At 39.0% G+C, this 288358-nt stretch overlaps 1 protein-coding gene across 1 annotated transcript; it reads left to right on the forward strand.

Moving 5' to 3' along the window:
* Window positions 1-157209: 157209 nt before the first annotated feature.
* LOC129024532 (histone H2A-like 3) lies at window positions 157210-157921 on the forward strand. Its single transcript, XM_054471647.2, has one exon. It carries the CDS (start codon window positions 157325-157327, stop codon window positions 157856-157858), a length of 534 nt encoding a protein of 177 aa, XP_054327622.1. The 5' UTR covers window positions 157210-157324; the 3' UTR covers window positions 157859-157921.
* Window positions 157922-288358: the final 130437 nt, after the last annotated feature.

A 288358-nucleotide genomic window follows, 5' to 3' on the forward strand; every position in this document is an offset into this window, starting at 1 on the left:
TAAATATCAGCCAAACCAAGTTACAATTTTATTTGGAAAAATGAAATATTTCGATTTTCTATATCAGTATGCCTCTCTCTTGGTTGCTAGGCATTGTTTTAGCAAGGAACCATTGTGATCCTGAGATAAATTAGAAAGATAGGGAGGGCATAATATCAGCCCTTTGCCAACTGGATTCTACATTTTGTGCTATGGATTTTATAAATGTCTAATTAAATTTTAAATTTTAACATAATATTAAAATATGTAAAAGTGGTAATAGAAACAAAATATATTAACTCAAATTTTTATAATTAAGTTGTAGTGTATTAGATCCTATTAAATCTTATGCTGACATATTAATTTTCTTTTTATAATAACTTTATTATTTTGTAACTGTTTTGACTATGTTTTTGGATTTTTAGTTTATTTTAATATCAAAAGGAAGGAATGCAGGAAAGAAAAGAAGAAAGGAAGGAAAGAAGGAAGGCAGGCAGGCAGACAGATAGTCCAGAGAAAAGCAAAGTAGCATGATTATATGGAACAGGATAGTCCCTTAAAAGAAAATAGAAAAGCACCAGCCAGAAGAAGTAGGAATGGATGCTGAATATGGAAACATCACTTACAGCTACTACACATGAGCAACACAGAAAAAAATGGACTTGGGGCTATATGCATGGCTTCACAATCACTTTGGTCATCAATAAACCAGGACATTAAGAAGTGTTTGGAAAGATAATATATTTTGAGCAGTAGGGAAGGGGAAGGGGCAACTTTTCAAAATCTTTTGCTTTGTGTTATCATCTTCATTATATATGCATTACCTAAAAAGAGAGATTTTAAATATCAGAAGTTGATCTAGAATAGCATTTCTGAAGAATTCTCAGTATATCAGTACCTAATAAACCCTGTTAAGAAACACAGTGCTGGGGTCACATTACACACCAAATGGAAAGGGAGAGTTGGAGCATCACAAAAGCTTGGTGCCAGAGAAAGACATTGAAGCAAAAACTGCACAGATCTGCCTTCACTCCCTCAGCCTGGAATAAGTTTTTCATTTATCAAGGAAAAAACTAAATTAAACCTATCTATAAAATTCTTATCTATTTTAATCAGTGATAGAGAAGATTATAGTGTTCCACTCTTTAAGGAAATACTTCATCACCAAATAAATACCTTATATCACCTATTAGAGGTAACAGGGCAATAAAAGAACATACTTAAAGATTAGAATCTAATATCCATAAAGGAGCTAGGGAAATCCTATATTATATTTGAGTTTATGACAACTTTTCAATATCTTTCGCTTTGTGTTATCATCTTCATTATATACGCATTGCCTAAAAAGAGAGATTTTAGGTTGGGCACGATGGCTCACGCCTGTAATACCAGCACTTTGGGAGGACAGGGTGGGCGGATCACGAGGTCAGGAGATGGAGACTATCCTGGCTAATATAGTGAAACCCCGTCTCCACTAAAAATACAAAAAATTACCCAGGCGTGGTGGCACGCACCTGTAGTCCCAGCTACTCGGGAGGCTGAGGCAAGAGAATCACTTGAAACCCAGAGGCAGAGGTTGCAATGAGCCGAGATCAGGCCACTGCACTCCAGCCTGGGGGACAGAGCAAGACTCTGACTCAAAAAAAAAAAAAAAAAAAAAAAGAGAGAGAGAGATTTTAAATATCAGAAGTTGATCTAGAATAGCATTTCTGAAGAATTCTCAACATATCAGTGATTATATTTAGCAACGAAGGATATAGTTTCATAAGATCACAGAGTTGTTCTCAAAATAATTTTATCCAACCCTTTCAAATGAGTTGATAGAGATCCTGAGAGATAAAATGACTTGGCCAAGGTCATCCAAACAGCTTATCTCAGAGTTAGAAGGATAACCCACTGCTTGTCTCACACTTTAATGTCTTTGGTGTGTAAGTTTTCTACCTACATGTTTCAGGTTTCCTTACACACACACACACACACATGCGCGCACACACACACACACACATCAGGAACAAAGGAACCAGCAAAACGAAGGCATGTCTATATAATTGAAATAATTTACTTAGAATGATATAATTATAATTATTTGTATGAGTATATGACCATGAGCACATTAAATTGATGTGGAGTTATAGCTATAAAAACAGATAGTACTAATAGGAGATGGTATTAGATTTATAAGATGTAATTATTCTAAAATCTTTGTTGTTAGTACCAAGGATTGACAAATCAAGGAGAGTGTATAGACATTTAATACCTTATTTTCATCAAAAACTATAATCAAATCTCATGACTACATCGTGGACAATGTGGAAAAGGTGCTGACAGGAAGAATAACACATCCAGATAACCTACAGACTAAGCAGCCAGATTCCCCAAATGACTGGACCCATCTCAGTCTGGAGGAATGGGAATTGTTCATTCAACTGCATTCACAAGTACTGCATATCCTTAAAATAGTTTTTAAAAGACAGCTTGTTTCATAGTTACAAGAAAAATTACAAGAAAGATATTTGTCAATAATTATCAAGGTTCTGAGATTTTACCCTACTTGCAAGCTAACAAGTTGGCCTACCACATTTTCATGGATGTTGGCAGAGATACAATATCCCTGGGTCGAAGACAAAGATCTTTATTATACACAGCACAGCAGGCAGCATGAGCTTCATACTTACATTTGTTCTTCTTATCCTGCAAATCCCATAGAATTGATATGGAGAAGTCCAGTCGATGCTGCTGCACATATGGTGGGCCTGTGTCACAGCTGAGCAGCCCTGCACTTAAAAAACCTGAATCCTTCACAGGGTACTGCTGATAAACATGCCCAAATTTTGCCTCAAGGGAGACATTAGCTTTATAATCCTGGAGAGCTAACAAATTTATCTTCTGATTAAGGACAGAGAAACTATATTTATTGCCCAAGCCTGTTCCTTCATACAGACATCCTTGAAAAGATAGTCCAGAACAAATGTGAGAGATCAGTAGGAAATTATTTCTCAACAGGTGGCTGTATCATCAGCCATTCATGAATTTGCACAAATTGCACCAAAAGTAATTTCCTCTAATTGAACACCTAATAAACTTTACTGGGACAGCAAATAGAATGTGACAGCTGGCACTTGCTTTCAGGGGCAGGCATCTAAAAACCCAGAAAAGTTCAATTCCACCTGTTATCTCAAAACCCCACACAAATTTCCTTACAAACCATAAAAAGCCTATGTGTCTTATATCTACAAATTCCTCATTCTGCACTGGTAAGAAAAAGAAAGGGAAGAAAAAGAAAAAAAAATTGTGATATAGTCATTTTATGAACTTCTGTTTGCTTTTATGAACTTCCTTCCAGAACTTTTTCTGGTTTCAATGATGAAGCTGGGATGTGCCACATGAGCTCACACACTGGGCAACTTTCTGGAGGAGGGAGGTATGTTAATCCATTCTGCATGAGAGGTCAGTGGGCACAGGGTCTGAAACCACTATACCAAATAACAATCTCATCAACCACTGTTACTTTTTATTGGGTTGCACCTTGGGTTTACCTAGTTAGAGTTTTTCCCAGGTTCATTTGAAGAAAGTGGTACAGGCAGTAACCTGATGAGCACAGAGCCTTCTCCAAATTGCAAAGAAATCAGACCCCACCCCGATGAACAACAACCTTATCTGCCTCAGTAAGACATTCAACAAATCCACAGTTGGAAGGAAATTTAGAGTTGGAAATAAGTCTAAATATCCTTATGATAGTACTTAATAAAGGAATATACAACCTATTTTCTGATTTCTGATTCAAGGGTTAGAATTCTTAATTATTTGCCCTCTGTCTAAGGGGCAATTAGAATGTTTGACTCTGTCACTTTCCTACTTATTTATAGAGAACTCTTACGCAAAAAAGGCCATTTAATCTTTGATGGTATTTTTAACTCTTAAAAACTCTTATTATTATATTAACAAACAAGAAATTATAAATAGCAAGCAGGAATTTTCAAGCTTTTTTCTTTTACAGGTACATGCTTTGACTTCATATTGGTATATGTAGTCTTCAGAATCACAGTGACCTATTTGTGAAAAACGAATGTTCTTCCTAAATCAAACCATCTTGCTTATAATGTTTTACACACATGAAGATGGAGTGTATATCACAGTTGCTGAGGAAAGACTAGAGCTAAACATTCATTCAATTTCATTATGAACTTTCAGAATTTATGGGAGTTCTTTGAAGCCTGTGTCTTAACTCATTTGAAATTATTCATCTTTCAAGTAAGTATTCACTCTTTCCCATGCTTTGTATTACCAATGTGTTGTGGAAGACAGAAACGGAGGAAGTTGGGAGCTATGTTATAAGTCTTTTGTCAAATGATAACATATTCAGGAATATATTATTGGACTGAAGCATATTTCCTGCTTGATTCTGAACAACTTCTTTGTCTGTTTATTGCCCCTACTTACCAGGATAATCCAGGCTGCCAAATTGGATTTGGGCATGTGGCTTGGATTTACCAATGTTTTGTTGCCAACCCTAGATCTAAATATGCAACTCTAATAGGTTCTTTGCTGCATGCACACAACAAGTCAATACACCAAGACAATGGTTGCAGCAGAGAAAGAGGTTTAATCACAGAATCACTGAATGAGAAGATGGGAGGAAACCTCAAATCCATCTCCCTGAGGAGTTTGGGGCTAGGGTGTTTAAGGGTTTTGTAATGGGCTAAAGTGTGGTGATCATTGATCGGTTGAAGAGTGCAGGGTGAAGTCATGGGTCAGGGAGATGAAGAAGCTGTATTCTCATGCTGATCGGGTTCCTCTGTGGGATTCTGGTTGCTGGAATTCTAGGCCTAATAAACATCTTAAGCAATTTTTAAACAAAAGCCTTATGACTCTAATGTCAGAGATTCTATCTATAGGAAAAATGGGGATGCAAATCAATTCTTCAAGCCTTATGACCCCGGTGTCAGAAACCCTATCTATAGGGATAATGGGGATGTAAATGGTCAGCATCTAGTGCTGCAGGACTTTTAGCAACAAGGAAGTGGACCAAACTGCCGCCTGATTAATGTTTAATTAAAACTATATTTCTGTCCAGAATCCAGCATGCAATTCTTGTCAACCCAGTGGGAACAGTTTCAAATACATTTTGCAGCTAAACACATTGATGATTTTTTCTGTGTGAAAAAGATAAGTCTCTACAAAAGAGTACAAAGTCCTTTAGGGTAGCAATTAATGAACTCCTCAAAGTCTATGTTAGAAATCCTGATTTATGGATACTCATAATTTATGGAAATATCAACCTACTTTCCAAAAGACAACATGAGATAAATGCAAATTAAACTCAAATTCAAAATTCAATGACAACCTATTTGGAAAATTCTTGTGTAATAAACAGGTGTTTTGTTTTGTTTTGCTTGTTTCTTCTGTCTTTTGTTTGAATGTATAACTTTAATAGCTGAACCAGTTTAAACCGGAATAGAAATTTGTTTACTTACCTTAGTAGAATTCAATGCAAATGACTGATATTAGCTGTATTTTCTGTGCCAATAGACAAGTTTACAACTCATAATGTCTATCATTTAGTACTCTTTTTCTGAATATTCCTTTGTTATCACCTCAATTAAAAGGGAGAAAACAGGAAGTGTCATTTATCCACACAAATGCTTGCTTAAAAAACTTTTTGAGGCATTTTGTTAATGAGTTGATGACTTGCCCAAGGTATCATGATTATTCCACGTAAGAATCTGTATCCTCTCATAGGTAAGGCTGCCTCTAAATCCTGTTCTCTTTCTGCTGTCCTCATATGCCAAACATCACTATCTTATTACATAAACTGTCTCTTCCCTTATTATGCTCTGCTGTGGCTTTTTCTCAGAAAAAAAAAAATCAGAGAGGTTTTTTATAAAGAATATCTTTAAGACACATTGCTTTTGTGTTTGTCTTAAGCCATTTTGTGCTGCTATAACAAAATATCTGACAGTAGATAATTTATCATAAACAAAAATTTATTTGAGACTTATCATTCTGGAGGCTGGGGAGTACAATATCAAGGTACTGGCATGTAGTGAGGGCCTTTTTGCTGAGTCATCCCATGGCAGAAGGCAGAAGGTGGAAAGACAAGAGAGGGTGAGAAAGAGAGGGGGTTTAAACTCACAGCCTGTAGCCTTTTCATAATCTGCATTAATTCATTTATGAGGGTGGAGCCCTCATGATCTAAATGCCTCCCATTAGAATACACTATCCAACACCTTTGTTTTGGGGATTTGCATTGCTATTAGGTTGGTGCAAAAGTAATTGCGGTTTTTGCCATTAAAAGTAACAGCAAAAACCGCAATTACTTTTGCACAAACCTAATATAAAGATGTACCCAAGGCTGAGAGTAAGTTATTTAATAAAAAAAAAAAAAGAAGAGGTTTATCTGGCTAAGGGTTATGCAGGCTGTATAAAAAGGATGGCACTGGGCTGGGTGCAGTGGTTCATGCCTGTAATCCCTGCACTTTGGGAGGCCAGGGCAGGCGGATCACCTGAGGTCAGGAGTTCGAGACCAGCTTGGCCCACTCTACTAAAAATACAAAAATTAGCTGGGCATGGTGGTGGGTGCCTATAATCCCAGCTACTTGGGAGGCTGAGGCAGGAGAATCGCGTGAGCCCGGGAGGTGGAGATTGCAGTGAGCCAAGACCGTGCTATTGCACTCCAGCCTGAGTGATAAGAGCAAAACACTGTCTAAAAAAACAAACAAACAAACAAAAGGATAGCACTGGCATCTGCTACTGGTGAGTCCTCTTCACCTCCTCAGGAAGCTTACAATCATGGTAGAAGGTGAAGTGACAGCAAGTGATGTCACATGGTGAGAGAGTGAGCAAGAGAGAGAGAGGGAGAGGGAGGAAGTGCCACACTCTTTTAATAAACCAGATCTCATGTGAACACAGAGCAAGAACTTATTACTGTGAGGAAGGCACCAAAATATTCATAAGGGATCTGTCCCAATGACTCAAATGCCTCCCATCAGGCCCGAGCTCCAACAATAGGGATTACATTTCAACATGATATTTGGAGGAAACAAACATCCAAAGCATATCAGGGGCTAAATTTCCAACATATGCTTTTTGTGGGACACATTCAAACCATAGCAGCATTTTTTATTAATTACTTGAGATATTTAAATCAGCTCTTTACCTTATATCTTTTCCTCAAATTTATTTAGGATGCATAGTTTCAAGCTTCAATGTGCTCAACTGATAAAACTGAAATGAAACACTTATTGACTTTTTTCAAATATCAAAAAAGTAAAAATAAATGCATTTGCTTAAAACTGTGCGCTAAAATGCTACAGCATAGGGGCAATAACCAGCCTGATGTCAGCAGAGAAAAAAATTGAAAGGTACAATTTCTTTCAAGTTCAACTTTGATCTCCATTGATCAGCCCACCTTGCTGTACTCTATGCTTGTCTGTTAAATCAAGGGAGCAGAGGAGACAGTAGGGAGAATCAATAGGTGTTACAGGGTGTTCCACAAAGCACTTGGTGCTTGATTTACTGCAAAGTGAAATATTGACTGCAGAGCCAGAGGAGGATGGCAATATGTGGTTTAGATTAGATTCGAACACTTTTTAGCCCTCAGAATACTATTAATTAGGCTAATATTGAGTAAATATTTATTAAGCACCTACTGAGAAGAGGCCCTAGATGGTTCCTGAGTTGACAAGATTAGTCCCCACCCTTGAAGATCTAATGATCTAGCAGAAGAGTAGCCAGAGTAATAGGTATAAACACTGATGAGTCTTGTGATGAAACCTTCTTTCTTTGTGCCCTGGGTTCACACAGTTGAGCTTTATAGATATACCAAGCAAAAAGGGGCAAATCCATGTTAGGAAAATAGTCACTAAATTTCGGGGGGGGGAAATAAGAGTGGCTGTCTCCTGAAGAGTTTTCCCTGAGTGTGGAACAGTTCTGATTTCCTGGATTGCCACCTTTATTCTAAAGCTGTGTGTTTCCTAAATTTGTTGCTAACCCAACAGTCACTTTTTGCCCACCCCTGACCCACTGGATCAGAATCTGTATGAAATGCATCTGGGAAGCTCCATTATTAACAGGTAACTTTGGTGATTTTATTGGGATGTTTACAAAACACTGCCATAGCTACTCCCTGCAACCCTACCATTTGAGCTTATCTCTTTCATTGAGCAGCAGGTCTCAAAGTTTAGCTTGCAAAAAATCACCTGAATCTCTACTATTTCTACTTCAAGTCCCTTTAGTTTAATTGATCTTCTCAAAGTTTAGAGGCATTCATGTTAACAATGTTAAGGTTCCTGAGTCCTATCTTCATAGCATTAATTGAGTGGGCCTGCTGTGGAGTCCATTAATCCGTATTTTGACAGGCATGGTTGGGAAAGAGATTCTGATGAAGGTGATCCTTGGAAGGTACTTTGAGAAATATTGGCTCAAATAGTCTTTATTCCTCTTGAAAAGAAACACATTACACTCTTGTAATTTGGTGCAAAAGTAGGATTTAAGAATTGGATTTAATTTCAGGTTATAAATCTAGCAGAATGAAAACTATAGTGAGGACAGGAGTGTTTTTTCTTCTGTTCTGTTCAATGATGTGTGCCCAACACCTAAGAGAGTGGCTTTCACATAGTAGATGCCCCCAAACTAGTTGTTGACTTGATGAATCAACTCAAGGCATAAGGACATTATGTCCATTACTTTGCATGCTCCCCATATCCTCTAGACAGAAGGAATTTACAAACAAATTTGTTATAGACAGAAGGAATTTACAAAAAAATTTGCAAATAGAGAGCAGGGTGGCAGTGATAGGAGTAGAAGGACCAACTCTGAAACACATTGGACCTTCAGGAGGAAGAAAAGAGGGTCAAGAAAGGGAAGCAACCATCGATAGCATCACCCCCAACTCCCACTCTGCTAACCTTACTGGCTGTGTAAGTCTATCCTACCCTTGGTCACTGTATTCGTTTCCTAGGGATGCTGTAACAAAGTATCGCAAACTGGGTGGCTTAAACAACACAATTATAGTGTCTTACAGTCAGGTAGGCTAGAACGAAGATTAAGGAGTTGGCAGGATTGCTTTCTTGTTGGGGCTATGAGGAAGAATCTGTTCTGTGCCTCTCTCTTGGCTTCTGGTGGTTTGCTGGCAATCTACAGCATTCCTTAGCTTGTAGATTCATCACCCCCATCTCTGCCTTCATCTTTACATGTATTCTTCCTGTGTCTGTGTCTGTCTCTCTGTTTGATTTTCCTTTTTTAAAAAAAATAAGGATGGCCGGGTGCAGTGGCTCATGCCTGTAATCCCAGCAATTTGGGAGGCCAAGGTGGGTGGATCACCTGAGGTCAGGAGTTCGAGACCAGCCTTGCCAACATGGCAAAACCCCATCTCTACTGAAAATACAAAAAAATTAGCCCAGCGTGGTCGTGCCCACCTGTAAGCCCAACTACTTGGAAGGCTGAGACAGGCAGGAGAATCACTTGAACATGGAACGGGGATGTTGCAGTGAGCCGAGATGGAGCCACTACACTCCAGCCTGGGCGACAGAGCAAGACTCCATCTCATGTTAACTTGAACATCTGCAAAGGCCCTATTTCCAAATAAGGTCACATTCACAGGCATTTATTACTGATTTGCCCCAGAGGCTTTGTGTTGTCCCCTTTGATGAGAGATTACACTTTTAAAGCTACAGCGTGGGAATGCCACAGGGTGAGGTGGGGTGCTGATGAGGAAATATACATAAATCAAGGCTGTAGCTTTCTCCTTGCCTTACTTTATTTTCTGAACTTTCTTTATGCAGGTGTAGATATATAATTTCGTCTTTCAACAGGAACGGGGTGGGCGGGGGAAACAGTGGCATCAAATGTGTTGGGGTCACTATCGCCTTCGCCTCTCAGTTCTTTTTGGCTTTGCCTGGGATTCTGTGTCCCTTCATTCAGCCCCTGATTGTTCACTTGCTCCTATGTTAGTGAAAGAGAGATGCTGAATGTTAATGAAAAAAAGCCATCCTGTGGTATGCAGCTCTTATGCATTCTGTAAGGGTTGCTGCCTTCAAATGTTTCCAAGGCATTAGAAGTGTTTGCTGTGGAGACACCCACCATCTATTCCTGCCTTCACTCCTGGGTGTGAGAATTGTTATGAGGACAATACAATGGCTCCTCCCAGCTGTTCCTGGATCTTGGTCTAAGTCCTTTGGGAACTGATATTTTCAGGAACTAGGATATAGAGATTGTTGATATAGGATTTTAGTGGAATAAATGAAATACATAGCGATGTGTGTTATAATCGCAAGGAATATTTTCCCCAATTATTAGGTGCCATGTGAGAGATGACAGAGATTAACAGAATGGCATATATTAAATGACTCAGGTTCATGTAACTTTATTTTGATGTTTTCTGAATGTATTTGCTCTAAGATTGAACTGGTGTTGCTTCTAATGGATTTTCCACAACAGTTGCTCCTGGAATATGTAGGATGCCAGAATGTTTCCCTTTGTAGAAGATGAGCTCTGCACTGTGTGTGTGCCTCTTCAGGAAATAAAGAGCCTCCTGTCAAAACTTACTACAGCATTTCTTTTATATATATGAAAGGATAATTTTGGTGAAACTAGATTTGTAGGTGGCAAAAGGAACAGAGGTAGCTCCAGTTTTAAGAAAACGTGCTTGGTCTTCTGTTATTTCACTTTTGATAGCTCCCTTGGGGGCAACTCCTTATTTCAGAGCAATTATACCATTTGTAGAGCACTTGATAACTTACCAGGCACCTTTACACATATGTTATATTTTGAGCCACGTAATAAACTTGAGACCCTGGACTTATTTTCTTCTTTTAAGCAAGCAAAAAGAGGCTTGAAGATTTTAAAGAAATTTTCTAAGACAACAGTGCCAGCAAGTGGCAAAGCAGAAGCCAAATATATCTTCCAAATTCTATACTTTTCTTCCCATAAAAGTTTATGATTCTCACGATGAAATGGGAATAACATCTTACTTACTCTGCCATTTGGATCCCTAGATGAATCAGGAAGTGTCTCAGGTTGTTTGATTCAAAGCAGTGGTTCTCAAGCTTGGGTCCCTAAAGCAGAAGCAGCAGCAACATCACCTGGGAGCTTGTTAGAAATGCAGCCTCTCAGGCCCACCTTAAACCTACTAAACCAGAAGATATAGGGGCAGGTTCCGGAAATCTCTTTTCACCTGTCCTCCAGGTGATTTTGATGGATAATATTGCTTGATAAGCTCTGACTTAGAGGAGACAGTCTCACACAGGCCCTCCATCCCTCCCTCCCGTTAGCCCAGAAGGCAGCATTTAGTTTGAAAACACTTTCTGATGATAGGTAAGAAGCATTTTCTTGTCATTTAGTACATCAAGAGGGTTTTTCTCTATGACAGAGAAACAGGGACAAATGCAATGTGTGAGTGGATGGGTGAGAAGAGTGAAGGGAAAATTATAGGCTGTGAGATTGTGTTATTTGGGGAGATTGTTGAGGACCTCACATCTTGGGACTTCTGTGTTGAGAAGATAGAGCAGGGAAGGAAATGCAGAAAGAACTGAATTCTAAATTTCCACTTCCCAATTATGTCCACGACTAATTCTCTGACAATCATTTTTCCTGAAATGCCACTGCCTTTTAGAATTGATAATTCCAACCTATTGATTCAACCAATCATTTGATATATTCTACTAAAATTACAAACAATAGAAAAAATAGAGGGTAAGTCTCATAGTAGAAATCATAAATTTCAAGGAACAAGATCCCTACTTTAACTCTGGAAGGCACCTGGCTAAAGTGGAAGTAAGACGTGCTTGCTGGATCTGAAGGCTACTGAGTGTGTCCAGGCCAGCTCCTAAGAGGTCTGCCGATGTAGAATTCAAAGAGACTCTGTGGGTTTAGCAGAGTACAAAGCCAAAGTTAATTGCTCCTCATAAAGCCCAATGTGCTCAGAGTGAACCTTCCTCATGGATGTTTTCCAGTCATCAGCATATTTCATGAGTATTTGCCATACAATTGAATGGTAACCAAAACACTTATTGGGTAGAAATCATCTGGATCATCAATTCTGTTCATTTAAAAAATTAATAGAGAAATGCAATGTTTCCACACAGCAGTGAAAGTCCTTTTGCTGTTATTTTGGTCCACATTTTGACTAAAGTTGAAGGTTAGCTGCCAGAAAACTTTTCATCATATAAGAAAGCAGCCCTGCTTCTGAATATGAGACAGAAAAGGTATATAAATCTTACTATACATTTGATGTTGCTAATGCTAATGGAGTTATTTACATACATAAATTTTGCATAATAACATAGACTTTTTTCATTTTCTATATCCAGGATAAAACTGTAAATCCCCTGTGCTGTTTAGACCCCCAAGTGGATGTACCACAATACAATTCTGACACTAACTACCTGGAGTTAGTATCATTTTGTGCTTTGATGGTATAATGACAAGGGAAATATTTAATTCATTTCATGGTATGACTATGTTTTGGTTTGTGGGGAGCCTGATATGCTGAATGACAGGCTTAAGTGCTGCAGCCCTCCATGCATCTACCTCCCTGCAGTGGCTTCATCAAGGGCCCACTACCCCTCCAAGCCCCTTGACTTTGGCTTGGCCCGCTGAGTTGCTTTGGTCTATTGCATGTCGGTAAAATTGACCAAGAGCTGAGTTCCAAATCTAGGCCTTAAACGCCCCACATGTTTCTGCCTGCCCTTTTCCACCTCAGGCGTCACTATGAGAAGAGTTTTCACCAGGTGTTGCACATTCAGCCTCAGCCCCAAATGAGGCATGTGGCTTAGAGCTGAGTCAGCCAAGCCCAGCCTAGATCATCTGACTCCCAGGTGTGTCAACTGCGCTATCCAACTTCAGATTTGGTGAAATAAATTTTTTTTGACAATATGTCTTGTGACAATAGCTAATGAGTAAAAGAAATGTTCCCGTTCTTTTCCGAGTTAACTGTCAGGGGCTTGAGTTCAACAATATGCTATAATAAGCGATGAAATTTTGCTTTCTTTCCTCCAGCTTTTGATTCTTTAAAGAGAGTTAAACGTCACAGATGGCCCAGGGCTGAGAAGCTAGGACAGGGTCAGCCAAGTGAAGAGCCATGGGTATGCTCCAATCTGTCAAGAAAAGCAGCCTCCTTGGGCTAACTCTTTAATGTAGGGATTAGTTCTGTTTGAGCAAGTTGGACTTGGGTATTTGAAATAAAATTCTTTTTTTTTTTCTTTTTTTTTATTATTATTATTATTATTATACTTTAGGTTTTATGGTACATGTGCACAATGTGCAGGTAAGTTACATATGTATACATGTGCCATGCTAGTGCGCTGCACCCACCAACTCGTCATCTAGCATTAGGTATATCTCTCAATGCTATCCCTCCCCCCTCCCCCCACCCCACAACAGTCCCCGAAGTGTGATGTTCCCCTTCCTGTGTCCATGTGTTCTCATTGTTCAATTCCCACCTATGAGTGAGAATATGCAGTGTTTGGTTTTTTGTTCTTGCGATAGTTTACTGAGAATGATGATTTCCAATTTCATCCATGTCCCTACAAAGGACATGAACTCATCATTTTTTATGGCTGCATAGTATTCCATGGTGTATATGTGCCACATTTTCTTAATCCAGTCTATCATTGTTGGACATTTGGGTTGGTTCCAAGTCTTTGCTATTGTGAATAATGCGGCAATAAACATACGTGTGCATGTGTCTTTATAGCAGCATGATTTATAGTCCTTTGGGTATATACCCAGTAATGGGATGGCTGGGTCGAATGGAATTTCTAGTTCTAGATCCCTGAGGAATCGCCACACTGACTTCCACAAGGGTTGAACTAGTTTACAATCCCACCAACAGTGTAAAAGTGTTCCTATTTCTCCACATCCTCTCCAGCACCTGTTGTTTCCTGACTTTTTAATGATTGCCATTCTAACTGGTGTGAGATGGTATCTCATTGTGGTTTTGATTTGCATTTCTCTGATGGCCAGTGATGGTGAGCATTTTTTCATGTGTTTTTTGGCTGCATAAATGTCTTCTTTTGAGAAGTGTCTGTTCATGTCCTTCGCCCACTTTTTGATGGGGTTGTTTGTTTTTTTCTTGTAAATTTGTTGGAGTTCACATAGGCATGGGCAAGGACTTCATGTCTAAAACACCAAAAGCAATGGCAACAAAAGCCAAAATTGACAAATGGAATCTAATTAAACTCAAGAGCTTCTGCACAGCAAAAGAAACTACCATCAGAGTGAACAGGCAACCTACAAAATGGGAGAAAATTTTCGCAACCTACTCATCTGACAAAGGCCTAATATCCAGAATCTACAATGAACTCCAACAAATTTACATGAAATAAAATTCTTAATATTATCTACAATTTTCTTTAAAATATGGATTGGGATCTATATATATATATATATATATATATATATATATATATATATATGATGTATGTGTGCTGTTTTTCAGTCTACCCTCTGAATATCATTAGTGGACATTTGAGGCCCCTAATCAAGAGTATACACGAAAGGGCCTAGTTAGTTAACATTCAGAGTGTTTATTCCAAAATTCAGGCTCCAGAAGTGTCCTTCAACTAACTTTACTTTTTATCCACTCCAGATGGTTTGCTACTTAGTATAATGTAAGGAATAATTGTAATTGCTTACTAGAATGCTGTTAATTATGTGTGGATTTGCTAGAATATTGTCTATATTTCTGCCTTTGCACAAATCAGGACAGGAGGTCTGGAGAAGCCCAGATTCTATACCTTTTAGAGTGGTACCCTAAGTACAGGATTATTTCTGATTCATGTGTTCAGTCACTTTTTGAGGATCCTGAAATAATGTCACATCTACCTTACATAGAGATTTCAGGCAAAGCATTTATTGAAATGCATAGAAGAACAAAATTATGCCTACATCTCTATAAATGTGGCATGTGTAGCAGAATATTATCCATGACTTGTAACATACCACTTGGTTCTGAGGTCCCAGGCGAGAGGCGTTAGACAGCTTTTTCTATATCTAACTATTGGATGTTACCAATATTTACCACAACCTAATAGTTGTGCATAATTAAATTGCCTTAGTCCAGTATAAAACTGTTTCATAAAGAGGTTTAGTTAAAAGCCAATTAAAAGTGGAATGAATAAAGGGTAGCATATTCTTTTAATGAAATTCTATTCAGCAACATAAAAATATTGCTTTATATAATGTCAAAGATAAATGAAGCTAGATACTAGGTAAAGCAGTAAAGACATATTTTATTCAGTAATTGCTATGGCAATAGGGAAGAGAACCTAGTGTCACCTGAACTTTACTGAAACAAAAGGCGGGAGATTTTTAAAGGGTGGAGTGTACTAAAAGAAAAAGCATTGAAGGGTGTTAAGGAGGAGTTTGGTCCTTGTGACTAAGCTCTCTGGTTTGTTAATTGGTGCTTATCTGGAAGAGAAACAAGGTTCTCCTATGTGGATGACAGGAGGCAGTAATACAAATTGGAGCAACGCACCCACTAAAGTTAGGACCTTATCCTACCATGAGAACTGTTATCAAGAGTGAGAGAGTTGTCTCCTTGAAGGTTTGCACTTCAAAAAGATAGCTTTCAGGTTTTAAGGGGATAGTATTGAACATTGAAAGATTCATATCTCAAAGGGGCAGAGAAAGAATTTATAAATGCAACGTTTCTTTTTTTCTTTTTTCTTTCTTTCTTTTTTGTGACAGAGTTTCACTCTTGTTGCCCAGGATGGAGTGCAATGGCGTAATCTTGTCTCACTGCAACCTCCGCCTCCCAGGTTCAAGCTATTCTCCTGCCTCAGCCTCCTGAATAGCTGGGATTACAGGCATGCGCTGCCACGCCTAGCTATTTTTTTTTTTTTTTTGTATTTTTAGTAGAGACAGGATTTCTCCACGTTGGTCAGGCTGGTCTCAAACTAAATGCAAGCTTTCTAAAGAAACTGCTCTAAGAGGGGTTGAGAGGCCTCTAAAATTCTATTCAGCAACATAAAAATATTGCTTTATATAACGTCAAAGATAAACAAAGCTGGATACTAGAGAAAGCAGTAAAGACAAATTTTATTCAGTAATAACTATGGCAATAGGGGATAGAACCCAGTGTCTTCTGAACTTTCATAATTATTTTGACTGAAAAGACCTAAATTCTCCTGGCAGCATTGAGATTTATCAGGCAAGTATTTTAAGGGGGACAAAGGTCATCCTAGGGACACAGTCTTATGCTGCTAGAAGCCATGCTAGAGCTTGTCAAGTCTCTTAGTGGCAAAGTTTGGTTGGATAATTATATACTAGGAGGTTTTTCTGCTTTTCTTTTTTTTCAGTTCTTAGTAACAATAAGGGTGAATATCAAAAACTTGAGGTTGGGCTCTACATTTCATATTAGAGCATTTTACTCTACCCTAATTCAAATAAATAAATACTCATAAGAAAGATATCAAGATAATGGAAAGATTCATGGCTTGCTAACAATTGTCCTACCTTTTCAGAACCGTGATTCTTGTCCAGAAATTTTTTTAAATAAAATTTTAGGATGCAGACTGCCAACTTTTAATTTCCTGATTGCCCTTTTGAAGTCTATAGGAACTTTTTTTCATACACTTGAGAAAAAAATATATGTACTACAAGTATCATTCACATACATGAAGAGATGAAGCCATGTCATTGGAGATTTGCAATGACAGCTAGCCCATTCCCACATGACCACACTAGAGCTAGCTCAGAGGGGTTAAGCAACTTGATTAAAGTAATATATATAGCTAACCACAGCATCCAACTAGAAACCAGAACTCTATTTTGTTTACAATATATTCTAGTATAAAATTTCCATACATGCGTAGATGTGGGGTTAAGAGATTCCTTCAGTATCTTATAATATAAACTCAATGTATTTATTACCAGAGAAATTTTATCATTCTATTTTTTAAATAAATAGAAACTCAGAAAAATAAAACATGTATTTTACATGGTTTTATTTCTCTTTTAAATTCTGAAATAATCAATATATGAAAATTGATTTAACTTATATCTGTTCCATACTTTTAACAGTTTAGCCAACTCTTTTCAGGCTTAGTCTTTATTTTTATTATAACTTTCCCATTATAATCTACATTTATTTGATTTTTAGAACTCTGAGTTTTTCTCCTTCAACATCCTTTTTGTTACTATTTAAGACAGGTTCCCACAGCTTCAAACTCAGTCAAAGTGAACTGAATGTTGATGCTAATAATGTAAGCTTTCTGAGACTTAAACCTGAAGTTCAGATTGAGATGCATGCCACCAGGGTCGATGTGGAATGTCCAGAAGTGGCATACTTGGTGAGAGAAATAAGACACTTAGTGAGACTGTGCTCAAGAGATTCTGGATCATCTCCTGCTTCCTATACAGTAGAAAGTAATGCAGATGCAATTCTTTTTTTGAAGAGTGAAGTACATGAAATATTACACTCTGCAGTGTGCACTACATCCAATGCCTTTAAAAAAAAAGTCCGTACCTGTTCATATTGCTGTTTCTCAGGCAATCAAACATGTTTGAATGTGAACAATCTCTTCTAGTTTCCCACTATATATTTTTGAATTGGATGTCAGGAGGTGTAACCTTTGAATAAATTCAGAACAGAAAGAAGATGAAAGAAGACAGTAGAAGAGAGAACTCTGATTAGTTCATGGTTTGGTTCTTTTGTTGTAGGGAAAAGAGACGTATTATTGTGGTCACTGTAGCCTGGAATCCTGGAATTAGGTTCATACCATTTTTGGGTACCATCTTTGCCTTTTTCTGGTTCAGCAAATGTGCTTCTAAATTTGTCCTCCATGCTAATGCAATTGATGAAAATTGCACCTTGAATTCATTTCAATGTCTTCCTTGATCTCCACCAAGGGCTGTTGCCAAGTGGGTATTGCACCATGTATCAGAAGAGGGAGAGGCCATTACCCCACAAACACACCCATTCTGCTTCTGTGAAGATGCTTAGGCAGGATTCCTTTTTAAGGAGAAGAGCTAGGAGCAGAAGGAGCTGAGAGACTGAAATAGTTTAACTAAAATGGGGCTTAGAGTATTACCTAAAATGACTGCATAGCTTATTTAAATTAGATAAGTTTAAAACAAAATATGCATACACATATATACATACACACGTATATACACATATATACAATAAATGTGTTTATGTATGTGTGTGTGTGTGTGTGTGTGTGTGTGTGTGTGTGTGTGTTCCACCACGAAAGAAGCAGGTTGGGGCTTGGACCCAGATTAGTTACAAAATAAAGAAAACAAAGGTGCTGCACTTTTCTACCCATTAAATTAATTGTGTAAAATTTGCAGCGCAGCTGCATTTTCTATCCTAGATTTTTCTTTAATTGTTTTGAAGTGCCTTTAACTATATCTCCTCTTTGACTGAAGTGTCACTAAGTTTCAGTTTCCAGAAAAATCACATGTATGCAAGATGTGCTCAGTAATTAATTTTTGATGTCGGAGTGAAGATATGTCTTCAGTATACTGATTTCCTTTCTTTTGGGTATATACCCAGCAGTTGGATGGCTGGATCACATGGTAGCTCAATCTTTAGTTTTTTGAGGAACGTCCAAACTGTTCTTTAAATTACGACTAATTAAAATTAATTCTCTCAATTTCTTGAAGTTGGTAGAGGTGAGTTTGAACTGAAATTCCACTATCACATGTAGTCAAATATAATAGGAATACTTCTATGCTCTCCATTTAATATGATGAATAATGGAAGCCTTGGGACAAAAGGGTAAGTCTTTACTCTTCTGAATGACTCCACTATTAAAGCAGCATTGCCTCCAGGGGAAGGATATTACCTCAAAGCACAGGTAAGATGTGAACAGCTCAAATAAGATAAAACACACAAGCTTAATACCAGAGAGCCATTATTCGAAACTGAGAGAGGCTCCTGGAGTCTTGAGAGTGAGCAACCATAGGGGGTTTTCATCTTCAGGGAGGTTAAGTGCACAATGGCATCCAGCAATACCCATAAGCACTACATTGGCTGTGGGCCTGTGAATGAATTATGCTGAAGAGCTTGGTTGCCTTTGCATAAAACACTTTTCAAGGAAATTCTGACAAGAAGTGTAATCATACTTCTCTCCTCTCACACAATTATCAGAGGGGAAATAGTTTTAGCAAGAACATGACAGATGTAAGGTTTATTGTTTACTAAATATGCAATAAATCATCGGTATTTTTCATAGAGAGAATCCCAGAATATGTCAGGAAATTTCATTAATTGATATTAATCTTGATGTATCTTTGCAAGAGATTTGAAAAGCAAACATTGTGATTTATTATGGCAGGAAAACGTGTGAGCTATAAATATGAACTTCAAGTTGGCTAAATTCTTTTTTTTTAATTTTTAAATTTTTTTATTATACTTTAAGTTCTAGGGTACATGTGCACAACGTGCAGGTTTGTTACATATGTATACATGTGCCATGTTGGTGTGCTGCACCCATTAACTCATCATTTACATTAGTTATATCTCCTAATGCTATCCCTTCCCCCTCCCCCCACCCCATGACAGGCCCTGGTGTGTGATGTTCCCCACCCTGTGTCCAAGTGTTCTCATTGTTCAATTCCCACCTATGAGTGAGAACATGTGGTGTTTGGTTTTCTGTCCTTGCGATAGTTTGCTCAGAACGATGGTTTCCAGCTTCATCCACGTCCCTTCAAGGGACGTGAACTCATCCTTTTTTATGGCTGCATAGTATTCCATAGTGTATAAGTGCCACATTTTCTTAACCAGTCTATCATTGATGGACATTTGGGTTGGTTCCAAGTCTTTGTTGTTGTGAATAGTGCTGCAATAAACATATGTGTGCATGTGTCTTTATAGCAGCATGATTTATAATCCTTTGGGTGTATACCCAGTAATGGGATGGCTGGGTCAAATGGTATTTCTAGTTCCAGATCCTTGAGGAATTGCCACACTGTCTTTCACAATGATTGAACTAGTTTACAGTCCCACCAGCAGTGTAAAAGTGTTCCTATTTCTCCACATCCTCTCCAGCATCTGTTGTTTCCTGACTTTTTAATGATTGCCATTCTAACTGGTGTGAGATGGTATCTCATTGTGGTTTTGATTGGCATTTCTCTGATGGCCAGTGATGATGAGCATTTTTTCATGTGTCTGTTGGCTGTATAAATGACTTCTTGAAGCACATCCCTTTCTTCCTATTAGGAAACTAAAATTCCTTTGACAAAATTTCCAAAGAAACACACCTTCCACCTCAATTCTGTATAGTAGCTGATGGCTATAGTTCTTGAGTGCCCGGACATTTCACGCTTAGATGTTAATTTGTTCCATCATAAATCAATTTAAGGTAGACATAGTTAATAAGGAAAACTAGTAAACCTTTCAAACATCTGTCAAGACTCTAGTACCTGATACATGTGACCTCCAGCTAGTTGAGCATCACCACATTATCAAGGACAGCATCATGAAGTGAAGAGGGAGATAAGGTACCCAGTGAAAAAATGCTGATGAGATAAAAGCTTATGGGTTTGATGTCCTCAGAAGTCTGCATCAGGGGCTACTTGTGGGCCTAATGAATTGTACTACATTAAACAAATCACAAACTTTTACCAATCTTGAAAAGCAATTTTTACATGATTTATAAGAAATGAAAGTGAAGCTGTACCAAAAGGAGTGTGCTGCTGATGAAACTTGAAACAGCAACTTTTGATGAACTTAATATAGTTAAGTCTATCCCTGTGATAAAACATGGTTTGTTTCAGGGAAAAGGATACACATCATCCTGGGAGTTTTGCCAAATACAAATAAATTTTTCTATTTGGCAAACAAACATTTTCAAAGTGTTCTTGCTTTTTAAAGAAGCCTTTTCTAAACCAATTTTGCTAAGAATGTCTTCTAAGAGAGTATGAAAAAAAATACTCCGTGTCTTTATAGACTCTAGGGTGTCAGAAAGTGGAACAGGTAATAGAGATCCATGTAATCTCAGCATTCTTAAAGCTGAAGAAAATGAAATAGAATTTGGATAACCTGATTAATGTCATCATTAATTTGGTGGCAGAGTCAGAAGCAACAGCTGAAACAGGGAATATTCATTCACTGAGCCCTTACTTCCTATGTGCTGGGTGTGACCCTATGTGTTTCACATGTACTAACTTCTATAGATGACAAAAACCCTATAAGATAGGTATTATAATTATCCCCATAGTATAAATGAGGAAACAGAAGCAGAGTAATTTGCCCAAGTTTACATTACATGTGAGTGGCACAGCCAAGTTTCAAACCAGACAGTTTGGTTCTAGATCTTATGCTCTGAAAAATTACACCATCCTGCCAGCTCATTTTATTTCCCACTTTTGTTTGTGGAGTTGCTGCATTAATTTTTAATCAGAGTTATTGAGATACAATCTGCATGCAATGAAATACACCATTTTGTTAACTTTTAAGTTCAGGGGTACATGTGCAGGATATGCAGGTTTATTACACAGGTAAATGTGTGTCATGGGGATTTGTTGTACAGATTATTTCATCACCCAGATATTAAGCCTAGTATCCAGTAGCCATTTTTCCTGTTCCTCTCCCTCCTCTCACCTTCTACCCTCTGATAAGACCCAGTGTATGTCATTCCTCTCTATGTGTCCATGTGTTCTCATCTCTACCACTTATAAGTGAGAACATGCCATATTTGGTTTTCTGTTTCTGCATTAGTTTGCTAAGGATAATAACCTCCAGCTCATCCATGTCCCTGAAAAGGACATGGTCTCATTCTTTTTTTATGGCTGCATAGTATGCCATAGTGTTTATGTACCACATTTTCTTTATTCAGTCTATCATTGTTGGACATTTAAGTTGATTCCTTGTCTTTGCTATTGTAAATCCTGCTGCAGTGAACATACGCATGCCTGTGTCTTTATAACAGAACAACTTATATTCTTTTGGGTATATACCCAGTAATGGGATTGCTGGGTCGAATGGTATTTCTTTCTTTAGGTCTTTCAGGAATTGCCACACTGTCTTCCTCAATGGTTGAACTAATTTACATTCCCACTAACAGTGTACAAGTGTTCACTTTTCCCCACAATATCACTAGTATCTGTTATTCTTTGACTTTTTAATAATAGCTATTCTGACTAGCGTCAGAGATGGTATCTCATTGTGGTTTTGATTTGCATTTTTCTAATGATCGGTGATGTTGAGTTATTTTTTAATATGATTGTTGCCTGCATGAATGTCTTCTTTTGAGAAGTGTCTGTTCATGTCCTTTGCCCACTTTTTAATGGGGTTGTTTGCTTCTTCTTGTAAACTAGTTTAAGTCCCTTATAGATGCTGGATATTAGACCTTTGTCCAATGCATAGTTTGCAAATATTTCCCCCCATTCTGTAGCCTGTCTGTTTACTCTGTTGATAGTTTATTTTTCTGTGTAGAAGCTCTTTAACTATTGGATTCCATTTGTCAATTTTTGCTTTCGTTGTGATTTCTTTTGGCATTTTCTTCATGAAATCTTTGTCTCTGCCTACATCTTGAATGCTATTGTTTCGGTCGTCTTCCAGGGTTTTAATAGTTTTGGGTTTTACATTTAAGTCTAAAGACAAAAACCACATGAGTATCCCAACACATTCATAAAAGACTTTCAATAAAATTCAACATCCCTTCGTCTTAAAAACTCTTAATAAGCTAGGTATTGAAGGAACATACCTCAAAATAATAAGAACCGTATATGACCAATTCACAGCCAACATCATACTGAATAAGCAAATGCTGGAACTATTCCCCTTGAAAGCTGGCATGAGACAAAGATACCCTCTCTCACCATTCCTATTCAACATAGTATTGGAGGTTCTGGCTGGGGCAATCAGGCAAGAGAAAGAAATAAAACAGGAAGAAATAAAATAAAATAAAATAAACAGGAAGACAGGAAGTCAAACTGTCCCTATTTGCAGATGACATGATCCTGTATCTAGAAACCCCATTATCTCAGTCCAAAAGATTCTTAAGCTGATAAGCAACTTCAGCAAAGTCTCAGGATACAAAATCAATGTGCAAAAATCTCTAGCATTCCCATACACCAACAATAGTCAAGCTGAGAGCAAAATCACTAATGAATTCTCATTCACAATTGCCACAAAAAGAATAAAATACCTAGAAAAACAGCTAACACAGGAAGTGAAAGATTTCTACAAGGAGAACTACAAACCACTGCTCAAAGAAATAAGAAATGACACAAACAAATGGAAAAATATTCCATGCTCATGGATAAGAAGAATCAATGTAATGAAAACGGCCATACTGTCCAAAGCAATTTATAGATTCAATGCTATTCCCATTAAACTACCATTGGCATTTTTCACAGAACTAGAGGGAACTATTTCAAAATTCATGTGGAACCAAAAAAATAGCCCAAATAGCTAAGGCAATCCTAAGCAAAAAGACCAAGGCTGGCGGCATCGTGTTAACTGTCTTCAAACTATACTACGAGGCTACAGTAACCAAAACAGCATGGTACTGGTACAAGAACAGACACAGACCAATGGAACAGAGTAGAGAACCCAGAAATAAGACCACACACCTACAACTATCTGATCTTCAACAAACCTGACAAAAACAAGCATGAGGAAAGGATTCCCTTTTCAATAACTGGCTAGCTGTATACAGAAAATGGAAACTGGACCCTTTCCTTTCACCATATACAATAATTAGCTCAAGATGTATTAAAAACTTCAATGTAAAACCTCAAACTATGTAAGCATCAAAATGTGCAATTCAAATAATTTTTACAAATATAATACAGTAGTTGTGTAACTACCACCACAATTAAGACATTAAACATTTTTGTTACTCCCCCCAAGTTGTTTTATGCCTCATCTCAGTCAATGCCCTCACTCCACCCCTGGCCACTGGTAATTGATGATTTGTTATTTGTGTGTTTGCATTTCTAAGCATTTTATGTCAGCAAAATAATAAATTATATATTTATTTGAGTCTGTCTTCTTTTGATTAATATAATGTTTTCAAGATCCATCCATGTTGTATCATTAGTATCCTGCCTTTTATTGCTTAGTAGTATACCTTTGTATAGATGAGTCACAATTTTTTTATTCATTCACCAGTTGTTGGACATTTGGGTTGTTACTAGGTTTTCACTATTATGAATACTTGTGTAAAATTTTTGCATGAACATGTGTTTCCCTTTCTCTTACAGAGTCAGATTGCTGAGTTACTTGATAAGTATAATCTTCACTTTCTAAGACAGTGCCAAAGTGTTTTCAAAATAGCTATTCCATTTTGTATTTACAGCAAAAACATACATAAGTTTCTATTGCTGAAAGGTGGTACTTAAATTTTAGCCATTCTAGTGGATATGTAGTGGCATCTACTATGATTTAAATGTGCATTTTATTAATGATCAATTACATTGAGCATCTTTTCATGTACTAATTGAAAGTTTGTATCTTTTGTTTTATGAGATACCTGTTGAAATTTTTATTCACTTTTGAATCAGGATGCTTGTCTTTTAATTATTGAGTACTTTTGAAAACAAATCAATTTCAGGAAAACTATTTTCAAGTATTTTTTTTTCTGAATAGGTGTTTTTTTTTTTTTTTTTTTTTTAAACGGAGTCTAGCTCTGTCGCCCAGGCTGGAGTGCAGTGGCGCAATCACGGCTCACTGCAAGCTCCACCTCCCGGGTTCACGCCATTCTCCTGCCTCAGCCTCCCCAGTAGCTGGGACTACAGGTGCCCGCAACCACGCCTGGCTAATTTTTTGTATTTTTAGTAGAGAAGAGGTTTCACCGTGTTAGTCAGAATGGTCTTGATCTCCTGACCTTGTGATCCGCCCGCCTCGGCCTCCCAAAGAGCTGGGATTACAGGCGTGAGCCACCGTGCCAGGCCTCTGAGTAGGTTTTTAATAGATGCCTACTATCAATTTGAGGAAGTTCTCTTCTACTCTACTTTGCAGAATTTTTTTAAATCATCAATAATTGTTATACTTCTGTAAATTTTTTCTGTATCTATTTAGAAAATCGTATGTTTTACTTACACACTGTCAATATGTCAAAATCCTTTGATTGATTTTCAAATGTTAAACCAACATTGAATTTCTAATATACACCTCACTTCATCATGATTTATTATTACTTTTTTATCTTCCTGGACTCAGTAGATTTTTGCATAAATATTCATGAGGCAAATTGATTTTTGGGTTAGTTTTTTTTCCTTTAATGTCTTTGTCTTGTTCTGGGATCAGAGAAATGCTTTCTTCGTAAAGTGAGTGAAGAAGGCTTTGCTTATGTTCTATTTTCTAGAATTTGTGCAGAATTGGTATTATTTTTATCTTAAATGTTCAGTAGAATTTACCAGTGAAGCTATCTGGGCCTGGAGTTTGCTTTTTAGAGTTTACTATGAATCGAATATTTTAATATATGACGTCCTTTTCAAATCATCTATTTCTTCTTGAGTGAGCTTTGGTAGATGTGTCTTTAAGGAATTTATCCATTTCAGTCATGTTTACAAGTCTATAGACATGAAGTTGTTTATAATATCCTCTTTTTATTCTTTTAATGACTACAGTGTCTGGAGTGATCATCTCTCTTTATTGTTGACACTGGTAATTTTGTCTTCTCTTTATATTTGGGTCAATTTAGCATGATACTTTTATCAATTTATAAATGTTTTCAAATATCATATTTTGTTTTCATTAATCTTTCTGTATTATATGTTAATTTTCTGTTTTGTTTGTTTCAGCTTCTCCTTTTATCATTCTTTTCTTCACCTTATTTTCATTTTATATTACTCATCTTTCCCAGTCTTTTAAGGTAGAAACCTAGATCACTGAATCAAGATCTTTTTTTCTAATATAAATATTTAAAACTATAATTTCCCTCTAAACATGTCTTTCACTGTAACCCACAAATTTCAATATGTGATGTATTCACCTTAATCTTTTCAAAATACCATTTCATTTTTATTGTGATTTATTCTTTTGCAAATGGGTAATTTAGAACTGTAGCATTTAATTTCTAATTATTTGTGGATTTCCTGTGTATCTTTCTGTTACTGATTTTTTGTATAACTTTTTTGGTAAGATAACATACTTTGTATTACTTCAATCCTTTTACAAGCATTAAGATTTGTTTTATTGCATAGCATGTGTTCTAACTTTGTTGTGCTGGATAGAGTGTTCTGTATCTGTCAATTTGGTCAAGCTAGTTGGCAGTTTTATTCAAGTCTTACATATCCTGCACTATTAGCTATTGTACTGTCAACTGCCAGGAATGTTGTAGTCTTCAACTATTACCACAGATTTTCCAATTTCCCTTTTCAGTTCTATTAGTTTTTGTTTCACATTTTTTGAAGCTCTCTAATCAGGTGCATAAATATTTAAGATTGTTATGTCTTAATAAAATGACTTGCTTTTTAATATAATACCTATCTTTACCCCTGGAAATCTGTGTTCTAAAGTCAATTTGGTCTTACAATCACATAGCCACTACAACTTCCTTTTGATGCTGATACAGCTTCCTATTTTCATGTTTTTCTTACTTTTACATTTAACCTGTCTTTACATATGATTTAATGTTCAGTAGCACAATAGGGCAACCATAATTAACAATAACATTGTACATTTCAAAATAACTAAAAGAGTGAAATTAGAATGTTCATAACAGAAATAAATAATAAATGCTTGAGATAATAGGAAAATACAAGGTTTTTTTAGACAGCATATAGTTGGGTCACACTGTCTTATCTAAATGACAATCTTTGTGTTTTATTTGGAGTATTTAGACAATTTATATTTAATGTAAATAATGATATGATTTGGTTCAAATCTACCATCTTTCTATTTATGGTTGTTTACTTCCTTTTTACATATTTTGTATTTTTCTGCTTTCTTTTGGATTTTAATAATTATTTTTGTGATTTTATTTTATCTGCAGTATTAGCTTATTTGATATACTACTCTGTTTTATTTTTATCAAATGCCTTGGGAATCAAAATATGTATTTTTCACTTATCACAGTCTACCTTCAAATAAAGTCATATAACTTCACATATGATGTTATAACAATATGCTTAGGATTCTCTCCTGTGTCCTTTGTATTATTGTTATATACATTATTTCTACTTATGTTACAAACAGTGAAATATATTGTTAAAATTTCTGCTGTAATCATTCAGTTATCTTTTAAATAGACTAAAATGAGAAAACAATCTTTTACGTTAACTGCACTTACCATTTCTGATGTTCTCCTTTACTTCATTTAGAACCAAATTACTATCTGTTATTTTTTCCTTTAGAAGCATTTATTTTAATAATTTTCATAGCTCTAGCCTGGTGGCAAAAAGTGCCTCAGCTTTTGTGTAAAAATGTATTTATTATATGTTTGTTTTCAAAAGACATTTTTATTGGATAAATAATCGTATATAGACTTTTTTTCCTTTCTTTAGTACTTCTGAGGTGCATAGTTGATGGTAAATTTGCTCTCATACTTATCTTTGTTTCTCTGTATATAATGTGAATTTCTCCTCTACCTTTAACATTTTTTTGTTTATACTGAGTCAACAATATGATTATAATGTGGAGTGGTATGAGTGTGTATATGCGCATTTGTGTGTGTGTGTGTTTTCAGTTTATTCTGCTTGAGATTTATTGATCTTGGAAACGTGGTTGTATTGTTTACATTAAATTTCAAAACTTTTTGGCCATTATTTTTTCAGATACCCTTTCCCCTCTTTTTGGGACATCAATTTCAGGGACATTCATTTTCCATTACTTATTATTCAGTCTTAATTCTCTCTATATTTTATTTTTGATTGTTTGTATTGCTAAGTATTTAAATTAACATCCCTTTTCTTCTCTAGTATCTAAAATGTAGTTAGTTCCATCCATTTCTTTTTCTTTTTCATATATTGTACTATCACCACTGATAGTTCCATCTGTGTCATATAAATCTTCCACTTTTCCCCTCATCAGGTTCAGGTTTTTGTCTATATTCTTGAGCATATAGTACATAATTATAACAGCAATTTTAAGGTCATTTTTGGTCAATTCCATCATCTCCATAATTCATGGGTTTATTTTTTATTGAATGATTATTTCTTCTGGCTATAGGTAATATTTTTAGCTCCTTTCCTGGCAATTTTTGATTGAATGCTGGCCTTTGTTAATTTTAGTTTGTTGTGTTCTGGATATTGTATTTCTTTAAAGAGTATTGCATTTGTTCTGTCACAATGAAATTTGGATTCAACTTAATCCTTTCAAGAGCTGATATTAAGCTTTATTAAGGCAAGTTCAGAAAAATATTTATTTTAAGGATATTTAGCATTACTATCATGGTGATAATTTTCTGAGAACTCCATTGGATGCTCCATGGATTATGAACTCTCTATCCTGGCCAGGCGGATGCAAACTATCCATAGCCTTCTGTGAGATCCTAGAATTTTTTGGGTTACTGCTTTCCAGTGATTCTGTCTTCATCCTTCTGGAAATTCTCCCCACATATACACAGATCAGCATTCCACCAAATATTCAAGGGGAACTCTGCAAAGCTCAAGGGATGTGTTAACCACCATAGAAAACATGGTTTTGCTTCTTCCTCTTTAATAGTTTGCTACTGAAACTCTAGCCAACTCAGCCCCTCTGAACTCACATTTCTGTCTTCTGAACTCAGTGAGATCCCTGGAGCCTATTTTAGAACTCTTACTTGTCCTTCAAATTACCTAGAAGCTTCCTATAGGGTAGCTGAAGAAGTCATAGACCTCACCTTATTTCTTTCTCTCATAGATCCCAATTTCATACTGCCAATTGACCAATGTCTGAAAACACTTGTTTGATATGTTTTCTCTAACTTTCCAGCAGCTTAGACTGGGATGACAGTTTCCATAATAATTAATCTACCCATCAGATAATTCTAGTGACAACGTTCCATATGTTATGTTGTAAACTATGTTTATTTTAATTCCTTACTTAATGTGTCACCTTGAAAAGAATGCTAAACTTTAATAAGCCATTTCTGGGACTAGCCACTGGAATAGCAAGGAAGTTCATCCTTATTAAACTGTATAGAATTTTGTTAATATTTGAAGTTCCCAATAAAATCTTGAGTCTAAATCCTGGGTCTTCATCAAGTTAATAATGATATTTAATCTTAAGTTTCTCATTTTTGAAATAGACATAAAAATAATGCTTACTTTATGAAACTATTGTGAAAAATAAGATAATGTATATAGAGAACTTAGCTCAATGCCTAGAATGTTTGGTGCTCAATAAAGAATAGCTTTAGTTTCTATTTATGTAATTTAATGAAATGGATACACAGTAACTTAGTATGTATAGAGAATATTATAAGAAGAAACATTAAAGTTAATTATACTGATGCATAATTTTCGATTATGTTATTTCTTGTAGTATGCAACCTAATGATGAGCAAGTCTATTGTTTTATTCCCATGAGGATGCCTTTCAACAAACATTTATTCAAAACTTACTATATATGAAACACATTAGTAGGCACATGGGATAGGAAAATATTGATAATAAACAGTCCATGACATTAAATACCTTACAATCTAACAGTCAACCCTACAATAAAAGTCCTCCTTCATTGACACGAGCATATAACTACCTTAAACTAGCCTGGAATAAGATCTCTAATATAATTATTCTTTAAAATATTTAAAATTGTATGCTGTTTTTATTTTCACCTGAATTGTTATTTCTCCTTTTCTACTATTGTTTTATTTGTTTCTCTCCAGGACTATTGTGACATCCAAAAAGAGGGCTCTATCCTTCCTACCTATGCATCTTTGTGCATACCCAAACTGCCCCTTGTCTCATAGCATACAGTTTGCCCCTCCCCATCATATAGTGAATATATATTTTACTATAATTTTTAAGAACCTCTGTTCTTTTCATTTGAATTCCTAAATTAAGCTTGTTGCCAATTCCTCCCAAAATTCATTAAAGAAAAATATCTGAGGAACTCTGTGACAGTTCAAATAGCATATGGTATAGTGACCTAGCTTTTGTAATAACCCACCCTTATGAGGTGGTACTTAAAACCCATGATGGAGGGAGAAGAGCTAAATAGGCACCATGTTTCTACAGAACAGAAACATGAGCCACTAAACACTAACGTTGAAGACAAAACACACGTGAAAGCAAATATGATTAGCACATTATGCTTCTAGTTGACCAAGGACCAATTCCCCAGAGAAACTTCTTACAAAAGTTAGAGACTGCTTTGTCCGTGTGCTGATTTCCTGTGTCATGCTTTCAAGTCTCATCCACACTCATTCCCAGTTCCCTGAGATTTGCAAGTTGTTACAGAGGAATTCCTATGTCGTAACATGTAACAGTATTAATGCATTGGTGTGATGTATTTGTGTGTTTTTCTATGTCTGAAAGGACTTGTTGACCATAACATAACACATATAGGGAACTAATATGGTGCTTCTGATATTTAATCACATTTTGACTGCAATTACATATTTGCTCCTGTTTTTACTGAATTTGGTCTGTCTTTCTCATGCTTTCCTGTACATGGAGCCTGCTCATGAGGCATAGTTCTTCCGTTTTATTCCTTATGACCTAGTGTTCAGTGTAATCCTGAAAACTCCACCCTCTGTGACTCCTCACAACATATTCTGACTTCTACAAAGACCCCCTGGATACCTTGCATGTTATACACCTTTGGCTTTTATGAATTCGAAATTGCACTGATGCTGTTCTTATAATAGTATCCTTCTCTGTGTGTTATTTCACCACAGATTTATTCTTTGTAGTCATGGCTTGCAAGATCTTGCATGTCCCTTTCCTCCTAGTTAAACTATTTGTCTATACATTGCCATAAGAAGACATGCATAGCATTGAAGATCACCTGCCAGTTATAAAATAAAATCCTGACATTCAGTGTAATTATAACATGATTTATTTATGGTTGCAGGTTATTGTCTTCTACTAGCACTATAATGCTATCACTTTACTACTTCTATCATAGTGTGCTCAAAACTGAATGATTGTTTTAAACATGTCCATAGACTTCCTTGTCTCTGCTTTCCTTTACTTCAAATGCCCAATCCAGACATCTCTTCGTTCACAAAAATGAACCTCATTTATTTCAGTTTTTCTGTCTCCCTGTTCTGGTCCAGGGCACACTATGGTTTTTAAAATCATGAAGACATATATTATTCAAGAAACTAAGGTACAAAGACTGAAACAAAAATAGAATTTCATAGTGTCCTATATTCCATTTTTAGCATCACTGCCTATAAACACTGAGATATTTCTCATAGAGTGTACCAGTGAAACCATCCTCACAGGGTTAACAAGAATTCTGGATAGAAACATAGTTATAATTAAGCATTAATCAGGCTACACTTTGACCCACTTTCTTGTTGCTAAAAGTTGCATAGCACTAGATAATGACCATTTGCATCCTTATTGTTCCTATAGATAAGATTTCTGACATTAGGAGTATAAGAGTGTTTAAGAAGTAATTTGCATTCCCATTGTTTCTATAGACAGGATCTCTGACATTAGAATCATAAGGCTTTTGTTTAAGAATTGCTTAAGATTTTATTCAGATCCTGAAACATTTGATGCCAACCAGTTTGAAGATCCTCACCAAAGAACAGAATCAGCATAAGTATAATTTCTTTATCTCCCTGTTTCATGACTTTGCCCTGCACTCTTCAACCAGTCAAGGATTTCCACATTTTGGCCCACTCCAAAACTCTAATAACCCCAGCTCCAAACTCTTCAAGAAAATGGATTTGTGGGTTCCTCCCATTTATTCGTTCAGTGGTCCTAAAATAAACCTCTTTCTCTGTGGCAACCCAGTGTCTCAGAGCATTGATGTGCTGCAGGCATCAGGCAACGGACCTGTTATAGTTACACCAGCTTTTACCTAAAGAAGGAAGTCTTATGTTTTCCAGACAATCCTGAATCCCTGACCTGTCATTGCTCAGTCACTTATAAGTGTCATGACATTAAATGAAGTACTCTGCTTTACAGCATACGCTGTCCCTAGAAAGATGTATTTGAGGGATAATCACTGTATTACTTTGCCTGGCACAAAAATTTGGGACCAATATATGAAACAAGAGGGCACATCTCTCCCACATCTATTTTTGGAGACATACAACTTAAAAGAACAACCAAATGGAATTCTTAAACAAGAAACTTTTTAAACCAGAAGATTTATTATTATCATTCATTTTCCCTTAGAGAAATTATGCAACATGTCTTCTGAGGAAAGGGCTCTGTGATTTGTCCTACTTTGCTTATGTAAGGCAGAAAAAATATCTTTTCCTCACTCATCCCAGGTTTATGTTTTAGGCCTCTATAAGAAAAGACATATTGGCCTGGCGTGGTGGCTCACGCCTGTAATCCCAGCAGTTTGGGAGGCCGAGGCAGGCGGATTGCTTGAACCCAGGACAATGAAATAAAGTCAGATAAAAAGGGAACAGGATGTTTCCTCTCAAGCTCCCTGCCTGCTCTGGGTAATATCTAGTGAACACCTTCTAACTCAAACTTTTACTACAATTAGTAACACTGTTTTCCCTCTTTTTCCCTTCGGACACAAGGGTGGGGGGTAACAGTCTTCTGTTCTCTATAGTATCTGCAGTATTTATTGATTCCCTTAATCCCACCTACATCTCTGTAAATGATCCCTTTCTTCAAGGTTTTTATGCCACCTGAGTTGTATTTTATTTCTTGCTAAGATTTTGACTGTACACCTTCTCTAAGTTTTTAGATTAGGTTAGTTGCTCCCACTGTGAACTTACATCTCACCCTGTACTTCTACATTGCAGCATTTATGATACATTATTGCAGTTATTTATTTAAACTCTTGATCTTTTCTTCCAGACTTTGTGAAGAAAGGTACACATTCTATATTATGCACTATTTTGTTTGTCAGTTCTCCTCACAAAGTTTAGCATCAGCAAGTAGTAATTGAGCGTTAACAAATGAGTAATTAGTAGGTGGGATAATTATTTCTCTTCAAAATATTTCATAACATAATAAAGATAAGCTCTGGAGGGTGACAATATTTCATCAAAAATAGCTCTATGACAGATCATCAAAGAAAGACTCATGACCCAATTCTTTATACATGATACCAGAGAATCAGTTCCTTTCTGTCCTGGTTTAGACTCTGGACTGCAAGATAACTCAGGTCTTTTAGATCTTTCAAAATATTTATAAACCAAAACATTATTCCCTTGCATAAAATATTTCCAGCCCTGTTAGAGTTGGAGGGCTGACATTGATAAAACACTGGTCAAGTTAATGAGTATTATGATTAGGTGTCTACCAGTGTGCAGACCTGTGTGAGGCTCTGTGGTATGATAGAGTATGGACTACTAATGTTGTTGTCTGTGTTTGACCCATATGCTACTATAAGCCTCATATTATAGGCATGAATCATTTCCCCTGGAAGCCTTCTTTAGGAGCCCTCCTGAGTTTCCACTACCTCTTAATTTGTAGATGAGGAAAATGTAAGGCCTTTCAGAAACCACCTTTGAAAGTCAGAAATATTTTGACTTTTCAATGGAATATTCTGTTCTGCCTTCTGTAATAAAGCTGTGTCTTATTTGTCTTTCAGGGCATGGGATGGTGTTTGGCACCAGAGTAAAAACAGGATAAATTCATAAAATAAATTAAATAAAGAAAAAGTTAAGCAGTAAATACCAGACTTGCCTAACTCAGTCCCCAGAAGCATATACTTCTTTACAGAGAGAGAAAGTAAGTGGCCATGAAGAAAGGAGCATCCAAATGATGACGCATATTCCCTGGGAGATAATATATGTCATTCTAAAATACAGAGGTATGTGCAAACCCTCCAGTTGCAGATACACTGCTCTTTGAAATTATACATTGCATGGATTTGAACAATAGTACTTAAAAATGAATGTAGAAATGGCTAGAGCAGCAAAACATAGTTGCTGAACTTTAAGAGGCAGAATATTTATATGATAAAGACTAAAGCTTCTGCTATGAGTATATCAGTTCTGAAAGCCAGCGAAAGTAGTCTTACACAAAGAAGGGTTAGAGGTAGAATTTGGACACTTTTGTTAACAAAAAGGGGGATGCAAAATCAAGGCAATGAAGTAAGAAGATCCATAATAAATTTGGTTTTGAGTTACTTTAGTCACTTTCAGTAACCACATCCATGATGCATTTATTTGCAAATTCCTATAAATCTATAAGTGCATTAAGTGATGTTGATCATCAAAATATAGCTCAATGTATTCCTTTGCTTGCATACCTTTACTCTAATCCCCTTTTGTTGTCTTCATAAAATCATAAGTAATAAGTCATGTTAGGGATTATTAAGTAGAAAGACATGAAATAGGTGTATGAAGCCAAAATAAAAATCATGATATTGATTTTCTAATTTCACAAACTAGGCAACTATAACTTAAAAAATTAATGCCCTACAGATAATTAGTTATCATTACCATATGGATGATTACTCCCTTTCAGGATGACCAGTGATTTGAGGAAAGCCTGGGGAAAGTGTTGGTGATGGTCAAGTCCTTCTTTTTACACTTCCTGTTCTGTAAAAACTAAAATACATTTACTCGATACTTTTTTCTTGCCTCAAAGACCTCCTGAATATTTTCCAGGTACAAAAATTCCTTCTTCCTTCACTGATTCCATGGCAGTGAAGTAATGATTTTTCCTCCCAACAGCGCACGCTTCTGAAAAGCAGTAACGATGAACACTTCCCACTATTAGTGGAATTTGTTTATTGATTAGTGTAGGCCCTGACATCGACTTTTAGAATTTCAGTTCTCTGTTTCATCATAAGCAAATTCCACATGCATTTTATTAAACACCCAATTTCTCCACATTCGACTGACTAATACAACATACAGATATTGTGTAAACCTCTCTAGTGCTGGAGAAATACTATTTTATGGAAGTGGTAACTTGATATGAAATAGTAATTTCATCCTTAAAGAATGTAAAGCCTCTCCACTGTTCAAACAAGGCTGTGGTGAGATGGACAAACATACAGGAATAGAAAAGCTTATCAGAGTCTCAGCAGAATCTTAAAAACATCTCAGCCAAAAACATTGCTGGAGTGAAAGGAAAGCAGAAGTACAGGGACTAGAACAAGATCATAGTGGGTAAGGGTGGAAATTCACTTTCTTGGGGAAGTGAAATTCACTTTGCGGGAAGAGGTGAAATCTGCCTGAGAAGTTAAAAAAAAATGTGATTTGAGTTAAGCTTTGTAGAAAGGGATTCTAAAATAGCTGTTACATGGGAGATCCACTAGAAGCAAGGAGACTAAGTTGGAAGCTATTACCAAGACTAAGGAAAGATTTGTTATCATGAGCCAAATATTAATATGCGGTCAAAATCCAAAGAATCTACCCAGGAAGGGAGAAGTCAATGATTGCCAGAGGTCCTGGGGTTCAGCCCTGGAGGAGGGAGATTCACTGCACAGGTAATTAGCGTAGATGTTCAAGTACTGAAGTTTCTAGCAGGCAGTGGAGGACCTGCCTGGCTTGAGTAAAAAGAAATGACTAAGTTATAACAATGGTAGTCAGGAATCTATTTTCAAGGTCTTATTTCATTGAATACTAACACTCAACACATCATACAAAGATGACAGCCAATAAATGTTGATAAGCATGACTAAGTTAAAGTTCAAAAGTTTCCATTTTTAGGTTGAGAGTGTCAAAAATAAGAATGATAAGAGAACTTAAAAAAATTAGAAAACTTCATATGAAAGAAAGGAAAAAAATGTTACCTTGGAATAAGTAAATTTTATGTTTCAGTTTTTCCAAAGAATGGCATAATTTATATCATAGAGGTTTTTTTAAATTCTCAAATTATCCTGATTAGTCAGATTTGGACTTCTGGTTGAGAAAAATAAGGCTTCTTAAAAATAAATTAAACCTAAGGTGAGCCATAAAAATTAGATTACTATTACTCTTACACATACAATAAAACAATTATACTGAAATTACTATTAGCCAAAGAGAAAGTAGATAGGATATGACAGAAATGTAATGGGGCTAGAAATGAAAAGTGTTAAACTGAAAGTATTAAACCAAATCCTAACAGGATAACAAGAGCAGTTATGTTTCTTGGAGTTTTACTAATAATTTTTGTAAGAAATATTTCCAGTATTAACTATTCATTTTAGGATTATATAATCTTCTTCCATTACCTTAAACTTTTGTCAAAGTCTGCTACAAGCAGGAGCCTTTTTTAAATAGCACTTTGGAAGAATGAAAGGAAATTGATGATGTCCAGCATGGGATAAACTAGGTCAAGAAGAGAACTGAAATTCTAAAAGTCGATGTCAGGGCCTACACTAATCAATTGGAAAAACAGTTGAAAATGCTGCAGAAACAATACATAGAAGCAAGAGAGACCAAAAGAAGTATGGTTATCTGCAAGGGAACCCTTGGAGATATTAGGGATGCATGGCATAAAGCTGATTCACTGTGCACCGGCTACCAACCTGTGTGAGTCTGGTGAGACAGAATATACTCACAACAAGTTACATGAAGTGGATTTATTACTTACAGATAGGCATCAAGAGACAGAAGGAATTTTGGATCCATTGTGAGCTGGTACCCCAAGGCTCAAGAAAGCTGCCAAGGGAGGATGGTCTTTACTGTGCATGTTCTGTTTGCACCATGGCTGAGGGACCTGAAAAAACAGTCCACCATGGGTTATATATCTTTGGGATAACATAACTCACTTGGCAATGATTTGAAGGACATTCTACTTCAAGGGGACAGAGAAGCAAAGCCTAGGCTGTCCCTGGAAGTTCCTTTCTACCTCAAGAAATTACATTCCCTAGGAGGGACACAAACAAGGCCTAGGCTGTTGTGGGCAGTTCTCCCTATTTCATGATATTGAACTCTCAGTACATTCTACAGTTATTCTTGAGAACTGCAGGCATTAAGAGGAGAAATGGGTCAGTCTAAGGCCACCCAGAAAATGGTCCTACACATGTGACTTCCCTCAGTAACTGGGTTGAGGACTTGAACCATTGTGTTTGGCTATGAAAGGAAAGCATGAAGGTGACCATATCAAGCTTGAGACTTTGGAGGATACAGCAGACACTTGGTGTACACTTAGATTTGCATTATACAGAAAGAAAATAATTCAAAATTTCTCTTTTAACCGAAGTGAAAATAGACACAGAAGAGTCAAGAGTTTTCTGAATTCACTAAGCTGATGCTAGAGTCAGGTCTTCAAATGCTTATTTTGTGGTGTTTTCTGCTACAAAATTCTCATTCTATATCTAAAAGAAAATTTAGAAAACATGCGTCAATTTTATGATAATTTCTAAAATAAGTAAACCCTGATTATTATTTTAATTTATCCAAATGTTTATCCCATTACTCATTCTGACTCTCAGTGACTTTTTTCCACATGTGGCCGTGTGTTACAGCTTAAAAAAACAAAACAAGCCACATTTTCTTAATCCAGTCTATTGTTGTTGGACATTTAGGTTGGTTCCAAGTCTTTGCTATTGTGAATAGTGCTGACATATACACCATGGAATACTATGCAGCCATAAAAAATGATGAGTTCATGTCCTTTGTAGGGACATGGATGAAACTAGAAACCATCATTCTCAGCAAACCATCGCAAGGACAAAAAACCAAGCACTGCATGTTCTCACTCATAGGCGGGAATTGAACAATGAGAACACATGGACACAGGAAGGGGAACATCACACACTGGGGACTGTTGTGGGGTGGGGGGCGGGGGGAGGGATAGCATTAGGAGATATACCTAATGCTAAATGACGAGTTAATGGGTGCAGCACACCAACATGGCACATGTATACATATGTAACAAACCTGCACGTTGTGCACATGTACCCTAAAACTTAAAGTATAATAATAATAAAATTAAAAAAAAAACAAGCAAACGAAATGCATGTGATCTAATAATAGAAATTCAGAGACGCTCTAAATATATTCATTAAAAATACAGTGTTTCCCTTACAAAATGTACAACATCAACCATAAAACAAAGGTGTATACCTACAGAATACAGAGAAAAATATATACCTTGTCAATCATATGACAGCTCCTGAATGAGGTAATTTTTTATGAGTCTACTACTTTAAGAAGTCATGCAATTCTCAAGCAAGATAGCCAACTAGATACAGCCAGGAAGACCTTCTCTCATCGAGAAACCTGATGATAAAGAAGATTAGCACACACCAAGCAGATTATCGGAAGGCAATGAGACTGGATAGAAGAGGGACACAGACTCTGGGTTGAAGAGGGTGGTAGCTGGGAGCCCTACATGGGGTTGCCAAGCACCAGGACTTGTTTCTGGCATTCAGCAGCTTTTGGTGAATGAGTGAGTTAAGTAGATGCAGTGTGGCCCACTCTTGGCACAGGCCTCCATAATCCTACCTGCAGTAGACTCCACTACCGCCATGGACACTTGGGCTGGCTGCGTGGAGAGTCGGCAGGGACAGGACTCCAGCCTGCATGGAGCCCAGAGTGTTTGGCATGATAATGGCTAAAATGGAGCACTGCCAGGGATGCCTGTCTCCCAAAGTTTGTTATGCGCCTTTAGGTGGCTTTGGCCTTTGTCGACTCTTGGATTTGACAGAACAGGGTTTGTTGCCCATGGGACAGGGCCAGACTGATCTGAGTGGCAACAGTTTTCCATTCTCCCCCAGGGTCCCTGCCTAGTTGCACCCACTTGCAGTGCAGCTTCAAATGCCCAACCAGGGCATAACCCAGCAGCCACTGCCATATAGCTCTTTTGCCAGAAGACCCCGCCTAATCTTAAGAGAACTTTTGCAGATAGGCCCCTGCCAGCATGCACCTGACCACAGCCACCCACTGACACTTTGCTGGCACACATGTGTAGATCTTGCCACCACCATCCTACTGCCACAAGCATGTGAATGGACCCTACTGCCACTGGAGCATTCATACAAGCATGGACCCTGCTGACGCCACCTCAGTGAGAACTTTTGCCAACAACTCCCATAGGAATGTTGTTGCCAGGAGACCAGGAACACCTCTGCCCATCTAGTGCACTACGTGCTTAACCTTGAGGGGCCAAAGAACACAGCCATGGGCCTGGTACCAACACCCCAGCATTAAAGCATGCAGCCAAGAGTGCTGAGCTGAGCCTTATTCCCCTGAAAGCATCCAGACATGAAGCCAGTTGTCTCAACTCAACTTATACCACAGTAAAACTCTCAAAAACACTAAGGAATATAGAAACAAAAAGCCACATCCAAAGGACAGCAACATCAAAGATTAAAGGAACATCAGCTCACACAGATGAGAAACAGGCAATGCAAGAACTCTAGCAACCCTAAAAGCCAGAGTATCTTCTTACCTCCAAATAACCACACTAGTTTCTCAGCAACAGCCCAACTGAAATCGCTGAAATGACAGACATAGAATTCAGAATATAAATGGCAATAAAGATCATTGAGATTCAGGAGAAAATTAAAACCCAATCCAAGGAATTTAGTAAAATGATTCCAGAGTTGAAAGACAAAATAGCTATATTAAGAAAAAATCAAACTGATTTTATAGAGCTGAAAAACTCACTATAAGGATTTCATAATAAAATCAGAAATGTTTGCAGCACCATAGACTAAACAGAGGAAAAGATCTCAGAGCTTGAAGACCATTTATTCAAATCAACTAAGTCAGACAAAAATAAACAAAAGGATAATAAAAGCAAATAAAGCCACTGAGAAATATGAAAATATATAAAGAGATGAAACCTATGACTCATTGGCATCCCCGAAAGAGGGAGAGAGAGCAAGCAACTTGGAAGATATTTTTAATATTGTGCATGAAAATTTCCCCAACCTCAATAGAGAAGTTGACACTCAAATTCCAGAAAATCAGATAACCCTTGAGAGATATTATACAAGATGAACATCTCCCAAGACACATAGTCATCAGATTCTTCAAGGTCAATATGTAAGAAAAAATATATTAAAGGCAGCTAGAGAGAAGGGACAGGTCACCTATGAAGGAAGCCCGATCAGGCTAACAGCAGAATATTCAGTAGAAACATGACAAACCAGAAGAGACTTGGGATATATATTTGGCATCCTTAAAGAAAAGAAATGCCAACCAAGATTTTCATATCCAACCAAACTAAGCTTCATAAGTGAAGGAGAAATAAAATCCCTTTCAGATAAGCAAATGCTAAGGGAATTTGTTACCATCAGACCTGCCTTACAAAAGGTCCTTAAGAGAGTGCTAAACATGGAAACAAAAGACCATTACCAGCCACAATAAAAATTCACCTAAGTACAAAGTGTATTGACACAATAAAGCAAATATACAATCAAGTCTGCATAATAACCAGCTAACAACATGATGACAGGATCAAATATGCACATACCAATATTAACTTTGAACATAAATGGGCTAAACGCCCCACTTAGGCGCAGAGTGGCAAGGTGGATAAAGAAGCAAGACCCAATGGTATACTGTCTTCAAGAGACCCATCTCACATGCAAGGACATCCATAGACTGAAAGTAAAGGAATGCAGAAAAATCTACCAAGCAAACAGAAAACAAAAGAAAACAGGAGTTTCTATTCTAATTTCAGGCAAAACAGATTTTAAACCAACAAAGATCAAAAAAGAAAAAGAACAGCATTACATAATGGTAAAGGGTTCAATTCAACAAGAAGACATAACTATCCCAAATATATATGCACCCAACACATGAACACCCAGATTTATAAAATAAGTATTTAGACACCTATGAAGAGGATTAGATAATTACACAATAATAGTGGGAGACTTTAACACCTCACTGACAGTATTAGAGAAATCATCGAGGCACAAAACTAACAAGGATATTTGGGACTTAAACTTGACACTTGAAGAGATGGACCTAGCAGACATCTACAGAACATTCCACCCAACAAAAACAGAATATACTTGCTTCTTATCTGCACATTGCACATACTCTAAAATCAACCACATGCTCAGCCATAACGTAACTCTCAAAAAATTCAAAGAAACTGAAATCATACCAAACATATTCTCAGTCCAAAGTACAATAAAAGTAGATATTGGTTCCAAGAAGTTATCTCAAAACATTTCCTCCTGGGTGACTTTTGAGTAAACAATGAAACTAAGGCAGAAATCAAGAAATTATTTAAATGAATGAAAACAAAGATACAACAGACCAGAATCTCTGGGGCACAGCTAAAGCAATGTTAAGAGGAAAATTTACAGCATTAAATACACACATCAAAAAGTTAGAAAGATCTAAAATTAGCAACCTAATATCACACCTCATGGAACTAGAGAAATAAGAGTAAATCAACCCCAAAGATAGTAGAAGAAAAATAACCAAAATCAGAGCTGAACTGAACGAAATGGAGATGTGAAAAATGATACAAAAGATCAGTGAAACCAAAAGTTTGTTCTTTGAAAGAATGAATAACATTGATAGACTACTAAATATACTAATTTTAAAAAATCCAAATAAACACAATCATCAGAGATGACAAAGAGGACATTGCCACCGATCCCACAGAAATACAAAAAAAAAAACCCTCAGAGATTTACAATCACCTCTCTGCACACAAACTAGAAAATCTAGCAAAAATTGATGGAATCCTGGAAACATACAACCTTTTTTTTTTTTTTTTGAGACAGAGTCTCACTGTGTCACCCAGGATGGTGTGATCTCTGCTCACTGCAGTCTCCACTTCTCGGGTTCAAGTGATTCTGCTGCCTCAGCCTCCCGAGTAGCTGAGACTACAGGCGTGCACCACCACACCCAGCTAATTTTTGTATTTTTAGTAGAGATGGGGTTTCGCCATGTTTGCCAGGCTGGTCTCAAACTCCTGACCTCAGGTGATCTGCCTGCCTAGGCCTCCCAAAGTACTGGGGTTACAGGCGTGAGTCATTGCACCCAGCCAAAACACAGAAACCCTAAAAGTGCCTTAGTGCCTAATTTCCTACCATTCTCCATCCTAGATTAAATGACATAAATGACTGATTATACTGTAATAATACCAATATCTATAAAGGGGATTTCTTTTATATTAAAACAAACCAACTCTTTTAAAACCTAACAGAAAACTTGTCTAGTTTCCTAGTTTATTTGAGTAGAAAAAATGTTTCTTAGAGGATCCATTTTAGCACAGAATTGATTTCATTTATATTTTCAAATGATCAGAGCAATATTGTGTGCTATGTGTCTAATCTTTCACTGGCTACTATGGGGGAAATTTCAGGTGACACTAATGAATCTTTCAAGTTTCAGGAAGTTGAACAGGGATACAGCCAACTGGTGAAGTATCCTGGAAATAATGACTAGTGAGGCCATACTATCAGAAAAAAAAGACAAATTGTAGTTACTATCATTAAACATAGGGCTTTTTTAAAAGCACCCTTTTTATTGTATTCAAATATCTAATTTATCATGTGTACTTTTAAAAAGAAGGACATTTTTAACAAAATTTGCTTTGGAACTATGGAATTGAGACAGAAGGGCTGCTATCAACATATAATCATTATTGGTGCTGAACAATTCAAGATATGTAAAGATTTGGCAGAATTTGGGGGACCTTCCAGTAGTAATTGTGTAGTACTTCTGAACACAGAAAAGGAAGTGTTTTGGATAGCATTAGATTCCAACACGTTTCTCAAGCAGTTAAGTGCACTGAGGAGTCCATCTGTGGCTTTTGTCCACCGTTAGCTTCTCTTCAAGATCTGTCTGTGGATCAGAGAGGGAAATGTGGGCCACAAGTTGGACAAAAATGGACCAGGGAGTTTTTATTCTTTTGATTATTGTGGTTATTATTATTGGGTCAAATTTCAAATTATTTTCGTTGCTAGGGAGAAAATAATTTTGCTTGCTTGGGTTTATTGGCTTATAGGTGGAAATTTAAAATATGGGCTTAACAAATCCTTACAGAAAGCTGGACATTCTCCTCTCTATTCATATTTTATACAGCAGTGCAACAGAGATATTGGAATCTCACAGCTATTAAGATTCTGTTAATATAATTCACAGAATGCTTCCCTGAGGGGATGTCCACCCAAGTGACACTTTGGGTCTCTTTCTCTTCAACATCTGTAACTCATTTATGAGGATGGATCAATATTGTGGACCAAGTATGCTCCAGGTGTTTCTTTTACTGAAGTGGCTAACGTATTAAAGCAAGACCACCTTCCTAGCAAGAGAACAACCATTTGCTTTTTGTTTTTGTTTTTGTTTATTTCTGGTCTGGGATATATAAGTTGGCATGTGCCTCTGCTACAGGAGGCAGACACTGAGTTTTAGCTTCCGAATATACGTATTTTCGATAACTATATAAAGGTAATTCTGTAATCCTCTCTGGCTTGAGGGTTTTGCACAATTTTTCTCATGACAAATTGAAATTTTTAATGTATTTGAGACCCATTGCGTTGGTGATTGTTGTGGACATTTTATTGCCAAAGAATGCTCCTGAGTGAAGAGACACATATTTGTTTAATTTCTAATCCCATGTTCATTGGGCTTTACTTGACAGTACTCAAAAGATTTCTCAATGATCCCCAAACTTTTCCTTTTTAAAAAGCAAATTCTGTAATTTTTCCTTTTATTGCTCCTTGTATTTTTCTGTATTAACTCCCTTGCCGTTTTTGTGTTTTCCCAATCTTGATCTTGTATTTGGACCAGTAATACCCATATCTCCTCCAACTTTGTTAGGAAAATATCTAGGTTTTTTTGGAACAAGGAGCTTATATAATTCTGTGTGAGGAACTCTTTAAGAGAAACGAAATAATATTATCATAACCCACCAGAGCCTTGGAAGAGGCCTGTGCAAATGAAGAGTTCCGAAGATTGAGTTTAATTAGCTTCATGGTAAATCTGCCTATAACTTTTAATTTATCCCAGACCTGATTGTCCTTTCCATTGATTTCTCATTATATATTCATTAGAGGGCGACTAATAGAGCTTATGCTGCTAAGCATAAGCTTAAAATTTATTCAGTACACCATTTTCACTTACTACAAAGAAACCAGTTTTGCAAAGAAGCAGCAGTGGACTTGGCAGAAATTCTGAGACTTAATTCTTAACGATGCAAATCTGTCTATGAATAAAATTGGAGCTAGATGGAATTATAAACTAGGCAGGCAATGCAACCTTCACTCTGAGCAATGCAACTTTCACTTTAAAAGAGAGGGAGCAGAAGAAAGAGAGGCATGGATGGAGTTGACAAACAGGAAAGCAGTGTATTTCTCATTGTGAAAAAGAATAAATAAATTTAAAGGAATTTCGGAAGCTGTTGACAATAGTGAGTTAACAGATATATTAACTTTTCGGTATATTTAGTTGATGTTCAACATATCTATTCCTACTGCTAGAGAAATAGTGTGAATTGATAGACTTCAGCCTTTGAAATTAAATAGACCTCAATATAAACCCTGGCTCTGACACTTAATAGCTGTGAGATTCTAATATCTCTGTTGCACTGCTGTATAAAGTATGAATAGGAGAATGTCCAGCTTGCTGTAAGGGTTTGTTATGATGTGTGTGAGTGTGTGTATGTGTACATATATGATACTGAATGAATCAGCAGTCATAGCATTATTAGTATGAAACAATCAATGTGTGTGTATATATACCTGTATATACATATAGGATGGGTATATCACATATACATATAAATGATATAATGGCATTAAATAAAAATTATAGATTAAATGTTTATAAATATCCATATTTAAGACAGAACAATAAACCTGTCATTTAAATGATTTCCAGTGTAATCTACTTTATTATTATTATTATTATTATTTTTGAGACAGAGTCTTGCTCTGTCACCCAGACTGCAGTGTAGTGGTGTGATCTTGGCCCACTGCAGTCTCCACCTCCCTGGCTCAAGCAATCCTCCTACCTCAGCCTCCAGACTACCTGGGCCTACGGGTATGAGCTATCACTCCTGGATAACTTTTGTATTTTTTTAGACAAGATTTATCCATGTTTTCCAGGCTCATCTGAAACTCCTGGGCTCAAGTGATCCGCCTGCCTCACCCTCCCAAAGTGCTGAGATTACAGGTGTGAACCACCACACCCAGTCAGTCTTCTATTTGTTTAAAAAATTTCATTAAGTATTTTGCTTTTATTATAATCATAGTAATAATTTTGTGGATTAATGAATGCATTTTTCATTTTTTTCTTTTGCGTTGCAGCTTCAATCAAGCAGCCATATTCCCTTACCTGCCTCTCTCTCAAAGTTGCATTCTAGCAACTGTAATTTAAACTAATGTTCTTATTAGATAATTTGTTTTAGGGACAAAAATTAATCAAAGTGCTAATGGCTTTTCCATTCTCATAAGCATTATTCTGTTAAAGTTATGAACCATCTTGAGTTCTGAGTTACAAGAATAAAGTGAGTTGGGGTATCTGAGATTTAAAAAGATTATTTATTGGAATTCTAGATAATGCTCATATTTGACAGCACCAGTATTTGAAAAGAAAGAGAAATCTACATAATTATTAAGGAGTAAGTTGGAAAACTCATATCAGAAATCTGGTATCACTAAGAGCCTAGTTCATTGATTTTCACACTTCAGATTGGGGTTTATAGTGAGATGTGAAATCAATTTCTAAGTCCTGATCAGCATCTTAAAATGGAATGGAATTAAGCAGAATAGAACAAAACAGAATAAAAAGTAGGAACAGTGGGTTAAATGAGTAGTTCTACAGAATATCATCTCCCCATCCCTGATCATTCACTAAAGAGTTAATGTATTAAGCGAGAACATAAAACTGGACAATTCTAAGTAATAAACTAGCTCTCTGACATATTCTAAAGTTCACTTAATTCTACTAAAATAATTTTACATATATAATATTGTTTTCTAATTGAGCAATACTTTAGAGAAAACAAAATGAAAATATTTTAATTATACAGTTCAATAAGTTTTCACAAATATATGCATCCATTTAACAACTACCCCTATTAAGATCAAGGTTTCTGTCATTTTGGAATGTTCCCTGGTACCTCTATCTAGACAGTCCTTGAACGCATGTAGATGCACTCACTGTTTATATTTGTCAACATCCTTTAGTGTTTCCCCTTAAGGTACTTCATGTGAATGGAAACATTAAAATCTGATGTGTTTGGAGCCTGGGTTCTTTCACTCAACATGCTTTTGAAGCATTTTTCACATTGATTCGAGTATTACAGGTTCATCATTTTTATTTCTTTTCACTAGTGAATTGAATACACGTACTAAATATTTATAATACTGATAAATATTTGGATTGTTTCTATGTTTTGGCAACTATGAAAAAAGCTGTGGTAAATATTTTTACACACATCTTAGAAAGAATATATGTTCTATTTTTGGCCCCAGAGTCACTGATTCATAGGATAAAGTACATAGTAACTTTATTTTTTAAAAACTCCCAAACTGTTTTCCAAAGTGCTGGTATCCTTTTACATTCATCCCCAGCAATGTATTTATCAGTCTTCTACAATTTAGCTAAAAAAGTGTGAAATAGTAAATCTTACTGATTTTAATCTGTATTTTCTTACTGACTATTGACTTTTGAGAACCTTTCATTTGCTAAATGACCATTTCTATATCTTATTTAGAGAAATGGTGATTGGAAACCATTTTGTCATTCTTGTCATAGGAGTTATTGATATGTTATACTTATAAGTTCTTTGTCTTGTGAAATAAAATATTTTCCCCACTTTTGACTTGCTTTTTAATTTCCTTAACAGTATTTTTAAAAAACAGAGCTTTTAAATACTTTTAATAAAACGCAGACTATTTTCTCTTATGATCAGTGGCTTCTGCATCCTAAGAACTTTTTGCTAATTTCAAGGTCGTGAGCATATTCTCCTCTGTTTTTTCAAGAAGGTTTATGATTACAGCTTGTATATTTAGATTTGTGATTCAACACAAATATATTTCTATATGATGAAAGAGAGCAGTGTGGGTTTATTTTTCTTATGGGTATCCAATTGCTTTAGCACCATTTGTTGAAAAGATTATCTTTTCTCTCATTGAATTGGTTGGCATTGTTGTCAAAAATTAATTGACCATAACTGTAAAGGTATACTTCTGGACGCTCAGTTCTATTTTATTGACTTATATGTTTATTCTTAAGCTAGTATCACATTGTCTTTATTATGCTAGCTTTACAGTAAGTCGTGAAATCAGGTCTTCCATACTTTGACTGGTCATTCAAGATTGGTTGATCATATCTCTTTTGTATTTCCATATACATTTTAGAATCAGCTTGTAAATTAGTGTCCCCCAAAAGAAGTTAGACAATGTTTTTATTAGAATTGTGTTGACTCCATAGGTTCATTTGATAAGAATAGGCATCTTAATATTGAATCTTCCAGTCCATTAATGTGGTATGTCACTTATTTACATGTTGTTGATTTCAGTGTAGAGGTCTTATGCACTTTTGTTAATTTTATTTCTATGGCTTTCACGCTTTGCTGCCGATAAAAATACTATTGTTTCAACTTTTGGTTTTGCTAGTATATGAAAATAATTTTTTTTATATTGAGTATATATCCTGTGACTGTGCCAAATTCACTCATTAGTTCTGGATTCCTTAATATTTTCTCTCCTCATAATTATGTCATTTGTAAATAAAGATTGTTTTACAACTATTTTTTTTTAATGTTTGTGCCTTTTAAAAATTGCCTTAAAACACTACTAAGCATCCTCAGTAAAGTGATGAGAATGGATATCCTTGCTTTGGTAATTGCTATGGTCTGAATATGTCCCCAAAAATTAATATGTAGAAACTTAATTTTCAATGTGATAATATTAAGAAGTAAGGCCTTTAGGAGGTTAGTAAGTCATGAGAGTAGAACCTTCATGGATGGAATGACGGCTTTTATAATATTGAAGGAGTGAGTTTATTCTGTTCTGCTCTTCCACCGTGTGAGGACAAGGGAACAGCATCTGTTGCTTTTGCCCTTCCATCTTTTCTGCCTTGTGAGGACGCAGCAAGAAGCACCATCTTGGAAGCAGAGAATAGCTGTTACCAGACACCAAATATTCCCAACATATTAATCTCGTATTTCCAGACTCCACAACCGTGAGAAACAAATTTCTATTCTTCATAAATTACGCTTTCTCAGGTATTTTGTTATAGCAGAACGAATGGACATAAAAAGAAAGTGTATACAATTTTACAATTAAGCATAGTGTTAATGACAGTATTTTTAACAAGGGTATTTTATTAGATTGAGGAATTTCACTTCTGCTAAATAGTGTCAAATCTATTGAGAAGATATTGATTTTCTCCTTTATTCTGTAAAAGGGCGAGTTACATCAATTATTTCAAAATGTTAACGTAAGTAATGTTTTAGAAAAACTTAAAATTTATATTTCTGGCTTATGTTCTTGCTTAGATATTCTAGTCACTGATTTTATGGTTTTCTTCTGGTTAGAAAAGATATTGCAAACATAATATTCGTTTGTTCTGGTTATTGCTGAATATGGCTTCCTAGCCATTATTATACACAAAACTACTACTTTGAAAGTTATTTTCTTAACTTATAATTATTTTTGGAAGACCATTGATTCCTAGTTTCACTGGTAATGTCACTTCTTATTGAAATAATTAAAATTACTCTTAAGCTCATATTTAAATGCTATAGAAATTTAATTTAATCAGATATTCTTATACTGAATTTTTAAAAACTCAGAATAATTTTTTTAAACAAAAGTAATGCAAAAACAAGTTTTCTAAATCCAATAATTAATCTTGAAATAATTTTGAACTTACAGAAAGGGATAATTGTCATAACTAACAATGAAAATCCTTAATTAATTAATTAATTAATTAATCCTTAATCAGAGTAAATGGGGTACAGAGTAAATAAGTGCAGTCTAGACACAAGTGATACAAATAATTTCCTACACAGCTGAACATTTTTAGTTAACTGTTATTTTACTGTTCATATTAAATTGAAGTATCATACATTTATATTTTTCTATTATTTTATATTGTCTTGTGTGCCTCATTGAATGAATATAATAGATACTGATGTTGTAGTTTTGTTTGCCTTTTTTTGTTTTGAGACTAAGAAATTTCTAGTTATTTTTAAAAGAAGGACAAAACAGTGAGTAAAGAGTCAATTTCACATATTGCTTTAAAACGGTACATGATGGGGGTGAATTTAGCAAAATCTAACAAACTTATACGTTCTGTCTCTCTCTTTCATTGCACATACTTTTTTATTTTTTATTTTTACTTTTTTATTTTTGCATAGGCTATTTTATATTTGCCGATATGTATTCTTAGGATGGGTTCTTAGGAACAAATTGAATCAAAGCCATGTGAAGAATCTGGAGTGCTTAGCATATCTGAAATCACCATTTATTTTATATCTGTAATAATTACACCAGTTTAATATTGTATAGGAAAGTAGTTCTAATAAATAGAGATTACACACAGATCCATTGATACATGACAGATATTTCAGCATATACCAATGAGGACAGAAATGGCTATTCAACCAATGGAAAGTGGTCTCACAGTTCCTGGTCCCTGTTACTGATCTTTCCACTCTGCCTCCATGTGATCAATTTTTTTTTAATTTTTATTTTTTGAGACGGAGTTTCACTCTTGTTGCCCAGACTAGAGTTCAATGGCATGACCTCGGCTCACTGCAACCTCCGTCTCCCGGGTTCAAGCAATTCTCCTGCCTCAGCCTCCCGAGTAGCTGGGATTTCAGGCGTGTGCCGTCACATCTGGCTAATTTCGTATTTTTAGTAGAGATGGGGTTTCACCATTTTGGCCAGGCTGGTATCGAACTCCTAACCTCAAGTGACCCACCCGCCTCGGCCTCCCAAAGTGCTGGGATTACAGGCATGAGCCACGGCTCCCGGCTGTGATCAAATTTTTTAGATTCCACCTATAAATGAGAACATGCACTATTTCTGTTTTGTACATGGTTTATTTCACTTAAGATAATGACATCCAGTTCCATTTATGTTGCTTCAAATACCATAAATTCATTCTCTTTTTCTTTTTTTCTCTCTAATTTTTAGTTTCTATGGGTACATAACAGGTATACGTATTTATGGGGTATATGGGATATTTTAATACAGGCATACAGTATGTAATAATTACATCAGAGTAAATGGGGTATCTATAACCTCAAGCACTTATCCTTTGTGTTACAAACAATCCAATTACATACTTTTGTTTCTTTTAAGATGTACAATTAAATTATTATTGACTATAGTCACCCTGTTGTGCTATCAAATGCTAGGTCTTACACATTTCTTCTAACTATTGTTTTTGTACCCATTAACCATTCCCACTTCCTTCCCACCCCCTCACTACCCTTCCCACCCTCTGGTAACCATCATTCTTCTCTTTATCTGCATATGTTCAATTGTTTTAATTTTTAGCTCCCACAAATAAGTGAGAATATGAAAAGTTCATATTTTTGAGCCTGGCTTATTTCACTTAACATAATGGCCTCTGGTCCCATATATGTTGTTGTAAATAACAGGATCTCATTCTTTTTACAGCTGAATACCTCTCCATTGTGTATATTTACTACATTTTCTTTATTCATGCGTCTGCTGACAGACATAGTTTGCTTTTAAATCTTGGATATTGTGAATACTGCTGCAATAAACACGGGAGTGCAGATATCTCTTTGATATGCAGATTTAGATTTTCATTATTTGGGGTGTATACATAGCAGTGGGATTGATGGGTCATATGGTAGCTTTATTTTTAGTTCTTTGAGGAACCTCCAAACTGTTCTCCAGAGTGATTGTACTAATGTACATTACCACCCAGTGTGTATGAGAGTTCCCTTTTCTCCACATCCTTGCCAGCATTTGTTATTGCCTGTCTTTTGGATAAAAGCATTTTAATTGGAGTGAGATGTAGTTTTGATTTGCATTTTTCTGATGTTCAAAGATGTTGAGCACTTTTTCAAATATCTCATATGCCATTTGTATGCCTTCTTTTGAGAAATGCCTACTCATAGCTTTTGCCCAGTTTTTAATCAGAATATTAGATTTTTTCCTATACAGTTATTTGAACTCTGTATATATTTCAGTTATTAATCCATTATCAGATGGATAGTTTGCGAATATTTTCTCCCATCCTGTGGGTTGTCTCTTCATTTTGTGAAATGTTTTCTTTGCTGTGCAGAAGCTTTGTAACTTGAAGTGATCCCACTTGTCCATTTTTGCTTTGATTGCCTGTGCTTTGGGGTATTACTTAAGAAATGTTTGCCGAGAATAATATCCTGGAGAGTTTCTCTAATGTTTTCTTTTAGCAGTTTCATAGTTCGAGGACATCAATTTAAGTCTTTAATCCATTATGATTTGATTTTTGTATATGGTGAAAGATATAGCTTAAGAATATCCAGTTTTTGAGCACCGGTTGTTGACAATGCTGTCCTTTACCTAAGTATGTTCATGGCACTTTTGTCAAAAATGAGTTCACTTATATGTATGGATTTGATTCTGAGTTATCTATTCTGTTCTATTGGTTTATGTGTCTGTTTTTACGCCAGTAACATGCTATTTTGGTTATTATAGTTCTGTAGTATAAATTGAAGACAGATAATGTGGCGTTTTCAGTTTTGTTCTTTTTCCTTAGTACAGCTTTGGCTATTCTGGGTCTTCTGTGGTTCCATATAAGTTTTAGGATTTTTTTTATTTCTGTATTTTAATAGAGATTGCATTGAATATGTAGATGTATGGACAGTTTAACAATATTGATTCTTCCAATCCACGGATATGGAATATTTTCCCATTTTTTTGGTGTCCTCTTCAATTTCTTGCATCAATGTTTTGTAATTTTTATTGCAGAGATCTTTCACTTCTTTGATTAAGCTAATTCCTAGGAATTTTCTTTTATTTGTAGCTATTGTAAATGGTATTACTTTATTTTCTTTTCAGGTTGCTCACTGTTGGCATATATAAATGCCATTGATTTTTTGTATGTTGATGTTGTATTCTGCAACTTTACTGAATTTTTTTATCAGTTCTAATAGTTTTTTGTAGAGTTTTTAGGTTTTTCCAAACATGAGATCATATCATCTGCAAACAAGGATAATTTGACTTCTTCCTTTCTAATTGTGATGCCCTTTATTTATTTCCCCTCTCTGATTGCTCTAGCTAGGACTTCCAGTACCGTGGAACTTCCAGTACTATATCCCCTCTCTGTTGCTCCAGCTGGGACTTCCAGTACTATGTGTTTCACTCTGCTGAATAACAGGGTGAAAGTGGACATCCTTGTTGTGTTCCAGATCTTAGAGGAAAGACTTTCTGTTTTTCCTCATTCAGTATCATACAGTTTCCTGAAGCCTCCCCAGACATGCCCTCTGCACAGCCTGTGGAACTGTGAGAAATCTAAGCCTCTTTTCTTTATAAATTACCCCATGTCAGGTAGTTCTTCATAGCAGTGTGAGAACGAACCAACACACAATTTAATTATACTCTTTAAGTTACATTAAAATTTACAATTGAATTATTGACTGTAGTGACCCTGTCGTGCCATCAAATAGTAGTTCTTATTTATTATTTCTGTTTTTTGTACCCATTAACCATCCCCCACCTCCCCCCAGCTCCCCACTGCCCTTCCCAGCCTCTAGTAACCATCCTTCCACTGTGGGTCTGTCATATACGGCTTTTATTATGTTGCGGTATGTTCGTTCTATACCCGGTTTTTCAATGACTTTTGTCATGAAGGATGTTGAATATTATCACGTGAGTTTTTTGGCATAAATTGAAATGTTCATACGCTTTTTATCCTTCATTATGTTTATTTATTTTTTTTGTGTGTGTGTTTTTCTTTATTTCATTTGCTTTTTTTTATTATTATACTTTAAGTTTTAGGGTACATGTGCACAATGTGCAGGTTAGTTACATATGTATACATGTGCCATGCTGGTGTGCTGCACCCATTAACTCATCATTTAGCATTAGGTATATCTCCTAATGCTATCCCTCCCCCCTCCCCCCACCCCACAACTGTCCCCAGAGTGTGATGTTCCCCTTCCTGTGTCCATGTGTTCTCATTGTTCAATTCCCATCTATGAGTGAGAACATGCGGTGTTTGGTTTTTTGTCCTTAGGATAGTTTACTGAGAATGATGATTTCCAATTTCATCCATGTCCCTACAAAGGACATGAACTCATCATTTTTTATGGCTGCATAGTGTTCCATGGTGTATATGTGCCACATTTTCTTAATCCAGTCTATCATTGTTGGACATTTGGGTTGGTTCCAAGTCTGCTATTGTGAATAGTGCCGCAATAATTACGTGTGCATGTGTCTTTATAGCAGCATGATTTATAGTCCTTTGGGTATATACCCAGTAATGGGATGGCTGGGTCAAATGGTATTTCTAATTCTAGATCCCTGAGGAATCGCCACACTGACTTCCACAATGGTTGAACTAGTTTACAGTCCCACCAGCCGTGTAAAAGTGTTCCTGTTTCTCCACATCCTCTCCAGCACCTGTTGTTTCCTGACATTTTAATGATTGCCATTCTAACTGGTGTGAGATGGTATCTCATTGTGGTTTTGATTTGCATTTCTCTGATGGCCAGTGATGATGAGCATTTTTTCATGTGTCTTTTGGCTGCATAAATGTCTTCTTTTGAGAAGTGTCTGTTCATATCCTTTGCCCACTTTTTGATGGGGTTGTTTGTTTTTTTCTTGTAAATTTGTTGGAGTTCATTGTAGATTCTGGATATTAGCCCTTTGTCAGATGAGTAGGTTGCGAAAATTATGTCCCATTTTGTAGGTTGCCTGTTCACTCTGATGGTAGTTTCTTTTGCTGTGAAGAAGTTCTTGAGTTTAATTAGATCCCATTTGTCAATTTTGGCTTTTGTTGCCATTGCTTTTGGTGTTTTAGACTTGAAGTCCTTGCCCATGCCTATGCCCTGAATGGTAATGCCTAGGTTTTCTTCTCAGGTTTTTATGGTTTTAGGTCCAATGTTTAAGTCTTTAATCCATCTTGAATTAATTTTTGTGTACAATGCAAGGAAGGGATCCGGTTTCAGCTTTCTACATAAGGCCAGCCAGTTTTCCCAGCACCATTTATTAAATAGGGATTCCTTTCCCCATTGCTTGTTTTTCTCAAGTTTGTCAAAGATCAGATAGTTGTAGATATGCAGTGTTATTTCTGAGGGCTCCGTTCTGTTCCATTGATCTATGTCTCTGTTTTGGTACCAGTACCATGCTGTTTTGGTTACTGTAGCCTTGTAGTATAGTTTGAAGCCAGGTAGCGTGATGCCTCCAGCTTTGTTCTTTTGACTTAGGATTGACTTGGCAATGTGGGCTCTTTCTTGGTTCCATATGAACTTTAAAGTAGTTTTTTCCAGTTCTGTGAAGAAAGTCATTGGTAGCTTGATGGGGATGGCATTGAGTCTATAACTTACCTTGGGCGGTATGGCCATTTTCACAATATTGATTCTTCTTACCCATAAGAATGAAATGTTCTTCCATTTGTTTGTATCCTCTTTTCTTTCCTTGAGCAGTGGTTTGTAGTTCTCCTTGAAGAGGTCCTTCATGTCGCTTGTAAGTTGTATTCCTAAGTATTTTATTCTCTTTGAAGCGATTGTGAATGGGAGTTCACTCATGATTTGGCTCTCTGTTTGTCTGTTGTTGGTGTATAAGAATGCTTGTGATTTTTGTACATTGATTTTGTATCCTGAGACTTTGCTGAAGTTGCTTATCAGCTTAAGGCGATTTTGGGCTGAGACAATGGGGTTTTCTAGATATGCAATCATGTCGTCTGCAAACAGGGACAATTTGACTTCCTCTTTTCCTAATTGAATACCCTTTATTTCCTTTTCCTGCCTAATTGCCCTGGCCAGAACTTCCAACCCTATGTTGAATAGGAGTGGTGAGAGGGGCATCCCTGTCTTGTGCCAGTTTTCAAAGGGAATGCTTCCAGTTTTTGCCTATTCAGTATGATATTGGCTGTGGGTTTGTCATAGATAGCTCTTATTATTTTGAGATACGTCCCATCAATACCTAATTTCTTGAGAGGTTTTAGCATGAAATGCTGTTGAATTTTGTCAAAGGCCTTTTCTGCATCTGTTGAGATAATCATGTGGTTTTTGTCTTTGGTTCTGTTTATATGCTGGATTACATTTATTGATTTGCGTTTATTGAACCAGCCTTGCATCCCAGGGATGAAGCCCACTTGATCATGGTGGATAAGCTTTTTGATGTGCTGCTGGATTCTGTTTTCCAGTATTTTATTGAGGATTTTTGCATCAATGTTCATCAGGGATATTGGTCTACAATTCTCTTTTTTAGTTGTGTCTCTGCCAGGCTTTGGTATCAGGATGATGCTGGCCTCATAAAATGAGTTAGGGAGGATTCCCTCTTTTTCTATTGATTGGAATAGTTTCAGAAGGAATGGTACCAGCTCCTCCTTGTACCTCTGGTAGAATTCGGCTGTGAATCCATCTGGTCCTGGACATTTTTTGGTTGGTAAGCTATTGATTATTGCCACAATTTCAGCTCCTGTTATTGGTCTATTCAGAGATTCAACTTCTTTCTGGTTTAGTCTTGGGAGAGTGTATGTGTCGAGGAATTTATCCATTTCATCTAGATTTTCTAGTTTATTTGCATAGAGGTGTTTGTAGTATTCTCTGATGGTAGTTTGTATTTCTGTGGGATCAGTGGTGATATCCCCTTTATCATTTTTTATTGCGTCTATTTGATTCTTCTCTCTTTTTTTCTTTATTAGTCTTGCTAGCGGTCTATCAATTTTGTTGATCCTTTCAAAAAACCAGCTCCTGGATTCATTGATTTTTTGAAGGGTTTTTGGTGTCTCTATTTCCTTCAGTTCTGCTCTGATTTTAGTTATTTCTTGCCTTCTGCTAGCTTTTGAATGTGTTTGCTCTTGCTTTTCTAGTTCTTTTAATTGTGATGTTAGGGTGTCAATTTTGGATCTTTCCTGCTTTCTCTTGTGGGCATTTAGTGCTATAAATTTCCCTCTACACACTGCTTTGAATGTGTCCCAGAGATTCTGGTATGTTGTGTCTTTGTTCTCGTTGGTTTCAAAGAACATCTTTATTTCTGCCTTCATTTCGTTATGTACCCAGTAGTCATTCAGGAGCAGGTTGTTCAGTTTCCATGTGGTTGAGCAGTTTTGAGTGAGTTTCTTAATCCTGAGTTCTAATTTGATTGCAGTGTGGTCTGAGAGGCAGTTTGTTATAATTTCTGTTCTTTTACATTCGCTGAGGAGAGCTTTACTTCCAACTATGTGGTCAATTTTGGAATAGGTGTGGTGTGGTGCTGAAAAAAATGTTTATTCTGTTGATTTGGGGTGGAGCGTTCTGTAGATGTCTATTAGGTCCACTTGGCGCAGAGCTGAGTTCAATTCCTGGGTATCCTTGTTAACTTTCTGTCTCGTTGATCTGTCTAATGTTGACAGTGGGGTGTTAAAGTCTCCCATTATTATTGTGTGGGAGTCTAAGTCTCTTTGTAGGTCACTCAGGACTTGCTTTATGAATCTGGGTGCTCCTGTATTGGGTGCATATATATTTAGGATAGTTAGCTCTTCTTGTTGAATTGACCCCTTTACCATTATGTAATGGCCTTCTTTGTCTCTTTTGATCTTTGTTGGTTTAAAGTCTGTTTTATCAGAGACTAGGATTGCAACCCCTGCCTTTTTTTGTTTTCCATTTGCTTGGTAGTTCTTCCTCCATCCTTTTATTTTGAGCCTATGTGTGTCTCTGCACGTGAGATGGGTTTCCTGAATACAGCACACTGATGGATCTTGAGTCTTTATCCAATTTGCCAGTCTGTGTCTTTTAATTGTAGCATTTAGTCCATTTACATTTAAAGTTAATCTTGTTATGTGTGAATTTGATCCTGTCATTATGATGTTAGCTGGTTATTTTGCTTGTTGGTTGATGCAGTTTCTTCCTAGTCTCGATGGTCTTTACATTTTGGCATGATTTTGCAGTGGCTCATACCGGTTGTGCCTTTCCATGTTTAGCGCTTCCTTCAGGAGCTCTTTTAGGGCAGGCCTGGTGGTGACAAAATCTCTCAGCATTTGCTTGTCTGTTAAGTATTTTATTTCTCCTTCACTTATGAAGCTTAGTTTGGCTGGATATGAAATTCTGGGTTGAAAATTCTTTTCTTTAAGAACGTTGAATATTGGCCCCCACTCTCTTCTGGCTTGTAGAGTTTCTGCCAAGAGATCCGCTGTTAGTCTGATGGGCTTCCCTTTGGGGGTAACCCGACCTTTCTCTCTGGCTGCCCTTAACATTTTTTCCTTCATTTCAACTTTGGTGAATCTGACAATTATGTGTCTTGGAGTTGCTCTTCTCGAGGAGTATCTTTGTGGCGTTCTCTGTATTTCCGAATCTGAATGTTGGCCTGCCTTGCTAGATTGGGGAAGTTCTCCTGGATAATATCCTGCAGAGTGTTTTCCAACTTGGTTCCATTCTCCCCATCACTTTGAGGTACACCAATCAGAGGCAGATTTGGTCTTTTCACATAGACCCATATTTCGTGGAGGCTTTGTTTGTTTCTTTTTATTCTTTTTTCTCTAAATTTCCCTTCTCACTTCATTTCATCTTCCATCACTGATACCCTTTCTTCCATTTGATCGCATCGGCTCCTGAGGCTTCTGCATTCTTCACGTAGTTCTCGAGCCTTGGCTTTCAGCTCCAACAGCTCTTTTAAGCACTTCTCTGTATTGGTTATTCTAGTTATACATTCGTCTGAATTTTTTTCAAAGTTTTCAACTTCTTTGCCTTTGGTTTGAATTTCCTCCTGTAGCTCGGAGTAGTTTGATCGTCTGAAGCCTTCTTCTCAACTCGTGAAAGTCATTCTCTGTCCAGCTTTGTGCCGTTGCTGGTGAGGCACTGCATTCTTTTGGAGGAGGAGAGGTGCTCTGCTTTTTAGAGTTTCCAGTTTTTCTGCTCTGTTTTTTCCCCATCTTTGTGGTTTTATCTACTTTTGGTCTTTGATGATGGTAATGTACAGATGGGTTTTTGGTGTCAATGTCCTTTCTGTTTGTTAGTTTTCCTTCTAACAGACAGGACCCTCAGCTGCAGGTCTGTTGGAGTTTTCTAGAGGTCCACTCCAGACACTGTTTGCCTGGCTATCAGCAGCGGTGTCTGCAGAACCATGGAATTTCATGATCCGCGAATGCTGCTGTCTGATCGTTCCTCTGGAAGTTTTGTCTCAGAGGAGTACCTGGCCATGTGAGGTGTCAGTCTGCCCCTACTGGGGGGTACCTCCCAGTTAGGCTGCTCGGGGGTCAGGGGTCAGGGACCCACTTGAGGAGGCAGTCTCCCTGTTCTCAGATCTCTAGCTGTCTGCTGGGAGAACCACTGCTCTCCTCAAAGCTGTCAGACAGGGACATTTATGTCTGCAGAGGTTACTGCTGTCTTTTTGTTTGTCTGTGCCCTGCCCCCAGAGGTGGAGCCTACAGAGGCAGGCAGGCCCCCTTGAGGTGTGGTGGGCTCCACCCAGTTCGAGCTTCCCAGCTGCTTTGTTTACCTAAGCAAGCCTGGGCAATGGTGGGCTCCCCTCCCCCAGCCTCGCTGCCGCCTTGCAGTTTGATCTCAGACTGCTGTGCTCGGAATCAGCGAGACTCCGTGGGCGTAGGACCCTCCGAGCCAGGTGCGGGCTATAATCTCCTGGTGCACCGTTTCCTAAGCCCGTCAGAAAAGCGCAGTATTCGGGTGGGACTTCCCCGATTTTCCAGGTGCCGTCTGTCACCCCTTTCCTTGATCAGGAAAGGGAACTCCCTGACCCCTTGTGCTTCCTGAGTGAGGCAACGCCTCGCCCTGCTTCGGCTGGCACAGGGTGTGCTGCACCTACTGTCCTGCACCCACTGTCTGGCACTCCCTAGTGAGATGAACCCGGTACCTCAGATGGGAATGCAGAAATCACCCGTCCTCTGCGTCGCTCACACTGGGAGCTGTAGACCCCGGAGCTGTTCCTATTCGGCCATCTTGGCTCCTCCCCCTTCATTATGTTTATATGATGTATGGCATTGATTGATTTGCATATGTTGAATCATCCTTGCATCCCAGGGATAAATCCCACTCCATCATGATGAATGACCTTTTTAATGTGTTGTTATTGAATTCAGACTGCTAGTATTTTGTTGAGGATTTTTGCATCAATGTTCATCAGACATATTGGCTAATGTTTTCCTGTTTTTGATGTTTCTCTGTCTGGTTTTGCTATAAGAGTAATTCTGGACTTAGGAGTTTGGAAGTATTCCTTCTGCCTCTATTTTTTGGAATAGTTTTTAGTAGGATTGATATTAGTTTTTTTTTCCCCAAGGTAATTTAACTCTTTTTATTATACTTTAAGTTCTGGGATATATATGCAGAACATGCAGGTTTTTTACAGGTATACACGTGCCATGGTGGTTTGCTGCACCCATCAACCCATCATCTACATTAGGTATTTCTCCTGATGCTATCCCTCCCCTTAGTTCTTAAAGAGTTTAATAAAATGTATCAGTGAAGCCGTAGCATCCTGGGAGTTTCTTTGCTGTGAGACTCTTTTTATGGCTTTGATTTCATTATTTGTTATCGGTTGGTTCAGGTTTTGGATTTCTTCATAGTTCAATCTTAGTAGATTGTATATGTCTAAGAATGTATTCATTTCTTTGAGGTTTTCCAATTTGTTGACATAGAGTTGCTCATAGGAGCCTCTAATGAGCCTTTGAATTTGTGTTATTGGTTGTAATGTCTCCTTATTCATCTCTGATTTTATGTATTTGGGTCTTCTCTCTCTTGTAAAAGTCTGGCTAAAGTTTAGTCTGGCTAAAAGTGTTAATTTTGATTATTTTTTCGAAATTCCAGCTTTTGGCTTCATTAATCTTTTTTATTGTTTTCTTCGTTTCGATTTCATTTATTTCCGCTCTCATCTTTATTATTTCTTATCTACTACTAATTCTGGATTTGGTTTGCTTTTGCTTTTCTATTTCTTTAGGATACATTGTTAGGTTGCTCATTTGATGTTTATCCTTTTTTTCATTTTGGGCACCTATAGCTATTAACTTCCCTCTTAGTACTGCTTTTGCTATATGCCATAGGTTTTAATATTTTGTGTTCCATTATCATTTGTTTCAAAAAATTTTTCAATTTTCTTCCTAATCTTTTCATTGACTAACTGGCCATTCAGGAACATACTGTTTAATTTCCATGTGTTTATACAGTTTCCAAAATTCCACTTGTTTTTATTTCTAGCTTCATTCTATTGTGGTCAGAAAAGATACTTGGTGTTTTAAATTTTTTTAATGTTTTAAAACTTGCTTTGTGGCTTTAAATATAGTCTATCCTTTGGAATGATCCATGTGCTGAAGATAAAAATTTGTATTCTGCAGCCAGTCAAAGAAATGTTCCATAAATATCAATTATGTCCATATTATCTATAGTGCAGATTAAGCCCAATGTTTCTTTGTTGATTTTCTCTGTGGATGATGTGTCCAATGCTGAAAGTTGAGTGTTGAAATTTCTGGCTATTATTGTATTGGAATCTATCTCTTTCTTTAGCTCTAATATTTGCTTTATATATCTGGGTGTTCCAGTGTCAGGTGCATATATATTTTTACAATAGTTACAACCTCTGGCTAAATTGACCCCTTTATCTTATATAGTGACCTTCTTTGTCTCTTCTTATAGTTTTTGTCTTGAAATCTATTTTGTCTGATATCAGTATAGTGAAACTTGCTCTTTTTTGTTTCCATTAGCTAGAATATATATATTTATATATATATATATATATTTTGGTGGGTACATAGAAGGTGTATATATTTGTGGAGCACATGAGATGTTTTGATAGAGGCATGCAATGTGAAATAAGCATGTCATGGAGAAAAGGGTATCATGGAGAAAGGGATGGCTACATCCCCTCGAGAATCTATCCTTTGAGTTACAGTCTGATATAGTTTGCTTCTGTGTTCCCACTCAAATCTCATGTCAAATAGTAATTCCCAGTGTTGGGGGAGGGACCTGGTGGGAGGTAATTGGATCATGGCAGCAGATTTCCCCCTTGCTGTTTTCATGATATTAAGTCAGTTCTCACAAGATCTGGTTGTTTAAAAGTATGTAGCACTTCCACCTTTGGTCTTTCTTTCCTGCTCCACCATGGGAAGACATGCTTGCTTCTCCTTTGCCCTTCTGCCTTGATTGTGAGTTTCCTGAGGCCTCCCCAGCCATGCCTTCTGTATAGCCTGTGGAACTGTGAGGAAACTAAGCCTCTTTCCTTTATAAATTATCCAGTGTCGGGTAATTCTTCATAACAGTGTGAGAATGAACCAACACATAATTCAATTATACTCTTTATTTTAAAATTTACAATTAAATTATTATTGGCTGTGATCATCTTGTTGTGCTATCAAATAGTAGTTCTTATTCATTATTTCTGTTTTTGTACCCATTAACCATCCCCCACCTCCCCCCAGCTCCCCACTGCCCTTCCCAGCCTCTAGTAACCATCCTTCCACTCTCTATGTACATGAGTGCAATCGTTTTGATTTTTGATCCCCAAAATAAGTGAGAACATGTAATGTTTGTCTTCTGTGCCTAGCTTATTTCACTTAAAAAATAATCTCCATTTCCATCCATGTTGTTGCAAATGTTTCATCCCATCATTTTCAGTCTATGTGTGTCTTTATAGGTGAAATGTGTTCCTTGTAGGCAACAGATTATTGGGTCTTGTTTTCTTGTATCCATTTAGCCACTCTATGTCTTTTGATTGGAAAGTTCATTTCATTGACATTTGATGTTATTATTGATAAGTAAGGACTTACTTCTGCCATTTTGTTATTTGTTTTATGGATGTTTTCTTGTCTTCTCTTCCTTCTTTCTTTCCTTCCTGTCTTCCTTTTAGTAAGGATGATTTTCTCTGATGATATGATTTAGCTTCTTTTAATTTTTTGTGTATCCATTGTATGTTTATTAGTTTGAGGTTACCATAGGCTTGCAAATAACATCTTATAACCTATTATTTAAAACTGATGACAACTTAACACTGATTGCATACACAAACAAACAAGTAAAAAGAAAACAAATAAAAAGTCTATAACTTTGTCTCCCTGCTTTTTAAGTTTTTGTTTTTTTCTATTTGTATCTTGTTGTACTGTCTCTGTCATGACAAATTGTTTTAGTTATTTTTGATCAGCTCGTTTTTTGTCTTTCTTCTTAAGATATGAGCCACTTACACATCACAATTTTGGTGTGATAATATTCTGTGGTTTTTTCTGCATGCTTACTATTACCAGTGAGTTATGGACCTTCAGATGATTTCTTATTGCTTATTAGCAATTTATCGTTCATACTGAAAAACTCCTTTTAGCATTTCTTGTAAGGTAGATCCAATGTTGATGAAATCTCTCAGCTTTGTTTGTCTGGGAAGTATTTATTTCTCTTTTATATTTGAAGGATATTTTTACCAGATATACTTTTCTAGGGTAAAAGTTGTTCTGCTTCCACACTTTAAATATGACATGCTACTCTCTCCTGGACTATACCGTTTCTACTGAATAGTTTTCTTGCAGACATATTGGATCTTCTTTGTATGTTACTTGTTTCTTTTCTATTGCTGCTTTTAGAATCTTTCCTTATCCTTACCCTTTGGGGGTTTGATTGTTAAATGCCTTGAGATAGTCTTCTTTTGGCTATATCTTCTTGGTTTTGTATATCTTTGTTGTACTTGGATATTGACATCTTTCTCTAGATTTGGGAAGTTCTGTGTTATTATCCCAATGAACAAACTTTCTACTTCTATCTCTTTCTACCTCCTTTTTAAGGCCAATAACTCTTATATTTGCCCTTTTGAAGCTATTTTCTAGATCTTTTAGGCATGCTTCTTTGTTTTCTATTCTTTTTTCTTTTGTCTCTTCTGACTATATTTTTAAATAGCCTGTCTTTAAGCTCACTAATTATTTCTTCTGCCTGATCAATTCTGCTATTAAAAGACCAATGCATTTTTCAGTATGTCAGTGGCATTTTTCAGCTCCAGAATTTCTGCTTGACTATTTTTAGTTATTTTAATTTCTTTGTTAAATTTATCTGATAGAATTCTAAATTTCTTCTCTGTGTTATCTTGAATTTCTTTGAGTTTCTCAACACAGATATATTGAATTCTCTGTTGGAAAGATCACATATATCTGTTTCTCTGGGATTGGACCCTGGTGTCTTATTTAGTTCATTTGGTGGTGTCCTGTTTTCCTGGATGGTCTTGATATTTGTGGATGTTCATCAGTTTCCAGGCATTGAAGTGTTAGATGTTTATTGTAGTCTTCACAATCTGAGCTTGTTTGTATGCATCCTTACTGGGAAGGTTTTCCAGGTATTCAATGGGACTTTGGTGTTATAATCCAATTTTTTTCATAGTAGTCTTATCTGCATTACCCCAAGCCCAATAACACTGTAGTCCTTGCAGACTTGTAGTTGTACCACCTTGGTGGTCTTGGATAAGATTTGGGAGAATTCTCTGGATTACCCGTTAGAGACTCCTGTTCTGTTCCCTTAATTTAGTCCAAACACATGGAGTCTTTCTCTGTGCTGAGCTACCTAGTGCTGGCAAAGGAGTGACACAAGTACGGCTGTGTCTACCACTACTGGGATTGTGCTGGGTCAGACCTGAAGCCGGCAGAGCACTGGGTCTTTTCAAAGACTGCTATAACCATTACCTGGTTACTACCTGTGTTCACTCAAGGCTGTAGCACTCTACAATCAGCAGATCAGGAAGCCAGCCAGTCTTATGTCCTTCCCTTCAGCATGGAAAGTTCCCTGGGGCCCTGAGTGGGTACAGAGATGCCATTTGGGAGCCAGAGATCAGAGTAGAAAATCCCCCAAATCTATCTGGTGCTCTTTTCCATGATGGTTAATCTGGAACTGAAACCAGAAGACTTGGTTCTTCCCATTCTTCCCTCCCCTTTCCTCAGGCAAAGAAGTCTGTCCTTGTGTCCATCATCACCACAAGCCTGTGGAGGAGTACTGACAGCATACCCGTGATGTTCATTTAAAGCCAAATGGCTTCCAATATGCTAGTGGTGAATTCTGCCAGGCCTGGGACTCACCTTTCAGGACAATTGACTCCCCTCTTTCCCAGGGTATGTCCAGAAATTCCATCCAAGATCCAAAGCCTGGAACTGGGGACTCCTAGAGACCACTTGGTGCTCTTTCTCATTTTGTCCAAGCTCGTACCTAAGTTGCAAGACAAAGTCCCCTTTATTCTTCCCTCTTCTTTTCTCAAGCAGAAAAAGGTCTTTCCTTGAGGCCACCACAGCTGTGAATATGCTGGGTCACACCTAAATGCAGCACGACTCAGAATCTCACCCAAGGCCCAAGGCATAGATTACCTCCTTATAGTTGCTGATTATTCAGGGCTCAAATTCTCTTAAGTCAGCAGGTGCTGAACCCTGTCAAGACTGGGTCCTTCCCTTCAAGGCAGTGCATTACATTCTAGGGTGATCTAGAAATGTCATCTGGGAGCTAAGGCATGGAATGAGGCCTCATGACTCTGCCCAGTGCCCTATCCTACTGTGGCTGAGCTGGTATTTAAGTTGCAAAACAGTCATCTTTACTCTTTCCTCTTCTCTTCTCGAGTGTAAAGTTGGGATTTCTTTTGTTATTGCAGGCTGTGTTGCCTGGGGTTGTGGGAGGGGTGGAGCAAGCACTCGCTCATCTGCCCAGGCTGATTTCTCACTGGGTTATGTGATCCCTAAAATCCACTGGCTCTGAGCCCAGTACAGTACTAGGACTTGCCTAGAAGTTGCAGGCCTTGTGGCCTAGACAGCCTTTCTAGTTTATTTAGAGCCCTAGAGTACATCAGCCTGCAATGACAAGGCTGCTGAAACTCAAGTTCCAACTGCTGGGATAGGTAATTCTCCTCTGGCTGGGGCTAGTCTATATGCTCCCTCCATGGGTGCTGCTGAGTTCTGCCGTCTGTCCCCATAATCACTGTGCTCTCCCTCCCCCAACTCACCGATTCTTCCTCTGTGCCACATGGGCCATTACCAGATGACAGGGGAGCAGTGTTGTTAGCAATTCAAACTGTCTCTTCTACCCTCTTCAGTGTCCTTTTTGTGATATGAAGTTGTTAAAACCAGGTACTATGATTGCTCACCTGATTTATGAAGGTGGTTATTGTATAGATAGTTGTCAAATTTGGTTTTCCTGCAGGGAGAATAATTGATGGAGACTTCTATTCAATTATTCTTCTCCTGTCCCCTCCAATTTTATTCTTCTTTATGGCTGAATTGTATTCCATTGTGTATATATACCACATTTCCTTTATGCATTCATCAGTTGCTGAACACTTAGGTTGATTTCATATTTTTGCTACTGTAAATAGTGCTTCAATAAACATATGAGTTCAGATTTCCCTTTCATATATTGATTTCTTTCCCTTTGGTTAGATACCCAGTAGTGAAATTGCTGGACCAAATGATAATTCTATTTTTAGTTTTTAGAGAAATCTCCAGCTGTTTTCCATAGTGGCTGTACTAGTTTACATTCCCACCAACAATATATAAGAGTTCCCTTTTCTCTGCATTCTCACCAACGTCTATTTTTTTTCTTTTTGGTAAAATCCATTCTGACTGGGGTAAGATGATATCTCACTGTGGTTTTGATTTGCATTTCTCTGATGATTACTGATTTTGAGAATTTTTTAATATATCTGTTGACCATTTGTATATCTTCTTTTAAGATATGTCTATTCATGTTCTTTGACCACATTTTAATGGAATTACTTGGTATTTCCTATTGAATTGTTTGAGTTCTTTGTATATTCTGGAAAATAGTCCCCTGTCAGATGAATCATTTGCAAACATTTTCTCCCATTCAACAGGTTGTCTCTAATCTGCTGATTATTTCTTTTAGCATTCAGAAGCTTTTTAGTTTAATTAAACACATTTATCTATTTCGGTTTTCGTTGCATGTGCTTTTGAGATCTTGTCATACATTATTTGCCTAGACAACATCCAGGAGAGTTTTCTCTAGGTTTTCTTCCAGTTTTTTAAAAGTTTTGGGCCTTACCTTTATGTCTTTGATCTATTTTTGCTTGATTTTTATATATGATGAGAAATAAGTGTCACGTTTTATTCTGCATGTGGTGATCCAATTTTACAAGTACCATTTCTTAAATAGAATGCCTTTTTCCAAATGTAAGTTCTTATCAGCTTTGTGAAAGATCAATTGGCTATAAATATGTGCTTTATGTTTGGATTCTCTATTCTGTTCCATTAGTTTGGTCCATTGGTCTGTGTGTCTATTTTTATACCAATACCATGTTCTTTTGGTTCCTACAGCCTTGTAATACATTTTGAAATCAGGTAACATGATGCCTCCAGATTTGTTCTTTTTGGTCAGGATTCCTTTGAATTTCTTGCTCTTTTTTTTCTGTATAAGTTTTAGGATTTTTTTTTCTAACTCTGTAAAAAATGTGGTATTGGTATTTGGATGGGATTGCATTGAATCTTTAGATTGCTTTGGACAATATCACAATTTTAATATTAATTATTCTGATCCATGAGTATGGGATGTTTTTCCATTTGTTTGTGTGATCCTCAATTTCTATCATCAGTATTTTTTTTTATTTCTCCCGTAGAGATCTTTCACCATCTTGTTGAAATATATTTCTAGGTATTTTATATTTTTGTGGTTATTGTAAATGCAATTGCCTTCTTGATTTCTTTCTTGGCTGGATCATTATTGATGTATGAAAATTCTACTAATTTCTGTATATTGATTTTGTATCTAGAAACTTTACTGAATTCATTTATAAATCAAATAGTTTTTTGGTAGACTCTTTAGGTTTTCGTAGATATAAGACCATATTAGCGAAGAGGGATGATTTGACTTTTGCTTTTACAATTTAGAGGTTTTTTATTTCTTTCCATTGCCTGATTGGTCTGTCTAGGACTTCCAGTAGTATGTTGATTAGAAGTGGTGAAAGTGGGCATCTTTGTCTTATTCCAGTCTTAGAGGAGAAGCTTTCAGCTTTTCCCTATTCAATATGATGTTAGCTATGGGCTTATCACATATGGAAAGCTTTTCACTTTGTTGAGATACTTTTCTTCTATACCTAATTTATCGTGAAGGGTTGTTAAATTTTATCAGTTGCTTTTTCTCCATATATTGAAGTGATCATATGGTTTTTGTCTTTCATTCTGTTGATATGCTGCATCAAGTTTATTGATCTGCATATATTGAACAATCCTTGCATTGAAGGGATAAATCCCACTTGATTATGGTGTATTTGCTAACTGTCATAACAGCTTTGAGTATGGACATAAGCTGGAAGTGGAGAACCCATTTCTTAAATGTTCCTAAGAGGTTCATAGATGCTGATCCTTCACAGAACCTGCAGTGAATGCAGTAGTATGCCACCTATGCATATCTTTCAGGATTGAGATACTCACATCCATGGCTGTCAGGAGTGACTGTAGCTACAAACACTCATCTGAGTCCTTTCTCCAAAATTTCCTTCAGCCATAGGAAAACCTCTCACCCAACGTCATTCCCCCTCCCCAGTGGCAACCCACATCCAGTGGATGGTCAATGCAGGGATATGAAGGTGAGTCTCATTCCCTCAATTTGAGATATCCTTGAAGGCAATGGCAGCTTGAGCACTCTGTATGGGATCAGTCAAGGCCTCTGTTGCAAGAACATCATACTTCAGCTTTTTTTTCTCTGCTTTATATCCTGCTTCCTTCACTCCTTACAGATATTATGCTTGAGAACATTCTTGGCATGCAAAAATCCACCTCAAAGCCTGTTTCCCAGAGAATCAAGTTTAGATAGTTGGTGCCATGAGTGATCTGAAGAAGATTTGAAAATAGTATTTGGCAGTGGGTCACCTGCTGGTCAGCTGGCAATGAAGACCACTTCACTAGTGGTACTTGGAATACTGATAGCTTCTGACACAATGTAGCAGTGTGAGTGTTGCAATCTTATCAACAGTAAAATGAGATAAAATGGTGGAAGGGAATGTACTAGAACAGGGATCCCCAAACCCCAGGATTTGGACCAGTACTGGTCTGTGGCCAGCTAGGCACCAGTTTGCACAGCAGGAGGTGAGCGATGGGCAAGAAAGCATTACTGCCTTATCTCAGCCTCCTGTCAGATCAGTGGCAGCATTAGATTCTTTTAGGAACACGAACCCTGTTGTGAACTGTGCCTGCAAAGGATTTAGGTTGTTCTCTTCTTATGATAATCTAACTAATTCTTGATGTAATGCCTGATGATCTGAAATGGAACAGTTTCATCCTGAAACCATCCCCACCATTCCCCCTACCCCTTCTGTCATCCAGTCAGTCTGTGGAAAAATTGTCTTCCGCGAAATTTGTCCCTGGTGCCAAAATGATTGGGGACTTCTATACTAGAAGATGTAATATATCAGATTTTGAGAAGTTCTGCAGAAGTCATAATTATATAAGCACTATGAAACTAGATGGTTGTTAACCAATGCACTGGTGAAAATCAAAAACAAGCTGTGTAAGGATCACCAGTTTAAGGTAGCAACTGAGCACTTCTTTACCAACATATGAATATAGTCTCATTCTTACAAAAAACCCTGAGAATCAGATAACAACATAATTAAGAGTAGCAGAACGCAAGAAAAGGCTAAATTCTCAACCAGCAAATCTGCTATACTAGTATCCAGATTGGGAAGGAGTAAGAGCCTGAGACTTCAGATGGGAACAATCTAGGTTAATTTACTTGACATTCTTGAGTCCTCAGATTTCCCTAAACTTTTTGGGCTTGCAGAAGTGAATTCTCTCAGCAAATTCTCATTGCCACCTTGTGCCCCCACTTTGTGCCTTGCTTTCAACATAAGCCTTTTTCAGGATATATTCCAACTCCTTTTTAATCTCCAGAAAACAACTAAGTCTCAGTCACAACATAATACAGGAGGAAGAGTGCTGAATGTGCTAATAGAGGAAAGAAACTATGATATAAAAAAGCCTTAGGACCTAGAAAACATTTTCCAGAAGAATCTGGGAGAGTACCCATGATTGTAGAATGATACACTACATAAGGCTGGAGATCCACCAGCAGGCTATATTCCATTAGAAAATCCAGTGGATACTTCATTTGCTAAGTGCTGAGACATGTGTTGGTGCAAAGGGATATCAAGTGACCATGTATCCATAATTGGTTAAATTATACTGCTTCTGTCAGACCCACCAAGTCATAAGGCAAAGCAGGTCTAGGAGCATTCTACAATAAATGGAAGTGACGTATGAAGGATTGGGCATGAGCAGAGATGAATACACAAGTAAACTTCCCGACAAGGTGGTCTATTTTCTACTGTTTTTATGAGCATCTCTTCCTCATTTCATACTGATGGCAGCATATGAGAGGCCCCTTAGGACTAGCTGTCAGAAGAAGGGTCAGGGAGAGTAGTTTATAGATGAGTGTATAGGGGAATTTATTTTCTATATTCAACAAAGAAAATGTTTGTGACCAAATCTGTGGGGCTTTTTCTCACATAAACCAATTCACCAACTCTCCAGAAACTAACTGGAATCCTATAGTTTAATTTAATTTTGACACTATCTATGTGAAGATAGCATCAGATCTCACAGGTTAAGGGCTCACTCCCACAACACTGCCTCCATTTCAGGTGCCAATCACAAGTTCGGGTTGTTACTTGTGCTTCTGACTGACCAGCTATTAATCAGAGGTTCCCAGGACTCCCTCCTTGGGTTCAGTCATTTGCTACAATAGCATACATAATTCAGAAAAACAGTTTACTTACCAGATTACAGGCCTATTATAAAAGGATACAACTCAAGAACAGCCAGCTGGAAGAGATGCATAGAGCAATTTATGTGGGAAGGGACATGGAGGTTCCATGACCTCTCCAGGTACCCTACCCTCCTAGCATTTCCACATGTTCAGCAACCAGAAAGCTCTCTAAACCTCTTCCTTGAGGGGTTTTATGGAGGCTTAATTATTTAGGCATGACTAGTAAAATCACTGGCCACTGGTGATCAGCTCAACCTCCAGCCCCTCTATCCTGCCTAAAGGTTGGGTGGTGGGGCTGAAAATTCCAGCCCTCTTGTAACATGGTTGATTCCCCAGGCAACCAGCTCCTATATTGAGGTTATCCAGGAGCCCAGCCACCAGTCATCTCATTGGCATACAAAAAGACATGTACACTTTAGAGATTCCAAGGGGTTTAGAAGCTTCTGTGCCAGGAAACTGGACAAAAATGAACTATATATTTCTTATGATAAATTATAACAAAAAACTACTGCAGCCCTACAGTCCTGCTTCATGGTGGTCTTGAACATCAATGATTAAGAGAAATCCTCCAAATAGGCAGTCCTTCAAAAAGTGCAACTGGTCTTCTTTTATTATTAGGAAAGAAACAACCTGAGATAAGAATACAGCATCTCATGGGCAGTGGCAGATGGCTTGACAGGTTGATCAGTGTCCTGTCCATTCACTAATTGGAAGATTAGTGACAAAGAAGACTGGGCAAGAGGCATGTGGATGGAGCTATGGAAGTGAGCATAAAAGGGAAAGGTTTTGGTATCATAAATTAATGCTTACTTGAGACTATGCACCATGTAAGATACACTTAACAACCAGTTATTCTAAATGATTTTGCTAGTTAACAACTACCATTCTCTAACATCCAGTGTCTGTAGCTGGCAAAGTGAAGACACAGAGTAACCAGAGTAGAAGAATAGAGAATATCCCTGGAACCAACAGCATGCACTCCAACATATCAGGCTGGCTTTGCCACTGCATCTGCCAAACATCCAACCTGCCAGCAACAAAGGCCAATACTGAGCCCCAGTACATCATCGTACTTTGAGAAAACCAACCAACTGTATGGTGGCAAGGTGATTACATTGGACCCCTTCCAGCTTGGAAAGGGCAGTAATTCATTGTGACTAAATTCAACATATATTCCAGGTATGAGATTTTTCTTCCTACCTAAATGGCCCCAGCCAGGACCACTATTTAAGGGAATCCACACAGATACAGGATCTTACAAAGCCTCACATTGTACTAAGAGATCAACCTATATTAAAGGAGATGAGGCAGTCAGCAAATGGCCATGACTTCCTCCAAATATTACCTTATACTGCATCACCAAAAAGTTGTTGGTTTGGTTTGATATAGAAATAGAAAAGACTTTAAAGGTGCAGCTTAAGTACTAATTTGAATACAATAGCCTGTGGTGGTGGAGTGCCTTTGCCACTGTATACAACCCAAATTTATTAGCATTGTATGGTACTGTGAGACAATACGTAGAATGCATGGGTATAGAAACCAAAGTGAGGGGAGTAAAAATAATGTTTTACCATCATTTCCAAGGACCCATTTGGAATATCTTCACTTCCTCTCCCAATAATTTTAAGTTCTACAGGACTGGATATCCTAGATATCAGAGGAGAATGTTTCTATCAGGGAACACAGCAAAAAGAGTCCCATTAAACTTCAAAGCTGTGGCTGCTTCCCAGATGTTTCAGGCCTTTTGTACCAAGAAAGGAGCAGCAAGGAACAGGCAGTATCCTGGCAGGGGAAATGGACCGTGATCATCATGAGCAAGTAAGGCTAAGGTTGTACAAAGGAAGAATACATTTGGTTCCAAGATGATCCACTAGATGTCTCCTCATATTCTGAAGCTTAAATCTAATGGCAAATGGGCAAGTAAGTGGACAGTCATGGCCTATGGAGTATATAGAATATCACACAGCAAATTTAGAGAATATATCCGTCCATTTAAAATGTTAATAGATTATTGTTGTCGAGAATCTGTCATTAGTCCTGTAAGAGCAAAAGTGATTACATCAGCAAACTGAGTGTGTATCCACCAGTTAGGATTCAACTCGTATTAACCAGGTGTATCGATCTGGGGCCCAGCAGGAAACAGGTGCCACACTCAAATGAGGTGACTAAAAACAATTTTATGAAGAAACAGTTTATAAATGTGTAAGCTGGTTTAAGAGATTGCAACAAGAGATGATAGAGAATCCCTGGGATAGTTACAACTGAAAACCACTACTACTGGTGGGTCTTAAAAGAAAAGGGGTTGAGTGATTGTCAGAACATGAACAGACCTGTAGCTAAAGACCAGGAATCCTCTATTATGAACTTTGGCTTTAGAAAGAAAACACAGCCAGTACCAATCTGGAGCCTAGCAGGATGAACAACGGAGAAATAAATTTTTTCCCTGTTTATTCTTTCTCTCTTTGGTTTAATAATAGCCTTACTGAAATACAGTTTACATGCCATAAACTTCACCCTTTGAAAGTATACAATTTAGTTTCTTTTAGTATATTCACAAAATTATGCATCCATCATCACTATTTAATTTTAGAACATTTTCGTCACCCCCAAAAGAAGTACTATACCCCTTCTCCCCTCCCTCCAGAACCTGACAAACACTAATCTACATTCTGCTTCTATTTATTTTCCTTTTCTGGACATTTAATATAAATATAGCCATACAATATGTGGTCTTTCTTTGACTTCCTTTTTTCACTCAGTGTAATTTTTCAAGGTTCATAAATGTTGTACAATATATATATAGACCATTCCATTTTATTCAAAGATAATTTTATTGTATAGATATACCACAGTTTGTTTATCCATTCATTAGTTAATGAACATATGGATTATTTCTACTTTTGGCTACTATCAATAACCCTGCTATGAAAATTCATGTACAACTTTTGTATGGAGGTATTTTTACATTTCTTTTAGGTACATCACAATAGCTTATATGACAATTCTAGTTCCTCCACATTCTTGTTGAACCTGTTACTGTCTATCTTTTTGTTGTAGCCATCATAAGTGGGTATAAAGTAATATTTCATTGTGATTTTAATTTGAATTTGCTTAATAACTCGTATTTTAGTGTTATTTTGTGTATATATTGGCCATTTGTATACGCTTTTTATTTTTATTTTTTAATTTATGTGGGCAAATAGTATGTGTATATATTTATGGGGTACATTAGTTGTTTTGATATAGGCATTTGATGTGAAATAAGCACATCATGGAGAAGGGGGTCCATCTCCTCAAGCATTTATCCTTTGAGTTACAAACAATCCAATTACATGCTTTAAGTTATTTTAAAATGTAAAATAAAGTTATTATTCACTATAGTCTTATCGTTGTGCTATCAAATAGTAGATCTACTCATTTTTTCTAACTATCTTTTGTGCCCATTAACCATACCCATGTTCCCCCATCCCTCCAAAACCCTTCCCAGCCACTGGTAACCATCCTTCTACTCTATGTCCTGGTGTTCAAATGTTTTGATTTTTCGATCCCAGAAATAAGTGAGAACATGCAATATTTGAAGCAATATTTCTGTGCCTGGCTTATTTCACTTAACCTAATGATCTACTTGGGGGCATAATGATCATAACAGTGAGTTTTCGTCTAGCCCTGGGTTGGTCTAGAAATGTCATCTGGGAGCTAGGGCCTGGAATGGGGACTTCAGGACTCTCGTTGGTGTTTTACTTTACTGTGGCTCAGCTGGTATCCAAATTACAAGACAAAGTCCTATTTACTCTTCCCACTCTTCTGGGGCTGTGAGCTGTGCTGTCTGGAGCTGGGGGAGAAGTGATGCAGATGCTCCCTTGGCCACCTCCGCTAGCGTCCCACAGGATTGCGTGCATCCCAAGTCCACTGGCTTCAGGCCCAGCACAACACCAGGACTTGCCCAGGAATTGCAGTCATTGTGACCTATACTACGTTTCAAGTTTATTTAGGACCCTGAAGTTATTTAGTTTGCATTACTGGGGCTACCTGGAGCTCAGATTCCAACTGCTGGGATGGACGATTCTCCTCTGGCTAGGGTTGGTTGGTCTAAATACAACCCGTTTGGGGGCCAGCCTAATTCTTACCTGTGTTGCTTTCCACTGTGACAGGGCAGCACTGAATTTAAATGCAACGTCCCACAGTTGCTTTGCTTTTCCTCCCAAAGCACACAGATTCTTTTTCTCCATTTTATGTGGCCTCTGCAGGGGATGGGGAGGGGTGGTGTATGCAATTTAAGACTGTCTTTTCTACCCTCTTCGGTGCCTTTTGCACTGTGATTGCTCACCTGAGTTCGTTTCTTATGAAAGTGTTTTCTTGTGTGGATAGTTGAATTTGTTGTTCCGGGGGTGGTGGGGGGCAATTGCTGGAGGCTTCTATTTGACTGTCTTGCTCAGCGTCTTTCAGTATTTTATTATTTTTATGCTACTGCAAGAGAAATTATTTTCTTACTTTCAGTTTTTGTTTATCAATAATATATAGGTTGCTTTCAGTATTTTCATGTTATATTCTATGACCACGCTGAATTCATTTATTAGTTCATATATATATATATATATATATATATATAAAATCATTTTAACTGCAAGTAGAGATAGTTGCACTTATTTATTTCCTATCTGGTTGTCTATTATTTCATTTTTTCCCCTATTTGCTCATGGAGCTCTCAGGACAATGTTAACTAGAAGTGGTAAGAACAGATATTCATTTATTGTTTCTGAAGTTACAGAGAAAATATTTAATCTTTCACCATTGAGTATCAAATTAGCTGTGGATTTTTGTTGTTATTGAGGCTCTTTGTCAGCTTTAGGAATTTCTCTCTATTCCTAGTGTGTTGAGTTTTAGGTTTTTTAATCATGAAGTATACTGGATTATGTTAAATGTGCTTCTATGATGTCTGTTGAGATAATCATGCGGTTATTGAATTTATTCTATTAATATGGTACAACATACTAACAGAGTCTTGAATGTTAAATCAACCTTGCATTCACAGTTAATTCACACTTGATAATAGAGAATAATCCTTTTTATGTGACTAGATTCAGTTTCCTAGTATTTTGTTGAGGATTTTTGCATCTATATTTACAAGTAATACTTGGTCGATAGTTTTCTTTTCTTGGAATGTTGTAGTTGAGTTTTCGTATCAGAGTAATATTACCCTAATAAAATAAATTTGAAAGTGTTTCCTCCTCTTCCATTTTTTTGGGAAAAGTTTGTGTGAAGGATTGGTACTTATTTCATTTTAAATGTTTGGAAAAAATTGCCAGTGATGTCATATGGGCCTCTCATACTTAGGACTTTTTTTTGTGTGTGTGTGGTAAGAACACATAAAATCTACTCTCAGCAATTTTCAAGTGTACAATACATTGTTATTTACTATAGTCATCATATTGTACAATAGATCTACGGAACTTAATCCTACTATCTACCTGAAATTTTGTAGTCTTTGGCAAACATTTTACCATTTTACCCCCACCCTCTTTGACTCCTGGTAACCACTATTCCATTCTCTGCTTCTTTGAGTTTGATGTTTTTGATTTCACAAATAAGTGAAATCATTTGGTATTTTTCTTTCTGTGCCTAGTTTATTTCACTTAATGTAATGTCATCCAGGTTCCTCCATGTCATTGCTAATAACAAGATTTGTTTCTTTTTTGAGGCTGAATAATATTTCATTCTATGTCTATACCATATTTTCATCATCCATTCATTTGTTGATGAACACTTATGTTGATTCCATATTTTGGCTAGTGTGAATAATGCTGCAATAAACAAGACAGTGCAGATATTTCTTTAGCATACTAATTTTCTTTCCCTTGTACATATACCCATAGTGAAAATGGTGGATCACATGCTAGTCCTATTTTTTTTCATCTTTCTTTTTTTTTTTTAATCTATACAATTTTTATTGAAAAAATACACTTTGTTCATGAACAGTGGTATCACATGCTAGTCCTATTTTTAAATTTTGAGGAACTTTTATACTATTTTCTATATGGCTCTACTAATTTGCATTTCCACCAACTGTTTACAAGAATTCCTTTTTCTCCACATTCTCAACAACAGATGTTATCTTTCATCTTTTTTTCTCATTTATAATTTACTGAGCCACACTAGAATTTAAATTAGCACGTCAATTTTTAAAACACTATTTAAAATAAAAATATGCCAGGAAGTTGGTACAAAATTCTTTGTTTATTTTATTGAATATACATTTTTAAATTTATGGATACATTGTAGTTGCTCATATTTATGGGGTACGTGTGATATATTGATATAAGCATACAATGTGTAATGATCAAATCTATAGCCATTCTAACAAGTGTGTGGTGATATCACATTGTGGTTTTAATTTACATTGCCCTGATGATTAGTGGTGTTGAATAATTTTTCATATACTTCTTGGCTATTTGTATGTAGTCTTACCAAATTGGAGATACCTCTCTTTTTTTAACTTTGTTTTCTTTACCTTTAAATAGTTTTTCACTCACTGGTTTTATGATTAAACTCTCAGATAACTAATTCGCCTTATTTGAGTGTTATTGGGGTAAGATAATTCCATATGTGTTTTGTGTGTTAAATACATTAGGCTAATAATATGGGGCTTTTTGTACTCAAGAAGATCCAGAAATTTGCTGTGAAGATGAGAATTGTAATGTGTTCATTGGACTGGACTTAAGAAATCTGTCCGGACTTAAGAAATCCTTATATGAAATAAGGATTTTCATGTATCACAACTGAGTATGATTTTCCAGAAAACTTAACACACATAGAGATTTAATACAACATTATTCTATCTGTATGATAGTTACCTATAGATATATCACTTTCAAAATCTACAAATGATTAATACAAGAAAACTAATTGTTCGCATATAAAAGTAAAGTTATAAAACGATTTTTATAAGTCAACTTAGGCTAAGTTTTGCTACCATAACTTTCAACTGAGGAATTTTGGAGTTATACCACAACAAAGTATATTTCTCACTCACTTTACACACCTATTGTAGGTCAGATATGACTTTATTCAAGAGCCCAGACTGAGCATAACCCCTAACATACTGATAGTCTCATGGCTGATAAAAACATATAAATAGCAAGATACATTCTGGCCATAAACTTCTCTCCTTAGACATGACCCAATTCATGTCTACTTACAAGTCATAAGGTTAAGCCTATATCCAAGGCACAGAAAAACATATTATTCTACTGACAGAGTTATCATAGGAAGAAAAAGTGAGGTAAAGTGTGGTAAATATGTTAAACAATAAAGCAGTATGCTGTACCTTCGCATCTCCTAATTCAGAAACCAGTTATGTGTCTTTTCAAGGCATCTCTAAGCATCTGCTCCTTTGTTTGCATCAAATCTTATCTGCGTGAGTTATTAATTCATGTGAACTAACTGAATGTTCTATAAAAATTTCAAGACAAGATTCTTGCGGAGGAATGTAGAGAAAAAGAGAGTTGACATAGACCAGAAGTGAATTGAGGAAGGAGTACTGCTGCTCAGGCCAAATAAAAGTATACTATTCCTCTGTTATTTCCCCTTTAACAAAGAGAAAATTTTTAAGATTGATAGATTATGAGCTACATACCAAGCCTCTGTTAATTTGCCCAAAGAAAGTATAACTCCAAGAATAATTAAGTTTACCAAAAAGTATTATTCTTCACAAAAATGTTTAATGCTTAATTTAAAAAGATCACATATTAACAGGTTATTATCATCACTTTTCCTTCCACAGAGGTGGAAGTAATACATTGTAAGGGACATCAGAAAGGAACAGATGAAATAGACAAAGGAAACAAATTACCTAATCAGGCAGCCAAGTCAGGGGCATGAAAGCCTCAGGGTCTCAACACACTTGAAGCCCCTCTAATCTGGGAAGGCTCCATAAGAGAAATTAAGCCTCAAAACTCCCCTGCAGAGATAGAATGGGGCATCTCTCAAGGGTACACTTTCCAGTCCTCAGGATGGCTACAGTTAGAGGATGGCAAGATCCACTTGCCAGCCTCCAACCAATGGAAAGTCCTTAAGATCCTTCACCAAGTGTTTTTCTTGGGAAAAGATAAAACTTATTAGATCATTTTCAGGAGAGAACTTATTAAAAACAGTCAAACAGGTTGTTAATGCTTGTGAAGTCTGACTCTAAAAATTATCCCCTCAACAGGCAGCTCCTTTCTTCTGAAACCCAAAGGATAGGAAGCTATCCAGGGGAGGACTGGCAGATAGACTTCACCCACGTGCCAAAGACATAGGGCAACCAATACCTCCTGGTATGGGTAGATACTTTCACTAACTGAGTAGAAGTATTTCCATGCTGTACAGAAAAGGCATCTGAGGTAAGTAAAATATTAGTTAATGAAATAACTACCTGCTTTGTTCTACTTAAGTACCTCCAAAGTGACAATGGCCCTTGTTTAAGGTAGCAGTCAAACAAAGGGTCTCAAAGGCACTAGGCATACAGTATCATCTCCGTTGTGCTTGCAGACCCCAGTCCTCAGGAAAGGTAGAGGAGACAAATAATATTATCAAAAGACATCTCAGAAACCTGTCCCAAGAAACTCACCTTCCTTGGGTCACTCTTTTTCCTAAGGCTTTACTGCAGGTAAGAAATACCCTTTCAAAGTTAGGTCTGAGCCCTTTAGAAATGCTTTATGGATGGTCTTTCCTTAACAATGATTTTCTGTTAGACCAGGAAACCCCTGAGTTGGTTAAGCATGTAAACTCTCTAGCTCACTTCCAACAAGAATTAAAACAACTAGCAGAAGCCCAACCCCAAGAAATGGGACCACCTTTATTTAACCCAGGAGATTTGGTATTGGTGAAAGCTCTCTGTTCCCTAAGCCCAAGCTGGGAAGAGCCTTACACTGTTCTACTTTCAACCCCCTTTGTGGTAAGTTACAGGTATCAACTCCTGAATACATCACACTGGAGTCAAAGCCTGGAAAGCAGAGGGAGCAACCCCTAACAGCCTAGAGGAATGTCTTGGATATCAATGAGGAAAAATAAGAGATCAGAAGCTGAAAATCATAAAATATAAGTAAATGGGTGAGGGCTACTCATCCTAATAAGTCCCACCTCTACCTTAGCAGATACTTTCAGTCATTTCTACTTTTCCTCTCAAAATTTGCCAACAGGTATTAGAACTTTTTTGATGCATATTTGCAGGGAGATTTTGATTATCCATGAGATTACATTTGTGACTTAATAGCACCCCAAAGGAAATTCTATACCTTGGCAAGTAAAATTTTAGATGGAAATTATTTACTATGCCACACTTGTGGGAACTGTTATATTTACTCTACTATTTGCAATAGGGTTATATACTCTAGCACCTCCAGAATGTAATATTGGACAAAGACTCTCAATTGCTATACTATTTTGCCTAATTATTATTCTTATGGAAGGGATTATAATTACAGACAAGAAGTAAACATGAAAGTTGTACTATCACTGAGTCTGCTAGGACTTTTTTATTGGGTTTGGTAATATGTCACACCCTTTAGATCCTACAATATCAACCATGTACCCTAACTATGCAAAAAAGGTTATAAACAAAAGATATTTTAGATAAGAAAGGCTCTTGTATGGTAGATTCTTGTCCTTAGGAATATAACTGACTGTTTAAAAAGAGGGATGTTCCTGATACCAAAGCCGGGCAGAGACATAACCAAAAAAGAGAATTTTAGACCAATATCCTTGATGAACATTGATGCAAAATTCTTCAATAAAATACTGGCAAACCGAATCCAGCAGCACATCAAAAAGCTTATCCACCATGATCAAGTGGGCTTCATCCCTGGGATGCAAGGCTAGTTCAATATACACAAATCAATAAATGTAATCCAGCATATAAACAGAACCAAAGACAAAAACCACATGATTATCTCAACAGATGCAGAAAAGGCCTTTGACAAAATTCAACAACCTTTCATGCTAAAAACTCTCAAGAAATTAGGTATTGATGGGACGTATCTCAAAATAATAAGAGCTATCTATGACAAACCCACACCCAAAATCATACTGAATGGGCAAAAACTGGAAGCATTCCCTTTGAAAACTGGCACAAGACAGGGATGCCCCTCTCACCACTCCTATTCAACATAGTGTTGGAAGTTCTGGCCAGGGCAATTAGGCAAGAGTAGGAAATAAAGGGTATTCAATTAGGAAAAGAGGAAGTCAAATTGTCCCTGTTTGCAGATGATATGATTGTATATCTAGAAAACCCCATCGTCTCAGCCCAAAATCTCCTTAAGCTGATAAGCAACTTCAGCAAAGTCTCAGGATACAAAATCAATGTACAAAAATCACAAGCATTCTTATACATCAATAACAGACAAACAGAGAGCCAAATCATGAGTGAACTCCCATTCACAATTGCTTCAAAGAGAATAAAATACCTAGGAATCCAACTTACAAGGGATGTGAAGGACCTCTTCAAGGAGAACTACAAACCACTGCTCAATGAAATAAAAGAGGATACAAACAAATGGAAGAACATTTCATGCTCATGGGTAGGAAGAATCAATATCGTGAAAATGGCCATACTGCCCAAGGTAATTTACAGATTCAATGCCATCCCCATCAAGCTACCAATGACTTTCTTCACAGAATTGGAAAAAACTACTTCAAAGTTCATATGGAACCAAGAAAGAGTCCACATCGCCAAGTCAATCCTAAGCCAAAAGAACAAAGCTGGAGGCATCACGCTACCTGACTTCAAACTATACTACAAGGCTACAGTAACCAAAACAGCATGGTACTGGTACCAAAACAGAGACATAGATCAATGGAACAGAACAGAGCCCTCAGAAATAATGCTGCGTATCTACAACTATCTGATCTTTGACAAACTTGAGAAAAACAAGCAATGGGGAAAGGATTCCCTATTCAATAAATGGTGCTGGGAAAACTGGCTAGCCATATGTAGAAAGCTGAAACTGGATCCCTTCCTTGCATCGTATACAAAAATTAATTCAAAATGGATTAAAGACTTAAATGTTAGACCTAAAACCATAAAAACCTGAAAAGAAAACCTAGGCATTACCATTCAGGATATAGGCATGGGCAAGGACTTCAAGTCTAAAACACCAAAAGCAATGGCAACAAAAGCCAAAATTGACAAATGGGATCTAATTAAACTCAAGAGCTTCTGCACAGCAAAAGAAACTACCATCAGAGTGAACAGGTAACCTACAAAATGGGAGAAAATTTTCGCAACCTACTCATCTGACAAAGGACTAATATCCAGAATCTACAAAGAACTCAAACAAATTTACAAGAAAAAAACAACCCCATCAAAAAGTGGGCAAAGGACATGAACAGACACTTCTCGACAGAAGACATTCCTACAGCCAAAAAACACATGAAAAAATGCTCACCATCACTGGCCATCAGAGAAATGCAAATCAAAACCACAATGAGATACCATCTCACACCACTTAGAATGGCAATCATTAAAAAGTCAGGAAACAACAGGTGCTGGAGAGGATATGGAGAAATAGGAACACTTTTACACTGTTGGTGGGACTGTAAACTAGTTCAACCCTTGTGGAAGTCAGTGTGGCAATTCCTCAGGGATCTAGAATTAGAAATACCATTTGACCCAGCCATCCCATTACCGGGTATACACCCAAAGGACTATAAATCATGCTGCTATAAAGACACATGCACACGTATGTTTATTGCGGCACTATTCACAATAGCAAAGACTTGGAACCAACCCAAATGTCCAACAATGATAGACTGGATTAAGAAAATGTGGCACATATACACCATGGAATACTATGCAGCCATAAAAAATGATGAGTTCATGTCCTTTGTAGGGACATGGATGAAATTGGAAATCATCATTCTCAGTAAACTATCACAAGAACAAAAAGCCAAACACCGCATATTCTCACTCATAGGTGGGAATTGAGCAATGAGAACACATGGACACAGGAAGGGGAACATCACACTCTGGGGACTGTTGTGGGGTGGGGAGAAGGGGGAGGGATAGCTTTAGGAGATATACCTAATGCTAAATGACAAGTTAATGGGTGCAGCACACCAGCATGGCACATGTATACATATGTAACTAACCTGCACATTGTGCACATGTACCCTAAAACTTAAAGTATAATAATAATAAAATAAAAATAAGTAAAAATTAAAAAAAGAAATATGCCAAAAAATAATAATAAAAAATTAAAAAAATGAATAAAAAGAGGGATGTTTAGGACAAGTCAGAAAGTTTAAGCATATGGTAAATGGTCTGTGTAAGTTGTGAAAGGATTAATAATTACAGGAAAGATTTAGCCAAAGTTAATATTAAAGTTACTCTAGTCAGCTAATCCAATGCCACTTAATCTAAGAAAAATATTGCTTCTGTATCAATGCTTCTGGTAAAGTACAGTGACATCTGGTGGAGGTAACTGGTATTATAACCCATGGGAATGGCTAACAGGTATCAAACAAACTCTACTGTCATGGTTGTGGTCAATAGTACCCCCACTAATAGTGATAATCATAATACTCATATCCAAACCCTATATTCTAAACCTTCTTGTAAAACTTATTTCTTCTCACCTAGAAACTATTAAACACCAAATGGTGCCACAGATGGAACTATGCATGGACACATTTTTTCTGAGGACCCTTTGATTGACTCAAGGAGGAGCCCTTGCTATTTTCCCCCACACAATGCCCCTCTTCAGCAGGCAGTAGCCAGAAAGAGTCATCATCCAACACCCCCTAACACCAGTTAGGGTTTCCACCCTTGAGGGGGCACATATGATACAGGCGATAGAAAGAAATTTAGGTAGATAGTGAGGGTAAAAGAGTCTATGGCAAGGCTCCTCTTCTGATGAAAAGCAGCCCCAAAAATTATTTTTTTCTAACAAAGAGCAGCCTGAAAAATCGAGTTGCAAACAGATAAGCAAGCTAGAAGCTTGCACGGGTGAATGCCAGCAGCTGTGCCAATAAAAAAGGGCTACCTGGGAGCCACACATATCCAACATGGAGGCTCCATCTTCCTTTTTTTTTTGTTACCACGTGTACAGTAAAGAAATGAGCAACATAGTACTGGCCAGGCAGAGAACCCATCTGCATAATAAAAGATTAGGGTGGGGTGGCCAAAAATTTGCACCCTATACAAATGGCACACCTAATCCTAACCAGTTTTTAACACCTTATGAAAATGGCACACCTACTCTAACCAATTTTTTGCACCCTATGTAAATCTGACGCTGCTTCCTCAGGCTCATCTACATAACTCCCTGCATTTCACCACAGAAGCAGAAAACCCACTTGGGACCGCTCTCTCTGCAGGAGAGAGTTCTTCTCTTTCCTTTGCCTAATAAAGCTCAGTTCTTAACCTCACTCCTTGTGTGTCCACATACTTGATTTTCTCAGCATGAGACAATAAATCTCGGGTATTACCCTAGACAAAAGATGCCATTTCAACATTACATAAAGATATAACAAAAACAGGAGGAGCCAAGATGGCCGAATAGGAACAGCTCCGATCTACAGCTCCTAGTGTGAGCGACGCAGAAGATGGGTGATTTCTGCATTTCCATCTGAGGTACCAGGTTCATCTCAATAGAGAGTGCCAGACAGTGGGCGCAGGTCAGTGGGTGCGTGCACCATGTGCGAGCCAAAGAAGGGTGAAGCATTGCCTCATTCGGGAAGCACAAGGGGTCAGGGAGTTCCCTTTCCTAGTCAAAGAAAGGGGTGACAGACGGCACCTGGAAAATTGGGTCACTCCCACCTGAATACTGCGCTTTTCCGATGGGCTTAAAAAACGGCTCACCAGGAGATTATATCCCGCACCTGGCTCAGAGGGTCCTACGCCCACGGAGTCTTGCTGATTGCTAGCACAGCAGTCTGAGATCAAACTGCAAGGCGGCAGCAAGGCTGGGGGAGGGGCGCCCACCATTGCCCAGGCTCGCTTAGGTAAACAAAGCAGCTGGGAAGCTGGAACTGGGTGGAGCCCACCACAGCTCAAGGAGGCCTGCCTGCCTGCCTCTATAGGCTCCACCTCTGGGGGCAGGGCACAGACAAACAAAAAGACAGCAGTAACCTCTGCAGACTTAAATGTCCTTGTCTGACAGCTTTGAGGAGAGCAGTGGTTCTCCCAGCACGCAGCTGGAGATCTGAGAATGGGCAGACTGCCTCTTCAAGTGGGTCCCTGACCCCTGACCCCCGAGCAGCCTAACTGGGAGGCACCCCCCAGCAGGGGCAGACTGACACCTCACACGGCTGGATACTCCAACAGACCTGCAGCTGAGGGTCCTGTCTGTTAGAAGGAAAACCAACAAACAGAAAGGACATCCACACCAAAAACCCATCTGTACATCACCATCATCAAAGACCAAAATTAGATAAAACCACAAAGATGGGGAAAAAACAGAGCAGAAAAACTGGAAACTCTAAAAACCAGAGTACCTCTCCTCCTCCAAAGGAATGCAGTTCCTCACCAGCAACGGAACAAAGCTGGACGGAGAATGACTTTCACGAGCTGAGAGAAGAAGGCTTCAGACGATCAAATTACTCCGAGCTATGGGAGGATATTCAAACCAAAGGCAAAGAAGTTGAAAACTTTGAAAAAAATTTAGAAGAATGTATAACTAGAATAACCAACACAAATAAGTGCTTAAAGGAGCTGATGGAGCTGAAAACCAAGGCTCGAGAACTACGTGAAGAATGCAGAAGCCTCAGGAGCCAATGCAATCAACTGGAAGAAAGGGTATCAGCGATGGAAGATGAAATGAATGAAATGAAGCGAGAAGGGAAGTTTAGAGAAAAAAGAATAAAAAGAAATGAGCAAAGCCTCCAAGAAATATGGGACTGTGTGAAAAGACCAAATCTACATCTGATTGGTGTACCTCAAAGTGACGGGGAGAATGGAACTAAGTTGGAAAACACTCTGCAGGATATTATCCAGGAGAACTTCCCCAATCTAACAAGGCAGGCCAACATTCAGATTCGGAAATACAGAGAACGCCACAAAGATACTCCTCGAGAAGAGCAACTCCAAGACACATAATTGTCAGATTCACCAAAGTTGAAATGAAGGAAAAAATGTTAAGGGCAGCCAGAGAGAAAGGTTGGGTTACCCACAAAGGGAAGTCCATCAGACTAACAGCGGATCTCTTGGCAGAAAATCTACAAGCCGGAAGAGAGTGGGGGCCAATATTCAACATTCTTAAAGAAAAGAATTTTCAACCCAGAATTTCATATCCAGCCAAACTAAGCTTCATAAGTGAAGGAGAAATAAAGTGAAGGAGAAATCAAGATGGATTAAAGACTTAAACATTAGACCTAAAACCATAAAAACCCTGTAAGAAAACCTAGGCATTACCATTCAGGACATAGGCATGGGCAAGGACTTCATGTCTAAAACACCAAAAGCAAAGGCAACAAAAGCCAAAATTGACAAATGGGATCTAATTAAACTCAAGAGCTTCTGCACAGCAAAAGAAACTACCATCAGAGTGAACAGGCAACCTACAAAATGGGAGAAAATTTTCACAACCTACTCATCTGACAAAGGGCTAATATGCAGAATCTACAATGAACTCAAACAAATTTACAAGAAAAAAACAAACAACCCCATCAAAAAGTGGGCGAAGGACATGAACAGACACTTCTCAAAAGAAGACATTTATGCAGCCAAAAGATACATGAAAAAATGCTCACCATCACTGGCCATCAGAGAAATGCAAATCAAAACCACAATGAGATACCATCTCACACCACTTAGAATGGCAATCATTAAAAAGTCAGGAAACAACAGGTGCTGGAGAGGATGTGGAGAAATAGGAGCACTTTTACACTGTTGGTGGGACTGTAAACTAGTTCAACCCTTGTGGAAGTCAGTGTGGCGATTCCTCAGGGATCTAGAATTAGAAATACCATTTGACCCAGCCATCCCATTACTGGGTATATACCCAAAGGACTATAAATCATGCTGCTATAAAGACACATGCACACGTATGTTTATTGCGGCACTATTCACAATAGCAAAGACTTGGAACCAACCCAAATGTCCAACAATGATAGACTGGATTAAGAAAATGTGGCACATATACACCATGGAATACTATGCAGCCATAAAAAATGATGAGTTCATGTCCTTTGTAGGGACATGGATGAAATTGGAAATCATCATTCTCAGTAAACTATCGCAAGGACAAAAAACCAAACACGGCATATTCTCACTCATAGGTGGGAATTGAACAATGAGAACACATGGACACAGCAAGGGGAACATCACACTCTGGGGACTGTTGTGGGGTGGGGGGAGATGGGAGAGATAGCACTGGGAGATATACCTAATGCTAGATGACGAGTTAGTGGGTGCAGCGCACCAGCATGGCACATGTGTACATATGTAACTTACCTGCACATTGCGCACATGTACCCTAAAACCTAAAGTATAATAATAATAAATAAATAAGTAAATAAATAAATAAATAAATAAATAAAGATATAACAAAAACAACCACCACTGCACAATGAATTCAGTCTGGCTGATTTAAATGAAGGTGTCTGATATAGTTTGGATGTTGTCTCCACCCAAATCTCATTTCAAAATGTAAACTCCAGTGTTGGAGGTGGGACCTGGTGGGAGGTGATTGAATCATGGGGGCATGATATGGTTTGGCTGTGTTCCCACCCAAATCTCATCTTCAATTGTAGCTCCGGTAATCCCCGCATGTTATGGGAGGGACCTATGAGTAGGTAATTGAATCATGGTTGTTAGTTTTTCCCATGCTGTTCTCATGATAGTGAATAAATCTCACAAGACCTGATGATTTTATAAAGGGAAGTTCCCCTGCACATGCTCCCTTGCCTGTCACCATTGAAGACGTGACTTTGCTCCTCCCTTTCCTTCCACCATGACTGCGAGGCCTCCCCAGCCGTGTGAAACTGTGAGTCCATTAAACCTCTTTTTCTTCATAAATTACCCAGTCTTGGGTATTTCTTTATTAGCAGCATGGGAATGGACTAATTCAGGGCGGATTTCTCATGAATGGTTTAGCACCATCCCCTTAGCGCTGTTCTCATGATCGTCAGTGAGTTCTCATGAGACCTGATTGTTTAAGTGTGTGGCATCTCCCCTCGCACTCTTTCTCCTGCTTTTGCCATGTGACATGTTGTCTCCCACTTCACCTTCTGCCATGATCATAAGCTTCCAGAGGCCTCCCCTGAAACAGATGCTGGTGTTATGCTTTCTGTAGAGCCTACAGAACCATAAGACAATTAAACTTATTTTCCCATAAATTACCCAGTCTCAGGTAGTTCTTTATAGCAATGCAAAACCAGACAAATACAGTGGTTTAGTAAGGGATATAAGGTGGCTCACAGTTTTGTGAGGTCTAGAGAAAGCATCTAGGAGCTAGCACATTACATCAAGAAGCACAATTGTCTTAATTGGGAAAGTGCAGCTGCAGATATGAAAGCAGCTGCTACCATCAATAAAGACTGGGAACTGGACTTTACCATCATTATTATTTTTCCATCTTTTCTATCACTATTTCTGTGATAGCAAGTAGTCCCTGCTTTCACTGACACATAGATGACTCTTTTGACAACTTGGCCAGACAGACAAGATGGAAGATCCTCCTTGTCTTATTTTCACACCCTGCTCAATTTTGAATGAAATTTGCCCATAGTGTTCCTTGTTGATAGAGCCAAAGTTCACATGTCTGTTTCTTGCTGAAAGGGAGGTTTGGAATATGGGATTCTGATTCTTATCTTTGTGGGATACATCAGCTATACAATGTAGAAATTTCTTAAAGTTTAGAAAAACTATCATTAATTTGAAATAATGAGCAACAATGAATATGATTTTTATATACCTCTACACATAGAAATAACTGACTAATTAGGTAAAAGAAAGCTGGAAGCCAAACCCTCAAGAAGGAAGCTAACATGAAACAAAATGTTTCTAATAAGAAAACCATAGAAAGCCTTGGGAATAGTAGGCAAAACCTTTTCTCTCCAGTTTTTTTTTTTTTTTTGGTGGTATGATTGAAAAAATAATCTTGAATTTTTTGCTCACAAGGTGGGTTTAACATTGGAGAATTGGTTGCAAATTTTTAAAAGGACCAGTGTGACCTTAAATCTCTTGACCCAACCAACAGTGTCTAGATACCTCTCCACCCCTGCCCTCCAGGTCTTGCAATTTATTCTCTAGAGAGGTTAAGTCAGAGAGGATATAGACAAGAGGGCACTATGCACCACTGAAGACAGGGTGGGATGCCATAGTTAAAACAGGATAATTAAGTGTGTTCTGTTAATAGAACTGTGAGAATATCCCAACACTATCTCCATTCAGTTTGAGAAACCATAAAATAGTTCCTGATTGGCTCAGGAGCAAAGGCCTAGACATACTGCCATTTGTGGAGCTCCTGATTAAATGGCTGGAATTCTTACCTACCTATTTGCAAAGGCCAATATTTTATAAGCCTCATTTATGCACAAAGTATATGCAATAATTTTATTGTTATCTCACTTGTAAATATACATGGGCAGCCAAAAATTCTGGCACTTGGGAAACCGTAACATAAAAGACAGAGAAGAGAGAAAAAGAAAGAGAAAAAGGAAGAGTGGAACAGAGGAAGGGGGAGAACAATATGCTTATAGGCAGGGAGAAGAAAACTAAAATAATGATAATAATACAAAAACATAATTTTTAGGAAAATGACAAAATACTACATTCATTGAAGAAGCAGTAGATAGTATTAAAATTAAGAAAAAAACCAACTGAGAGGCTAGAATGATATCTTGGAAATAAAATTGAAATGCTAATAAAAGCTTAGAGGATAATTTCAAGACAATATCTCAAAGCAGAAAAAAATGAGAAATAGGACAAAAAAACTTTAGAAAATTAGAGGATAAGTAAGAGATGAGTAAAATCTAAATAACAAGAGATTCAGAAAGAAACTGTGAGAAAAAATGTCAGAAAATTATTCTTGAAATCTTCTAAGTAAACTTTCCAGAAGTAAAGAACATGAATTCCTCAGATTGAAAGTGCCCGCTTAGTAAGAGCAAAATAATAATAAAAATACACAATCATAGAAACCTACACTAATGATAAAGAGAAAATCTTAATATATTCCAGGGAGTTGGGATACTAAGGATCAAAGATCAGAATGGCATTCGATGCCTCGCTGACAAAATGGGAACCTACAAGATAATGAAGAAGTATTTGCACATTTTAAAGCACAAGTTATTTCCAAACTAAAATATTGTACACAACTGAACTATCAAACATGAAAATATAATAAAGGTATTTTAAAGGGTGAATAGACACTCTATAATGGGTAAAGAAAGTTACTGGAGGAAGTGCTCCACCAAATGTTAGGAAGTAAATGACAGGGGAAAACATGGAACGTAGGAAATAGGGATACAACACAGAAGAGTGGTTACTAAAATTCTCAGGCTGATGCTGAAGAAGAAGGGGATGGAGACAAATCCAAGAAAAGTGTGAAATTAATAGGTACATGATGTATTTAAATACTTGACTACAGGTTTTGAGTTCTATTTAAAAAGACTGAAGATAAGATAATATGAATGTATTTAAGTAAGCATGTGACTATATTGTAATGAAGCAGATCTTATAATTCAAGTCTACACTAAATTTTCAGGGGTTTATATATAGAGAGAAACAACTCTCCTCAGGAAACCCTTTGCAAAGAAGAAATAACCATTTGGTTATTCACTTATCCAACAAACGCTAGTGACGGCCTACTATGTATCAGGCATTCATCTAGGTGCTGGGGATATAGGAGGGAACAAAATAGACAAAAATCCATGTCCTATGGAGCTGGCAGTCTAGTGGGGAAGAAGAGAGAAAATTAACAAAATGAATTAGCAAAGTAACAATAGATGGTGTCAAATGCTAACAACAAAAATAAAGAAAACAATGAAGATGGCTAATGAGTGCAAAAATGTAGTTACATAGAATGAATAAGATCTAGTATTTGATAGCAGAACAAAATGACTATAGTCAATAATAATATGTTGTATATTTTAAAATTACTAAAAGAATGAAATTGGAATGTTCCTAATACAGAAAATGATAAATGCTTGAGGCGATAGATATTCCAATTACCCTGCTGTGATTATTCTACATTGTATGCTTTTTTATCAGAATATCACATGTACCTCATGAATATATACACCTATTATGTACCCATAGTAACTGAAAATTAAAAATAAAGCATCTTTTAAAGTTAGGGAGTGCCAAAAGGGTGGAGTAGAGGGAGAAAGGGTAAGTCTTGACAGAACTGCCATTGATGGATAAGGCGGCCTGCAAGGTTGTTCCAAAAGAAGAGTCAGCCTATTGCAGAACTGTCAGTTATCTTGTCCCACGAATGATTCGAACCACTTGTTATAAGGTCTGAGAAAGTCTAGTGAGTCCCACAACTGATTGTGTGGTGGTCTTTTCACCACCACAGCTGATTGAATTAGCATCAACTACAGACATTTATTTGATCATTTCATAAGAGCAAGTTTTTTGGGTAGTTCTCAGACAATTGAATTTAGCTTAAATAATTTTGGTTGATGCATTATTTTGAATTGGTAATAGTTTTTTATCAAGGTTTTTCAAATGGGCATTGTAGCCAACAGATATGAATTTAAAATTCTTGCTCTGCCACTTACTCTCAGTGATTTTTCCAAGGGTCATACACTTGGTTTCTCAGGTTGCAGAATCTGACATGGAGTTTAGCAGACAGGATAGTTAGTAAGGAGTTCCCTGGGGATCAATACCTGGGGAAAGGGAAAGAAAAAAACTGGAAAGAAGAAAAAGTCAAGCTTCAGTCTCAATGGGCCGTCTCAGTGGAGGCCCCAACCATTCCTATGGAGAGCTTAGGAGCTGGGAAAATTTTTCCCAGTTGCCCCAACATGGGCCAAGACAGATACATTTTCTATTTACTTTCTTTCATGTATTTCAATGGAGATTTGTCAAATACAGAAAAACTATGTGATTGTTTGATAGAACAATAATTATGAAAACATATGGGTATAACTTTTTGGCATGGATAGAAATATTGTAAAGCATTCTGTGTAACAAAAAGGTAACAAAAATAAGATTTCCTTTTTACAGGAGAGGAGATTTTCCAACAGGGAACACACCAGGATGAGAAACTTAGTCATGGCCAGCATTTAAAAGCTGCCCTGAGTGCATTCAGATATTCAAAATTATTTTTAGGCTTCATTGTCTCCCTGACAATGCCTTTCTATTTTGAGGTCATAAGAAGTTTGGAAGCCATCCTTTATAGTGGTTGCATTTTAACTTGCAGTTTGTAAAACACACATTTTCAGATACAAACAAGGCTTTTGTAATCAACATGCAGTTTTAAAGTGTGGTTTTGTTTTCAGTTGTGGGTGTTCAGTTGGACTGTTATGTTGGCTTCCTAAACTGTCAATCCTTTCTCCAGCTCTCCACTGATGTCATATCTACCCTTTAAAGTGTAAGGACTGACTATGCCTTAAGCAGAAGCAATTTCCCGAATGAATGAACTTCAGACCACTTAGCATGACTTCCAAGACCCTGGATGCCCCTTGGGCCTCATCACCTGCAACTGCCCCACTTTCACTCTGAGAGCCAAGTCCCTGCCAAGGTCCCTGCATTGTTTGTAGTTGCATATGCTTTATTTTATGCCTGGAATTTATTTCATTTGTTTCTTTCCTGTGAACTCCTTCCCAACTCAAAAATCAACTCAAATATAATTTTCCCAATGAACATGTTGCTGAGTATCTCAGAAAAGTGTTTGCATGGCCTTGCTGTGGTCCTATAGCATTCACATACAAAAAGCCATTACAGTTGTGATCGAATGTACTGTATTTGTATAAATGTTTTAAAACATCTCTCTATCTATTTGGAAGTGTCCTGAGAGTACTATATTCCATCCTCACGCCCAGGTCAGTTCATGGAAAACACCAGGCATTCAATGAATAATTGTGAATAAATAAGTGAATCAATCTTCATTATATAATGTTCAAGAACTTATTCTACAGGCCAGGGGAACACGGATTTAGGAAATACACTATGTGTTCTGTTCTAAATTTCTCCTGCAATAATTTAAGATTATTTACACTTTAGAAGTACACCCCAATTGTAACATATTAAGCATTTTACAAGTGAAAGAGTAAATGTTATCACAATAAGTTACTCTCACAACTTTGTAATCATTTTCATTTTAATGTTGAATGTATTAGTCCATTCTCATGCTGCCATAAAGAACTGCCTGAGATTGGGTAATTTGTAAAGAAAAGAGATTTGATTGACTCACAGTGTCACATGGATGGGGAAACCTCAGGAGACTTACAATCACGGCAGAAGGCACCTCTTCACAGGGTGGCAGGAGAGAGAATGAGTGAAAGCAGGAGAAATGCCAGACACTTATAAAACCATGAAATCACGGAAACAGCACAGGGAAAAACTATCCCTGTGATTCAATTATCTCCACTTGGTCCCACCCTTGGCACGTGGAGATTATTGCAATTCAAGGTGAGATTTTGGTGGGGACACAGAGCCAAACCATATCATTAAGTATGGATTCATTTTTTTAAAAAAAAGATTCCAAAAGTGAACCCATTTTGTTTTTTTTAAAAAAATGGTTCCTCAAAATAAGTTGAAATGGTAATATATTTAAACTCTGATCCGTGCAATGAGAAGTAGGGCTAAATTAAAAACTGTACTCATGAAAATTAAGCAATGTAAGAATCTCAGGTTTTTATAAATTCTAGAGGCTTAAGACACTGATTAAATTCTACCCCTGTAGGTGTTTTATGTGCTAAATCAAATTTTATATGGTGGCTACTCAAGAGAGCTGCCAGCAAGAACTGTACTATTTCATTTTACTCCATTCTTCATTTACTTCCTAACAATGAGAAATCAGAAGTAAAGGATAAAGAAAAAAGGGAGAGAAAGAGCAAAGAATAGTGAGAAATTACTCTGGCAAAATGAACACCTGGGATAATTCAGTGTCTCAGACAGAGCTATGTAGATTTTAAAGGTATATAAATTTGAAAAATAAAGATTTTACAGGAAAAGTATCCAAGTTCTGGAACAGTAGAACTGAACTTGGTTTTAATGTTCCAATAATAAATGGCATATTACTCCCCATCAGAATTTTGGAATATAAAATGACCAAGACCAGTTATAACACTAAATGACACAATGGCATGAAAACCACATCAGCCAGCAAGATTGTGAGAGCTCATGAAGATCACCATGCTCCCCTGCTGCCTTTCCACCAAACGCAAATCAATAGAAAATGGCATTTCAACATTGCACTCCAGGAAATATTAAATATAAAATTCTTCCTGACGCTGGAAGTAAGTGGGCTTCATTGACTTTTTCCCCTGACTTTGCTGGCATCCTTCTAATGAAGCTGGCCTCTATCAATTTTACTGTATATGTTAATGCGCTCCATGGGAAGAATGTATCACATCAAAGGCCCTAGATCCACAACAGCAGTTTCTAAATAAATAACGTGTGCTCTTGTAGCATCACCAAGCACACCCTTTAGCCCCCCCGGCTCTGGTATCTCCCTAAGTCACATGCCATCCAACTCCACTGGCTCTAAGCCCAGCCCAGCACTAGGACTTGTCTTGGAATTTTAGGGCCACAGCCCACATTAAAACATTTGACTTAAGCAAGTATCAAGCCTTCCACAAATTTATAACTTATCAAAGTGAGTTTGGATTTTGGAGGGTCTGCTTGTTGTTGTAGGGGAGAAAATATGTGTCTTTTCCTCACCTTTTTCTGGGTTTATGGCAGAGACCCCTATAACAGAAGACAGATTAACAAGAGGAAATGGTACATATGTATTTAATGTGAGTTTTATTTGACATGGGAGGATTCAGAAATGAAAATCCAAAGAAACAGAAACCTGTTTACTTTTATCTTTGGTTTGATGAAGAGTAGACAGTCATACATGGCTCTAGTTGCAGCCATGTTGTTGCAAATGACAGGATCTCATTCTTTTTATGGCTGAATAGTACTCCATTGTGTATAAGTACTACATTTTCTTTACCCATTCATCTGTTGATAGGCACTTAAGTTGCTTCAAAATCTTAGCTATTGTGAATAGTGCTGCAAAAAGCATGGGAGTACAGATATCTCTTTGATATCCTGATTTCCTTCAAGCAGGAAGTAATTTTTCACCAGATATACTATTCTAGGGCAAGTTTATTTATTTATTTATTCTTTCAGCATTTTAAATATGTCATGCCACTCTCTCCTGGCCTATAAGGTTTCCATTTAAAAGTCTGCTGCCAGACATATTGGAGCTGCTTTGTATCTTATTTGTTTCCTTTCTCTTGCTGATTTTAGGATCCTTTTTTTATCCTTGACCTTTGGGAGTTTAAATATTAAACACCTTGTGATAGTCTTCTTTGAGTAAAATCTACTCGGTGTTCTATAACCTTCTGGCATTTAGATATTGATATCTTTCTCTAGTTTGGGGAAGTTCTCTTTTATTATCTTTTTCAATAAACTTTCTAGCCCTTTCTCTCTATCTTTTCTTTAAGGTCAGTACCTCTTAAATTTGCACTTTTGAGACTATTTTCTAGATCCCGTAGGTGTGCTTCATTCTTTTATATTCTTTTGTCTTTCATCTCCTCTGACTGGGTACTTTCAAATAGCCTAATTTTAAGCTCACTAATTTTTCCTTCTGCTTGATCAAATCTGCTATTAAGAAGAGTGGTCCAAGCATACCCTTTAGCTCCCCAGCTGGTATCTCCCTAGGTCACACACCATCATACTCCACTGGCTCTAAGCCCAGCCCAGCACTGGGGCTCGTCTTGGAATTGCAGTCTTTTTGTCCTAGACTGCCTTTCAAGTTTACCTAGGATCCCAGAACACTTAGGTTCCTGGTGGCAAGGTTTGCCAAGAAATTTAATTTCTGAACCCCGCATTGGGTGATTCCCCTCTGGCTAGGGCAGGTCCAAATGTGCCCTCCGTGGGTGGGTGCTGGCTGACCTTAGCACAGCCATGCTCTCCCATGTGACAGGGTAGCACTGAGTTTAATGTCATGTCCTCCAGTCTCTTTGCTGTCTGTCCGCCAAGTGCACAGATTTTTTTGTGCCATGCAGCAGCTGCCAGGGGCCGGGGGCTGGGGGTTGGGGGGCTGGCATCAGCGATTCAAAACTGACTTTCCTACCCTCTTCAGCTCCTCTTTCATCAATAAGAAGTTAAAACCAGATGCTGTGATTACTCACCTAATTTGCAGTTCTTAAGATGGTGTTTTGAGTGTGTGTGTTTGTGTGTGTGTGTGTGTAGTTGTTAAAATTTGCTGTTCTTGTGTGTGTATGTTTTGGGAGGATGATCAGCGGAGGCTTCAATTCAGCCATATTGCCTCCCCCTTACAATAAATTCTTGTTAACTATAATCACCTAATTGTGCTATTAAAACTTCTATTCTCCCAATTCCACAATTTTGGCTTATTTCGTCTCATACAGTACTTCTGGAGTTAGAACTACTAGTAGACGCCCACCCTTTGTTATGCAGCAAGCCCTGGTAACTTCTTCCTTGTATTCCCACTCTCAGAGGCAGTCTCCTTCCTACATATCTTGGGTCAGCAAGCCGTAAGCAGAGAGATAATACTACTGGTTAGAAAATTTGAGGCTAACTAGGACAAGACTGATGGGAAAAATATAAAATGTTAATGGTTGGACAAAATATAGCTAATACTTCCAAATGATTCTAGATTCTATAATTCTAAGTATAAAAATGTAATTTCAAAGGAAGTTGTTATTTTGCATATATACCCAGAAGTAGAATTACTGAATCATATAGTAATTCTATTTTTTATTTTTTGAGAAACTGCCTGTGATGGTTAATTTTGTGTCAACTGAACTGGGATGTGGGGTGCCAAGATATGTGGTTAAATATTAAACATTATTCTAGGTGTGTCTGTGAGGGTGTTTCTGTATTATTAACATTTGAATTGTTAATGATTTCAGATTGTTGAAGGCCTCAACAACAACAAGAACTTATTATGTTGCGGTTAAAAAAAAAAGCCAGATTCAAAACTTGGACAAGGAGCTTGGCATAAAATCTATCACTGCCACAGGGAAATATGGCTAGATATGTCAATTAGCTACTCATGTGGATTGAAAGAAACATTGGATAGGACAATCTGCTTTACTACTCAGTTTTTTCTTAGAGAATATTCAATAGGTTTCCAGTAGTGTAAAATCATCTGGAAAACTTGTCTTTTCAAGTTTATATCTCGTTAGTTCAGCAAGAACTGTATTCTGATTAAACTACTCACTCACTCTTTCACCCATTTGTTCACTCAATAAAGATTCATTCAGTGCTGAATATTTGTCAGACATTAGGCTAGTACTGTGGAGTGAAAAGAGCATGATGTCAAATAGCTTATCCTTTAGCTAAAGCTATACCTGAGTGAAAATGATTATAGCTCTGGGTAGCATATGCTAAGAAGGCTTATACCCAGGGTGAATGCTAGAATGCTAGTGTATGAGGGGAACAGCTGTTCTATTATACTTGAGGGAGAGGAGGCACAGAGATGATAACATGCCCAAGCTGACATTTGAAGAATAAGTGTGCCAGTGTTCAAGTGCAAAATAAAGGCAAGGATATTGTGTGTAGGATTCAGAATGAGAGAGCAATATTAAGGAATCATTGGTAGTTCAATACAAATAAAGACGGGAAAGTTGAAATTGGAGATGTAGCACAGAAAAGATAAGAATACATGAGGGAGACCTTTCTGTTATCACCATGGTGTACGATCCAACTCCTCAGGATGAAAGAGATATCTGGCAATTTGACTTCCTGCTTTTTGAGCTTCAGTTCTTGCTGTACCTTTCTGTTACTTCTCCTTTCCCCCCACTCTCAGCCCCACCTATTTTCAACACTATGGAGTATTCTGTGAAACTGTCAATCCCCCAGTAGTACCCTGAATGTAACAATTCCTCTCTTGTGATTCCACAGCACATTGCTCTGTGCTTACTATGCTGTGCTATGATTATTCACCATTTCTGCTCCTCCCAATGGACTGTAAGCTCCACCAGGGCCCAGATTTTACCTCAATGAGTATTTGTTGAAGGCAAAAAAAGTATTTATTTTTAAGGACACATCCAGAAGCCACTAAGAATATGATTGGCAATATTAAAATTAGTCTATATCAAAGAAAATATCAAAAGTAAATTCAAAAAGCAAATGAAAAACTTAGGAAAATATTTTAACCATATGTGAAAAGGGAATAACATTCTTTCTATAGAAAGATACACACTGAAAAATACAATCATAGGTGGAACAAGATGAGGGATTAGGAGGCTCCTCTGATTGCCCCCCACCCCCCACAGAAACATGAAATTTCAAAAACTAACTACAGAAAAAAAGCACCAGTATAAGAACCAAAAATCAGGTGAGCAATCACAGTACCAGGTTTTATGTTACGGAAAGACGCACTGAAGAGGGTAGAAAAAGGCAGTCCTGAATTGCCAGCACCAGCCCTCCCTCATCCCCCAACAGCAGCTGTGTGACATGGAGAAAGAATCTGTGCACTTGGTGAAAGAAGAGCACAGAGACTGGGGGACTTAGCACTGAACTCAGTGTTGTCCTGGGTATATACTTAAAATAAAGGAAATCAATATATCAAAGAGATATCTGCACTCTCATGTTTGTTACAGCTCTGTTCATAATAGCCAAGCTTTGAAAGCAACCTAAGTGTCCATCAACAGATGAATGGATAAAGAAAATATGGTACGTATACACAATGGAGTACCATTCAGCCATAAAAAGAATGAGATCTTGTCATTTGTAATACCATGGATGGAACTGTAAGTCATTATGTTAAGTGAAATAAGCCAGGCACAGAAAGACAAACATCGCATATTCTCTCTTATCTGTGGGATCTAAGAATCAAGACACCTAAACTCATGGAGACAGAGAATAGAAGGATGGTGACCAGAGGCTGTGATGAGTAGTGGGGGTGGGGATGGCAGATGGGGATAGTTAATTGACACAAAAGCAGTTTGAATAAATGAATAAGGCCTAATATTTGATAGCATGACAGGTTGAATATAGTCAATACTAACGTAATTGTACATTACAAAATAATGAAAAGTGTGTAATTGGATTATTTTTAACACAAAGATTAATAATTGAGGGGATGGATATCCCACCTTCCATGATATGATTATTACACATTGAATGCCCATATAAACCTTTTATGTACCCCATAAATATATACACCTACCATGAACTGACAAAGATCAAAAATTGTTAAAAAGAAGGGATAATTCATGAATGGGTACAATCACTTGGCATCAGAATTGACTCTGTTGTGTACCTTGTCTATTTCCATTTACTATTAATATTTTAATTTACATTCCCCCTTTGAAGATCTATCCATACTTTCCAATATCACTTCCACTGCTCTATATCAAGCTCTCATCACCTATCTCAGAGACCACTACAGCAACCTCCTTGCCCAACTCTTCACTTTTCTGTACTTAGAACTAAGTGGTTGCATACATATCACTGTAATAACACTACAGATCTCACAAGGAAAATCTTCACAATCTTCAATGAAAGTTTAATTGACAGCAGAGCTCAAGTTGGTCAAACTTCCTAAGCATCATGCATAATTACAAATTAACCTTAAGTTGGCTGTAGATGGGATGCCCTACAGAGAAACTCTTAAATTAAAATAATTTACAAGCCATAAATCACAGTCGTTTGCTAATGTGTTTCTATGGTAAAAAGTAACTGTGTCGGAAGCTAAATGTCGTTATTTCTGGTTACATACACAAATACATACATATATGCATACCTGTATACATATTTGTGATATCTTTTCCCAAAAACTATTTTTCTTTATTATTCCCATGGAGCGCCACCGCAAACCTGATTAATAATGTGTCTGAGTGTCATTGTATCATGAAAGATGTTATTAGCTGCAACTAATAGAAATCCTGAATAAAACTGGTTTAGACGATAAACAATTTCTTCTCATCCATGATATGATTATTACGCATTGAATGCCTATATCAAAACATTTTAGGCACCCCATAAATATATACACCTACCACGAACCCACAAAGATCAAAAATTGTTAAAAAGAAGGGACAACTCAGGGACAGGTAAAATAACACCGCTCTTTAGCACTAGCACCTATTCTATGTGGTTTCCTGGAATTGTCTGTCTTTGCCTATTGGCTTTATCCACAAACTAAGAAAAAGGCAGTGGCAGCAGGTTCAGGCATCATATCTAGACATGACAATATCCAAAGGAGAAAAAAAAAAGACTGTGTTTCCCTGAACCTCCTACTTAGGAATGAGAAAACTTTCCAGAAGACTCCTAAAATGGGTTGCCTTGTGTCCCTCCAAAAAGATATATTTGAGTCCTATCCTCTGATACCTGCAAATGTGACCTTTTTTGGAAACAGGGTCTTTGAAGATGTGATTACTTAGGATGAGATTATACTACATTAGAGTAGACCCTAAATCTAATGATGGGCATTTGGATAAGAAAGCTATGTCAACGCAGAGAGACAGAGGAGACACACAGGGGGAAAGGTCAGTGAAGACAGAGGCAGTGATTGGAGATTGCAACTGCAAGCCAAGGAATGACAAGGATTGTAGGAAGACCCCCTGAAACTATTGCTATGGAATAAAAGATGAAATGCTCCTGATTATTGTAAATACAAAGTTGCATGCAGGATTGTGTAAAGACAATGCTAGGTTGGACTGCCAGAATGAGTCAACAGCACGTGATGTGCTTCCCCCTGCAGAGAGCCTACGAACGGACGTGCAGTCAGGGAGGTTTCACATCACCAATATTCCTATCCCAGAAAAGCAGATGTTCATAGCTCTGGGAATGGAATGCAACCCTTGTGGAGAGCCTATGAATGGACGCATGAGGGGCACCTGTCCATATGGATAAGATAGGGCTATAAACGCCCTCATCTTGCTACGGCTCTTCTAGGCCTCTTTAGGTTTAAGGCATACTCCCTTCTGAGAATTTCTGGTCTAACTGGTTGTCTAGCTTCACGTCCTGTTTCTACGAATTGTTTGTAACCAGCTTTTGCTGCAACTGTTACTGCTGATTAATATCCTGCTAATCATAGGTTATGGAAAGACTGTTTTTCTGTTTTAAAGCTCTGTTAGAAATTACTGATGAACACAATATATTGTAAATTCTTATCTCTGTATACTGTACTTCTGCATACAGATGTTATGTTAAAGAATTACTTCATCCCCATGTGACCATCTCACCTCATAATCAAATGACCCTAAATCCCTCACTAACCTACCCCCACCCTCACTAAACTTAATAATAAATGCTGGTATATCCAGTGCATTGGTGGCATCGCGGGACCAGAAGGCGGTGACCCCCCCCGGACCAAGCTTTCACTATCTTGTGTGTGTCTATTATTTCTCGACCTGCCGATCTGCCTGGGAACTAAGAAAGAGCCCTGTTGCATTGCAGGCTGCTGGCCAGATCCTGCAATAAAGGATTGTCTGCAACTACCAGAAACTAGAAGGGAAGTATGGAACAGGTTGTTCTTCAGAGGTTCCAGAAGGAACTAAATCTCCAGACACCCTGATTTCAGACTTCTGGCCTCTAAAACTATGAGGGAATAAACGTTTCTTGTTTGAAGCTCCCCCAACCCCTGCAAAAAAAAAAAAAAAACCACACAAACAAACAAACAAAAAACAGGCACATAAAGACAAACTGCCATTTTCTCACTTACTTGTGGGAGCTGAAAAATTAAAGCAACTGAATTCATGGAGATAGAAGGATAGTTGCCAGAGATTTGAAAGGGTAGTTGGGGGCTAGGGGGAAGTAAGGATTGTTAATGTTTTTAAAAATACTTAGAAATACTGAATAAGACTTAGTATTTGATGGGACAACAGCGTGACTATAGTCAATAATAATTTAATTGTACATTTAAAAATAACTAAAATAGTATAATTGAATTGTTCATAACACAAAGAATAAATGCTCAAGCAGATGGATACTCCATTTACCATGATGTGTTTATTATGCATTGCATGCCTGTATCAAGGTATCTTATGTGCCCTGCAAATATATATACCTACTAGGTACCCACAAAAAATAAAAGCTAAAGAAACACAATCATATGGCAAGGTGCACAAATAAAGAAATATAAAATCAAAATACAAATTTCTCTTTTTGATGGGTAAATGAAGTTGATGTTTTAATGAATGTTTTAATGAATCCAGAGTTGAACAGAGAGGTGTAAATAGAAAATGATTTTGACTCAAGCAGAAGATAAGTGTTAGGGCTGGGGCTTTACAAAGCCCCTTAATAGAGGTTTCGTTGGAGATGAAACACAAAATGGTTATAAAATCTGCAAAAATGTCCTTCCAGTGGCAAGGGGAGATTACCCTACTTATCCTCTTAACTGGGTTTTTAAAAAGCTGTGGGCCTCAAATTATGTAGTAATGATCACATCCATGAGTCTGTGTCTAACACACACACACACACACACACACGCAACCTTAAAGCAGCTTAGAATGATTAAATACTCAAGCTCTGAAGCCATGCCTCTGGGCCCACATCCTGGCTGTATTTCTATGTGAATTTAGCTGTGTTATCTAATCTTTCAAGGCCTCCTTTTCTCCACATGTAAAATGAAGACAGTGTTATGCCTACATATGGGGTGGGGTGAAGGATAAATTAGTTAAGAAATTTAATACTTAAAAATGGTATGGCAAGAAAGCACTGAGCCATTGTTATTATTGTTATTGTTATAATTTTTATAATTAAAAATTAAAATACATAAAAATATTAATATTAACTCTTGGTAATGAAATGATGAAATTATAAGTACATCATTTAATTCTGTTTTTGCTTTTTTAGCTCATCTAAATTCCTTAATAATATTGCTTATATAATCAGGAAAAAATCAATCAATGTTATTTTGTTAGAGTACTAGCAATTTTGAGGAAAATTTTAAGTCTTTCTTGGACCCAAATAAAATTGGATCTATAACATCTACCTAAAAGAGTCTGAATGATCATTTTAAAGCTATTTAAATTTGAGTCATTTGGACATTGTAGAAAGCGTAGAGCAACAGAAAGAAAGTGGCAAAAATCACAAAATCCAGAGATCCACTCTTAACACTTTGTTGTATCATAATGTTAGGAGGCTCCTGTGAACCATATTACACTAGGTTGAGTGTGGTGGTGACTCAGTGGATGCAGCCCTGCCACCTCAGGACTTTTCCAGCCAGCCCCATCTCCCCAGAATCTTTTGTGCAAGACTTTACTAGCCACCCTGATGGTAGACTCTTCAAGCCAAAAACGGAGGTTCCCTCATGGAATCCCTCTCTGAGGCTTATTTTTTCAAATCAACTTTGCCTAAATCCTCTCTCACGCGCTTTTTTCTTTTCTCCTCCCTTCAAGGCTGAGGGAAAAGTAACCAATGATTACGTAACTGAACCTTTTCTTGGGACGTTATTTAAATTTAAAACATTTGAACACAGCACAGCATACACAAGGACATGTGTGAGTGTGTGTGTGTGTGTGTTTACGTTCACATGTATGCTTGGGTATTAATACATCTCAGGACAGTTTAGGAAAACTACTGTTTATTGGTTAGAAAACTGGGGAAAGAGTTCAGGATGCTAATGCTGCTCAAGTACAAATTTCCCAGTGCAGATACCTTCAAAAAACCATCCTTCTGTATCATAGTGAATTAAAATACTATCTTAGAAACGATGGGCTTTAAAACCATATGTTTTTCATATATCAGTTGGCCTTTTATATGTCTTCTTTTCAGAAATGTTTATTCAGGTCTTTTGACCATTTCCTAAGTAGGGTTATTTGTTTCTTTTTTCTTTTTTTTTTTTGTTACAGAGTAATTGGAGTTACTCATATATTTTGGATATGAAACCCTTATCTGTTGTATGATTTGCAAATATATTCTCCCAATCTGTGGGTTATCTCTTCAATCTTTCCATTGTTTCCTTGGCTGTGCAAAAGCTTTTAGTTTGATGCAATCTCATTTGTCTATTTTTGCTTTTGTTGCCTGTTTTTGGGGTCATTCACCAATGTCATGTTAAGTTTTCCCCTGTGTTCTTCTAGCAATTTTATGGTTTCAGGTCTTACATTTCAGTCTTTAATCCATTTTGAGTTGATTCTGGTTTTTTTGTTTTTTGTTTTTTGTTTTTGTTTTTTGTGTTTTTTTTTTTGAGTTGGAGTCTCACTCTGTAGCCAGGCTGGAGTGCAGTGGCACAATCTCGGCTCACTGCAATGTCTGCCTCCCGTAGGTGCAAGTGATTCTCCTGCCTCAGCCTCCTGAGTAGCTGGAACTACAGGCACATGCCACGACGCCTGGCTAATTTTTTGTATTTTAGTAGACAGGGTTTCACCATGTTGGCCAGGATAGTCTCGATCTCTTGACCTCGTGATCCAACTGCCTTGGCCTCCCAGAGCTGATTCTTATATAAGGGATGTATAGAGTCCAATTTCATTCTTCATTTCATTCTGTATTTGGGCAGCCAGTTTTCCCAATACCATTTATCAAGGACACTGTCTTTTCGCCATCATGTGTTCTTGGCCCCTCTGTTGAAATTCAATCTATCATAGACAAATTGGTTTATTTCTGGGCTTTCTAGCCTGTTCCATTGCATACCAGTGCCATTCTGCTTTAGTTACTATAGCTTCACAGTACACTTTGAAGTCAGAGACTTTGATGCCTGCAGCTTTGTTCTTTTTGCTAAGAATTTATTTGGCTATTTGGGGTGTTTCAGCGTTTCATGCAATTTTTAGGATTGTCTTTTGCTATTTCTGTAACAAAAGGGTCATTGGAATTGTAATGGGGGCTGCATTGAATCTGTAGGCCCCTTTGTGTAGCATGAATATTTTAACAATATTAATTCTTCCAATCTATGAACACTAGATAGCTTTCCATTTATTTGTGTCCTCTTCTATTTCTTTAATCAATGTTTTATCGTTTTTAGTATAGAGATGTTTCACCTTTTTGGTTAAATTTACTTCTATGTATTTAAGGTTTTGATGTTATTGTAAATAGGATTGTTTTCTAAATTTCTTCTTCAGATAGTTCATTGTTCGTGTATACAAATGCTACTAATTTTTGTATGTTGATTTTGTAACCTGCAACTGTACTGAATTCATTCATCAGTTCTAAAAATTTTTGGTGGAGTCTTTAAGTTTTTCTATATATAAAATTATATCATCAGCAAGCAGAGATAATTTTACTTCTTCCTTTCCAATTTGGATGCCTTTTATTTCCTTTTTTGCCTAATTGCTCTGGCTTGGATTTCTAATACTATATTGAATAGAAGTGATGAGAATTGTTATCTTTGTCTTATTCCTGATCTTAAAAGAAAAATCTTCAATGTTTCACCATTGAGTATGACGTTAGCTGTGGGCTTGCCATATGTGGCTTTTATTGGGTTGATGAACATTCCTTATATATCTATTTTGTTGAGAGTTCTTATCATGAAAAAACATTACATTTTGTCAAATGATTTTCTGCATCTATTGTGATAATCATATTATTTTCGACCTTCATTCTGTTAATATGGTGGATCACATTTATTGACTTGCATATGTTTAAACATCCCAAAGATAAATCCCACTTTATCATGGTACATGATCTTTTAATTACTATTGAATAAGGTTTTCTACTATTTTGTTAAAGATTTCTATGTTGATTAAGGATATTCGCCTGTAGGGTTTTTTGCTGTTTTGTTGTTCTGTCTTTGCCTGGCTTTGCTATCAGAGTAATGCTGGCCTTGTAAAATGAGTTTGAAAGTTCACCCTCATCCCAGAATTTTTGGAAGAGCTTGAGAAAGTTTGGTACTTGTTCTTTAATTGTTTGATAGAATTCAGCCATGAAGCCATCTGTCTTGGGGTTTTCTTTGATGGGGACCTTTTATTGTTGATTCAATGGCTTTATTCATTATTGTTTGGTTCAGATGTTCTACAAATCAATGATTCAGTCTTGGTAGTTATACTTTTCTAGGAATTCATCAATTTACTCTAGAATATACAATTTGTTAGTGTGTACTGGTTCATAGTTGTCTCTTAATAACATTTTTGCCTCTGTCTTATCAGTTGTGATGTCTCTTCTCTCATTCCTGATTTTATTGTTGAGCTTTTTCTCTACTCTATTAGTCTAAATAAGGATTTTCCACTTTAGTTTTACAAAAACCAACTGTTAATTTAGTTGATATTTTCTATTGTTTTCCTAGACTATTTTATTCTCTAATCTTCATTATTTCCTTGTTCTACTAACTTTGGGTTTAGTTAGTTCTTCTATTTCTAGTTTCCTGAGGTGTAACATTAGGTTGTGTACTTGATATCTTCATTCTTCATTCTTTTTTGATAGAGGCATTTAATGCTATAAATTTTCCTCTTGGAGCTGCTTCTGTTATGTTTCATAAGTTTTGGTATGTTTTATTTGCATTTTTGTTTGTCTCAAAATATCTTTTAATTTCTCTTTTAATTTCTTTTTGGACTCAATAATTGTTCCTGAGCATATTGTTTAGTTTTCACATATTTGTGAATTTTGCATGATTCCTTCTATTATTAACTTCTAGTTTCATAAGATTGTGGTCTGAAAAGATATTTGATGTGATTTCAATCTTCTTAAATTTGTTAAGACTTAGTCTGAGGTCTAACATATGATCTATCTTGGAGAATGTTCCACGCCCACTTGAGAAGAATGTTTATTCTGTTGCTGTTGAATGAAATGTTCTGTACATGTCTGTTAGGCCAATTTGATCTAAAGTGCTCAGCATCACTAATTATCAGGGAAATGAAAATTGAAACCTCAATTAAATATTACCTCTCACCTGTTGAAATGGCTATTGTCAAAATGATGAAAGATAACAGATGTTGGCAAGGGTGTGGAGAAATTGAAACCCTTGTACACTGTTGATGGGAATGTAAATTAATACAGCCATTATGGAAAACAATATGGAGATTCCTCAAAAATACTAAAAATAAAATTACTTTATGATCCAGAAATCCCATGCTTAGGTTTCTATCTAAAGAAATCAAAACCAGTGTGTTGAAGACATGTTTGAACTTCCGTGTTCATTGAAATGTTATTCTCAATAGCCAAGAATTGGAAATAGCTAAAGTACCTATCAACATTTAAAATATATGGTATACATACATGATAGAATATTATTATTTAAAAAAAACAATAGTTGTCATTTTCAACAACATAGATTTAGAGGACATTATGCTAAGTAAAATAAGTCAAGCACAGAAAGGCAAATATTGCTTGCTCTCACTTATATGTGGAATCTAAAAATTTGAACTTATAAAAGCAGAGAGTAGACCTGTGGTTACCAGAGGCTGGGGTAGAGGTGGGGTGTGGAAAAGGGGAAATGTTAATCAAAGGGCACAAAGTTTCAGTTAGAAAACAGTAATAAGTTTTGTTGATCTATTGCACTTCATGGTGACTATAGTTAATAATGTATTGTATACTTCAAAATTGCTAAAAGTGGATTTTAAATGTTCTCACCATAAATAAATGACAAGTATGTGAAGTGATTAACGTTAACTAGCCTGATTTGCTCATTATACGATGTATACATGTATCAAGGCATCACATTGTATCCCATAAATGTATATAATTATTCTGTGTCAATAAAAATATTTTTTATAAAACCCTGAAATATTGGGGAAGGGGCTAAATTGTTGCAGATAAGGTCAGAGAAGGGACAGAATACTACTATATTTCTAATGAACTCCTGGAGAGTGTCTTGATAACTTTAAAGCCAGGGTTATAGTTGCTGTCTACCAACAATAAAATGTGTGTAATAAGAATTCACATTCATAAAGAGTAAGAAGGGAAAACACATTAACACCGTGCTGTTTCAAAATGCAGAAAAGGTATTTGATCAAATGATTGATTCTCATCTGTCATGAAAAGCTTTCTTATAAAGGAAAAATAAGTCTTACTATGTTCCTAATAGCAAAATGGTCGATTCTCATTTCCTGCCTAATGAATTATTTACACACTCCACTGAAGGCCATTCATACTCAATCTACACTTACACAATGCTCCAGAAGGTGGCACATTCAGTTATGCAAGAATTTCTTCTAAATTCATGTATTCTCTTCATTTAATCTGTGAAAATATTGGTGTTCTCCACCTTAGAGATTAATGAAGACCCATGTTATGATACAATGGTCCTTTTATAATCACAGAGCAATGTGTGAAGCAAGTTTTTGTAAGAATATCATTATTTGATCAATGTAAATTGAGAACCAGTGCAACCCTAAAAGCATGGTTCAGCCCCTTATCTAGTACCTTGGGTTCTTTTGACACTTCCTGACTCTGCCCCTACATTGCTCCTGCCTGACCCAGCTCCTTCAGGAACTAGCACTCCCTGAACTAGTAGATGTTCAGGAGAAACTGAAGGAGCTGGCAACCTTTAAACTAAAGATGGTGCTTTTAATATCTTGAGAAACCTTTTAAGTGACAAATGAGTTGCTAGTTTTAAGCATTTTTTTCCTCAAAGGCATGCATTTAGCATACTTAGCATGCATTTAGCATACTTAGATCATTCATATTACAGTAGCAGATTTTCACCTCAAAGAAAAGCTCTATTCTTGTTCCTCATGCTGTGTAGGAGGAAAGAAAGGTGTGTCTTAAAAACACTGCAGGCTCCTTCAGTCATTTGTCCCTCATTACAGATGTAGGTTGGGCATCTTACAATCGTAGTAGTGGCAACAGGCTTGTTCCCAGAGGTCCCAGTGTAGCAAGGATGAATCAAAGTGAAATGGAGACCAGCTGACATTTAGGTTGCTCAAAAGGCATTGGGTTTTCATGACATGTTGCTGATAGAGTTAATTTCCCCATTCATACAATAGCTGGAGCAACAGTTGCAATGACTGTCTTGATTTTAGAGCAACATATTATATAACTTTGACATGGTCATTGAAATAAAATGTCTCTATGTAGAGTAAAGACACAGTGGTGAAACTAACAGAAATGTGGCAACAACATGAAAATTTAGCTGGATTAACATATTGTAGCAATAATTTCTAGTTCAAAATAATTTACTAAACACCAGAAATTATTTAAAAAAATAATTTCTAGTTCAAAATAATTTACCTCTTTGTAGGTAAAATTGGGCACATTTTAATGTATCTAGGAATGCCAGTTGCCTCTTGAGAATTTCATTTTAAAATTCAAATTTAATTTTTGAAAATGATCTTTAAATTATTAATCTTATGGTCTTATATTACTAAATATTCTCTGAATGATAATAATACAAATTTTGAGATTTGGGCTATAAAATTTTGCTTTTTATTATCAATAATAAGCTGAATAATTCCCCCAAATCACATTTTTTGACTTACTAGAACTTATAACTTTAATATTAAGTATTTTAAAATTATTGAGAGATATACTATTGATATAGAAAAATGCATACTTGTGCAGTTTAAAAAATAAAGTAGAAAATAGTGTAAACCCTATCTAAGTAAGGAACTGGAACACTGCCAGCCAGCAAGTACATCAGCAGCTCCTTATACATTCACTACTTGCTACTTACCTGCATTCCCGTTCCACCAGTGTTATTCTGACTCTTGAAAATGCTATTTGCTTTTCTGTTTGTTTTTTTACCACATATGATGAAACCATAAACAATATACTATTTAATTTAGCCTGAACTTTATATAATCAAAATGGACTTGGAGATGTCTTTTTGTCTTGTTTCTTTCTATCAAAATTATAATTGTGAAAATTATCAATGTCGTTCCATGTAAATATAGTTCATTTATTTTTATTGCTGAAAAATATTTCATTATATGAAAACACCAAAATGTAATTATCCATTTTACTAATGATAAATTTTTGAGTCATGTATGTTTCTTGCTATTGCAAGCAATGATTCAATGAGCAGTTTTGTATGGGTTTCCTGGTGCACATAAATATGAGTTTAAATATGTTATATACCTAAAGATTGTCTTCTGTATTACAGTTCATTTTCATCTTCAACTTTATGAAATAGTGTCAAAATTATTTCCAAATCTACTTTACCAATTAATATTCCCAACGGAAGTGGATGAGAATTTCTGTTGGGCCACATTGTTGCCAAACCTAGTCAATGATTGCCAATCTGTTGTAGAATATACATAACTGTATCACATTTGGGTTTGAATTTGCATTTCAGTGAAACTTGAATACCTATTCAGAAATGTATTGATTATTTGGATTTCTTCTTTTGTGGAGAGATTGTTTAAGTTTTTGGTCCTTTTGTCTATTTTGTTGTCTATAGTATTAATATTGATTTGTAGAAGTTTTTATATATTCTGTACTTGAATCCTTTGTCAACTATATTATAGGAAAACTTTTCCTTTCAGTTGGTGACTAGTCTTTTTAAATATTTTACCTGGTCTTCTGATTAATAAACATTTTTTTCATTTTAATGCAACTTAACTTAGTATTTTCTTTGGCTGGGTGATTTTAATGTTTTGTTTAGTAGTTTTTTCCTATGCTACAGTCATGTTGACAGTCTTCTCTATTGTATTCTAAATGTTTCATATGTTGGGTATTATATATACATGGCTTAAATTTAGCTGGAATTTATCTTTCACAAAGTATTAAGTTGGGGTAGAATTTTTGCCCACGGATTCCTAATTGAGCCAGCACCATTTTTTTTTTTAAATCCACTATTCCCTGTTGATCTTCAAATGTCTGCTTTTTTAATATATCAAGTGCCATAAGTGGGTCTGTGTCTGTTCTCTATATTCTGTTTTGTTGAACTGCTTCATTCCATTTACCAACAAAAACATTCTTGATTACCGTAGCTTTATAATAAGCCTTGATATCTAGTTAGAAAACACCTTTACTTTGTTTTTCTTTATGTTGGTCTTGACCCCCATTACTACCACTTTTCTATTCCTTATAAACTTTTGAATCAGCTTATCAAATTCCACAAAATTGATGGTGGGAATTTCCACTGGGATTATATTGACATTTTAATGCAATTTGAGTAGAATTTATATCTTTATGATATTGTGTTTTTAATTCATGAATGTTTATCTCTACATTTAATTAAGTCTTCTTTAATTTCTCTCATTAAGACTACAAGATTTCTCTGTAAAAGTCTTATACATACTTTATTAGATGTATTCCAAGGTACTTGACATTTTAAAATTTTATTGTAAATTGTTCCAGATAAATATATAATGGAATTTGTTATAAGCATCTAATATCCAGTAAAATTCTTATTTTTCATATTCTTTCTGCAATTTATTTTAGATCATCCATATCCACAATCATACAATTTGTGAGTAACAACAATATTATTTCATCTTGTACAATTTCAACATATTTTAGTTACAAATTTTGACAGTGGAGGCAAGCACATGCAATATAATAGTAAATAGTTGTGTAGAGCATCATCACCTAAACAGAAATGTATTAAACGTTCCCCATAGTTTGATACACTTTAGCAGGTAAAATAATCTTTCTCTTATTCCTGGGCTACTAAAGGATTATTTCTTTTATTTATGTGAGATGTACGTTCAGCATAAACCTTCTTTCAATGCTGAGTATACATTTATTTTATCAAATGATTTTTGTCATTAACTATATGAATTTTGTGTCCTATAGTAATGCAATAACATACATTATCTGACTTTCTAATGCTATATCACCTTGTTCCAAGTGTATTAACCTTTTTATGTATTGCAGATTTGGCTTGCTGTTATTGTGTCTGGAATTTTCACATCTATGTTCATTAGAGAAATTGGCCTATAAGTTGCTCTTCCTGTATTTTCCTCCTCAGGTTTCTGTATCAGAGATTGGGTAGTATAAAAATGAGTTGGGGAGTGTTGCTTTTTTCTATATTCTAGAAGAGTATCGTGAGATTAGAGTCATTTTGTCTTCAACATTTCAGATCACTTCTTATGAGGCCATCTTTTGCTCATCATCTGACCAGCATTCCTTGCAGTCTACTGAGGGTAGGTAGGGTGTGGGGCAGGTTTATCTCTAGTTCTCCCTCCCTGGGACTGTGAAATTAACAGGTAAAACTGCAGGGAATCTAGTTAATTTCAATTATTTTTAATTGCCTATGTGACTGTACACTGAGATATACAAATATTGCATGGAATAGATTTACGCAAAAATTATCCACAGTTTATCTAAAATAAATTATAAATATTTAAATTATATACCCCTCTGTTTAAGTATATTTACTTGATGATTTCTCTCTCTTTATGAATTCCTTGTTTTCCAGAAATTGCTTACAAATTTCTTTACAGTTAAGGCCTATTTACATTGTAGCATATGTTCTACACTGGTCACTGCCAACTTATTTAATTATTTTGTCCATTGAAAATTATTAATGAGAACATATGCTTAAAGTTAACGACTTTGGTAACTTATTTTCAAATTTGATTTGTTAAGCATGGCATAACTTGCTTTACCATTCTTCAAGATTGTGTTTCATTTATGACCAACGATTTTTTTCAATGTTGTCCAGTAAGAAAAAGAATATTATCATGATTTTTAATCCCCTTCTTCTTTAGTGTTACACATGATGATTTCATGTATTCCCACACTGGAAGAATATATAATAATATTCATGTAAAAGGATCAAATTATTCAAGCAATGAAATCTATTTCAAAGGATAGTTATGGCAAGTGCCATAATAATTATCCATTCAAGTCAGAATTTCTTTTCCATTAATGAGTAATGTTGTCCTTCGAAAAAAATTGACATTTAATGGATTGAGTATTTATAAATTATTTATTTTTTCCCTCCAACCTTTATTTTAGGTTCAGGGAGTACATGTGTAGATTTGTTACATGGGTAAATTTCATGTCACTGAGGTTTGGTATACAAATGATTTCATTACTCAGATAGTGAGCATAGTATGCAATAGGTGGCTGTTTGTTTCTCACCCTCCTCTCACTGTCTACCTTTAAGTAGGCCCCAGTGTCTGTTGTTCCCCTCTTTGTGTCCTTCTATACTCAATATTTAGCTCCCACCTATAAGTGAGAACATGTGATATTTGGTTTTCTGTTCCTGCACTAATTTGCACAGGAAAATGGCCTCCAGCTGCATCTATGTTCCTACAAAGGACATGATTTTATTCTTTTTTATGGCTGCAGAGTATTCCATGGTGTATATGTACCACGTTTTCTTTATCTAGTTCACCACTGATGGGCATTTAGGTTGATTCTATATCCTTGTTATTGTGAATAGTGTTGCGATGAACATACGTGTGCATATCCATGCCTCTTTATGATAGAATGATTTGTATTCCTTTGGGTATATACCCAGTAACGGGATTGCTGATTCAAATGGTAGTTCTGTTTCAAGTTATTTGATAAACTTCCCAACTGCTGTCCACGTGGCTGAATTAACTTCCTGTCAGCAGTTTACAAGCATTCCCTTAGAAATCTCACCAACATCTGTTTCTTTTTGCTTCTTAATATTAGCCATTTTGACTGGTGTGAGATTACATCTCACTGTGGTTTTGATTTGCATTTCTCTAATGATTAGTGATGTTGACCAGTTTTTCATATGATTGTTGGTCATGTGTATGTCTTCTTTTGAGAAATGTTCATTCATGGTCTTTGCCCATGTATTCAATAACTTCCTTTAAGCAATGGAGCACTTCAATAACATTGCTATTCTTTCACTTTGCAAAATCCTTTTGAAAAAGAAGCATTGAAAACTATGAACAAGAAATAAGTAGGCTTCACTCAATGGGCCATTTAAAAAGTCAAAAACAATTTGGGGAGCCTTTACTTTGGAATTAAAGTATAATTTCAATGCTTCCAAAAAAACTGAAAAATCTTTCCGTTGAACTGTATTTGTTAGAGAGAGCCAATATTGTTTTGAATAAGAGAATTAAAAAATACTAGATACTAACAAAATCACAAAAACGTTTTGATAAATTAAGACAGTAAATGCCAAAGAGAACAATTTTATGACAACCACTTCAGAGTCAAGAGAATGAATATCAGATACTTTTTTTTTTTTTTGCAGAATATGGAAAGTACAGCCATTTTCTGTAGACTCATTCGTGTTCTGTTTCAACTTTGTGGGGTTTTTTTGTTTGTTTTTTTTTTTGAGACGGAGTCTCACTCTGTCGCCCAGGCTGGAGTGCAGTGGCAGCGATCTCGGCTCACTGCAAGCTCCGCCTCCTGGGTTCACACCATTCTCCTGCCTCAGCCTCCCCAGTAGCTGGGACTATAGGCGCCCGCCACCATGCCCGGCTAATTTTTTTTTTTTTTTTTTTTTTTTTGTATTTTTAGTAGAGACGGGGTTTCACCGTGTTGGCCAGGATGGTCTCGATCTCCTGACCTCGTGATCCACCCGCCTCGGCCTCCCAAAGTGCTGGGATTACAGGCATGAGCCACCACGCCCTGCCTCTGTTTCAACTTTCAATAAACATTGTACCTATATGAAAATATCCACCAAAATTTTTACTTGGATTATCTCTGCCAAAAGCAGTACGTTTTTCTTGTTCACTCCTAAATTAAAAATAGTCTCTGCAAAAGCTTCTGTTTCTGAGGTTTCACTGGAAGGGATTTCATTCACAATAGCTTTATAAGCAAGCATTTTTCATGAGAAAACTATTGCACAAGCAAAGGAAAAGTTGTTTTGTGCATCCTCATGACTTCAATCTGTGGCTATCCTGTAAAAAGGCTTAGATCTTTTATCACAAATGATTTAAATCTATTATTTAGATCTTCAATAATCTCCATAAATTAACTATTTAATTTTTTAATTATTGCAGTAGGTTTTACCCTGACACATCCAAATTTGCCTGCAATTTTAGAATCAGAAAACACTTCTGGTAGTAGTATATTCAAAACATCATTTGAATTGAAAGACTGATGACGATCTATAGTGTCTACTAAGATAAAATAGTCACTATCCCTTGTGACTATTTTATCTTCTTCATATGAATGTCTCTTAAGTAAAAAATGTTGATCGGACATGGTGGCCCATGCTTGTAATCCCAGCATTTTGAGAGTCTGAGGTGAGCAGATCGCTTGAGGCCAGGAGTTCTAGACCAGCCTGGCCAACATGGCAAAATCCTATCTCTACTAAAAATGCAAAACTTAGCAAGACGTGGTGGTACATGCCTGTAACCCCAACTACTGGGGAGGTTGAAGCAAGAGAATTGCTTGAGCCTGGGGGGCGGAGGTTGCAGTGAGCCAAGATTGCACCACTGCACTCCAGCCTGGGTGACAGAGCAAGACTCTCTCTGGAAAAAGAAAAGGAAACGAAAGGAAAGGAAGGGAAGGGAAGGGAAAGGATAGGAAAGGAAAGCAAAGGAGAGGAGAGGAGAGGAGAGGAGAGGAAAGGAAAAATGTGTTATTTTATCACTGTCTTTGTATATCAGTCCGTTTTGAGACTGCTGATAAAGACATACCCTAGACTGGGAAGAAAAAGAGGCTTAATTGGACTTACAGTCCCACATGGCTGGGGACGCCTCAGAACCACGGTGGGAGGCAAAAGGCACTTCTTACATGACAGTGGCAAGAGAAAAATGAGGAAGAAGCAAAAGCGGAAACCCCTGATAAACCCATCAAATCTTGTGAGACTTATTCACTATAGAGAGAACAGCACAGGAAAGACAGGCCCCCATGATTCAATTACCTCCCCCTGAGTCCCTCCCACAACACCTGGGAATTCTGGGAGATACAGTTCAAGTTGAGATTAGGGTGGGGACACAGTCAAACCATATCATTCTGCCCCTGGCATTTCCAAATCTCATGCCCTCACATTTCAAAACCAATCATGCCTTCCCAACATTCTGCCAAAGTTTTATAGGTGTGAGCCACCGCCCCCGGCCATCTGTTGTTTTAAATATCCAAGTCCTGTAAATTCTTTGTCAAAGTTACACTATCTCATTTTTAAGTGCTTGTAAATGGTATTATTACATTTTTAATACCGGTGTCCACTTGTTCTTGCTAGCATATAGAAATACAATTGTGTTTTGTATGTTTATCTTGTGTCCTGTGACCTTATTAAACTCACTAATTAGTTCAAAGAGGTTTCTTACTTTTTCTGTAGATTCTTGGGCTTTTATGTGAAGACAATCATGTCATCTGCAAACAAGAGTCATTTTATTTTTTCTGTATGATCTATGTGCCTTGTATTTTCTTTTCCTGTCCTACTTCACTGGCTATGACTTCCAGCACTACCTTGTTCTCAATGTCAAAGGGGAAGCATTCAGTCTTTCACTATTAAGTATAATGTGATCTGTATATTACTTATAGATGCATTGTATCAACTTGAAGAAGTTTTGTTCTATTCCTACTTTTCTGACAGTTTTTATTATTATAGGTGTTCAATTTTCAAAAGTGTTTCCTGCATTTATTAAGATTATGTGATTTATCTTCTTTAATAGTGTGGAATAATTTATTTATTTTAAATTTTTAATAAGCCATGTATCTCTGGAAATGTGTTTTTATGGTTTTTCAACTGACTGAATCAGATTCCACCAAATATTATATATATATATACACACAGAAAGACGTTTGTTTTAAGGAACTCTCTCGAGATTATGGAGGCTGGCAAGTCCAAAATCTTCAGAGTGGGCTGGTAGGCTGGAAACCAGAGGAAGAGTCAATGTTGTTCCAATCCCAAGGCCATCTGCTGGTAGAGTTCCCACTTGCTTGAGGGAGGTCAGACTTTTGTTCTATTTAGGCCTTCAGCTGGTTGGACGAGGCCCACTCACATTACAGAGGGCAATCCACTGCACTCAAAGTACATCTATTTAAATGAGACTATGTACTAAAAGTCCATCTATTTAAATGTTATTAACATCAAAAACATCCTCTGAAATATCCGGAAGAATCTTTGACCACATATCTGGACACTATGACCCAGACAAGTTGACACATAAAATTAACTATCATGAATATCTTCACAGCAACATCTACATTTGTGTTTGATTGAATAAACAGAGATTGTAGTCTAGAAAAGCAAATTTTCTGTTCAACCTATTTAGAAAATAGGAAAATATTAATTAGATTACTCTGTAATTTATATATTTATAAGTTTGATCAAAATTTTAAAATTGACAAAATATCTGTGAGAGTATAGATTATTAATATAAAATAATTTGTGAGAATAAAAGTTTGTATGACATTTTGGAGATAATATTTTGGCAATATTTATAAAAATTTAAAATAATTACAACAGTTTCCATTTTAACCAAATTTCTGCTCTACTATGTTTTTAAGAAAACATACATATTTTCCAAAGAATTTGTGTTAAAAATGTTTATTTAGTTCCATTTATTACAACATAAATTGGGAAACAATTATGTGTTCATCAGTGGAAAAATGGTTAAATCATGGCGCACACATTGGAATCCCAATAGTAATACAAAAGTAAATCTGTATGACCTTGTTATGGAAAAATCATTCATTCATTCATTCATTAGTCAAAAAGTTAATTTATTAATTAAATCAAAAATTTATATTTATGTCATTTACTATTAGTTAAATTAATTTATAATACTTATTAAAGGCAAATGGGAGAAGAATAGGTACATCACTTCTCGTTGTGTGTTTTAAAATATTGCAATGAGAGGATTGGGGAAATGTAGGTTAAACAGTACAAAGTTGCAGTTATGTAGGATGAATAAATCTAGAGATGTAATGTACAGGATGATGACTATAGTCAATAATATTTTATTGTATAATGGAAATTTGGCAAGAGTATATTTTTAGTGCTCTTATCACACACAAAATGGTAAATACATGAGGCAGAATACATTAATTTGCTTGACTACAGGATCATTTTATTATACATGTTTATCAAAATGCCACATTGTATACTTTATTTATTTTATTTTATTTTATTTTAGTTTTGAGACAGAGTCTTGCTCTGTCACCCAGGCTGAAGTGCAGTGGCGCCATCTCAGCTCACTGCAACCTCCACTTCCCAGGTTCAAGCAATTCTCCTGCCTCAGCCTCCTGAGTAGCTGGGACTACAGGCGCACACCACCACACCCAGCTAATTTTTGTAGTTTTAGTAGAGATGGGGTTTCACCATGTTGGCCAGGCTGGTCTTGAACTCCTGACCTCGCGACCCTTCCACCTCGGGCTCCCAAAGTGCTGGGATTACAGGTGTGAGCCACTGCACCTGGCCATATTGTATACTTTAAATATTTATATATGTATTATATATATATATACCCATAAAATCATAATATATGTTTATTAAACATATTTATATAGGTTAAAACAACTAGGATCAGCTTAAACATCAGACTGTTAATCGTGGTTATGTGTTTAAAAGTGTTGAATTTTGAAGAAACACTGTGGAACGTGGTTTATCTGTATTGTTAGTTTTTTTTTTGAGAAAGAATCTTTGCAATATTATTTGTATAATTAAAATATTTAAATAAACCTAACAACAGAAATGGTAGCTGGGGATCAGTCACATAGTTTCTCCTAGCTGATGAAACAGAGAAAATTTGAAATCTGAATGGCTTATAACAATAAATATTTATTTATTTTGCACACAAAAAAACAGACATGGGTTGGCATAGGCTCTCTGCTATCAGTTGAACCAGAGATTCAGGCTGCTTTCATCTTGTAGTTCCACCATCTCAACACGGGCTCTCCATATTTGATGCTGAATAAAGGAGAAAGCATGGAAGAGTCAAGCATGGAAGAGTCAAACTGATTCTCAAATACATTGGCCTAGAACTAACAAAGCTTGAAACTGACAAACAAGTTTTTGTTTTTATTTCAGTGGAAAGGCTTACTCACATGATTCTTTCTAGTTATGAGTGTGCTTGGTAATGCACTCAATAAACCTAGGAAGTAGAGAAAGGTCAGATGTGGACAAGCTTTTGCAAACTCTCCAAGAAATTGCTAAATAGTATGTTCTCAATAAAGAGTAACTATCATATAATTTGTTATTACAATAACTCTATTTATTTGTTGGAGAAGTTTCTTGGAAGTGTAAATGTGTCTTAGAATTTACCAAATTTTTCAACAGCCTAAAATATGACAGGTGCTTTTAAATACAGGAGTGCGTTTAATTTTCAAAAGGACCCTGAAAATATTTGTAGGAAATGTCAACTCTTCTTCACTCAATAGTGCTTTTCTCTACTGCCCTTTGCAATAACATCTACAATCTAAGTAAGCTGAGAATTTTCTCCTTTATTTTGGTGCATAATTACATTCTTAGTCCCAAGTTAAGAAAGTAACTATGCACCAAAAGAAAAGAGAAATACCACCTGACTAACATGTTTGAGCACCTGTACAGATACCATTAAGCACACTGAAAACAAGGAATTTTCTCTGGGAAAAGTACACAGAGAGAAGAGGAAATGAAAGTACGGTGAATTATTTTTTCTTTCAAAATCAAAGCTAGCATGTCTGCCAAGAAAACATTTTCTAACTCTTAGAAATGCATTTAGGGATTATTAACAATTCAGCTTCCCTAGATGTTTGCCTTACACAGTGATTTCCATGGTCTTTCCTCGTCTATCATTTATGGATGAGGTTTTGATTTTTCCCACGTAGGTATGCTCACTCATAAGTATATACATGGTCAGTTTCAAATAAAACACCCTATTAAAACCCTACAGCCAATATTAGGGTGTTTCATAAAATCCTCTTCTGACTTCAGAGTTATATCCTAAAAAAAAAAACGGTAGGTTATGTGACAATTCATATTCTACTAACCAGCTTATTTGGAAAACACCTTCAGAGTGTGGTGAAGATGTTTATGGAGGATGACCACGTGACTAAACTTTACTGTCTAAAGTGAACTTTACATAGAAAGGATTTTTGCTATCAGAGGGATTCCATGATGAAGATCTAGCCGGGAGATATTTACACGGAATTGGAATACTCTGTAGGGGGAAAGCAGGTGATTCTTGGCTATCTGTTCCACTGATAATAGGGTGTAGCCGCCAAAAGAGGAGATGGTAAAGATATGGTCAGCAGGTCAAGTTCCAGAATTGGGCAGGAGAGTAAACTGAGTAAGACCCAGGGGGAAGTGTGTTGTAATGTAGGAAACAGCTGGAGCTAGGTAAAAATGTTGGTCCATGGGCCCAGTGAGCTCCCACAGAACCCTAGGACTAAATGCAACAGCATCCTGGGTAAATGAAGCCAATAGGCAATCCTCAAATTGTGTTTGATTCTAATTTTCGACACCCATTTTTTAGTTCTTTAGCCACAATGTCATTCTTTTTATCACCTAAGAGATATTTTAAAGTAGTAAGAAGAGAACTTAATTAAAAGACAAAATGTCTGCCTCTGACTGGGAGAAGTGAAACAGAGTGAACTCTAAACAAATTCTGATCAGGGGTCTAGTAGTCCTGACCCTGCCACATTCTAGCCTTGTGAACTTGGGAATATTGCCAACCCCACTGAGCTTTAGAATCTTTAGCAATGAAATAGGATTGATAAGCCCTGTCTTGTGAGACTGGGATGTATGCATTTATGTAAAGCTTCTGCCATTGGTTCTGGCATGCCTTGAGTCTTTCATGACTGGTAGATTATTTTGATTATTTTGACCCCAGACCCTACCACTCTCTTATCTGACTTTAATTTATCTAGGAGATGTCAGAGAATATGCAGTGCTCTAGGGCATGGCACACCAAATCATCCAAAATGCTGCTCAGCAAGAAAAACTCTGTAGATCTTCCGCCATAGCAGGATTTGAGGGAATCCTATACATTTGAATGTACCTTGAAGCTCCGAGATTGTTTCAAGGCCAACTCCTTCTGTTCCTCCTAGCTGTCCTTTCACCCAAACTACCCTTATTTTCTTTCATTTTATTTCCCCCCCCAAATCTAGACCTTACACAGCGTTTGACAAATTACCCTCAAGAGAAATACATCAAAACGGCCTTTGCATGGCACGAGCTCTGGCTTTCCCAGCGCAAAGCAAATGGTGCCAAAGACATACTACTGTGTCTGTTACTGGGAAGTGCAAGAATCCCCAGTTCTTAGTCGTACTTGAGAGAAAGAATTCTGCTAAGAGGCAATTTATCCAGAAAAAGGAAATTTACTGAAGGAAAATAGAGAGCAGAGAGTTTATTTAAAGGGACAGAACACTCGGAAAGATGAGGCAGAGCGGGCTGCTGAAAGAGAATGGGCCAGCAGCAGCCAGAGAGTTCTACATTGGGTTTTTATAATGTCAGATTTTTTTCTTGAAGTTCCCACCTCTGTCTTAAGTTTCTGCCTTTTTTGTTTGTCTAGTTTTTCCACTTCTGCCTTAAGTCCCTGCCTTTTCCCTGCCTAGTTCCCATCCCAGCCTTCTGGAATGCTTTCTTACTATTGATTAGTTGGTGCACATGCGTGGCCCGGGTGCTGGATAGGAATTCTACCTAATGGCTGCACTGCTCATTACTGCCATCCCAGGAAGATTGTATAGAGGTCAAATCTATATGTATTGTTTCTACATATCTCTTAGGAATTTCTCCTATGCCTTCTTTCCCCTTATCAGCATGTAGCTAGCTACATTCTGACAGGTTAACTGCAGAGTGAGCAATTAGTGGGCTTAATAAGGGGCATTCCTTCCCGTGTAGGTATTCGCCCTCCTCGCTGCTCATGTCTAGCATGCTTGTTTTGGGTGGTCTTTGGGGTGTGAGCTTTTCCAAATCTCCTTTTTTCAGGGGCTCCCCTAACTTGTTCATGTCTAGCTATGTGCCTACTCCAACATGTCCACTTGAAGCTGGCTGCACCCTCAATCAGTGCACCTTCAAATGTGGCCTCTCATCGGCTTGCTGTTGCTGGCATCTCTACATATCCTCATCTAGAAAGACTGAGACTAACCTAATAAAGATGAAAAGAGGACTTAGTCACAGCAATTAGCAGCACATGAGAAACCTTTTTGTCCCTGCAGGGCTGAAATTCTCCTCCCCATGAGCAGAACCGAGAAAGGGATCAAGTCACAACATGCAGCCTAATCCAATAGGACATTTTGTTCCTATGTGCCAGACTCTCCTTGCCTGCATACAGAGGGAAAGGTGGGGTGGGAGGTGACAAGAGAGGAACAGGTTTAAGGGGAACCAGTCACAGCAAGAAATATGGCCTGGAAAACTCTTTATCTGCATGAACCCAAGACTGTAATTCTAGCACAGAGACACCAGGGTGCCAGTCATATTAGCAAAATAGACCCAGTCACAAGCAGCCCAATCTAGGATGTCTCTATCTCCTTGGGCCTGAGGTTCTCTTATCTCTTCCAGGATGGACAAGTGACCTATCTACAGTATGCTGCAACCCCCTTCCACCATCTGCTCACTCAGATACTTGGAGGTAGTATCTGTCTTTAAATGTTTTTGGCAAATGCTGCCTGGGAGGCTACTCCAGCCCTGAGAGTTTGGAAGCGGGTAAAACAAACACAAGCCCTTGAGCTTTTCCTTCTCTCAGAGAACACAAGATAGGCCAAAATATACAATACAGTTATTTAAAAACAAAGTTCACCCTTTACCCTCTGGCACTAGCAAGCTGAACCAAGAATGCAATTTGCCATACACATAACCACTGCGTAGCTAGGGAATGGGGAACGGTAGGCAGGTGAATATAATGCCACAAAGATCTCTTATCAGAATTAATAGTCTGTTTATTCATTAAACACTACCTGGTTGCTGTAAGTTTATCATTAAATTCCAGAGTTCAAAAACACTTGATTCTGACAGTTTTTGCGAGCTTACTCTTTGCTTGTGGAGGGATGGATTTTGGAGTTCTTTACTCTGCCATCTTCTGTGACTTCACCCTGATGCCATATTAAATGTTTAATCATAGTGTTCAATCACTGGCAGGGTTGCTTGTTATCTAAATCATGTTATAAACTTTTCTGGATTGTCTATCTTCTCTATAGCAGTTTATCAACCTTGACATTGTGAGCATTATTGATCAGACAGATAATTTTGTGTGGTAGAAGTCTGTTACTGGAATTAAGAGAGTTTTGCCACATCCCTGACCTCTACACACTAGATGGCAGTAGCACCTCCACTGTCACCAATTAGGACAACCAAAAATGTCTCTAGACATTTCCAAATGTCTGGAAGGTGTGTGCAAAATGTCCTTGGTTGAGAACCATGGCTCTATAGTGAATGAGATTTGAATATATGTAAAAAACTATATAGGCATAAAAATAGATAGGTAGGTAGATAGATATGTAGTGTAGTTAGCTGAATAATAACCCCTCAAAAGCTATTTACATTCTAATAAATGGAACTTGTTAATGCTACTTTATATGGCAAAGAAGACTTTGCAGATGTCATTAAGACAAAGATTTTGAGGTGGGGAGATTATTCTGTATTTTCTGGGAGAGGCTTAAGTGCAATAACATGTGTCATTATAAAAGAGAGGCAGAGAGAGATTTGATACAAATGCACAGAGGAGAAAGTGATAACGAAGGTGGATGTGAGGATTGTGGTGATATAACAATGAGCCAAGGAAGGCCTGCAGCCGTCAGAAGCTGGCAGCAGCAAGGAACAGATTCTCCCCTAGAGCCTCCAGAAGAAGTGCAGGCCTGCCTAATACTTTGATTTTGGCTGAGTGGTACTGAATTTGTACTTCTGGCCTTCAGGGTTGAGAGAATACATTTCTATTGTTGTAAGCCACAAAGTTTGTGGTGATTTGTTACAGCTACCTCAGAAAATTACAATAAATGGATAGATACATAAGTAGGTAGGTAGATAGATAAGTAAATGTAAATATTGTTTAGTGTATACTGTAATTATGTTTTTATTGGTATGATATTAGACAAAGAGCTATGATATTACAGCTATTTTCCCATGGCAATAAAAGTTCTTCATAAACATCATATGAAAGCTGCATAAATTTATTTTATGGACATTCAGTGCCTTGTTGGAAAATGAGGTCATTTCAGACTTTTAAAAATAAATGACACTATAATAATCACCTTTGAACATATAACTTTGGCAGTATATATGAGTATTTCTTTAAAATTAATGCTTAGAAGAGGTATTGTAGTGTCAAATGTATTTCATGTTTATGGCTTTAAATATGTGTTGTCAAATTCCCATCTGGCAATGTGCTATGAATTTAAAACCCCATCTAGTAGTAGATGAGACAGTCTGGTTGCTTACAACAGTGTAAAACCCAGAATCAAAATTTAATTTTTCCAAAGGGCAAATAGCTGTATTTTTCTGAATGTAAGAGTAATGTATAACCTTCGAGAACATTCAGAAAATAAATTATGAAGAGTCAAAAAATCCACCCTTCCAGAATTTTCTCTTCTTATGAGCACATACATACATATATACTGTCTAAACAGGAGCAGTGGGAAAGAGAAAGAAGAGAGAAATGAAGACACATCAATGGAGTTAAAGAGAGGGGCTTCCTTAGTTGGAAATCTTAGAAGTCAGCCAAATCTGTAAGTGAAAGACAGAGAGATTATTATGTTTGTGTGTGTTTGTGTGTGTGTGTGTGTGTGTGTGTATTCCTTTAAATGGGGGCTAAGCTAGATGGGGCATTTTAGTTAATAAGTCAAGGATCATTACTAACGCCCAGAGAGATTTCAAAAAACTCTGAGAGAGTAACCCAAAATTACCCCCAGAGGAATACTGGATGTATGAAACTGGTGAAAAGTAACCTCTAGAATTAATGGAAAGTTTTTAAATTGGGGTTTGTACCCCTAAATGACTATAATAACTATGCAAGCTGTAGTGATAAACACAGTCAGAATTGAACCATGGATTCCCATTCTCTTCCCCAATCTATTCCTCAACAGAGCAAGTTTTCCCCATTCCAGATTATCTGGCCAAATCCTAGGCGTCATCACTGACAGCTGTTCTCATAATCGCAAAGTCATTCAAATTTTACCAGTTGAGAACTCAGATGTAATGGAGAAGAGATAACCCATCTCCACTCTGCTCTGTCTGAATTCCAAACATACTGAATCCATGAGCATAATAAAATGGTTATTGATCCACAACACCAAGTAGGGAGCAGTAAATGACTGGAATAGATTCTACTAATTTGTTCTTTATTTTACTTGTTTGTTTTTAGAGGCATGGTCTTGCTCTGTCGTCCTCGCTGGAGTGCAGTGGTCCTATCACTGCTCACCGCAACCTTGAACTCCCGGGCTCAAGCAGTCCTCCCACTTCAGCCTCCCAAGAAGCTGGGACTACAGCTGCACACCACCATCACACCCAATTTATTTTTCATTTTAGTCCATCCTTTAGTCCATCAGTATTTTCTTTTCCATATTCCATTCTATTCCATTTTTATTTCATTTCTATTCCATCTTTCAAAGCCTTGTATATTATACAGGATTTCACTGCAAATTCCATTCTGTTATGTTCAATCATGCTATTTCTAAATCTATAGTGCATGTTTTGTAGTCCATTTATTTCACGCCATTGCATTTTTTGTTCCATTTTATATTTTTCTTCTATTTATTTTCTGTTTTCTTTAAAATTTTATTTCACTCTATATTCCATTTTACTCCTCTTCTCATATAACATTGCATCTTTTCTTTTATTCCATACACCATTCAATATACTTTCATTCCCCTTTCCATTCCATTTTCCCACTGTATTCCATTCCATTTCTATTGTATTCAATTTTCCATTTCATAGCCTGTTAAAGTCCATATTTTATTCCTTATTTCTTTCTAGTTTCCACTGTAACCAGTCACCATTTTATGCCATTCTTCATTACATTTCAAATCAAGTTTCCATTTCATATTATTTAACATTCCAAATACTATTCCATTCTATTTTGTGTTCTTTGCAATTTATTTTGTTTGTTTGATTGATTTTTTAAAAATTCAATAGTTTGGGGAGTACAGGTGGGTTTTGGTTATATAGATAATTTCTTTAGTGATGATTTCTGAGAATTCAGTGCATGCATCACCCAAGCAGTATACATTGCAGTTAATTATGTAGTCTTTTATCCCTCAGCCTCCTCTCAATCGTCTCCCTTGAGTCCCCAAAGTCCATTATATTACTCTTATGCCTTTGCATCTTCATAGCTTAGCTCCCACTTAAAAGTGAAAACATGCAATATTTGGCTTTCCATTCATGAATTATTTCACTTATAATAATGGCCTCCCGGAGGTTGCAGGGAGCCGAGATTGCACCACTGCACTCCAGCCTGGGCAATAGAGCAAGACCCCGCCTCAAAAATAATAATAATAATAACGTCCTCCAACTGCATCCAATTTGATGCAAAAGACATTATTTTGTTCCTTTGTATAGTTGAGTAGCATTCCATGATGTATATAAACCACATTTTCTTTATCCACTCATTGGTTGATGGGCACTTATGTTGGTTCCATATCTTTGAAATTATGAATTATGCTGCTATAAACATGTGTGTGTATGTGTTTTTTTCATATAATGTCTTCTTTTTCTTTGAGGAGATACCTAGTAGTGGGATTGCTGAGTTGAATGGTAGTTCTAATTGTGCTTCTTTAAGGAATCACCATACTGTTTTCAGTTTCTCATCCATCCTACTAAACATCCCATTGCATTTTGCCAAAATTGTTATAACAGTGAGTTTTAGGAGAACAGCTAACCAATATTTTTATCCAAGATTTACATACTGTATTGCCTTATATGAAGAATTTTAACTTCTGGGAATTTATCCACGACAAGAACCAAATAAGAATATGAACACATTTTCGCAAGGAGGGTATGTGTCACAGTACTGTGTTAGAGAGTGAAAATGGAGACAACATAAATGTTGGAAATATAAGAATGTTTGAAAATATACGCTTCCTCTATAAATGGGATATTTCTAGTTACAAAATGACCTTGTGTAAATGTATTATTTGACATGGAAAGTATGATCTTTTGTAAAGTGTGTAATCCAAAACACAGATTAAAAAACAATATGCATGGATAAATAATTCTATTTTCATAAACAAAACAAAAACTTAAAACATGTATAAATAGCTATTCTGCCAATATATAATTAAACATTTTCAGTAATTGTCTATGAGTGTGTGGGAATTTAGGTGCTAATTTTCTTACATTTGCTTTTCTGCTTTGGGTACTAAGTATGCAAACTTTTTGTAATAATGCCTAAAAATAAGTATCCGAATATTAAATTTCAAGCCTGTACATCACAGCATATTTATATTAATAGAAACTAGACATCGTTTTCCAAGAATGGAGAGTATGTACAATAAATTAAGGCACATTTATCTCTGGATTACTATGCAGCCCATACAAATGTCGATGGATGTTTAAGAACAGTACCACCTTTAATCACAGGTAATGTCTGTGCATGCCTCAGGGGTCCAGGCAAGCAGAAGCATCTTTCCAGAATTTCTAAATTCCCCTCTGGTACCTGAGACCTGCGGGAGGCAGCAGTGCCTCCTCATTTTGACCTGCTCTTCAACTCTTCTATCCACCCCAGTAGAGCTCGAGGTAATCCAAAGGTCAGGAGAAGTCCTGGGGCTGTCCCCTCTGGGGTCATCCATGGGCATAGTGTTGTGATTATATTCCATTGAGGAACTGCTTGCTGGGGGACATCTTTTGTTGACCAATGTGGAATTTCTTTCAGGAGATTGCTTAAGATTGAGCCACTAGAATGGCACTGACACGCTGATTTTGGTCGCTCAAACTGTTTATAACCCTAGCCCCCCAACACACACACGCTTTTAGGGGTTATGTTTAAAAATCAGGAAATTTACATTATTGATCAGGCTGGGGCAGACCCCAGAGGGCTGGTTCACACCCTTCTGTCTGATGTCAGTGGGAACTGGATTGGACCTCTGTGAAGATGAGAAGAGTTACATGATGTATAGCTCAACAATCAGAAGCAAAAATTCAACCAAGGTCTGCCTACCCTGCCTTGATCTTCTAGTCCTGGCTCTACTTGTGTTTACAGCAGTGTTTCTCTCTCTAAGAACCTAATGTTATGGCTATCCAGTCATACTGGGAGAAGGAGCAGCAGTTGGAATTCATGCAAGTTGAAGTGACCAGAAGGACTAAGAATGAAGTTGTCCCTGCCACTATTGATGCCAGCAAGAGCAGCTACCTAGATCCTGTTTCCCAGATTCCTCTAAGTCTCAAGTGACCTGATGTCCTTGAGTTCCAAACCCAGCAGCATGGAAGCTTTCTCTACCACAGCCTCTATTTCTATCACTGTTGTGAGCCCTCTGATGGTTAACATTAGGTGTCAACTTGACTGCATTGAGGAATGCATAGATGGCTGGTGAAGCACTAATTCTTGGTGTATCTGTAAGGATGATTCCAGAGGAGATTGATATGCAAGTCAGTGAACTGACAGAGAAAGACCTCACTCTTAATGTGGGCAAGCACCACTCAATCAGTTGCCAGTGTCGCTAGAACAAAGCAAGAAGAAGAAGGGTAGTATTCAGCATTCAGCTTGCTGAGTTTTCTCTCTCTCTTTCTGCCTCTATCTATGTCTTCCCAAACATGACACTATCTCTCCTACTGTCCTTGGACACAAGACTCCAAGTTCTTTGGGCTTTGGACTCTGAGGCTTGCACTAGTGGCCTCCAGGGGCTTTCAGGCATTCTGCCTCAAACTGGAGCTGCATTGTAGGCTTCCCCAGTTTTGAGACTTTTGGGCTTGGACTGAACAATGTTACCAACATTCCCCATCTTGCAGGTGACCTGTCATGGGACTTCACCTTTCTAATTGTGTGAGCCAATTCTCCATAATAAACTCATTTATATAAATATATATATGAGTGTTTGTGTGTATATATAAAATATAGACACATATATACACGCACATATACACACATATATGCATACACATACACAAATATATATGTATGTTTGAGCATATATATGTGGATTTAGTATACATGTGTATATAGTATATGTATATGCACACACTCAAACATATATATATTTTTGTGTATGTGTATGTGTATGTGTGTGTGTGTGTGTGTGTGTGTGTGTGTGTATCCTATTGGTTCTGTCCCTCTAGAGAACCCTGACTGTTACAGATTTTGGTAACAGGAGTGATTTTAAGAAACAGAATTTTAAGCATGAATTTTCATAATTGGTTTGAGAGTTTCTGGAATTGGTTCTTGATACGGTTTGGCTGTGTCCCCACCTAAATCTCATCTCGAATTGTAATCCCCATAATCACAATGTGTTGAGGGTGGGACTCATTGGGAGGTGATTGGATCATGGGGGCAGTTTCCCACATGCTGTTCTCGTGATAGTGAGTGAGTTCTCACGAGATCTGATGGTTTTATAAGTGTTTGATAATTCCTCCTTCACACACTCTCCTCTCTCCTGCCACCTTGTAAAGAGGGTGCCTGCTTCCCCTTCCACCAAACTCACAATCAGCCAAGGAATCATCTTTCCTAGAACTTCCAAGGCCTCTGGAAGAGGTCTGAGCCTTTGCTGACATCTTCTCTAAGGTCTCAGCACAGCAGCTGAGTCTGAGGTCTGGCAGCCCAACAAGGCTCTGTCCTCCAAGGCCATGATTAACAACCAGGCCCTGCTCTCCTCAATCACACCAACATGCCAGGCCCTGTTCTTCAAAGCCATGGATCACAGACAGGCCCTACCTTTAGAAGCCATGCCCCCCAACTAGGCCCTTCTACAGCTGGCACTGCACAGGGATGACAAGCCCTCCACATTCACCCTTTTGTACCTGGGCCTGCTGTCCTGAATCCTGTTTTTCCTGTTGGGTTTGCCTTTTGAAGCCTTGTCTTCAGAGTCCTTCCATCTCTCTTGGTCTTGAGGTCCTGTGTGTTGCCTCCCAGCTGGTGATGCCATTTGAGTTAATGTCACTTTATCTTCACATCCTGGTAAACTCTCCTTTCTTTATTCTGGACAAAGTGGTAGAAACCTCTTATTCTCTCTAAAGTTTCTTAGTCTGAGTCACTCCTCCTCCCACACTGGGTTTTTGGTTCTGAGCTCCTCCTCCCCTATAATGCCTTATCATGCTTTTTTTTCCCCCTCACTCCAACTCCAGCCTGTCCCTCCCAGAATTAGGCATGCCTTGCTACCCTGAGCCCTGCCTCTCCAAAACTGCAAACCCAAATAGAGGGTACATCTGCCCCTACACTGTCTGTGCTATGACCTTCAAGGAGCAGCTTCCAAGACCCAAAGATGGTATCATGTGCAAGAATGGAGGTCACAGATATCCTACAGGATAATACAGCAGGAAGTGCATGGGTGTATGTAGTGTTCACCTTAGGGGATGTTCTAGCAGCATGTGCATCCATAGAGGGTATCTACATTCCTCATTCATCTACTGTGTTAAGTGGATTGCCTACTCAGTGGTTACCTGTGGAGTTTCTAAGAGTTCTTCTAGCCACAGGCAACATTATGGGAAGTTTTAAAACCTCTCCTCCCCTTCCCATGACTCAGCCACTCAGCACTTACCTGCGATTGACCCTTGATTCTAGGTCCCCTGCTCCCCCAAAGGGCCTACCTTGGCCCTTGAGCTGAAATTTCCCTTTCTTAAGTTGCCTTTTATAGAAAAAAAGTCTTAATAAATAAAATTAAGTATAAAATATTTCCTGATTCCGGTCCAAAAATTTAATTTTCTGGCAGAAGATTAACAAAAAATGTAGTCACCATTCTAGTGGACACTAAGGAAGAGAGAGAGAAAAATCTTATCCCAGCAATATTTATTCGCTCTATTTGAAATAGAGTTTTGACCATGAAATTCCCATTTAGACACTTCATACCATCTTAGCACACGTAATTTGCAACTTGGACAAGAAAAACAGCAGGGTTTATCCAAATGTGTTTGGAGAAAGAAAGGGATGGTGGAGGTATCCAGGGTCAAGAAGTCAAGGTTATGTGGGGGTAGGGAGGGCAGTGAGAGGATAACCCAGACTCAGAATCATAAAGGAAGAGACAGTAAGGGTCAGAAAACTGAGGGGCGAAGATCTCAGTTTTTAGGGGAGGAAAATGTTTACATGTGAGAACAGGTGCTCCTGAGGTCTGCAGGGGTTGGAGGAGACTAGGGCAGTGATTCTAGTTTAATAATTGATGTGGAAAAGTGGTCAGGTATTAAGTTAAAAAATGTTAATGGTTAATCTCATTTTTTAAAAAGTAGTTGTGTCTGAGATTGTGAACATATACATGAGAGTGTGTGTGTTTGTGTGTGTGTGTGTAGACATGTTTGAAAATACTGAACGGGTGTACACCATGCTGTGAACAAAGTATATACCCAGTTGTTGAAATACTGATGAGGCAGTCTTATATTTGAATTTCTACATTTTCCACCTTGATCATATCACTATTTCCATGACCCAACTGAGACCCAACTGAGCTGTTTTTCAAATAATTAAGTTGTGGAGACATGGTAGAAGTTGTGGAGACATTCACCTTAAAGTGAATGGAATGAAAAAAATATTTTTAGAAAAATGAACTCTTTCTCTCTCCTTTCCTATATTTCTGCTCTCTTTTCTTTTGGTTTTCTGGTATGTAGCCTGAATTGGCATTAGACCTGGCCAAAAAGGTCCCTAGTCCTGAGTTCTTTATTTTAGAGACTCCTTCTCAGAATCTCCTCATGCTACATTTCATCCCAGAAATAGGATCCCACAGAGACAAGAGAATGAGTTCCTCAGGTCCTGACACTCTGCCAATTTTGTAGAAAAATATCAGACACTCTAATTCTTTTAGAATACTTCCAAAGCCAGTGAGGACCTATTCTCAAAGTTCTGCCTAAGGAAGGAAGAGCTGGGCCTAAATATGCTCAATACTAGACACAAAAGGTGGCCAAGTGACCACTGTTTGTGCGAGCACTGTTTGTGGGAGGTATGGGTTAAGACAGATTCAGGGTTAGGTATGAAGGGCTGCATAGTGTAGTATATAGCTGGCATGGAAACAGGAGATCCAAGACATGGGCCAGGGGATTAAAGATTTAAATCTAAGACCTCAAGCTATGAAACTACTACATAAAATGTTGAGAAAAAATGTCCAGGACATTTGTCTGGGTAAAAATTTCTTAAGCAATACCCCTCAAGCACAGGCAATCATAGCACAAATGAACAAATAGGATAACATTAAGTTAAAAAGCTTCTGCACAGTAAAAGATACAATCAACAAAGTGAAGAGTCAGCCCACAGAATGGGAAAAATACTTGCAAACTACACATCTGATAAGTGGTTATAATCCAGAATATATAAGGCGCTCAAATAACTCTATAGGAAAAAATCTAATAATTAGATCAGAAAATGGGCATATTTGAATAGACATTCCTCAAAAGAAGACATACAAATGGCAAACACACATATGAAAAGGTGCTCATTTATCATCTGAGAAATGCACATCAAAGCTACAGTGAGTTATCATCTCACCCCAATTAACATGGCTTATATCCAAAAGACAATCAATAACACATGTTGGTGATAATGTGACGAAAAGGAAATCTTTGTATACTGTTGGTAGGAATGTAAATTAGTACAACCACTATAAAGAACAGTTTGAAGTTTCCTCAAAAAACTAAAAATTGAGCTACCATATTATCCAGCAACCCCACTGTGGCATATATACCCGAAAGAAAGGAAATCAAGATATTGAAGAGATATCTGCACTCCTATGTTTGTTGCAGCACTGTTTACTATAGCTAAGATTTGGATGCAACCTAAGTGTCCATCAACAGATGAATGGATAAGGAAAATGTTGTACATATACACAATGGAATACTACTTAGCCCTAAAAAATAATGAGATCCTATCATTTGCAACAACATGGATAGAACTAGAGATCATTATGTTAAGTGAAATAAGCCAGGTACATAAACACAAACATCGTATGTTCTCACTTATTTGTTGGATCTAAAAGTCAAAACAATTGAACTTGTAGGCATAGAGAGTAAAAGGTTGGTTACCAGAGGCTGAGAAGGGTAGTGGGGGTCTGGCGGGAGGTGGGGATGGTTAATGGGGGGAAAAAAAATAGAAAGAATGAATAAGACCTATTATTTGATAGAACAACTGGGTGACTATAATCAATTATAACCTAACTGTACATCTTAAAATAATTTAAAGAGTGTAATTGCATTGTTTCTACCTCAAAGGATAAATGCTTGAGGGGACAGATACTCCAGTCTCCATGATGTGCTTATTTCACATTGCATGCATGTATCAAAATATCTCATGTTTCACTTAAAATTATACAACTACTATGTACCCACAAAAAAATAAAATTAAATTAAAATAAGTTTAAAAACAGTGCTGCTATGAACATAAATGTACAATTTATGTTTGAACATCTGTTTTAATTATTTTGATTATATACCCCAAATTAGAAATTATGGTTCATATGGTAATTCTCTAACTTCTTGAGAACCCACCAAACTTTCCACAGTGGCTGCACCATTTTACATTTTCCCCAGAAATGCATGTGTGTTCTACATTCTCTATATCCTCACCAAAACTTATTATTTTCCTTTTTTAATCATAGCTATCCCCTTTAGTGTCAAAAGATATCTTATTCTGATTTGGATTTGTTTTCCATTAAGGACTAAGTACTTTGAGTATTTTTTCGTGTGCTTGTTTGTCATTTGCATATGCTGTTTGAAGAAATGCCTATTTAAACTTTTTGCCCATTTTTAAAATTACGTTTTTGTTATTTTATTGTGGAGTTATAAGCACTCATTATATATTATGGATATAAGAACGTTATTAGATATATAATTTGCAAATTTTTTTTTTTAGATGGAGTCTTGCTCTGTCACCCAGGCTGGGGTGCAGTGGCACGATCTTGGCTCACTGCAACCTCCACCTCCTGGGTTCAAGAGATTCTCCTGCCTCAGCCTCCTGGCAAATATTTTATCCTACCTTGTGGATTGCCCTTTTACTCTGTTGATAGTATCCTTGATGTATAAAAGTTTTAATTTTGATGAAGTTCAATTTAATTATTGTGTTATTGCTTATGCTTTGAGTGCCATATTTAAAAAACCATTGCCAAATCCAAGGTTGTAAAGATCTGCCAGTATATTTTCTTCTAAGAGTTTTATATTTTTAGTTCTTACATTTAGGTCTTTGATCTATTTATAATTAATTATTGTATGTGGTGTGAAGTAAAGATTAAACTTTATTCTTTTACCTGTGGATATCCAGTTGACCCAGCATCATTTGTTAAATAAACAATTATTTCTCCATTGAATGGACTTGGTACCCTTGTCAAAAATTATTTAACCATAAATATATGGGTTTATTTCTGGACTCTCAATTTTATTCTATTTTCTTGGTCTATATGTCTTTTCTTATGCTGGTACCATATGGTTTTTGTTTTGTTTTTTTTTTTTTTACTTTAGCTTTGTAGTAAAGTTTTCAAAACAAAAAATGTCAGAACACCAACTTTACTCTTCTTTTAAATTTTTTTTTGTGTGTGTACTGGGTCCCCCACACTTTAATGTAAATTTTAGGATCAGGTTTTCCATTTCTTCAATAAAGATCATTTGTATTTTTAAAAGAATTACATTAAATATGTACCTTGCTTTGGGAAGTTTTGTCTTCTAAATAATATTAAATGTTCTAATTCATGAACATGTCATGTCTTCTCATTTATTTAGGTCTTCTTTAATTCTTTCAACACTTTTTGAAGTTTTCAGTGTAAAAGTCTTGCACATATTCAGTTCAACTCATTTCTATATATTTCATTATTTTTGATGCTACTGTCAATGAAACTTTTAAAACTTTTACTTTGGCATTTTTCAGTGATGATATATAGAAATACAGCTGATTTTTGTATGTTGACTTTGTTTTTTGTTTTCTTTATTTCTTCTAAAGAAAAAAAAAACGGGATACATGTGCAGAACATGCAGGTGTGTTACATAGGTATACGTGTGCTATGGTGGATTGCTGAACCTATTGACCCGTCCTCTAAGTTCCCTCCCCTCATCCCCCACCCCCTAAAAGGCCCTGGTGTGTGTTGTTCCCCTCCCTGTGTCCATGTATTCTCAATGTTCAACTCCCACTTATGAGTGAGAACATCTGGTGTTTGGCTTTCGGTCCCTGTGTTAGTTGCTGAGGATGATGGCTTCCAGCTTCATCCATGTCCCTGCAAAGGACATGATCTCATTCCTTTTTATGGCTGCATAGTATTCCATGGTGAATATGTACCACAGTTTCTTTATCCAGTCTATCATTGATGGGCATTTAAGTCGGTTCCATGTCTTTGCTATGGTAAATAGTGCTTCAGTAAACATACATATGCATTTGTCTTTATAGTAGAATGATTTATATTCCTTTGAGTATATACCCAGTAATGGGATTACTAGGTCAAATGGTATTTCTGGTCCTAGATCCTTGAGGAATCGCCACACTGTCTTCCACAATGGTTGAACTAATTTACATTCCCATCAACAGTGTAAAAGCATTCCTGTTTCTTCCTAGCCTCGCTAGCATCTATTGTTTACTGATTTTTTAATAATCTCCATTCTGACTGGCGTGAGATGATATCTCATTGTGGTTTTGATTTGCATTTTTCTGATGATCAGTGATGTTGAGCTTTTTTTCATATGTTTGTTGACATCATAAATGTCTTCTTTTGAGAAGTGTCTGTTCATGTCCTTTGCCCGCATTTTGATGAGGTCGTTCAATTTTTTCTTGTAAATATGTTTAAGTTGCTTGTAAATTCCGGATATTAGACCTTTATCAGATGGGCAGATTGCAAAATTTTCTCTCATTCTCTAGGTTGCCTGTTCACTCTGATGATAGTTTCTTTTGTTGTGCAGAAGCTCTTTAGTTTAGTTAGATCCCATTTGTCAATTTTGGCTTTTGTTGCCATTACTTTTGGTGTTTTTCTCATGAAGTCTTTGCCTGTGCCTATGTCATGAATGGGATTGCCTAGGTTTTCTTCTAGAGTTTTTATGGTTTTGGGTTTTACATTTAAGTCTTTAATTCATCTTGAGTTAATTTTTGTATAAAGTCTAAACAAGGGGTCCAGTTTGAGTTTTCTGCATATGGCTAACCAATTTTCCCAGCACCATGTACTGAATAGGAGATCCTTTCCCCATTGCTTGTTTTTGTCAGGTTTTTCAAAAATCAGATGGTGGTAGATGTGTGATGTTATTTCTGAGGTCTGTGTTCTGCTCCATTTGTCTATATGTCTGTTTTGGTACCAGTACCATGCTGTTTTGGTTACTGTAACCTTGTAGTATAGTTTGAAGTCAGGTAGCATGATGCCTCCAGCTTTGTCTTTTTGTTTAGGATTTTCTTAGGTATATGGGGTCTTCTTTGATTCCACATAAAATTTAAAATAGTTTTTTCTAATTCTGTGAAGAATGTCAATGGTAGTTTGATGGGAATAGCATGAAATCAATAAATTACTTTGGGCAGTATGGCCATTTTCATGATATTGATTGTTCTTATCCATGAGGATGGAATGTTTTTCCATTTGTTTGTGTCCTCTCTTATTTCCTTGAGCAGTGATTTGTAGTTCTTCTTGAAGAGGTCTTTCACATCCCTTGTTCGCTGTATTGCTAGGTATTTTATTCTCTTTGTAACAATTGTGAATGGAAGTTCGTTCATAATTTGGCTCTCTGCTTGCCTATTGTTGGCATAAAGGAATGCTTGTGATTTTTGCACATTGGAGACTTTGCTGAAGCCCAGGACCAGACAGACTCACAGCTGAAGTCTACCAGAAATACAAAGAGGAGCTGGTACCATTCCTTCTGAAACTATTCCAAACAATTGAAAAAGGACTCCTCCTTAACTCATTTTATAAAGCCTGCATCATCGTGATACCAAAACCGGAAGAGACACAACAAAAACAGAAAACTTCAGGCCAGTATCCCTGATGAATCATATTGTTTTATGCATTTGTATTTTAAGTCATATAAGAATAAATTAGGAATTACAAACTGAAAGCCCAATAATACTGGCTTTTTTATTTACCTATGCAATTACATTTGCTAGTATTATTTTTGTAACTTTTATTTTAGTTTCAGGGGTATATGTGCAGGTTTGTTACATAAGTAAATTGCATGTCTTGGGGGTTTGGTGTACAGATTATTACCCAGGTAATAAGCACAGTACCCTATAGGTATTCTTTATTTCTTTATATGGCTTTGAGTTACTGTATAGTGAACTTTCGTTTTAGCCTGAAAAAAAAAAAAATCCTTTTGGTATTTCTTGTAGGAAAAATCTAGCAAGAATCTTCCTCAGCTTTTGTTTATCTGGGCATGTTTTAATTTCTCCATCACTTTTGAAGCATAGCCTTAAAATGCAGTGTTCCTGGTTAAAATTGGTTTTTCTTTCAGCACTTCAAATATTTTTCCACTGCTTTATAGTTTCTATTGTTTCTGATGAGAAAGCAGCTGCTGCTAATCTTATTGAGGATCCCTTGTAAGTGATGAGTCATTTCTCTCTTGTTGCTTCCAAGAATGTCTTTTTTTCTTTGGCTTTTTACAGTTTTATTATAATGTGCCTCAGTGGGGACCTCTTTAATTTTATCTTTCGTGTATTAATTGAGCTTCTTGGAAGAGAAGATTTGTGTCTTTCATCAGATTTGTGAAATAGAGGCTCATTATTTAATAATTAAAATATTGTGAATATCTTATTTAAATAAAAATTATTTTTATTTAATAAACCTATGATTTCTATCAAGAAAATTAAAATCTGCCACTGCCCCTGATGTAAGATTCTAAAACATTTCTATCTTTGCATTCAGTAACACTGCTAGACAAATGATGGACAATATTACTAACGCATGTCTCTTCCAGGGAAAAAATTTTGATGTTTCTTTCTATTATATTATTGTTATAGAATTACTATACTGTGTGTGTGTGTGTGTGAGAGAGAGAGAGAGAGAACCAAGAAATTGAGAGAGGTAAATATAAAATTATAATAAAAGGTAGTGTGTGTTACAATAACAATAGAAGAGAACGAAGAACAAGAACCTCACACCACATGTGCAGTGGTATAACTCGACAGAATATGTGAATGGGGAAAGAGGAGGAGTCCTGCCTCACCAATGCAGTGGTGTAATTAGACAGTGAATGTTAGCTGACCAAAGAGAAAAAAAATAAGCAGCCTAATTGGTACAGTGCCATAACTTGGCAGCAAATGTGAATGTGGCAGGAGTCCTGCATCATCATAGAAGTTATGTAACTGGACAGGGCATGTGAATGGGGAAAAGAAGCACCTTGAACATTTATGTTGTAGTGTAACTAGATAGATGACATGATCATGGAGTATAGAAAAAGCCAGACACCATCACTGTAGCGCTAAGGGACAGGAGATGTGAATGGGGAAAAGAAGAAGAGCACTCATGATAGCACAACAGAGTGAATATAGTCAATAACAATTTAATTGTATATTTTAAAATAAAGAGTATAATTGGATTATTTGTAACACAAAAGATAAATGCTTGGAGTGTTGGATGCTTCATTTACCCTGCTGTGATCATTAACATTGTATGCCTGTATCAAAAGATTTTATATACTCCATAACTATATACACCTAGTATATACTCACAAAAATTAAAAATTAAAAAAGAGTACCTAAATGCCTGTACAATAAAATTAGTGGAGAAAAGAAGAGAAAAGACCAAAAAGGTAGTCCTACACCATTAGTACAATGGGATATCTAGGTACATAATGTGAATAGGGCAAGGAGACGAGCCTCGACTTATAAATGCATAGTGTAACTAGGCAGAGGAAGTGAACAGTGATAAAAGAAAAACTTCAGCCGAATTAAATTTAAAGGAGTTTAACTGAGCAATGAACAACTCACAAATCAGGCAGCCCCCAGAATCACAGCAGATTCAGAGACTCCAGTGCAGGCACATGGCGAAAGAAGATTTATAGACAAAAAAAGGGAAATGACATACAGAAATTGGAGGTGAGGTACAGAATGGCTGGATTGGTTACAGCTTAGCATTTGCTTTATTTGAACACAGTTTTAACACTCAGCAATGTATGAATGGTTAAAGTATGGCCACTGGGTTTGGCCAAGACTTAGTGATTGTTGCAGGTACATACTACTGAGTTACGTTTTCAATCTTGTCTACTATTTTTTTTCTCTCTTTTTTTTAAATTATACTTTAAGTTTTAGGGTACATGTGCACAATGTGCAGGTCTGTTACATATGTATACATGTGCCATGTTGGTGTGCTGCACCCATTAACTCGTCGTTTAACATTAGGTATATCTCCTAATGCTATCCCTCCCCCCTCCCCCAACCCCACTACAGGCCCCAGTGTGTGATGTTCCCCTTCCTGTGACCATGTGTTCTCACTGTTCAATTCCCACCTATGAGTGAGAATATGCAGTGTTTGGTTTTTTGTCCTTGCGATAGTTTGCTGAGAATTATGGTTTCCAGCTTCATCCATGTCCCTACAAAGGACATGAACTCATCATTTTTTATGGCTGCATAGTATTCCAAGGTGTATATGTGCCACATTTTCTTAATCCAGTCTATCATTGTTGGACATTTGGGTTGGTTCCAAGTCTTTGCTATTGTGAATAGTGCCGCAATAAATATACGTGTGCATGTGTCTTTATAGCAGCATGATTTATAATCCTTTGGGTATATACCCAGTAATGGGATGGCTGGGGCAAATGGTATTTCTAATTCTAGATCCCTGAGGAATCGTCACACTGACTTCCACAATGGTTGAACTAGTTTACAGTTCCACCAACAGTGTAAAAGTGTTCCTATTTCAACACATCCTCTCCAGCATCTGTTGTTTCTAGACTTTTGAATGATCACCATGCTAACTGGTGTGAGATGGTATCTGATTGTGGTTTTGATTTGCATTTCTCTGATGGCCAGTGATGATGAGCATTTTTTCATGTGTCTTTTGGCTGCATAAATGTCTTCTTTTGAGAAGTGTCTGTTCATATCCTTCACCCACTTTTTCATGGGGTTGTTTGTTTTTTTCTTGTAAATTTGTTTGAGTTCTTTGTAGATTCTGGATATTAGCCCTTTGTCAGATGAGTAGGTTGCAAAAATCTTCTCCCATTCTGTAGGTTGCCTGTTCACTCTGATGGTAGTTTCTTTTGCTGTGCAGAAGCTCTTGAGTTTAATTAGATCTCATTTGTCAATTTTGGCTTTTGTTGCCATTGCTTTTGGTGTTTTAGGCATGAAGCCCTTGCCCATGCCTATGTCCTGAATGGTATTGCCTAGGTTTTCTTCTAGGGTTTTCATGGTTTTGGGTCTAATATTTAAGTCTTTAATCCATATTGAATTAATTTTTGTATAAGATGTAAGGAAGGGATCCAGTTTCAGCTTTCTACATATGGCTAGCCAGTTTTCCCAGCACCATTTATTAAATAGGGAATCCTTTCCCCATTTCTTGTTTTTGTCAGGTTTGTCAAAGATCAGATAGTTGGAGATATGTGGCATTATTTCTGAGGGCTCTGTTCTGTTCCATTGGTCTATATCACTGTTTTGGTACCAGTACCATGCTGTTTTGGTTACTGTAGCCTTGTAGTATAGTTTGAAGTCAGGTAGCGTGATGCCTCCAGCTTTGTTCTTTTGGCTTAGGATTGACTTGGCAATGTGGGCTCTTTTTTGGTTCCATATGAACTTTAAAGTAGTTTTTTCCAATTCTGTGAAGAAAGTCATTGGTAGCTTGATGGGGGTGGCATTGAGTCTATAAATTACCTTGGGTGGTATGGCCATTTTCACGATATTGATTCTTCCTAACCATGAGCATGGAATGTTCTTCCATTTGTTTGTATCCTCTTTTATTTCCTTTAGCAGTGGTTTGTAGTTCTCCTTGAAGAGGTCCTTCACATCCCTTGTAAGTTGGATTCCTAGGTATTTTATTCTCTTTGAAGCAGTTGTGAATGGGAGTTCACTCATTATTTGGCTATCTGTTTGTCTGTTATTGGTGTATAAGAATGCTTGTGATTTTTGCACATTGATTTTGTATCCTGAGACTTTGCTGAAGTTTCTTATCAGCTTAGGGAGATTTTGGGCTGAGATGCTGGGGTTTTCTAGATATACAATCATGTCATCTGCAAACTGGGACAATCTGACTTCCTCTTTTCCTAATTGAATACCCTTTATTTCCTTCTCCTGCCTGATTGCCCTGGCCAGAACTTCCAACACTTTGTTGAACAGAAGTGGTGAGAGAGGGCATCCCTGTCTTTTGCCAGTTTTCAAAGGGAATGCTTCCAGTTTTTGTCCATTCAGTATGATATTGGCTGTGGGTTTGTCATAAATAGCTCTTATGTTTTTGAGATACGACCCATCAATACCTAATTTATTGAGAGTTTTTAGCATGAAGGGCTGTTGAATTTTGTCGAAGGCCTTTTCTGCGTCTATTGTGATAATCATGTGGTTTTTGTCTTTGGTTCTGTTTATATGCTGGATTACGTTTATTGATTTCCATATGTTGAACCAGCCTTGCATCCCAGGGATGAAGCCCACTTGATCATGGTGGATAAGCTTTTTGATGTGCTGCTGGATTCTGTTTGCCAGTATTTTATTGAGGATTTTTGCATCGATGTTCATCAGGGATATTGGTCTAAAATTCTCTTTTTTTGTTGTGTCTTTGCCAGGCTTTGGTGTCAGGATGATGCTGGCCTCATAAAATGAGTTAGGGAGGATTCCCTCTTTTTCTGTTGATTGGAATAGTTTCAGAAGGAATGGTACCAGCTCCTCCTTGTACCTCTGGTAAAATTTGCCTGTGAATCCATCTGGTCCTGGACTTTTTTTGGTTTTGTTAGTATTATTAATTATTTTTTAAATAATTATTTTTATTATTATTTAATAATTTATTATTATTATTCATTGTTGCCTCAATTTCAGAGCCTATTATTGGTCTATTCAGAGATTCAACTTCTTCCTGGTTTAGTCTTGGGAGGGTGTATGTGTCGAGGAATTTATCCGTTACTTCTAGATTTCCTAGTTTATTTGCCCAGAGGTGTTTATATTATTCTCTGATGGTAGTTTGTATTTCTGTGGGATCGGTGGTGATATCCCCTTCATCATTTTTTATTGCGTCTATTTGATTCTTCTCTCTTTTCTTCTTTATTAGTCTTGCTAGTGGTCTATCAATTTGGTTAATCTTTTCAAAAAACCAGCTCCTGGATTCACTGATTTTTTGAAGGGTTTTTTGTGTCTCTATCTCCTTCAGTTCTGCTCTGATCGTAGTTATTTCTTGCCTTCTGCTAGTTTTTGAATGTGTTTGCGCTTGCTTCTCTAGTTCTTTTAATTGGGATGTTAGGGTGTCAGTTTTAGATCTTTCCTGCTTTCTCTTGTGGGCATTTAGTGCTATAAATTTCCCTCTACACACTGCTTTAAATGTGTCCCAGAGATTCTGGTATGTTGTGTCTTTGTTCTCGTTGGTTTCAAAGAACATCTTTATTTCTGCCTTCATTTCATTATGTACCCAGTAGTCATTCAGGAGCAGGTTGTTCAGTTTCCATGTAGTTGAACAGTTTTGAGTGAGTTTCTTAATCCTGAGTTCTAGTTTGATTGCACTGTGGTCTGAGAGACAGTTTGTTATGATTTCTGTAAAATCTAAAAGACATTTGCTGAGGAGAGCTTTACTTCCAACTATGTGGTCAGTTTTGGAATAGGTGCAGTGTGGTGCTGAGAAGAATGTATATTCTGTTGATTTGGGGTGGAGAGTTCTGTAGATGTCTATTAGGTCCACTTGGTGCAGAGCTGAATTCAATTCCTGGATATCCTTGTTAACTTTCTGTCTCGTTGATCTGTCTAATGTTGACAGTAGGGTGTTAAAGTCTCCCATTATTATTGTGTGGGAGTCTAAGTCTCTTTGTAGGTCTCTAAGGACTTGCTTTATGAATCTGAGTGCTCTTGTATTGGGTGCATATATATTTAGGATAGTTAGCTCTTCTTGTTGAATTGATCCCTTTACCATTATGTAATGGCCTTCTTTGTCTCTTTTGATATTTGTTGGTTTAAAGTCTGTTTTATCAGACACTAGGATTGCAATCCCTGCCTTTTTTTGTTTTCCATTTGCTTGGTAGATCTTCCTCCATCCCTTTATTTTGAGCCTATGTGTGTCTCTGCACGTGAGACGGGTTTCCTGAATACAGCACACTGATGGGTCTTGAGTCTTTATCCAATTTGCAAGTCTGTGTCTTTGTATTGGAGCATTTAGCCCATTTACATTTAAGGTTAATATTGTTATGTGTGAATTTGATCCTGTCATGATGTTAGCTGGTTATTTTGCTCATTAGTTGATGCAGTTTCTTCCTAGCCTTGATTGTCTTTACTATTTGGCATGTTTTTACAGTGGCTGGTACCAGTTGTTCCTTTCCATGTTTAGTGCTTCCTTCAGGAGCTCTTTTAGGGCAGGCCTGGTGGTGACAAAATCTCTCAGCATTTGCTTGTCTGTAAAGTATTTTATTTCTCCTTCACTTATGAAACTTAGTTTGGCTGGATATAAAATTCTGGGTTGAAAATTCTTTTCTTTAAGAATGTTGAATATTGGCCCCCACTCTCTTCTGGCTTGTAGAGTTTCTGCCAAGAGATCTGCTGTTAGTCTGATGGGCTTCCCTTTGTGGGTAACCCGACCTTTCTCTCTGGCTGCCCTTAACATTTTTTCCTTCATTTCAACTTTGGTGAATCTGACAATTATGTGTCTGGGAGTTGCTCTTCTCGAGGAGTATCTTTGTGGCGTTCTCTGTATTTCCTGAATTTGAATGTTAGCCTGCCTTTCTAGGTTGGGGAAGTTCTCCTGGATAATATCCTGCAGAGTATTTTCCAACTTGGTTCATTCTCCCCATCACTTTCAGGTACACCAATCAGACGTAGATTTGGTCTTTTCACATAGTCCCATATTTCTTGGAGGTTTTGTTTATTTCTTTTTATTCTTTTTTTACTCTAAACTTCTCTTCTTGCTTCATTTCATTCATTTGATCTTCAATTACTGATACCCTTTCTTCCAGTTGATCGAATCAGCTACTGAAGCTTGTGCATTTGTCACGTAGTTCTCGTGCCATGGTTTTCAGCTCCATCAGATCCTTTAAGGACTTCTCTGCATTGGTTATTCTAGTTAGCCATTCGTCTAATCTTTTTTCAGCATTTTTAACTTCTTTGCCATGTATTCGAACTTCCTCCTTTAGCTCGGAGAATTTTGATTGTCTGAAGCCTTCTTCTCTCAACTCATCAAAGTCATTCTCCGTCCAGCTTTGTTCTGTTGCTGGTCAGGAGCTGTCTTCCTTTAGAGGAGGAGAGGCACTCTGATTTTTAGAATTTTCAGTTTTTCTGCTCTGTTTTTTCCCCATCTTTGTGGTTTTATCTACCTTTGGTCTTTGATGATGGTGATGTACAGATGGGGTTTTGGTGTGGATGTCCTTTCTCTTTGTTAGTTTTCCTTCTAACAGTCAGGACCCTCAGCTGCAGGTCTGTTGGAGTTTGCTGGAGGTCAACTCCAGACCCTGTTTGCCTGGGTATCAGCAGCGAAGGCTGCAGAACAGCAAATGTTGCTGTCTGATCATTCCTCTGGAGGTTTCATCTCAGAGGGGTACCTGGCCATGTGAGGTGTCAGTCTGCCCCTACTGGGGGGGTGCCTCCCAGTTAGGCTACACAGGGGTCAGGGACCCACTGGAGGAGGCAGTCTGTCCGTTTTTAGATCTCAAACACCATGCTGGGAGAACCACTACTCTCTTCAAAGCTGTCAGACTGGGACATTGAAGTCTGCAGAAGTTTCCATTGCGTTTTGTTCGGCTATGCCCTGCCCCCAGTGGTGGAGTCTGCAGAGCCAGGCAAGCCTCCTTGAGCTGCCGTGGGCTCCACCCAGTTCAAGCTTCCCGACCACTTTGTTTACCTACTCAAGCCTCGGCAATGGCAGGTGCCCCTCCCCCAGCCCCGCTGCCACCTTGCAGTTCGATCTCAGACTGCTGTGCTAGCAATGAGCGAGGCTCTGTGGGCATGGGACCCTCTGAACCAGGCACGGGATGTAATCTCCTGGTGTGCCGTTTGCTAAGACCATTGGAAAAGCACATTATTAGGGTGGGAGTGACCCGATTTTCCAGGTGCCGTCTGTCACAGCTTTGCTTGGCTATGAAAGGGAATTCCCTGACCCCTTGTGCTTCCCAGGTGAGGTGATGCCTTGCCCTGTTTCAGCTCGTGCTCGGTGTGCTGCACCCACTGTCCTGCACCCACTGTCCAACAAGCCCCAGTGAGATGAACCTGGTACCTCAGCTGGAAATGCAGAAATCACCCATCTTCTGCGTCATGCACGCTGGGAGCTGTAGACTGGAGCTGTTCCTATTCGGCCATCTTGGAACCGCCCCTCCAAGTGTACTATTGATTTTTCTCAGTAAAAGTAAACATATACTGAGAGTCAGAATGGAGGAAGATAATGACAAATGGAGAGCATAGGTCTATTACCAAACAATGAGTTTTGTCCAGGGGTTTGTTTGCTAGGATAGTGATAGGGCTGAGAACCAAAGGGAATTGAGGTTTAATAAACCTGTAGAATTTCTATAAATCTTGGAATACCGTATATCCTTTTCTGTTTTTTACAGGGAGCATAGGAGTGTTTTGAAAAGTAGAAGTTGGTATGAGTAGTCCACTGACTGTGAGTTACTGGTTGATGGGCTGAAATTCAAATGTGGCCCCTGAATTTAAGAAGTATTGTAGCAGTCTTGGGAGTGGGAGGTGATAGTTTTAATGTTTGAGGATTCTGCTTCCAATATTTGTCTATTATAAGTGGGTCTAGAGCTCCTAAGGGCTTCAGGGCTGTAAGAAAGCATTTTAGTTATTTTGAATTATTAGAGGATGTTAGAAGCCTTAAGGGGTAAAAAGAAAGCAGGATAGTCTGTAAAAGTTGAGAAAGGGCAAAGGTGTATTAGGAAAAAATAGAGGATTTCTAAAATGAGACTTTCAGTGAAAGAGTTTATGTGAATATTCCATAAAGTCTCTCTGCAAGAGGATTACTGGTGTATTTGAGCAAAGGAGAAAGCAGTGTTGTCATTACAGACACCTGAGTGACTTGTCTAATGGTTGGAAGAGTGGCAACTTGTTAAACAAGTTGTATAATCCTGCCACATAAACCTTACTCAAGGAAGGGTGTACTCAAGGAAGGGTAATAGGAAAGAGTGAGACATTTATGATGGAGTAAGGAGTCCATGTGTGCACTAAGAAGGTGATTGTGTGCCCATTACAATAGTATAATTTCACCCTCTGTATAAGGGTATCTGTGGACATACAGGGCTTTTTCCTTCAGAGAGATATCTTTGGGGAAAAAAAAATCTAATCTCTTGTTTCCCCTTTCACTTTAAGGCTGAACAATCTCTAATCTACTGATCATTTTCAAAAAATATTCAAAATATCTTTATTGACAGTGAGCTTCAGAAAGAAACTGAGATAGATGTATTAGAGCCCTTTCCTTCTGGTTGTTTAAACTGATAAACCCTGAGATTACATTGAGTTGATTTAGATTTTTCAAGTATGGCAACCTTATGATATTGAGTCAGAGCGTGAATCTCAAAGAGGGTATCTGTGCCGGTTTATGTAATGCTTTTATCTGATTTCTGTTAGAGATTTAAGACTATTAACAAAGCTGGAACTATATGGTAAATGATGAGACCAGAAAAATCCTTCTAGATTATTTTTTAAATTTATGTTTAAAGTTGGAGATAAATTTGTCTTGCTATTTGCATTTGTGACCAAATTTGGAAGTGAAAGTCAAGTGGATAGAAACAAAAACATTGCCATCAAATTTCTTGGCTTTGTATAAAGAAGTTATGCTATTTTTAAATTTATCTGAATGTCATCATTTATGATGACTCATCTAGCCATTTCAAACCAAAGGCCAGCATCTCCCGTACCCACAAGGAGATTGACCAGTAGATTTTAAAAGCCCTGGTGAGAAAGCCCCAAGGAATAGTCTTAACTAATTGGAAAATTACTCTCAATTTTTCCAGGGATCCAGAGAATATTTAACAATGTCAATACATTCAAAAGAATACCATAATTTCAAAATAATATAGTCTCAATTGGTTGTTCTTGGAGTCCTTGAGTTCCCTGAGAGCCCTCAATGGGATGAGAGAGCAAAGACTGGCAAAGGTGGTGGAGGTAGGAATATTTAAGGAGGACAAAAGAAAGGATTAAAGAGAACTAAAGGTTAGGTCAAATGTAGTTAATAAAAGGGGAGAGTAAAGGTGGAAGGTGTGATAGAAAGGGATAGTCTTAGAAGGCTTTGGGTAAGGGAGATGACTTTTGATAAAAGTAATGGCTTCTGAAAGATTTTGTGGGAGATAAGTTTTTCTGCCTCTTCATACTAGACAAGATAAGCAGACCATTGCTTGGATGAGATATTGGATATGCAGGACTCAGTATCCCCTAGCAAGTGAACAAGTTTAGCGATACTCCAAGATCCCCAAAGTGGTGGTTCAAAGTCAATGTTGTCTTTAGAAAAACTGTAGTATTTTGGAAGAAATTAGGTGGAATTAGAACTGTAGTGACAGTGTATGAGCCCTGTGTGGGAAGAGTCTAAGGGATATCAGTTAGTTTAAAGGTTTCTCAGGATAATGAAATGATCACCTGTCAGGCCTAAAGGCATTTAAACACAAGGTATAATTTCCAAGGAAAGACTCAGGGATATTAATCCCCCTAAGAAAAGCAATGGGATATTAAACAAATGCATGATTTTTTCAAGATAGAGTCAGGGTCATAAACCCCACTCAGAAACATGGAAATGGAATATAGAAAAACAGAAGAGTATTTAAATAAAAGAAAAATAAAGTCAACTGCTTCCTCAGCTAAAAACACAAATATCTGAGCATGGGATAAGGAGTTACCATTCACCACCATGAATCCTGATTTACCTAGCCAGAAAAAGACACAAAGTGTCCTTGAAGATGGTATCAATACCTGAGTAAAAACAGTAAGGTCCAAGGGTCAGTCAACACTCTGAGTAATGTCAACATATGGTAAGAGATTTTTAAAAAGCTATCCCAGATATTAGTTTCAAAAGACTTTATTAAGGGAGGATATTACAATGAAAACATTCTGAAAGCCTAAGGCAGAAACATCTCAGAAAGGGGTGAACAAAAAAAGCTGTTATATGCAGATACCATGGTATAGGTAGCTGTAAAAAGGGGAAGGCAGTGGTAAAATCTCTGGAGAAGTTATTGAAACTTAGTAAACTGTGTCAAACCTTGCAATAACATTAAAGTCTAGGCAAGGAATACTGCTTGTTTTGAAGAACATGAGAGGTGGGTCTGTCTGAGATGGAGCAAACAAATTACGGTGTGGTAAGTTCACGTAAAATTTGAGGCCTACTTGTTTTAGTCAAGCCAGACTAAACTATGCCAAGCCCAAAGTTTGATCCTCCTTGTCAGGAAGGACCTTGAAGGAGGTGCTTGGTTCAGCGTGAAACCAGCTTTGGTGACTGGTCAGGAAGTGCATGGGTCATGGAACTTCCAGTCTAGAGGACAACTAGGAAGATGTGCATGAATGGAGGTCACAGTTAGCCTACAGGAGAATCCTGCAGGAAGTGCATGGGTGTAGGTAGCATCCATCTTAGGGGATGTTTTGGCAGCACGTGCATAGACAGAAGGTGCAGTAAGCTTAGAGGAAGAAATGGCAGGTGTTGCATGGGTGGTGGTAGGACCCAGACCATGGATGCATACATGCATGCAGAATGCAGCCATCCTAGGGGAGGGATAAGGGAGTGGCATCAATGTAAGATCCAATCATCCTGTAAAGGACTTCACAAAAGACGATGTGTTGGAGGATGAATACAGCCTAGAGTAAGACATTGCAGGAGGTTCGCATGTAGAAGGCACATTTGGTCTAATGTACCTTTCAACGGGAAGTGCGTGAGTGGAAGGAACATCAAGCTTAGGGCAGCAGGCATCAAGAAGAACATGAGTGGGAAAAGCACTCTACCTACAGAAGGAATTAGCAAGAAATGCGTAAGTAGACAGTGCAGCCAGTCTAAGTATGGTCTAATAGGAAGTTCATGGGTAGAAGAATGAAATTGGACCCTTATATCACAACATGCCCCCAAATTAACTCAATATTGATTACAGATTCAAATGTGAGATCAGACACTGTGAAACAACTAGAAGAAAACAAAAGAGAAACACTACATGACACTGATCTGGACAATGATTTTTTGGATTTTACCCCAAATGTGCAGACAACAAAAGCAAAAATAGACAAATGGTAATACATCAAACTAAAATAGTTCTGTGCAGCACAGAATACAATTAATAAAAATTTATCTCCCAACAAAATGGGAGAAAATATTTGAAACCATACATTTGTTAAGGGGTTAATATTCAAAATGTATAAGAAACACAAACAATTTTATAGGAAAAAAAAAATTTAAAAATGGGCAAAGAACCTGAACAGACATTACTTAAAAGAAGACATATAAATGACCAACAGATATATTTAAAAATGCTCAGAATCACTGATCATTAGGGAAATTAAAATTAAAACCACAATGATATATGTCTCATATCTGTCAGAATGGTTATTATCAAAATGATGAATGAAGGGTAACAAGTGTTGGCAAGGATGTGGAATAAAGGAAACACTTGAACACTAGGTAGGAATGTTTATTAGTACAGTCATTATGGAAAATCGTATGGAGGTTCTTAAACAAAAGCTAAAAATTGAATTACAATATGACCCAACAATCCTACTTCTAGATATTAACCCAAATGATTTGAAATCAGTTTGTCAAAGAGATATCTAAACTCCCATGTTTACTGCAGCCCTATTCAAAACAGTCAAATTATGGAAGCAAATTAAGTGTCTATCAACAGATGAATGGATAAGGAAAATGTGGTGCACACATGTGTCACTGAATGATAGCGGTACATTCTGAGAAATGTGTTGTTAGGTGATTTTGTTGTTATGCGACCATATCATAGAGCACACTTACACAGACCTAGATGGTATAGCCTGCTACACACCCAGGCTATATGGTGTAGCCTATTTCTCCTAGGCTACATACGTGTACAGCATGTTACTATACTGAATATTGTAGGTAATTGTAATACAATGATAAGTATTTGTGTATCTAAACATATCTATATATAGAAAAGGTAACGTTGCACTACAATGTTATGAGGGCCACCACAACATCACTAGGCAATAGAAATTTTTCAGCTCCATTATAATTTTACGCAACCACGCCATATATGTGGTCCACCATTGACCAAAACACCGTTATGTGGCATATGACGGTATACATACACAATGAAATGCTCTTCAACCTTAAACTAGAAGGAAATTCTAGTATTTGAAACAACATGGATGGAATTAGAGAACAGCATGCTAAGTAAAATAAACCAGGAACAGAATGACAAATATAGCATATTCTCACTCAAACGTGGACTCTAAAACAATTAAATTCATAGAAGCAGAGTGAAGAATGGTGGTTGCAGAGGTTGGAAATTGTGGAAATTGAGGAGATGATGGTCAACAGGTGTAAAGTCTAAGTTAACAAGGGTACCTTTTTTTGAGATCTATTGCCCAGCATGTGTATATAGTTAATGATAGCCTCTTGTATATTTCAAAATTGTTAAAGAGTAAATTTCAAATATTCTCATCCAAAAAAATAAGTATTTCAGGTGACAGATATGTTTAAAAGCTTGATTTAATTATTTCACATTATATTTATAAATTATAACATCACTTTGTACCCCATAAACATATAAAATTATCAATTATCAATTTATAATAAAATAAAAATTATCTAGGTGAAGGGTGCATCCTAGGTGAGGTAAAATTATAGATATCATTATATATAATTATAATTATAAAAGTAATTTTACATATATTTATAATTATATATTTTTATATTTATTTTATATTTGTTATATATTTATATATATTTTGTATTTATATATTTTATATATTTATATAATTTTACCTCACCTAGGGTGTACATGGCAGGAGCTGCTCAGGTAGAAGGAGTATCCAGGCTATAAGAGTGTTCTGCAGATAATGCAGGCCAGAGGATACAATCTAAAAAGGGAAGGACATGGAAGGTGGTACATGGGTTCAAGGTGAAACTAGATTTGTGTAAAATTTGGAAAGATGTGCTTGGGTGAAGGGGAAGTCAGCTTAATGAAAGACCAGGCAGAAAGTACATAGTTGTAAGGAGCTTCAAGCCTAGGGAAGAACAGGGAAAACATTCATGAATAGAGAGGGCAACCATTCAAGGGGATAATTTGGCAGGGAGTGTATGGGTGGAGGGAGAATTCAGTATGGCGGAGGATTAGAGAGGTGATGCATTTGTGGGGAAAACCATCAGCTTAGACTTTAATCTTTTGGGTTCTCTGGGCGGCATTGAAAGAAGTAGAATTGTCTTGGAGCACACATAAAATGCACTAACGCTAATAATAGCTGATGAGCTTTAAAAATTCACAAAAGAAATTACAATGTTTTAAGGAAGTTTACAGATTTGTGTTGGGCCTCATTCTAAACCATCCTGGGCCGCATGTGGCCCTTAGGCCATGGGTTGGAAGCTTGGCTTAAAGTAAGACATGGCAGAATGTTTATGGTTGGAGAAGCCATCAGATCTAGAAAAGGATTTGGGAGGAGATGCGTTAGTGAAAGGTACAGCCAGCCCACCATAGGACAGAACAGGAGGTTCCAGGGTGGAAGACACAGTCCACTTATAGGAAAATCAGGAAGAAATGAACAGTGGATAGGTCATTGCACATATGAAAGGATACGATAGCAGTGAGCGGATGTTAAATGCAGCCAGTCTAGAGAAATAACAGTAGCAGATGCATGGGTTAATTTTCAGCCAGCCTAGGGGGTATTATGCCAGGAGGTGCATGAGTTGAAGGTGCAGCCAGGCTATGGTAGGACCAAGTAGGATATGCATCATTGGATGTCGCAGCCAGCCTGTGTCAGAAACTAGCAGGAGGTGCATGGGACTAGTGAACATCCAGGCAAAGTGAGATCTTGGCAATGGGCACAAGGGAAGAAGGAACATTCAGCCTATCACAGAAACAAGTTCATGATTCATGGGTGAAAGAAACATCTAACCAAACGGTAGACCAGAATGTAGTTCATGGGTGGAGGGATAAACTAACCTGGTAGAAGACCAGGCAGTACATGTAGAAGTGGAGGTTATATTCAGCAGAGGGAAGGCCACGGGAACTATAGAAGCGAAGCATGCAGCTGGCATAATGGAGGACATAGAGGGAGGTAAATGGGTGTAGAAAAGATCTAAGCTAGATAAGTATTCTGATGTATTGGGGGACATTCAGCCAGATATCGGGTGAAATTCGCCCTCGATATTTTACGTAGGTTCTTTTCTATTTTCCTTAAGTGTCGGCCAGTCTGAGAAATAAAGGGACAGAGTACAAAAGAGAGAAATTTTAAAGCTGGGTGTCCAGGGGAGACATCACATGTCGGCAGGTTCCGTGATGCCCCTTGAGCCGTAAAACCAGTAAGTTTTTATTAGCGATTTTCAAAAGGGGAGGGAGTGTACGAACAGGGTGTGGGTCATAGAGATCACGTGCTTCACAAGGTAATAAGATATCACAAGGCAAATGGAGGCAGGGCGAGATCACAGGACCACAGGACTGGGGTGAAATTAAAATTGCTAATGAAGTTTTGGGCATGCATTGTCATTGATAACATCTTATCAGGAAACAGGGTTTGAGAGCAGACCACTTGTCTGACCAAAATTCATTAGGCAGGAATTTCCTCATCCTAATAAACCTGGGAGCTCTACGGGAGACTAGGGCTTATTTCATCCCTACAGCTTTGACTGTAAAAGACAGCCGCCCCTGAAGCAGCCATTTTAAAGACCTACGCTCAGGGATGCATTCTCTTTCTCAGGGATGTTCCTTGCTGAGAAAAAGAATTCAGTGATATTTCTCCCATTTGCTTTTGAAAGAAGAGAAATATGGCTCTGTTCCACCTGGCTCACCAGCGGTCAGAGTGTAAGGTTCTCTCTCTTGTTCCCTGAACATTGCTGTTATCCTGTTCTTTTTTCAAGGTGCCCAGATTTCATATTGTTCAAACACACATGCTCTACAAACAATTTGTGCAGTTAATGCAATTATCATAGGGTCTTGAGGCGACATGAATCCTCCTCATCTTAGGAAGATGACAGGATTAAGAGATTAAAGTAAAGACAGGCATAGGAAATCACAAGGGTATTGATTGGGGAAGTGATAAGTGTCCATGAAATCTTCACAATTTATGTTCTTCTGCCTTGGCTTCAGCTGGTCCCTCCGTTCGGGGTCCCTGACTTCCCACAACACTGATGAAGGCAAATGGTCTGAGGGGGCAGCCAGAATATGTGGGACATGACTGGTAGTGCATGAGTTATGGGTGCAGCAAGCCTTGGGAGGATATGGCAGGAGATTAGGCATGAAGGCAGCCTAGGGGACAACTTGGCAGAAAATGCATAGATGTCAAGAGCTTCATGCCCAGGGAAGGATTAGGATGACTTTCATGAATGAAAGGGAAAGTCACCGAGGGAGATTCCAGTAGTAAGTGCATAGGTGGGAGGCATTCAGATTAGGGGAGGATTTGCAAGAAGATTCATTAAAAGAGGTTGAAGCCAGCTTAAGGGAGGACATGGGAAAATGTCCATGGTTGGCAAAGGCATCAAACCTATGGTAGGAATCAGGAGGAGGGGCATTATTGCACAGAGTAGCCAGCCTAGGGCAGGACATTTTCATAGCTGTCTGTGTGCAAAATGCAGCCAGCCTCAGGGAAGATCATCAAGAAGTGAATGGTGGCTAGGTCATCCAATATATGAAAGGACGTGGGTATAAAATGCAGCCAGCTTAGGGAAGTACCAGCAGAAGGTGCATGGGTGAGGTCTCAGCCAGCACAGGGAAGGTTATGTCAGGAAGTGCATGGGTGAAAGGTATAGCCAAGCTATCATAAAGCCGGGTAGGATGTGTGTGGTTAGAAGGCAAAATCCACCAGGAGGTTCAAGGTGACAGGAAGCTTCCAGAATAAGTGATGTCTCAGCAAGAGGTGCAAAAGAGGAACATGCAGTCTATGGTAGGACAGAGTGGTCAGATAATGGGTGGAGGAAACATCCAGCCAGAGGGAAGACCAGAAGTTTATGAGTGGAGTGTTCAGTCAGTCTAAAAACATGCCAGGGTGTGTATATGCAGGCTACAGCCATATTAGGGGAGGTGTCAGAAGATGATATACATGTGGAGGGTGCAAACAACCAAGGGGCTGGCATGGTTGGAAGTGCATGATGTGAAAAGAAAATAATACCTCAGGAACTCAAGCTCACTATATCAAAGGGAAAAGTTAAGCTTGGGAACTGAGTCATGCAAAAATCTAACTTCCTTTTGTTCCTAAACAGATAGCAGCAAAGAAAGAAGGCCACATATCTCCCCAGGTGACTTCTCTCACAAATTTCTTACAAGGAAATTCCTTGCGGGCCCCAAAATCTTTACCACCTAAAATAGAGTTGTGTTTAATTTCACCCTAACAATGTGAATTAACAGCTTATCTTCACATGTATGAGACAAAGACAAGACCAGAAATCATCCCTCTACCCACCTTAACAGAAATGCATATTTGACTTCTCCCTCTACTCTGTTTACATTATCTAAAATACAGATATAAAGAACACTAGACAAATGCATAATTGACTATTCTTTCTCTGCTGCTCCCTATTTCCCCTTTAAATATTGAAATATTCAAAACCCTCTTTGGAAAAAGTGTGGACCACAGATTTTACTGTGACTTTTGTCTCTTTTTCCTGGGTGTGTCCTCAATCTTGGAAAAATAAACCTCTAAATTGATTGAGACCTGTTTCAGACACATTTTGGTATACAATGGGAAGAGGGAACATCCAGCAAAAAAGGAGGTAGTTGCAAAAATGCATGGGTGGAGAAAATATCCAGTCACTAGTAGGATCAGGTGGGCAGTTCATTGGTAGTTAGAGAATCCAGGCTAATGGAGGAAATGGCAGCAGTTGCAGTATAGGAAAGGGAAGTAAGCTTAGGGGAAAACCTGCAGAAAGTGCCTACATAAAATATGCAGTGAGAACCACCAAGAAGTGCATGAGTACAAGTGAGACAATCACCAGTAGGTTCAAGTATAGAGGGATCAGAAAGCCTAGGGAAGACTAGACAGGAGATGCATTAGTGGAGGGAGCATGCAGTCTAATGGTGGACATAGCAGGAAGTTAAAGGTTTGTGGGAAGTATTCCAGTTTCTAAACCAGCAGCATGTGAGTCAGAGGAGGGAGCAGAGGGTTCATGGGAAGAGGTAGCATTCATCCTAAGGTAGAATTGGTAAAAATTGCATGCATATAGGAAGGAACAATTCCATACAGGGACCGAGCAGGTATTATATATGGAGAGGATGCAGCCTTATTATGAGTGGAATCAAAAGGATCTGCAAACATGGAGCAGACAGCCAGGAGAATTGGCTATAAGTACATGGTAAAGGAGGCATCCAACCAAGGTGGGGAATCTGTGGGTTTATATATGCAGGGTGCAGCAAGAATAAGATAGGATTCAGCAGACAGTGCAAGGGTGGAGAATACACTCAATCTAGGGGGAGGAAGTTTCAGGTGGTGTATGGTTGGAGAGTGAAACTAGCCAAAGAGAGGTACATAGGTGGAAAAAACATGTAGCCCTAAAAAAGGATATGGGAATAAGTACGTGGCTGGAGGAAGCATCCACCCTAGGGGTAGTCTTGGCAGGAGTTGCATGGATGGAGTATTCAGTGAGTATAGGGACAGATAAGGCTATAAGCTCATGGGTAATGGAGCAGCCATTATAGGGTAGGACCTAGCAGGAAATGCCTGAGTCAAGGTTGCAGCCAGATTTAAGTACAGGGCAGAAGGCACATATGTGCAGGGGACATCTAGCTTGGGAGTGACACTAAAGGATATTTATGGATGTACAGTCTTGAGAAGCAGTCACCAGGAAGTACATAGATCAAATGAGCATCTATCTTAGAGTTGGACACAGTCAGAGCTCTATGGGTGCAGCCAACTTAGGAAGGACCTGGCAGAAAGTACATCGGTGGAATGTAGCCAGTCTAGTGAAGGGCCTAGCAGGAACTGTATTTTGGAGTGTTAATCCTGCCTGGGAAAAATACTAGGCAAAAAATACGTGAATGGAGGGAGCACAGAACAGAGGTGAGGACATTGCAATAAATCCATAAGTGGAGAAAACATCCAGTCTAGGGTAAGACTCAGCAGGCAATGTATGGGTGGAAGGAGCATTCCACCTGGGAGAGGACTCAGCAAGAGGTTCGTTGGTGAAAAGTGCCACCAGCCTAGCAGAGGACACAGCAAAATGCAGAGTTTTAGAGACTTTCTCTCCTTGGGGAGAAGTAGGATGAGATATATTAATAGATGAGGGTGCATCCATTGTAAGGTAAAATCTGGTGGGAGATGTACTGTTGGAGGGAGCATGGGAGGATGAGCGTGGTTTGGGATGCATGGCTGGTGTTGCATGATGTAGGGTGGACCTAGCCTAGGGGTCAGCCCATCAGTAAGTGCATAGTAGAAAGGAGAATCAATCCTTGAAAAGGACCTAGCAGGAGATACAGAAGAGGAAGCATTCAGATTAGAAGAGGGCTTCATAGAAAGTTCATTAGTAGGTGGTTATACAGGCCCAAGGGAGAATGTGGCAAGTAGTTCATAGTTGGAGCATACAGTCAGCCTAGGAGAGAATATAGCAGGAAGTGAATAAGTGGAGGGAGAGTCCTTTCAAAGAAAACTCAGCAGGATTGGTGTAGCATTCTTCTAGAGGATAAACTGGCAAGACATGCATGGGAAGCAGTTGCATCCAGACTGAGGGAGGAGTAAGAAGAAGGGGTCTTAGTGCAGAAAATAGCCATTGTTAGGGAGGACCCCGCAGGAAGTGCATGAGTATCAGACGCAATAAGCCTCGAGGATGATTCGGAAGGAGATGCAAAGCTGGAAGTTTCAGCCTTTAATTTTAAATCATTCATAATCTAATATATTAATACCATGTGGAGGTAAGAAAACCTTACATCCTCACACAATCATAACTGAAGGTGTTTCCAAATTATGGACATGTAGACATGCAGAAGTAGAGAAATAGAGCATTTAATTTCATTTTAGAAATTTCAGCCATGATTCAAGAATAAACACAGAAACAGTAAAAATCCCTGGTACAGATATCCAGTAGTTGTTTCCTTCCCAAGGAGCATGAAATTCTTCATTGGTTTGAGCTGAAAAATAGACAGAGAACAATTGATGCAACAGATTCTGTTTTCTCTCACTCAAAAAAGAACAGAACTCTACAAACTATCAATCTATTTAGAAAATATCCAAATGGTCAGATCATAAAACAAATTCTCACCACATGCCCAAGCAAATGCACTTTTAGGTATATACATAAGACAATCAAAGATACATGTTCATACAAAAACTTGCACACGAATGCTTATAGCAGCATTATTTATAATAACCAAAAGGCAGAAACAACCCTAATGCCCATCAACTAACAAATTGATTAAAAAATGTGATTTATGCATATAATGGTCTATTTTATAGTCATAAAAATGAAAAAGTACTGATACACACTATAATGTGAATGAACCTTGAAACATTATACTAAATGAAAAAAGCCAAATTTCAAAAGGCCACATATTGTGTTGTCCCATTTACATAAAATGCCTACAATAAGCAAATCCGTAAAGATAGAAAGTAGATTAATTTTTGCCAGGGGCTTGTGGGGAGATGGGAATAGGAGTGACTGCTTAACAGCCTGAAATCTGATAGGGATGATAATTGTGAATGTAGTGTAGTAATGGACACTGAATTGTACACTTCAAATGGTTAAATTGATAAATTTTATGTTATGTGAACCTAATTAAAAAGTAAAGTAAATACAAAGCCAAAAACTCAATTCCCAACCATGGTTTTCAACAATGGGAAAAACTTATTGGCTGTAAAATAAACCAAAAACAAAACAAAACAAAAATGAACCAAAAGCAAAACACTAAATTAACATAGAGGAAAACACAAATTATAAAAACAGAGTCAACAAAGTACTATTGATGAATTAGATTCACATAGGAGAGTCAATACAACACATGCTGGGCTTTAAACTTGCATGTGTGTAGTGCGCTTCTGTCATCAAAGTTTACATGGTTCTAGTAGGTAAATCAATTGGACATATCAGTGTGTCCTACAAAACAGGTAAATTATCAAGAGTGTAAAATCATGACACTCACAGAAATGTGAGCACGTTAAAATATTTATCACATATGGAAATTGGCAGATATTATAACCAGTATAATGGAGAATCCAAAGAACAGAAACATGCATACTGATCAGGAATACTGAGACGAATATGTCAATGGAGGCAAAACTGGTTACTGTAGTGTGTATTGGTGGGGGGAGACTGAACCTACAGTTGAGGTCTCTAAGTTGTGCATGTCTCTCAGCGACCTACAACTTACAAACGGATGTAAAAAAGCTCAAAGACAACGCAGGACTAGAATCAGATAGATTACATGGAGTTGTATCCTATGAACAAGGAAAAGGTTTTCATTGAAACACACATTTTTTGCTAGAATGTTAAAATCAAGTAGATAGTTAGCATTCCCTTAAAAAGAAGTTCCAGTTACTAGGGTGACCAGATTCCTCTCATGGGCATTTCTAGGCTGAGGCCTGATCACGGCCCAGTGGACACCAATGACATCACAAAGTGGAGGTTGTCACTAAGGCAACTGATGACCAGTGAGGGGCTGGAGCACAGGGGTATAGTGGGCTGCAGTAAGCAGTGGCACCTTGAGAGACTCAGGCCAGCAGCAAAATCAAGCTGTGACAATCAGGGCAAAACCCAGCAAACATCATGGCTGGAAACAAACAGAGTTGCAGCTCCTGTAAGCCTAGAAGACAGCGCCTTTCCCGTTCCAGAAGAGCGGAGCTGCAGTTTCCTGTTAGCCGCATGGAACGCTGCCTGCGAGAAGGTCAGTATGCCCGGCACCTGAGCTCAACCACACCTGTTTTCCTGGCTGCTGTTCTCCAGTACCTGACAGCCAACATCCTGGAACAGGCAGGCAAGGAGGCCCAGAACAGCCACAGGGTGTGCATCACCCCAGAACACCTGAAGAGAGCACTGCAAAAGAATGAGCAGCTCAGATGGATCTTGGAAGAGGAAGATGACATCCACTCTCAGGAAGAAGAAATGCCCCAACCTGAGGAGGAGGAGGAGGAGGAGGAGGACGAGAGAATGGAGAAGGAGGAAGAGGAGAAAAAGGAGGAGGAGGAGAAGAAGGAGAAGGAGAAGGAGGAGGAGAAGGAGAAGAAGAAGGGAGGATTCCTGAGTTTCAGAGCCGTGCGGGACTTCATCAGCAACCTCTTCCAGCTGCTAAAATTCCCATAGATGAAAGACCCCAGGTTGCTTCCATCTGCCCAAGCTATTAAACTGTGTAAATGCATGACAGTGCTCCTGACTCCTCTCAGTTTCTGTCATTTTGGGTTGGAGGTGTCTGTGAGACATTTAGGAGAAACTATCCCTAGAGAGCTGAAGTGGGGGAAGGGGTAGCCTGTGTGGGGAGTGTTTGAATCAGTGATTTAGAGGGGGCAGTTTCCAATGGTGATGGTGAGGGCACTGGCCCTGTGGGGAGGAACTGGCTGGGATAAAGACACCGAGACATCCTCATTGTCTCTGAACAGGAAGGCCTTGTGAGGCCAGGGAGTTGGCTGGGGGCCTCCAAGGCTTGTTGAATTCCCAGCCTGATGCTGGGGACTGGGGTGGAGCTGCAGACTCTGACTGAGGTGCGGGAGGCTTTATTCAGGACAGCAAAGGTCTGAAATCAGAGGGCGGTGGCCACAGGGGTGGGTGGAGAGGGGCACACTGGCTGGCATGAACTTCATGGGACAGGGGCTTTACATGGAGATTGTGTTGGGGTTGTCCTTAGGGCCATTTGGGAAATATGCTTGTCTGAATCTCAGAAGCCTTTCTTGCCACATGATTTCCACTGAACCTCATATTCCTAGGCAACTCATTGTGAAGATGCCCACCCCACCACTGGGTGATTCCTTATGGAGAACTATAGAGCATTCCCAGCCTTAGCCCAGATCGTCACTTTCTCCTCTGTGCATTTGAGCAGCAAGCAGGCCTCTCTCCAGCATCTGCAGGTAGGGAGTCTCCTTCAGCTGATCACATCATGGTGACAACAGCGCCCTCTCCACTTGCCAAAGTGAAACATCTTTGTTTTCAGGGTATGTGTTTCTGCTAGTCCAGTGTCCTCCAGTCAGAAGTGAGTGCCTCTAGGATGAGTAATGGCAGCAAACTGATCATTTTCCTCATATCTTGACATATTGGCTAAGTAGTTTTCTGGTGTTTAAAAGCTGCTGATGTTGCTCATGGCTGTGGCTTATTGTAGAACTAGACGTAATGTCCTGGATACTTCACTGGAATGCACATCTGAGGACTTCTTTCAAGGCAGGAGAAGCCATAGTAGGTGGGTGGCCCGTGGCGGGTGCATCCCTCTGTGTAGTCAGGTGGTCACCTTACAGTTTATGCAGTCGTCAACACTAACGGTCACTGTGACCCTCTAAGGACCCAGGCTTCTGGGCTCCTTCAGACTCTGTTTCATGTCTGAGGTGGAGTTTGAAGGTTGACCTTGGATGAGCCCCTGTTTCAAGCTCTCTCCAGAGTCAAGGGGCATGGGAGAGTCAAGGGGCATGGGAGAGTCAGCAGGAATGACCACCATCCCTTTAAGAATTGTGTTCAGCTGTGCTTGTGGGTTTCACAGGAAACATGGGGGCCACAGCCAGCATAGCATCAGGCTAATGCGGCACCCTGCCAGATCCCCCTTCCACATGTGCAAGTTATCCTACACCCAGGGGAGACAAGGAGGAAGAGAGAATCGCTGCCATTGGGAAGGCATGAGCTCACCCATGTTTAGGCCTTTTGCGCATTTCTAACAGTCAGGAGGGAAAGGTGAGGAAGTAGTCCCTCTGGCCTGTGCCCTGTGGACAGGACTGCATTGGTGGCCAGTGCCCTATTGGGATTGGGAAAACTAACTCCCGAGTGGGCAAGGACAGAGGCTGGAGTGACTGTGGCTTCCAACTTGTCCAGTGATCACAAGCAGTGTCAGGGCAGGCCGGGGTCAAACTTGTGTCAAGACTGCAGGAAACATCATGTGTGAGGAAAGATGAGCACCAGAGTTGAGCCTGGGGGCAGGGGACTTGGAGGTTAATGGTGGCTTGGTCTTGGCATGAACACAAGGCCTGGTTACCAGACTGGCCTCTCAAAGAGAACATCCTTTGCAACAGAAGCATTTTGAAGGCCCAGGTCTCCTGGGCACATACAATGTGACAGATATTGCACATGTGTTCTGAGGGAGATGGCAAGATTCTTTACAAAAGGTCTTTGGAGCCCCAAAATAGGATTCAAGTAAAAGAAAATATCAAATACACTATTTCCCGAATGCACGGATTACATACTGCCAGCCCACATGCCTAATCTGGACAACAGGTTTACTAATCCTACATAGACATTACTAGTATCCATTTTTAGAGATGTGGCCACCAAGGTTCAGAGATGTTAATTAGCTCACTCAAAGTCACATGATGAGTATGTATAGCATAGTGGGGGCAAGAGCTCAGCTTCCTTACCTGTTTTGCTCTTTCCTCTACTCTATCCTGAGAAATGGGCCTTGAGAAAAAAATTAATGTTTTCTTCTAGAAAACAGAAACTAGTCTTCAATACTAAGATGTTAGGGTCTATTGGATATCCAGCAAAGCATCAAAATAACTTATTCTCAATTACCTTCATTTCTGTTTTATTTGGTGAAGGCTGGATGGGCTAGGATTAAAAAGACTGATTGTATGAAACTGCTTCTCAACTGAGGTGTTTTTGAGAACTGCCTCTGTTCACTGTCATGGTCTTAAAGGTGATTATGTGTCATCAGAAGTTTCTGTTAGCTGAAGTCTGTATCAAAGAGACTGTTCTTCGAAGTACCAGTACTGAGGGCACTGCCTTTTTCCTCAAAGCTGTGAAATTGTCTTTTGTCGTCAAAGACAAGAACTCTGGTTTTTATCTGGTGGCAGAGCCTTTGGGAAGCATCAGAGTAAACTGAAAAAATTATCTGGAGATGACAGGTTTTAATTTAACAGCTCATCAATAATAACAATAGACAAACCTAATTATTTTAACACAATGCTATCCATAAAGTGAAAGAACAAATCTTTGTGACATTCCAGGAATTCCATGGAAAACCACAAAGAGAGTTATAGATGCCAAAGATACTGTGAAAGTTTTATTCTTTATATCATTTTTCATAGAGAATTTAATTTGGGAATGTAAAATTTAAAAGTTGACTAGAGTTTTATGCACTTGAGATGGGCAGAACTCAACAGTAGGTGTGTGGGTAGAGGAAACATCCAGACTAGGTATAAACTCGTTGGGAAGTCCATAGGTAGATGGCACAGCTAGCCTAAAGGAGGTATTGGTAATTAGTGCATGGTTGGAGCTAGTCTAAGAGGGACATAGCAGGAAGTGCATGGTTTGAGGAATCCTCCAGCCTTGGGAAAGATATTGCAAGAAATGTATGAGTAGAAATATTATATAGCTTAGGGGAAAATTCAGCAGGAGATGCACATTTGGAGGAAGGAGTCAGTCTACGGGAGGCCTTGATGAGAAGTCCATGGGTCAAGTGAGCACCCAGCCCAAAGAAGAACATTAGAAGAGATGCATGGGTGGAGAAAACATCCAGCTTAGTAAAAATTAAAAAAAAACCCACAAAACAAACAAAAAACACCTCAGCAGGAAGTGTATAAACTTAGAAGAGAGTTGTGCATTTGATGCTATAGGTTGAGGTTGCAGCATGCCTAGGAGAGAAATTATCAGATGGTATGTTGGTGGAGGGAGAATCTATGGTGGAAAAGGTCTTGGCAGAGAGTGCATTATTGGAGGGCACAGCAAATCTAGAGGAATTTCTGGAAGAAGGTTTATTGTTGGAAGGGGCATCCAGCCTAGAAAAGGACTCTGAAGCAGTTGCATTAGTGGAAAGTGCATACAGTCTAGGAAAAAGGTTTATAGGTGGAGGCAAAAGGTTTATAGGTGGAGAATGTAGCCAGTTTAAGTAAGACATAACTGGTGGCACATGGAGAGAGGGAGTATCAAGGATGTGGGGAAGAATGTGCAAGAGTATCATGGGTATATGGAACATTCAGCCTAGATAAGGACCCAGAAGAGGTTTTACGAGAAAGGATGGAGTCATTCTAGGGAGTCTTCTTAGGAGGTTATTGGGTAGAGGTAGCAATCAACCTAAAAGAGGACTCAAAAGGGTGTACATGGATGGATAATGCAGCTAGCATAGGGGAGGGATTCAGCAACTCGTGAATGGGTCAAGATGGCATCCAGCCCATGAGAAGAGTAAGCAGGAGGTATGTGGTGATGGGAGTATACAGCCTAGAAGAAAAACACACGGGAGGTGCATGGATAGAGGATGCAACCAGCCTATAGGGGGACCCAATATCAGGTTCAGTAGTGGTGAGTACAGCTGGCTTTAGGGAAAGCCCAGCAGTAGCTGCAGGAATGGAGGGAGCATTCACAGGAAAGGAAGAACTTTCAGCAGGTAAATATTGAATGAAAAATTATAAATCTATCCTAAGAGAACACATAGTAGAAGGATCATCCAGTGAAGGGAGGAACCTACAGCAGGTGCATGGTTGAAGCAAGTGGAAAGCCTGGGGAATGACATGACAAGTAGTGGAGGGATGAGCGGAGGGATGCAGCCAAAACAGGAAAGGAATTAGCTGAAGGGGCAAAGATTAATGATACAAGCCTGCTAGATGATCTGAGAGAAAGTGAATGGCTAAGAGGGAGAAGTCAGCCTGTGGCATTGCATGGCAAGATGTGTACAGATGTAAGAGGAGGAAGTCAGCCTGTGGCATTACATGGCAAGAGGTGTATAGATGGAAAGTGCAGAAAGGCTATGAGAGGCCACCCAGACTGTTTATGGCTGGAGGATTCATCAAGTCCAGGGGTGGACTTGGCAAGAGATAATGGATGAAGCATACATCAAGTCCAGAAAAGAACATAGTAGAAAGTGGATAAATGAAGTTTGCAGCTGGCCTAGGGTGGGATCTGGCAGGAAGTTCAGGGGTGGAGTTAACATCCAGTATTAGGTAAGACTTGGGAAAAGGGGGAGTAATGGGTAATACAGACAGCTTCAAGAGGAAATGGCATAGAGTGCATAGATTGAGAGTAATGCCAGTTTCGGTGAATAATTTGTAAAAGTTGCATTCATTTAGAGAGCATCCAGACTAAAGGGAAGCTTAGCAGAAGGTGCATGGGAGGGTAGGGGAGGATGTCACAGAAAGTGTAGGGCCAGCAACAACATCCTTTTATTCTCTCTGCTTCTCCTTGTGAATGACCCTCTGTGGCCCTATGTGACACACCATGCCTCTTGTCCTCTGGAGAACTGTAATAAACACTTCTTTCAAAGGCAGTTATCTTCTTGTCTATCATCTTGCCATACCTAATTATAATAAAACATATCTCGAGTACATTTTTAAACAATTGGTGCATTGAGCAGGGTGGTTTGGTGATTGGTGAGGATGACATGCCTCTAGACTGCTCTTGGCTTACTAACTGAATCAAACAGAGAGTAAATACTGCCTGGAATGGCACTGCTGGCTTGTATTTTAGCAGCTGCCATTGTGTTGTGACTGTCAGGTACTGCTCTGATTCTCCAATCTAAATTATGGTACAGCTCAAAAAGCTGAGTCCTCCCTGAGCAACTGTCCTTAGAGTGCTGTAGTCTGGGTAAAGAAGTCTCCAGTTGACTTCTTATGTATTTACAATGTGTCCAGAAGTGACTATGGTAACTGGCTATTGTACTATGTGAAGGTTGTCCAGAAGGGACAATAGTGTGAAATAATGTATCACAAGACCAAGAGCTTTGATTTTAGAAACAAGCATAAGAACAAACCAGGCAGTGCCACAGTTGCCCTCATGGAACTAGACTCCAAACCTGGGGAGACTGACTGGGACACCGTAGAACAGGAGATGCCACCTATAGGCAGGACCACAACACCAAAACACTGCCACAAGTAGTAAAAAACCAAAGAATAAAAACCACTGGAAAGAGGAGTGAATAGGAAAACAAGGCAGAGACTGAGTTGGGACCTTTTCCTAATATGCAGTTACCACCTTTTGAGACACTATAGGACTCTAAAACATCATCCCCAGACAAACATATGTATTAGAGACATGGGCATCTCTCATGAAAAAAAAATTAAAATGGGCCAGCCTGCTTATAAACTCCAACAACCAAAAAACCTGCTAGATACCATCGAATCTCATGCAGCAGGGGAAGTTCCCCTCTCTTTCCTTCAATTTGGTCCAAAATAGTGGATAGGAGATGCCCCACTGAGACGAAGAAAGGCACTTCCAGTTCCTAGTTAATGGGTTTCTAATACCATGTCCTGACCTTCAACAATGGCAGCCACCTAACTCCCTCCTGAAGGAGACAGCAGCTCCCCAAAGCTTGTCTCACTGCCTGGGGAAAATCACCCACATACTAAAGTTTTCACTGAAGCTCAAAGAATAGCCAACATTTTCTGGTCCTTTTAGGTACAGGGATACAGATAACAGTTACCCTGGGTATCCCATCTCTTTTCAAATATATATGTATATATATACATATATATTTGCAACCTATTTAAAATTCAGGGCATATTGGGTCACCCCATTAAGGACATATGGGTTCCACTTGATGCTAAAATGGGATCTCTTAGCTAAATTCCTTGTGATATTCCCTCTGTCTCTGGCCCATCTGGTCATAAGCATGAACACCAAACACGTTAGGGCCACCTCTTAAATTGAAACATGCCAAAATCCACACCACTTGCTATGAGACATGCTCAAGGAGAGATCATAGTCCCTCTTCCTCCCCTTAAAATTGTCAATAAGCCTCAACACAAGCTATGACAATGTGCAGCTTGACTCAGGCCTATTATTTTAATCTTTTAAAAGATGGAATTGTGGTTCCTATCATCTCTCTTTTTAATTGCAGTATCTGATCAAAGCAAAAGGCAGACAAACAAGACTGGCTTATGTATAGATTACTGCCACCTCAATGCGTTTGTTCTGTCCATGGAGGCACATTTTCCTAACATTATTGAAGTTATTAGTATCAGGGTTCACCTAGTGATTTACTTGTGGTAACACATCTAGTCAATATTTTCTACTCAACATCCATTGCCAAAGATTCACAGCCACAGTTTGCCTTCTCCTTTGAGGACACACAATATACATTCACTTGATTATCTATAGACTACCTCAATAGCCTGGCAATAGCACATAACTCTGGAGGAAGGACATAATTCATCAATTTACAGCATTCCCACTTTTGGCACTATGTAGATGACATCTTACCTAGGAGACCGTCTCAAGATAATGTTACACAGGGCTTACATACCCTTACACATCACCTCCAAGATAGGAAATAGACATGAATAAAATACAAGGACCTGCAAAGATGATAAAATTATTGTATATCTTGTGGTCATCAGAGGGTTCTTCCATTCCTGGTTCAGTAAAACACGAATTACTCACCCCCTTCATGGTACCACAGACACTTAGACAGGCCCAAGATCTCCTGAGCCTCTTTACCTTTCAAGACCAACACATCTCACATATATTCATTATACTTGGACCCACATATGAGGTCATATGCAAGTCAAACTTCCTCCATTAAGGCCTCTCACAACAAATCTTAATAGTCAGATAACTTTACAGTAGGCATTGACCTTGGTTCCCTTGGGATCCAACTTTTAAATCAAGGCTTTGGCTACAAAGGACTATGCCTCTTGGAGCTTCTGCATCAGGTATGGCTTTAAGTGGTTGCCCATGGGTTTTTGGAATAAGTAACTTCCTCAAATGGCAGATATACACCTCTCAAACAACAAATTCTGTCCCTTCTGGAAACTGAGGCCCTAACTGGCTCAATTCTATTTGACATCCAGACACAAATCCTTATCATGCCTTAAGTCAAGACTCCATGCCAAGAGGCTAGGCATGGCCACAGAATCCTCTTTGGTTAAGTGGAAATAGTAATTTAGAGATTCAGTTAAGCCTGATGCCACAGGCCTTTCCAAACTTCTGAAGGATTGGCTTCCCATGTGCTCAGTCCCTTGGCCATGCCTATTAAGGAGGTGGAGGTACACACCATGTCATTCCTAGTAGTGATCTAGGGAGCCCCTTGAGATCAAATGTCTGGCATAGGAAGTCAATATGCCTCACCAATGGCAGGGCCACCATCCCACATTGTAGGAATCAGTGGTGAGTGGTGGCATACCACACTGCTTCTGGTTCCTCTATCACAAGGATTAGACATGAGGGTTGGCCCAATTGGCAGAGTTTGAGGCTGTCTACCTGATTTTTCAGGATGCCCTGCATTGCAAATTGCCTGAGATTTGTTTGTTGACTGATTCCTGCATGGTCGTCATTGGGTCAGAAAAATTGAAGCAAGATAATTTTACCATTCAGGGAAGGTCTTTGTGGGCTATCTCATATGGCAGACATTACTTCATCCCCCATACTTATTCTTGTTTTGCACATCTCTGCATATACCAAATCAAATAAATCAGAATCACATTACAATTCTATCACAGACAGCTTAGCAAGAAATAAATTCACTGTACTAATACATGGACCTGCCTCTCCCAGATAATCTCCATTGTCTGCTTTCTTCATGACCAGATAAGTATATGAACCCTAGGGACACCTAGGGTCCCAGGCTACTTTGGGAACACAGGAAAGACTTCCTTTATAAGGTTTCCAGACATCAAAGTGGCCCTAATTAGCTGTAATCTGTGTACCTTTACCAAACACTGGCCTTTATCATCTGTAGATACAATTTCTCAGGGCATGAGACCATATAGTCAGTGAAAATTTGATTCTATTGGGCCTCTGCCACGCTCTGCTGGTGCCACCTGATATGCTTTTATCATGAATGACACATACACGGGTTTGCTGTTAGCCTTCCACTCCAGGCATTCTAATTCTGAGTCTACTATTTAGGACCTTACTAGGTTGGTTCCTTGATCATCCTGCCAGGTCCTGCAGCCTTGCATCCCTGACATGTCCTTAACTTGGCTGGCTGTACTCTCCCACTCTGCACCTCCTGCCAAGTATTCTTAGGCTATCTGCACCATCTACCCATGCACCTATTTACGGGCCTTTGATGCTTCCTTCACCCATGCATTTCCTGCATATTCCTCCGACAAGGCTGTATAATGCTTTTACTTCTGCACCTCCTGCCATGTTTTCCCTTAGACCTGCTATATTCTCTGCTTATGAATCTCTTGCCAGGTCCTCTCTGAGAGTGGCTGCATCCTGCACAAACATACCTACTTCTGAATCCTATCCTAGGCTGAATACCCCTTCTACCCTTTCACTTCATGTCAGTATTTTTCTAGACTTGTACTCTCCAACAATCCACTTTGTGCCATGTCTTCCCTGAAGTTGGCTGCGCCCTCCCATAATTACTCAATCCTGTATACCCACCACCCCCACCCCAGGATGAATTCTGAGGTAGAATGTATGCTATTCACATCCGTGCACATCCTGCCAGATTTTCTCCTAGGATGTCTGCACACTTCACTCACGTTCCTTTTACTGAATCTTCCCCTATGCATGATACTCCTTCCACCATTCAACCTCCTGGATGTCCTCACATCTTCTTACTGCATCCTGCATCCACACACCTCCTGCCAAGTCTTCCCTTACACTGGCAGCATCCTCCACTCATGAACTTCAGGCCAGGTTCTTCCATATGATGGCTGCATTTTCAACAATGTACCTCTTCTCAAGTCCTCCCTTAGACTAGACATTACCTCTTCCCTTGCACTGCATACTAGTCATTCCCTAGGCTCCCTGCACCCTCCACATATACACATTCTGCTGCAGATAGCGTTATTTTGATAATCTCACCACCCACACATGTTCTGCCATGCCCTCTTGACTAGGCTAGATGCTCCCTCCTCCCATGCACGTCATGCTGAATTGTCAAATTTGGCTCCATTACCAACCCTTGAAATTAACATTTAACCCTCCAATAGTTTAGATACAAACAATATCCTTGCATTTTTTGCCAGAAACCCTCCTACTCCAGCTTCACTGTCTGTTGATGCACTTCCTACAGGTTTCTCTGTGAGGCTAACTTCACATTCCCTCACGCAAATCCAGCAATGTCCAACTGACAATGCAATTACTGCTAGTTAGTTCCCAGACTGGCTACACCCTCCGAACCATGCACCTCTTGGTGCACCACACTTCAGGCTGGCCTCACTCTTAAGCTTCCTGATGGGTCCTCCCCGAGGCTGGTGCATGCTCTAGTCATAATTTTCCTGACTACTCTCCCTTTGGCTTGCTGAAAATGCCACAAATGCCCTTAGGACTGAGTACTCCCTTAGCCTGGATCTCCCTCACTCACACAATTCCTGCCATGTCCTTGCTTAGGCTTTACCCTCTCCTAAACCCCCTAAACCTCCTATGGGGTTCCCCCCTAGTCTGCCTTTTCCTACCTCAGTTGCACCTCCTGAGTGCCCTACTATAGTGTGTACATATGCACGGAGTGCACACATACATATAGCACCTGCTGGGACCTCCACTAGCCTGGATGTTCCCTCTACATGCCATATCCTTCTTTATACTGGGAGTTTCCTACACCCTTTCATTCCAGCCAGAATGTCTTTATTATAAACTCATAAACCTACTCCAATGTTATTCCATAAGCTTTCTGTACCCTCCACCTATGTTTTTCCTAACAAGTTATACCATTGGCAATCCACCCTCTCCACCCAAATTTCTACCAAATCATCCCCTTGACCAGATTCTCTTTCCTCCCACAAACATCCTGCCATGTCCTAACCAAGGCTGGATGTAACCTTGAGCCATCCACTATTCCCCGATTCCTCCTCTATGCTAGAAATCTTCTCTAATGATGTTCTCTCCAACCATTCATATAACACTGAGTCCTCGCCTAGGTTGGCTCATCCTCTTCAGATACCATCTTCCCAAATCTCCACTAGGTTGCATGGCCCCTCCACCCACATACTTCATGCTGATTCCAACCCTAGGCTTAATGCTCCCACCTCCCATGCATTTCTTGATGAGTTCTTCCTAGGTTTGCTGCACCATCTTTCATATACTCAATGCTGAGTCCTCCATTATTCTGGATCCTTCCTCCACCAATGTCATGCCAAAATCTAGGCTGATTACTCTTTCTACTAATGCATTTATTCCACCACACACCACCCATGCAATTTCCTCCAGGTTCTCAACTATACTGGATGTATCCTTCATTTCTGCACTTCATGTGGAATATTTTCCTGATCTGGCTCCAACATGCACATCTTGCCATGTTCTCCCTTATGCTGGCTGTATCATTCTCACTGTACCTTCTTCCTACTCCTTTCTTACACTAGATAGACACTCCAACCATATGTTTCTTGAACGATTATTTCTTAGCCTGGCTGCACTATGCACCCACGCACTTCCTACTAATTCCTGCTTTACGCTGGCTGCACCTTTCACCCAAGCAATACTGTCACTTCCTACACTAGAAATTCTCTGCACTGCACAAATGTACTTCCTATAGAGCTCAAACCTAGGCTGGCTGGAGTCTTTGATAATGTACTTTCCCCTAGTCTTCCTCTAAGCTGGTTATTACCTCGACATATGTACCTTGTATATCCTGCCTAGTCCTTTCCTAGACTGGCCATACCCTTCATCCATACACTTCTTGTTCCGGGCCTAATCTGATTGTTCTCTCATGCACCCTATAACAAGTCCTACCTGTGCTGGATTGCAAGTCCCTCTAGCAATATATATCCTGCCATGTCCTAACCCATGCACCTCCCCCTGAGCCTTCTACTAGACTGGATGCTCCTTTCACTCATACACTTCCTGCAATATGCTCTCCTAGGCTGGATGTTCCCTCCTTCCATGTACATTCTAGTGAATTCTTCCTAAGGGTGGATGTTTCTAATTCCCATGTATATTCTTCTGTGTCTTCTCCTAGTCTGGGCTCTCCTGTGCAAATAGTTCTGACTGCTCTTCATTGCTGGCTGCTCCAATTACCCATGTACTTGCTGAATTCATTCATAGGCTGGATGTTCTCTCCACCCACACATTTCTTGTCAGGTCTTGCATCGGGATACCTACATCATTTAGCCATGTACCTTCTGCTATATCATTCCGTAGGCTGACTGAAACTTCCACTCCACTTATGCACATTCTGCCCTTCACTACTCTAAACAGGGGGAGTGGGTTGAATGGTGACCCTCAAAAAGATATGTCCGTGTTCTAATCTCCAGAGTCTGTTAATATAATCTTATTTGGAGAAAATATACTTGCAGATGTAATTATTTTAAAGATCCCTAAGATGAGATCCTTCTAGATTATCTGAGTGAGCCCTAAATCCAATGGAAAGTATTCTTATAAAAGAAAAGCAGAGGGAGATTTGACACAGACAGAGGAAGAGAAGACACATGAAGGCAGTGTGACCATGGAGACAGAGACTGGGGTGATGCAGCCAAGGAATCTGAGAAGTAGTCATAGCCACCAGAAGCTATAAGAGGCAAGGAAACATTCACCCCTAGAGATTTTGGAGGGAGCATGGCCCTGCCAACACTTGATTTCAGACTTCTAGCATCCCAAACTATGAGATAATACATTTCTGCTGTTTTAAGCTAACAAGTTTTTGGTAATTTGTCACAGCAGCCCTAGGAAATTAATACAGAAATCTTCACTCTATACTCCTGCACCTCAGCCCAAGTCCTCTCCTAGACTAGTTGATCCCTCCATCCTTAAACCTCCTGTCAACTGTCACTTAGGGTGGCTGCAGCCACCATTCATTCATGCTGCCTGCTGTATCCTTCCCTAGCCCCTCTGCACCTTCATCTCATACACTTCCCACCAAGGCCTCTGTTAAGCAGCGATGCCCCATAACACCTGCATTGCAAGCTCCACACATATATCTGTGGATTATCCCCTAGACTAGATGCATTTTGCATCCATGCACTCTCAGTCATAGCCTCTCCCAGACAGGATGCTCACTTCACTTATGCACTTCCTGCTGGGTTCTTTGTTAAGCTGGCTGCATCCTGCTTCCATGCATAACCTAACATGTCCTCCCTTAGGCAGGTAGCACATTCCAATCATAATACACCCCTAGGATGGCTTCACTCTTTTCCCATATACCTCCTACTGGCTGTTTCCCTATGCTGGCAGCACATTCCACCAATTAACTTCCTTTAATGTCTTGTTCTAGGTTTAATGTTCCCTGCACTAATGTACCCCCTACCCAGTCCTCCCCCTGTTTGGTTGGACTTTTAATCGATTCCTGCCAGGTTCTCCCTAGACTGGCTTCTCATACCACCCCTTCACTTTCTGCTGGGCCCTTCCTTATATTGATGTACTTTATGCACCGACTGCTGTATAGATGGGAGTATATCTTAGAGTGGCTGTTTCTTTACCCATGTCCCTCAGGCAAATACTTGCCCTATCTAAATGCTCCCTCCACTTGTCAACATCATGGAAAATCCTCCCATTGGTAGCCTGCACCCTCCACCCAGGCTTCTCCTGTTTTGTCTTACCTACACTGAAAGATCCCTCAATTCAAGAACTTCCTGCCGGGTTATCTCTAACTTAGCTGCTTTCTCCATCCATCCACCCACTTCCAAGCTCTTCTTTAGGATTGATGCTCTCTCCATCCATGCACATTCTGCCTTCCCTTTCTCAGGTCTACCTGTACCCTGCATCCATGCTCTCCTTATAATACCTCATTTAGGCTTCTTGCTTCCATAGCCCAAGCACTTCTTGCAGGGGCCATTCCATGGGTGACCGCACCCTGCATCTCTGCACATCTTTCCATGACTTTCTCTATGCTGAATGTGACTTCCATCCATCCACTTTCCAGTAGTCCATCTCTAGGTCTGATGCTTTCTACATGCATGCACTTCTTGCCTGGACATTCCCTGATACAGCTGAACCTTAAAACCATGCCAGGGCTTCTCGTAGGCTGGAGGCTTCTTTCTCCCTTGAACATTCTGCTAAGATCTCCCCTGGGTTGGGTATTACTTCCATCTATGCAACAAGTAACAATTTTCCTTGATTCTGGCTGCAACTTGCAATCATACATCTCCTGCCATGTGATTCCACAATCTGGTTGAATCCTTCACCCATGCATGTTCTGCCTGATTGTTATCTGCGCTGGTGGCAGCAGGCACACATACACCTTTTTACTATATCTTTTCTTATGCTGGCTGCACCTGAAACCTATGCATCCTTGAGCTCCTGGGTGAGCTGCACCTTCACCCTTGCACCACCTTCCAAGTCTCCCACAAAGCTGGATTCTCCCTTTCCCCATAAACATCTTGCCAGTTCCTCCTCTAAGCTGGCTACAACCTCTACACATGCATTCCCTCTTTTGCCCTCAAGTTAGCTTGGTGTTTGCCCTACCCATGCACCACTTCCTTGGTGGTGAGCTAGGCTGCATGGTCTCTCTGCCACTGCACTCATGCAGATTACTCCTACTAGTTTGGAAGTGTCCTCAATCATGCCCCTTGTAGGATGTCATTGCTTATGCTGGCTGCACAATCAACGTATAAACCCCTTGCCAATACCTCCTTTGGGCTAAATGCTCCTTTGAATCGTGCAAATATTTCTCTGTTCTCTCCTAGGCTGACTACACCCAGCACACATTAGTCTTATGCTGTGTCTGCTCTTAGGCTGGTTTCATTCTTGATCAATGCACATATCCGAGTACACTTGGCTTTCAACAAACTGCACCACTGCCCTCCATGCCATGTATTTTACTGGATTACACCTCCTGCCATACCCTTCTTTAGGCTGGCTGAAACCACCACAAATGTATCTTCCATGGTTCCTATCCTAGACTGGCTACATTCTGTATCCATGCCCACCTGCCATTTATTTCCCTGGGCAAGATGTTATTTCTTCCACCTCTACACCTCTGGTGAGCTTTACTGCTAAGCTTGCTGTACTATGCACCATTGCAACTCCTGCTAAGACTTTATCTAGGCTGGCTATTTCATCCACTCATACACTTTCTACTTATTACTTTCCTAGGTTGGCTGCACCCTGTACCAGTGCACCTCTTAGTATATCCTACTCTAGACTGACTTAACCTTTAACTATATACTACCTGCAAGATTTGCTCTATAATGAATGGTCCCTCCTCCAATACATTTCCTGCATGTCCTCATCTAGCCCTAGTGATTTCACTCCTTCTGCATTTCTTGCCAGATCATCCCATAGGCTGAATATACCTTTCACCCATGAAAGACCTGCCAAGTGTCCTCTAGGTTGAATTCTTCATCCTCTCATAGCCGTTCTGCCAGGTCCTGCCTTAGGTTGTATGCTCCCTCCAACCATACACTTCTTGCTGATTCTCGTCAGGCTGTTTCCAACTTACATAATATAAATTCTACTGTTTCCTTCCCTAGGCTGCCTATATCCTCCAAACATGCACCTTCTGCTATTCTCTCTTAGGTTAGATGCCCCAAACAATTATGCATGCCCTGAATATTTCTCACTTTGGGATGGAAGCTCCCTGAAACCATACCCTTCCTACCATATCCTTTCATAGGCAATCTGCACATTCCACCCCTCCACAACCCTACCAAATCTTACCTCTGGATGCTCCCTCTACCAGTGGATTTTCTATTGTGACTTCCCCTGGTTTGGTCATTTCCCCAACCATGATGCTCCTGCTGAGTGCTCCACTGGCTAATGCTCCCATTCCCAATGCACTTCCTCTGCTAAGCTAACTGCAGTCTGCATCCATACACCTCCTACTATTTCTCCTCCTAAGATGGCTGCATTCTTAATTCTTGCACTACCTTTTTGGTCCTCCTTTTGGCTGACTTTAACTGCATTCCTGAAGATCCTCCCATGTCCTCCCCAAGGCTGGTTACACCCTGCAACTGTGCACCTCCTTCCATATCTTCCCCTGGGTAGGTAGTACCTTCCACCTTTGCACTTCTGAGTTTTCCCCTAGGCTGGCTGCACCCTGCACCCATGCAGCCATTATCAGAGGCTTCTTTAGATAGACTCTACTATCTACTCAAGTACCTTTTACTGAGACTTCATGTGATAGTTAACTTTAATGTCACTTTGACTGGGCTAAGGAATTCTCATATTAAAACTTACTTCTGGGTGTGTCTGCGAAGTTTTGAGATGAATATGAGTCAATGGGCTCAGTAAAGCAGATTGCCCTTCTCAATGTGGTTGGCCATCATTCAATCCATTGAAGACCCAAATAGAATTGACAGATTGAAGAAGGAGAAATTTGTCCCTTTTCTTCCTGCCTCACTGCTCAAGCTGGAACATCTCACCTCATCTTTTCCTGTGCTCAGGCTTGGATTTACACCATTTGCTCTTCTACTTCTCAGGCCTTTGAACTTAGATTAAAATATACCATTGGCTTTCCTGGGTTTCTAGTTTGCTGATGGCAGACCATAGGACTCCACAGCTTCCGTAATGACATAAGCCAATTTCTCATAATAAATCTCTCTCCATACACACACAGCATCACCACCACCACTACCACCACCACCACCACACACACACACACACACACACACACAGATAAATAAGTTTGTGGAAAAAAATGAAATTAGAAGATAAAAATTTTAAAAATGTACTGTATTACTTGTCTTAAGGTCCATCAAGTTCAAGACACCTTTATAAACAATGATACCACTCATATAGTTCATCCCTAAAGAACAGAGGTTCCGGGAAATTTAATCATGTCAATGCAGTCTTTTTTATGGTTAACTAAAGTAAAATCTTTAAAGTTTTTTTAAGATAAGAAAACAAAAAGAAGCCAGAAAGAGCCAAATTAGGACTGTAAGGTTGATACTTTTATAATTTCCCATCAAAACTCACAAAAATTGCTCTTATTTGGATAAGAAGAACGAGCAAGAGCATTGTCATTGTTGTGATGGTTAATATTGAGTGTCAACTTGATTGGATGAAGGGTGCAAGGTATTGTTCCTGGGTGTGTCTGTGAGGGTGTTGCAAAGGAGATTAAAATTTGAATCAGTGAACTGGGAGAGACAGACCCACACTCAATCTGGATGGGCAACATCTAATCAACTGCCAGCATGGCCAGAACAAAGCAGGCAGGAGAAGTTGGAAGAGCAGACTTGCTGAGTCTTTCAGCCTTCATCTTTCTCCGACGCTGGATGCTTCCTGCCCTCGAACATCAGACTCCTAGTTCTTCAGCTTTTGGACTCTTGGACTCACACCAGTGGTTTGTCAGGGGCTCTTGGGCCTTTGGCCACAGACTGAAGGCTGCACTGTTGGCTTCCCTACTTTTGAGGTTTTGGGACTCAGACTGATCCACCACTGGCTTTCTTGCTCCTCAACTTGCAGACTGCCTATAGTGGGGCTTTACCTTGTGATCGTGTGAGTCAGTTCTCCTTAATAAATTCCCTCTCATATATACATATATCCTGTTAGCTCTGTCCATCTAGAGAATCCTGACTAATACAGTCATGATGGAGAAGGACTCTCTGGTGAAGCTTTCTCGGGCATTTTTCTGCTAAAGCTTTGGCTAACATTCTCAGAGCACTCCCATAATAAGCAAATGTTATTATTCTTTGGCTCTCCAGAAAGTCAACATAGAAAATGCTTTGAGCATCCCAGAAAACTGTTGTAATGACCTTTGCTCTTAACTGGTCCACTTTTGGCTTTGACTGGACGATTTTCACTTCTTAGTAGCCATTGCTTTAATTGGCTTTGTCTTCAGGATCATACTGGTAAAGCCAAGTTTAATCTCTTGTAAACATTCTTGGAAGAAATGCTTCAGGATCTTGATCCCATTTGTTTAAAATTTCCATTGAAACATTTGCTCCTGTCGGCAGCTGATCTGAGCACAATGGCTTTAGTACCCATTGAGTGGAAAGTTTGCTCAACTTTATTTTTCAGTCATAATTGTGTAAACTGAACTAATTGAGATGTCTGTGGCATTTGACTACTGTTAATGCAGTTAATCGTCAGTCCTTTTCAATTAGGGCATGAACAAGATTAATTTTTTCCTTGAGAATTGATGCAGATGGTCTGCTGCTATGAGCTTCATCTTCAACATCATCTTGTCTCTTCTTCTTCTTAAAACTAGTTATCCATCTGTAAACTGCTGATATTTGGGGACATTGTTTCCACAGACATTTTGTAAAGCATCAGTGATTTCACCATGCTTCCACTCAAGCTTCAACATAAATTTGATGTTTGTTCTTCCTTTAATTTTAGCAGAATTCATGTTGCTTTCTGGTAGGGGCCCTTTTCACACTGATGCCTTATCCTTCTTAGTACCTCAAGCCAGATCTTGTTCAGACATGTTACAACAAGGTAGTGTGAATTTATTTTGGTGCAAAAAATGTTTGCATTTTTCCATATTTCATACTTTCCATGAACTTTGTGAGGATCTCTCATAAATATATACCTCTGTTCTGCTTCTCTGCAGAATCCAGGATAATATACCTCTCACTGCTTCCTAATCACATGCAAATGCTGAAAGATCCTCTCTTGAGCTGGTTGTATACTCCAATTTTACGAATCTATCAGAATCCCCCATAATCTGACTTAATTCTCTCATGCAATGTATTCCACTCCTATTCCAAGTCTGATGCTTTCTCCACCCCTGTACTTCATTCTGGGTCCTTCCCCAGACTTGTTACTTTCTGCACCCATACAAAAACTCATGGGACCTTCCCTAGGCTGAATTTTTTTTCATGCACTTCTTTCTGAATCTTATCCTGGGATGGGTGCTCCCTTGGTTCATGCACTTTATGCAAATTGTCCCCTAGGGAGTCTGATCCCTATATCTCTGCACCTGATCCCATGTGTTCTTTCAGGCCGAATGCATCCTCCACTCTAAAATCTTCTGTCAGATCCTACAAGAGGCTTTCTGTATCCTCCCCCATATATATCCTGTGGGTTTTAACCTCAGATAGCTGCAGCTTCCACCCAGGCACTTACTGCCATATCCTCCACTAGGCTGGATGCTCTCTTCACTCATGTACTTCTTCCCAGATCCTCTTCTGATCTGGCTTATCCTGACACTGATGCAATACCCTGTTGTATCCTCCTCTAGAGTTGCTGCTCCCTACAGTCATGGACCTCTGGTCAAGTCCTCCTCTTGCCTGAATGCTACTTTCACCCATGTACTTCCTGGTAAGTCTTCCTGGAGGCTGGCTTCAGATTACACTCATGCACCTCCTGTCAAGTCCTCTCCTAGGCTAAATTCTTCCTCAACCTATGAACTTTCTGCCAGGTCCTCTGCTAGTCTGGATGCACCCTGAATTTGTATACCTCCTAAAATATCCTCCCTGAGGCTGGATACATTCTCAAGTCGTGCACTACCTGTTCATTTTTACCTCTGGCTAGACTATCCGTCCACCAATGCACTTTCTCCTGGTTGCTCCACTAGGCTCACTACACATCCTACCCAGGGACTTTGCAAGTCCTCTCCTAGCCTGGATGCTTCCTTCACTAATGCAGCTCTTCTCAAATCCTCTCTTAGTACATATTTTCATTCCACTGATGCATTGTCTGAAATATCCTCCCTTTAGTTGGCTGAACATACCACACATGTACCACCTACTAGGTTTTCCCCTTTATGGATTCTTTCTTATACCATGCATCTCCTACCAAGTCCACCTCTAGATGGAGTGCAATATTTCCTCATGGACATAATTCTGTGACTTTTTCTAGATATACTGGAATCTCCACCATGCACCTTCTGACATTTCTTATCCTCAATTGGCTGGATCCTCTATTATGAACATCCTGCCTGGTGTTTTCTTAGGCTGGGTATTCCTCTGACCCATGCAACTCTTGTCATGTCCCCTCCTAGGCTAACTACACCCTCTACTTACATACATCCTGCTAGGCTAGTTGGAACTGGTGCAATTTTACAGGAATTCCCCCCTTGGGAAGATGACGCCTCTACTCATGTTATTCCTGCTAAATACTCTCCTAAACTGGCTGCAACCTCCACTAATTCACTATCACCCAAGAAAACCCTTATGTTAGCTGTACCTTCTACCAATGTACCCCTTTCTGGGTTCTTTCCTAGGCTGGATGGTCCCTACCCCCAATCAGTTTTAGTGAACACTTCTCCTAGGAAGGAGAATTCTTCTGGTGCTCCTTCTACTGAGTCTTCACTGTGAATAGATGCTTGCTTCATCATTGAACATCTTGTCATCTTTTCCCTGAGTCTGACTGCATCTCCCACCCATACACTCCCTAAACAGTGAAAATCTAGGTAAGCAGCAACTTTGTTTTCACTTTTATTTTAAGTTCAGGGGTACATGTGAAGGTTTGTTCATGGAGGGTTGTTGTACAGATTATTTCTTTACCCAGGTATTAAGCCCTGTACCCAATAGTTATCTTTTCTGCTCTTCTTTCTCCTCCCACCCTCCATCCTGAAGTAGACCCCAGTGTCTGTTATTTTCTTCTTCGTATTCATAAATTCTGATCATTTAGCTCCCACTTAAAAGTGAGAACATGCAGTATTTGGTTTTCTGTTCCTGCATTATTTTGCTAAGGATAATAGCCTCCAGTTCCACCTATGTTCCCACAAAAGACATGATCTCATTCTTTTATATGACCACATGGTGTATATGTACCACAGTTGTTTTTTTTTTTTATCCAATCTGTCATCAATGTGCATTTGGGTTGATTCCATGTCTTTGTTATTGTGAATAGTGATGCAATGAACATCCGTGTGTATGTGTCTGTATGGTAGAATGACTTATATTCCTCTGAGTATATACTCAGTAATGAAATTGCTGAGTCAAATGGTAATTCTGCTTTTAGCTTTTTGAAGAATCACCATACTATTTTCCACAATGATTGAAGTAATTTACACTCCCACCAGCAATGTACACGTGTTCCCTTTTCTCTGCAACATAACCAGCATCTGTAATTTTTTTACTTTTTAATAATAGCCATTCTCACTGGTGTGAAATGGTATCTCATTGCATTTATCTAATGATCAGTGATATTGAGCTCTTTCATATTCTTGTTGGCCTCATGTATGTCTTTGAAAAATTGCTATTTATGTCCTTTGTCCACTTTTTAATGGAATTGTTTTTCTCTTGTAAATGTGTGTAAGTTCCTTAAAGATGCTGGATATTAGACCTTTGTCAAATGCATTCTTTGCAAATATTTTCTCCCATTCTGTAGGTTATCTTTTGACTCTGTTGATAGTTTCTTTTTCTGTGCAGAAGCTCTTAAGTTTGATTAGATACCACTGTCAATTTGGTGTCTTTGTTATGAAATCTTTGCCCATTCCTGTGTCCAGGATGGTATTTTTTAGATTGTCTTCCAGGATTTTTATAGTGTTTTCGTTTTACTTTTAAGTCTTTAGTCCATCTTGAGTTGACTTTTGCATATGGTGTAAGAAAAGCATCCAGCTTCAATCTTCTGCATATGGCTAGACAGTTATCCCAGCACCATTTATTGTTAGGGAGGCTTTTCCCCATTGTTTATTTTTGTCAGCTTTGTTGAACAGCAGATGGTCATAGGTCATAGGTGAGTGGCCTTATTTCTGGGATCCCTATTCTGTTCCATTGGTCTTAGTGCCTGTTTTTGTACTAGTACCATGCTGTTTTGGTTACTGTAGCACTGTAGTATAGTTTGAAGTTGGGTAATATCATGCCTCCAGCTATTAGGATTTTCTTGGCTAATCAGGCTCTTTTTGGTTCCATATAGATGTTAAAATAATTTTTTCTAGTTCTGTGAAGAATGTTGTTTGTAGTTTGATACGAATAGCATTGAATCTGTACATCGCTTTGGGCAATATGGCCATTTTAATGATATTAATTCTTCATATCTGTATTAGTCCATTCTCACACTGCTATAAAAAACAACCTGAGACTGGGTAACTTATGAAGGAGAGAGGTTTAATTGACTCACAGTTCTGCAGGCTGTACAGAAAACATGGCTGGGAGGCCTCAGGAAACATACAATCATGACAAAAGAGCACAAGGGAGGCAAGCACGTCTTCATATGGCAGCAAAAGAGAGAGAGCAAAGGGGAAGTGCCACATACCATCAGATCCAAAAACTCACTCACTATCATGAGAACAGCAAGAGCAAAATCCACCCCCATGATCCAGTCACCTCCCACCAGCTCCTTCCCCCAACATTGGGCATTACAATTTAACATGAGATTTGGGTGGGGGCAGAGAACATAACTTATAATTCCACCCATGGCCCCTCCCAAAGACTGTGTCCTTCTCACATTTCAAAACATAATCATACATCCCCAACAATCCCGCAAAGTCTTAACTCATTCTAGCATTAAGTTAAAAATCCAAGTCCAAAGTCTCATCTGAGGCAAGGCAAGTCCCTTCCACCTATGAGCATGTGAGATTAAAAACAAGATAGTTACTTCCAAGATACTATGCGGGTACAGGCATTGGGGAAATGTTCACATTCCAAAAGGGAGAAATTGGCCAAAATAAAGGGGCTATAGGCCCCATGCTAGTCCAAAACCCAGCAGGGCAGTCGTTAAGTCTTAATGCTCCAAAATAATCTCTTTTCACTCCATGTCTCACATCCAGGGCACACTGATGCAAGAGGTGGGCTCTCAAAGCCTTGGGCAGCTCCACCCCTGTGGCTCTGCAGGATAGAGCCTCCACAGCTGCTTTCATGGGCTGGCATTGAGTGCCTGCAGCTTTTCCAGGCCCATAGGACAAGCTGTTAGTGGGTCTACCATTCTGGGGTCTGGAGGATGGTGGCCCTCTTCTCACAGCTCCACTAGGCAGTGCCCCAGTTGGAGACTCTGTGTGGGGACTTCAACTCTGCATCCCTCTGCACTGCCCTAGTAGATGTTCTCCATGAGGGATTTGTCCCTGCAGCAGACTTCTTCCTGGGCACCCAGGCATTTTCATACATCCTTTGAAATCTAGGTGGCTCCCAAACCTCAAGTCTTGCCTTCTGTATACCCACAGGCCCAATACTATGTGGAAGCCACCAAAGCTTGGGGCTTGCACCCTCTGAAGCAATGGCCAAAGCTGCACCTTGGCCCACTTTAGTCATTCCTGAAGTTGGAGCCCCTGGGATGCAGAGTGCCATGTCCTGGGGCTGCATAGAGCAATGGGGTCCTGGCCCCGGCCCACAAAATCATTTTTCCTTCCTAGGTCTCCACACCTGTGATGAGAGGGACTACCATGAAGTTCTCTAAAATACCCTGGAGGCATTTTCCCCATTGTCTTGGCTATTAACATTCTGCTCTTCTTTATTTATGCAAACCTCTGCAGCCTTGAACTCCTAGCCAGAATTTTTTTTTTCTTTTCTACTGCATGGTTGGGCTGCAAATTTTCTAAACTTTTATGCTCTTATTCCCTTTTAAATATAAGTTCTAGTTTCAGGCTATTTATTTGTTTATGAAAATTAGTGTAGGCTCACAGACCTCAGTGCTCAGTTCCTAGGAAAACTACATTTACTCTTAGCATCACCAAGGAACTAAGGTCTAGCAAGCATCAGGTTCTTGGAGTCTGTGTGGTAATTAACACACATCAGCCAGCAGCCAGTCAGTAAATCAAACTTTTACTGCATGCAAGGCACTGTGAGAGTTTCCACCAAGGACAGTAGATCTGAGAATAATCATTCTGAGATTCCATAGAGTAAAAATGTCCTAAGAATTCCTTGAATCACAGAATGTTAAGTGATGTTTAATTTTTTGTCCAGCTCTAGGTTCCACCCCATAACTCTACAGAAGAAGAGACAGACGTGCAATTAAGATGACCTGCCTGGGGCCCACAATATTAGATCATTTCCTCATATAGTATGAATTTGACAAAGTTCACAGAAAATGGAACATACTCAAGGGTGCCATCAAAACAAAAAGGCTGGCTCAGAATCAGGTAAGAAAAATTTGTGGCAAGAGAAGATCATTCATTTATATATATAGATATATATCGATTGTTTTAGTCCACATACTACACGAACAGGTATTAATAAAATCTATTCATTTTTGTGGAAAATTTCCCAACCATTTGCTATTTAAAGGAGCCCAAATAATTTGACAGTTGTTGCAAAATATTTTTAAAGTATACTTTTATAGGCATAAGAGAATCTAATTTCAATAAATTTGAGCACTTATAATCAAATTAGCAAAAAGTATTTCCACTATGTGAAACTGTTCCAGTTAATCAGGTGAATATAATTTCTATATCCTCCTAGGTCAATATAGTACATTTTAATACAATGTTGTTTGGGAGCTTTATGTTCAAGTAGTGAGGTTTTATTTTTTTTAAATGGCAGCTTATTTGTAAACAAAATAAAAATGCTAATGATCTTTTAAAGCTTTCATACATTTGTTCAAAGGCTTACACGTTTTTAAACTTTATTCAAATTTCATGAAAAATGGTAGATAAAATACTTTGATTGCTCAGATATTAGTGTTTACAGGCCATAATAATAATGTGTGCTTTGCCTGTGTGGAATCTGTCTATGCAGTTGGTATTCAGGCAAGAATTATAGCTGTAACAACAATGGAAATATTGGAGGACCCATTTTGGCATTTACGTAAAGATTTCATATCCTATCCAACACTTACTTTAGTGTCTAATCAAATTCCATACCCTCAAAAAGATCTGTTGGAACAAATTGATAAAATTAGGTGGAAAGGAAAGTGGTATGGGACTCAAATGCAAGTCACTTCTGGTTTAATTATTGGCTCTGCTGCTTAATTCCTCTGTACCTCACGTCCTCATTGTTGAAGTGGGGACAATAATCTGGACCTACCTCACAGGGGAATTGAGGATATTTTGATATATTAGTGTGCTTTGAAGTTGACTGAAAGATATACTGGATATCATAATTATAAAATTTCTAAATAGATTTCTTTAAATCCATGCTATGTTTTCTTTCTCAGTCAGGTCCTACAGAATGACTGTTGCAGTTGATCTATTATTTTAATAGTAAATTTTGTTATTAATCCCCTATGTGTTAAACGTGGGTAACTGTATTAGGTTAATACATATTTAGGGAGGAAAAGCAGGTGGATGTAAATCAGTGGTTCCCAACTTCAGCAGATGATAGCAGTGGAGGGTATCCTTGAGCCTTTTGTAATATTTCAAAAAGTATATTAGAAATTGTACATTTACCCATAATATTCCTGCTTCACAAGCCAATTAAGACATTGAATTTCCATGCATTTTGCCTATATGCTCTCAATTCTGTGTTATCACTGCTTGCTTATTAACAACTGATCAAAAGCTGTGAATGGCAGTATGTTTTTGATTAATAATAAAATAAGAAAGCCTATTATGTGCAACTTATTAAATACTTGGAAACATGGGAAAAGAATAATGAAGGGATTCTTGTGGTCAAAATGTTGGGAACCACTTTTATAAGGAACTAAGATTATTCGACCCTCTCCACAGATTGCTCACCTAGTCTCTAAATAATGAAATGCGTGTGTTTATGTGTTTTGGCTATACTAGGCTATATAACTTCAGGTTAGAATTTGCCTTCAGTTTTTTTTTTCTGTTTCAGAATATAACTGGCCTAACTTATTTAGGTGTATACATGTTGCTCATACATACACACACATATAGGATTACAAATGTGGAAAATGTTATAATGTCATATTCTAGCATTGAACTAAATATCAATTTCTGACTCTTAAAGTAGTTCTGTATATAAATTCAACATGACGAATCAAGGCAATAATTTCTCAAATGTTCTTTTATTTCTTTCTTTGTTTTTATCTTGACTTTTTTTTATTTTCCATTTTTTCTAGTATGCAAATAGTGTACAATTGTTTTAATGCCTGGACTTTGAAACAAGTAACAAGTGTTCAAAAGTATATAATCTACGAGCGAATTTGCCCTCCTTGGACTAACCACATACAAATATGAATCTGGGCTGCAAGAACAGGATATCCAGGTAACTAGAAAGTGGTCATTGATAAAAATATTCAGTGGAGAAGCCTAGGATTTCGACTTTTTGTCAGAAGATTCCTGTTGGGACAGCTTTACCAGAAAAGAATAATAGTGGATATGTTCGTCCAAACTAAGAACTTTCATGCATCTTGCATTGTTACATAGCCTGTGGAATGAATTCATTTTTTCTCCCTTGAGTCCAGGAATGACTTCCCTGGAAAAACTCAATCGATATACAGCTATGCCAAAATGAAGGATACCTGCCTCTCTGAAACTTTCACTGCTGCTTCTGTCATTGTTCACTTGTCAGATAAAATTTTATTATCTCAGGATGCAAATTTATTTATTTATTTTTTTTCTTTATTATTATTATTATTATACTTTAGGTTTTATGGTACATGTGCACAATGTGCAGGTAAGTTACATATGTATACATGTGCCATGCTGGTGCGCTGCACCCACCAACTCGTCATCTAGCATTAGGTATATCTCCCAATGCTATCCCTCCCCCCTCCCCCCACCCCACAACAGTCCCCGAAGTGTGATGTTCCCCTTCCTGTGTCCATGTGTTCTCATTGTTCAATTCCCACCTATGAGTGAGAATATGCGGTGTTTGGTTTTTTGTTCTTGCGATAGTTTACTGAGAATGATGATTTCCAATTTCATCCATGTCCCTACAAAGGACATGAACTCATCATTTTTTATGGCTGCATAGTATTCCATGGTGTATATGTGCCACATTTTCTTAATCCAGTCTATCATTGTTGGACATTTGGGTTGGTTCCAAGTCTTTGCTACTGTGAATAATGCCGCAATAAACATACGTGTGCATGTGTCTTTATAGCAGCATGATTTATAGTCCTTTGGGTATATACCCAGTAATGGGATGGCTGGGTTGAATGGAATTTCTAGTTCTAGATCCCTGAGGAATCGCCACACTGACTTCCACAAGGGTTGAACTAGTTTACAGTCCCACCAACAGTGTAAAAGTGTTCCTATTTCTCCACATCCTCTCCAGCACCTGTTGTTTCCTGACTTTTTAATGATTGCCATTCTAACTGGTGTGAGATGGTATCTCATTGTGGTTTTGATTTGCATTTCTCTGATGGCCAGTCATGGTGAGCATTTTTTCATGTGTTTTTTGGCTGCATAAATGTCTTCTTTTGAGAAGTGTCTGTTCATGTCCTTTGCCCACTTTTTGATGGGGTTGTTTGTTTTTTTCTTGTAAATTTGTTGGAGTTCATTGTAGATTCTGGATATTAGCCCTTTGTCAGATGAGTAGGTTGCGAAAATTTTGTCCCATTTTGTAGGTTGCCTGTTCACTCTGATGGTAGTTTCCTTTGCTGTGCAGAAGCTCTTTAGTTTAATTAGATCCCATTTGTCAATTTTGGCTTTTGTTGCCATTGCTTTTGGTGTTTTAGACATGAAGTCCTTGCCCATGCCTATTCCGATCGATAGAAAAAGAGGGAATCCTCCCTAACTCATTTTATGAGGCCAGCATCATCCTGATACCAAAGCCTGGCAGAGACACAACAAAAAAAGAGAATTTTAGACCAATATCCTTGATGAACATTGATGCAAAAATCCTCAATAAAATACTGGCAAACAGAATCCAGCAGCACATCAAAAAGCTTATCCACCATGATCAAGTGGGCTTCATCTCTGGGATGCAAGGCTGGTTCAATATACGCAAATCAATAAATGTAATCCAGCATATAAACAGAACCAAAGACAAAAACCACATGATTATCTCAATAGATGCAGAAAAGGCCTTTGAAAAAATTCAACAACCCTTCATGCTAAAAACTCTCAATAAATTAGGAATTGATGGGACGTATCTCAAAATAATAAGAGCTATTTATGACAAACCCACAGCCAATATCATACTGAATGGGCAAAAACTGGAAGCATTCCCTTTGAAAACCGGCACAAGACAGGGATGCCCTCTCTCACCACTTCTATTCAACATAGTGTTGGAAGTTCTGGCCAGGGCAATTAGGCAGGAGAAGGAAATCAAGGGTATTCATTTAGGAAAAGAGGAAGTCAGATTGTCCCTGTTTGCAGATGACATGATAGTATATCTAGAAAACCCCATTGTCTCAGCCCAAAATCTCCTTAAGCTGATAAGCAACTTCAGCAAAGTCTCAGGATACAAAATCAATGTGCAAAAATCACAAGCATTCTTATATATCAATAACAGACAAACAGAGAGCCAAATCATGAGTGAACTCCCATTCACAATTGCTTCAAAGAGAATAAAATACCTAGGAATCCAACTTACAAGGAATGTGAAAGACCTCTTCAAGGAGAACTACAAACCACTGCTCAAGGAAATAAAAGAGGATACAAACAAATGGAAGAACATTCCACGCTCATGGGTAGGAAGAATCAATATCATGAAAATGGCCATCCTTCCCAAGGTAATTTACAGATTCAATGCCATCCCCATCAAGCTACCAATGACTTTCTTCACAGAATTGGAAAAAACTACCTTAAAGTTCATATGGAAAGAAAAAAGAGCCCGCATCGCCAAGTCAATCCTAAGCCAAAAGAACAAAGCTGGAGGCATCACACTACCTGACTTCAAACTATACTACAAGGCTACAGTAACCAAAACAGCATGGTACTGGTACCAAAACAGAGATATAGATCAATGGAACAGAACAGAGCCCTCAGAAATAATGCCACATATCTACAAGTATCTGATCTTTGACAAACCTGACAAAAACAAGAAATGGGGAAAGGATTCCCTATTTAATAAATGGTGCTGGGAAAACTGGCTAGCCATATGTAGAAAGCTGAAACTGGATCCCTTCCTTACACCTTATACAAAAATCAATTCAAGATGGATTAAAGACTTACATGTTAGACCTAAAACCATAAAAACCCTAGAAGAAAACCTAGGCATTACCATTCAGGATGCAAATTTAAAATAAAATGTAAATCTATGTTAATGAAAAAAAAAGGAAAATTAGTGTAGGCTTTTAGAAGCAACCAGGCAAATTCCTGAAAGCTTTACTGCTTAGAAATTTCTTCTGCCAGATATCCTAAATCATCTCTCTCAAATTCAAAGTTCCACAGATCTCTAGAGCATGGTCCCAATGCCACCAGTCTCTTTGCTAAAGCATAGCAAGAGTGACCTTTACTCTAGTTCCCAATAAGTTCCTCAGATCCATCTGAGACCACCTCAGCCTGGACTTCATTTTTCATATCACTATCAGCATTTTGGTCAAAACCATTCAACAAGTCTTTAGGAAGTTCCAAACTTTCCCTCTTCTTCCTGTCTTCTTCTGAGCCCTCTAAACTGTTCCATCCTCAGCCTGTTACCCAGTTCCAAAGTTGCTTTCACACTTTCAGGTATCTTTATAGCGATGCTCCACTTCTCTGGTACCAATTTTCTGTATTAGTCGATTCTCACACTGCTATAAAGAACTACCTGAGACTGGGTGACATATGAAGGAAATAAGTTTAATTGAATAAAATTCTGCAGTCTGTACAGGAAGCATGGCTGGGAGGCCTCAGGAAACTTACAAGCGTGGCAGAAGGGCAAAGGGGAAGCAAGCATGTCTTCACATGGAGGCGAGAGAGAGTGAAGGGGAAAGTGCCACATACTTTTAAGACATCAGATCTCCTGAGAACCCACTCACTATTATGAGAACAGCAAGGGGGAAATCTGCATCCATGATCCAATCACCTCCCAGCAGGTCTTCTTTCCAACATTGGGAATTTTATTCAACATAAAATTTGGGTGGGTACACAGAACCAAACAATAACACTATCCATGAGCATGGGATGTTTTTACATTTGTTTTTGTCTTCCCTGATTTCTTTGAGCAGTGTTTTGTATTTCTCATTGCAGAGATTTTTCGCCTCTCTGGTTAGCTGTATTCCTAGGTATTTTATTCTTTTCATGGCAATTGGGAATGGGATTGCCTTTCTGATTTGGCTTTCGACTTGGCTGCTGTTGGTGTATAGGAATTCTAATAATTTTTATACATTGATTCTTGCATCCTAACACTTTGCTGAAATTATCAGCTTTTGGGCTGAGACCATGGGGTTTTCTAGACACCAAATCATGTCTTCTGCAAACAGATATAGTTTGACTTCCTCTCTTTCTGTTCGAATATCCTTTATTCATTTATCTTGCCTGATTGTTCTGGATAGGGATTTCAATAGTATGTTGAATACGAATGGTGAGAGAGGGCATCTTTAACTTGTGCTGGTTTTCAAGGAGAATGCTTCCAGTTTTTGGCCCTTCAGTATGATGTTGACTATGGATTTGTGCCAGATGGCTTTTATTAGTTTGAGGTATGTTCCTTCAATACTTAGTTTATTGAGAGTTTTTAACATGAAGCGATGTTGAATTTCATCAAAAACCTTTTCTTCATCTATTGAGATAATCACGTTGTTTTTGTCTTTAGTTCTGTTTATGTGATGAATTGCATTTATTGATTTGCATATGTTGAACCAGCCTTGCATCCTGGGGATGAAGCCTACTTGATTATGGTGAATTAGCTTTTTGATGTGCTGCTGCATTCAGTCTGCAAGTATTTTGTTGAGGATTTTTGCATGGATGTTCTTCAAGGATACTGGCCTAAAGTTTTCTTTTTTTTCTTGTGTTTCTGCCAGGTTTTAGTATTAAGATTATACTGGCCTCATAGAATGAGTTTGGGAGGAGTTTATCCTCCTCATTTTTTTGGAATAATTTCAGTAGGAATGGTACCAGGTCTTCTTCGTATATATGTTAGAATTCGGCTGTGAATCCTTCAGGTCCTGGTTTTGTTTTTTTTTATTGGTCGGCTATTTATTATTGATTCAAATTTGGAGCTCCTTATTGGTCTCTTCAGGGAACCAATTTCTTCCTGGTTCAGCCCTGGGAGGGTGTATGTGTCCAGGAATTTATCCATCCCTTCTAGGTTTCCTAGTTTGTGTGCATAGAGATGTTCATAATAGTTGCTGATGGTTACTTTTATTTCTGTGAGATCAGTGGGAACATTCATTTTGTCATTTCTAATTGTGTTAATTTGTATCTTCTCTCTTTCTTTATTAGTGTAGCTAGCAGCCTATATATCTCATTAGCTTTTTCAAAAAAAAACACATCTCCTGGATTTTTTAATTTTGTGGATGGTTTTTCATTCTTGATTTACTTCAGTTTAGCTCTGATTTTGGTTATTTCTTGACTTCTGCTAGGCTTGGGGCTGATTTGTTCTTGTTTCTCTAATTCTTTCAATTGTGATGTTATGTTGTTAATTTCAGACCTTTCTAACTTTTTTATGTGGACATTAAGTGCCATGAATTTCTCTCTTAACACTGTCTTAGCTGTGTCCCAGAGATTCTGGTATGTTGTAGACTTTTTCTCATTAGTTTCAAAGAACCTTTTTATTTCTGCCTTAATTTTATTATTTACTCAAAAGTCATTCAGAAGCATGTTGTTTAATTTCCATATAATTGCATAGTTTTGATCTATTTTCTTAGTCTTGACTTCTATTTATATAGTGCTGTGGTCCAAGATTGTGTTTGGTATGATTTCAGTTATTTTGCATTTGCTGAGGATTGTTTTATGTCCAATTATGTAGTCTATTTTAGAGTATGTGCCATGTGGCAATTAGAAGAATGTATATTTTGTTGTTTTGGGGGTGGAGAATTCTGTAGACGTCTGTGACATCCATTTGGTCCAATGTTGGACCAGATCCTGAATATCTTTGTTAATTTTCTGCCTGGATGATCTGTCTAATACTGTCAGTGGAGTGTTGAATTCTCCTACTATTATTGTGTGGGAGTATATGTCTCTTTGTACATCTCTAAGAACTTGCTTTATGAATCTGGGTGCTTCTGTGTTGGGTGCATCTATATTTATAATAGTTGGGTCTTCTTGTTGAATGGAACCCTTTACCATTATGTAATGCCTTTCTTTGTCTTTTTTATCTTTGTTGGTTTGAATTCTGTTTTGTCTGAAATTATGATTGCAACCCTTGCTTTTTTCTGTTTTTCATTTGCATGGTAGATTTTCCTCCATCCCTTTATTTTGAGCCTATGGATGTTGTTATGTGTGAGATGAGTCTCTCAAAGGCAGCATACCATTGGGTCTTGCTTTTTTATCCAGCTTGCCACAGGTCTGTGCCTCTTAAGTTGGGCATTCAGACCACTGACATTCAAGGTTAGTATTGATATGTGTGGATTTGATCCTGTCATTGTGTTGTTAGTGGGTTATTATGTTGGCTTATTTGCGTGGTTGCTTTACAGTGATAGTGGTCTGTGTGTTTAGGTGTGTTTTTGTATTAGCTGGTAGTAGCCTTTCCTTTCTATATTTAGTGCTCCTTTAGAGATCTCTTGTATGGCAGGTCTGGTGGTAATGAATTCCCTTAACATTTGCTTATCTGAAAAGGATATTATGTCTCTTTTGCTTAGGAAGCTTAGTTTGGCTGGATATGAAATGCTTGTTTGAAGATTTTTTCAAGAATGTTGAATATAGGCTCCCAGTGTAAAATCTTGCAGGAGTTCTCTGTATTTCCCGAATTTTACTCTTGGCCTCTCTAGCCAGGTTGGGAAAGTTTTCATGGACAATCTTCTGAAATATGTTTTTCAAGTTGTTTGCTTTCTCTCACTCCCTTTCAGGGATGTCAGTGATTCATACATTTAGCCTCTTTACATAATCCCATACTTCTTGGAGGTTTTGCTCTTTCCTTTTTATTCTTTTTATTTTTCTCTGACTGTCTTATTTCAGAGAACCAGTTTTCAAGTTCTGAGATCCTTTCCTTGGCTTGGTTTATTCTGCTGTTAATACTTGTGATTGCATTGTGAAATTATTGTATTGTGTTATTCAGCTCTGTCAGATCCATTAGGTTCTTTTTTGTACCAGCTATTTCATCCTTAAGCTCATGTATTGCTATATTGTGATTCTTAGTTTCCTCGGATTGGCTTTTGCCATGCTCCTGAATCTTGATGGTCTTCATTCTTATCCATTTTCTGAATTCTATTTCTGTCATTTTAGCCAGCTCAGCCTGATTAAGAATTCTTGTTGGAGAACTGGTGTGATCATTTGGAGGACATAAAACACTCTGGCTATTTAAGTTACTGAAGTTCTTGTGTTGGGTCTTTCTCATCTCTTCATGTTGTTGTTCCTTTAATTGCAGTGTAGATTGAATTCAGTCAATAGTCTTCTGGATGTTTTCACCAGGCTGAGGCTTTGTGCAGGGTCTTTATTTGAGCCTGACTTCCTATCTCTGGTTTTAGAGCAGTGTATGTTAGCAAGGTATTTTTGGCGTTGAAGCTTTTGGGTGCAATCCAGTAGGTGACACATAGGTTTATTGGTCAGTTGGTAGATTCTTTCTTGGTTGTGTGGCTCCCCTGTGTTTCCTCACAGTTGCAGCCATGTTCCTTCTCAATGCTCTGAAAGTATACATTTGTCTCCACTTTGAATGCTGGCTATAGATCACAGCTTGGTACTCCTGGGCTTCCCAATGCAGCTCTTGGGTGATCTCAGTGTTTTTGTTCCTTCTTTAACTTGGAGGCAGAAGAGGAAGGAAGCTTAGTAGTGGTTATGGCTGAGGGTCTTTTGCTTGTCTCCTGGGGGCTCCACACCTGAGAGATATAGGTTAGCAATCACTCAGTGCAATCAGCCCAGGATGAAGGGTGTGTGTTGTATGCCTATGCCAGGGGTTCCCTGTCTGGTGATGAGCAATGGAGTGTGTGTGGGACCCATGAGAGATGGACTGGCCTCCTCTCCTTGGGTAGACTGCAGCTTGTTGGAGGTGTGGATAAGGCACTTAGGGTCATTGTTGCTTCATTTGTCCAAGGGTAGCAAGGGCAGTTCCATTGCAGAGGCAGTGGCAGAGAGGCTTTCAGTTGCCCCTGGAAGCTCTCTCCATGGAGTTGCCGAGCTACTGGCTCAATTGTTCTGGCGGGGGTTAATGGCACCCATGTGACAGTCTGGCATCTTTTCCATAGGGCTGCTCTGGTATGCTGGGGCCCACTCCAGTCTCTAGTTGCCTTCGATTTTCCAGTACCTGGAGGTGTCGCTAGTGAAAGCTGTGAAATAGTAAAGATGGCAGCCTGCTTCTCCCTCTGGGAACTCTGTCCCAGGGAGGTATGGACCCATTTCCAGATCAAATGCACCTGTAGGAGTTGGCTGAAGACCCTGGTTGGGGGGTCCCACCCAGTGAGGAGAAACAGGATCAGGGACCCACTTTAAAAAGCAGTCTGGCCATGTTTTTGTAGAGCAGCTGTGCTGTGTTGTGGTACCATTCCACCCCCAGTCAGCTTAGACCCTCCAAAGCCTGGAGGCTGGAAAGGCTAAGCTGCCCAAATAGAAAAGTTGGTGGCCCACCCCTCCTTCTGGGAGCTCTGTTCCAGGGAGGTTTCAAATATATGTTGGTAGGAGAACCGTGGTGGTCATTGGAGGCCCCAGTTGGGAGGTCTCACTCAGTGAGAAGGAATGGGATTGGGGACGTACTTTTTAAAAAAGAAGCCTGGCCACATTTTCATACAGTAGTTGTGCTGGGGAATCCCTTCTGCTCCCAGTTAAGTGGGACTCTCCAAAGCCCTAAGGCTGGATTAGCCAAGTTATTCAAACAGCAAAGATGATGGCTCACTCCTCATCCTGGGAGCTCTGTCTCAGGGAGATGCAACTTTGCTACTGGTGGCTGGTTGGAATTCCAAAGTAGTGGATCTTTTCCTGTGAGGTGCCATGGAAGTGGGGCCTGCAGGCTGCCGCTGCTCAGCCCTCTGGGTTCAACTTCTTTTCTAGGGGTTTGTATGGGGGTCTAACTTTCTGCTTTGCTGGAGTTGTAGCTACTCTTGCCAGGAAACCTGGAAAGCCCAGGTATTGAAGGCTTCTGGGTCTCTAGGTATGCCTGAGTGACTGCTCTTCTGAGACTCCACACAGTTCTGTATGTCAGACAGAAGGCCCTGGTGGAGCAAGTTCATGAGAACATCTCCTGACCTAAGGGTTGCAAAGATCTGTGGGAGAAGCATGGGTTCTGAGGGTCACACATTCACTCACCACTTCTCTGGGCAGGGGAGGTACCCTTGGCTCTGTGTCTCTCCTGGGTGGGTCATCTTTCCGCCTTTTCCATTCTCCATGGCTCAAGTTGTTTCCTACATTAGTCCCAATGCAAGTACCTGGATGTTTCAGTTGAAGATGCTATATTTAATCACCATTTCTGTTTCTGTCTGTGAGAGCCACACACACTAGCTGCTTCTAGTCAGCCATCTTGGCCACCTCCCACAACTTTCATTTGTGTAATTCCTGTCAGATATTCCTTTAGGCTGGATACAGGTTCCTTTCATTAATTTTCTTCCAGTTTTTTCTTCCCTCAGCTGGCAGCACAACCCGTGAACACAGTTCCTGAAAGAGCTTGTCATAGGGTGGATGTGCTATTCACCATTGCAGTTACTGCCTCACCAACACCGCTTCCAATAGCTCTGCTATACCCTACAATCATGCATTTCCTGAAGAGTCCTCCCTAGACATGTTGCATCTTCCATGCATGCACCTCATGATTAGTCCATGCTTTAGCTTGATGCTTCCTCTACCCATGCAGTTTATTATTTGTCCTCCTCTTTGCTGGTGACACCCTTCACCTATGCACACCCTGCATAAGCCACTGGTAGACTGGTTTTTCCCTAAACCCACGGACTTGGTCCTAGGTCTTCCTATAGGCTGAATTTTCCCTATGCCTATGAAAGTTGTCCCAGGACTTCTTCTAGGCTCTTTGAATTAGCCTAACTTACATATTTTGTGAAATTCTTCATTATACTGTATATTTCATCCATCCATGCACTTCCTGTGGTCATCCCCTAGGCTGGTTGGATTCTGCACCCCTGTATCTCTTGCCTTTTCCCAATAATAGTATGGATGTACATGTGACCCATAGACCACCTGACAATTTTTCACCTTATCTAGATTCACAATTCACCATGCACAAGCTGCTAGAACTTCCTTTGGGCTTGTTACACTCTCCATAATGTACCTCCTTCTAAGACCTCCCTTTGCCAGGATGCCTTCTACATTCATCTCCTGCCATAACTTCCTGTAGACTGGCTACAACCCTAGTCCAAGTATCTTATGTGAGCTATCCTCTAGGCGGATTGAATTTTACACCAATGTACCTGCTGCCATATCTTCCTATTCGCAGGATGCTCTCTCCACCTATGCAAGTCCTGCAGTGTTCTTCACCTAGGCTGACTGCTCCCCAAGCCATAAACTCTCTGTCAGGTCCTGTATAAACTAGCTACACCCTCCACCCATGTATCAGTTGCTGATCCTTCCTTAGGCTAGGTATTTCTTCCACCTATGAAACTCCTGCCATGACCTCTCCCAGATTGTTTGCACCATCAACACACATACTTACTCCTAACTCCTCCTTTATATTGGGTTCTCTTGCCAACCATAAACTTTCTGCTGTATCCCCCCATACCCTGACTGCAACCTCAACATATGTACTACTGCCAGGTACTACACTACACTGAATATTTCCTCCCACTATGCATCACCTGCCTGGTCATTCCCTAGGCTTGATTTTCAATACTCTTATGCACCTCTAACAGGTTCCTCCCCTTAGGCTGAAAGCTTCCCTAACCCCCACACATCTAAACAAATTCTTCTCTAGACTGATTGCACATTCCATCCATGCACATATTGCCGACCCTAGCCTACATGCTCCCTCTATCTATGCCCTTGTAGAAAGATTCTCCCCTAGAGTGGCTCTGCCCTCCATCTATGCAGCACCTCCTGAGTTCTACCCTTGGCTATGTGCTCCCTCCACCCATGAACTTCCTGATGAGTCCTCCACTATATTGCTGCATACTGCATCCGTGTACCTCCTACAATATTAGAACCTAGTCAGGATAGTTTCTGTATTTTTGTAAGGTTGGCCACGTTTTCTCCTTAGGTGGATAAACCATCAACGGTGCCCTTATTTTCAAGTACTCCTACAGGCCGAATGCTCCCAGTAATGGCAAACAACATTAATACCCTATCTGAATGACACCTCTTACCCCTATCTTCTGCCAAGTCTTTCCCTAGGCTAGCTACACACCCCAAAGGTGAACTCCCCACGAGATTTTATCCTAGGCTTGAAGTTCCCTTTATCTTGGACTTCATGCTAAGTACTCTAACAGGACGCCTGCACCCTGGATTCACCTCCTATCTCTTTCTCCCCTACACTAGATTATCCTTTAAACCTTGCACCTACTTCCTAGTCTTGTCTAGAATGGCTGCACCATCTACTCCCACATCTTTTGCCAAGTCTTCCTCCAGTCTGGATGCTCATAGGGTTTGGCTGTATTCCCACCCAAATCTCACCTTGAATTGTAATAATCCCCACATGTCAAGGGCAGTTCCAGGTGAAGATAATTGAATAATAGGGGCAGTTTCCCCCATACTGTTCTTGTGGTAGTGAATAAGTCTCACAATATCTGATGGTTTTATATATGGGAATTCCCCTGCACAAGCTCTTTCTTGCCTGCTACCATGTAAGACTTGACTTCGTACCTCCTTTGCCTTCCACCATGATTGTGAGGCCTCCCCAGCCATGTGGAACTCTGAGTAAATTAAACCTCTTTTCTTTATAAATTACCCAGTCTCGGGTATGTCTTTGTTAGCAGCGTGAGATGCAGATGCTATATCCATCCTCAATCCTATTGCTGATTACTCTCCTAGCCTGCATGACACCTCAACTTGCTTCTGTACCCTCCCTGTTTTATTGCTAGGCCCCCACCTACCTTGTCTACACTCTCCATCTATGTATCTCTTGCAGATCTTCCCCTATGCTTGTTGCTTCCTCCAACCAGGTAACTCCAGCCATACTCTCTCCTTAGCTGGCTCTATTCTTTTTCCTCCCATGATTGAATGCTTCCTGCACCAGTGTACTTGCTGAATATTCCTCCACTAAGCTGAATCTTCCCTTCACCCACACACTTATGGCTTAATCCTATTTAACCTTTATGCTTCCTTCACTCATGCATCTATTTCCGATTACTCCATTAAGCTGGTTGGACCTTCCACAAAAACACTGACTACAGAATCTTCCCCAATTTTGGTGCACTTTGCATTTATAAACTTCTTGCTGTCTCCATCTCTGCAGCCTCCATTCATGCATACCTTACCATGTTATATCGTAGTCTGGAAGCTTCTTATACCCATGCATTTCTTGCTAGATCCTTCTCTAAGGTATATGTACCCTTCATTCATGTACTTCCCACCATGTCTTTGCTTAGGATGACTGCACCCTCCACCTATGCATCCCCTATGAGGTCTTACCCTAAGATGGATAATCCTTACATTCGTGCATTGCTATAGGCTGAATGTTTATGTCCACCCCCCAAATGCATGTTAAGTTCTAGCACCCAGTGTGATGGTATTTGGAGGTGACAGTTTTGAAAGGTAATTAAATCATGAGGGTAGAGCTTTCATAAATGGAATTAATGCTTTTTAAAACAGGCCCTAGAGATCTCTCTTGACCCTTGCACCATGTGAGGTTATAGCAAGGAGGCTGCTGCCTATAAAGTAGGAAGCGGACATTCACTGGACACGGAATATCCTGGTGCCCTGACTTTGAACTTCGTAGTCTCCAGAACTGTGAGAAATATACTTATGTTGTTTATAAGCCACCTACTTTATGGCATTTTGTTATAGCAGCCCAAAGACTAAAATATGTGTCAAAGGCCAGGTCCTCTTGCTAGCTTGGCTACCCTCCAATCATGCACTTTCTGTAATGTTCTCCATTAGACTTGCTGCATTCTAAACTGAGCAGATGCACGTGCCATGCTTTCTGTGTAGCCTGCAGAACCATGAGCCAATTAAATCTCTTTTCTTTATAAATTAACCAGTCTCAGGTATTTCTTTATAGCAATGCAAGCATGACCTAAAACAGTAAGACAGAACATGAAAGGAAATCCATGGGTTAATTGTGCATCTAGCCTCTGGTAGGACCTAGTAGGAGGGGCATATCACCAGGGAATATATCCCCTAGGGTAGGAGTTGGTAGGAGAGGAAAGGGGAGAGAAAGCTTCCAGCCTAGGGTAAGATGCTACAGAAAGTGCATAAATGGAGGGCACAGTTAGTCTAGGGGAGTAGTCTGCAGGGAGTAAATGGGTGAAGGGAACATCCATCCTAAGGAAAATCTGGTAAAGTCCTTTTAGCGTACATTGCAAGCAGAATAAGGGAGGATCCAGTGGAAAATATATGGGCAGGAAAGTGTAGGCAGACTCGTGGCTGACTGCACTTTTCAATATGTCCACTCCACCCAATATGTCCAACCAAGACCACTAATCACATGTGGCTCATCCCACCACATGTTTATTATTCCTTGTAGAGTGCTCCAGTAGGCTGATTGCTACCTGGAATCATGAATATCCTGCTTGGTCCTACACTAGGCTGAAAGCAAAGTTTACTAATTCACCCTCTTCTGGGTCCTCCATTAGTTGAGTGCTTTCTCCAACTATGTACCTGCTAGATACAAATTGACAACATACTCCATCCATGTACCATTTGCTGAGTCTCACCTAGGTATTGTGCTTCCTGCATCCATGCAAATAGCTGCCAAGTGCTCCTCTATGCAAGATTAATTTTCTTTCCATATACTACCTGATGAGACTTCCTTTAGGCTTGGTATACCTCCTACTCATACACTTCATGGAGATCTTTTCCTACTTTTTTTCTACTTTTCCTACTTTTGTAGTCTTCCTGTGCCTTCCACTAATACAGATCTTCCCGTATTCCCCATAGACTAATGCTCACTTTAGACATACACAACTTGCCAAGTCCATCCCTAGGCTGTCTGTACCCTCTAATAATCCATCTTCTACTCTGCCTTCCTTGAGTCTCCCAGACTCAAGCAATCCTCCCATCTCACAGACTCAAGCAATCCTCTCACCTCAGCCTCTCAAGTAGCTGGGACTACAGGTGTGTGCCACCATGCCCAGCTATTTTTATTTTTATTTTTCCAGAGATGAGATTTCAACATGTTGCCCAGGCTGGTCTTGAACTCCTAAGCTTGAGCAATCCTACCACTGCAGCCTCCAAAAATGCTGGGATTACAGGCGTGAGCCACCGTGCTTGGCCCCTATTATTTTCTTATAATGGATGCTCCCACCACCCATGCACTTCCTCCTGATTCTTCCTAAGGCTGGCTGAAACTACCTGGTCCAGCTTTAGAAGGGATGCTTCCTACACTTATACACTTCCTCCAGATTATTTGCATTAGGATGGAAATCCCTCCAGCCCTGCCTCTGCTGATATATCCTCCCATATGGTGGCACACCTTCCACTGATACATCTCCTGCCAAGTTCTCCCTTATGTGGGATGTTGACTCCACGTATATACTTCCTGCTGGATTGTCCCCAGAGGGTGACTGCTTTCTGCATCCATGCAGCTCTCACAGTCTTCTCCCCTTAGCTGAATTCTCCCTCCAATCATGTACTGCATCCAGGTCTTCTAAAAGGCTGACTGAATCCCACATATATGCACCTCCTCCTATGTCAGCCCTAAGATGGCTGCATTCTAGACCTTGCACTTCCTACAAGATCTCCCACAGTGACTGCATACTGCAACCCTGCACTCCTCCCATGTCTTACATTAGGCTGGATGCAACATCCTTTCATGCATCACCTGCAGAGTCCACCCTGGTCTTGATTCTCCTTCCAGTGATGCATGGCCTGCAGGAGCCTCCCCTAGGCTCGCTGCACAAACCAATCATTCCTCTCAAGACTCTCCTTAAACTGAATGCTCCTTCCACTAAACTCTGACCACATTCTCCCTTAGGATAGCTGAAACTTAAATCCATGCTTCTACAGCACGTTCTCTCATAAGCTGCTTGCATTTTCACCCGCACACCTCCTGTCATATTCTACCCTATTCAGGATGCTCTCTCCACCTATGCACATCCTACATTGATGTATCTTAGCACGTATGAACCTTCCACTCATGCATGGCCCTCAGGTCTTCCCCTTGGCTAGATGCTGCCACCGCACATGGTCCTGTTGTGCCCTGACCTAACCTGTCTACAACATCCTTACTATCCTCCTTTAGCCACAGCTTCTCATGGGCTGGATGCATACCTCATCCACCCATGCACTTACTGCAAGGTTTTTCTCCCAATGTTGACAGCTTTCTGCACCCATGCACTAACTGCAGAATCTACCTACCTGTAGGCTGGATGCTCCCCCAACTATGTACTTTCTCCATGTCTTCTCCTAGCCTGACTGCACACTGTACCCAAGCATCTCCTAATATGTGCAGCCCTAGCTTGACTGCATACTTGACTCATGCAACTCCTGCAAGTTCTTCCTCTATACCGACTGCACTTTCAAACAGGTACCTCCTTTCACATCTTCACAATTTCAAGCTTCCGTCTATACACTTCCAGTAGAATCTCTCCTCAAAGGTTGCTGCTTCCTGTATCCATGCACCTCTTGCCGAGTCCTCATCTTGGCTAGATGCTCTATCCTACAATGCATCCCATCTTAATTCTTCCCCTATTTTTATCTATCTATCTATCTATCTATCTATCTATCTATCTATCATCTATCTATCTATCTATCTATCTATCTATATCTATCCATCTATCTATCTATCATCTATCTATCTATCTATCTACAGGGTCCCACTTTGTCACCCAGGCTGGAGTGCAGTGGCATGATCTCAGCTCACTGCAGCCTCAACCTCCTGGGCTCAAGCGATCCTTCCACCTCAGCTTCCCAAGTAGCTGGGACTACAGGTGTGTGCCACCATGCCCAGCTAATTTTTATTTTGTAAAGACAGGGTTTTACCATGTTGCCCAGGCTGGTCTCAAACTCCTGGGCTAAAGCAATCTGCCTGCCTTGGCCTCCCAAAGTGCTAGGATTACAGGCATGAACCACTGTCCCTGGCTTGTTTCCCTAGTTCAGCTGCAGCATTCCTCCCGTGCACCTCTTGCTGCCACCTCCTGTAAGCCAGCTCCACACTCCACTAATTCACTTCCTGCCCCTCCCCTGCCTGCCTCAGGCTGGCTTCAATCTTAACTCATGAATCTTCTGAGGATCGACATTTAGGCTGAGTGTTCTCTCTAGTCTTGTCTCCTGTCCCCTTCGACACTGGCAATACCCATGAGCAATACACCTACTGCCAAATTATCCACTATGCTGGATATCCATGCACTGCTACAACTTTTCTCCTTAGTCTGTATGCTGTTTCCACTAATGCATTTCCTCGCAGGTCTTCCTCCTAGCCTGGACGCACCATTCACCCATACATTTTTCTATCATGTCCTCCAATACACTGGATGATCTCCCATCACTTGCATTTCCTTCTGAGTTATCCCTGCACATTCCACCCAGGAACCTTATGCCAGATCACATACCCTAAGCTGGATGTTGTCCTCACTCATGCTTCTCCTGCTACTCCTTTATGCTGGATGCATTTGTGACCCATGCACCTCTCCCAGGTATCTCTGACCTTAACCCAAGAGTCTCCTGCCAAATTCTTCCCTAAGTTGGCTCCAGCTTTCACCCATGCACTTTCTGTCAGATTCTATCCTAGATATGCCGTGACTTCAATCTATTTACTCCTTAATAAGGTCAAATTAAGGAAAGATGCTTTGTCCACTCAAAGATCGTGTAGAAGGCCCCAGCCCCCATTATCTTCATCCTGAATGTACCCTCTACTCATGCACTTCTTACCAAGCCTTTCTATAGGATGGCTGTTCTATCCAATCATGAATTGACACAATGATCCTCTCCAAGCCTGAATACTTCTTCCAATCATGTACCTCAAGCAATGACTTCTCCTAAGTTGACACCCTTGACCTATGTATGTAGTGTCCTTCCCTCAGCTAGAAGCTCCACCTATGGAGTCCTGCAATTAAAACATACACCCCTAGAATAGATACTATCTCCACCCTTGAACCTCCAGTTGTGCAGTTGACTGCATCCACCACTGATGCATTTCTAGTTGAGGTTTCTACTATCTTGTCTGTGCCTTCCAGCCCTATACCTCTTGCCAAGTTCTTCCCTAGGCTGACTACATCCTCCACTGATGCACTTCCTGTTGGGCCCCACCCTGTGCTTCATGTAACTTCCAACTATGCACCATGTGCTAGATCTACCCATAGGCTGGAGGATCCCTCCACCAATAGACCTCATGCCAAGCACTCTCATAGGCTGCCTGCACACTTCATAGTACATTTCTTGCCTTTTGATCCCTTATACTGGATGATCCTTCCAACTACAAACCTAGTGCCTTGTCCTTACCTAAGCTACATGTTTGTTTTACCATGCACCCTTGCCGAATCTTGCCAAATCTTCTACTGTGCTGGGTGTAATTGCCCCTGAAATTATTCCTGGGTCCTGTCCTAGGCTGGATGCATTTTCATACCCATGTAATTCCTCCACCAATGCAATTCATTTCAGGTCTTCTCCTACCAAGCATGTACCCTCCTGAAGGGTCCTAATTTAGGATCAATGCTCCTTCCAACCATGCATACCCTCCAAGTTTTCCACTAGGAGGGCTGCAATCTCTTCTCATGCAAATCTCACTGAACCTTTCTCCAGTCTCGTTTCTCCCTCCTTACACATTCCTACTTCAGAAACCTCTTTTAGGAAGGATTCTAGCTTCATCCATGCAGATCCTGTTGGTTTCTACCTTTGGTTGGCAGAAACATACACACAGGTACTGCATGATACTTACTCGACTATGCTGGATGTATTCTCAACAGCTGCCTGGCCCCGCATTCTTCACCTATGCGCCTCCAACACCATCCTCCATTATTTGCGATGCACTCTGGAGCCACGTAACACATGATACATCTACTCTGGGACTAATGTTTCCTCCTTGCATGCATCTTCTGCCACATTCTGTACTAGGCTGGATGCTCTCTCCACCCATGCAACTATTTTTGCAATCTTCTAGGCTGACTCCACTTTGCAGTGATGAATCTGGTGACATATTTTTCATGGCTGTCAGCACCTTCCACCCATGCACCTCTTTCCTATGTCCACCCATAGGTTAGCTGCATCTTTCACCAATGCACCTCCTACCCTATCCTCCATTAGTCTGACAACAGCCTCTGTCTATACATTTCCTGATGAGTTCTCCCTTAGGCAGGATACTCCTTCTACACATACAATTTCTCCCAAGTCCTGCTCTAGTATAGCTGTAACTTCCACACATGAACTGTCTGTCTTATATTCCAATAAGCTAGGTGTTACCTCCACCTACGAACTAACTACTGGGACCAGCCACTGACTGGATGACCTGTATGCATATAGGTCTCTAACCTTGTTCATTGAACCCATTCCCCTCCTACCATGTCCTTCCTAGGCTTGATCTCCTTTCACTTATACACTTCCTGCCTGGTCATTCTCTAGCCTGACTGTGTCCTGTTTTTGCACATCGATCTTCTCCATATGCACATGCATTTTTGCAATTCCTACCTGAGGCTATACCTTGCACCAAAACACCTCCAAATATGTCCTCTGATAATGTGACTGCATCCTGCACCCACGCATCATCTGCTGTGCCTACTCTGGGCTGAATACTCATTTCAAAATATACTTTCTGCCATCTGCCCTCAGGCAGTGTGCTCCGTATATACATGCACTTCCTTCTGCTTCCTCTCCCAAATTTGCTTAAACCTCCACACATGCACTGACTGCATGCTAGGTACTCTGCTAAGCTAGATGTTCCCTACGCTCATGGACCAACTACAGGGCACTGCCCAAGGTTGGATCTTTCCACCACACATGTATGACCTGCAGATGTTTCGACTTAGACTGGAAACTTCCTCAACCATGAGCCATGTAACATGTCCTCCCCTAGACTTGATGCTTCCTCCACTTGTGCACTTCTTATTGGGTCTTCTTCTAATTTGGCTGTATCATTCACCTCTGCACCTCCTGCTGAGATACCCTCCACATGGTTGCTCCCTCATCCATACATTTCCTGACACATCTTACCTGAGACTGGCTGTACCCTACACGGGAGTGCCTCTTAGTATATCCTCTCATACAGGCTGCCTGTACTCTGCATCCATGCGACACCAGCCATATCTACTCTGGGTTGAATGTTCCCTCCTTGCATGTAATTCCTGATGAGTCTCCCCTAGGCTGGATGCTGCATCCACCCTCACTCTTTCTGTCAGGTCATCATCTAGTCTGACTGCACCTTACAACATACCCACTCTAATGTCTGTCCCTAGAATGGCTGCAACCTCATTCAATTCACCACTAGACTGGTTGCACTCTGTACCTATGCACCCCCTGCCAGTATTCCACTAGGTGGAAAGTTTACTTCTCCCATATAACTCCTGGCAGCACACTTCTAGGCCTGAATTTATGTCTCCCTGTGTACTTCCTGTTGTGTCCTCTCTTAGGTTGCACCCTACACATATGCACCACCTGCTTGGCTTTGTTTAGGTTGAGTGCTACCTTCTCCACGTAGCATGCCAGGTCCTGCCCTAGGCTAGACACTTTCTCTATCCATGCACTGCCTAATTGACTGGATTCCTGTATAAGCTGTACTCTGCAACAATGCAGCCACTTTCGTGTCCTTTCCTAGGTATGAAACACAATTTACCTTTACAACTCTTGCCATATCCTCCTTTAAGCTGGCTGCAGGATCAACCTATGCTTCTCTGGACAAGTCTTCCCCTAGGTTGAATGTATTATGAACCCCTTGCCATATCTTCTTTTAGGAAAAATGCTCCCTCCACCTATACACTTTCTGACAGAACCTCTACTAAGCCGGCTATACTATCTAACTTTGCACCTCCTGCTGAGAACTCAATAGGCTTATTGGTCCCTCCATCCATGCACATTCTACTGGGTGCTCTCCATGTCTGGCTGCAACTTGAACCAATTAATCTTCTAATATATTCTTCCCTAGGCTAGCTTCGCCCTGCACCTGTGCATCGCTTGCCAAGTCTCTTGTAAAATATATGCTCTCTTTTCCCATCCAACTCCTGCTTTACCTCCTCTAGGACTGGTTTTCTCTACCTATGCAATGTTTGCTGTCCCCTACCTCACTCCTGTAGTTCAGCTGAACGCTGCAACTATATACCGCCTACCTAAGTATTTTCTAAGCTGAATGCTACCCCCTCTCATGCATCTCCTGCCTTATTTTGCTGTGATCTTTATTCCCCTCCACCCATGGACTTCTTGCCAGAATTATCCAAGGCCAGTTGCATCTCATAACCAGGCACCTGCTACTATGTACTAACTATTCTAAGTTAATTGCATCCCCTCCCATGCACTTTCTGCTGGTTTCTCTCCTAGGTTGGCAATGCTATCCATCAATGCACCAATTGCAATATCCCACCCTAGGATGACTTTAATCTCTATACATAAACTACTTGCTGGGTACTCCACTAAGCAACATGTATCCTGCACCCATGAATTATCTGCCATGTTCTCTGCTATGCTGCCTGCACACTCTGCTAACACCGCTTCTCAGGAGACCTGATCTAGTCTATATAATGCACCCGAACATGCACTACCTGCCATGTCCCCTTGTCTTGATGAAACCTCTGCTCATGAACTTTATGAAACAAGCTTCTTTTACTTTATAACAGAAGGCAGTGGTGCAAGTCGAAGCAAGGTGCTCACGTAAGTTAGGTCCTTATCCTCCCGCTGAGACTCAGAGAAAGAGCTAGAGTTATCACCCTATATGTTTGGATTTCAAAGAAAGAGCTTTCAGATCTTTGAGGAAACAGTTTAGAGTAGCAGATTAACCACTCAAAGGACAGAGAAAGGATTTATAATCTCAAGCCTTCTAAAGTAATTGCTCTAACAGGGGGTTTGAGGGCCTATCTGTCTATTACCAGGTTTTGGTTGGAATAAACAGTAAATTCTCCTGGTAACATCAAGCTTTCTCAGGCAGGCATTTCATGGGCAGGGGAGCTGAGGTCATCTTAGGGACATGGTGTTAAGCTGCTAGAAATAATCCTAGAGTTTTTTTTTAAGTTTCTTAGTGAAGAGGTCTGGAGAGACTTAAAGTATTTGCTGCAGCCTCAATTGTTACACCCCAACCCAGGTGCTGCCTACACCTCTGCACTTATTGCAGTATCCTCCCTTAGGCAAGATGTGTACTCCATTCATGCATTTCCCACCATCCTTTGCTTTGGTTGTCTGCATCCTCCATCCATGGATCTTCTATTGGGTCTTCCTCTAGGATGGATAATCTCTCCACTCATGCACCAACTGCCAGATCTTCCCCTAGGCTTGCTGTACTTCCGTCATGCACTTCCTGCCACATCTTTTTCAAGCTGCTCCACCATAAACCCACACACCTTCTGATAAGTTCAACTTTAGACTAGCTACTCCATTTTCTCTTGTGCATTCTGCTAGGCCCTGCCCTAGGCTGCTTGCCCCATACGTTAATGAACCTTTGGAAAAGAATTTCACTAGAATGGATGCCCTCTTCACTCACGCTCTGCTGGATTCTTCCTCAAACTTTCTGGACTCTCCACTCAGGCATTTCCTGACATATCCTGCCCTTGGATGGCTGCGCTATTCACCAGTCTTTCCATATGCTGCCAGTCTTTCTCTATGCTGGCTAAACTCTCCAACCATGCAACTCCTGCTGAGCCTTACTACAGGCTATGTGTACCCTTCTTTCTTGTATCTCTCGGCACAGACTGGATATTACCTTCTCATCAGATGCACCTCCTGAAGGATCCTACTGGGAGATGGATACTCCTTCCCAATTTGAACTCTTCCTGCACACATAAACTTCTGACTTAGTCCTCTCCAGTTAGCCATACCATATATCCATGCACTTCCTGGCTAACCATTCCTACACTGACTACACCCTCCACTAATGCATATTCTTCAAGATACACCACCAGGCTGGATGTTCCCTCCCCACTTGCATCAATTACCAAGTCTATGCTTGGGTAAATGTTCCCTTCAACCACGGACTTCATTTCCAGTCCTTCCCTAGAATGCTTGTAATATCCACACATGCACCTCCTCCCATGTTCTACCCTAAATTAAATGCTCCCTCCTCCCATGCATCTCCTGTTGGTTTGTGCTCTAGACTGGCTGTATCCTCCATCCATGCACCTCTTGCTGAGCCCCCCTTTAGGCTTTATGTTATGCTCACTACACCCATGTGTGTCCTGCCAAGACTATACCAAGGCTAGCTGGTCACTTCACATATTTAACCCCTGTGCAGCATTCTCTTAGGGTGGCTGCACTTTCTTGCCATGCATATTTTACTGTATCTCAACCTAGATTGAAAGCACACTCCATCTATAGACCCCACTCTGAGTCCTTCCATGTTTGGCTGCTCCTTCTGACCATGTAGAGTGCTCCCTCAGGCTGCCTTCTCACTCCACTCATGCACTTATTCCTGAGTCTCACCTAAGCTAGATGCTTCCTCCACCCGTGAAAGTACTACCAAGTATTACCCTATGCTGGATGAACACTATTCCCATGCTTTCCTTGCCAAGATTTCCTCTAGTTTTTCTGCACATTCTACTCATAAACTTCATGATCTGCCCACACATTTCACTCATATAGTTCTTGCCCTGTTGTCTCATTGGAAGAATGACCCCCACACCCATACAACTTTGGCTCAGTCTAACCCTAGGCTGGATGCATCCTCCACTAACACATCTTCCAATATTCCCTTAATCTGATTTCTCCTACCCCCACCTCCACACACATATTTCCTGCTGAATCCTCCCATCTTTTGGTTGCATTTTCTACTCATTTATCTTATATCAGATATTCCCCAAGATGGATGCTTCTTCCACCCAGGCACTGCCTATCAGGTAATCGTCTAGGCAGACTGAGGCCTACACTCATAATCTCCTGATGATTCTACCCTTAGAATGGTCACTCCGTTTAGCCATGCACTTTTTGATGTGTCTTCCCTGGGCTGGCTGAATCCTCCATCCATGTGCCACCTCCATGGCCTCCTATGTGCTAGATGCACACTTCACCCATCCACTTTGTCTCATGCCCTCTCTTAAGCTTGCTAGAACCTCTACCCATAGACTTCATGCAGAGTCCTCCCCTAAGCTGCATAACCCTCTATCATGCACTTCCTACTGAGTCTTTCCTTAGGCTGTATACTCTCTTCTTCCATTAATCTCTTGCTGAGACTCTCTAGACTGAATTCTCCTTCCTCTGACTCACCTTCTGTCATGCCCTCAGATAGTCTAGATGCTTCCTCCACTGTTGCACTTATCATCATGTATTTCCTTTGGTTGCATTTGCCCTCCAGATCCTCACCTCTTGCCGTATCTTGCCATAAATTTGTCACTTCCTCTAATGATGCATGTTGTAGAAATCCTTCCTTAGCCTGGATTCTCCCTCCACCCGTACAACTCCCGTCAAATCCTTCCCTGGGCCAGATGATCCCTCCACTTCCGCACCTCTATCCATGACCTCTACTAGACTGCATGCCCCCTCCTCTGATGCATTTACTGCCAAGTCTTCACAGAGATTGGATGCTTCCTCCTAAGTTTCACTTCCTGTCATTTTCTTCTTTTGGCTGGCTGCAACCTTAACCAATCCACCTCTCAAAGAGTACTATCCTGAGTTTTTGGCAACTTCTGCTCATGCATTTACTGTTGGATAGTTTCCAAAGCTGGCTTAAGCTGCCATTTATGCACATCCAGCTTGTTCCTCCCCTTGGTTGACTGCATCCTCCAGTAATACACTTGCTGAAGAGTCAACCCATAAGCTAGGTGCTCCCTACACAAAGGCATCACCTGACATATTCAGCCCTATATTGGCTGAATATCCATCCACACACTGACGGCCAGATCTATTGTTGAATGCATACTGCCCTGAATCATTCACTTCCTGCTTTGTCCAACCCTATACTGGCTGCAACCTCTACCTATGAACAACCTCCTGCATCCTCTTAGAACTGGATGCCATTTTTCTTCTACTAAGACATTCTCTAGGCCTTCTGCACCCTCTATGCACGCACCTTCAGGTTAGTCCCTCCCTAGACTAGACGATCACTTCACCCATGCACATTCTACTAACACCACCTATAGCCTGGCTGTTCCCTCTACATATTCACTCCTTGATAAATGTATTTCTTGGGTGGCTGAAGTCCCCACTGTATTAGTCTGTTTTCACACTGCTATAAAGAACTACCTGAGACTGGATAATTTATGAAGAAAAGAGGTTTAATTGACTCACAGTTCTACAGGCCTAACAGGAAGCATGAATGGGAGGCCTTAGGAAACTTACAATCATGGCAGAAGGCAAAGGAGAAGCATGCACATCTTCGCAATGGCAGAGCAGTAGAGAGAGGGAAGGGGGAAGCACTACACTCCCAAACAACCAGATCCTGTGAGAACTCACTCAGTATCATGAGAACGGCAAGAGGGAAGTCCACCCCCATGATCCAATTACCTTCCACCAGGCCCCTCCCCTGACACGTGGGGATTACAGTTTGGGTGGGGACACAGCCAAACCATATCACCCACCCAGGCATGTCATGCCTAATCATATCCTAGGTCAACAGTATGCTTGAGTACTTCACTCCTTCCAATTCCTACTTCCGTTAGAATCTCCTCCACCATACACCTGCTACACAGTCCTCCATAGGCTGACTTTTCCCTCCCCTCATGCAACTCCTGTCATGACTGAATCGAGGTGTCAACCAACCTATACCCATGTACATCCAGTCATGTCCTCTGCGAGAATGTTTGCAGTCTCAACTAATGCAAAATTTCTAGACTCTTACCATAGGCTAGCTGCATTCTCCACCCACACCCATCTCAACACATAACCTGTTGAGATCTCCCCAGGGTGGATGTACTATCCACCCATGTTCATTCTCTCAAGTTCTCCTCAAAGCTGAGTGCTTTTTTTTCTCCCACTCACCCCCTGCCAGTTCCTCCTCCAGGATCACTGTAGCCTTCACACACAATCTTCCTGTTGCTGCATACACTATTAGCTGATTGTTCACTCCAGCAACATATAAAATACAGTCATGCTTTAGGCATGTCCTTCCACACATGCACCTTTGGCAGATACCTCCAGTAAGGCTGGAAGCTATCTCAGCCTAGATTACTCATAATATGATGTCTAGCTAGCTAGCTGCAAAATACACAAATACACCTCCTTCTAAGTCCTCCCCTAGGCTGAATGCTCCCTCCACCCATGCACTTCTTGACAGCATTTTTTAAGCATAGTTCCTTCCTTTACTCAAGTTCTCCCTGCTAAAATCCTCCCTTAAAGTGGAAAATCCCTCCACCCATGCACTTCCTGGTGAACTTACTCTAGGGATGAAGCTGTTTTCACCCATGCACATCTTGCTGCATACTCTCCTAGGTTGGCTACAACCTATGCCCATGCAACTCCTCCAGGGGCCTGCCTTAGGTTGGATGATATCAGTTTCTATGGAATTTCTGCTGTGATCTCCACAAGGGTGGCTTCAGTCACAACAGATGCACTCCTGCCAGAACCTCCACTCCATACTGGCTGTACCCTCCACCTTTGTTTCTGCTGAGTACTCCTCTAGGCTGGATGCTCCTTCCACCTATTTACTTGATACCAGGTTCACACATGGGCTCTCTAAACCCTGCATCAGTGCTCCATCTACTATGTGTTCCCATGCATTAGCTGCCAGTGCTTCCATTTGGCTGAATTCTCCCTTCTCCCATGCACCCCATACTGATCACATTCTAGTCCTAAGAGCTTCTGCTCCCAAAAGACCTTGCTGTGTCCTCCCCTAGGCTGGCTGCAGCCTGAATCCTTGCAACTCTGCCATGTACTAGTTTTGACTAAGTGCACATCTGAGTGCAGATGGCTGAGGCACTATCTCTGAGTCCTCTCCTAAACTTGGTTCAGCCTCCACCCCATGGACTTTCTGATGAATCTTCCCTTGACTCTCTTCTCCCTCCGCCATGAACTTATTGCTGAGTCCTCTCTTAGGTTGTCTTCAACCTGAACCCATGGTCACTTGCTAGGACTCCCCAAGGGTATATATTCCCTGCCAAATCTTCACATAGACTAGTTCTTCCGCCTATTTCATGCACTTCCTTTCAATACTCTTCTAGGCTAGCTACACTTTGAAACATTGTATCATCTGTCATTCCTTCACCTAGACAGACTAAATTATCTTTGATGCATCTCTCTCTTACTGTATCTTCACTTAGGTCGAATAAACTCTCACCCCTGAACTTCCTGTCATATTTGCCACTAGGTTGGATGCTGTCTACTCATGTACTACATTCTGAGCTGACCCATGTGCTTCCTGATGTGTCCACTCATGTTCTTGTTATTCCAATGCACTCATGAACCTCTTTTCATGTACCCCTTAGGGTGGTCACATTCTTTACCCATTCACCTTCTGTCAGGTAATTCCCTAGGCTGACAGCACTCTGCACTCATGTACTTCTTGGCATGTACTCCCTTTATATGGATACCTCTGCACCCAATTATCACCTGCTGAGTCCTCCAGGCTGAGTATGCCTTCTAGGCATTTACTTCTTCCCAGATCCTCCCCCAGGCTGCTTGCAACTTCCATTAAGGACCTTAATGCTGGTTTAAGTTGGTTTTTGCCTTCTGCCATGAACCTTCTGCTGATACCTTCCCTAAGACTGGAAGCTCCCTCAGCCCACAACTCTCCTACCATGAACTTCCCTATTCTGACAGCACATTATAAACATACGCACCCTATTGAGACCTCCCCTAAGCTTGATGCACCCTCCACCCAGGCACTACCCTCAGTTTGATACACTCTCCACCCAGGCACTATCCTCTAAGTTGTTTGCTTCCAAAACTTACGCACCTCTGCTAAATCCTCCCTTATCCTGCATGTCCCTTCATTCACCCATGCAACCTCTACTGATTCCTTCCCTTGGTTAGCTGCTTCTTCCATACAATTGCTATTTTACTATTTGATGGACCTTCTCCTAGGCTCACTGCACCCTCATCCTGCCTACCTCCTGTCAAGTTCTTCCTTCGTCTGGAAGCTCTCTCCACCCAGGAACCTTCAGCCATATCCTCCCTTAGTGTTGCTGCAAATATCATGCATTAATTTCCTAGTCCTCCCTTAGGAAAGATATTCCTTTCAATTATGGACATACTACTGAGTCCTCCTATAAATTGAAGATAACTTTCAACTTTGCACCTTCTCCAAAAACTTATCCTAGGCTGCCTGGTCTCTCTACCCTTTTATTTCTTGTCAGGTTCTTCCCAAGACTGGCTGCATATTGCATGAAGGCACATTCTGTTATGTCCTTCCCTAGGCTAGCTGCACCCTGATTCCATGCAGCCACTATTACATCCAACCCTAAGCTAACTGGATCTTCTCTAATGCACTTTGTCTGAAGTTCCCCTATACCACTTTTACCATGTAACTCTGCACCTCCTGCAGTGTTCTCCCCTAGGCTGGATGCATCTTCTATTATGAATTATCTGCCAAGTACTTCCCTAGGATAGATTTTCCTCCTGTCCATACACTTCCTTATGGATTGTCCCTTAGGCTCACTACACGCTCTACCCATGCAACTCCCGCCAAGTTCTCCATTAATCTGGATGTTCCCTTCACCAATGCACTTCATGTCATATCATCACAGGCTGGCTGCAACCTCCACTCATGTATGCTTTGTAGCTCTTCCTCTGGGCAGGATGTCCCTCCAGCTATACATATACTGCTGGGTGTCTCCCAAGCCTGGTTGCACAATCCACCTTTTCTCCCCTAGCCTGGCTGTGTTCTACAACCAAGCACTTTCAATTGTGTCATCATGTTACCTGGCTGAATCCTACCCCAACTCACATCCTAATATGTACTCACATAGGCTTCCAGCAATCTGCACCCATATACCAACTGCTCTGACTCATCTTGGTTGAATGATCCCTCCTCCCATGCACTTCTTGTTGGTCCTTTTCTAGGTCTGTTTCCACCTATGCACATCCCAGTTGGTCTTCCCTTAGGATGGATGACCATGCAACTCCTGTGTGAGCCTCTACCAGGGTTATTAAACTTTCTGCCAGTGAACTTCCTGCTACATCTTCCAGTAAGCTGACTGTACCTTCCAACACTGAATCTTCCTCCAAGCTCTCAATTAGGCCAACAATTCTTCCCACCTATTCACTTCCTACTATGTCTTTCCCTTGGCTCACTATGCCTTGCACCAATGCATCGTTCCCAACGTACTCCCCAAGGATGGTTGCACCCTGTACCCATGCATCACCTGCCAGTTCTCCTCTTTGACTGAATATGCCTTCCCAATGTTCACCTTCTTCCAGTCCAACTCTAGGTCTAAGGCTTTCTCCACCTGCACTTCTTGCTTGGTCCTTATCTAGACTGGCTGCACTCTCCACCATATATCTATTGCCACAACTTCACTTAGGCTAGATACTCCTTACTCCCATCTACTTCCTTTAGGGACATCCATGGGCTGGATGCTTTCTCCTTCCATACATTTCATTTTTATCATCTGCTAGGCTGGTTGTACCTTCCAACAATATCTCTCCTGTCATATCATCCCCTAGGTTGGATGACCTATATCCACGAACTACCTAATGGGTCCTCCTTTGGGCTTTGAGGACCATTAATTCATGTACTTTCTCCCATTTCTATCCCCCTATACTAGCTGTACACCCCACCAATGTGCTCCTTGTACCCATCTGTAGGATGGCTGCACACTGTGTCCAGGCACCACCTACCAGGACTTCCCCTGCTGTGAATGTTTTTTTAACCATGAAACCCTTGCCAGTCCTTCCATCGGTTGCATGTTCCTTCTAACCATGTAATTCTTGCCACACTGTCCTCTTGGATGACTATTTTTCTTTTCAACTTTTTATCCTGTGTTGAGCCCCTGCCCTCCCAAACACACGCACACACACACACACACACACACACACACACACACACGCACGAAGTACCATCCCTACCCATCCATGTACTTCCTGTCAAATTATCTGCCAGGTTCACTGTACCCTCCACCCATGCACTTCTTGCCATAACTTCCCTTTCTCTACCTCAAACTTCCACTGATGCATTTTCTGTTATTCTTCCCTTAGGTAATATTCTACTGCCACCTATGAATGTATTGCTGGATTCTCCCTTAGATTGGATGTACACTACAGCTTTGCACATCCTGTTGAGACCTCTTCTAGCCTGGATGCTCTCTCAAAAAACAAACAAACAAAACCAAAAAAAACACTTAAAGACAGGTCCCGTCAGAGCCTGATTGCATCCTCCACCAATGCACATCCTAATATTCCCCCCATGGACTGAAGGAACCAGTTCATCCATGCACCATCCGCACATGCAGGGAGGCAGAAACCTCCTACCATGCACCATCTACTAGGATTCAACTTGGATCAATACTTTCTTCTCCCATATACACACTCTCCTTTATCTTATAGGCCTGATGCATTTTCCATGAATTCTCAGGATGGTTGTTCCCTGAAAAATGCACTAGTTGCTGGGTTTTCTTCTGGAATGAATGGTCCTCCTCCTATGCACCACCCATCAGGGTCTTATCTAGTATAAGTGTAACTCTCACCTACGCACCTCTGCAAAATTATCTTCAAGGCTAGATGGTCACTTCACCATGTATTTTCTGCTGTATCCTCCACTAGGCAGGATCCTCCCTTAGACTTCTTCATGATTGAACCTCCTGCTCAGTCCTACAATAGGGTGGCTGTTCCTTTCACACATCCACTCCCTGCAGGATCCTCCCCAAGGTTTGCTGCAACTTCAATCCACATACATACTGCCAAGCCTTCTCCTAGTCTGGAGGCTCCTTACACACAGTCACTTACAAACATAACCTTCTTCAATGCAGCTGCAATCTCCACACACGTATCACCTGTGCATCTCTCCCTGGAAATAATACCCCTTCTACTTCAGCACATACTTCTGAGTCCCTGTCTAGTTTGAATGTTACCTCTGCCTTTGCACACTCTGCTGAGTCCTTCCCTAGTCTGGTTGATTCTTCAAACTTTGCACTTCCTTCCAGGTGCTCTTAAAGACTGGCAGCACTCTGCAATAATGCAAGTCCTATTATATCATCCCCTAGGCTGGTTTTGAGTTGCAACAATAAGTTTTCTGATGTGTACTCCCACAGACTGTCTGCACATTATTTTATCCATGTCTTACCTATGTACATTAAGCCATGTCCTAACCTTTGATATCTGCACCCTGTTATCCACATTCCTCCTGCCATATCCTTTCCTACCCAGGATGAATGCTTTCCCCTGTACACTTCCTGCTGATTCTTCCCCTAAGCATGTTGCACAATTCTCTCATGAGCCTCTGTCTTTTTTTTTTTCTTTTTTTCTTTTTTTTTTTTTTTTTTTTTTTAGACAGAGTCTCACTCTGTCGCCCAGACTGGAGTGCAGTGGCGCGATCTCGGCTCACTGCAAGCTCTGCCTCCCGGGTTCATGCCATTCTCCTGCCTCAGCCTCCCGAGTAGCTGGGACTACAGGCGCCTGCCACCACACCCGGCTAATATTTTGTATTTTTAGTAGAGACGGGGTTTCACCGTGTTAGCCAGGATTCTTGATCTCCTAACCCCGTGATCCGCCCGCCTCGGCCTCCCAAAGTGCTGGGATTACAGGCGAGCCTCTGTTTTATCTTCCTAGGCTAGCTTCACTCTCCACCCATGCACCTATTGTTAGGCCTACCTCAATCTGCACTCATGCATCTCCTGCAATATCCTGACCTCAGATGGTTGGCCCATGCACTCATATGTCACCTGTCAATTTTTCACCTTGGCCAGATAGACCTTCTTTCCATCTACCTTCTGCAGGTCCTATTCTAGGCCTGAGGGTCTCTTGACTCATGCACTTCTTGCAGAGTTCTTCTCTTAGTTGGCTTCATTGTGAACCCATGAATCTCCTGCCATTTTGTCCCTATGAAAGTCACACTGTGCCCGTGGATCTGCTGCTGTCTAGCCTAGCTGCATTCTGAAATATTGCACATCCTGCTAAGTTCTCCCTCTCATACCTATATCCACCATCCATATACTTTCTTCTGCATTTTCTTCTAGGTTGGATAAGTCTTTAATATGTTTATTTCCTGCTGGCCACTTCCCTAGACTGGTTTGCAACTTCCACACATCTTGTTTGCTGGTTACTCTATTAAGCTCTTCATTCTCTCCAAACATGTACCACCTGCAGATTCTTCCTCTATGGTTCATTGCTTCCTTCACCCATGTACCCTCTGCTGAGCATCTCTTAAATGAAAATTCCATCTATCCATAAAACTTCCTGCTGTGTTGTCTCTCCAGACTTGTTATAGCACACATTCATGCACCTAACTATCAGGTATTCCCTTATGCTAACTGCACCCCACCCTCTGGCACCTCTTGCCATATTGTTTCCTTGAAAGTCTACAACGTCCATTCATTAACCTCCTGCTATGTCCTCCCTTAGGATAGCTGTGCCACTCAAGCATATATTTCCTGCTGATCCTCTTCTATACTGTCTGCAATCTTCACACAAGACCTACCTGCTGGGCTCTATATTAAAGCTTGTTGTTTCTTCCAACCACTCACCACCTATATGTGATGCTTTAGGCTGGATGACTTCTCCACCCATGCAAGTTCTGTCAGTATTTCCTGTTGGGGCTCAGAAAATGATAACCTAAAATATGGGCCTCAGAAGTAACAGTTTCTCTCTGACCTTCTCCTGCTGTCCTGTATCTTGTCCCTCATTCTCTCCTGAGGCCAGCCATAGAAACTAGAATTTCTCTTCCTCAAGGCAGAATCATTTTTCCTCCAAAGCAGCCATAAGGCCTAATATATTACTCTAACTTTCCCCTTCTTTTTTACGTAAGAAATAGCTATAAAGTAATTCTCTGACCAACCTTCTCTAATTGTAGGTCATAAGACCCTCATTCCAGAAAGGATCTTACTTCATACCTGAGAGGAAGGAATGCTGCAAGGGGTGGGCAAGAAGAATCTGAACACACAGTCCTTGCTGAGTTTTCCCACTCAATCTGTTAGCATTAGCTCATACCCCAATCGAAGTTCTGCATGGCTATCTATTATTCATTGAAACCAAAGCATAAAAATGGATAGCTCCCCCTGTATCTTTGGGTCTTCATTATGAAGGCTTTTATGTCATGAAAAACTATTATTAAATAAATTGTTATCATTTTCTCTTCTTAACTTGCTTTTGTTATAGGGATGTCAGCCATACCTCCTTTTGATGGGGAGGAAAGTTGCAGCATGTTGGCAGCAGACTACATATATACACCACATGCTGCTTTCTCCCTTATGCTGGATGTTACTGCCAAGTTCACCTATGCGTATCCTGCCTGTGCCTCTCTAAGTCTGGCTGCACCCAGAACCAATGCACCACCTATTATCTCCCCCATAGGCTAGCCGCAACCTCCAAACATGCAAGAGTTGCCATATTCTCCACAAGACCAACTAGAGCCTCCATCCATGCATCTCTTGGGTTCCTCCTACATTACGCACCCATGCACTTCTTGGCTGCATTAGGCCCCCATGTATTTTTTAGCAATATCTACCTACAGGCTGGATCCCTTCTCCATTTATTTACTTTCGGTTGGGTTCTCTCCTAAGGTGGCAGCCTACACTCTGCATCCATGTTCTTCTTGCCAGGTCTCATCTTGGCTGAATGCTCTCTCCTCCCATTAATCTTTTTCCTATACCGTCCTAGGCCTGATGATTGCTCCACCCATGTTTTATTGCAGGTCCTTCTATAGGATGGCTACACCCTCCACTCATGCATTCATGCTCAGGCTTCACCTAGGCTAGATACTGCTTCATCCATATTCAACTTATCTAGCCTTTCCCTAGGCTGAATGCTGTCTCCACCCATGTACCATCTGCCAATTCTTTCTCTACACGAGATTCTCTCTACACACATATACCTCATGCCTTCTTTGGACTAGCTTCAACCCCTAGCCATGCATCTCTTATGGTTCTCACCCTAGGCAGGTTTCTGACTCCATGTATGCATGTCTTTCTGGGTTCTCCCCTAAGCTGGCTATACACTTCATCTTTCCCCTCTTTCTTAGACCTCTCCTAGCCTGGATGCCCACTCCATCCATGCACTTCATATACAATCCTGAGAGCCTGGTTGCACCTTGCATCAATGTACATTGTAACATGTACATCTAGAAGCTGGCTACATTACCATTTTTTTAACCTGATAACACTCCCTTTGGCTGAAAGTAAGTTCCTTCTTCCTTTTCACATTCTGCCTGACCTCTAATAGACCTGATGCTGTCCTTGCCCATGCTCTTCTTGCACAGTCCTTCTATGGGTTGGCTCTACCTTGCAGCATGCATTTTCTGCTGGGACCTCCTATAGTATACATGCTCCTTACTACATTCCATGCACATCCTAAGGAGTACCCACATTTGCTAGATGCTCCATCCACCAATGCACTTTTTGCTGATCCTCCTTTGGAATGGCTGAAATTTAAAAATATACATATTTTGCCATGCTTTCCCCTAGGTAACCTGAATCATACAGCCATGAATCTGCTGCCAAATGCTCATTCAGTCTTCTGCACCTTGTACCCATGCACTTCTCCTGTATTTTACCTAAACTGGTAGCACCTTCCAACTATGTACCAATGGCCATATCCTCCATAAGTCTGAGTGTTCTTTCTGCAGTTTCTCCCCTATGGCTGTAAGCTCCCTTAACCCATAACCCTCATATAATGAACTCCCCTAGGCTGGCTGCACACTGCACATATATCCTCCTGACAAGTACTCCTGTAGGCTGCTACTACCTTTATGTATGCACTTCCTGCCAAGTACTTCTTTAGTCTGCTTGATTCCTCCATCAATGAACATCCTGTCATTTTCTACATGAGGCCATTGTCACCCTGCACCCATGTATCTTGCATTTTGTTCTCCCATAGCCTGGCTGTTCCCTGCACCCATGCACCTTTTGCTAGGTATATCTTGACTGAATGCTTACTTGTCTTATGAATTTCCTGTCATTCATGTTCTAGGCCTGAAGTTTCTCCACCCATGCATTTCTTCCAGGCTCTGCCTCTAGATTGGTTCCACACTCTGTTCATTTAAGTTACACTGGAGCCTTTCCTATGTTCAGTGTTTCTTGTCCCCATACTTATCCTGCAGAGACTTTCCTAAGCTGGGTGCTTTCTCCTCCATGTATTATAGTTCTGCTGAACCATTTCTGCATTATTTCCCCTGTGCAGTATTATCTCCAAGCTATGTACAAAACATTTGGCTCTTTCTTAGACTGGCCATATATTCCATCTCTACATAACCTGAATTAACCGGCTACTTGGCCAGTTACACTTAGCTGGCGACAAGGGCACTTCCTGCCATTCCTTCCCTAGGCAAGATGCACCTTCCACCAATGCAAGACTTTCCAGAACCTGACCTAGTCTGGATTGTCTCTACACCCATGCAATTCCTTCTGGATTCTCCCTTTAACTAGCTGCATGTTCTACCCATGAACCTCCTGCTGAGCCTTCACCTAGACTAGGTGATCCCTGCACCCATGAACTTCCTGCCATAAGCTGATTCTACCCTCATCTTTACATCTCCTGCATAGTCTTCCATTAGTTTGACTGCTCCTTCTACCCTTGCACTTTTGGTTGAATCCTTTCCTAAGTTAATGGTACCCCACACCAACGTACCTCCTACTATGTCTACACCTAGCCTGACTGCCCCACTGAATAATGCACCACCTACAGAGGCCTCTGGTAGGCTGGCTGTACCCTGTAGTTCTGCAACTTCTATCATATCCTTCCTTAGGCTGCATGCAACCATCAATCATGCACAACCTGATGAATAATTATCTCATCTAGATATTCTCTTCACTAGTTTACTTCTTACTAAATTTTCCCCTAAATTCCATTCACCCTTGTTTTGAACATCTTGCCAAGTCCTCCCCTAGTCTGGATGCTCCTTACACCCAAGAATCTCCAGCCGTATCCTCCCTTAGCAAGCATGAAATCTCCAACCATGCATCTCCTGCAGATTCTTCCCTAGGCAGGATACTATTTCCACTTATGCATATGTTGTGGGGTCCTCTTCTAGACTAGGTGTAACCCCCACTTTTCCACCTTCTACTGGGACCTATCATAGGCTGGCTGCTCTCTCCACTTACGAACTTTCTACTGTGTGCCCCCTGAGGCTAGCTGCTCCCTGTTCCTAGAAATCTGCTAAACCTCTCCTTGGCTGAATGCCCCCTATGCCCATGAAACTTTTCCAGTCCTCTTGTAAGCTTGATATTTCTCTATACATGCACTTCTTTCAAGGTACATCTAGGTTGTCTGCTCATTACACACATACACCTCCTGCCAAGATCCCCTATGCTACATTCTCCCTAAACTCATGCACTTTCAGCCATATTGCCCCAGAGACTGGCTTCAACCAATATGCACTTATGTTTTGTGGATCCTTCCCCAGGCAGGATATTACCTCTACCTACACACATATTGTTAGGTCCTCCTCTAGGTTGGATGTAACCTCCACTTTTGCAGCTCTTGCTGAGACCCCACATAGGATGGCAGCTCTTTCCATCCATACAATGCCTATTAGGTCCTGCCAGAACTTTGCTGCACCTTACACCCATATGCCATATGCTAGATCTCCTTTTGTTAAATTCAATCTATTTTTATGCACCTCCTGTCAGTCCTCTTCTAGGCTTAATGGTTTCTCCCTCAAATTTACTTCTTGCAAGGTTCTTCTTTGGGATGGCTGCACCCTCCATCTATGCAATTCATGCCAGAGTCACCCATAGACTAGATACTCCCTTTTCCTGTACCCAGCTGAGTCTTTCTCTAGGGCAAATATTCCCTCCACCCATGCAGTGCTGCTGATTAGAAACTGGCTGAAAGTCGCATATATGAAACTTCTTGTCATATTCTCCCCTGGGAAGGATGCACCCTCCTCCCATGCACCATCTACTGAATCCTCTATGCTAGATTCCTTTTTCACCCTTGTACTTCATGCCCCATATTCCCTTGAGCTAGATGCAACATTCACCCCTGCATCTTCCACTGAACTTATCTTAAGGAGGTTTCTGCCTGTATCTATGTATGTATTTCTGGATCCTCTATTCACCGTATGCTCCAACTTTGCACATCCTTCTGGACCCCTCCTAGCTTGAGTATCCCCTCTAAACATGAACTTCCAGCAGGTTCCTCCCATAGCCTGCTTTAACCCTGGATCTCTGCACTTTATATTATGGCCATATGTAGACTGCACTCCCCTAAGCTGGCTTCACCTTGCACCTCTGCACCTCCTAACATTTGCTCCCCTAGGTTTGATACAGCCTCATCCATGCACCATTTGTCTAAACTAAATTATCCCTCCACCCATATGCTTTCTGCTGGGCTCACTGCACCCTTAACCCACTGACCTGCCAAATCCTTCCCTATTCTGGATGTTTCCTTGAGCCATGTACCTCCATCTATATTCTCCCTTAGGCTAGAGGCAACCATCACACATACGCATCTCCTGCCAGTCCTCTCCTAAACAGGATGCTCCCTTAACTAATGCAGGTGCTATCAGGTCCTCTTCTAGGCTGGAAGTAACCTCCATCTATGAGACTCCTGTTAGTACTTCCTATAGTCTGGCTTTTCTCACCACCTATGAAGTTTCTGGAAGTACTAACACTAGCCTGGTTTCTCTCCCACACCAAACTACATTCTAACATGTCCTCCTAACAGGTGGCTAAAACTTGCCTGCATTTTCCACTTGCTAGGACTCCTTTTGGCTGAATGCTCACTCTTCCTATACACATCGGGAGCCTCTTCTAATAGGTCTGATGCTTTCTTTTTACATTATCCTTTTTCCATGTTGGCTGCACTCTACACACCTGTAACTTCCGTTTCTATCCCTGCAGGATGTCCCTTCTATTCATGCAAAACCTGTCAAGTCTTGCCAAGACTTGATTCTCTTTCACTCACTTATTTCTTGCCAGATGCTCCCCTCAGTTGAAAGCAACATCCAACTGCGCACTTCCTGCTGTATTCTCCCCTAGATTGGATATTTCTTCAAACCATGCACTTCCTACTATATGCTCCTATTGGCTTGCTGCACCCTCCGTTCATGCATCTGTACTGTGCCCTTCTATACCGTTGAAGATCCCTCCACTCATGTGATAGCTGCTTAGTCCTTCCCTAGGGTAACTTCATCTTGTATTCATGCAACAGCTATCAGATCTCACCTAAGCTGAATCCTCCCTCCTCCCATGCTCCCATTTCTGATCCTCTTCTAGGCCTGATGATTTTTCCACTCGGAATTCTGAAAGAGACCTTCTCTAGGCTGGAAGAACCCTTCACTTTTGCAGTTCATGCCAGAGCCTAACCTATTGTACATATTCTTTATTCCATGCTCATCTCACAGAATCATCCCATATATTAGATATTCCCTCTACCTGTGCACTTCTGGTGATCCTCTCCTGTACTATGTGAAAGTTGCAACCACGAAACTCATGCCATATTCTCCTGTAGGACGGATACAATTTCCATCCATGCACCTGATGAATACTCTCATAGTCTAGATTTTTCCCTCTATCCATGAACCTCATGCCACATCTTTCTTTACTATGGCAACAACCTCAACCCATGCAACTCCTGCAGCTCTTACCCAAGGCAGTTTCCTTACTACACCAGTGAACATATTTCTAGACCCTTCCTTAGGTTGACTGTACCCTCTGATTTTGCACCACCTTCTGAGACTTCTTCTAGTCTTGCTGCTCTATCCAGCTATGAATTTTTAGTAAGGTCCTACCAAGGATTAGCTGCACCCTGCATCAATGCACATCATAATATATGCTCTATGGGCTGGCTGCAACCTGCTACCATTTTCTGTTGACCAGGACTCCATTTAGCTGAAAGCTCCTTCTTCCCATTTATCTCATTTATTCTACCTTAGGTCTGTTGTTTTCTTTACCCATGCATTTCTTGCAGGGTCCTTTTCTAAGTGGCTCCATTCTACACCCATGCACTTCCTGCTATGATGTGTATAGGTGGGATGCTCATTGTCCCCATATACCTCCTGCCAAGTCTTCCCCTAGCTGAATGCTCCCTCCACCCATGCATTTCTTGCTGGCACTCTCCTAAGCTGGCTGAAGCTTGTATATATGCATATCCAGTTTTGTCCTCCCATAGTTAGGCTAAACTTATCTTGCTTGTACCCTGCATTCACACACCTCCTACCATGCTCTTCCTCAGGCTTGTTGAACATTTCAACTATGAATTGAGCATCATATCCTTCAATAGGCAGGATGCCACCTTTACCCATGGATTTCTTGTGGGTCTTCCCATGGTCTGGCTGCATTCTGTACCCATGGACCGCCTGTGATTTTTTTCCCTTAAAGTAGATTCTCCCTCTACCTATACACTTGCTGATGGGTTCTCCCATAGGCTAGCTTTATTATGTACTCATGTATCAGCTTCCAGATCTTAATTGGCTTGTATACATCTCTTCTCATGTGATGTTTGTTATTTTTCTAGGCATAATGATTTTTCACTCATGAAATACTTGTCAAGTCTTGCACTAGGCTGGCTGCACACTAACACAATCGGCTCAACTATAACTAACGTTATGCCCGCACCTATGCTGGCTGCATCCTGTACCCAGGGATGTCCTTCTTTGTTATTTTACAGCCTGGCTTCACAGTCATGCCATGCACCTCTTACTGGGTCCTCACCTAAGAATGGCACACTCTTCACCCGTGTACTTCCTTCCAAGTCCTCCCCTGAGATAAATATACTCTTCATGCATGCACTTTCTGCCTAGTTCTCCCACATGCTGATTGTACTCTGCATCCATCTCTATCTACTATGCCTACTCCTAGGCTGGATTCATCCTGCACCCACAAAACAATGGCCAGGTATGCCTTTTGGTTGAATACTGTTTTGCTGCCACTCATACACTACTAATCTTATTATAGGCCTGGGGCTTTCCTCAGCCATGAACTTCCTACTAAGTCCTCCCCTACAGTGGCTGTACTCTCAAAAATACACCTTCTGCAAGGGCTTTCTCTATGTTGGTTGCATGCTATACCCCTCCACCTTCAACTATATTCTCTCTTAGGGTAAAAGAACTATCCAACCATGTACAACCTGCAGAGTCCTTTCATATGCTCTACTCTTCTTCCATTCATGTACCTTCTGCAGGATCATTCCCTAGGCTCACTGAAAATTCTACCCATACAACTGTTGCTGAGGCCTCCCATAAGCTGGATATATCCTCCACACATTCATTTCCTTCCAGGTCCTCCCCTAGGTTGGCTGGAACCACCACAGCTGATTTGACGCTGGGTTCTCTATCAAACTTTCCTTCAACTAGGTAGCACATGCGGAGTCTTGCTCTAGTCTGCATGACCCCTCTATTCATGTGCCTTCTGCAGATTCCTCCTCTAAAGTTGCAAGCTCCCTTAATCCCTGTGCCTCATACCATGAACTCCCGCAGCCCTTACCCAAGTGTATATCTACACCTCCTGAACACTATAAGTATATACCAGCTGCCTTGTCCTCCCCTAAGCTAAATGCTTCCCCCACCACTGTACTGAATTCCTGATGGACCTTCTTTTGTGGTAGCTGCTTCCTTCACCCATGCACCTCTGCCAAATCCTCTGCTAGGCTGGACACTCCCTCCACTCATTCACTTACTGCCAGATTCTTCCCTAGCCTGGCTGTTTCCTCCATCCATGAACTATCTGCCGAGTCCTCCTCTAGGCTAGCAGAATCCTGTACCTTATATATCAGCCACTATATCTGCCCAGAAATTAAATGCACATTTTATAAATGCATCTCCTGCTGGAGCCTCCCCTAGCTAGATTTTTTTCCATCCAATCATTTGCTGCCAGATCCTCTTCCTGGTTGATGGCACCATCCACCTACACACCTCATGCCATATTCTCCCCTAGGCAGTATGTACCTTTTACACTTGCACTACCTCTTGAATCCTCCCCTATGCTTACTACATCCTCCCTGAAAGTACCCATGCTGTGTTCTCCCATAGGATAGATGCTCTCCCTACCTGTGCATCTCTGACTAGGTCTTATCCTAGCCTGACTACTTCATCCACCCAGATACCTCCTACTGAGTCCTTCCATAGGCTAGATGCACCCTCCACTCATGCACGTCCTATGGGGTCCTCTAGGCTGGTAGATCCCTGCTTCCATATGCTTAATACTACATCTGCCCCTAGGCTAAATGCACACCCAATTAATGCACCCCCTACAAGCAACTCCCTTAACTCCCTGTGTCCTCCCCCAAGCCGGACTACTACCATGCACTACCTTAAGTTGGATACACTCTCCACATATGCTCATTCTATGATATCCTCCCCTAGTGTGGCTCTACTTCAGCTTTGCACCTCCTATTGAATCCTCCTGTAGACTGACTACTCCCTCCCATGGACTACCTGCTAGCTCGTACAGTAGGCTGACTGTACCCTGAACCAATGCACCTCTTACTATGGTCACTCCTGGACTGGTTGCAACCTAGACCCATGCACCTTCTTTATTGGTCTCCCCTAGGCTGGATGTATCTTCTACCACTGCACTACTTGATAAATCCTCCCCTACAATATATTCTTCTTCTTTCCATGAACATCCTTCCAGATTGTCTTCTAGGGATGTTGCTTCCTGCACCTCATGCCTCATCTCCCCATAGCCAGCTGCAATCTTCAACCACACATTTCCTGTACTTCTTCCCCTAGACAGAATTCTACCCCCACCTGTGAATGTATTACTGGTCTTCCCCTAGGCTGGTTGTACTCTCCGACTTTTCACCTCCTGCTCAGACTTTCCACCTCCTGCTCAGACTTTCCCTTGCTTTGTTGCCCATTTAAACCATGAACTTCCAGCAACATCAGCAGTGAATGTCTTAATATGTCCTATCATAGTCTGGCTTCAGTCTGACACCCCATTGACTAAGACTTCATTTGGCTGAATGATTCTTCCTCCAATGTACCTTCAGTTGATCATCTTTTGGGTCTGATGTGTTCCCCAACTATGCACTCCCTGCAAGGACTTTCTCTAGGCTAGCTGCCCCTTCCACGTGTGTACTTCATGTTCAAGCCTCTCCTAGCCTAATGTCCCTTCTTTCCATAAACATCCTGCCTAGGCCTGTCCTTGAATGGATGATATGTCCAACCATGCAGTTCTTATTGATACTCTTCTAGGATGGCTGAAAATTTCAAACATGCAGATACAGCAATGACCTCCTCTAGGCTGACTGAAATGTCCACTTATGCACTTACTGCTAGATCCCTATTTGGGCTGCCTGAACCTGTATCTATGGACACCCCTATCCACCCATAGGCTTGTTACATCCTCCAAACATGCACTGCCATATCTTCCAATAGGCCGGCTGTGGCCTCTACTCATGCATCTCCTAAGTATCCTCCCTTCACTGGTTGTATTCTGCACCATGCACCTCCTGCAAGATCCTCCCTTAGTTCTGACACTTACTGCATCCAGGCACTTCTTTCAAGAGCTCCCCATTGTCTTAATGCTCCCTCCTCTCATGCCCCTTTTGTTGAGTCTTTCCTTAGTCTGGCTTCACACTGCCCACATGCACCATCTGCTGGGTTTCACATAGGCTGACTGTTCTCTCCCGCTATGCGCATTCTGGTGGACTTCTTCTAAGACTGATGCCTTTTCTTCTCACACAAATCTTGCCAAGTCCACTCCTAGGCTGGCCACACCCTAACTCCTTGAAACTGTTGCCAGAATCAATGACTGCACACTGTATTTACGAACTTTCTGCTGAGCCTTCCTTTAATCTGGATGTGCCTTCCATACATGAACACCCTACTAAGTTCTCTTCTAGGCTAGTTACACTGTTCACCCATATATAGCGCCTACTATGAACAATCCTAGGCTGGATGCACCCTATACCCATGCACCACCAGCCAGGTGTACCCTGTGAAGGAATGTTCCTTTCTCTCATACATTTCCTGCTGATCCTACTCTAAGTCTAAGGCTTTCTCCACACACAAACTACCTGCTTGTTCCTCTTCTAGGATCACTGTACTTTGAAGCTATGAACTTCCTACTTTGTTTACCACTGGACTGGCTAAAACCCTGATAAGTACACCTTCTTCAAGGGATTTTCTAGGCTGGCTGCACTCTGTAGCCATGTATCCCTTGCTATTTTTTTCCACTAGAATAGATCCATCCTTCAACAATGTACCACCTGTCAATCACTCTCTTACACTAGATTCTCCCCGACCCAAGCACACCCTGCCTGATTATCTCCTAGACTTGTTGTACTCTCTACTTATGCACCTTATGCCTTGTCGTCCCTTAGGCTGGCTGAAAACCCCATCCATTTATTTCCTGCTTCTTACTCCCATGTACCTCTTGCCAATTATTTTCTTATACTGGCTTTGCGCTCCACGCTTGTATTGTCTGCAAGGTCACCCACTTAGTTGATGCTTCTTCCTCCCACTCACCTTCTACCTGTTTCTCCTCCTTTGTTATATGCTCCCTTCTCCCGTGGGTGACCAAACAAGCCCTACCCTTGGCTGCATTTTTCCTCTTCCCATGCACCTTCTACAGGGTCTGCCCTTAGCCTGGAGTCTCCATCCACCCATGCATTTTTCTGCCATATATATGGCATAATCATACAATGAAACAATATAAGTCCAGAAAAAGAGTGAAGTATTGATAGAGGCAATGAAAAGAATGAACCTTGAAGACATGCTAAGTGAAAGAAGCAGACATAAAAGGTAACATACTGCATAATTTGATTTGCATGAAATGTCCAGAATAAGCGAACCTATAGAGACAAAAAGTGGTTTTCAGAGAATGGGAGGAGGGGAAATGGTGCAGTGACTGCTTGATGGACACAGGGTTTTTTGGGTGGTGTTTAAAATGTCACAGAGCTACATAGTGGTGATGGTTGTACAACATTATGAATGTCCTTAATTCCACTGAATTGTATGTTTTAAAATGGTGAATTTTATGATATGTGGATTATATTCTAATTTAAAAAACAAACAAAACGGCAAAAAATGTGCGATGATATCACTGAACAAAGAATGTGAAAAGGCAAATAAAATGAAACATGCCATCAGTTCAGTTTGTAAGTCAAAAGGGATTATGAACAGAAAAATAGGAGCACCATACACACCATCGTTACTCTAGAGAAGGTATGAATGCCACAATGAAGAGCAGCCTCATATCATCAGTGCAGTGCTGTAAGTGAACAGAAGATATGAAAGAGGCAAAAAGAAGGCACCATAAACCATCCCTGAAGTAGAAACCAACTAGAAATGTGAATTGCAAAGGGAAGGATCCTAAAACCATTAGCGTGTTAGAGCAACTGGATAGTGGGTGTGACATGGCAAAAAAGAGAAGCACCACACCATAAGTACAGAAGAGGAATTGGATAGAGAAAGTGACTGGCCAAAGAGAAAAAGAAATAACTGTGCTGAGGCTGTGGAAAAAGCAAATAGACAGATCCTACATCGTTAGTTCACTAATGTAACTATACAGGAGATGTGACAGGGACAATCAGGAAGAGATCTGAACCATCAGTGCAGTGGCATAAATGGTCAGCTTGTGTGACCAGGACAAATAAGAAGAATGCTGCACCATGACTTCAATGGTGTAAGTGAATATTCACCAAAGAGAGAGCGCTTGACATTATCAGTGCACTAGTGAACAGGGCAGGGAATGTGAACATGTGAAGCAGGAGTGCAGTGCAGTCATAGAACTAGACAGGATATGTGAACAGAGAAATAGGAAGAACCTCATATCATCAGTGAGGGGAGTAAGCAGGCAGAGGATGTTAGGAAAAAGATGATCCTCCGGCCAAGGGATGTAAACAAGAAAAGAGGAGGAGCCTCCTGGCACTAGTGCAGGGGAATGAATGGACAAATTTCATCATTGGGGATAAAAGGGTGATGCCAACTTCATCAGAGAAATGATATAACTTGGAAGAGAAGGGAAACATTGTAAAGAGTAGGAGCCCCACACTGTACAGTCAGTGGTTTGATTGTTCTGGGGAAGTGAACATAGTAAGGAGAAAGAGTCCTGAACTATGAATACAGTGGCATAACATGGCTGAGACTACAACTAGACAAAGAGTAGCTCTACGCTATCAGTGTAGTAGTGTAAGTGGATAAGATATGTGAAAAGAACAGAGATGAGAAAAGCCATATCATGGGTACAAGGGTATATGTTGTCAGTAGATGTAACCCTGCAAAGAAGAACTCTTGACTATTAGTACATTGATATATCTGGGCAAAAGACAAAAACTTGCAAAGAGCAGCAGCCCCATCCTACCAGTGTAGTGTGAAAAATCGACAGAATATGGAGTTGGAGAAGAGTATTCCCACATAGTCTGTGCAGTTGTAAAACTGGACACAGTATGTGAACAAGGCCAAACAAAAGAGTCCCACCACAACAGTGCAGTGGTATAAGTGGGCCAGGTATGTGAACAAGGCAAGGAAGAGAACCTAGCTTTATCCATGCAGTGGATTAATTGGGCAAGAGATGTGAAAGGACAAATAGGAGTAGCTCTGAACCATAGGTATAGTGGTTTAACCGTGAAGGAGATTTAAACAAAGGAAAAATGAAGTGCCCCACACCAGCATTAATGGTTAGGTAAATGAGAATGTGACAGGAACAGAACCAAGAAGTGGAGCCTGACAACATTAGCACAGTTGTTTAACTGCACAGGGTATGTGAACAAGAAAAACAGGTGAATTGCCATACCATCATGATAGTCTTGTTTAAGCTGGCAATGTGAATTAGGCAAAGATAAGTCATACTGAAACATCAATGAAGCAGTATAATTTGGTGTAGAGTATGAAGCAGCAAAGAAGGGGAACCTCCCAGTGTAAGTCCAGTCCTATAACTTGGCAGAGGATCTGAATAGGCTGATAAGTCGAACCTGTGGTCAGTATAATAAGAAAACCAGAATTAAAGAAGAATTAAACTGAATAAATAGAAATAGCCATGCAACCTTAAGGTACAAGGATACTAGGGTAGAGGGGATGTTAGCTGGGTAAAGTGTAAGATCACCACACTATCAGTTGTATTATCGAATTGAGCAGGATTGTAAATGGTGCAAATAGGAAAAAGTTGGCACCATCAGAGTAGTGGAGTAACTTGGACAGAAGATACAAATGAAACAAAGAGGTACAGGCTGGGCACAGTGGCTCACGCCTGTAATTCCAGCACTTTGGGAGGCCAAGGCGGGCGGAACACGAGGTCAGGAGATCGAGACCATCCTGGTTAACACGGTGAAACCCCGTCTCTACTAAAAAAATACAAAAAAATCAGCCCGGCGTGGTGGCGGGTGCCTTTAATCCCAGCTACTCGGGAGGCAGAGGCAGGAGAATGGTGTGAATCCGGGAGGCGGAGCTTGCAGCGAGCCCAGATCGTGCCACTGCACTCCAGCCTGGGCGACAGACTCTGTCAGAAAGAAAAGAAAGAAAGAAAGAAAGAAAGAGAGAGAGAGAGAGAGAGGGAGGGAGGGAGGGAGGGAGGGAGGGAGGGAGGGAGGGAGGGAGGGAAGGAAGGAAAGAAAGAAAGAAAGAAAGAAAGAAAGAAAGAAAGAAAGAAAGAAAGAAAAAGAAAGAAAGAAAGAAAGAAAGAAAGAAAGAAAGAAAGAAAGAAAGAAAGAAAGAAAGAAAGAAAGAAAGAAAGAAGGAAGGAAGAAAGAGAAAGAAAGAAAGGAAGGAAGGAAGGGAAAGAAAGAAAGAAAGAAAGAAAAAGGTACAGTGGTATAACTGGGCAAGGAATGTGAGAAAAGGCAAAGAGGTAGGGGAAGCTTGGTATAACTGGGAGGTGAATATGAATAGGACAAAGAAGAAGAAGCCCAATGTTCACTGAAGTGGAAGAACTGGGTGAGCAATATGAAGAGGGCAAAAATAGCCCTACACCCTAAGTACAGCAGAGTAACTGGACAGATGTGAGCAAGAAAATGAGGAGGACTGATTACCCACCAGTGCATTGGTTCATCCTGGTAATGGATATGAATAGGTCTGTGACGAGGAGACCTGTCTCATAAGTGCAGTAGAATAACAAAAAAGAGATTATGTATGAATAAGGCAAAGAGGAGAAATCATGGGCTATCAGTGCATTGGAGTATCTTGGAAGATGTGATTAGGAGAAGAAATGGATCCTTGCAGAATAAGTGCTGTTTAAGTGGGAAGAGTATGAGCATGGGGCAAAGAAAGGAGCTCCATCCAATGCATACAGTGCTGTAAGGGAGAAGGGATGTAAACAAGGCAAAGAAGAGGAGCCCTGCCTCAGGAGTAGAGTCTCAGAACTTCAGAAAGTATGCAAGTGGGAAAGAGAAGCCCCATCCCTTCAGTCCAGTGAAGTAACTGGGTAGGGTATGTGCCCAGACTAAAGAGGAAGACCTTGGAATCATCAATGCAGTAATGGCCGAGTATGAACAGAGCAATGAGAGTACAACAGCATAACTGAACGAGGGGTGTAAAAAAGGCCATGAAGACAAGGCCTGCTTCATCATTGCTGTGGTGTACTTGGTCAGGGGATGTAAAAAGGCAAAGAAAGGGGCCTCAAACCATCAGTTCATTAGCGCATCTGGACAGAGGATGTGAATGTGGCAAATAGTAGAAGCACTGCCCCAAAAGTGCAGGGGTGTATCTAGATAGGGCATGTGGATGAGACAAAGAAGAAAAACCTGACACCAAATGCAGTGATGTAACTGAACAGGTAATGTGAAAATGCAAAGAGGTGGTTCCCCAAATCCTTAGAGAACCAGAGCAACTGGGCAAGAGGAGAGGTGGTCTGGCCAATTGGTAGGAGCCCCACACCATCACTACAGTGGAGCAACTAGCCAGAGAATGTAGGCAGGCAAAGAGGAAAAACCCTACATCATCAGAGCAGTACAGTAACTGTACAGCAATAGTGATCAGAAATGCAGGATGATATCTAATCCATCAGTGCAGTGATATAACTGGAAAGTGGGTAAGAACACAGCCAAGAGGAGAAGCTCTGCCCCATTAATACAATGGTATAGTTTAAGCGGCTTTCTGAAACGGCAGAAATGAGAAGCCTCAAATCTTACGGGTGCAGGAAGAAACCTGCATTATCAGTTGCTGAATGGGAGATGTGCACAGGAAGTGGGGAGAACCATTATAGTGGTGACTCTGGACAAAGAACGTGATCACAGCTAAGAACAGGGACTCAGCACCACCAGTGTGATGATATAAATGGAAATGGATATGAACCGTACAAGAGGAATGAACACCTCCCCCTCACATAAGTACACGGTACAGTGCAGAGCATGCTAACAGGGCCAAGATAACAAGCTCTGGACCATTAATGCTGTGTATAACTAGACAGGGTATATGATTGAGGCAAATAGAATAAGGTCTGCAACCATCAGTTTTTCAGTGTAGTGGTACAAGTGTACACACAATGTGAATTAGACAAAGAGGAGGATGAAGCATCATCTCTCAACAGAAGAGAGTGGGAATGGAGCCCAGGGCACAGAGACGTGAACAGGGCATAGAAAAAGAGCCTTGAGCAATAACTTCAGTGGTATGACTTGTACAAGAATGTTAACAGGGCACAGAGGAGCAACTCCACAACATCAGTGCAGAGGCGTAACTGGACCAGGGATGTGAACAGGTCAAAGAAGAGCATTCTCACAGCGTCAGTGTAATGGTGTCATTGAGAAGAGAATTCTAATAAGGTAAAGAGAAGTATCCCTGCCCTATCAATGTGCTGGTGTCACTATCATAACTAGGCAGCAGATGTTGTCTGTGCAAAGAATAGCAGCCCTGCATTAAAACTGTAATAGTGTAACTACATAGGGGATGTGAATAGGACAAAGAGGATGAGGTTTCACTCACGAGTACAGTGATGTGCCCGGTCTGGAATGTGAACATGGCAAATAGAAAAAAGCCCCATGCCCTTGGTATCATGGTGTAACTAAACTAGAAATGTGAACAGGGAAAAGAGGGTGACCCCTGATGCACAGATGGAATTGGATGTGGGATGTGAGAAAGGCAAAAAGGAGGAGCCCTATCACAAAAGTGCAGTGGTGAAACTCCACAGGGGATGTCAACAGAGAAAACAGGAGAATCTTGATACCATTAGTACTGAGGAATAACTGGACAAAACATGTGATTGGGGCAAAGAGAAGATGCCCCAAACCATCAATTCAATGCTGTATCTTGGCAGCATTATATGGATGGGGAAAAGAGAGAAAACACTACACCATCAGCACAGTGATTACATTGCAAGGTGTGCAGAACAAGAAGTTACATGCCCAAGGCACCAGCACCGTGTTGTAGCTCGGTTGTACCTGGATCAGCAATGTGAACAGGGTCAAGGAAAGCAGTATCAGTGCTATGGTGTGAGTGCACAGTGGATCCGAATGAGCAAGTGGGGGGATCATCACATCATTATTACTGTGGTGTGCACAGATAGGGCATGTGAGAGGGGCAAAGAGGAAGGCCATCATCCCTTCAGTGCAGTCATGTAACTGGGTACAGATCTTAACAGGGTAAAGAGGAGAATCCTGACACTGTCAGGGGACTCATTAAATGGAAATGGAAATGTAAGCTGCAAAAATGGGCAGCGCCACATTGTCTACACAGTTGTGTAAGTGAACAGAGTGTGAAGAGAGTAAATATATTCTCCCACCATCAGTGCATGCTGTGCTAGGCCAGAGGATGAAAACAGAGCAGAGATGAGCATATCCATGCTATCATTGCAATAATGTAATCAGGGCAAAGAGGATGAGACCTGACTCATGAATGCAATGATGTAACTGCACAGGGGAAGTAAAAGGCCTGAAAAGGTAGAACCTGCACAACCACTACAGTTGAGTAACTGCACTGAAGCCAAGGATGAGGCAAACAGGAGAAGTGCAGAGCATCAGTGCTATGGTGTAACCTGGGAAAGGATGTGACAATGTAAAGAGGAGTAGCCCTCAGACATCATTGCAGGGGTCCAGTTTGACAGGGGATATTTACAGGCAAATAAGAGGGCCACCAACATTAGTGCAGTGGAGCAACCGGGCAGGGACCTAATGCACTGCTGTGCATGACTCAGAATTCCTGTCTTTATACTATTTGGGGGCAGCCCAAGGTGACTTTGACACAAGGCAGAGCAATCGCTTCCTGAGTCAATAAGCATTGCAGTGCTGCTCTACAATGCCCCAGGAAAATTACAAGTGTGCCTTCAAGATGCCATGATTTATAGTCACAATGTCATAAAACATTTCATCTGAGAGCCTGGTCTGCTTTCCAGGGTGTGAGGTGACCTGCTGGACACTACCAAGATAGTGGAAAACCAATTCGCCTGCCATCCTACTCAGAGCCTATCTTGTGTTTCTCTGCTAATATATATCACTGAAAACTGTGAAAGCAGAGGTCCTAAATCTTCAGACATTGTAATAGTCTAAGATATATACTCTTGTATAAATATGCACAATGGTTACACTAAATGGATGACTAAAGTGGGAACCAAGTCAATGACCCAAATCCAGCCCATAGTTACACTAATGGATGACTAAAGTGGGAACAAAGTCAATGACTCAAATCCAGCCCAGACCATAGTGACTAAATGTCATTATGGACTGTCCAGTGGCCTTGACAAATTGAGTTTCAACAGAAAAAAGAATGGGTCATAAAACAACCTTTGCCACAACTGGCACCTTATTGACAGTTTCTGTTGCTATGGCCAGGAAATCAATGGGCTGTGAACACTGAATGATCCTCTTACCCTTGGAAGTGATCCCTGCAGGCCAACCTGCAGGATGTTAGAGGAATGGCTTGCAGGAACACACACCAATCTTGGCTGCTTCTCCTTCTGCTCTGGGAGCAGAGGGGCTGCCCTGGATTCAAGATTGTGGGCCTGACATTGGAAAGAATCACATTGTTTACCACAGAGCCATCTACTCATCCAGCTGTCTTTCTCATTGCATCACTGTGCTATGCTAAATGTGCCTAAGTTAAAAAAAAAAAAATTGAAAAAGATATGCTACATCAATGTTCATGGGTGCAAAGTCTAAACTTTTTAACATATATATCTGGGATGAGGGCATGGTGCTTATGAAAAAAGGACAGGAAGTAAGTTTAGAGAACAGAGTGGGGTAACCTTGAGGCATATAGTAGGGGTTCAGCAAGGCCACCATACACAGTGTGGTTTGTTCACTGCAAAAAGTGCCCAGTCATGGAGGTGTGGGGTTGCTAAAATCCAGCCCATATCCCCCTCTCCAACATCAACACCCCCTGCTGTGTCTGCAGGGTGGGGCACTTCTGTCTGAGTTCTCTTCTCACAAGGGGGAAACATTTTTTATAGAGTTTTATAGAGTGGGGTGGGAGCTTTTCCAGTTAATTTTCCTAAAGACAGCACATTTTCATTCTGAGGAACTATATTTTTCTCATTCATTTCCACAGAGGATAACCTTTTATTTCTTAAAAACTCTTTGTGCTGAGAGCCTTTTCTTTTCACAATGAAGCCAGCCACCTACTCACCCAGCCTGACAACAGAGAATGCTTTCTCTTAAACCACATAAAGATGTCATATAAGTTGCTGGTGACCTGGAGTCTGTGGCACCAAGGGGAATTCCTGATGCAAGACAGCTCATTCACTCTGGCATGTACCAGACTAGTTAATTAACTGAGGCTGTTCTGGGATACCTACACGCTCTACAGGTCCTCACCACTGCCCCTGTCACCCTCACCCTTTCTCCAGAACCTAGTAACTACAGAGTTAGTGCCTCACACAGCTGGTGCCCTGAATCCAGCTCTACCCATTGGTCAGTGTTTGTGATACAGAAGCTAAAAAGCAATTATTTAGGCAGTTAGTAAGGGTAAAAGAGTTTTGGTGGAACTTCCTTTTAATAAAAAACAGCCCCCTAATCATTTGTTTTCTAACAGGAAGCAGACTGAAAAATCAAGAACACATAGTTAAATAAGCTGGACGCTTGCATGGGTGAATGTCGGCAGCTGCACCAATAGAAAAGGGATACCTGGAAGTCAGGTATATTCAACATGAGGGTTCCCTCTTCCCTTTTCTTTGTTGCCACGTGTGCAGTAAAAAAGCAGGCAGCATGGTGCCAGCCAGGTAAAGACCCCATTTGCATATTAAAGTTTAGGGTGTGATGGCCAGCCTCTTTACATGCCATGTAAATGGTACACCTGGTCCAACCAATCCTCTGCCCCCTATGTAAATCAAACAACTCTTCCTCAAGCTCATCTATAAAACCAACCACATCTCACCCCAAACCCAGAAACCCACTCAGGACCCCTTCCTCTGCAGGAGGAAGCTGTTTTCTTTCTTTCGCCTATTAAACTTCTGCTCTTAAACCCACTCCTTGTGTGTCTGCATCTTTGATTTCCTTGGTGTAAGACAATGAACCATGGGTATTTCCCCAGACAAATGACACTGCTTCATTTGTACCATATTTGTTGTGAAATACTTCTAATAACATCCTTGATGATAGACTCCAGAACCCCCCTCAATTTCCAAGCCCCAAGAGCCCCATCCCCCATCTCCTAGGATATTTTGTTCACTGGTTGACATTGGTTTATTCCAGTCTTGGACTCCATGACTTTTTGAATGTCTACAACTACCCTCCCCCTCTCTCTGAGTTCCTAAGCCTCAGCCATCCCTGAGACGTGGCCAAGGCAGTTGTCCAAAAGAGGGCCTGCCAGGCTGCTAAAGAAACACTGCTGAAGAAACCAGCCTCTCCCTGAAAGACTATGCTATCTGTCAGGAACTATGAGAAAAAGTAAGTCTCAAAGGAAGAGAACATAGTTAAGGTCTTAATGAACGGAGATCATCATGCTTTTCAGAAGCATGCTACCAGCAGCCCTTTTACCTTGCCGATGTATCACTGCCCTGCTGAGTCTAAATGAGATCTTCCCTCTGTACCTGAGAACGTGATTCTTATACTTTGCTGCTGACCACAAGGCAATTCTTGGATGGGGCTTTGGTTTTAGAGCAATTTACTATGATTTGGATATATTAAGAATTTGGTTTGTTGTGATCACTCAGCTACTGGCTTCTGTGCACTGTTCTCCTCTCTTGTTGCAACACAGTTCTTTGTAAATCACACCTAATTTTAAATCCTGAGCATATGGTCTGTTTTGACAACAAGATTAGCCTAAAAGCTGAAAAAAGAAACATTCCCCAGATTCCTTTTATATCCAACAACCATCTGTGGTGGGAAGAAAAGGTAAAGACATTTCCAAATCTGGGTGGAAAATCTCGGACACAAAGACAAAAGCTGGCATGGCTCCTCATCCTCCTACTACGAGCTGTCCTCACCAAGATCCTCAGGCCTTGACTACCTCTCAATGCTGCATTAGTGAGAATAGCTGTTGATCTTTCCACTCCCAGGACCTCTGAAATAGCAGCCACTAACATATGTATGGACTCTTCTGCTGAAATCTGTCCTGGCTGCTTATAGCAGACTCTTCTGGTGCTCCACCCCCATCCTCTGGTGCCTTACCACTGCAGTGCAAGCTCTGGAACTTCCAGCTGCCTGAGGACTTTTCTTGACAACCAAAACCCACCCTGCCTATGCAGGCCAGCTGTGAGAACCAGAGGATTAATGTCCTGGAAAGCAGCCTTCAGCCAATGACTGATGGAAATTGGTATCTAAACAGCCTCAGTCCCTTGCCCTGAGAAGAGATAATTCTGAGGTGTGACAAAGACTCTCCCAATCAAACTTTGGTCAGGATCCTCTGAGCTTTCTCTTTTTGACTAGACCTCAGTTTTGGGCTTCATGTCCTTCCTTGTAGAATCTAGTTTTAGCAAGAATCCAGTTTTAGGAAGAATCCTGCTAAGTCAGTTAAGAGAGAATCCTTACTCTCTATATCTGACCACCCTCAATATCTGATCAAATTCCTCATCCCCTACTCTTGATATCTGATCACCTGGCCTGTCTTCAGCAAGAATCCTGTTAAATTTGTTTAGCCATAATCCTTCTTTCCCCTTGACATTTCCTCTTGGTAATTTTCAATCCACTAACCCCCATCCCTTTACTTGGTTATAAATTCCCACTTGTCCATGTTGTATTCAGAATTGAGCCTGGTTCTACACTGAGATCTCTTTTCCTCTACTTACAATAGTTTTTTTAAATAAAATTTATCTTCACCACTTTAACTTCTACCCATCTCTGGTTTTCCTAAACAGGTGGATGCATTACACTAATTCCCAGAGTTCCTCAGTGGGATTGAGCTCAACTTGTTGGATATTACACCTCTTGGTGGATGCTTTCCCTTCTCCATCTCTCTCCCAACTCCTCTGTTTCATTGCATTACCCCCACCCCAAATATAGCTACAGTACATGAATCTTGTTTCAGATCTCCTTCTGGGGAATCCCAATACAGACACTGCTTTAGCATTCTCATCCTGTGTTAGATAATTGGCCCCACCAGTCATTAGCACCAGCATCCCACAGACTTGATATCAGAGAGATTTACTGAAACAAGGCTGGAATCCCATGTCCTAGGTCTTTCTCACATGAGGTAAAGTAATAGGATGATGCTTTTCTAGAACTACTCCTGCTCTTAGATGCCCAGCACAGACAGCATTTATGTTTTCTAGGCCTGTTAGAGTGACCACAGTATTACAGGTGTTTATTTCTCTCACCTACTACATAGTGCAGGAATAAGTTCACTCAAAAATGGCTAACTGAAGGAGGTAGGTTCCTTGTTCTACATGTGCAACAATCATGATAGCCCCATATCTGTGAAGGGCACATGCTAAATTATCCCATCAAAATGCAGGAGTGTTGACCCTGAAGTATTTCTTATTGCAGAATGTCAGTCACACTACTCCAAGACTTCCTCAAATGATTGCTCTTTTCTAGCTCACTGATATCCATGTACAAATTGAACATGACCAGACACTTCTTTTTCACCAGTGCTTTTTTTGCAACATTTTTCATGTCTCCTGACAAACTTGAGTATTCTTTAAAAGACAGACTATGAAACACTACTTAATCAGAAATAAACTTATTTTTATACTTGCTTACATTTCCTAATGACTCCCCTTTTTTTCCTTTAAGTGACCTGTGTTACCTCTTCACCCAAAACTTTCACCATAGTATTCAGTTTTATTATAATTATAGATACAACCAATCCATACTACAGAACAATTTCCAGACTTTAGATTTTAAAAACAATCCACAAAAAATCAATACTTAACCCGATAGAAACACTTTTATCTTACATTAACTGACAACTATCAAAGATTTGGGATATATGAGGAAATCTAGAATTTTTCAAGTAAGGTTCATTTATTTACACATTCATTGTACAAAGATTTCTTACATACTTCCTATGCATCAGACACTGCTTAAGGTATTTGTGATCCACAGACTTAATCCCCTTTGAGAAGTTTATAATCTAGGAGGAGAGTTGGACATTGATAAAGAAGTTCAAGCTTCCATCATAATGCATTTTAGAAATTAGAGAAATAAAGTTAAAACCGTAACAAAATGAAAGATCCTTAATGTTCTACTCAAAAAACAACATGACCTTTTTCAAATGTATGTTATCAGCATATATTTGGGAGGAAAATTATTAAATCATTTTTATTAAAAAGGTTTTTAAAAAAACAAAAATAGGTTAAAATTTAAATTATTTTAAACATTTGCAGTGCTTAATCATATTTTTAGTAATTATTCAGACTTGACTTTCCATATGTAGATGATTTCCACACATACCTTCAGAAGGTATATTATGCACTTCTACTTCAAAGGTTTTATTTTGATTAATTTTTTGAACTTTGATAATTTTTCTCAGGGAATTTTACATGGGAATAACCCAAATATAATTATTTCTGTTGCATCTGCACATGACTTGATGTAGAATTATTTAATCACACATGGTCTTTTCCCCTTAATGTATTATATGTTTTCCTTTTGTATCTTGCTACGCTGTTGCATTCAAGAGAAAATTGATTTGGTATCTTTGTAGATAATATTTTCTTTTTCTTCCTGAAAATTCATAATATTCTTTATCTTTGAAATTCAAAATGTTAGCCATTCACATCCAGGTACTGGACAATTTGTGTTAACTCTGCTTTGACCATAACAAGACCTTTTCTTGGAAAGATTAACATTTTTTTCGGCTCAAGAAAACATCATTTTCTTCTGTAACTATTATTTCTCTTTCTTTTTTTCTAGAGTTTTCTTTCAGCCATGAGAATAATCCATATATTGGATCTCCATTAATTGTCTTTAATATCCATCTACTTTTCTTAGGCTGCAACTATACAGATTTTATGATAAATGTATTTATGTTTTGAATGAATAGTCACGTGCATACTATAAAGATAGAGATGGTATATCACTACTAGATGAAATTCCTTGCCTTCCTTCATGATTTCTTCAGTGCTTTCTCAGTGGATAAACCGTTTTCTCAAAAGTATAACTCCTCTAAGTATAGTTTTTGTCCTGGTAGAAACTAGTGCACCCATAACCAGTTCATGTGATGATCAATCATCTTCCCCTTCCATGTAACATACAGTCCTAGGAAAATTTGTGCAAATCAGACAGAGAGGGGAATTTTTCAATTCTTCTTATTTCATAGAACTGTGGGGGTGCCAAATTTCTTTTGATATGAAAATTTAAGTTGCCTCTGATGGAGATGATCAATTATAAAACAACTGTAGGGATTAAATGAGTTAATGAATGTAAAATGCCTAGGACAGAGCCTGATTCCTGATCAGAGAGCTGCACTGTCAGAAACTGGAATCTCCATTTTTCTCTGCTAGCAGAACTTAGTGGGAAGACAGGGTGGAGGCCTTGATGACTGTGAAGTCAGAGAAATCAGAGCGTGATTCACAGTGGTCATGGCTTTGGCCAGCAGAGTGATGGCCAGATAGCCTGGGGTCCCATCTCCATGAAGTCACTTACTGTCTGTATGCCCCTAGGGAAGTTAATTTACCTGTCTGGGCCTCTCACATCTTGAGGTTGCAGATGGACTTGCACCACAACCACATTCTTTATTCTTGGGTTCCTGTGGTTTTGCATGCTCCTCCATGAGTACTCCCTACCTCTCAGCCCATTACCTCTATCCTGCCCAGGCAGAACAGTGACTCTAGCAAGGTGCACAGAAAGATAACTCTGTGGAAGCTGTGACTGCGTGGGCACATGAACTATATCACCCAGGCATTCCAGTTGTGGAGAACCCAGATATCAGTAAAAGTGTGTACACAAGCAAAGGAGTGTCATGTGTCATGTCAGATGCAGACATATAGGACTGCCATTGGTGTGAGAATATGCTTGGGCTCTGGCCTTGTGATCTGGCTTAGAGTTCATCTGGCTGCTGTAAAAATTAATTAATTGAAAATTAAATTAATAAAAAGTTAATATGTATCATTATTTTGAACAGTTTTAGATTTACAGAATAATTGAGTAGAAAGTAGTTCCTATAAATCCTCTCTTATCTTCCCCAGTTTCCCCTATTATTAACATCACACAATAGTGTAGTACATTGTTAAAACTGATGAGCCAATATTGATACATCATTATTAACTAAATCCATAGTTTACATTAAGGTTTACTCTTTGTGTTATAAATTACATGGGTTTTGACAGCTGTATAGTGACATGTATCTACCATCGTAAGGTCATACATAATAAATTCGCTGTCCTAAATATCTCCTGTGCTCCACCTATCCATGTTTCACCCCAACCCCTGGAAACCATTGATTTTTTCTACTGTCTCCACAGTTTTGCCTTTCCCAGAATGCCATGAAGTATTTATTCTTTTCAGATTGGCTTATTTCATTTAGCAATATGCATTTAAGTTCCTCCATGTCTTTTCCTGGCTTGATAGGTTATTTTATTGTATCACTGATTAGTATTCCATTGTGTGGATGTACTACAGTTTGTTTATCTATTCACTTATTGAAAGACATCTTGAAAACTACTAAGTTTTGAAAATTGTGTATATGGTTGCTTTAAACATTCATATGCAGGTTTTTGTATAGATATAAGTTTTCAAATCATTTGGGTAAATGCAAAAAATGCAATTAAATTGCTGGATAATATGGTAAGAATATATACATATGTGCATATATATATACATATGCATATACACATGTATATGCATATGTATATATACATATCTAGATAGATGATAGCTAGATAGACAGTGTATTGCTCTGTCACCCAGGCTAGACTGCAGTGGCATGATCTCGGCTCATTGCAATCTCTGTCTCCCAGGCTCAAGTGATCCTCCCATCTCAGCCTCCTGAGTAGCTCGGACGACAGGCATGCACCGGCTAATTTTTGTATTTTTTATGGAGATGGGGTTTCTCCATGTCGCCCAGGCTGGTTTTGACCTCCTGGAGTCAAGCGATCTGCCCACCTCAGCCTCCCAAAGTGCTGGGATTACAGGCGTGAGTCACCGCACCTGGCCTGTAAGAATATATTTAACTTTGTATGAAACTGCCAAATTCTCTTCCAAAGTAGCTATTCTATTTTGCATTACCACCAGCAATGAAAGAGATTTCATGTTGGTCCACATTCTCATCCACATTTAGTATTAGTGTTTTGGATTTTAGCCATTTTTATAGGTGTGTAGTGATATTTTTAGACAAAAAGGGATGTATACATTCAATGCAACTTTTATCAAAATCCCAATGCCTTATTTTTTTAAGAAATGGAAAAGTTGATCCTCAAATTCATATGCCATTGCAATTGACCCAGACTAGACAAGAAGAAGAATAAATTTGGAGGACTCATGCTTCTTGATGTTAAAACTTATTACAAAGCTGTAATTAAAAGAGTATGTTATTGGAATAAATATAAACATAATGATTAATATAATAGAATTAAGAATTTTGAAATTAACTCATACATTTTTATTTTCCACTAGGATGCCAACATCATTCAATGGGGAAAGAATAGTATCTTCAACAAATTTTGTTAAGACAAATGGATGTCCACATGTAAAACAATGTAGTTGGGCCCTTATGGCACACTATATATATAAAACTAATTCAAAATGAGTCAAAGACCTAAATATAAGAGCTAAAATTATAAAAATCCTTGAAGAAAACAAGGATAAATTTTCATGATCTTGGGTTTGGCAATAATTATTTAAACATGCCACCAAAAATACAAGCAACAAAAGAAAACAAAGTCAATAAATTTGATCTCATGAAAATTCCAAACTTTTCCCATCAAAGTACATGATCTAGAGAATTAAAAGGCAACTCACAGAATAGGAGAAAATGTTTGCAAATCATATGTCTGATAAGAGACTAATATGCAGAATATATGAAGAACTCATAACTCAATAAGACAAATAACTCAGTGAAAAAAAAATGAACAAATGACTTGAATATAAATTTATCCAAAGAAGATACACAATTGTCAAATAAGCACATGTAAAGATGCATGATGTCATTAGTCATTAGATAAGTACAAATTAAAACCACCACATATCATTTCATATCCACTAGGTGGCTGTAATTTTTTTTACATAAAGGTAAAATAATGAGTGTTGACAAGAATGTGAAAACATTAGGACCTACACACATTGCTGGTGGCAATATAAAATAGTGGAACCACTATGGAAAATGGTTTGGAGATTCCTCAAAATGTTAAACACAGAATTCCAATATGACACAGCAATTCTATCCCTGGTTACATATGACCTAAGTAATTGAAAAAAAGTGTTAAACATTTGAACAAGGATTTTTACAGCAGCAGTATTAACAATAGCCAAAGTGGAAACAACCTGAATGTTCAACCAATGAATATGTTGTACACATGTAATGGAATATTATTCAGCCACAAAAGGTAATATTGATACATGCTACAACATGGACTAAACTTGAAAACATTATGCTAAGAAAGAAATCAGACACATAAGGCCACATATTGTATTATTCCATTACGGTGAAATATCCAGTATAGGCAAATATGTAGAGACAGAAAGCAGATCAGTGGTTGCTAGGGGCTGGGAGAAGAGGGCAATAGGAATGACTACCTAATTGCTTTGAGGGTTTTTCGGGGCAATGATTATGTTTATTGGAACTAAATAGTGATGACAGTTGTAAAATATTGGGAATGCACTAAATCACACTGAATTGTGCATTTTAAAATAGTTAAAATGATAACATTTATGTTATAGGTTGCTATAGTTTGAATATATACATCCTTCCAAAATTCGTATGTTGGAACCTAATGCCCAATGTGATAATATTAACCGGTAGGGCGTTGGAAAGTGATTATGTCATGAGCACTCCACTCTCACGAATGGGATAAGTGCTCTTTTAAAAGAGGTTAAAGTGAATGCCCTTTTGTCCTGCCTTTTGCCGTATGAGGACACAGCAACAATGAACCATCTTAGAAGCAAAGGGTGAGCCTTCACCAGACACCTAATCCATTGGTGCCTTGACTTCTAGCCTCAAGAATTGTGACAAATAAATTTTGATTATTTATAAATTATGTAATCTGTGGCATTTTTTTACAGCAGCAGGGACAGACTAAGATATGCATTTTATCATAATAAGAAAAAGAAGAAATTAGACTTACGTCCTGAGTCCGCCTGAGTCACTGCAGGCAAATTTTCACTTCCTCACTCTGATAGAACTTAAACCATTTATTTTCTGGTGAGATTTAATTTGAGAAAAATCAGGTCTTGTGTAAGTAAACAAAGCTGATGATGAGATCCTGCATAAAAACAAGCTTATGAAGTGAGTGTTTGTATATAGAATAGTAAGATCCCAAGCATCTATCCCCTTATGACCGCACTTGCTCTCCTAAACTGGACAGGGTGTTTTACAGCACCTGATCAAAATGTAGAGAGAAAATTCTACTTTAGGAAATTTGATGAATCCCAGAGAAACTATTCATGTAGATAATTGAGAATTAGGGGTATATCAAATATGTGATTTTTCCATTCGTTATTTGCCTATGGTAACACTCACCTGTCTAAAAGACCTATGAGAACATGCTGAATTTATAATACATTTTGTAAAGCATCACTCTAAAATAAGCAGCAATAATTCATGATGAAATTGAGATAAATTGAAAGAAAAAATCAAAACCAAGCAAAAGGGGGAAAAATCTTTCTTGAAAAATGCTACAACGGAGACGTCGGTAGAAAACTTGTATCTTTGAAATAATAGGAATTTTCATCCATTAAACAAAGCTAAACTAGGAACATTTAAAAAACAAGAAATAATATTTGGAAATTACATATATATACGTATATATATACGTATATACATATATACATATATATGTGTATATATATAGTTGTTTTTTTTTTTGAGATGGAGTCTTACTCTGTCACCCAGGTTGGGGTGCAGTGGAATAATCTCAGCTCACTGCAACCTCCACCTCCCAGGTTCAAGCGATTCTCCTGCCTCAGCCTCTTGAGTAGCTGGGATTACAGGTACCCGCCACCACGCCCAGCTAATTTTTGTATTTTTAGTAGAGATGGGGTTTCACCATGTTGGCCAGGGTGGTCTTGAACTCCTGACCTCAGGTGATTCGCCCTCCTTGGCCTCTCAAAGTGCTGGGATTACATGCATGAGCCACTGTGCCAGGCCTAAAAAATATTTTATGAAAAATAAAATATAAAATGTTGGAAGATAATGTTAAGGATCTACTACAGAAAATAGAAAAAGAATAAGAATAATGAAATTAGGGTGATTTTATAGAAAATTTTCCATCAGGAACAGTCAGGGGTGAGGGTGAAATGCATGGAAAATAATTAGTTAAAAAATATGCAAAAATTTCCCAAAATAACTATATAACTTTTTAGAATAATAGAGCCTAGTGAATGCGAAACACATTAGATAAGAAAAAGTCAAGTAATACAACACGACCACCAATAACAACTGTTTGGGGCCGTTTAGGCATTTACTCTCTGAAGACCTAAATTCCAAGATAGACTCACTAGCACTACTTGATACAAAATTGAGTAAGAGGTATTCTTTGCCCTACCTCAGCCCTATTTGCATGGACCTAGTCAACAAGAAAAAAAATATCAGTGAATGGTAATTGGTGGTGCCATAAGGAATGATATTAGTAAAGGAGATGTTAGTAAAGAGATGTTTTTAAACTGTATGATGCTTCTTTCAGTTAGTAGTTGCCTACTTTACTGCTCATGCAGTGGACCCAGTTTGGGCCCTTTGGTATCCTTTTAGACTATTTCCTTCATGTACCTCAATAGCAACAAAGCAGACACAGGACTTACTGACAGGTGAAGAGGCACAAAGTAGGTTATTCCTACCATCCTATCTGTTAGCATAGGCCTCTTACTAACTGATAGTTCTGCAAGAATACCTTGACAATTTTGCTTGCTTTACTAGGGTGAAAAATTGCCCTAATTGTTTAAATGGCCTGTTCAAGTGGGGATTAGAGAAAAAGCAAAGGACATTTTTCCCAAATATTTAAACAAATAAATAATGAATTAGAAATGGTGTTTGTAATGCTATGTGTGATGGTTAATTGTATGTGTCAACTTGACTGGGCTAAGGGATGCCCAGACAGCTGATAAAACATTATTTTTGTTTGTGTCTGTGAAGGTATTTTGGGAAGAGATTAGTACTTGAATAGGTAGACTGAGTAAAGAAGATTTCCTTCACCAATGTGGGTGGGCATTATCTAATTCACTGAGGGCCTGAATAGAACAAAAAGGAGGATGACTGATGATATGGTTTGGATCTGTGTCTCCACCCAAATCTCATGTTGCAATATAATCCCAAATGCTGGAGGTGTAGCCCAGTGGGAGGTGATTAAATCATGGGGGCAGTTTCTAATGGTCTAGCACCATCCCCCTAGTGCTGTTCTTATGATAGAGTTCTGGTGAGATCTGGCTATTTAAAAGGTGTGTAGCACCTCTCCCATCTCTCTCCTCCTCCTGCTCTGGCCATGTAAGATGTGCCTGTTTCCCCTTTGCCTTCCACCATGATTTTAAGTTTCCTGAGGCCTACCCAGGCAGATGTCAGTATGATGCTTCCTGTACAGCCTGTGGAACTATGAGCCAATTAAACTACTTTTCTTTATAAATTACCCAGTCTCAGGTATTCCTTTACAGCAGTGCAAGAATGGACTAATACATAAAATTGGTACTGAAGAGTGAGGCATTGCTATAACACTCACAGCCCTAAGGAATCTTGACTGTGTTCTGTCAAAATTCCAGCAATGTATATATTATTTTCTTGTTATTTTGGATACCTATTACAAAGTTCCTTAAGCTTCATTGGTCAATTGCTGAAAAAGAATTGTGTTACTCAGGCACTTTTGCCAAGAACTGGAGACATTACACCAGGCAAAAACATTGTGTTTGAATTATTGTATTATTTGTTCAGAAATGTTAAATGTCAATTCCAGAAACAAAATTAACTAAACTGAAAGAAAATTAAACCAAGCTGCTCATGATGCCACTTGGGGGTGTTTTGAGCCAGCGATCATTTGATTTGGCATCATGTTATGATTCCAACAGGATTGATCCTGCTGTGCTGCAGCTATTAAAAAACCACAGAAAACCCTTTATTTCTTCCCTTTATAATTGTAGCCACCTGAGGCCTAAGATATAAAGTGGGGGTATTTAAGTTATAATTTTGCACAGAAGGGAGTCCTCTGCTCTGTTGCTTTCTGCCTTCCTGGCATGACAGGTTTGCTACAGTTTTCTTTTAATAATTTTATAAATCTTGCAATTTGTTTTGTTAATTAGCAACTGAGCCCAATTTGAATTGTGTACCCCACAGACCATAGTGTAATGCAAACCAGTATGAATGCCTGTAATTTACTCCATCTTTTATGGTGCTCTTGTCCTATTTGGCCATGTTTAGAATCCTTTACCACCAATGCAACTTACCTACTTCTTCCACTAACACAACTCTTCTGATCTTTTCTCCCTGTTACCCTATCAACCAGTCCCAAGAGCAGGAAAATTCTACATTTTAGTTTAGTTGAAGACCCCTTTCCAACATGATTTTCCTAAAACACAAGTCAACAAAGTTGAGGTATGAGATAGATATTGTTGAATAAAATGACATGGAAAAAGAGGTATTTACATTTATCCCAAGAACATGAGTAAGCAATCCTTGCTGGTGGGACTGTAAAACAGAGAGTAACTGTTAATTGGTTTCTAAAGTTTTCTTCTGAAACAATGACACTGGAATTGTAGGGGAGTTTCAACCTACTATACTGGTTGATTTGCATAATAGATAACTGTCAAACATAGGTAGTTTGGATTACTTTTACATGATTACATTTAATATTGCACCCATTCATCTTCCTGGTTTGATCTTGAAATTATTTTTTGGCTATTTATGTTGATTAAATTAGGCATTACATTTTCTTATTACTATCTGTTGTTCTATCCTAGATTACACTTGAATGATCTCTCATCCCCTCATCCTTAGAGCGATCCATTGCTACATTTCAAGTGTGAATACTTTTGTACAATTAAGATTTTGGATTGGACTTGAATGGCTCTACCTTCTCCCTACTATGAAGGGCTGCTAGTCAATGAATTGTCTTTGAACACAGACATTCACAGGTCCCCAAAACAATGTAATCTTTGTGTAATTCCTGATAAATGTGAGCAGAGCTATAAAGTCCAAACTACTTGACATGAAAGCACATACTGTGGCCTTGGTGAGCCAGCCGATTGGAGGGTCTCTATTTCTAAAGCACAATCTAAGAGCACAACCTCCATATTCCTTTTAAATAACTTAAGCATTAAACACTGCAGTGTGGGTGAAACACTGTTTTACTTTAGCAGATATGAGTACCAAAGAGACATTTGACACCCTCCTCCCACCCTCTACCAATCATAGTGTTAGAGTAAGTGGTTAGGCAGAAATGAGCAGGGCAGGAGAGATCCACCACACACCCCCAGGATTGCCAGGTGACCACCAAGTGATGATAAGGAAGTTGTTTAACTGTCTCTCTAAAATAATAATGGGTCATATCTGGTGCCAGAAGTAGGGTGAGTGGGCTCAAGCATGCACACTAAGAGGCAAAATATTGAAGTTTAACTGATATATGACCTTCTTCTAGGAATACTCGACTGGTAAGGGAAAAACAGCTCAAATGAGCATGCACACAACCTCAGTGAATACACAGTACATGTGGCCCCTCCCAAGTGCTGGCAATCCACTGCACAGGTGGACAGCCTGCTCCAGAGGAGAAATTGAGGGAGGAGAAACGGAAACACCAGAAGTATGCCGATGTATAAAACCCCAAGTCAAGGGCTGAAGAGTGCACTTGGATCTCTCAAGTCGCCCGCTTGGCCCTTTTCCAAGTGTACTTTCCTTCCTTTTGTTCCTGTTCTAAAACATTTTAATAAATTTTCACTCTTGCTCTAAAACTTGTTTTGGTCTCTCCCTCTGCCTTATGCCCCTCAGCAGAATTCTTTCCTCTGAGAAGGCAAGACTAGAGTTTGCTGGAACCCCATCAGATTCACTGCTGCTAACAATAGCAGAGAATTTGGTGGTTGTTTCCATATTTAAGCAGAAAATACATTGAGACCTGTAAAACCAGGGATGGAAAATCTCACTCAGTTACTAAGATGAGCCTTCCTTCCTGAATTTATACCTAAGTTATAACAGGAGAAGTGAAGCAGGAAAACTATACATAGAAACAACTACAAACAGGCCTAGTCTCATTTGGAATGCTCCCTGGACTTCATGATTTCACAGTTGTTTACTGTCAGTCTAGAGGTGTGCCTTAACACAAACCCTATCAAATTTAAGAACAGGATGTTTTCAAAATTATGAATCAAACTAAGAGTCATTAACATAAAATGGCTTCAAGAAGATTGACAGGAGAAAGAGTATAAAAATCAATTTATGTCCTCAGATGCTTATGGTTGTAGCTCTTCAGGGAATTTCTTTCATTTAGTTAGTAGCACTAAAGTCCTTGCTTGTGTACAATAAGCCAGACACCATTATTGTCACTTCACTATTTGACAAGTTCCCTTTAACTATAATGCCTGTACTTGAGACATTTCTTAATGATTTCCATTTAAAGCTGCCTGACACCTGTGTTCTTGCTTTGAGATTTGACTATTAAGTATCTTTGCAACTGTGAAGCATTTGCTCTTCGCCTGGTTGGTGGTCCACTTATAATGTAAAACGAGGCCCACTTATAATGTAAAACTTTCTATAATGCATGAATCTAAAAGAGGAGGATATTATTTTAAAAGCTGAGAAGAGAGAGACAAAGTGTCTTTCCGGAAAAGAAAAGCTAAAGCTGGGTGTCTGCCTCCCTGAAGTCCTTTGCTAGCCCTGAGCATCCTGAAGCAAATTTACAGCATATAATCAAGTGTGATTTCTCCTGATTGCATCAGAACTAATTATGGAGTACCTCTCACTCAAAACCTCTGTCTAATTAGAAGTATCTGGCAAGAAGGTATTTGCATATCTTCAAGTCATATTATGTCATGAGGACATTTGAGCTGATGAAAATTGACATTTACTATAAAATTAAAATAAAATGCATTGAAACCAGGAGTCATCAGAAATTCACAGCTGTGCATTTGGGAGCCTGTTTTAATTGATGAGACATAGTGGCTCTGCGTCATGAAGCAAATCAGAACGTGAAGAATGTAAATATACAGTCAGAATATCACAGCAAGAGGCAGAGCTGCAGACACTGTGATTGGTGCAGGCATGTCCCAGATTTTGGTTTCTTGCTCTTCTCTTCCCATTCCTTGGTATTTATATATCAGATTTTAGGAGCAAAGCTTTACTCTCACTCTCACTGTTGTTTCCTTGTCATTTTACCATTACTGTGCCATTTCTACATATTAGAGAACTAGCACCAAATGCCTATAGTAATAATTTTCAGACAAAAGAGGCTCGCAGAAAGAAGGAGTTTACAGTCAATTTTCAGGAGAATGTCATCATTTTATGTTACTGTATTTGCCCTCTAATAATTATAAAGAGTACCCATTAAAGTTACATCAATAACTGCTGCTTATAATACAATGAGCATTGTCCCATGTGCTTCACATGAATTGATTAATTTAATCCTTGAAAATCCTCTGAAGTAAATGCTCTTATTATCTCCATATTAATGATTAGGAATCTGGGCCTAAGAGTGATGGAATAATTTGTTCAAGATCACCTAGCTTCTAAGTGGAATTTGGGATTTGAACCTAGCCAACGTGACTCCAGAATCTGAATTCTAAGCACTTGCACTCTTCATGCTAGTTGCTATTGCTTCAATATGTTATTCACAGGGACACACACAGACACACACAGAGTGCACAGAGTGATTGGAGTAGGACTGGCAAGATTGGCGAGTGACTCAGTCAAACCAGTAACATCTTTCTCCAGGATTCTTGATGCAACTGTTGGGAAAGAGACACTCTTTTGTGTCTAGAATTGCTAACTCTAAGAACACTGTGTATTTAGAGCAGAATCCTTTTTTCCACGTGGAAAAAAAACACTGAATAACTTATTGAAAAAATAGCAACTAGCAACAAAAGTGCAGTTGCTTAGAGCTCAGAATCTTGATTTAGATTGGCTGGGTTCAAATCCTGAATCTCACTTACAAAACAGAAATCTTGAACAAATTATTCCATCACCCTTAGGCCAGTTTCCAAATCATTAGTATGGAGATAATAATAGCACCTACTTCTTACAAAACCGACAAAGAGAAAAGTAAGGCTGAGATATGGAGGACAGAAGAGTAAGTATTAATAATATAATTCAAGCTGCTGTATTAGATAGGGATTCAGCCATATCTGAAGACAGACGGCACCATTGTTTTCGTGCCATGGCCCATATGCATGTCTTCTTTGGTTTAAATGGTGTAAGAACATTTTCTGTCATGGGTCCTGAGAAGCACACTATGAGAGTCAAAAGATGAACAGGGAGTGTTCTGTGTACTTACAGAGCCTAAATATTGTGCTTTGGAGCAAGGAATGATCTTGAATGATTAGCTGTATCAGGATATCTCCAAAAGGAGAAACACCTCACCTCTGTCTTCCAAAACATGAACCAAGAAATTCACATTTGTGTTACAGAAAGCATTTGAAATATATTTTTGCTCCATTGTCTTAAGCACACCTGACAAATCAAGAAATTAGTGTAATAGGAATGTGTATTTATATGTTACTTTACAATTGATGATGTGGGTTTATTCCCTGTATTTTGTCCTCAAAACAACCATTTGAGCTTCCTGCAGCATGTTTTATTATTTTCATTTTACAGGTGAGAATACTGGGGTACAAGGAGATTAGATAGAGCTATAAAGCAAAATCTACCTATGACTAAGTAATTACTGAAGTAAAAGGATTTTTTCACCACAACATGTATTTTTTTTTAACAATGCAGCTCTAGGTGGCAGTTTTACTTGGAAATGTGCAATTCAAAGAGAGTCTCTGCACATGATTATATGTGCAATTGTAGTCCGGTATATTCAATGGCTCATTGAATATACAGGACTAAAATGAATATAGATTTATTTTAGAAGTTGCAGATTAGGTAAGCATATAAACAGTGAACATAGAAATCTTGGAGTTTTGTGTGCATCAAATAATTTTATTTCTTAATTTTTTAATCCTTTCCTTAGAAACACTTTTTAAATTCTTATAGGCTATTTTTCAAGATGTGTTAACTATTTTGGTAAGTTATAATTGAGTGCTCATAATGGCAGTGAATATACTCAATTCATTATCTAAACTATTTCAGAGGGAATATGACTACAAAAACACCAGCTAACTGAATGTATTAGTTTCCTATTTCTGCTATAACAAATTGAGACAGATTTAATGGCTTAAAACAATGCAAATGTATTATAGCAAATGTATTGTATTTTAATTCTGGAGGTCAGAAGTCTGAAATGGGTCACACTGGGCTAAAGGCAAGGCATTGGCAAGGCTGCATTTCTCCTGGATGCTCTAGAGGATAATACATTTTCTCGCCTTTTCCAGTTTCTGAAGTTTGCCTACATTCCTTGGCTCATGGCCCCCTTCCTGCATCCCCAAAACAGGCAAAAACAGGTTGAGTTTTCCTCATGCTTCCGTCTCTCTGGTTCTCTCTCTTCTACCTGCTTTTTTCACTTACGAAGACCCTTGTGATTATATTGGGTGCACCCACATAATCCAGGATAATCTCTCTTCATCGCAAAGTCATCTGATTAGCAAACTTAATTCTATCTGTAACCTTAATTCTCATTTCGCATGTCACCTAACATTTTCACAGCAATCAGGGACTAGGGCATAAACATGTTTCAATGGAGTATCCTTTTGCCTACTACACTTACCAAATTTTTATTTATAGTTTTGTTATACAAGAATGCATACAGAATACATTTCCATTTTGAAATTTTAGAACATCAAAAATGTTAAGTATCCTTCCTAACATGTGCACAATATTTGACTATAAAATATATGAATATCTAGTTTCTGTAGGTGTATATAACATTTGACTTGAAAATGAGTGATTTTCATCTGGGTAGTCACTATATATTGATAAACATTTGACAATATTCAAAACATTGTGCTCCTATTCCTTCATTAGACTTTCCTGTTTGATGAAAAACTGTCAATATTTTTGGAGACAGGGAGCTGTATATTTGGAAACACTTTGATTTATATATGATGAATAAGTGGCTGAGTTCCCGAAATTAGACTTTTTGCCATTGTTTTAATCATTATTAGTTTTGTCCAAAACAGCGTAGCCACAAATTGATAAGACTGGCTCTGAAGGCAATCTCAAAGGAGGAGATACCAAAAAAATTAAGTAAAAATTCATTAAATCACAGAAGTAGTTTTATGATTTATCAGTGTGAATGTCTAAATTGACTAACTACTCTCATTGGTACATGAGAAATTAGCTATTCAGCGTCATTGTATTTTGAACCATATATAAGCACGTAACTAATTAGGAACCTCCTATTTTTTACATTTTCAAATTATTACTATTAATGAATATGCACACACACACACATTTTAAATTGACGCCATTATATTTGTTTTTTGGTAGTGTTGACTTTAAAGCATCCCTAGTGGATAAATATAAGTAACTAGAAATTGCTCTGAAATGAAGATGTGTATAATAAATGCATTTAAATCAAACGTAGCACAAGGAAATACTTTTCTGCTCCTTTATCAGTCATATTGAAACTGTTTCTAAGTGTTCACAGTAAGTACCATTCTTGTGTCTATTTCTCTAACCTATTCCTTTTCCATTGTCAGGTATATATACACATTGTGATATTAATACCACAATCAAGCTAGTAAAAATATTAATTACTTCACATACTTACTATTTATGTGTGTGTGATAAGAGCACTTGAAATCTACTCTCTAAGCAAATTTCAAGTATACAATACATGATTATTGATTATAATCACCATGCTGGATGTTATGTATATGGAACTTTATTCTTTTTTTTTTTCAGAGTCTCGCTCTGTCACTCAGTTTGGAGTGCAGTGGTATGATCTCGGCTCACTGCAACCTCTGCCTCCCCGCTTCCAGCAATTCTCCTGCCTCAGTCTCCTGAGTAGCTGGGATTATAGTCGCCTGCCACCATGCCCAGCTAGTTTTTGTATTCTTAGTAGAGACGGAGTTTTACCATGTTGGCCAGGCTGGTCTTGAACTCCTGACCTCAGGTGATCCACCCGCCTCAGCCTCCCAAAGTACTTTATTCATCTTATAACTGAAAATGTGTACCCTTTAAGCAACATCTCTCATTTTCTCCAACTTTCAGCCTTGGTAAACACCATTCTACTCTCTGTTTTTATGAGTTTGACTATTTTAGATACTTCGTATCAGTGGGATCATGCAGTATTTTTTTTCTGTGTCTGGCTTATTTCTTATAGCATAATGTATTCTAGGTTCATTCATGTTGTCACAAATGGCAGGAATTCTTTCTTTTTAAAAGCTCAATATTCCATTGTATGTATATATCACTTGTTTTTCTTTATCCATTCATCTGCCAGTGGAAATTTGTGTTGTTTCTATACTTTGAGAATGGCAAATAATGGTACAAGGAACATAGGAGTATAGATATCTCTTTGGGATTCTGATTTCAATTTCTTTGGATAAGTACCCCGAAGTAGAATTGCTGGATCATATAGTAGTTCTATTTTTAAATTTTTAAAGGACTTCCATACTGTTTTCCAGAGTGGCTGCACCATTTTACATTCCCCACCAAGAGTATACAAAAGTTCCCTTTCCTTTACATCTTCAGTAACATCTTTTTTTTTTTTTTCATAATAGCTCTCCTAACAGGTATGAAGTTAGAGGAATGCCTATTTAGTTTTGTTTGCTCATTTTTAATTGGATTATTTAACTGAGTTATAGGAGTTTCTTGTGCATATTTGTTATTTATGCTTTATCAGATATATGGTTTGCAATTTTTTCTCCCATTCTATAGATTGCCTTTTCATTTTGTTGATTGTTTTCATATGGTAGTTCCAGTTTTAATTTTTTGAGAAACCTCCACACTTTTATCCATAGTGGTTGTACCATTTTACATTCCCACCAAAAGTGTACAAAGGTTCCAATTTCTCCACATCCTCACCAACATTAACAGTCTTTTTTGTTTGTTTGTTTGTTTGTTTTTACAGTCTCACTCTGTCACCCAGGTTGGAGTGCAGTGGTGCGATCTCAACTCACTGCAACCTCCACCTCCCAGGTTCAAGCGATTCTCATGCCTCAGCCACCTGAGTAGCTGGGATTACAGGTGTGTGCCACCATGCCTGGTTAATTTTTTTTGTATTTTTAGCAGAGACGGGGTTTCACCATTTTGGCCAGACTGGTCTCTAACTCCTGGCGTCAAGTGATCCACCCTCCTCAGCTTCCCAAAGTGCTGGGATTACTGGCATGAGCCACTGGGCCCAGCCTGTTGTCCTTTTTAATAACAGCTATCCCAACAGGTGTGAAGTGTATCCCATTGCAATTTTGATACTACCCAAAGTGAGCAATAGATTAAATGCTATTCCCATCAAAATCCCAATGACATTTATTTAAAATAGAGAAGAAAGCTATATAGAAATTTACATGGAACCAGAAAAGAAAAAGACTAGAATAGCCAAAGTGATTTTGAGAAAGAACAAATGTAGAGACATTATATTTCCTGCTTTCAAAACATATTACAAAGCTACAGTATTGAAAATAAATACAGATACACAGACCAATGAAACCGAATAGAGAGCCCCAAAATAAATCTATGCATCTATGGTAAACTGATTTTCAACAACGGTGCCAAGAACACACTATGTGGAAAGGCTAATCTCTTCAACAAATAGTGATGGAAAAAATGGATATCAACCACAAAAGAATAAAGTTGAACTCCTAATCTTACATCATACACAGAAATCAACTCAAAATGGATTAGATATCTAAATATGAGACTTGAAACTGTTAAAATTTATAAAAGAAACTATAGAGGAAGTTTCTTGACATTGGTCTTGGCAATAGTTTCTGGGATATGACACTAAAAGCACAGGCAACAGAAACAAGAATAGTCAGTGAGACAATACCAAACTAAAAATTGTCTGCACAGAAAAGGAAACAATTAACAGAATGAAAAGACAATCTATAGAATGGAATAAAATATTTACAAATCATTTATGTATTAAGGGGTTAATATCCAAAAAATGTAAGTAACTTCTACAACTCAATAATTAACTAAATAAATAAATAATCCAATTTAAAAATGGGAAAAGGATTTAAATATACTTTTCTCCAAAGAAGACAAATGGCCACCAGGTATATGAAAAGGTTCTCAGAGTCACTAATCATCAGGGAAATGCCCAGACCCTTCTTTAAACCAAAATTAGTCAGAAGATCTATGGATAGAATCCAACATATGTATTCAAACACTTCACTAAACCACTTAATTCTTCATTCTTGCACACATATACTGAATGATTATTATGTACTAGGGACTGTTCCAGGTACTGAGAATACATCAGTGAACAAAATATACAAAAACGGCTGACTTCATAGAGTGTACATCTAGGAAGAATAAAAACAATAAAGAATAGACACAATAAATTATTAAATTACGTAATGTAAGTATGTGTAAGTTCTATGAAAATGTATTAAAGGAGGGTGAGGGACTTCACGTGATATGTATGCATGGGGAATGGTTGCAATTTTAATTAGGCTGTTAGAGTAGGACTTTCTGAAAATAAATCATTGAACAAACATATGAAGATTGCATGGAACTTAGCCATCCAGACACTTGGGGAAAACCTTCTGGGCAAAAGTTTCTAGTGCAAAGTCTTTAGGGCAGGAGCATGTTGAGTGTGTTCAGGAATCAAAATGGAGGCTGGAGAAGAGTTACAAAGAGGTGAGCAGTGGAAGATGAGATCAGGAAGGAAGAAGAGCATGGACAATATGGGGTCTGTTAGGTCATCATAAGGAACTTGCCTTTTATTCTTAATAAAAAGGGGTCTTGAGCTTCAGAGTGACATGATCTGACAGGTTGTAACAGAGTAACCATGTCCTTTGGGTTTGTGTGTTTGTTTGGTTTAATTTTTGACAATGGATTTTACAGGTCCACTGTGGATGCAAGAAGACCGGTTAGGAGGAGTTGCTGTTACCTAGGAGAGAGAATGAGAGTGTGGAGCAAGGTAGAAGCCATTCGGCTGATGAGAATTGTTGGGTTGTGGGTATTCTTTGAAGGAAAGACAACAACAGACATCTTTGGATGCATATCTCATTTTTAAATCACTGCTGATAAATATTTTATAAAGATAACCCTTTTCTTCTCTTGCAGATTCACCTGAAAGTTTATTCTAAGAATTTTATTTTTTGAGCATTCATATCTCCATTCCCTTTCCACCCCACACCTACACAAATGTTCAAATTTAGTCTTACTTTGTTTTGGACCAATTGTGTATTTCCTTAAATTTGTTTTAAATTTTCCTTCCCACAATCTAGGACGATATTCCTTAAGTGGTGGTCCATGGGCCTCTTGCATCAGAAAGATCTGGGGTGCTTGCTAAGAATGCAAATTATGCCCCACACAAAATTCACCAAGGACCCAGGGCATCTACAATTTTAACTCACTCTCTAGGAGAAGATAGGGAGTGTATGTGATTATAATTTTCTCTTGTCAGCAAGTCACATCTGATTTTAGCAAAAAACAACATCCAGCAAAGTCCCACATGAGGACTGTATCTTGACTTTTTGCCACTATGTGGCTATGTGATCGCTGTACTTCCATTGAAAATCTAATAGTTTGTCTCTGCTTAAAATGCATGCGTGTGTCTTCGGTTCCCTAGTAGCCAGGTACATTAAACATTCTTGCATTTGTTCAATAAATATTGGTTGAATAGTTTTATATGACCAGAACAAAGATAAATCCTACCCTGTAGTTGCCCCTGTGGAGCTTAGAGTCAAGTGACAATATCTTTTTAAAGCAGGATATACATTTCTGACTTATTTCATTTTTAACTGAAAGCACTCAATCAGTATTTTAATAATGAATAAATAACCAAAAGTTATTCTGATCACAGAAAGTATTCTAGTTTTTCCTATATGCATGTAATCCTTACCCCCCTTTATATACATTCATTTAAAATCTCTTGGACTTTCTTAAATTAAAAAAAAAAATTCTAACTGAATCTAGGAAATAATAAATACAAATGAGACTGAAATTTTATCTCATTTATTTTTGAACTGAGACATCTGAAGAGGAAGAAATGAGCTCAGCCATGTGCTGAATAGCTCAGAACATGAAGTAAAGTCTTTTAAGCATGCCTTAGTATGTTTTTCCCATTCCATTCAGGATGCAAACTTCACATATTCTCTCTTTCCAGACGTTTTCTGCTATTTGCAGCTTGGAGGGTTCTAAGCACTAATCAGTGGTGGAGAGGGAAATAAACAATCATGACAGTTAAAGGAGTTAACGTAGCCAAGCAGTGTGAATTAATGTGTGGGCACAATGCCCTTTGTTAGCAGTCTTAGGAAGCACTCCAGTGGCCCCACAGTACTAGCACTCCATGTTCCTAATAAGCAAGGACCCTCAGCCTCACACAGTCTCACATGACAATGCAAAGGCACTGGGGAACGTACTTGGCTTCCTAGTATTCAGCATTTTGGGAGAAAAACAAAATGACAGTAGAAAGTGTTTTACTTGTTTATTCCAGAGGAATGTATTGTTTCAGTAGGATAAAGTAGGTCCTTTAAGGAAAAAGTTCAAATAAACTTTGCATTAAATTAAGTCTACTACCAATATATTAATAGTATTGCAGCCAAGTTATAGTCATGTCTCTCTGATAAGAAGGTGCAATCTTTAAATAATAAATTTATTGTTCAAAATGTATTAAAGAAAATTGAAATAAAGTAGATCAAAACTGAGCTTTTCCAAGAAAAAGATGTGCAGCCTAAACTGCCATTCAAATTACCTAACTTCCAATAGCTTTCATCCAGGACTGCCAGCTCACCTGCGATCTATCTGTCTTTGCTCAAATTAAGCATCCCTTTCTCCCCCAAAATGTAAATCTAATGCTTCCACAATAGCCATTCCAATAGCAATGACAATGAAACTTGATCTTTTCTATTTGGAATGTGTGCACCTTAAGATATATGGGCTGTTTGAGGAAAGGTATTCTAAACTAAAGCCTTTTAAGACACCTTTGTCTCACATAATCAATTAGGGCTGAATTACATAGGCCTTCAATCATTTGACAACTGAATTCTGTATAAGGAAATGGCTGATATCAAAAGAAGAGTGGCAGGGACTGTTTTATAACATGTTTTAAGAGAATAAATGTTTTTAATATGAGTCTGCAGGAAGACTTCCTTTGGCAAAAGGCAAATGGCATCCAATTGGAGTAAATAACCTACATATGCAATGACAAAGAAAATAAATGAAAAATTGTAGCTTTGGCATTTAACATATCCAAAAGGAAATACCAATCTTTTCAGAGAAAGCTATTTAGTCTGGCAGTTTCTAAGACTGTAATTTTCTTCTTGCTTTGTTTGCTACCTTAATCTAAGATCCTATGAAAAATAAACTAAAATAAATTTTCCAGAGAATGTCCTTTTCTAAGTTCTCTGTAAGCCTAATAAAATAATGCATGTGTCTCTCTATCTTCTCTAAATGAAATTTGATTTGGATTTTTTTCTACCTTTATTAAAACTTTCTGATATTTGTTTGTTATCACTGCATAGGTATGGATACCTGAAGTTTATACTTCAGAAATGGTCTATTTGCTTCCAGAAACTGTGCCCGCAGTTCAAGAAGCTGAGTAGCAATTACGTCTCAATTAATAATCTATGATTTCCTTAGATATCTGCAATAAGAAACACTGATTGGAACATAATTCAATTCAATTCTATTTTTGTCTGAAATTAACATATTTATTACAACACTGAATGTTTAATATTAATCTCTTCTGGGTTACTTTGGCTCCTCCCATCAATTCTTTCCCTCTTCCAGTAATTATTTCAGGGTGAAAATTTTGAAGTTCATGTTGAACTTCATGTTATTCCACTGCCTAAATCCATTCAGTAATTTTTAAAAATATATTATCTAAATGGCCACATCTTATCAGGAATGAATACAAAAGGAATGGTTTGAGACTTCATCGCTTCGGCTCACTTCAAACTATGTTTTCCTCCACTGTTTGTCCTTCAGCTTTTCTGTTCTTCCAGTGTTTTTCTAAAGTAACTCACTCCCTCTGGCTGAAGGGCATTTTTATATATTGTTCCTTCTACCTAGAACAGTTTCTCCCCTACTATAAGTCATTTGAAGTGCATTTAAATTGTGATTTCTTCAAAGAAGACTTACCCTCCAAAACTAGATCAATTTAATTTACATTTGTGTGCATTATTCTTTTATAAATATACATCTCCCTGACTCGACACAAAACTCCAAGAGGATAAGAACCAAGTCTATTTGTGTTTACCATTTCATTAACAGAACTTCACATTATGCATTGATACCTAGAAAAAATAAACAATTAATGTGCTTGGAAAGCATGAATATGTACAAAAATTGCTTCTCTTAAAACTTGATATGAATTAAATGTTTCCTAACCACATTTAATCTGTTAGTTTACCCTAACGTTATTATCCTGTTTATATCCATAATTTTCTTATTACTTCTGTTGCAGAAAAAAAAACACATCTTTTTCAGTAGGCTTTTTTCTTCTGAGACTTGACATGAAAAATATTTAACCGTCTACTTGGAATTTATCAAAATAAGCTCACTGAGCTTCCTTGTATTTTTAACCCTGAAAGCACTCTAGCTTATCTGAGAAGGCTCTCTGTGCCACCTTCCTCAACAGACTTTAGTAGACCCTGCTTTCTTTTCTCTAACGAACCCAACGTTTTAGGCAGAAGGGATAAAATTGTTACTTCTCATGGCAAAGACAGATAGGAAACTAGATGATATTCTCCAGATTTGCATAAAAACCTTTTCCATTAAAAAGTTTTCCTTGTGTATCTAACTCTGCTAATTTTAAATAGTTCTCTTTCCTCCACTCATCATCATTATACTCGTTAATGTCTTTTTTATAGTAAAATTTGGCTGGAGATTTTTTCATTCATAAATTATCCAGATTCTTGATTCTGAAAAACTTTAAAGCCAACGGAACAACTATCAATTGTAAACAGATAAAAATAATAGTTTCTTTATACTGAGATAAAATCAGTTAAATAAGTATTCAGTAAAATAGACTTCTAATTCTGGGCAGATAGAGTAGGCTTATTTTTCCTCATTCTTCCCTTTAAGCACAACTGAAAATCTCGGACATCATCTATAATATAAATATGAAAAGACTCTGAAAGGTGGAGAGAATAAGGCAGACTGATAATGTCAGTAGAGACCTCATTATGAGCTTGGACTTACACCAATATCCAATGGTCATGAGGTACCCGTCTGCATTTTCACTGACTAGGGTGATGTCAAAGTTTGCCTATCAGTGAGTAGTGGCAAAAAAAAAAATCAACAATATAAAATAATTCAATAAATTAATAGTCAACAGAATCTAATTGACATTTATAGAACACTATACCCAACAACAGCACAATGTACATTTTTTTAAAAATGCCTTTATAACATAAATCAAAATCAACCATATCTTGGGCCATAAAACAAACTTCAACAAGTTTTAATGAATTGGAGTCATACAGAGTGTGTTTCTTGACCACAACAGAATCAAATTAAATATTAAAACAAAATACAACAGGAAAATCTCCAAACACTAAGAAATAAGTACAGCATAATTTGTAATAATACGTGGGTTAGAGAAGAAGTCTCAAGGGAATTTACAAATTCATTCAACTAAATGAAAATGAAATTAGAGCATATCAAAATTTGTGGGAGTAGCTAAAGAGCGCAGAGAGGGAAATTTATACAAGAGCAAACTAAATTCAAACTAAGCTGAAATAAGGAACTAATAAGAATAAAAGTAGATAATGATGAAAGTGAAAACAGAAAAAATCAAGATGGATAATGTTGATGAAATAAAAATCTTGGCTTTATGGAGGTTAATAAAATTGACAAGCCTCTAGTAAGAATGAGAAAAAGGGGAAAATAATACAAATTATTAACATCAGGAATGAAACAGTAGATGCTACTACTCACCAACCTGGCATCAAAGGATAATAAGAGAATACTACAAACATAAATTTACAACTTAAATAAAATAGACCAGTTACCTGAAAAGCACAAACTACCAAAATTTACTGTGACAAATAAGTAATTTGAATACAATAAGTATTAGGGAATAGATATTTTAAAGTGAAAGCCTCCTGAATAATAAATATTCTTATAATTCTAAGAGAATTTTGGCCACCAAAATTCTGTGACTCTGGCGTACTTTCCCTGTATATTACCCAGGACTCTGCATATGATTAATTATACTCCTATGACTAGGTTATATTGTATTACAAATTGACTTTTAAAAAAAGGGAGATTATCCAGTGTGCCTGACCTAATCACAGGAGCCCTGTAAATCTGGACACGCTAGTCAGAGACAGAAAAGTCAGAGAGATTTGAAGAATGAGAGGAACTTGACAAGGTATAAATTATCCATTGCTGGCTTTGAAGATGGAGGCAGCCATATGGTAAAGAATGTGGGTGGTTTCTAGGAGCTCAGATAAGCATCTGGCCAACAGCCTGTAAGGAAAAGGGTGACATTAATAGTATAACTGCAAGACAAAATTTGTCAAACATCTTGAATGATCTTGGAAGAGAATTTTTCCCCAGAGTTTTCAGATAAGAATTCAATCTGGCTGGTGCCTTGATTTCAGTATTGTAATACCCTGAACAGATAACCAGTGTATTAGTCCATTCTCACACTGCTGCTAAAGACATGCCCAAGACTGGGTAATTTATAAAGAAAAAAAGGTTTAATGGACTCACAGTTCCACATGGCTGGGGAGGCCTCACAATCATGGTGAAAAGTGAAAGGCACGTCTTACCTGGCAGCAGGGAATAGAGAGAATGAGAACCAAGTGGAAGGCGTTTCCCCTTATAAAGCCATCCAATCTCATGATACTTATTTACTACCATGAGAACAGCACGGGAAAGAACCACACCCCTGATTCGAGTACCTCCCACGGGTCCCTCCCAGGACACATGGGAATTATGGAAGCTATAATTCAAGATGAGATTTGGGTGGAGACCCAGCCAAACCATATTAACCAGTTATGCCATGCTGGACTTTTGACATAGATAACTATGAGCTAATATAAATTAGTGTTACTTTAAGCTTCTAAATTTGTGGTAATTTGTTACACAGCAGTAGGAATATAATACAACAGACAATAAGACTGAGACTTTCGAGCATGTAAGAAACACTCTCTCAATCCTTCAAGACTACTCACTTTGAAAAAAAATTTGAAAAGATAGTTCAAACAATGGCAATCGGTGCCTCCGACTGCAAGATGTATAGAGACCCCAAGGACCCATGAAGAAGTATCCCCCAACAGAAAATCCACTTCTCTCATTATTCATAAATAGGTTTCTCAGCAGAAATTGTGAAGACCAGGAGAGAGTTGGATGTTATGTTCAAAGCTCTAAAGGAAAAAAATGCCAATGAAACATGCTATACCTTGCAAAACTGTCTTTTAAAAATGAGGGAGAGATAAAGGCTTTCCCGGACAAACAAAAGCTGAGGGCGTTTGTTTCTACTAGACTTGCCTTACAAGAAGCTGCTAAAGGAAGTTATTCAAGTTGAAATAAAAAAGACGATAAGTGGCAATGCTAAAGTATATGAAAGTATACATTTCACTGATAAAGGTAAATGTATAGACAAATAGAGAATAATGTAATACTGCAATAGTGGCATATAAATCACTCTTAGCCCTGGTAAAAGAGTAAAGTCAGAAGTATTAAGAATGCCTATAACCACAACAATTTTTTATTGGATACACAGTATAGAAAGAAGTAATTTTAATATCGATAACACAAAAAATATTGAGAAGTGGGAGTAAAAGTATAGAGTTTTGTAAACAATTGAAGTGATTATCAGCTTAAAGTGGACTGTTATAACAACAAGAAATTTTATGCAAGCCTCATGGTAACCACAAAACAAAATCCGATAGGAAATACAATAAAAGATAAAGAAAAAAGAATCAAAGTATATTACTACAAAAAGTTTCAAATTTCACAGAAGTCAGGAAGAGAGGAGAAAAGGAAAAAGAGAGCTACAGAATAGATAGGAAACAATTAACAAAATGGCAATAGTAAGTCCTTACCTGTTAATAATTACTCTAAATGTACAAACTGATTAATCAATCAAAAGATATAGATTATCTAAGTATATTTTTAAAGCAAAATCAGACTATATGATGTCTAGAAGAGGCTCACTTTAGAATTAAGGACATGCATAGGCTGAAAGTGAAGGAATTGGAAAACATATTCCATGCAAATGGCAACCAGGAGAGAGCAGATGTGGCTATCCTTATATCAGACAAAGTAGACCTAAGTCAAAAACTGTCACAAGAGACAAAGGACATCATTATATAATAATAGAAGGGTTAATTCATCAGGGAAATATAACAATTATAAATATTTATGCACCCAACATCAAAGGACCTAAACATGCAAATCAAATATTGACAGATCTGAAGAGAGAAATATGCAGCAATACAATAATAGTAGAAGGCTTCAGTACTCCATTTGCAATCATAGACAGATCAACAAGACAGAAAACCAATAATGAAATGGCAGAATTGAACAACACTGCAGACCAAATGGGCCAAATAGACATACACAGAACTTTCCACCCAACAGCAGAGGAATATAGTATTCTCAGGCAGACATGAAACGTGCACCAATATAGGTCACTGTGATGGTTGATTTTTAGTGTCAACTTGACTGGATTAAGGGATAGTCAAATAGCTGGTAAAGCATTATTTATTCTCCAATTTTAGTATATGTGCTGCCGAAGTGAGCACAACATTATTTATTCTCAATGTTTCAGTAGACACAGAGTTAGTCCCTCTTCTGCCGAAAGAGAAATAGGTGATTATGCTTTTTATTAGAATTATTGGGCTACACTAGGTGTGTTTGTGAAGGTGTTTCCAGAGAAGATTGGTATGTGAGTAAATGGACTAAGTGGGAAAGACCTGCCTTCAATAAGGGCAGGCGCTATCCAATCAGCTGGGGGCCTGGATGGAACAAAAAGGTAGAAGAAGTGCAAATTCTTGCCCTCTCACTCCTAGAGCCAGGATGCTCTTCTCTGGCCCTTGGACATTAGAACTCCAGGATCTTTTGCCTTTAAACTCTGGGACTCACACTAGCGGTTTCCTGGTTCTCAGGTCTTTGGCTTTGAACTGGTGGTGAGAATTACGTTATTGGCTTCCTTGTTCCTGAGGCTCATGGATTTGGACTGAGCCTTGCTACTGGCTTTTCTGGTTCTGTAGCTTACACACAGCCTATCATGGGACTTCTGAGCTTACAGAGTCAAGTTAGCCAACTTCCCTAATGAATTCCCTTTTATAGCTCTCTGTTGATAGCCTATCAATTCTGTCTCCCTGGAAAACTCTGACTAAAAGTCACAAAACAAATCTTAACACATTCAAGAAGATCAAAATTATACCAAGTATCTTTCCCAAGAACAATGAAATGAAACTAGAATACATTAACAGTACAGAAATGGGAAAATTCACAAATATGTGGAAACCGAATTACAGTCTCTTGAACAATGATAGAGTCAAAGACAAAATCAAAAGAAATATTTAAAAATATCTTGAGACAAATGAAAATGAAACACAACATACAAAAAATTATGGATGTGCAAAAAGCAGTGGAGTCCAAAGAAGACCTTTCTTTGTGCCATGGATTTCACTGGAGCCAGGTTTTTACAAACATAGCAATCATAATGAATGTCATGCAGAAGAAAAATGTAGTTATGTTTAACGTCAGTTTCACAGCTCTCATTTTGAATTCTGACTCTTCATCATCTTCTTCAAATTTTTGTCCCAATTTATATCATAATTGACTCATAGATTTGATCTTGATTGTTGACTATCCAACAGTATACTTTTTCCTGATTTGAACAACTTCTCCTTCATTTGATTATTTATGTATGTTTCTAGAATATGTATGCCAGCATAAAATCTCCTTTTCCTCCCCTCAGGTCACATGCATTGTAGAAAATAGTAAAATCCTTTTCCTTACCTTTTGTTGTTGTCTTATGTGCATTTTAACATGCCTCAGAACGAAAAAATTTATTAAAATAATGTTGAGGTTTATACAGTATGATAGATTGATTAAAAACACAGCTGAAATAATTATTTTAGTTACAGAAAGTCTCAGTTGTCAAACAATCAAATAGATAACATAATTAATCCTAATTGCTTGTTAACATGAAAGCATCAAGTAGCAAGATGACACCTTGGTTCAGTTCAGTCATCTTAATGACTGAGGCAGAATTCTGTAGGTTTAAAATGTGAATAATTAACTGCTACTGAGTTAAAAACAAGTAAATCAGCTATTAAGCAATATACACGTTATACATTACTTGTGTCAGAAATCACAGTGGGAGACAGTTAAAACAAGTAGCATTAGTATTACGATGTTTACAAAGTACTTTAACTTACAGCCCAATTTAGTCTTCACAATGATAGTTTACATATTATTATTATTATTTCATTTTTAAAAATTTGTCCTAAAATAATTAAGCGTAAATGACTTATCCAGTCATTCATCTTTGATGAGTGCTGTAGTTCTAACTCAAGCAGAGGTCTGAATCTGATAGTTTTTTACTGTTCCTCTATCGTTATCCATAGATAATAAAACATAACTTTTCAAGTTATATTATCCCTAAAAAATTAACTCATTAAATTCTTTTGTATTTTGAAACTGAAATCATAGTTTCATAGTTATCATTGGGAAGGGTGGCTAGTTTTATGGCACCATAAATTAGTAATGGTTTATAACAAACTTTCAGCTCTATTGGCAATTTCAGAAAATCTCTCCCAAACCACATTTTATGACATTATGAACCAAATTTTTTAAATTTTCAGCAGGTCTTTCTGTCAAAAAATTTTCCCTTATCAAATGAAGACTCTTGTTCTCTAATGTATCAAGAAACTAGATATTCTTGACAGACTGATTCTAGTTTTCAGCTGTCTTGATTATTTTTCTGCAGCCACTTTTGTCATTACTTTCCAGATAATCTCATAGTTGTTTTTTTTGTTTGTTTGTTTGTTTGTTTTTTGAGACAGAGTCTCACTCTGTCGCCCAGGCTGGAGTGCAGTGGCGCCATCTCGGCTCACTGCAAGCTCCGCTTCCCGGGTTCACGCCTTTATCCTGCCTCAGCCTCCTGAGCTCCGGAGTAGCTGGAACTACAGGCGCCCGCCACCACGCCCCGCTAAATTTTTTTTGTATTTTTAGTAGAGACAGGGTTTCACCGTGTTAGCCAGGATGGTCTCAATCTCCTGACCTCGTGATCTGCCCGCCTCAACCTCCCAAAGTGCTGGGATTACAGGTGTGAGCCACTGCGCCCAGCCTCTCACAGTTTCTTAACAATTTACATAGGTTATTTCGTTTTGTTATTTTTTTTTTTCTTTTGAGACAGAGTCTCATTGTGTCTCCCAGGCTGGAGTGCAGTGGCATGATCTGGGTTCACTGCAACCTCTTCCTTCCGGGTTCAAGCAATTCTCGTGCCTCACCCACTGGAGTAGCTGGGATTACAGGTGTGCACCACCACATATGGCTAATTTTTATATTTTTAGTAGAGATGGGGTTTCCCCCATGTTGGCCAGGCTGGTCTTGAACTCCTGGCCTCAAGTGATCCACCTGCCTCTGTCTCCCAAAGTTCTGGGATTACAGATGTGAACCACCGTGCCTGGCCTGTTTTGTTATTTTCCACTGGATCCATTCACATAAAATCAGTTTCACATATAATTGTAGTCACTATTTTAATTGTCTGTATTCCAAAACATTTTTTGCTATATGTTACAGGTATTCAAGATCCATTACATATGTTCATTACATGTGCTTGGCTGACTATAGCTTTCTCAGAGGAAGAAACATTAATTTCCCTAAAAGTGTATATCTTACTACTAAATACATATGATGCAAATTATATCTTCAAAGAAGTGGTAAAATTTGTTGAGTGGGGAAAGTTTAGGAAGCATAATTACTGTCTTTAGGCCTAGGTCATATAGGCCCTTGCCCAACCCTCTCTGACAGGGCTCCCGCTGGTTAGACCAACACAATCTTCTAGCCCATACTCTGGCCAATCATGTCCTAGGGTTTCCCTTCTCAAATGGCCCTGAATCCACTTCCAGGGTTGTGTGGGCTTCCTCTTGAGCCCATCACACCAAGTACAGAGCTGACTTACATGTATATGCTCCTAAGCCCAGTGGATAATCAAGTGGCAGATGTCAGTAGGGAGATGTGGAAAAAAAATTTAACCTGTATATGGGAGTGTCCTTATGGGTATAAGGACCCTGTCAGTGTGAGAGTATGCAAAGAGAGGAGAAAAGAAGAGAGTCAACAGGGTTCAGGGGTATGCTTTTTCTGTGCTGCTACTTTCTGACCTTGAAGTGCAAAGAGTTCATAACCTGAGCCTGCCCTTTCAGGTGATTAGGAAAGTACCTTGTCAAGGTTGGAACATAGACCATATTTTACTTAGCAGTTTCTTAGCATTATTTGTCACCTTTAAATTCATAGATTTATGGCAATTTGGCCTTTATTTTGTTCTATTGTTATATGTCCCACAAATGTTATAAATGACCTGAACAAGTATGATATTACCAGCTAGCGAGTTTACATTTGTTTTGCTAGTGTATGACAATAACATATTGAATATGATACGATGTCAGAAGAATACATTGTGATGGTTATCAGAGCCTTGATGATTTCTCCTTAGATTTAAATGGCTTCACATCTTTCCTTTTGTAGATATCCTAAATTTAAGACAGCATACTAAGACTTTCTCATTCAAAGTAATGACACAAATGTGAAGAGTTCTTACTCTCAATATTCCTGAAGTAAAAAGTCAAGGCAATTCAATCTAAAATTATTCATCCATTTAGAATACACATGTCAATCATGTGCTATGTATATGGAATACATTTTTAAGGATCTCTTGGTAATAAAAATATAAATGGGACACAGTTATAATTTTCTTATCTAATAATAAAGACAAGTCTGCTAATGGCTATAATGTAGGGCAACAAGCAGTTTGTCCATGAGAAGTAAATACATTATTCTGCAGGAGTTTCAAAGCAGGAAAATTTTTGGAGGAAATATATGAATTGCCTCAATGGTGCATTTTTGTCCATCCACCAGAATTTAGTCGATTTAGAGAAAATGTTGTCTTCTATATTTATATGTCCCCTGCTACACACACTATCTGGGACATGTTAGGAAAGACATAAAAGTTTACTTAATAATTGGCCAGTCGTGGTGGCTCACGCCTGTAATCCCAGCACTTTGGGAGGCCGAGGCAGGCAGAACACGAGGTCGGGAGATCAAGACCATCCTGGCTAACACGGTGAAACCCCATCTCTACTAAAAAATACAAAAAATTAGCTGGGCGTGGTGGCGAGCGCCTGTAGTCCCAGCTACTCGGGAGGCTGAGGCAGGAGAATGGCGTGAACCCAGGAGGTGCAGCTTGCAGTGAGCCGAGCCGAGATTGTGCCACTGCACTCCAGCCTGGGTGACAGAGTGAGACTCCACCTCAAAAAAAAAAAAAAAAAGTTTACTTAATAACTTAGAATTGGAAGGGTATTTCAACTATATTATAGAATACATGAAGATAGAACTCAAAGATTTTTTTAAAAAGGAGGAAGCCACTTGAGTTTGAGAAACTATTATAAGCAAAGTACAGATGGGAAATTGATATAGGAGAAATGCAAGTAGTGCAGCTGAGCTTTGTTGTTGTCTTCCTGGAGCAATGATTGGGAAAAAACTTTGGAAAGTCGTGCAGATTAAGAAGGCCTTGAGTATATAGCTAAGGAGCCTTCACCTTGTTAAGCAATATAGTGTCAATGAGTGTTTTTGACCAGTTGAGTTTCATGCATGGAAATCTACTTTAGGAATTTTAACATCTGGCCGACAAGCCAAAAAAAAAATTATCAATATCACTACTCACTGGAGAAGTGCAAATTAAAACCACAATGAGATATCATCTTACCAAAGTCCAAATGGATTTTATCAAAAAGACAAAAAATAACAGATGCTGACAAAGATACAGAGTATAAAGGACTCTCATACACTGTTAGTGGGAATGTAAAGTAGTACACCCACTGTGGAGAACAGCTTGGAGGTTCCTAAAAATTGAGCTACCATATGATCCAGCAATCCTACTGCTGGGTATACACCCAAAAGAAAGGACATCAGTATGTTGAAGCTATATCTACACTCCCATGTTTGTTGCATCACTGTTCACAATAGCTAAGATTTGGAAGCAACGTAAGTGTCCATCAACAGATGAATGGATAAAGAAAATGGAGTACATATACACACCAGAGTGCTATTCAGCCATAAAAAGGAATAAGATCCTGTCATTTGCAACAGCATAGACGGAACTGGAGATCACCATGTTTAGTGAAATAAGTCAGGCATGGAAAGACAAACATCAAATGTACTCACTTATTTGTAGGATCTAAAAATAAAAACAATTGAACGCATGGACATAGAGAATAGAAAGATGGGAGAATAGATAATAGAACCAGAGGCTGGGAAGGGTAATGGGGGGCTGGGTAGGAGATAGGGGTGGTTAATTGTTACAAAGAAAAATAGAAAGAATGAATAAGACCTAAAATTTGGTAGCACAACAAGGTGACTATAGTCAATAATAATTTTACATTTTATCATAACTAAAAGAGTATAATCTAACTGTTTGTAACACAAAGGATAAATGCTTTAGGGGATGGATACCCCTTTATCCATGGTGTGCATATTTCACACTGCATGACTGTTTCAAAACGTCTCATGTACCCCACAAATATATACACCTACTACGTACTCATAAAAGTTAAAAATTAAAGAAAAAAAGAAAACAATACGGATATTCCTCCAAAAACTAAAAGTAGAACTACCATTTGGTCCAGCAATTCCACTACTAGGTGTCTAAGGAAAAAAAAATCATTATATGAAAAAGATACCTGCACATATATGTTCATCACAGCACTATTCACAATTGCAAATATATGGAATCAACCTAAATGTCCATCAACAGATGATTGGACAAAGAAAATCATATATAATTTCATTCATTTTATAGCAGAATAGTATCTAATATATATATAAAATACTTATATGTATATAAATGAAATACTATAAGTATGCATATGTGTATATATGTATATATGTATATGTGTATACATATACATAGATACTATATATGTATATGTGTATCTATGTGTACATATATATATACAAAAAAATTAAATGATATTCTGCTATAAAAAAGAATGAAATCATGTCTTTTGCAGCAACATGAATGAAACTGGAGGCCATTATCTGAAGTTAAATAACTCAATCAAATACCATACATTCTCACTTATAAGTGGGAACTAAATAAAATGCACACATGGACAACCTCTGTGGAACAATAGACCCTGGAGACTAGGAAGGGTGAAAGGGAGATGAGGAATGAGAAATTATTTAATGGGTACAATGTACATTATTTAGGTGATGGTTACTCTTAAAGACCAGACTTCACCACTATGCAATATATCCATGTAACAGAATCACATTTGTACACCTTAAATTTATAAAAACAAAAAAGAAAAAAAGGCTGGGTGTGGTGGCTTATGCCTATAATTCCAGCACTTTAGGAGTGTTTGAATCTAGCCTGGGCAACACAGAAAGACCCTATCTCTACAAAAAAAAACAAAAAAAAAAAATTGAAAATTAGCCGGGCTTGGTGTCACGTGCCTGTGGTCCCAGCTACTTGGGAGGTTGAGGAGAGAGGATCACTGGATCCTGGGAGGTCCAGTCCACAGTGATCTGTGATAGCACCACTGCACTCCAGCCTGGGTGACAGAGTGACACCATGTCTCAAAAAAAAAAAGAAAAAAAGAATTTTAATAACATGGTTTGGCTGAAAATACATGGTAGGACAGACTAGAGATAGCAGATGAACTAAGAAAATCTTTATTCAACAGCCACTTATTGAGAACTTATTAGTTAACAGGCCCTGCACTATGATCTGGAGACACTGAGGCACATAAGTGATAGCTCTGTCTTAGAAATCTCAGTAGAAGAGACTGGTCTTCAAGAAAAAGTTATAGTACAATGTGGTCAGTGTTTTTGAAAAAGGTGTTACAAGGACAATATAAGTGTAGAAAAGGGATCCATTAAATTCCATAAATGAAAACTTGAATTTGAGGGAAGTAAGAGTGGAAAAGGAATAAGATGAATTATCACAAGATATTATAAAGGTTCCCTGAATGGGACTTTATGTTGTAAATACAAGTGAACAGGAAGGTTTAAAGTTGGCTATGGCTAGAGTATGGCATAAAGAGGGAGTAAAAATCCACTAACCACCTCAGGAAATGCAAAAGGAGAGATTTATTTAGGAGGAAGTACAATGATCTAACCACATAGAGATGATTGTTTCTTTGGGACTGCTGGCAGAAATAATAGCACAAGTTTACTGAACAGATTACGTCTCATGAATCTCCCAACTTGTTTCCTACTTCTCATCTAAAGTTACGCAGTATTGGCTGGGTGCAGTGGCTCACACCTGTAATCCCAGCACTTTTGGAGGCCGAGGTGGGTGGATCACTTGAGGTCTGGAGTTCAAGACCAGCCTGGCCAAGATGGTGAAACCCCATCTTTACTAAAAATACAAAAATCAGCCAGGCATGGTAGTGCGTGTCTGTAATCCCATCTACTTGGGAGGCTGAGGCAGGAGAATCACTTGAACCCGGGAGGTGGAGGTTATAGTGAGCTGAGATCATGCCACTGCACTCCAGTCTGGGCAAGAGAGTGAGACTCCATCTCAAAAAAAAATTTTTTTTTGCAGCATAAGGGTATCAGTAAAGTTAAACTGGTACGTAGGCAGCCTCTCCTTCATTTTGGGATACCAGTAGTATAAATTTAACTGGAGAAAAAGTGATCAGTGAGAAGATATCGTACAAAACTAGCACTAATCACACAGGACCATAAAGCAATTTAGACCAAACACTGACAAACAAATATCTATGAGACTGCTGAAAGTGAATCCAGTTTAGGACATTGGGATAAGATGGTCCAACCTGCAAAAGCTATGCACCTTGCTATGCTGAGTTTCCAGAAAGCTACTGGACAAGGGTTCTGATATATCCTGAAATAAAGCAACTTTATACTCCTGATTACTATATATTGAGTTTGAGGAAAGAATTTCAGATGGGAAAAGTGGTAAAGTAGGAATTCCTTTCCTTTTAAAGCAGATGAGTGCATCTGTCATACCTTTCAGGTCACAAAATGAAATATCAAGCAAAATCACTGAGCTCATGTGCTTCTAGTTCTGGCCCATGTTACCAGCTGAAAATAAGCCTTCCAATCATAGTCAGTTTTGTCAGGAAATTTTGTGAAATGAGTTCCTGAAATGAGTCCATTCTCATAGACTATTGAGAAGTTGTTAGAGAAATAACATGGTAGGAGTTGTCACAGAAACTCAGAGTCTATTTGATATCCAAGGCAGTGAACTAGGGAGGGAAGATTAGAGTCTCTCCATACTCTATTATGGGTTGGCTTAGTTAATGTGTGTAATAATTAAATTTACTGTACTTTAATATAGAGAAAGGAAAAAAACAATAAAAACTGGAAGGAATCTACTGAGGTGATGAATAGGCTAATTACCCTAATTTGATCATTACATGTTGTATACATGTATCAAAATATCACTATGTATCCCATAAACATGTACAATGATCACATTTTAACTAAAAATACAAGGTAAAAAAAGAAATAGCCTCAATTAGATTTCTAATACAAATGTTTTTATCTTGAGTGCTGGTTTCATTAATACATTCCTTGTACATGGAAGGTGATTAAGTCAGTCAATATAGGTAAGTTTGTGTTCCAGAAATTAAAAAATCCAAAATCTCAGTGGTTTTAAACAATAGTTCATTTGTACAGTGGGTTCTTCCAAGAAACAAGATGCTCCAATCCGTAGTCAAATAAAAAGTGACACTAAATATTAGGAAGTATTTGGTATAAAGGAGATTCCCATAAACATAAACATAGAAGATGGGCTTGGAAGAGGGGAGTGTTTTCTTCATACTCATCCCAGAGCCTCTCCCAGCCCTCCTGCAGACTCTATTCCCTTAGCACTTATGTTGAAGCTTTCAAAAGATCTGAAGATTAGTGAATCCTGACATCACTGCATTCTGGTTTAGTTTTCTACAAAATTTTCTTTTTCTACCAATTATTCAGCATAAGAAAAGTCTCCAGCCTAAATTATAACAGGGCCCATATTATTAAACAAAAATATATTTATTTTAACTAGATAGCATTTAAAACTAAAATTGCGTCGTTTGCCAAGAGGCCAAGCATAAATAGTAGTTGAAATACATATATTTATTTAGGAATGCTGGTTCAGTTTCATGGATTTTTGAGCTACGTTAAATTTTAGAAAAGACTTCAAAATTTCTTGGCTTATAAGGTGTTCTGGAAAAATTATAGACTTTTAAATATTAAATCAGTGACACTTGAAATCACTTCTAATATAAGTTTAAAGGACAAGGGGGGATATATTTAAGCTAAAACGTTATCAGTAGTTAACACATTGTCTTTGACAACTCTTGTAGCCTAACATTACCCAAGTCCACCTGATTACTTCTACTAGAATTGCATCGCATGTTGGAGGGAGGAAGTGAATGCAGATACCAGAAAGTTCCCGGAGAAGCCTGGAATATCTTCTGATTTTCAGTTATAGCTCTTGTATCTAAACCTCATGCAATTACTATTCTAGGTTCAGTGCTTTAATAATACTATGAAATTTCAGTGCTTTAATAATACTATGAAATTTCCTGAAAGTAACAAATATTTTTGTTAAATTTCCCTCAGTTTCATTAATAAAAGTTTGTTGTATTTTTTGTGCGTGTTGACTGGCGTTATGTTTCAAGGGATCCGAGAAACCCTGCAGCTGCAATTTTATGAAGGCAGATTTGTTTTTGTTTTCTTGTTTTTCCTCTCTCTCTCTCTCTCCACACTTCTGATTACAATAATTTCTGTTGATTAAAAGTGGAACATTTAACCTTCGTTTAATTTGAAGATTCTGAGTACAGCAGGTAGCCTTTGCTTAAATTTCCATCTTTTTTGGGGAATAGGTGGTATACGGTTACATGGATAAGCTCTTTAGTGGTGATTTCTGAGATTTTGGTGCACCCATCACCTGAGCAGTGTACACTGGACCCAATGTGTAGTCTTTTATCCCTCACCTCCGTTCCCACCCTTCACCCTGAGTCCCCAAAGTCCATTGTATCATTCTAATGCCTTTGCATCCTCATATCTTAGCTCCCACTTATAAGTGAGAATATAAAATGTTTGGTTTTCCATTCCTGAGCTACCTCACTTAGAATAATGGTCTCCAATTCCATCCAGGTTGCTGCAAATGCCCTTATTTCATTCCTTTTTATGGCTGAGTAGTATTCCATGGTATATATATACCACATACATGGGCCAACTTATATGAACAGGATGCTCCTTTAGGACAAGGACTACAACTGCTCATTCACATACACTCAAATTAGTGCATTGAATAAAGTGAAGACTGAATGAATTCACTAAAGGAACAACCAGTTGGCTTCAGACTGTCTAGATTCATGTTCTGCCTTTGCTCCAAGTTCCACATTTATAAGAAGACAGGAAAAAGTTTTATACTTCCTTAGTGGCTGATCCTTTTGGTAATCACTCTGCAGAATTAGAGAAATATCTATCTCCTGGATTCTTTTAGCTCCAAATGTCTAAATCCCTAAGAACTGAGACTGTGCTCTCACATCCACTTTATTGCCTACCCCATGAAACCTGCTGTGAGGGGAACATGGAGCAAGCTTACTTTCCCCAGGCTTATGTTTTCCTACAGGCCTTCCAGGACAACTTAGTTCTAACGCTGTGTTCCCCAGTGATGTTGACCAGCATTCAATTTGTCAAGTATTTTACTACAGTTGTTTTTATTCAATGAAAACAGATAGTAGTACAATATTGTCTTTCACAGCATCTAAAATATAAAATGTAAATAAACAATGGAAAAATTATTTCCCTTTGAAGGAAGGGAGTATTTTGTACTCAATATAGAGATGACTAATAACTTTCAGTGAATAAATGTTCCATAAAAATATAGAATGAGATTTTGGACAGGAATTTTTCCTCCTACAAATGGTGAAAGCAAAAAATGTAAAGCAGAGCATGAAGGCTTGCTATTATTTTTTTCACTGAAAAATTAAAACTAGTGTATTTTCAGTTAATAAAAAAATATGTAAACACCTCTTTAATCTAGCATTTGTATGTACATTGCACTGCTTTGAAATTCCACATTCCCAATCAAGGCTTGGCAGTAAAATAGCTCAAAAAGCACATGACCCATCAGACGTAATACATATTACTCACAAAAATAAACTGTCTTCTTCCCTAGAAAGGAAAGTATATAAATTTTAAATCACAGCAATCTACCACTGAAAAAAAAATTTTTTTTGAGGAGCCACCAGAGGCTAGATAACAAGGCACTGTGCCCAGCACAAAGGACTGAATGAATAAGACACAATGACAAAAAAAATTAATGATTAAAGCAGTAAATCTTACAGCTTGAATTTGCAGTATTCAAATCACTGATTGATTTAAACAATTAACTAATGGGCCAGTTAATGCACCAGGTGAATTGGGGTACTTATCACTTTCTCATCCATCTACAAGAATATAATATTCCTGGCCATAGTTTCTTTCTCTATCTTGTTTGTGGCTGCATCTTCTGAGCTCAGAATACTGCCTGGCCCAGAGTAACCATAATAAATGTCTGCTGAAAGAAAGAATTAATTCACTCACTAAATAATTCAGTTCATCTTCTATTACAAACCTGTAACAGGTTCTTTGACAGTTTGTAAGATGAAGATGCTTGGCCCTTATTGTGCACTGGAGATCATACGCTTGAGGTGAAGAGCAGACTATCTGGAGTCATATTCCTTGGGTATGGATTATACCCCCCAAAATCACCAGCTGGGTGACCCTGGATAAGTTTCATAACATCTCTGACCTTTGCTTTGTACATTTGTCATTTAGGAACGGGTAGTCATAATCTGCTCCTTACAGTACTATGTTAAGGTTAAATTATCCAATACATATTCAGTGCTTAACATAATGCCAGGGCATACTAAACAACTGTTCTTGTTTGGGATACTATTTTCACCACTTAATAACATTCAACTCATCTGAAATAACTCATGTCTCTAAAACCAAGTGAAATTACTCTGGAAAATAAAAATTTTAAATACTGTGAAATCTTAGGTATGGCAAAATGCCTAAGGCACAGTAAATTACAGTCCAATTCACTGCAATTTCGAAGAAACCTCAGGAAATTTGATTTCCAGTAGTTGTAGCCCCTGCATTAGAGAACTCTCTATCTCCTGTGCATCACTTTCCTAGCAATTACTTTACAATCAGACAGGCAGCATCAAGTTGTTCTTTTTTCCTAAAAAGCGTGGATGAAAACAAAGTCTCGGCAGGGGTGGGTAAAAAAATGAAAGAAAGGTGTTCATGGGGCCCTTGCCTAGAGAGTAAGAGAAAACAGATAATATCCCTGAAGGGAGAACCTCATAACAATGCTACATATGTTTCTATTTATTCCAAACTGGAATTAAAGAAGTTAGATTACCTGTCTGCATCCACCATGATTTTATACAGAGAAAACCCTAAAGACTCTACCAAAAGAAATTATGTTAGAACCAATAAATGAATTTAGCAAAGTTGGAGAATACAAAGTCAACATGCAAAAGCAGTTATATTTCTATACTTTAACACTGAACTATATCAAAAAAATAGGAAGACAATCTCATTTATGGTAGCATCAAAAAGAACAAAATAATTAGAAATAAATTTAACCAAGAGGGTGAAATATCTATACACTGAAAACTGTAAAACAATGATGAAATAAATTAAAGAAGATAAAAATAAATGAAAAGATATTTCATGTTTATGATGGTAAAAATTAATATTGTTAAAATATCATACTACTCAAAGTGATCTATAGATTCAATGCAATCTCTATTAAAATTCCAATTCTATGTTTTTAAGAAACAGAAAAAGAATCCTAAAATACAGATGGAACCACAAATAGCCAAAGAAATCTTGAACAAAATATACAAAGCCAGAAACATCACATTACCTGATTTCAAAACTTACTGCGTACAAAGCTATAATAATCAAAATGTGGGTAAATTTTATGATGAAGATGCCAAAAGCAATGGCAACAAAAGCCAAAATTAACAAATGGGATCTAATTAAACTAAAGAGCCTCTGCACAGCAAAAGAAACTATCATCAAAGTGAACAGACAACCTACAGAATGGGAGAAATTTTTTGCAAACTATGCATAACTATGCATCTGACAAATGTCTAATATCCAGCATTTATAAGGAACTTAAACAAATTTATAAGAAAAAAAACAAACAGCCCCATTAAAAAGTGGGCAAAGGACATAAACAAACACTTTTCAGAAGAAGACACACATGTGGCCAACAATCATATGAAAAAAAGCTCAATATCACTGTATATGCAAATCAAAACAACAATGAGATACCATCTCACACCAGTCAAAATGGCTATTACTAAAAAGTCAAAGAACGGCGAGGTTGTGGAGAAAAAAGAAGGCTTATACACTGTTGGTGCAAATGTAAATTAGTTCAACCATTGTGGAAGACACTGTGGCAATTCCTCCAAGACCTAAACTCAGAAATACCATTCGACCCAGCAATTTCGTTACTAGGTGTATACCCAAAGGAATATAAATCATTCTATTATAAAGACACATGCACACGTATATTCATTGCAGCACTATTCACAATAGCAAATACATGGAATCAACTCAAATGCCCATCAGTGGTAGACTAGATAAATAAAATGTGGTACATATACACCATGGAATACTATGCAGCCATAAAAAATGAAATCAAGTCCTTTGCAGGGACATGGATGGAGCTGGAGGCCATTGTCCTTAGTAAAGTAATGCAGGAACAGAAAACTGAATACCACATGTTCTCACTTATAAGTGGGAACTAAATGATGAGAACACATGGACACATAGAAGGGAACAACACATGTTGGGGCCTATCAGAGAGTGGAGGGTGGGAGGAGATAGAGGATCAGGAAAAATAGCTAATGGACACTAGGCTTAAAACCTGGGCGATGAAATAATTAGTACAATAAACCCCCATGACACATGTTTACATATGTAACACACCTGCATATCCTGCTCATGTGCCCCTCAACTTAAAAAAAAATCAAAACAATGTGGTATTGGCACAAAAAAATAGATATATTTTGAGATACATCCCATCAATTCCTAATCTATTGAGAGTTTTCAGCATGAAGGGTTGTTGAATTTTGTCAAAGGCCTTTTCTGCATCTAATGAGATAATCATGTGGTTTTTGTCTTTGGTTCTGTTTATATGCTGGATTACATTTATTGATTTGCGTATATTGAACCAGCCTTGCATCCCAGGGATGAAGCCCACTTGATCATGGTGGATAAGCTTTTTGATGTGCTGCTGGATTCTGTTTGCCAGTATTTTATTGAGGATTTTTGCATCAATGTTCATCAAGGATATTGGTCTAAAATTCTCTTTTTTTTGTTGTGTCTCTGCCAGGCTTTGGTATCAGGATGATGCTGGCCTCATAAAATGAGTTAGGGAGGATTCCCTCTTTTTCTATTGGTTGGAATAGTTTCAGAAGGAATGGTACCAGCTCCTCCTTGTATCTCTGGTAGAATTCGGCTGTGAACCCATCTGGTCCTGGACTTCTTTTGGTTGGTAAGCTATTGATTATTGCCACAATTTCAGCTCCTGTTATTGGTCTATTCAGAGATTCAACTTCTTCCTGGTTTAGTCTTGGGAGGGTGTATGTGTTGAGGAATTTATCCATTTCTTCTAGATTTTCTAGTTTATTTGCATAGAGGTGTTTGTAATATTCTCTGATGGTAGTTTGTATTTCTGTGGGATCGGTGGTGATATCCCCTTTATCATTTTTTATTGCATCTATTTGATTCTTCTCTCTTTTTTTCTTTATTAATCTTGCTAGTGGTCTATCAATTTTGTTGATCCTTTCAAAAAACCAGCTCCTGGATTCATTGATTTTTTGAAGGGTTTTTTGTCTCTATTTCCTTCAGTTCTGCTCTGATTTTAGTTATTTCTTGCCTTCTGCTAGCTTTTGAATGTGTTTGCTCTTGCTTTTCTAGTTCTTTTAATTGTGATGTTAGGGTGTCAATTTTGGATCTTTCCTGCTTTCTCTTGTGGGCATTTAGTGCTATAAATTTCCCTCTACACACTGCTTTGAATGCATCCCAGAGATTCTGGTATGTTGTGTCTTGGTTCTCGTTGGTTTCAAAGAACATCTTTATTTCTGCCTTCATTTCGTTATGTACCCAGTAGTCATTCAGGAGCAGGTTGTTCAGTTTCCATGTAGTTGAGCGGTTTTGAGTGAGATTCTTAATCCTGAGTTCTAGCTTGATTGCACTGTGATCTGAGAGATAGTTTGTTATAATTTCTGTTCTTTTACATTTATTGAGGAGAGCTTTACTTCCAAGTATATGGTCAATTTTGGAATAGGTGTGGTGTGGTGCTGAAAAAAATGTATATTCTGTTGATTTGGGGTGGAGAGTTCTGTAGATGTCTATTAGGTCCACTTGGTGCAGAGCTGAGTTCAATTCCTGGGTATCCTTGTTGACTTTCTGTCTCATTGATCTGTCTAATGTTCACAGTGGGGTGTTAAAGTCTCCCATTATTAATGTGTGGGAGTCTAAGTCTCTTTGTAGGTCACTCAGGACTTGCTTTATGAATCTGGGTGCTCCTGTATTGGGTGCATATATATTTAGGATAGTTAGCTCTTCTTGTTGAATTAATCCCTTTACCATTATGTAATGGCCTTCTTTGTCTCTTTTGATCTTTGTTGGTTTAAAGTCTGTTTTATGAGAGACTAGGATTGCAACCCCTGCCTTTTTTTGTTTTCCATTTGCTTGGTAGATCTTCCTCCATCCTTTTATTTTGAGCCTATGTGTGTCTCTGCACGTGAGATGGGTTTCCTGAATACAGCACACTGATGGGTCTTGAGTCTTTATCCAATTTGCCAGTCTGTGTCTTTTAATTGGAGCATTTAGTCCATTTACATTTAAAGTTAATATTGTTATGTGTGAATTTGATCCTGTCATTATGATGTTAGCTGGATATTTTGCTCGTTAGTTGATGCAGTCTCTTCCTAGTCTCGATGGCCTTTACATTTCGGTATGATTTTGCAGTGGCTGGTACCGGTTGTGCCTTTCCATGTTTAGCGCTTCCTTCAGGAGCTCTTTTAGGGCAGGCCTGGTGGTGACAAAATCTCTCAGCATTTGCTTGTCTGTAAAGTATTTTATTTCTCCTTCACTTATGAAGCTTAGTTTGGCAGGATATGAAATTCTGGGTTGAAAATTCTTTTCTTTAAGAATGTTGAATATTGGCCCCCACTCTCTTCTGGCTTGTAGGGTTTCTGCCGAGAGATCCGCTGTTAGTCTGATGGGCTTCCCTTTGATGGTAACCCGACCTTTCTCTCTGGCTGCCCTTAACATTTTTTCCTTCATTTCAACTTTGGTGAATCTGACAATTATGTGTCTTGGAGTTGCTCTTCTCGAGGAGTATCTTTGTGGCGTTCTCTGTATTTCCTGAATCTGAATGTTGGCCTGCCTTGCTAGATTGGGGAAGTTCTCCTGGATAATATCCTGCAGAGTGTTTTCCAACTTGTTTCCATTCTCCCCGTCACTTTCAGGTACACCAATCAGACGTAGATTTGGTCTTTTCACATAGTCCCACATTTCTTGGAGGCTTTGCACATTTCTTTTTATTCTTTTTTCTCTAAACTTCCCTTCTCGCTTCATTTCATTCATTTCATCTTCCAGGGCTGACACCCTTTCTTCCATTTGATCGCATCGGCTCCTGAGGCTTCTGCATTCTTCACGTAGTTCTCGAGCCTTGGTTTTCAGCTCCATCAGCTCCTTTAAGCACTTCTCTGTATTGGTTATTCTAGTTATACATTCTTCTAAATTTTTTTCAAAGTTTTCAACTTCTTTGCCTTTGGTTTGAATATCCTCCCGTAGCTCGGAGTAATTTGATCGTCTGAAGCCTTCTTCTCTCAGCTCGTCAAAGTCATTCTCCGTCCAGCTTTGTTCCGTTGCTGGTGAGGAACTGCGTTCCTTTGGAAGAGGAGAGGTACTCTGCTTTTTAGAGTTTCCAGTTTTTCTGCTCTGTTTTTTCCCCATCTTTGTGGTTTTATCTACTTTTGGTCTTTGATGATGGTGATGTACAGATGGGTTTTTGGTGTGGATGTCCTTTCTGTTAGTTTTCCTTCTAACAGACAGGACCCTCAGCTGCAGGTCTGTTGGAGTACCTGGCTGGCCGTGTGAGGTGTCAGTCTGCCCCTGCTGGGGGGTGCCTCCCAGTTAGGCTGCTCGGGGGTCAGGGGTCAGGGACCCACTTGAGGAGGCAGTCAGCCCGTTCTCAGATCTCCAGGTGCGTGCTGGGAGAACCACTGCTCTCCTCACAGCTGTCAGACAGGGACATTTAAGTCTGCATAGGTTACTGCAGTCTTTTTGTTTGTCTGTGCCCTGCCCCCAGAGGTGGAGCCTACAGAGGCAGGCAGGCCTCCTTGAGCTGTGGTGGGCTCCACCCAGTTCAAGCTTCCAGGCTGCTTTGTTTACCTAAGCGAGCCTGGGCAATGGCGGGCGCCCCTCTCCCAGCCTCGCTGCCGACTTGCTGTTTGATTTCAGACTGCTGTGCTAGCAATCAGCGAGACTCCGTGGGCGTAGGACCCTCTGAGCCAGGTGCGGGCTATACTCTCCTGGGGCACCGTTTCCTAAGCCCGTCGGAAAAGCACAGTATTCGGGTGGGAGTGGCCCGATTTTCCAGGTGCCGTCTGTCACCCCTGGAAAGGGAACTCCCTGACCCCTTGTGCTTCCCGAGTGAGGCAATGCCTCACCCCTGCTTCGGCTGGCGCACGGTGCACTCACCCACTGACCTGCGCCCACTGTCTGGCACTCCCTAGTGAGATGAACACGGTACCTCAGATGGAAATGCAGAAATCACCAGTCTTCTGCGTCGCTCGCGCTGGGAGCTGTAGACCGGAGCTGTTCCTATTCGGCCATCTTGGCTCCTCCCTCAGTCATTTCTTAAATGGACAAAATACCTATATTTTCTCCATGTTCACCTAAGTCAGCATTACGATCTAAATACTTGTTCACCTCCCACCTGCCCAAATTCACATGTTGAAATCTAATCACCAATGTGATGTTATTAGAAGGGGCTTTGGGAGATGATTAGGCTCATGAATTAGGTTATGGCCCTTGCAAAAGAAAAAAAAGAAAAAAAAAGGCCTCAGAACACTACTTTGCTCCTTCTGCCAGGTGAGGAATTAGCAGAAGGAGCCATTTATGAACCAGAAAGTGGACCCTCACCAAACACAGAATCTGCTGGCCCCTTGATCTTGGAGTTCCCAACCTCCAGAACCATGAAAAATACATTTATGTCATTTATAAGCTACCCAGACTATGGCAGTTTTTAATAGCAGCCCAAATCCACTAAAACAGTCTCTCTTTTTTATTTGCCTGATACCCTGGGACTGTTGTATAAAATGATTTGGAAAAGTATCAATGATTAATCACCCTGGAAGTGCATTTGTTACATAAAAAGGGGGTCTTGGAGCTACAGAGGCTTGTCCCAAAAGGAGTTGTAAAATCTCAGGTACTGAATCATTCTCTTTAAATAGCAGGATTCCAGAATATGATGTAGAAAGACACAAGCAACAAGTCTATGTGAACTTTCAAGCTGTCTGTGTGACATCAGACTTCATTAAGGTCAATTGTATTTGGAGTAAGCTGCATGGAACACAGTCACTATGAGTCAAACATACCCACGAACAATGGCACAGTATTTTGTAGTATGTATTATCTTGTGGCAAAAACTGTTATTGAAGGATAGTGTGTTCTATATTTTTAGAAGTCTAGTTTTAAGACAGCAGTTTGAGTCTCTCAACTCTATCTTTCACTGAATTTTATGGGAAGGGGCAAAGCTACATCAAATAGAAGTATTTAGCCAGGCTAGAAAACAAATAAGAAAGGAAAATAATGTTTTCAAGTGTTACTTTTTCTTCAAATTAGTCTACAATTTAAAAATAATTTGAATAAAAATACTAACAAGTTATTTTTATGGAACTATAACATTGATTTAAAAATTAAGATAGAAAGTACTGGACTTTATTTGTCTATTTATTTATTTTCCTATTGCTTTTTTTTCTTCTTTTTTTATTATTATTATACTTTAAGTTTTAGGGTACATGTGCACAATGTGCAGGTTAGTTACATATGTATACATGTGCCATGCTGGTGTGCTGCACCCATTAACTCGTCATTTAGCATTAGGTATATCTCCTAATGCTATCCCTCCCCCCTCCCCTCACCCCACAACAGTCCCCAGAGTGTGATGTTCCCCTTCCTGTGTCCATGTGTTCTCATTGTTCAATTCCCATCTATGAGTGAGAACATGCGGTGTTTGGTTTTTTGTCCTTGCGATAGTTTACTGAGAATGATGATTTCCAATTTCATCCATGTCCCTACAAAGGACATGAACTCATCATTTTTTATGGCTGCATAGTATTCCATGGTGTATATGTGCCACATTTTCTTAATCCAGTCTATCATTGTTGGACATTTGGCTTGGTTCCAAGTCTTTGCTATTGTGAATAGTGCCACAATAAACATATGTGTGCATGTGTCTTTATAGCAGCATGATTTATAGTCCTTTGGGTGTATACCCAGTAATGGGATGGCTGGGTCAAATGGAATTTCTAGTTCTAGATCCCTGAGGAATCGCCACACTGACTTCCACAATGGTTGAACTAGTTTACAGTCCCACCAACAGTGGAAAAGTGTTCCTATTTCTCCACATCCTCTCCAGCACCTGTTGTTTCCTGACTTTTTCATGATCGCCATTCTAACTGGTGTGAGATGGTATCTCATTGTGGTTTTGATTTGCATTTCTCTGATGGCCAGTGATGATGAGCATTTTTTCATGTGTCTTTTGGCTGCATAAATGTCTTCTTTTGAGAAGTGTCTGTTCATATCCTTTGCCCACTTTTTGATGGGGTTGTTTTTTTCTTGTAAATTTGTTTGAGTTCATTGTAGATTCTGGATATTGGCCCTTTGTCAGATGAGTAGGTTGCGAAAATTTTCTCCCATTTTGTAGGTTGCCTGTTCATTCTGATGGTAGTTTCTTTTGCTGTGCAGAAGTTCTTTAGTTTAATTAGATCCCATTTGTCAATTTTGGCTTTTGTTGCCATTGCTTTTGGTGTTTTAGACATGAAGTCCTTGTCCATGCCTATTTCCTGAATGGTAAATTCAACAACCCTTCATGCTAAAAACTCTCAATAAATTAGGTATTGATGGGACGTATCTCAAAATAATAAGAGCTATCTATGACAAACCCACAGCCAATATCATACTGAATGGGCAAAAACTGGAAGCATTCCCTTTGAAAACTGGCACAAGACAGGGATGCCCTCTCTCACTACTCCTATTCAACATAGTGTTGGAAGTTCTGACCAGGGCAATTAGGCAGGAGAAGGAAATAAAGGGTATTCAATTAGGAAAAGAGGAAGTCAAACTGTCCCAGTTCACAGATGACATGATTGTATATCTAGAAAACCCCATTGTCTCAGCCCCAAATCTCCTTAAGCTGATAAGCAACTTCAGCAAAGTCTCAGGATACAAAATCAATGTGCAAAAATCACAAGCATTCTTATACACCAATAACAGACAAACAGAGAGCCAAATCATGAGTGAACTCCCATTCACAATTGCTTCAAAGAGAATAAAATACCTAGGAATCCAACTTACAAGGGATGTGAAGGACCTCTTCAAGGAGAACTACAAACCACTGCTCAATGAAATAAAAGAGGACAAAAACAAATGGAAGAACATTCCATGCTCATGGGTAGGAAGAATCAATATCGTGAAAATGGCGATACTGCCCAAGGTAATTTATAGATTCAATGCCATCCCCATCAAGCTACCAATGACTTTCTTCACAGAATTGGAAAAAACTACTTTAAAGTTCATATGGAACCAAAAAAGAGCCCGTATCGCCAAGTCAATCCTAAGCCAAAAGAACAAAGCTGGAGGCATCACGCTACCTGACTTCAAACTATACTACAAGGCTACAGTAACCAAAACAGCATGGTACTGGTACCAAAACAGAGATATAGATCAATGGAACAGAACAGAGCCTGCAGAAATAATGCCGCATATCTACAACTATCTGATCTTTGACAAACCTGAGAAAAACAAGAAATGGGGAAAGGATTCCCTATTTAATAAATGGTGCTGGGAAAACTGGCTAGCCATATGTAGAAAGCTGAAATTGGATCCCTTCCTTACACCTTATACGAAAATTAATTCAAGATGGATTAAAGACTTAAACGTTAGACCTAAAACCATAAAAACCCTAGAAAGTACTGGACTTTAAAGGAGCCAATACAATTCTCAAGGAGAACAAAGAAGGAAGGAGAAGTTGCCTTACCCAATAGCTAATAATTAAGATACTCTAGTAATCAAAATAAGTGTTATTGGAAGAGGGATAGACAAATAATTCAATGAAATATTATAGGATATTCAGAAAGTGCCCCAAGTACATCTTGGAACTTGGTCTGTCTTGGAGGTGAGACTACAAATAAAGAAGTAAGGAATTAATTGCTCAATAAATGATGCTAGGAAAATTGTCTTTCTGAAAGTCAAAATTAATAAAATTGGATATCTAAGTCACTTCACACACAAAAAGAAATTTCAGAAATTTAAATGAACTATTAATAAATGTGAAAAATTTAGAACTAGTAGGAAGAAGTACAGGTTTAGAATTTCTTAATTGAAAAATGGCAATTATAATCTATTAAGAATTATTGATACATTTAACTACATTATAACTATATAACAATAATAACTTTGAAAGAATTTTTAACAATCAAACACATTAAAGGCAACTGCTATAATAGGGTAGCACTGAGTTCAATGTAATGTCTCACAATTGCTGCACTCTCCCTCACCCAAGTATACAGATTCTCTCTCTGTGCTGCACGGCTGCTGCTGAGAGATGGGGGAGGAGTGGTGTCCTTTTTCAGTGCCTTTTTTCAGTGACATGAATGTAAAACCGGGTACTGTGTGTGCTCACCTGATTTTTGGTTCTCATAAAGGTGCTTTTTGTGCATAGATAGTAGTTAAATTGGTGTCCTTGCAGGGGGGAGAATCAATGGAGCCTTCTATTCTGCCATCTTGCTCCACCCTTCCTCAACTTGTTCATTTGATTTTTAGTGTTTTTTCAAGGAACAACACACTCTGTTTGGCCATTTTTGTACCCTTAGAAAATTGTGAATTAGTCAATATAGAGGTAAGTGCTTTGTATCTGTCCTTCAGAAAACCCCCAGTCAAATCATAATATACAAATAAAATTTTTTGGAAATAAATGCTACTCTGCTCTCTCCAGAACCAGGTATCTACACTGATAATTAGGGCTGTGGTCTTTAAGATACCACCACACTGGTGAGTGTGGTGAGGCAAGACTAATTTAAAATAACATAAAGTTTTCCTACTTTGTCAAGTCGCCATTTCTTGAGCCACCATTTACTATGTTTGCTGTAAATCTTTGACTATTTTCCACAATTCTGACAAAGTTGATTCTAACAGTTTTGGAGGAAATTTGTTTGGTTGGTTGGGTGTATGTGTGTGTGTGTGTGTGCATGTGTGTGTTTCTGTGGAGAGATGGACCCCTGGAGCCCCTTACTCCATGGCATTCTCCACACTCCTAGATGATCTTAAATGCAGAGCCATTTAGTTTAACCCACCCTAGATCAATGAAATCACACATGATGTACAAACAAGACTGCAAGAATAATATGCTTGTAGTTTTAAACCACTAGGTTGGGGGTAGTTTGTTACACACATTTTTGGAGTATGAGCTGACTAATAATATACTCTGCATTGTTTTACGTTAAGAGTAAACATAGAATACAGTAATGAGAATAAGTGAGAAAAACATGTAACCAAGTAATTGTATATTCTATCCACAAATTCTAGAATATGTAAATAATTGTAGTTTGCATTTACATGCTTTGTTATTTTTAACATGCAGTGAAAACATACATGTTTAGCTGGGTGAAATATGCTAAAATACATTGAGCCAAAAATTTCCAATGTAAGATATTTCTCAAACTGAGTCTAGGACTCCTAAAATATAGGGTTAATGATGGAAAAATCCTAACTCAAGTAAGGCTTCAAAAGAAAGTGTAATTAAAATGTATAAAACTTTACATTACAGCTGGGGTGGTGGCTTACTCCTGTAATCCCAGAACTTTAGGAGGCCAAGGCAGACAGATCACCTGAGGTCAGGAGTTCAAGACCAGCCTGACCAATATGGTGAAACCCTGTCTCTACTAAAAATACAAAAAAAAAATTGCCAGGCTTCATGGTGTGCACCTGTAGTCCCAGCTACTCAGGAGGCTAACACAGGAGAATTGCTTGAACCTGGGAGGTGGAGGTTGCAGTGAACCGAGATCACACCACTGCACTCCAGCCTGGGTGACAGAGCAAGACACCATAAAAAAAAATAAAAATAAAATAAAAAAGAAATTTTAAATTACATAGAAAAATTTCAAGAAAACAGTGCCTACTTCATTAAGCAAGATTTTTTTTCTCCATGATATTCTATCAAAATAGGCATAGGAATAATGGAAAATGATCATTGGCCTGTTTGCTAAAATATCCATTATTATGAAACTAAAAGACTGTTACATTTCAGAAATTTATGCATAATGTTCCAAGAATCAGATAGGAAAAAAATACCTTCTTAGTGGCGCTTATTTGGAATATCTACTGTTTGGTGCAAATACCTTTGGCTAATTGGGCAATTTGCTACTGCTAGTGAATTTGTCAACTGATGAAAAGAATATTATGTGAACATCTTCCAGGCAAAATGAAATATGAAGCAATTATTCTTTTAACTAGATCTTCTAAATGAAGCTTCCTTTCAACTGTAGTTTGTGAAGTTCTGTATAAGTTCTTTTCACTTAGAACTTCTAAATGAAATTTTACACTACCATTGTTATATACACACATTATGAAAGCAGAATTGGCTTCCACTCCATTTTTCATAAAACTATCAACTTAAAGAAATTTTCAAGACATAGGCAGTATAGTAAGATATAGAGAAAACAAAAAGGTGAAAAGTGGAAGGATGAAGTTAGAGTCTTTATTCATTTTTTCCTTTGCTTGAGTTTGTTTTCGTAATCAGTGTTAAGTTGTCATCAGTTTAAAATAATGGGTTGTAAGAAGTTATCGCAAGCCTCATATTACCCTCAAATCAAATAACCTACAGCAAATACACAAATAATATATAGCAAGATATTAAAACACAAAAGCAGAAATAATAACCTTCACATGAAGGAAG

Source organism: Pongo pygmaeus, chromosome X (genome assembly GCF_028885625.2).
Source record: "Pongo pygmaeus isolate AG05252 chromosome X, NHGRI_mPonPyg2-v2.0_pri, whole genome shotgun sequence".
Lineage (NCBI taxonomy): Eukaryota > Metazoa > Chordata > Mammalia > Primates > Hominidae > Pongo > Pongo pygmaeus.

Bases quoted from the DNA above. Each gene is read 5' to 3' on its own strand.
- LOC129024532 (XM_054471647.2), top strand. From the start codon at position 157,325: ATGGCTGGAAACAAACAGAGTTGCAGCTCCTGTAAGCCTAGAAGACAG.